Genomic DNA, 242,990 nt, shown 5'->3' with positions numbered 1-242,990 from the left:
AGGAATCTCCATGTTGTCTCAAAGGCTGAGTTCCTTTATTATTTATTTATTTATTTATTTATTTATTTATTTATTTATTTATTTATTTATTTTACAGCTGTATAACATTCTATTGTGTAAATGTATCACAGCTTTTTTATCCACTTATCTACTGATGGGCTCTTGGGAAGTTGTAAATAACGCTGCTATGAACATAGGGGTGCATATTGCATATATTCTTTCTGATTGGTATTTCTGGTTTCTTCCTAGAAACAAAGGAAAAAATAAACAAATGGGATGACATCAAGGGGCTTCTGCAAAGAAAACCGGCTGAAGAGGGACCCCACTGTATGGGAGAAGATATTTGCTAATGATACATCTGATAAGAGGACAATTTCCAAAATATATAAAGTTCTTATATAACTCAACAAAACGAAGACAAATAATCCAAATAAAACAGGAGCAGAGGGTCTGAGTAGACACTTATCCAAAGAGGACATACACATGGCCAAGAGGCATATGAAAAAATGCTCAACGTCATAAATCATTAGACATGCAAATTAAAATGACAATGAGGTATAACCTTACACCTGGCAGAATGGCTACCATCAATACATCAATGAACAACAAGTGCTGGCGAGGATGTGGAGAAAAGTGAATCTTAGTGCACTGCTGGTGGGAATGCAGACTGGTGCAGCCACTATGGAAATCAGTATGGATTTTTCTCAAAAAAATTAAAATGGAGCTGCCTTATGACCCAGTGATCCTCCAGAACCTCTTGGTAGCGTCAGATCTATTTCCAAGGTTCTGCCTCGCTGGACGGTGGGTTTGTTGTCTTTTGCGTTTATGTCCCAGCTGCACCATGGGGTCTTCTCTGACGATGCCAATCCTGATACAGCAACACCCCAATGACCACCAGGACCAAGCCAGCCACGCCCATCCGGATGAGATTCCCCACTGTGTAGTCTTGCGGGGTTGAGGCTGGAGGTTGTGGACAGAGAGGCCACAGAGATCAGGGCAATATCAAACCAGCCCAGCATCCCTAGATCTGTATCCAGATCATCTGACTTACATTGACTGGATTTGACCCTCTGCACTCAGCCCCATCACTGACAATTCCCCACACTCACCTGCCTTGGAGTCTGACTTGTTCTGTGACGGACCCAGGGGATCAGCTGTTCCTGAGAACCAAACACACACAGTGTGGGGTGAGGAGGGGTGGGAATGCTTAAGGCATCTCTTCTCTGATCTCCAAGGAGTCCCCAAACTAATAATGTCCATCTCAACCCCTTGAGATGTGCACCTTTGGTGTCTTGTCTTGTAAGTAAGTAGGATGCAAAGAGGAACATCTGGGGCTTCATTGTGTCTTGAGATCAGGAACATGAAGGAGTGAAGGGCTGGGTCTACCTTTTAGTTCCTCCACCTCAGCCGGCTCTTTGTGTCTCTGACTTTGGATTATAATCATAGTGACACCGTCACTGCTACAGAGGGGACAGGCCCAATAATGCCACTTCCTGGGGGTTCACTGTGAGGCCCCCTCTCCTAGGAGCTCAGACCCAGAACTGACAGGAAATGTAAGCGCTGAGACACGATTCTCTCCTTTTACACCTGGAGCCACTGAGGTCCAAGTCAGCACCTCCACAGGTGCCTGAACCCCCACATGACTCAGCCACTGTTCCCCACGGAGACAACACCACCTCCCCACGGAGACCCCCACTTACTCGTCTGTTGGCCCAACACCGTGGTAGGGAGGGGAGGATCCTCAGAGCCTCCTGGGGATCAGAATGAAGGGTGAGGGTTTGGTGCTGCCTTTTCCCCACTTGAGCCCGGCTTCTCCTCCTCAGCCTGAGCCCCAACATCTCCCTCTGCCATGACCATCTCTCCTGTCCTAGCCCTCACTTACCCCTCTGCAGGCCTGACCCTATGCTGGGAAGGAGGGAGTCCTCGAGCCCTGGCCCGGGTGGTTCCGTAAAATCCCTCCCTGAGTCCCAGCTCTCCTAGGACTCAGCCTGTTTGTCCTTGAGATCTGAGGTCTCTTCTGACTCCTGTGACTCTCTGCCTGGTCTGAACTCAGAGTTGGGCCTCTAAGCCCCCTCAGAGCAAAACCCCCCAGTAACTCACGAGCTGTGGACAGGAGCACTGTGGGTAGGGGGCGGGGTTCATAGAGGGTCCAGCATGAGGACAGAAGGAGAGGAAGATCTGTGTGGTCCCTGGGCCCCCCAAAACTCAGGCTTTTCTCCTATGTCTGTGCTGTGGCCCAGTCAAGGCCCAACTGCTGCTCACCTGGCACCTTCTAGACCCAGGTAAAGGGCAGGGATGTACAAAGGTAGCAGGGTGTCTTTGGGGCAGATGTCCTCTGAGTGACCATCCCTAGAGTCCCTCCCTCCCTTTCAGTTCATAGTTCTTCTGGGGACAGGACCCTGAGCTGACAGCTCAGCAGACAGGCTCAGGGGCTCCTCACCTGAGACCAGGAGCTCCAGGGGCTCACTGGGAAGTGACAGCAGGAAGGGGGAGGAGGTGTTTGAGGTGTAGCACCTGTAGGTGCCCCCGTGGGCTGAGGTCACAGGACTCATGGAGAACTCTGCCTGGGATTGCTGAGCTCGGTGCTTTGATCTCAGACGCAGGGGGGCATCCACTGCCCCCTCCTTGGACAGAAGGAACGTGTCCCTCGGGCTCTGTGACTGACACAGCAGGGTCACCTTTCCTTCAGGTGGCACCCTAGGGCCTATGTGCACCACCACTGATAGAGATGGTCTGTCAGGCAGGTGTCCTAGAGAGAGGGAGGGATTAGGGCTTCCTGCCCACCGTGTTCTCCCCTGAGAGTCACCAGGCCTCTCTCTGAGGACCCGTCTCTCTGTCTGTCTCTGTTTCTGAGTCTCCCCTCTCTCCACCCAACTCCTGCCTCCCTGTCTCCCTCCCTCCCTGGGACCTGCACTTTCATTCTGGCCTCACCACCTGAGACCCCAGCAGGGCCTGTGCAGAGTCTGGTCTCTGACTGAACCCACTGGCTCCTCACCTGCCACCAGGATGTCCAGGGGGTCACTGGGGGCCGACCACTCAGAGGAGAGGTTGTATCCACCGTAGCATCTGTACCGGCCCCCGTGGGAGGTGCTCACAGTGTCCAGGGGGAAGTGGGCCTGAGAGAGCCCAGCCTGGGGCTGCAGGACAAGGCTCTGGGGGAGGCCCCATCCCCCCTCCTTGTGCAGAGCGAATCTGTCATAGCCGACATCAGAGCGACACTGGAGGGTCAGGCTCTGTCCAGAGGCCACGATGGGGCCCTGCTGGCTCAGGAGGGAGGGCTTCCCAGACTCACCTGGGGAGACCAGACGTGAATTACAGGGGCTGCTCCTCCCATAAACCCCTTCTACTGGCCTGGCCTCCAGGTCTCACTGTCTCTCTCTGTGTCTCTGATCCATGGACCCCTGTACTCCCTCACACCATCCTCTCCCATAGGGCTTCCTTCACAGCAAAGATGCCAATAATGTGTCTGGTGCCTCAATCCATGATGAGATAATAATGGGACTCACCTGAGACCAGGAGCTCCAGGAGGTCACTGGGGTGTGACCACACATGGGGCCTGTCCCTGTAATAGCCATAGCATCTGAACGTCCACCTGTGGCTGCGGGTCACAGGGCCCACAGGGAACAGGGTCTGGAACTGCCCACTGGACTGTGGCTGTGAGTCCAGGGTCCAGGAGAGCCTGTGATCTCCTTCCTTAGTCAGCATGAACCTGTGAAACCCCTGCCCTGAGCCACACTGGAGGGTCACGTACCCTCCTGAGGTCAGGACAGGGCTGGGCAGGGCTGAGAGGCTGGGTTTGCTGTAGGATCCTAGGAGAGGAGGAGGCAGTATCTTAGATGGGCTCACACCTCCCTCATGTCCCTCAGGGCTGGGCTGTGAGAGGGAGACACCCTGAGAGCAGACCCCTCTCCTGAGGGCAGAGCCTGAGGCTGGGACCCCTGAGTGCGCTCTCACCTGTCACCACCAGCTCCAGGGGGTCACTGTGCTCTGACCAGCCTGTGAATCTGATATAGTAACAGTAGTATCTCCCTGCATCATGCTCTGTCATGCGTGTGATGGAGAGCTTGACCTTGTCTCTGGGATTCCACTTAGTCTGTGTTTTCCAAAGCACACGTTTTTGTTGTTTATACATACAGAACTCCTGGGCTTCCAGGGTCCCCTGACACCAGAGGGTCACAGGGCTCCCATAAGGGATCACAGGGCCTGGCTCAGCCCACATGGTGGCTTTGGAGAGGGTCCCTGGAGGGAAACCAGAGGGCACATTACACAGACATTCCAAAATCCCCATCTCTCAGCTCATCCAGGATCTCTGTGCTCCCACCTGAGCCCCAGGGGTGAAGTGACAGGTGGAACATGAAGCCTGGGGAGGACTCACCTGCCTGCACGTGGATGATCTGGCCCAGACTCAGCCCTGGAAGAGAGTGTCTGTGAGAGGTTTGCACCCAGATGTCTGAGCTGATTCCTTTCCCATCAGGCCCTGTCCACTCGAGCTGCCTGAGCCTGAGGTGCCCCATGAACAAGAGGATGCAGCTGTCCCTCCTGCTCCCTTTCCCGTGTCCACAACTGACCGAGGCAGAGAACAGCAAAGAGGATGGACGTCATGGCGTCTGCTCTGAGGCTTTTGCTCTGCAGTAGGAGGAGGCCTGGGCCTGAAGGACCGAGATGCACAGGATGTGGTGGGTCAAAAGCTGCTGCTGTCCTTCTGGGCCCCCAGAGTTGTGAACCCACAGCAAGCAGACCGCCCTCCCTCCCCCCAGGCCTGGGTCAGAGTTTTTCCATGATGAGGCGTTTGGAGACTCTCAGCCCAGATCTGTGGTCTCTTCTGACTCCCAGGACCCCCTGCCTGGTCTGACCTCCTGCTCAGAGAGGACAGGACCCAGGTTCTCACCCTGAATCCACCCTCAACAGGCTGGCTCTACCTGCAGCTCACTACCTGTGTCCTCAGCCACCCCCAAAGGGAATTCTCTTTCTGCCTTTGACGCATCCATAAACAAGTATTTACTGCTCACCTACCACCTGCCGAGTACTTGTACCAAGAACAGAAATATATCCATGATCCAGGTGACCCATTTCCTGTATTTCGAGAACTCTGATTAGTAGACTAGGGCATTCTAAGGCTAATGTTGTAATTCATTGTTTACAAAGGAGAAATTTAAAAAGTATGCGAACTGGACTAGACCATGTCTAGACTATGTTTGAAGGAATGGCTGTTTGAGTAAGTGGAGTGTGTTCATTTTAGAGAGGAAAGAACATTTTAGAGCCCCTGGACACATACAGACTATCTGAAAGGGAGGAAGAGAGAGGGAGGTGGTGGCTGGTCATGGGTGTGGTGATCACCACACAAGGGCATTGTGTGATATCTTTAACACAAAAGGAATATATACTGGTAAGAAGCAAACTGTTTGGTCAGATCATCTTATAAAATCCTATGTGTCACTTATTACAAATAAACTATCAACAGTTATCTATACTAATAAAAGGGTAATATGCTAATTAGACTGGATATCTTCCAGACATTCTTCCGGACATCCTTCTGGACAAAGCCATGGTGGCGGGGGCTGAGGCAGAGGCCAGCAGGGGAGAGCAGTTAGGGGCGATCAGGCTGGCAGGGAGAGCAGACAGGCAGGTGAGCAGTTAGGAGCTAGTGGTCCTGGATTGTGAGAGGGATGTCTGACTGCCCACTGATTGCCTAAACCGGCATTAGGACATCCCCTGAGGGGGTCCCTGATTGAAGAGGATGCAGGCTGGGCTGAGGGACTCCCTCACCCTCCTGTGCATAAATTTCATGCACTGGGCCGCTAGTTAAATTATAATATTGTGTGTAAAGCAATGTTCCATAAATGGCTTATATGGATTTGTGTGTGTGTGTGTGTGTGTGTGTGTGTGTGTGTGTGTGTGTTTATTGGGTAATTGTACTTGTCTGATTGAGCTGAGGTTGGAGGGTCTGATCTGGATGATCATGAACACCCTTTAGTTCAGAAAGAAGAGTCTGGATTTACCCTCAATTTAGGGAGGATCATGGAAGGATTTTGAGCAGAAAATGAACAGATTCTGAAATGAGGTTAGATTCCTATGTGGAGGGTGAACTGGAGAAGGAATCTAAGAGCTCAGGAAGATGGTGGACATGACAGCTGCCTTGGGGTGTGTGAAGGTGCCCTCCCTCCCTGCCTTGTTGACTGGGGACACCAAGGGGCCCTCAGGACAGTGAGCCCAGGGGTGGGGGAAGGAGGAGCCTGGGGCCTGTGCAAGATGCATCTGCTCCCTCAGGAAGCTCAGCACCTCCTCTTGGCCCTGGGATGCAGGTCCTACATCTCACACAGGTTCCACCTGACTTTCTGTTTCTGTGAGCAGTGGGATGTCTCCATCTCTTGGGGGTCAATCATTTGAGTCATTTATGCCTCTTCAGAACACTTTTGAGGCCAGGTTTCACTCTGCTTTTCAAGCTGTAGAGACTCTTCAGGATTCAGAAAAAAATGACTTTCATCACACACACACACACACACACACACACACACGAGTTTAAATATCAGGTGAGGTACTATCACATCCTGAATAGTTGAAGGATACTTGAGCAGGCCACTTCCTCCCTTGACCTCATCGCAATACCAACGCTTCCCCCATAAATGTGGTGAGAATTCTTCTCGACTGAAACATGGAGGAAACAAAACCAGCCATACACGCAGATGAAGATGGTGGAGGTTTGAGAAATTGAAAAGCGGAGATGCCTCATCCAAAGGAGCAGAAGGAAGACTCCAGGTCAGTCAGACCTGCAGACAGATGAGACTCTGAGGATCAGGTGAGACCTCAGATACTGCTGAGCTGCCTCCTGAGAGCCTGGAGTCCCCCTGAGCTCTCATCCGGGGAGATGCAGAGTCAGGTCCAGGGCAGGGCCATCTCCTGGCTGTGGGTCTGCAGCTGTGAAAACCCAGAAAGGCAACAGGAGCCCCTGACTCACCACATCCTGTGTGTCTTGGTCCTTCAGGCCCAGGCCTCCTCCATCTGCAGAGCAGGAGCCCTCAGAGCCATGACGTCCATCCTCTCTGCTCTTCTCTGCCTCAGTCACTTGTGGAGACCAGCAGCAGGAGGGGATGGGCAGGAAATTCCCCCTTGTTCTTGTGGAACCTCAAGCTCAGGCAGCTCGAGTGGACAGGGCCCTGATTGGAAGAAAATCAGCTCAGATGCCTGGGTAGAAAACTCTGACAGGAACTCTCTTCCAGGGCTGAGTCTGGACCAGAGGACCCATGTGCAGGAAGGTGAGTCCTCCCCAGCTCCATGTCCCTCCTCTTACTTCACCCCTGGGGCTCAGGAGGAAGCACAGAGGTGCTGGGATTAGGTGATACAATGAGAGTATTTAGGGCTGTTCTGGGAGATGAGGGAGGGAAGGTCTTTGTAATGCAGCCTCTGGTTTCCTTCCAGAGACCCTCTCCAAACCCACCCTCTGGGCTGAGCCAGCCTCTGTGATCCCATATGGGAGCCCTGTGACCCTCGTGTGTCAGGGAAGCCTGGATGCCAAAAAGTTCTATCTGTATAAGGAAAGAAAACGTTTGCTTTGGAACACGCAGACCCGATGGGAGCCCACGAACAGGGCCAAGTTGTCCATCAAACAGATGAACCAGGACTTTGCGGGGATATATCACTGTTACTATCACAGCCCCACAGGCTGGTCAGAGCCCAGCGACTTCCTGGAGCTGGTGGTGACAGGTGAGAGGCCCTCAATGGTCCCAGCCTCAAGCTCTGCCCTCAGGAAGGGGGTCTGCTCTCAGAGTGTCTCCCTCTCACAGCCCAGCCCTGGGGGACATGAGGGAGCTGTGAGCCTATTTAACACACTGCCTTCTCCTCTCCTAGGATCCTACAGCAAACCCAGCCTCTCAGCCCTGCCCAGCCCTGTCGTGACCTCAGGAGGGAACGTGACCCTCCAGTGTGGTTCAGGCCAAGGATTTGATGGATTCATTTTGACTAAGGAAGGAGAACACAGGCTCGCCTGGTCCCTGGACTCTCAGCCACAGCCCAGTGGGCAGTTCCAGGCCCTGTTTCCTCTGGGCCCCCTGACCTCCATTCAGAGGTGGACGTTCAGATGCTATGGCTGTCACAAGAAGGTGTCCCAGGTGTGGTCACACCCCAGTGAGTCCCTGGAGCTCCAGGTCTCAGGTGAGAAATTCCCATCCCTACCACATCCATGTTTTGAGCGACCAGATTGGTTATTGGTGTCTTTGCTGAGAGGGGAGCCCCCTGTGAGAGGGTGGGGTATGGCAAGATTTGGGGCTTCTTGATCAGAGACACTGAGTGTGAGAGACACAGGGACACCTATGGGCCAGGACAGGAGAAGGGAGTTTATGGGAGGAGCAGCCCCTGTAATTCACATCTGGTCTTCCCATATGTCTCTGGGAAGCCCTCCCTCCTGACCCAGCAGGGCCCCATTGTGGCCTCTGGCCAAAGCCTGACCCTCTAGTTTCATTCTGATGTCGGCTATGACAGATCCGCTCTGTCCAAGGAGCGGGGGGCGGGACCTCCCCCAGAGCCTTGTCCTGCAGCCCCAGGCTGGGCTCTCTCAGGCCCACTTCCCCCTGGACACTGTGAGCAGCTCCCACGGGGGCCGGTACAGATGCTCCAGTGGATACAAACTCTCTTCCAAGTGGTTGGCCCTCAGTGACCCCCTGGACATCTGAGCAAAGATACAAATAACTTGTATGGTTGTTGAGGATCTAGTGGCTTCAGTAAGACACCCAGACTCTGCACAGGCTGGGCTGTGGGGTGGGTCTCGGGTGGTGATAGCCAGGAGAAGGGGTGTGGGCTCTCCAGGGAAGGAGACAGCATGAGCCATGGAATGGGAGCAAGAGGGATAGACTCAGGGAAAACAGAGACAGACAGAGCGGAGGGGCCTCAGAGAGAGGCCTGGTGACTCTCAGGTCAGAACAACATGGGCAGGCAGCCCTCACCCTCCCTCCCTCTCTCTAGGACACCTGCCTGACACACCCTCCTTGTCAATGCACCCAGGCACCTTAGGGGAGAATGTGGTCCTTCTGTCAGTCGTAGAGACTAAGGGACACTTTCCTTCTGTCCAAGGGGGGGTAGCCAATCCCCTGCTTTTAGATCCAAGTTTTGAGCTCACCAGCACCAGGCGGAGTTCTCCATGAGTCCTGTGACCTTAGCCCACGGGGGGACTTACAGATGCCACAGCTCACACAGCTCCTCCCCCTACCTGCTGTCACTCCCCAGTGAGCCCCTGGAGCTCCTGGTCTCAGGTGAGGGGTCCTTGACCTACTTCTTTCTTTTCTTTTCTTTTTTTTTAATTATATTTTTTATGGATTTCAGAAAGGAAGGAAGCAGGAGAGAGAGAGATAGAAACATCTATGATGAGAGAGAATCATGGATCGGTCGCCCCCTGCAAGTCCGCTATTGGGGATTGAGCCCACAATCCAGGCATGTGCCCTTGACAGGAATCGAACCTGGGACCTTTCAGTTTGCAGGCCAACGCTCTATCCACTGAACCAAACCGGCTAGGGCTTGACCCACTCCTTTCTATGCTCAGTCAGCTCAGGGCCCTGTAATGAGACCTTGGGGGCTCCACCAAACAATAGGTTCCAGACCCCCTAACTCTAACGCTCATCCACGGATTCCTGCTCCCCAGGTTTTGAATAAGGGGGATCTCTCAGCTAAGGGAAATAAGATGTCAAGGTCTTGCATTTAAGACGAAACACTGGAAAGAGCGCTCAATGTCTGTATTGAGTCAACTTTTTCTTTTTTTGGTGTACATTTTAATTTTTCTCTCTCCTTTTTATTGTTGACAGTATTACAACTATCCCCTGTTTTCTCCCTTTTTGGCTCCCTCTACCCAACACCCACCCTACCTCAGGCCTTTGCCATACTATTGTCTGTGTCCATGGATATGCATATATGCATATATGTTCTTTGGTTAATCTCTTCCTGTCCCTCCTCCCCTCACCTCCGCCGACCCCCACTGATATCTGTCAGTCTGTTCCATGTATCCATACCTCTGGACCTATTTTGTTGGTCAGTTTATTTTGTTCATTAGATTCCACGTATAAGTGAGATCATGTGGTATTTGTCTTCTCTAACTTGCCTATTTTGCTTACCATAATACTCTCCAGGTCTCCCCATGCTGTCTTAAAGGGTAAGTGATCCTTCTTTTTTTACTGCTGTATAGTATTCCACGTTGTAAGTGTACCACAGCTTTTTTTTTTTTTTTATTCACTCATTTACTGATGGGCACTTGGGCTCTTTTCAGATCTTGACTATTGTAAATTGTGCTCCTGTGAACATAGGGGTGCATACATCCTTTCTGATTGGTGTTTCAAGATTCTTAGGATATACTCCTAGAAGTGAGATCACTGGGTCAAATGGCAGTTCCACTTTTAATTTTTTGAGGAAACTATATACTGTGTTCCATAGTGGATGCCCCCCTCTGCATTTCCACCAGCCATGAAAGGTTCCTCTTTCTCCACAACCTTTCCAACACTTGTCACTTGTGGACTTATTGATGGTAGCAATTCTGGCAGGTGTGAGTGGATACCTCATTGTCATTGAGCATTTTTTCATGTCTATCGGCCCTCTATATGTCTACTCAGGTCCTTTGGCCATTTTTTTAAATTGGATTTTTTGTCTACCTGGTGTTGAGTTGTATGAATTCTTTGTATAGTTTGGAAATTAACTCCTTATTAGATATATCATTGGCAGTAGGTTCCCTTTTCATTTTGTTGATGGTTTAGTTTGCTGTGCAGAAGCTTTTTAATTTGATGTAGTCCCATTTGTTTGTTTTTCCATTGTCTCCTTGCCCTTGGTGATGCATCAGTGAACATCCTGCTTCGTGAGATATCTGAGATTCTACTGCCCATGTCTTCTTCTACAGTTTTTATGATTTCAGGACTTACCTTTAAGTCTTTTTTTCCATTTTGAGTTTATTCTTTGTGTATGGTATAAGTTGGGGGTCTAGTTTTTTTTTTGCATGTGCTTAGCCAATTTTCCCAACATCATTTATGAAGAGACTATCTTTGATGCTCTTAACTCCTTTGTCAAATATTAATTGACCAAAATGATGTGGGCCAATTTCTCAAGATTGCTGTTGCTATTCAGGGTCTTAGTTGGTTCCATATAATTTTTTGAACACTCATTCTAGATCTGTGAAATATGCTGTTGGTATTTTAATAGGGATTACATTGAATCTGTAGACTGCTTTGGGTAGTATGGACATTTTAATGATGTTAATTCTACCAATCCATGAACTTGGTATATGCATCCAGTTTTTGGTATGTTCCTCTATTTTTTTTCAATGTCTTACAGTTTTCTGAGTGCAGATCTTTTACTGCCTTGGTTAAATTTACTCCCAGGTATCTTATTTTTTTGTTGCAATGGTAAATGGGATTGCTTTCTTTTAAATTTCTCTTTTTGAGAGTTCATTATTGGTGTATAAAAATGCTATCAATTTCTGGATGTTAATTTTGTATCCTGCTATGTTGCCAAATTTATTTATGAAATCTAGCAGTTTTTTTTGATGGAGTCTTTAGGGCTTTCTATGTACAATACCATGTCATCTGTGAATAATGAGAGTTTTACATCCTCTGTTCCAATTTGGATGCCTTTTATTTCTTCTTGTCTGACCGTTGTGGCTAGGACTTCCAGTTCTATGTTGAATAAGAATGGTGAAAGTGGACATCCCTGTCTTGTTCCTGATCTTAAGAGAAATGCTTTTAGATTTTGTCCATGAGTATGCTGTTGGATGTAGATTTGTCATATATGGCCTGTATTATGTAGAGGCATGAGCCCTCTATTTTCACTTTGCTGAGAGGTTTTTTTTTTTTTTTTAATCATCAATGGGTGCTGGATTTTGTTGAATGCTTTTTCTGAATCTATTGATATGATCATGTGATTTTTATCCTTCATGTTGTTTATGTGGTGTATCACATTTATTGATTTGTGAATATTGAACCATCCTTGCATCTCTGGAAACAGAGCTACTTGGTCATGGTGTATGATCTTTTAAATTTATTGCTGGATCTGATTTGCTAATATTTTGTTGAAGATTTTAGCACCTATGCTCATCAGGGATATTGGCCTATAATTTTCTTTCTTTGCAGGGTTTTTATCTGGTTTTGGAATTAGGATAATGCTGAACTCATAAAAAGAGCTTGAAGTGTCACTTCCTCTGGAATATTTTGGAATAGTTTCAGGAGGATAGGTGTTAATTCTTCTTTGAGTCTTTGATAAAACTCACTTGTGAATCCTGTCATTATTTCTTTAAATAGGTTCTCTGTTCCTTGTTCACTTTCTTCTTCTTGTATCCCTGTGATGCAAATGTTGTTTCATTTGACATTTTCCCAAAGTTCTCTTAAACTACCCTTTCCATTTTGCTGCTCTAATTAGGTGTTTTTTTCTACCTTGTTATCCAAATAACTGTTTGAACTTCTTCCTCATTCATTCTACTTTTGATTCCTCCCAGTGTACTCTTAATATCAGATATGTTTTTCCTCATTTCATACTGATTCTTATTCATGGTTTCTATTCATTATTTCATGTGATTGTAGTTCCTACTAAGTTCCTTGTAATTTTCATTAAGTTCCCTGATAATCATTACTTATACCATATCCTTATAACCATTACTTTGCACTCTAAATCTGATAAATTGCTTGCCTCCATTTTATTTAGGTCTCCGCCCGCCCCCCCAACCCGTAGATTGCCCCTTTTCTTTAATTTGTTGGGTGTTTCTTAGTCTCTCCTATTTTATCTGTCTCTTTGTGTTTGCTTCTATGTATTAGAGAGATCTGCTATGACTATCTGACTTTATGGGGTAGCCTTATGCCATAGGTATCCTGTGGTACCCAGTGGCAGTCTCCTTGATCTCTGAGCTGTATGTTCTAGGAATGTACCATGTATGTATTATGTGGTCCCTCCTGTTGGGGAGACCACATAATTGGGCCTTGTTTGTTGTTGGTCCATTGGTGTGTGGGATCAACCCTCAGGAAGGCTCACCATGAGGTTCAACTCCAACCACATGGTGCAATAGCTGTGCAGGTGCCGACAGACAAAACAAGAAAAACAAAGGAAAAATTAAAAAACCCTTCAATAATAACATAAATAAAAAGAGTAAGAAAATAAAAAATAAAAGTTACAGAGTCTGTGATTCTAACCCCTCATCCATGGATTCTTGTTCCTCAGGTTTTGAATAAGTGGGATCTCTTAGCCATAAAGAAATAATATTATGGGGTTTTATATTTCAGACAAAACACTGAACAATACAACTTAATTTCTGTATTGAAACCACTTTTCTTATTAATACTGAGCTATGGTGGGCAGCCAAACTCTGCTGCAAAGAGACTATGTGCAGGTTTCAAATTCACAGATCAAGGCAGGCTAATAATAATCCAATGAGGAGACCAGAGAACCTGGCAGTGTAGAGAAAGGGCTCATTAAGGGACTGTGTAAAACTTATGATCTGAAAATTGGGGCCTCTGAGAGCACAGAACCTTGAAGGAAGGTTCGTGTCTCCCCAAGTCTTCACACTCTCATTTCATAATTCTTGGAGAGGCTGACACCACCGGCCCATCATAAAATAGGTCAAACCCAAAATCACTGAGTGGGAGAAGCTCTCACTTATGGAGCTGGGGAGGGGGCACGATAGAGGGTCATATCCTGTCAAGGAGAGGTGGGTTTCCTGTTTGGACAGCCAGGGTCCTGGGATTTCTCTGGTCTGCTCTGACGTCTGTGAACACTTTATTCACAATTCCTACTTCCCTCCCCGAAGACTGCACAGTGGAGAATCTCATCCGGATGGGCGTGGCTGGCTTGGTCCTGGTGGTGCTCGGGGTGCTGCTATTTCAGGCTCGAAACGACACCAGAAGGACCCAGGATGCAGCCAGGATGTGACCACAGAGGGAACAATGCACTGTTCAGAGTGGGGGAGCCCTGGAGCCCATCTGAGGACTCCAGGAGGTGCTGAAAGAGAATGTGGACCATAATTGGGGAAACTGTCTGCTGAGAATGTCCAGGGGAGAAGATGTGGTATGCGAGGTTTAGGTGCAGGAGAACGTGGGCCATGTCCCCGTAGAGGACGCCCCCTCCATCCACCTGGGTGCTCTCCCTCCCTCCCTGTCCTCGCTCACTCTCGTCTAGTGCCCTTCTGTTCTCACCCTGTGACATGAGGGTCCATCCCACATGGCTGGTTTGGATTCACATCTATGCACCCCTTCATGCGGGGTCACATCCATCCCAACAAAATGAGGTATCTTTACAATCTTGGAATTTTTTAAACCATAAAGGACAAAAGATGGGTACCTGATACATTGTGGGCGAACATCAAAATAATGCAGCTCAGTGACAGAAAGGGGACAAATAAGGTCAGGTGTTGTGTGATTCCATTTATGCGAAATGTCCAGGAGAAGGAAACCCATAGAAACCGAAATCAGGTTGGTTTGTCTGGGATTTACCAGGAGGACAGATGGGAGATGGACTGTTTGGTGTTTTTTTGGGGGGGTTGGCTATAAATACCTCTTGAAACTAGATAGACGTTGTCATTGAGACATTGTGTATTTATTACATTCTAGTGAATTTTATATTTTAAAAGACTTAATTGTATGTTATTTGAATGTTGCATCAACAACAATAAATGCAAGTGAAACACGCGTGGTTCCTTATAGCTCCCTTATACCTTGGAGGTTGCCCCACTGGTGTCTGTGGAACTTTATGGGAACCAGGACTCCCACCAGGTCAGAGGTGCTCTAAGTGCTTTAGTGCTTAGGGACCAAACCACTGATGAAATTTCCACCTTCACTCCTGACTTGGGCTGAGTCTGGGATCCATGATGAGACCCACCATCCCTGCATGCTTTTGTCTGCGCTCATCTGCCATTCAACCAAGGATGCACTACAGCTTATGATTTACCTTGTAGGCTTAGGGGCTACACATGCAGCCTCCAAAAAGCCCTGCCCACCACACGTCTCTCATACACATGCTTTCATTGGGTCAGAAAATGACACCAGATTTCTGGCCAACATGGCTCAGTGGTTGAGCGTCGACCTATGAACCAGAAGGTCATGGTTTGATTCCTGGTCAGGGCACATGCCTGGAATGTGGGCTCCATCCCCAGTGTGGAGCTTGCAGGAGGTACACGATCAATGGTTCCCTCTCATCATTGATGTTTCTATCTCTCCCTCTCCCTTCCTCTCTGAAATCAATATAATATATATTTATAAACAAACAAAGAAAATGACACCAGATTGAGGCCCTTCATGTCTCCGGCACTGCTGATCCTCATAACAAACTCAGAGATGAGGTTTCACAATTTTGCCCTACATGCAAAGAATGAGAGGAGAAGAGACTGGCTCAAAGTAGAAGTTCAATAAACGTGTCCCCAGGTCTTGAGATTAAAACCTGGGAATTGTCTCCAACATGCTCTTCTACCCAAACCATAGAGATGGAATAAACAGAATTAGACAAAGAGGTACAGTCTGGGGGACAAGAGGCAGTGAGGAGACAGAAAAGACTCTGAAAGTTTGATGGAGAGGGCTGGAGAGCAGGAGCTCTGCTCACAGAGACAAGGAAGTCAGGAGAGGAAGTGATAGAGAGAAGCAGCAGCACACACCCAGGCCCACAGGTGGTGTTGATTGCCTCTGTGGGTGATTGACAGTGTTGTAAAATCCCCCAGGCCTCCTGCTCCTCTTGGGGTCAGCAACCTAGCACAGCCCCATTGGCTCCTGCAGGCAGCCAAGGTGGAGAGAGGTGGAGCCCTCCATTCTCCCCTCTCTCCCTCTCATAACTGAACCAATCACAGCATTCTGGCTCCCAGTTCTCCTTTCTGTGACCCAGTTCTCCCCACAAACAAGCTCAGATGAAGACCCAGGACAGCTCATTGGTGTGACCACATCAGCCGCCTTCTGGCCTCCTCCAGACCCTCACTCTCAGCTCATGTGTTTTATTCTCATGGCCCCAAATACACCTGTCACCGAACATCCACTGCACAGAGCCTGTTCACAGGTCCCCCCTGACTCCAGCCACATCCGGGGATCTCCACCCCACAGTCCATGCTACTGATGATCAGGCTGAGCTACACTGTCCAGCCCCAGTGAAGCCAATGCCTCCACCAACCAAACTCATCCTGTGAACCTCCCCGCCTCCCACACAACCCAGGTTAGGACCACATCGTGCCCCTTCACGGGTCCCCTGAGCCCATCTGAACAGAGCCCTCTCCTCTCCAAAAAAACAACATAACATTTATATCCAAAATGTATTCCCTACATTTTGGAAATAAAACAACAGACTTTGCAATAATCAATGTGTGAATCAAAACAGAAGTGAATGTTTTAGATTAAATGATAATGTAACTATTACACATCAAACCTATGAAATAAAAAACCATGTGTGCTTGTGTGTGTGTGAGCATATGTGTGAGTATGTGTATGAATGTGCATGTGTATATGAGTGTGTAGATATGTGTGTGTTCATGGGCCACTGTACCCATCTGTCTGAGGAAAGCAGAGGTGAGAGCTGAGGTGGGAGGGTCACATCTGGATGGTCATGATCAGCCTTGAGTTCAGAAGGAAGAGCCTGGACTCACCCTGAAGACAGTGAGGACCACGGAAGGGCTTAGGCATAAACAGCTTCTGAAAGGGAGTGGCAAGGGCAGATGTGGAGGGTGAACTGGAGAAGGGAGTGAGGGTGTGGAACTCAGTGCTCAGGAAATTGGTGGATGTGATGGCTGCCTTGGGGGGTGGGAAGGTGACCTCCCTTTCTGCATTGTTGACTGGGGGCACCAAGGGGCCCTCAGGACAGAGAGCCCAGGGGTGGGAGGGAGGAGCCTGGGGGCTGTGCGAGATGCATCTGCTCCCACAGGCAGCTCAGCGCCTCCTCCTGGCCTGGGACGCAGGTCCCATGTCTCACACAGGCTCCCCCTGACGTTCTGTCTCTGGGAGCAGCGGGCGCTCTCCATGTCCTGGGGGCCAATCATCGGAGCCATTGCTGCCCCTTCAGAGCACCTTTGAGGCCGGGTGTCACTCTCCTCTTCAAACTGTGGAGACTCATCAGGATTCAGACAAGAACAACATTCATGGGAGTCCTGTTCCAAGGCAGCAACACACACAGACACATTAAATATCAATGTGGCGCTACCACATCCTGAATGGTTGAAGGACACTTGTGCAGGTTACTTCCTCCCTTGAAGTCTCAGCAATACCAATGCCTTCCCCACAAAGATGTGAGAATTCCTCTCGACTGAGATATGGAGGAAATGAAACCAGCCATTCAATGCAGATGGAGACAGTGGAGGTTTGAGAAATTGAAAAGAAGAGACGCCTCTTCCAAAGGAGGAGAAGGAAGACTCCAGGTCAGACCCTTCCTGTGGAGTCACCTGGACCGTTCAGTGGGGAGGTCATGGTCTTTCCATCGTATGGCGCTGGACCAGTGGGTGAGATTCTAGGATACGGTGGACATCTTACCTGCCTCACAGCATTTGCAATAAGCAATGCCAAGACATGAAAAGTCAATCAATTCCTATTTCTTTTACAAAACTATCTTATTAACCTGTGAGAGAGAATTTTTTCTTCAAGAGGACACAAGAACACGAACTTACGGGGATGGTTGCAGGTTTGCTCCTCAACCCTCATGTGCGATGAAACCAATTGATGTCTCTCGGACATCGATGTTTCCCTCTCTCTCCTCTCTGTCTCTCTCCGTTTCACTCTCTTTACAAATCAATGGAAGAAAAATATCCTGAGGTGGGGATTAAAAAAAATTTTCTTTTAAAAGTGCTGACCTTTTAAATCATCGAAAAAATAAATGTACATCCAACCACAGGGTGGTACCAATACTTACACTGAATAATGAAAATTAAAAAGGCAGGAAACATGAAGTGTTGGCAGGAATGTGAACCTACCAGGACCCTGGAATCAGGGAAAGTCATGGAAATGCTGAGGCCACTGGGAATCTGCTCAGAAGATCTATACTGATAAAAGGGTAATATGCTAATTAGACTGGACACCCCTCCAGACAAAGCCACGTTGACAGGAGCTGAAGCAAAGGTGGTTAGGGGTGACCAGGCAGGCAGGGGAGGGCAGTTAGGGGTTATTAGACTGGCTATGGAGAGGTGCTTAGGGTTGATCAGGCAAGCAGTCAGGTGAGCAGTTAGGAGACATCAGTCCTGAATTGTGAGAGGGATGTCCGAATGCTGGTTTAGGTGGGATCCGGCCTAAATCGGCAAGGTCCCAGATTGGAGATGGTGCAGGCTGGGCTAGGGGCCCCTTTGCCCCCCATGAATAAATGTCATGCACTGGGCCTCTAGTTCTTTCATAAATGAGCTCCCTCAAGAGCCGTGGTTGGGTGTGCCACTGGGCTCTTCAGAGACAGACTCTCAGGGGCTGAGTCAGGAACAGATCCTGGGTCCCGCCCTCTCTGAGCAGGAGTCAGACCAACAGACACATGAGACCCTGAGGCTCAGGTGAGACCTCAGACACTGCTGACCAGCCTCCTGAAACCTGGACTCCATGTGAGCCTCATCCCTGGGGAGATGCAGAGTCAGGCTCAGGGCGGGGCCCTCCCCTGGCTATGGATCCACAGCTGTGTAAACCCAGAAGGAGGCTCCTGACTCACCACATCCTGTGCGTCTCTTTCCTTCAGGCCAAGGTCTCCTCCATCTGCAGAGCAGAAGCCCTCAGAGCAGACGCCATGACGTCCATTCTCTCTGCTCTTCTCTGCTTCGGTCAGTTGTGGTCACAGGGAGGGGGAGTAGGAACAGCAGCTGCCCCTCCTACTCTCCCAGGCTCAGGCAGCTCCAGTGGACGGGGCCCTGATGGGAAGGGAATCAGCTGAGACGCCCGGGTGAAAATCTCTCACAGAGACTCTCTTCCAGGGCTGAGTCTGGACCAGAGGACCCGTGTGCAGGCAGGTGAGTCCTCACCAGGCTCCATGTCCCTCCTCTTCCTTCACCCCTGGGGCTCAGGAGGGGGCACAGAGATCCTGGGATGAGAGGGTCTTGGGCTGAGCTGGGATGGGGTTGGGAAGGTCTTTGTAAAGCAGCCTCTGGTTTCCTTTTAGGGACCCTCCCGAAACCAACCATCTGGGCTGAGCCAGGCCCTGTGATCCCCTGGGGGAGCCCTGTGACCATCTGGTGTCGGGGAACCCTGGAGGCCCAGGAGTACCGGCTGTATGCAGATGGCAGTCCTCGGTACTTGGACAGACAGAAATTGCTGGAGCCTGGAAAAAGGGCCAAGTTCCTCATTACAGGAGCCTATGCAGAGAGATATACCTGTAACTACCTCAGCCCCACTGGCTGGTCAGGGCACAGTGACCCCCTGGAGCTGGTGGTGACAGGTGAGAGGACACTCCGGGGTCCCAGCTTCAGGCTCTGCCCTCAGGAAGGGAGTCTGCTCTCAGGGCGTCTCCCTCATACAGCCCAGCCCTGGAGGACATCAGGAAGGTTAGAGCCTCATTTACCATGCTGCCTCCTCTGCTCCTAGGAGCCCACAGCAAACCCAGCCTCTCAGCCCTGCCCAGCCCTGTCGTGACCTCAGGAGGGAACGTGACCCTCCAGTGTGGCTCAGGGCAGGGATTTGACAGGTTCCTTCTGACTAAGGAGGGAGATCACAGGCTCTCCTGGACCCTGGACTCACAGCGACAGCCCAGTGGGCGGTCCCAGGCCCAGTTCTGTGTGGGCCCTGTGACCCTCAGCCACAGGTGGACGTTCCGATGCTATGGCTATTTTGAGAAGCATCCCCAGGAGTGGTCTGACCCTAGTGACCCCCTGCATCTAATGGTCTCAGGTGAGGGACTCCTGACCTCATCCTCTCTGAGCACAGGCAGCTCAGGGTCCCGCCCCCAGGAGACATCTGAGGTTGGATGAGAGTGAGGGGTCTGAATGTTCGTCACCCAGCAGAGATCTGCCCTCAGAGATGCTCTCATTTTGTTGAATCCTCCCCATGAACTGGGTTGGGAAGTGGTTAAGTGGGCAGGTGGAGTGACTTCAGGAGTCACAGAGTAGATGGAGGAGAAGCGACGGAGTGATTTGGAGACTCCAGAGTGAGCCCCAGCCTCACCCCTCTCTATCCTCAATTCCAGGACCCTCTGGAGGCCCCAGCCCCCAACCCACAGGGCCTACCTTGACAGCTAGTGAGTCCCGGGGAGCTCTGCTCAGAGGGAGCACAACACCCCCCCACCCCCAGCAAGTCCTGAGAGTCTGTCAGGGGATCCAGTGACCCAGAACTTCAAGGACGGGCTTGTGTCCCAAGGGGCTGGGAGTCCCACGGTCTGAGCTGGTGATGGGTGGGGTGGTCGGAGCAGAGGGAGATGTGGAGTCGCAGGCTGGGGAGGGGGTGCTGAGCTCTAGTGGGAGAAGGAAGCCCCCACCACTCACCTGTCATCCTCATCCCCAGGAGGCTCTAAGTCAGGTCCCCAGAGGGGTAGGTGGGAGTCCTGGGGAGATGGTGGGTTTCTCCATGGGGACAGGGGCTGAACCATGAGGGTTAAGGGGTCCAGGCCCCTCTGGATTTGTTGACTTGGACACCCCTTCCCCTGTCTGGGCCTCAGTGTCTCCAACTGTAAAAGGAGAGAATCCTTGTCCAGAGCTTAGATTTCCTGTCAGTTCTGGCCCTGACCTCCTGGGAGAGGGGCATCACAGGGAAGCCCCTAGGACGTGATGTATTGGTGCCTGTCCCCTCTGTCTCAGTGATGGTGACACTGTACAGGGAGGGACAGGCAGGACAAGAGTCCGGGAACCCAGTCCTCCCCCTCAGATCAGGCTCAGCTCAGAAGAGGGAACAGGGTGGATCAGCCCTGGTTCAGCTCCTGGCTCTGCTGCTCCTGCTGTGGGGCTGGGCGGTCCCTTCTCTCCTCTGAGTGTCGGGTTCTGTCTACTCATCCCTGGTCCCATCCTGCTCACAGGCTGCTGGGAGATGAGGTGACAGAAGGGCCTCATAGAGCTCAGGACGGCAGAGCCCCCAGCCCAGCCTGACCTTCCCGAGGGGGTGTCAGGGCCTGCAGGGTGGGGACGGATGAGGGAGAGACTCAGAGTCCACCCCTCACCCTGCCCCTCCTGTCCCTGCTGTGCTGGGGGCAGGTAATGAGGAAGGACCCTCAGCTCCAGATGAGACATGGACAGGACCCTGCAGAGAAGGAGCCCTGAGCAGGAAGCTGGTGTCCCCCTGGGGGGCAGCATGAGGACAGCACAAGGAACCCACAGTCTTGTGTTCCAGTCCCAGCCCTGCCCCTACAGGCTCAATGACCTGGGGCACGTGATTAACCTCTCCGAGCCTCAGTGAAGTGGGTGGTGGGGTCAGCATCCCTGGTGCATGAGGTGAGAGGAGATGAGTGACAGACCACAGAAGGAGTCTCACACACAGTAGATGCTCATAAAATGGGATCACTGGCTCATTCATGACGTCATGAGGGGGAGACAGGCTGCCAGGTCTTTCAGGTCTGATTCCTTTCCTGGAGTCGTCCCCAAACTCTCCATCTGGGCTGACCCAGGCCCCATTGTCACCAAGGGGAGTCCTGTGACCATCTGGTGATGGGGTCTCTGCAGGCTAATGTTTACCTTCTGTATAAACAGAGGGGCTCTGACCCCTGCATATGAGGATCCCACAGGACTCCAACAATAAGGCCGGTTTTCTCAAATAAGCTCAAACCTCACCCCATGCAGGACTACCAGTGTGCATATTACACCACTGGTGACATAGGCTACTGGTGTGACAACCCCGTGACAGGCAGGGCCAGCATGCAAGTGACCACCACCTGTGTGTCTGTTTGTCCATCCTGCTGTCCCCACAGTCTTCTCCATCTCCTCCAGCTGAGACCACAGGGAGAAGACGCCATGACCCCCACCCTCAAGGCTCTGCTCTGCCTCAGTGAGAAGGGAGGAGGGGGAGTGGACCCCTGGTCTGTCAGGACCCCAGGACACAGGAGGCTCATGGGGAGGAGGGATCTGCTCAGGGTTCAGGGCAAATCTCTCACAGGGACTCTCTTCCAGGGCTGAGTGTGGGCCTCAGGACCCCAGTGTAGGCAGGTGAGTCTGTCCCCAAGTGTCCCAGGTCCCACTCTTCCCTGGGGACATGGGCCACCCCCCAGGCAATAGGGGAAGGGGTGCAGATCTGTCTGACAGATGGGGGGCATCTGGGATTGTCACCTGGGGGCCAGGGGTGGGAATGTCCTGTGACCTAGCCTCTGATTCTTTCCAGGGCCTCTCCCCAAACCCACCATCTGGGCTGAGCCAAGCCCTGTAATCCCCAGTGGGAGCCCCATGACCATCTGCTGTCAAGGAACACGAAAGGCTAAGGAGTACCTAATTTATAAAGAGGGAAGCCCAGCACCATGGAAACAGCAGAAGCCACTGGAGCCTGGGGACAAGGCCAAGTTCTCCATCACACACATGACAGAGCATGATGCAGGGATATATCACTGTTACTATCTCAGCCCCACTGGCTGGTCACGGCACAGTGACTTCCTGGAGGTGGTGGTGACAGGTGAGAGGACACTCAGGGATCCCAGCCTCAGGCCCTGCCCTCAGAAAGCAGGTCTGCTCTCAGGGTGTCTCCCTCTCACAGCCCAGCCCTGAGGGACATGAGGGAGGTGTGAGCCCATTTAACATGCTTCCTCCTCTTCTCTTAGGATCCTATAGACAACCCAGTCTCTCAGCCCTGCCCAGCCCTGTCGTGACCTCAGGAGGGAACGTGACCCTCCAGTGTGGCTCAGGGCAGGGATTTGACACATTCATTCTGACTAAGGAAGGAGATCACCGGCTCTCCTGGACCCAGGACTCAGAGCCACAGCCCAGTGGGAAGTTCCAGGCCCTGTTCCCTGTTGGCCCCGTGACCCCCAGCCACAGGTGGAGGTTCAGATGCTATGGCTGTTATAGGAACAGCCCCCAGGTGTGGTCACACTCCAGCGATGCCCTGGAGCTCCTTGTCTCAGGTGAGCAGCCCCTCACCCTGTCTCTCTGCATGTCAGCTCAGGGTCCAGTCCTCAGAACAATCATGGGCTGAAAGGGGAGTGAGGTGGCTGTAGAGATGGTCACTTGGAAAGTATTTGTCCCTTAGACACAGCCTTACCCCTGGTCACCCCTCTCTCCTCTGTTGCCAGAAGGTGTCTCAGGTGGACAGTGGGAGGATCTTAGTGTGAGGACCTCTGGCAGATGCAGGAGAAGTCCGAGTGAGGTGGGAACTCCAGGGTCAGCCCAGGCCTCCCACCTCTCCTGTTCTCCTTCCCAGGACCCTGTGGGACCCCAGCCCTGCACACATGGTGTCCTCTTCGCTCAGATGGAGACAGAACACCCCAGGATGTCTGAGTCTCTCAGAAGATCTAATGACCCCCCATAGACCTAAGGACAGGCTTGTGTCCCAGGGGGACTGGGAGTCAGGGAGAGATCTCAGGGGAACCACAGGCCTCCAGGGTCTCCGAGGATTCGCCTCTCCCCCCCTCACATGGAGTCAGGCCTTAGAGAGGGAAGTGAGGCAGGTGGCAGGTGGGGAGGTCATGGCTGAGGGAGTTGTTGGGGCTCAGGCTGGGGGAGGGGGAGTCAGGTTTAAGTGGGGAGAAGGCAGACCCTGCCCCTCGCCTTTCATCTTGATCCCAGAAAGCTCTGAGCAATGGTCCCTCCTTCCCCTCCCCTGACCCAGGGAGTTGGGCCCACAGAGGGGAATTGGGAGTCTCTGTGAGGAGGTGGTGGGGACCTCCCTGTAGGAAACAATGGCTGAGTCATGAGACTGTTCTGGAACCTCTGAAGTCTCTCACTTGGACACTCCCTTCCCCTGTCTGGGCCTCAGTGTCTCCAGGTGTAAAAGGAGAGAATCCTTGTCCAGAACTTAGATTTCCTGTCAGTTCTGGCCCTGACCTCCTGGGAGAGGGCCCTCACAGGGAAGCCCCTAGGACGTGATGTATTGGTGCCTGTCCCCTCTGTCTCAGTGACGGTGACACTGTACAGGGAGGGACAGGCAGGACAAGAGTCCGGGAACCCAGTCCTCCCCCTCAGATCAGGCTCAGCTCAGAAGAGGGAACAGGGTGGATCAGCCCTGGTTCAGCTCCTGGCTCTGCTGCTCCTGCTGTGGGGCTGGGCGGTCCCTTCTCTCCTCTGAGTGTCGGGTTCCTGTCTGCTCATCCCTGGTCTCATCCTGCTCACAGGCTGCTGGGAGATGAGGTGACAGAAGGGCCTCACAGAGCTTAGGAAGGCAGAGCCCCATCCCAGCCCTCCCTTCCCAAAGGGGTGTCAGGGCCTGCAGGGTGGGGACGGATGAGGGAGAGACTCAGAGTCCACCCCTCACCCTGCTCCTAATGTCCCTGCTGTGCTGGGGACAGGTACTGAAGAAGGACCCTCAGCTCCAGATGATACGTGGACAGGCCCCTGCAGAGGAGGAACCCAGAGCACGAAGCTGGTGTCTCCCTCGGGGGCAGTGTGAGGACAGGACAGGGAACCCACAGTCCTGGGTTCTAGTCCCAGCCCTGCCCCGTCCAGGCCGGGCGACCTGGGGCACGTGATTAACCTCTCTGAGCCTCAGTGAAGTGGGTGGTGGGGTCAGCCATCCTTGGTGCATAAGGTGAGAGGACATGAGTGACAGACCCCAGCAGGAGCCTCACACACAGTAGGTGCTCATGAAATGGCATCACTGGCTCATTCATGACGTCATGAGGGGGAGGCAGGCTGCCAGGTCTTTCATGTCTGATTCCTTTCATGGAGTCATCCCCAAACTCTCCATCTGGGCTGACTCAGGCCCCATCATCACCAAGGGGAGCCCCTTGACCAGCTGGTGTCAGGGGTCTCTGCAGGCTAGTGTCTAGGTTCTATATGAAGAGAGGGGCTCTGAGCCCTGGGATATGAGGATCCCACAGGAGTCCAGCAACAAGGCTAGTTTCCTCACCAAGAGGGCAGAGAGGAGCAGGGAGGAGTCACAGACAGAGTCTCTGGAGAAGGACAAAGTCCCTCAGCTCAGGGTCAAGGGCGTGAGGGCAGGGGTGGCTCTCTACACATCACAACCTTCCTCTCCCCAGGAATGTACAGGAAACCCTCCCTCTCAGCCCAGCCGGGACCCTCAGTGGCCTGGGGAGCGACCGTGACCCTGCAGTGTGGCTCTGAGATCTGGTTTGACACCTTCCACCTGCACAGGGAGGGGTCACTGGACCCTCCCCAGCACCTCCGTCTGCAGGACACGTCTGCACCCTCTCAGGCCAACTTCACCCTCAGTTCTGTGACCTCAGGCCACCAGGGGACCTACAGGTGCTATGGCTCACACAGCACCTCCCCCTACCTGCTGTCACAGCCCAGCGACCCCCTGGAGCTGCTGGTCTCAGGTGAGGAGCCCTGACCCCGTCCTTTCTGTGCTCAGTCAGCTCAGGGCCCTGTCCCTAGGAGTGTGGGTGACAGTAATAAACAAGGGGGTGGAGGAGGTTCCACAGAGCAGAGTCCAGCCCATGAGAGAGCCTATGAGACAGACAGGACCTCTCACTCCTGAACCCATTTCTGATCCTCAGCAGAGATGAAGGGTAGGGAGGGCGGGTGAGATGTGAGTGAGATGAGCAGGAATGTGATTAGACTGAGCAGAGAACACAGACCCCCCCACCACTCAGCTCCTGATGTCTTCTCAGAATCTGGGTCCCTGTAGTCCCAGCCCCACTGGACACTCTCCAATAGAGAAGCATCCTGCCTGTGGGCACCACACGGCACGGCCCCCTGTGCTCACCTGGAGGCCTCCAGGCCTTCAGTGCTCACCTGAGAATAAGGAGGGACCCTGCAGGCCTCAAGGGGACCTGGGGCCTCCTGCCCAGACACTGTGCATTCTTCACCTCTGCTCAGCGTCTCTGTGCACACGGGTCTATTATGGCTCTTTTTTAGAGAACCTTCAGGCAATACTTCAGTCTATAAGCTCACAATTTAACTTATATTATGTGGAGTCCAGATAGAAATATAAACATTCTATTTTTCTTTTCAATGGGTGTCGATTAAATTCATACATTTTTTTTTTATGGAGAATAACTTCTTGTTTATATAAAGTCTTCTTTTCACATACATTTTCAAATGAGCTTTATGAGTGAACTTTAGAAGCATGTGACAGCTATTTGTAAAATTGAGTAAATGCCCAGCCCACTTAGTTAATTGCCAAGTAATATTGTAATTTGTGAGTAAGCGGTGTGATTCCTGTACATTTTCTAAATGGTAGTAAGTGCACATCGGAAAGCTCTTGGTTTGGGCATAGTTATCTCATGATCTGTTAGCCTCCCAAAGACTCTCTCCCTGTGGACTGTTTTTCAGTTGATCCCTCCAACATGCTGATAAAATTATAATCCCCACCAGGCCAAGGAAATGTCACTTCTTTATTCCCAATGGCATACCTATTTTTCTCACTCCACACCTAATACAATGAAATGAGGGATTAAAATGTTCCAGAGTTTCCCCTCTGGAAATCAGCTTAATTCATACCCAGCGTTATGTCAAGGCAAGCCCATTAAGAATTCTACATTTTATATCAAAGGCACTATTGGCCCCTTTGTTCCAATCTGTTCTTCTGTTTCATTAGGGTTTACTAGGAATGCTTTTCTTTCTAACAGATACACATCCCCCCATTATTATCTTTTCTCTGACTTATAACCACACGACACACATTACAAAGGCTTCTTGGTGTTAACTATTTGGATATTAACCCAACTGAGTAACACTGATCATCCATGTGCATTTCTGAATTGTGGGAGCTGGGATTTAGAATTATTGCATGATCACTATAATGAGGAGAGGTCCATAATTCCTGTTTATATCTTGGGCTTTATATGAAAACTAGAGGCCCTGATCCTGGATTGGGGCACAGAGGGGGAAGGAGGGTTCCTCAGCCTGGCCTATGCTCTCTTGCAATCCAGGACTCCGCAACGGATATAGCAGTGTACCAAGTGGCATGTGGCCAGGGAGGAGGCTGAGCGTGTGTCGGGTGCCAGACCATGTTCATCCTAGCTGCTGCACCTGCCACAGCTGCTCAGTAGCACTGCTGCAGGGTCGGAGAGCCTCCAGCTACCGCAGCTGCCATCACCAGCCTTGAGCCCAGGTTCTGGCTGAGCAGCGCTCCCCCTGTGGAAGCGCATAGACCACCAGGGAGCAGCTCCTGAGTTGAGCATCTGCTCCCTGGTGGTCAGTGCACATCATAATGACTGGTCGACCAGTTGTTCTGGTCATTGGGTTGTATCAGTTGCTTAAACTTTTATATATATAGATGGTGTAGCAGATTGACATAATTTCCTACTTTTGGTGCTCAATAAATATTGAAATCAGGAGGATTTTCTCTGTGACTTAAATTTGAACCAGAACTGAGGACTTCTTTGATTTTGAGCTTTGCTGTCTTTTGAAATGAAATGATCACATGATCAGCATCCATATATCCATATTTTTCATCTGGAAAATATATCCCCACCACTGTAGGTATTTGTTATTGTAAAATAAGGTGAGCTAATAAAAGAATCAATAGATGAACATCTTCAGGTGACAATGGACATATCAGACCCATAAGAGGAGGGGCCTGGGTGGGGTGGGGTGAAGGAGACCCAACCCAGACTTTCACCCCTTCATGCTCCTAAGATTCAGGAGCCCCGACACCAACCCTTCCTCCATGAAACCTGGGTCCCCAGCTGTGGAACACGTGGGATCTCTCAGCTGTAGGGGAATAAGCTCATGGAGTTGTGATCCTCAGACTGAACACAGAACACACAGCTCTTAGTTACTTCTGAATTGAGACCATTTCTTCACTCATCCTCAGTTCTTGGGCACAGCTAACTCTGATCAAGGTGCCTCAGAGCAGGTGCTGAGTTCAGACATCAGAGGGACACTGATGTCAAGGGGAGGTGGGAGCCCAGGATGAACATCAAAATCCTGGAGATTTGGGTCTGCCCTGACCTCTGACACATCTTTAACCACAATTCTTATTTTCCATCCCCAAGACTACAGAGTGGAGAATCTTATCCGGATTGTTGTGGCTGGCTTGGTCCTGGTGGTGCTCGGGGTGCTGCTATTTGAGGCTCGAAACAACCTGATAAGGACCCTCGATGCAGCCAGTGTGTGAACACAGAGCGAACAATGCACCGTTCAGAGTGGGGAGCCTTGGAACCCATCTGAATATCCCAGGAGGTGCTTAAGGAAAGTTGGGACCATTGTTGGGGAAACTGCCTGTTGAGAATGTCCAGGGGAGTTGATGTGGTAGGTGAGGTCTGGGTGCAAGAGAACATGGATCATGTCCTCCTCTACCCACCTGGGTTGCTGTCCCTCCCTCCCTGTCCTCGCTGACTCTCCTCCACTGCCCTTCTGTTCTCACCCTGTGACATGAGGGTCCGTCCCACATGGCTGGTTTGGATTCATATCTGTACACCCCTTCATGCTGGGTCACATCCATCCCAACAAAATGAGGTCTCTTCACAACCCTGGGATTAGTTTAAACCATAAAGGACAAAGGACAGGTACCTGGTCCATAGTGGGAAAACCTCATAATAATGCAGCTCAGTGACAGAAACCGGACACAAAATGGAATCAGCTTTTGTGTGATTCCCTTTATGCGAAATGTCAAGGAGAAGGAAACCCATAGAAACAGAAATCAGATTGGTTTGTCAGGGGTTCACAAGGAGGACAGATGGGAGACGAACTGTTTGGTGTGTTGTTTTTATTTTTTACTTCTTTTTTGGGGGTGGGGCGGAGGGAGTTTAAAATCTTCTTGAAACGAGATAGACGTTGTCATTGAGACATTGTGTATTTACTGCATTCTAGTGAATTTCATATTTTAATTGCATGTTATGTGAATGTTGCTTCAATAAAAATAAATGCAAGTGAAACACGCGTGGTTCCCTACAGCTCCCTTATACCTTGGAGGTTGCCCCACTGGTGTCCTTGGGGTTTTATGGGAGCAGGACCCCCACCAGGTCAGAGGTGCCCTAAGTGCTTTAGTGCTTAGGGACCAACCCACTCATTAAATTTCCAACTTCACTCCTGACTTGGGCTGAGTCTAGGATCCAGGCTGAGACTCACCATCCCTTCATCGTTTTGCCTGAGCTCATCTGCCATTCAACCAAGGATATGCTACAGCTTCCAATTTAGTACCTTGTAGGCTTAGGGGATACACATGGGGCCTCCAAACAGCCCTTCCCACCACACGTCTCTCATACATATGCCTTCATTGGTTCAGAAAATGACACTAGATTTTCAGCCGGCGTGGCTCAGTGGTTGAGCATTGACCTATGAGCCCAGAGGTGATTGTTCAATTTCTGGTCAAGCTACATGCCTGGGTTGTGGGCTTCATCCCCAATGTGTGGATTGCAGGAGGTGCCTGATCAATGGTTCTCTCTCATCATTAATGTTTCTATCTCTCCCTTCCTCTCTGAAATTAATAAAAAAAATTTAAAAAAGAAAGAAAATGACAACAGATTGAGGCATTTCATGTCTTCGGCACTGCCGATCCTCATAACAATCCTCAGAGGTGAGGTTTCACAATTTTTTCCTACAGGCAAAGAGGTAGAGGAGAAGAGACTGGCTCAAAATAGATGCTTAATAAATGTGTCCTCCGGTCTTAGATTACAACCTGGGAATTGTCTCCAACATGCTCCTCTACCCAAAGCATAGAGATGGAATAAACAGAATTATACAAAGAGGTACAGTCTGGGGGACAAGAGGTGGTGAGGAGGCAGAAAGGACTCTGAAGGTTTGATGGAGAGGGATGGAGAGCAGGAGCTCTGCTCACAGAGACGAGGAAGTCAGAGAGAGGAAGTGATAGGGAGAAGCAGCAGCACACACCCAGGCCTGGAGGGCAGTGCTGGTTGCCTCTGTGGGTGATTGACAGTGTTGTAACATCCCCCAGGCCTCCTGCTTCCCTTGGGGTCAGCAACCTTGTCACAGCCCCATTGGCTCCTGCAGGCCGCCCAGGTGGAGAGAGGAGGAGCCCTCCATTCTCCCCTCTTACCCCCTCACACACTGAACCAATCCCACTGTTCTGGCTCCATATTCTCCTTTCTGTGACCCAGTTCTCCACACAGACAAGCTCAGGTGAAGACCCAGGACAGCTCGTTGGTGTGACCACATCAGCCTCCTTCTGGCCTCCTCCAGACCCTCACTGTTGGCTCAGGTGTGTCGTTCTCATGGCCCCGAATACAGCTGTCACCGACCATCCCCTGCACAAAGCCAGTCCACAGGTACCCCTGACTCCAGCCACATCCAGGATCTCCACCAGGTAGTCCGTGATGCTGGCATTCAGGCTGAGCTACACTTTCCAGTCCCAGTGAGGCCAACACCTCCTCCAACCCATCCCAGTGAACCTCCTCCCCTCACCGACACACACAACCTGGGTTAGGACCACCTCGTGCTTCCTCATGGGGCCCCTGAGGCCATCAGAAGAGAGTTGCATGCTCTCCAAACCTCTTAGTCCAAAACAACATACACTTATTCCAAAATGTATTCCCTACATTTTTGAAAGAAAGCAACAGACTTTGCAATAATCAATGTGTGAATCAAAAAAGAAGTGAATGTTTTAGATTAAATGATGATGTAACTATTACACATTAAACCTATGAAATGAAAATATGAAAAACCAGGTGTGCTGGTGAGTGTGTATGTGTGTGTGTAAGCTTATGTGTGAATGTGTGTATGAATGTGCATGTGTGTGAGTGTGTGTGTGTGTGTTCATGGGCAGCTATATCCATCTGTCTGAGTGAAGCAGAGGTGAGAGCTGAGGTGGGAGGGTCACATCTGGATGGTCATGAACAACCTTGAGTTCAGAAGGAAGAGCCTGGATTCACCCTGAAGACAGTGAGAACCATGGAAGGGTTTAAGCATAAACAGCTTCTGAAAGGGAGTGGCAAGGGCAGTTGTGGAGGGTGAATTGGAGAAGGGAGTGAGGGTGTGGAGCTCAGAGCTCAGGAAGGTGGTGGACGTGACTGCTCCCTTGGGGTGTGTGAAGGTGACCTCCCTCCCTGCCTTGTTGACTGGGGGCACCAAGGGGCCCTCAGGACAGAGAGCCCAGGGGTGGGGAGGGAGGAGCCTGGGGGCTGTGCAAGATGCATCTGCTCCCACAGGGCAGCTCAGCACCTCCTCCTGGCCCTGGGACGTAGGTCCCAAGTCTGACTTTCTGTCTCTGTGAGCAGCGGATCTCTTCATGTCCTGGGGGCCAATCATCGGACTCATTTCTGTCCCTTTAGAGCACCTTTGAGGCCAGTGTCACTCTCCTCTTCAAACTGTGGAGACTCATCAGGACTCAGACAAGAACAACATTCATGGGAGTCCTGTTCCAAGGCAGCAACACACACAGACACACATTAAATATCAATGTGGCGCCACCACATCCTGAATGGTTGAAGGACACTTGAGCAGGGCACTTCCTCCCTTGACATCTCAGCAATAGCAACACCTGCCCCACAAAGATGGTGAGAATTTTTCTTGCATGAGATATGCAGGAAATGAAACCAGCCATACTATGCAGATGGAGATGGTGGAGGTTTGAGAAATTGCAAAGTAGAGACGCCTCATCCAAAGGAGCAGAAGGAAAACTGGTCAGACCCCTCGTGTGGAGGCACCTGGATCGTTCAGTGGGGAGGTCATGGTCTTTCCATCGCATGGTGCTGGACCAATGGGTGAGTCTGTAGGTCACGGTGAACATCTTACCTGCCTCACAGCATTTGCAGTAAGCAATGCCAAAACATGAAAAGTCAATCAATTACTATTTCTTTTACCAAACTATCTTATTAACTTGTGAGAGAGATTCTTTTCTTCAAGTGCACACAAGAACATGAACTTAGGGGAAAATGGACACCGTGGAATCACTAACAGGAAGAACTTCTGTTCTTCATAGACACCATTGAGACAGGAAGAGGATAATTGCGATGGCAAAGTGAGACCACAGACTGACACTCAGATCACCTAAGAAATATTGCAGATCTGTAATGTGGCGGCAGAGAGCAATAGAAAAGCAAGCAAACACTTTTGTCAAGCAACTGATATTGACATGCAAAGGTGCAGTGACATTATATAAAGGTGATGAGCTGGCCTTGGCTGGTGTTTCTCAGTGGTTAGAGCATGAGTCTAACCACCGAAGGGTCACAGGTTTGCTTCCCAGTCAAGGGCATGTGTCTTGGTTGCAGATTTGCTCTTCAACCCTCATGTGGGATGCAACCAAGTGATGTCTCTCTGACATCGATGTTTCTCTCTCTCTCTCTCTCTCTCTCTCTCTCTCTCTCTCTCTCTCTCTCTCTCTCCCCCCCTTCCTTTTCTCCCTTCCATCCTCTCTAAAAATCATTGCAAATAATACCATCAGGTGAGGAGTAACAAAAAAGGTCCTATCTAATAATGACAAACATGGTAATTAACCGTACCTCTGATATGCTTCTCATTGGCTAATCAGGGTGATATGCAAATTAACGGCCAACCAAGATGGCAGTTAACCGCCAACAAAGATGGAGGCTAATTTGCATAAGTAGGCTCACTGATGGGAGGTGAAAGGGGAAGGACTGAAGAACGGTGATTATCCGAAACCCAGGCGGCAGACAAGAGTGGGGTGGCAAGGTTAAGGCGGCCCTTAGGGCCGCCTTTGCCCTGCCTCTGGCCCTGGATCAAAGAACCCCGGCAAAGGCCCGCTCCCCAGCTGGTGATCAGAGAAGCCAGGCGGGGCAGAGAATAGGCTGCCAGTGTCTGCCTCTTCCCTGCCCCCCACCCTGGTGGTGATCGGTGATCCCCCAAGGCTGGGAGGGACCTAGAACACGGAAACCATCCTGTGTGCTGCGGGGGACCTGATCGCATCCCCAGCAGCGAGGCAGGGAGGGACCCAGAACACGTGGAAGGCATCCTGCCTGGCCCCAGGGGACCTGATGGCATCCCCGGCGACGAGGCAGAGAGGGACCCAGAACACGCGGAAGCCGTCCTGACTGGCAGTGGGGGACCAATCATGTCCCTGGCGATGAGGCAGGGAGGGACCCAGAACAGGCAGAAGCCAGGTCTTTTTTTTTTAAGATTGTGTAATTATTTATTACAAATAAACTGTGGTTTCACATCTGTCAAAAATGGGTCCCCTTTTTACATGTGTGTGCAGGTTCTGATGTACAAGAAAGGGTCATGTGCTTAGTTCGTCCATGCAAAGCTCATAGGTACATCACTAAATACTTTAAAAATAGAATGATCTCTTTTTGAACCAATCTGTTTAGATTCAGGATTAGTAAAACAGTATGAAACTAATGAAATACAGTGATAGGAATTAGGAAGTGTGACACTGATGGTTCTGGGCATGTGAAGGGTGAGGGACAGAAGGGTACACGTGGTCTTCCCTTCAGTTCTGCTGGAGAGATGAGCTCCAAGGGCCCGAGCTGCTCCATCCCCAGAAGAGGTGGGTGTGGTCAGTGGCTCTGTTTCAGAACTTCTTTCCAAGCAGAGAGCTTACCTGGCCCACAGGAACCTTTTTACTCCAGAAAACAGAAACAGCCAGTTCCCAATGGGCATGGGAAAACCAGTGTCCCCTCCTGTGCACGGTGTCCTGATGGGGTGACGGGAGAGGTGGGCGAGGGGAGCAGTGCAGAGTTGTTAGGCAGCTGGAGTGGGAGTGGAAAGGCCATGAAATGTCCACAGTCCTGGCTGTGCCCATGGCCTGGGCGGCTCCTCCAGGCCCTGGCTGAGGGATTAGGGATGATTCTCTTGGGAAGGGAATATTCCATGGGTGGAAGATTTACAGGCTCAGGGTGGGCCGTGTGTTAGTTTGGGGCAAATCCGTCAACATTCCTGCTGCCAAGCCCTCAAAGGAATGAGGCAGAGGCACCCCTCACCCCCAAGACCCCTTCATGGACATTTTAGCATCTACATGATTTTTAATCCCTTCAGGGAGACTTTCTATCCTGCAGTCCCATCCCACCCCACTGTTGCTGTTTGTCTGCCAGCTGGGTTCAGCATCAAGGGGAAGGGGGGTTTATACGTACTGAAAGACTACTGATCCTACCGGGAAACCAACCTGTTTACTGTACTGTCGTAAATAACATACCCTTTATATCCTGTATATTGGCTTCTTTTAAATAAAGTGAAATGTCTTAGAACAAAAAAGGCAAGGCAGGGCGGGACCCAGAAGACCCATATGGGGAGTGCCACTCAGCCAGAAGCTGGCTCATGGCTGGCCAGCGCAGTGGTGGTGGCAGGAGCCTCTCCTACCTCCATGGCAGCACTAAGAATGTCCAACTAATGGTTTAGACCTGATCCGTTGGGGGCCTAAGCCTTTAGTTGGACATCCCCCGAGGGCTGCCTGCCTGCCAGAAGGATGTCTGACTGCAAGGTTAGGCCTGATCCCTCAGGGAGTGGGCCTAAGTCTACAGGTGGACATCCCCCAAGGGGTCCTGGACTGTGACTGGGCACAGGCCAGGCTGAGGGACCACCGCCTTCCCCGAGTGCACATAATTTTGTGCTCCGGGCCTCTAGTTTTAAATAAAAGGTGCTGAGACTTATAAGTCATTGAGGAAATGAATGTACATCAAACCACAGGGTAGTACCAATACTGACACTAAATAATTGCATTCTATCCACTAAATAATGGAAATTAAAAAGGCAGGGAACACAAGTCTTGGCAGGAATATGAACCTACCAGGACCCTTGAACCAGGAAAAGTCGAGGGAATGCTGAGGCCACTGGGAAACTGCCCAGGCAAAGTCTTTTCTAAATAAGGTCCCTCAAGAGCCCTGGGTGGGTGTCCCATTGGGCTGTTCAGAGCCAGGCTCTCAGGGGCCGATCAGAACCAGAACCTGGGTCCAGCCCTCTCTGAGCAGAACTCAGACCATCAGACACATGAGACCCCGAGGTTCAGGTGAGACCTGAGAACCTGTCTCCCCCTGAGCTCTCATCCGGGGAGATGAAGATCCAGGCCCAGGGCAGGCCCGGCCCTGGCTCTGAGTCCAGAGCTGTGAAAACCCAGAAGGCGGCACCAGCTCCTGGCTCACCACATCCTGTGCGTCTCTGTCCTTCAGATGCAGACTTCCTCCATCTGTAGAGCAGGAGTCCTCAGAGCAGACACCATGATGTCCATCCTCTCTGCTCTTCTCTGCCTCGGTCAGTTGTGGACACGGGGAGGGGGAGCAGGAGGGAGAGCAGGAGGAGGGACAGGATGGTTACAACTCCTTGTTAATGGGGAACCTCAGGCTCAAGCAGCTCAGGTGGACAGGGCCGTGATGGGAAGGGAATCAGCTGAGACATCCGGGTGAAAATCTCTCACAGACACTCTCTTCCAGGGCTGAGTCTGGACCAGAGGACCCGTGTGCAGGCAGGTGAGTCCTCCCCAGGCTCCATGTACCACATCCTCCTTCACCCCTGGGGCTCAGGATGGAGCACAGAGGTGCTGGGAGAGGTGATAAAATGGGAGGGTCTTGGGCTGAGCTGGGGATGGGGTTGGGACGGTCTTTGTAAAGCAGCCTCTGGTTTCCTTTTAGGGCCCCTCCCCAAACCCACCATCTGGGCTGAGCCAGGCCCTGTGATCCCTTATGGGAGCCCTGTGACCATCTGGTGTCTGGGGATCCTGGAGGCCCAGGAGTACCGGCTGTATGCAGATGGCAGTCCTCAGTACTGGGACAGACAGAAGTCCCTGGAGCCTGGAGACAGGGCCAAGTTCCTCATTACAGGAAACTATGCAGAGAGATATACCTGTAACTACCTCAGCCCCACTGGCTGGTCAGGGCACAGTGACCCCCTGGAGCTGGTGGTGACAGGTGAGAGGACACTCAGGGGTCCCAGCCTCAGGCTCTGCCCTCAGGAAGGGGGCCTCCTCTCAGGGTGTCCCCCTCTCACAGCCCAGCCCTGGGGGACATAAGGGGGTGCGTGAGCCTATTTAACATGCTGCCTCCTCCTCTCCTAGGAGCCTACAGCAAACCCAGCCTCTCAGCCCTGCCCAGCCCTGTGGTGACCTCAGGAGGGAATGTGACCCTCCAGTGTGGCTCATGGCAGGGATTTGACAGGTTCATTCTGACTAAGGAGGGAGATCACAGGCTCTCCTGGACCCTGGACTCACAGCCACAGCCCAGTGGGTGGTCCCAGGCCCTGTTCCGTGTGGGCCCTGTGACCCTCAGCCACAGGGGGACGTTCAGATGCTATGGTTATTTTGAGAAGAATCCCCAGGAGTGGTCTGACCCTAGTGACCCCCTGCATCTAACGGTCTCAGGTGAGCAGCCCCTGATCCCATCCTCTCTGAGCACAGGCAGCTGAGGGTCCCGCCCCCAGGATTCATCTGAGGTTGGGTGAGAGTGAGGGGTCTGAGTGTTGGTCACCCAGCAGAGATTTTCTCTCAGAGACACGCCCACTTTTGCTGAATCCTTCCCATGAACTGGGTTGGGAAGTGGTTAAGTGGGCGGAGGGAGTGTCACAGAGCAGATGTCGGAGAAGTGACTGAGTGATTTGGAGACTCCAGAGTGAGCCCCAGCCTCACATATTTCTATCCTCATTTCCAGGACCCTCTGGAGGCCTCAGTCCCCCACCCACAGGGCCCACCTCCACAGCTGGTGAGTCCTGGGGAGCTCTGCTCAGAGGGCGCACAGCCCACCCAGCAAGTCCTGAGAGTCTGTCAGGGGATCGAGTGACCCAGATCCTCAAGAACGGCCTGTGTCCCAGGGGGGCTGGGAGACCCAGGGCTCTGAGGCAGTGATGGTTGGGGTGGTCATGGCAGAGGGCGACATGGGGGTGTAGCCTGGGGAGGGGGAGCTGAGTTCTAGTGAGATAAGGCAGCCCCCACCCCACACCTTTCATCCTCATCCCCAGGAGGCTCTAAGTCATGCCTACAGAGGGGTAGGTGAGAGTCCTGTGGAGGTGGTAGGTTCCTTCATGGGGACAGGGGCTGAACCATGGGGGGGTTACCAGATTCAGGTGTCTCTGGATTCGCTGACATGGACACCCCTTCCTCTGTCTGGGCTTTAGTGTCTCTAAGTGAAAAGGAGGAAATCCTTGTCCAGAGCTTAGATTTCCTGTCAGTTCTGGTTCTGATGTACTGGTAGAGGGGCCTCACAGGGAAGCCCCTAGGACATGATGTTATGGTGCCTGTCCCCTCTGTCTCAGTGACGGTGACACTGTACAGGGAGGGACAGGCAGGACAGGAGTCTGGTTACCAGGTCCTCCCCCTCAGCTCAGGCTCAGCTCTGAGAAGGGAACAGGGTGGATCAGCCCTGGTTCAGCTCCTGGCTCTGCTGCTCCTGCTGTGGGGCTGGGCGGTCCCTTCTCTCCTCTGAGTGTTGGGTTCCTGTCTGCCATCCCTGGTCCCATCCTGCTCACAGGCTGCTGGGAGATGAGGTGATAAAAGGGCCTCACAGAGTTCAGGAAGGCAGAGCCCCCAGCCCAGCCCGACCTTCCCAATGGGGCATTAGGGCCTCCCAGGTTGAGATGGACCTGGGAGGACTCAGAGTCCACGCCACACCCTGCCCCTTCCTATCCCTACTGTGCTGCGGGCAGGTAATGAGGAAGGACCCTCAGCTCCAGATGATACATTGACAGGCCCCTGCAGAGGAGGAGCCCAGACCACGAAGCTAGTTACCGCCTGGTGTCAGTGTGAGGACAGCACAGGGAACCCACAGTCCTGTGTTCCAGTCCCAGCCCCGCCCCTTGCAGGCTGGGTGACTGGGGCATGTGGTTAATCTCTCTGAGCCTCAGTGAAGTGGATGGTGGGGTCAGCCATCCTTGGTGCATGAGGTGAGAGGACATGAGTGACAGACCCCAGCAGGAGACTCACACACAGTAGGTGCTCATTAAATGACATTCTTGGTCCATTCATGATGTCATAAGGGGGAGATAGGCTGCCAGGTCTTTCAGGTCTGATTCCTTCCCAGGTGTCGTCCCCAAACTCTCCATCTGGTCTGACCCAGGACCCATTGTCACCAAGGGAAGCCCTGTGACCATTTGGTGACAGGGGTCTCTTTGTTTCAATTTGTTTTATTTCATTATGGTTTCTTAGAAATGCTCTTTTTCTGACAGATACACATCTGCAAAAATTACCTTTTCTCTATGACTTCTTACCACATGACACACATTACAAAGGCTTCTTGGTAGCAACCATTTGGCTACTAACCCAACAGAATAATGTTCATCATCCACGTGCATTTTCTGAATTGTGGGAGCTGGGATTTAGAATCATTGCCTGGATCTTTGTGATGAGGAGAGGTCCGTGTTTTATGTTTATATCGTGGTATTTATATCAAAATGGGGTAACAGACGGACATAATTTCCTACAAATGGTGCTCACTCACTATTGCAAATTAATGGGATTTTCTCTGTTATGTAAAGTTTGAAGCAGAACTGTACTTCCTTGGTTGTGAACTCTGTTGCCTTTTGAGATGAAAAAAGTCCCATGATTAGCACCCCCATACCCATATTTTTCATCTGGAAAATATATCTACCATTGTAGGTATTTGTTATTGTATAATAAACGAGTTAGTAAAAGAATCAATAGATGAACAACGTCAGGTGACAATGAAAATCGCAGACCCTGAGAGGAGGGGCCTGGGCGGGGTGGGGTGAAGGACACCCAGCCCAGACTTGCACCCCTTCCAGCTCCTGAGATTCAGGAGCCCCTGACACCAACCTCTCCTCCATGAACCCTGGGTCCCCAGCTGTTGAGAAGGTGGGATCTCTAAGCTGTAGGGGAATAAGCTCATGGGGTCTTGGGTTTCAGGCTGAACACAGAACACACAGCTCTTAGTTATTTCTGAGTTGTGATCAAACTTCTCTCACCCTCAGTTCTGGGGCAGAGCTCTTACAAGTGGCTCAGAACAGGTGCTGAGTTCAGACATCAGAGGAACACTGATGTCAAGGGGAGGTGGGAGCCCAGGTTGAACATCAAAATCTTGGAGGTTTGGGTCTGCCCTGACCTCTGAGACTTCTTTACCCACAATTCTTATTTTTCTATTCCCAGACTACACAGTGGAGAATCTCATCCGGTTGGGCATGGCTGGATTGGTACTGGTGGTCCTCGGGGTGCTGCTATTTCAGGCACAAAACGACGCCAAAAGGGCCTTCGATGCAGCCAGGATGTGACCACAGAGGGAACAACGCACCATTCAGAGTGGGGGAGACTTGGAGCCCATCTGAGGATCCCAGTAAGTGCTGAATAAAAGTCAGGACCATTGTTGCGGAAACTGTCTGTTGAGAATGTCTTCGGGGAGTAGACGTGGTCGGTGAGGTCTGCGTGCAGGAGAATGTGGGTCATGTCCTTCTGCATCCACCTGGGGTGCTCTCCCTCCCTCCCTGACCTCGCTGATCTCCTCCACTGCCCATCTGTTCTCATCCTGTGACATGAAGGTTTGTCTAACATGGCTGTATCAGATTCACATCTAGATATCTTCATGCTGAGTCAACATCCATCCCAACAAAATGAGGTATCTTCACAACTCTGGGATTTTTTAAACCATAAAGAACAAAGGACGTGTGCCTGGTACAATGTGGGCGAATGTCAAAATAATGCAGCTCAGTGACAGAAAGCAGACACAAAAGATCAGGTTTTGTGTGATTCCATTTAAGTGAAATGTCCAGGAGAAGGAAACTCATAGAAATTGAAGTTAGATTGGTTTGTTAGGGGCTGACCAGCAGGGCAGAATATAGATGGACTGCTTGCTGTTGCTGTTGTGTTTTGTGTGTGTGTGTGTGTGTGTGGGGGGGGAGTTTAAAAACTTCTTGAAACTAGGTAGTCGTTGTCATTGAGACATTGTGTATTTACTGTACTCTTGTGATTTTCATATTTTAAAAGGCTCAATTGTATGTTATGTGACTGTTGCTTTAATAAAAATAAATGCAAGTGAAACACGCGTGGTTCCCTATAGCTCCCTTATACCTTGGAGGTTGCCCCACTTGTGTCTGTGGAACTTTATGGGAGCAGGACTCCCTCCACTTCAAAGGGGCCCTAAGTGCCTTAGTGCTTAGGGACCAACCCACTGATGAAATTTCCACCTTCACTCCTGACTTGGGCTGAGTCTAGGATCCATGATGAGACCCACCATCCCTGCATCCTTTTGTCTGCACTCATCTGCCATTCAACCAAGGATGCACTACAGGTTCTGATTCACCTTGTAGGCTTGGGGGACAAACATGTGACTTCCAAATAGCCCTTCCTTCCACACGTCTCTCATACACATGCCTTCACCAGGTCAGAAAATGACACCAGATTTTCAGCCAGCGTTGCTCAGTGGTTGAGTGTTAACCTATGAGCCAAGAGGTCATGCCTCGATTCCCAGTCAGGGGCACATGCCTGGGTTGTGGGCTCCATCCCCAATGTGTGGATTGCAGGAGGCGCCTGATCAATGATTCTCTCTCATCATTGATGTTTCTATCTCTCCCTCTCCCTTCCTCTCTGAAATCAATAAAAAATATTTTAAAAAAGGAAAAAACAACACCAGATTGTGGCCCTTCATGTCTCCGGCACTGCCGATCCTCATAACAACCTCAGAGGTGAGGGGTCATAATTTTGCCCAACAGGCGAAGAGGTAGAAGAGAAGAGACTGGCTCAAAATTGAAGTTCAATAAACGTGTCCCCACGTCTTAGATTACAACCTGGGATTGGCCTCCAAAGTGTTCTTCTATTCAAAGCATAAAGGTGGAATTAAGAGCATAAGACAAAGAGGTACTGTCTGGGGGACAAGAAGTGGTGAGGAGGTAGGAAGGACTGCGAAGGTTTGATGGAGAGGGATGGAGAGCAGGAGCTCTGCTCACAGAGACAGGCAAGTCAGAGAGAGGAAGTGACAGGGAGAAGCAGCAGCACACACCCAGGCGTGGAGGACAGTGCTGGTTGCTTCTGTGGGTGATTGACAGTGTTGTAACATCCCTCAGGCCTCCTGCTCCTCTTGGGGTCAGCAACCTTGGCATAGCCCCATTGGCTCCTGCAGGCACCCAAGGTGGAGAGAGGAGGAGCCCTCCATTCTCCCCTCTCTCCCCCTCACACACTGAACCAATCCCACTGGTCTGTCTCCCGGTTTTCCTCTCTGTGACCCAGTTCTTCCCAAAGACACGCTCAGATGAAGACCCAGGATAACTCCTTGGGGTGACCACATCAGCCGCCTTCTGGCCTCCTCCAGACCCTCACTGTGGGCTCAAAGGTTTCATTCTCATGGCTCCAAAGTACCTGTCACTAAACATCCCCTGCACAAAAGCCTGTCCATAGGTCTTCTCTGACTCCAGCAACAGCCAGGGATCTCTACCCTACAGTCTATGCTTCTGGCGATCAGGCTGAGCTACACTCTAGTCTCAGTGAGGCCAATGCCTCCTCCAACTAAATTCATTCCAGTGAACCTCCTCCCCTCCTGACACACTCGACTGGGGTTAGGACCACATTGTGCCTCCTCACGGTGCCACCTGAGCCCATCTGAACAGAGCCACCTCCACTCCATACCTCCTAGACCAAAACAACCTATACTTATTTCCAAAATCTATTCCCTACATTTCAGAAATAAAGGAACAGACTTTGCTATAATCAATGTGTGAATCAAAGCAGAAGTGAATGTTTTAGATTAAATGATAATGTAACTATTACACATCAAACCTATGAAATGAAAAACCGTGTGTGCTTGTGAGTGTGTGTGTGAGCGTATGTGTGAGTGTGTGTATGAATATGCATGTGTGTATGTGAGTGTGTGTGTGTTCATGGGCAGCTATACCCATTTGGCTGAGGGAAGCAGAGGTGAGAGCTGAGGTGGGAGCCTCACATCTGGATGATCATGAACAACCTTGAGTTCAGAAGGAAGAGTGTGGATTCACCCTGAAGACAGTGAGGACCATGGAAGGGTTTAAGCATAAACAGCTTCTGAAAGGGAGTGGCCCGCGAAGATGAGGAGGGTGAACTGGAGAAGGGAGTGAGGGTGTGAATCTTAGAGCTTAGGAAGGACGTGGACGTGACGGCTGCCTTGGGGTATGTGAAGGTGACCTCCCTTTCTGCCTTGTTGACTGTGGACACCAAGGGGCCCTCAGGACAGTGAGCCCAAGGGTGGGGGAGGGAGGAGCCTGGGGGCTGTGCAAGATGCATCTCCTCCCACAGGAAGCTCAATGCCTCCTCTTGGCCCTGAGACGCAGGTCCTATGTCTGTTACAGTTTCTACCTGACTTTCTGTCTCTGTGAGCAGTGGGAGCTCTCCATGTCCTGGGGGCCAATCATCGAGTCATTTCTGCCCCTTCAGAGCACCTTTGAGGCCGGTGTCACTCTCCTCTTCAAACTGTGGAGACTCATCAGACTCAGACAAGAACAACATTCAAGGGAGTCCTGTTCCAAGGCAGCAGCACACACAGACACACATTAAATATCAGTGTGGCGCTACCACATTCTGAAGGGTTGAAGGACACTTGAGCAGGGCACTTCCTTCCTTGTTTCTCAGCAATACCAACACCCGCCCCACAAAGATGGTGACAATTCTTCTCAGCTGATAAGTGGAGGAAACAAAACCAGCCATACAATGCAGATGGAAATGGAGGAGGCTTGAAAAATGGAAAAGCGAAGACACGTCATCCAAAGGAGCAGAAGGAAGATTCCTAGTCAGACCCCTCGTGTGGAGGCACCTGGATTGTTCAGTGGGGAGGTCATGGTCTTTCCATCGCATGGTGCTGGACCAATGGGTGAGTCTGTAGGTCACGGTGACCATCTTACCTGCCTCACAGCATTTGCAGTAAGCAATGCCAAAAAATGAAAATTCAATCAATTACGATTTCTTTTACCAAACTATCTTAACTTGTGAGAGAGATTTTTTCTTCAAGTGCACACAAGAACATGAACTTAGGGGGAAATGGACACAGTAGAATCACTAACATGAAGAACGTCTGTTCCTCATATACCCCAGCGAGATAGGGAAGAGGATAACTGCGATGCCAAACTGAGACCATGGACTGGCACTCAGATCACCTAAGAAATATTACAGATCTTTAATGTGGCAGCAGATAGCAATAGAAAGCAAGCAAACACCTTTATCAAGCAACTGATGTTAACATGCAAATGTGCAGTGACATTATGTAAAGGTGAGGAGTTGGCTTTGGCAGGTGCTTCTCAGTGGCTAGAGCATCAGCCTGACCACTAAAGGGTCACAGGTTGCTTCCTGGTCAAGCGCATGTACCTTAGTTGCAGGTTTGCTCCTCAACCCTCATGTGGGATGCAACCAATTGGTGTCTCTCTGAAGACACCAATCAATGTTTCTCTCTCTCTCTCTCTCTCTCTCTCTCTCTCTCTCTCTCTCTCTCTCTCCCATACTCTCTAAAAATCATTGGAAATAATACCATCAGGTGAGGAGTAAAAAAAATTTTTTAAATAAAAGGTGCTGACTTTATAAGTCATTGAAGAAATAAATGTGCATAAAACCACAGGGTGGTACCAATACTTACACTGAATAATGAAAATTAAAAAGACCGGAAACATGAACTGTTGGCAGGGATGGGAACATACCAGAACCCTTAAACCAGGGAAAGTCTTGGAAATGCTGAGGCCACTGGGAAACTGCTCTGGAGTCTTTTATAAATGAGCTCCCTCAAGAGCTGTGGTCAGGTGTCCCATTGGGCTGTTCAGAGCCACACTCTCAGGGGCGGATCAGGACCAGAACCTGGGTTCCACCCTATCAGAGCAGGAATCAGACAATCAGACACATGAGACCCTAAGGATCAGGTGAGACCTGAGAACCTGTCTACCCCTCAGCCCTCATCCTGGGGAGATGCAGAGCCAGGCCCAGGGCGGGGTCCTCCCTTGGCTGTGGGTCCACAGCTGTGAAAACCCAGAAGGCAGAAGCAGCTCCTGACCCACCACATCCTGTGCGTCTCTGTCCTTCAGGGCTAGGACTCCTCCATCTGCAGAGCAGAAGCCCTCAGAGCAGACGCCATGACGTCCATCCTCTCTGCCCTTCTCTGCCTCGGTTAGTTGTGGACATGGGGAGGGAAGGCAGGAGGGAGAGCTGGAGGAGGGACAGAGTGTTTACACCCCTTGTTCATGGGGAACATCAGGCTCAAGCAGTTCAAGTGGACGGGCCCCTGATGGGAAGGGAACCAGCTGAGACATCCGGGTGCAAATCTCTCACAGAGACTCTCTTCCAGGGCTGAGTCTGGACCAGAGGACCTGTGTGCAGGCAGGTGAGTCCTCCCCAGGCTCCATGTACCACATCCTACTTCACTCCTGGGGCTCAGGAGGGAGCACAGAGATGCTGGGATGAGGTGATAAAATGAGAGGGTCTTGGGCTGAGCTGGGGATGGGGTTGGGAAGGTCTTTGTAAAGCAGCCTCTGTTTCCTTTTAGGGACCCTCCCCAAACCCACCATCTGGGCTGAGCCAGGCCCCGTGATCCCCTGGGGGAGCCCCGTGACCATCTGGTGTCAGGGGACCCCAAGGGCTGAGGAGTACCATCTGTATCAAGTGGGAAGCACAGCATCCTTGTACCAACAGAAACCACTGGATTCCAGGGACAGAGCCGAGTTCTCCATCACACACATGACACAGCTTGATGCAGGGAGATATGGCTGTTACTATCTCTTTCCCAGTGGCCAGTCAGAGCGCAGTGACCCCCTGGAGCTGGTGGTGACAGTAGGTGAGAGGACACTCAGGGGTCCCAGCCTCAGGCTCTGCCCTCAGGAAGGGGGTCTGCTCTCAGGGTGTCTCCCTCTCACCGCCCAGCCCTGGGGGACATGAGGGAGGTGTGAGCCCCATTTAACATGCTGCCCCCTCCACTCCTAGAATCCTACAGCAAACCCAGCCTCTCAGCCCTGCCCAGCCCTGTCGTGACCTCAGGAGGCAAATTGAACCTCCAGTGTGGCTCAGAACAGGGGTTTCACAGGTTCATTCTGACTAAGGAAGGAGATCACAGGCTCTCCTGGGCCCTGGACTCACAGCCACAGATAAGTGGGCAGTTCCAGGCCCTGTTCCCTGTGGGCCCCGTGACCCCCTCACAGAGGTGGAGGTTCAGATGCTATGGCTGCTACAGGAACAGACCCTACGTGTGGTCGTTCCCCAGTGATCCCCTGGAGCTCCTGGTTCCAGGTAAGTCCCATTATTGTCTCATCAAAGGATTGAGGGACTGGATACATAATGGGCATCTTTGCTGTGAGTGGAGCCCCATGGGAGATGGTGAGGTGGGTATAGGGGCACCTGGGCCAGAGACAAGGAGAGAGACAGTGAGACCTGGGGGCCAGGTCAGGAGAAGGGGTTTATGGAAGGAGCAGCCCCTGTAACTCATGTCTGGTCTCCCAAGGTGCCTCTGGGAAGCCCTCCCTCCTGAGCCAGCAGGGCCCCATTGTGGCCTCTGGACAGAGCCTGACCCTCTAGTTTCGCTTTGATGTCGGCTATGACAGATTCGCTCTGCACAAGGAAGGGGGATGGGACCTCCCCCAGAGCCTTGTCCTGCAGCCCCGGGCTGGTCTCTCTCAGGTACACTTCCCCCTGGACACTGTGAGCAGCTCCCACGGGGGCCGGTACAGATGCTACGGTGGATACAACCTCTCCTCTGAGTGGTCGGCCCCCAGTGACCCCCTGGACATCCTGGTGGCAGGTGAGGAGCCAGTGGGTTCAGTCAGGGACCAGACTCTGCACAGGCCCTGCTGGGGTCTCAGGGGGTGAGGCCAGAATGACAGTGCAGGCCCCAGGGAGGGGGTGAGACACACAGAGAGACAGGGGGTGGGAGGGGAGAGGGGGAGACTCAGAGGAACAGAGACAGACGGAGAGGAAGGTCCTTAGAGTAAAGTCTGGTGACTCTCAGGTCAGAACAAGGTGGGCAGGCAGCCCTCACCCTCCCTCCCTCTCTCTAGGACACCTGCCTGACACACCCTCCCTCTCAGTGGATCCAGGCCCTAGGGTGGCCTCAGGAGAGAACGTGACCCTGCTGTGTCAGTCACAGAGCCCGAGGGACATTTTCCTTTTATCCAAAGAGGGGGCAGCCGATCCCCCCCTGTGTCTGAGATCAGAGCACCGAGCTCAACTGTTCCAGGCTGAGTTCTTCTTGAGTCCTGTGACCTCTGCCCATGGGGGCACCTACAGGTGCTACAGCTCACTCAGCACCTCCCCCTTCCTGCTGTCACTCCCCAGTGAGCCCCTGGAGCTCCTGGTCTCAGGTGGGGGCCCCTGATCCTGTCTGCTGAGCTGTCAGCTAAGGGTCTTGTCCCCATAAAATCATGGGCTATAAGGGAATGAGGGGCTGCAGGGATGGTCGCTCCAAGGAGGTCTTTTCCTTAGAGGCCTCCCACCCCATCCACTGCCTTCCCCTCACCTGGATACTGAAGCAGTGGGAGGGTCTCAGCAGCTACAGCACAGATGAAAGAGGGTGTCTGTGTGAAATGGGGTGCAGGCTCAGCCAAAGCCTCTCACCCTCTTCTCTCCTCATTTCCAGGACACTCTGGAGGCCCCAGCCCTCCACGCACAGGGCCCACCTCCCCAGCTGGTGAGTCCCGGGGATCTCTGCTCAGAGGGAGCACAGCCCACCCAGCAAGTCCTGAGAGTCTGCCAGGGGATCGAGTGACCCAGATCCTCAAGGACCAGCTTGTGTCCCAGGGGGGCTGCGAGTCCCAGGGTAAGTTAGAGGCAGTGATGGGAGGGGTGGTCATGGCAGAGAGGGATGTGGGGGCACATGATGGGGGAGGGGGAGCTGAGCTCATGTGGGGAGATGACAGCCCCCACCCCTCCTGCCCCATCCTCATTTCAGGAGGCTCTGAGGATCAGTCTCTCCCACCCACACGGTCAGGCATGGAAATGGGTAAGTGAGGGGCTCTATGAGGAGGTGGTGGGTGCCTCCTTGCGGACAGGGGCTGAGCTATAAGGGGTTCAGGCCCCTCTGGATTTGGTGACTTGGACATCCCTTCCCCTGTCTGCGCATCAGTGTCTTTAAGTGTGAAAGGACAGAATCCTTGTTGAGAGCTTAGATTTCCTGTCAGTTCTGACCCTGACCTCCTGGGAGAGGGGCCTCCCAGGGAAGCTTTCAGGACGTGATGTTATGGGGCCTGTTCCCTCTGTCTCAGTGACGGTGACACTGTACAGGGAGGGACATGCAGGACAAGGGTCCAGGCACCCAGTCCTACCCCTGAGCTCAGGCTCAGCTCAGAGGAGGGAACCGGGTGGATCAGCCCTGGGTCAGCTCCTGGCTCTGCTGCTCCTGCTGTGGGGCTGGGCGGTCCCTTCTCTCCTCTGAGTGTCGGGTTCCTGTCTGCTCATCCCTGGTCTCATTCTGCTCACAGGCTGCTGGGAGATGAGGTGACAGAAGGGCCTCACAGAGCTCAGGAGGGCATGGCCACCAGCCCAGCCTGACCTTCCCAAGGTGGCATCGGGGCCTGCCAGGTCAGATGGAACCCAGAGAGACTCAGAGTCCACCCCGCACCCTGCCCCTCCTGTCCCTGCTGTGCTGGGGGCAGGTAATGAGGAAGGACCCTCAGCTCCAGATCAGACGTGGACAGGCCCCTGCAGAGGAGCCCGGAGCAGGAAGCTGGTGTCCCCCTGGGGGGCAGCGTGAGGACAGGACTGGGAACCCACAGTCCCAGGTTCCATTCCCAGCCCTGCCCCGTCCAGGCTGGGTGACCTGGGGCAGGTGATTAACCTCTCTGAGCCTCAGTGAAGTGGGTGGTGGGGTCCGCAATCCCTGGTGCATGAGGAGAGGACATGAGTGACAGACTCCAGCGGGAGCCTCACACACAGTAGGTGCTCATTACATGGCATCACTGGCTCATTCATGAAGTTATGAGGGGGAGATAGGCTGCCAGGTCTTTCAGGTCTGACTCCTTCCCAGGTGTCATCCCCAAACTCTCCATTTGGGCTGACCCAGGACCCATCGTCACCAAGGGGAACCCCGTGATCACCTGGTGTCAGAGGTCTCTTTGTTTCAATTTGTCTTCTTTCATTATTGTTTCTTAGGAATGCTCTTTTTCTGACAGATACAGATCTGCCCAAATTACCTTTTCTCTATGACTTACAACCACATGGCACACATTACAAAGGCTTCTTGGTAGCAACCATTTGGCTGTTAACCCAACAGAATAATGTTCATCGTCCACGGGCATTTTGTGAATTGTGGGAGCTGGGATTTAGAATCATTGCCTGGGTCTTTGTGATGAGGAGAGGTCCATAATTTATGTTTATATCTTGGTATTTATATCAAAATGGGGTAACAGGTGGACATAATTTCCTACAATTGGTGCTCACTGAATATTGCAAATTAATGGTATTTTCTCTGTTATGTAAAGTTTGAAGCAGAACTGTACTTCCTTGGTTGTGAACTCTGTTGTCTTTTGAGATTGAAAAAATCACATGATTTGCATCCCCATACCCATATTTTTCATCTGGAAAATATATCCACCATTGTAGGTATTCATTATTGTATAATAAACGAGTTAATAAAAGAATCAATAGATGAACAATTTCAGGGGACAATGAAAATCGCAGACCCTGAGAGGAGGGGCCTGGGCGGGGTGGGGGGAAGGAGACCCAGCCCAGATTTTCACCCCTTCCTGCTCCTGAGATTCAGGAGCCCCTGACACCAACCCCTCCTCCATGGACCCTGGGTCCCCAGCTGTTGAGAAGGTGGGATCTCTCAGCTGTAGGGGAATAAGCTCACGGGGTCTTGGGTCTCAGGCTGAACACAGAACACACAGTTGTTAGTTATTTCTGAATTGAGACTATTTCTTGACTCATCCTCAGTTCTTGGGCACGGCTACCTCTGATCAAGGTGACTCAGAGCAGTGCAGAGTTCAGACATCACAGGAACACTGATGTCAAGGGGAGGTGGGAGTCCAGGTTGAACATCAAAATCCTTGAGATTTGGGTCTGCCTTGACCTTTGTGACCTTTGATTCCACATTTTTTTCAGGCTTTACACCCCAAGACTACACAGTGGGGAATCTCATCCGGATGGGCGTGGCTGGCTTAGTCCTGGTGGTGATCGGGGTGCTGCTATTTCAGGCTCAAAATGACAACAAAAGGCATTGGATGCAGCCAGATGTGAACACAGCGGGAACAATGCACCGTTCAGAGTGGGGGAGCCCTGGAGCCCATCTGATGACCCCAGGAGATGCTGAAAGAGAATGTGGACCACAGTTGAGGAAACTGACTGCGGAGAACGTTTAGGGGAGCAGTCATGGTAGGCGAGGTTTCGGTGCAGTAGAACGTGGGCCATGTCCCTGTAGGGGACGTCTCCTCCATCCACCTGGGGTGCTCTCCCTCCCTCCCCGTCCTCACTCACTCTCCTCCACTGCCCTTCTCTTCTGACCTTGTGACTTGAGGGTCTGTCTCACATGGCTGGTTTTGATTCACACCTATACACCCTTTCATGCTGGGCCACATCCATCCCAACAAAATGAGGTGTCTTCACAACCCTGCGATTTTTTAAACCATAAAGATCAAAGGATGGGTACCTGGTACATTGTGGGCGAACATCAAAATAATGCAGCTCAGTGACAGAAATCGGACACAAAAGATTAGGTTTTGTGTGATTCCATTTATGTGAAATGTCCAGGAGAAGGAAACCCATAGAAACAGAAGTTAGATTGGTTTGTCAGGGGCTGACCAGCAGGGCAGATGGGAGACGACTGCTTGGTGGTTTTTTTTTTGTGTGTGTGTTTGGGAGGGTGGGGAGTTTAAACACTTCTCGGAACTAGATAGATGTTGTCATTGAGACATTGTGTATTTACTGTGTTCTTACGATTTTCATATTTTAATTGTATGTTATGTGACTGTTGCTTTAATAAAAATAAATGCAAGTGCAACTCGCATGGTTCCCTACAGCTCCCTTATACCTTGGGGATTCCCCACTGGTGTCCATGGAGTTTTATGGAAGCGGGACTCCCACTGGGTCAGAGGTGCCCTAAGTGCCTTAGTGCTTACCGACCAACCCACTGATGACATTTCCACCTTCACTCCTGACTTGGGCTGAGTCTAGGATCCAGGCTGAGGCCCACCATCCCTGCATGCTTTTGTCTGCACTCATCTGCCATTCAACCAAGGATGCACTACAGCTTCTGATTCAACTTGTAGGCTTGGGGGACACACATGTGACTTCCAAACAGCCCTTCCCATGACACGTCTCTCATACACATGCCTTCATCAGGTCAGAAAATGACACCAGATTTCCGGCCAACATGGCTCAGTGGTTGAACGTTGACATATGAGCCAAATGGCCATGGTTTGATTCCCAGTCAAGGGCACATGCTTGGGTTGTGGGCTCCATCCCCAATGTGTGGATTGCAGGAGGCACCCGATCAATGATTCTCTCTCATTATTGATGTTTCTATCTCTCCCTCTCCCTTTCTCTGTGAAATAAAAAAAAAAAAATTTAAAAAAGAAAATGACACCAGATTAGGGCCCTTCATGTCTCAGACACTGTTGATCCACCTAACAACCTCAGAGGTGAGGTTTCACAATTTTGCCCAACAGGCGAAGAGGTAGAGGAGAAAAGCCTGACTCAAAATAGAAGTTCAATAAACCTGTCCCCAGGTCTTAGATGACAACCTGGGATTGGCCTCCAAAGTGCTATTCTACCCAAAGCATAGAGATGGAATATACAGCATAAGACAAAGAGGTACAGTCTGGGGGACAAGAGGCGGTGAGGAGGCTGAAAGGACTCTGAAGGTTTGATGGAGAGGGATGGAGAGCAGGGACTCTGCTCACAGAGACAAGAATGTCAGAGGGAGGAAGTGACGGGGAGAAGCAGCAGAACACGCCCAGGTCTGGAGGGCAGTGCTGGTTGCTTCTATGGATGAGTTGACAGTTTTGTAACATCCCCTAGGCCTCCTGCTCCTCTTGGGGTCAGCAACCTGGATACAGCCCCATTGGCACCTGCAGGCAGCCAAGGTTGAGAGAGGATGAGCCCTCCATTCTCCCCTCTCTTCCCCTCACACACTGAACCAATCCCACTGTTCTGTATCCCGGTTCTCCTTTCTGTGACCCAGTTCTCCCCACAGACAAGCTCAGGTTAAGACTCAGGACAGCTTGTTTGTGTGACCACATCAACCTCCTGGCCTCCACTAGACCCTTTCTTGGCTCAGGTGCTTCATTCTCATGGCCCCAAATATACCTGTCACCGACCATCCCCTGCACAAAGCATGTCCACGGGTCCCCCCTGACTCCAGAAACATCCAGGGATCTCCACCCAGCAGTCCATGCTTCTGATGATCAGACTGAGCTACACTCTCCATTCTCAGTGAGGCCAAGGCTTCCTCCAACTAAACTCATCCCAGTGAAACTGCTCCCCTCCCCCAACACACAACCCGGGTTAGGAGCACATCATGTGCCCTCCTGTGGCCCCTGAGCCCATCTGAACAGAGCCACTTCCTCTCCAAACCTTCTAGACAGAAACAACATACATTTATTTCCAAAATGTATTCCCTGCATTTTGGAAATAAAGCAACAGACTTTGCAATAATCAATGTGTGAATCAAAACAGAAGTGAATGTTTTAGATTAAATGATAATGTAACTATTACACATCAAACCTATGAAATGAAAAGAATGAAAAACCATGTGTGCTTGTGTGTGTGTGTCTGTGTGAGCGTATGTGTGAGTGTGTGTATGAATGTGCCTGTATGTGTGTGTGTGTGTTCGTGGGCAGCTATACCCATCTGTCTGAGGGAAGCAGAGGTGAGAGCTGAGGTGGGAAGGTCACATCTGGATGGTCATGATCAGCCTTGAGTTCAGAAGGAAGAGCCTGGATTCACCCTGAAGACAGTGAGGTCCACGGAAGGGTTTAGGCATAAACAGCTTCTGAAAGGGAGTTGCAAGGGCAGATGAGGAGGGTGAACTGAAGAAGGGAGTGAGGGTGTGAAGCTCAGAGCCCAGGAAAGAGGTGGACGCAATGGCTGCCTTGGAGGGTAGTGTTAAATGGGCTCACACCTCCCTCATGTCCTTCAGGGCTGGGCTGTGAGAGGGAAACACCCAAAAGAATGCAATGCAGATTGACAGCTATGTGGGATGGACCCTCACATCACAGGGTGAGAACAGAAAGTCCTCTCACTGACGTTCTTGAATCTGTGAGCAGAGCCCCTGCTCTCCATCCCTCTCCATCAAACCTTCAGAATCCTTTCTGCCTCCTCACCGCCTCTTGTAGTCCAGATTGTACCTCTCTGCCTAACTCTGTTTATTCCATCTCTATGGTTTGGGTAAAAGAGCATGTTGGAGACAATTCCCAGGTTATAATCTAAGACCTGGGGACGCATTTATTGAACTTCTATTTTGAGACAGTCTCTTCTCCCTCTGTGCCTGGGGACTGGAAACACCAACGGTCCCTCAGGACAGTGAGCCCAGGGGTGGGGAGGGAGGACCTGGGGGCTGTGCAGGATGCATCTGCTCCCACAGGCAGCTCAGCACCTTCTCCTGGCCCTGGACGCAGGTCCTACGTCTGACTCTCTGTCTCTGTGAGCAGCGGGATCTCTCCATGTCCTGGGGGCCAATCATCGGAGTCATTGCTGCCCCTTCAGAGCATCTTTGAGGCCGGTGTCACTCTCCTTTTCAAACTGTGGAGACTCATCAGGACTCAGACAAGAACAACATTCATGGGAGTCCTGTTCCAAGGCAGAAACACACACAGACACATTAAATATCAATGTGGCGCTACCACATCCTGAATGGTTGAAGGACACTTGAGCAGGGCACTTCCTCCCTTGAGTTCTCAGCAATACCAACAGCTGCCCCACAAAGATGGTGACAATTCTTCTCGACTGAGATATGGAAGAAATGAAACCAGCCATTCAATGCAGATGGAGACGGTGGAGGTTTGAAAAATTGCAAAGTAGAGATGGCTCATCCAAAGGAGCAGAAGGAAGACTCCAGGTCAGACCCCGCGTGTGGAGGCACCTGGATGATTCAGTGGGGAGGTCATGGTCTTTCCATCGAATGGTCCTGGGTCAGTGGGTGAGTCTCTAGGACACGGTGAACATCTTACCTGCCTCACAGCATTTGCAATAAGCAATGCAGGATGGGTGACAGATCTAAACAAGAAAAATAAATCAATTACTATTTCTTTTACCAAACTATCTTATTAACTTTTGAGAGAGATTTTTTTCTTCAAGTGCACACAAGAACACGAACTTAGGGGGAAATGGACACAGTGGAATCACTAACATGAAGAACTTCTGTTCCTCATAAACCCCAGCGAGACAGAAGTGGATAATTGCGATGGCAAAATGAGACCACGGACTGGCCCTCAGATCATCTAAGAAATATTACAGATCTGTAATGTGGCAGCAGAGAGCAATACAAAAGCAAGCAAACACCTTTATCAAGCAACTGATGTTGACATGCAAAGGTGCAATGACATTACGTAAACATGATGAGCTGGCCTTGGCTGGTGTTTTTCAGTGGCTAGAGCATCAGCCTGACCATCGAAGAGTCACAGGTTTCCTTCCCGGTGAAAAGCATGTACCTTGGTTGGGGGTTTGCTCCTCAACCCTCATGTGGGATGCAACCAATTGGTATCTCTCTGACATCGATGTTTCTCTCTCTCTCTCTCTCTCTCTCTCTCTCTCTCTCTCTCTCTCTCTCCTTTCTTTATAAGTCATTGAAGAAATAAATGTGCATCAAACCACAGGGTGGTACCAACACCTACACTGAATAATGAAAATTAAAAAGGCCGGAAACATGAAGGGTTGGCAGGGATGGCAACCTACCAGGACCGTTGAATCAGGGAATGTCTTGGAAATGCTGAGGCCACAGAGAAACTGCTCAGCAGAATCTTTTATAAGTGAGGTCCCTCAAAGGCCATGGTCGGGGGACCCATTAGGCTGTTCAGAGCCAGACTCTCAGGGGCGGATCAGGACCAGAACCTGGGTCCTGCCCTATCAGAGCAGGAGTCAGACCATCAGACACATGAGACCCTGAGGATCAGGTGAGACCTGAGAACCTGTCTCCCCCTCAGTCCCCATCCTGGGGAGATGCAGAGCCAGGCCCAGGGCGGGTCCTCCCTTGGCTGTGGGTCCACAGCTGTGAAAACCCAGAAGGCGGAAGCAGCTCCGGACCCACCACATCCTGTGCGTCTCTGTCCTTCAGGCCCAGGACTCCTCCATCTGCAGAGCAGGAGCCCTCAGAGCAGACGCCATGACGTCCATCCTCTCTGCTCTTCTCTGCCTCGGTCAGTTTTGGACATGGGGAGGGAAGGCAGGAGGGAGAGCAGGAGGAGGGACAGGATGGTTACAACTCCTTGTTCATGAGGAACGTCAGGCTCAAGCAGTTCAAGTGGACGGGGCCCTGATAGGAAGGGAATCAGCTGAGACGTCCGGGTGCAAATCTCTCACAGGGAATCTCTTCCAGGGCTGAGTCTGGACCAGAGGACCCGTGTGCAGGCAGGTGAGTCCTCCCCAGGCTCCAAGTCCCTCTTCTTACTTCACCCCTGGTGCTCAGGAGGAAGCACAGAGGTGCTGGGATAAGGTGATAAAATGAGAGGGTCTTGGGCTGAGCTGGGGATGAGGGTGGGAAGGTCTTTGTAAAGCAGCCTCTTGTTTCCTTTTAGAGACCCGCCCCAAACCCACCATCTGGGCTGAGCCAGGCCCTGTGATCCCCTGGGGGAGCTCCGTGACCATCTGGTGTCAGGGGACCCCAAGGGCTGAGGTGTACCGTCTGGATAAAGAGGCAAGCACAGCATCCTGGTACCAAGAGAAGACACTGGATCCCGGGGACAGAGCCAAGTTCTCCATCACACACATGACAAAGCCTGATGCAGGGAGATATCGCTGTTACTATCACAGTCCCAGTGGCCGGTCAGAGCGCAGTGACCCCCTGGAGCTGGTGGTGACAGGTGGGAGGACACTCAGGGGCCCCAGCCTCAGGCCCTGCCCTCAGGAGGGAGGTCTGCTCTCAGGGTGTCTCCCTCTCACAGCCCAGCCCTGGGGGACATGAGGGAGGTGTGAGCCCATTTAAATGCTGCCTCCTCCTCTCCTAGGATCCTCCAGAAAACCCCGCCTCTCAGCCCTGCCCAGCCCTGTCGTGACCTCAGGAGGGAAGGTGACCCTCCAGTGTGGCTATTGGCAGGGATTTGACAGGTTCATTCTGACTAAGGAAGGAGATCACAGGCTCTCCTGGGCCCTGGACTCACAGCCACAGACAAGTGGTCAGTATCAGGCCCTGTTCCCTGTGGGCCCCGTGACCCCCTCACAGAGGTGGAGGTTCAGATGCTATGGCTGCTACAGGAACAGATCCAAAGTGTGTTCACTCCCCAGTGATGCCCTGGAGCTCCTGGTTCCAGGTAAGTCCCATTATTGTCTCATCAAAGGATTGAGGCACTGGATACATAATTGGCATCTTTGCTGTGAGTGGAGCCCCATGGGAGATGGTGAGGTGGGTACAGGGGCACCTGGCCCAGAGACATGGAGAGAGACAGTGAGACCTGTGGACAGGCCAAGAGAATGGGGTTTATGGGAGGAGCAGCCTCTGTAATTGATGTCTGGTCTCCCCAGGTGAGTCTGAGAAGCCCTCTCTCCTGAGCCATCAGGGCCCCATCGTGGCCTCTGGACAGAACCTGACCCTCCAGTGTCACTCTGATGTCGGCTATGACAGATTCGCTCTGCACAAGGAGGGGGGACGGGACCTCCCCCAGAGCCTTGTCCTGCAGCCCCAGGCTGGGCTCTCTCAGGCCCACTTTCCCCTCGACACTGTGAGCAGCTCCCACGGAGGCCGGTACAGATGCTACGGTGGATACAACCTCTCCTCTGAGTGGTCGGCCCCCAGTGACCCCCTGGACATCCTGGTGGCAGGTGAGGAGCCATTGGGTTCAGTCAGGGACCAAACTCTGCACAGGCCCTGCTGGGGTCTAAGGGGGTGAGGCCAGAATGAAAGTGGCGGTCCCAGGGTTAGAGGGAGACAGACAGAGACAGGGGGTGGGAGGGGAGAGGGAGAGACTCAGAGAAACAAAGACAGATATAGAGGAGGGTCCTCAGAGAGAGGCCCGTTGACTCAGGTCAGAACAAGGTGGCAGGCAGCCCTCACCCTCCCTCCCTCTCTCTAGGACACCTGCCTGACAGACCCTCCCTCTCGGTGCAGCCAGGCCCCAGGGTGGCTTCAGGAGAGAACGTGATGCTGCTGTGTCAGTCACAGAGCCCGAGGACCACGTTCCTTCTGTCCAAGGAGGGGGCAGCGGATCCCCCACTGCGTCTGAGATCAAAGGATGGAGCTCAGGAGTTCCAGGCAGTGTTCTCCATGAGCCCTGTGACCTCAGCCCATGCGGGCACCTACAGGTGCTACAGCTCACACAGCTCCTCCCCCTTCCTGCTGTCACTCCCCAGTGAGCCCCTGGTGCTCCTGGTCTCAGGTGAGGGCCCCTGACCCTGTCTGCTGAGATGTCAGCTCAGGCTCTTGTCCCCAGAAAGATTATGGGCTGAAACTGGGATGAGGGGCTCTCAGGATGGTCACCTGCTGTAAATCTTTTCCTTAGAGCCCTCCCACCCCATCCACTCCCTTCCTCTCACCTGGATACTGAAGCAGTGGAGGGCCTCAGGGCCATAGCACATATGAAAGAGGGTGTCTGTGTGACATTGGGTCCAGGGTCATCCCAAGCCTCTCATCCTCTTCCTGTCCTCATTTCCTGGACCCTCTGGAGGCCCCAGCCCCACACCCACAGGGCCCATCTCCACATCTGGTGAGTCCCGGGGATCTCTGCTCAGAGGGAGCACAGCCCATCCAGCACATCCTGAGAATCTGTCAGGGGACTGGGTGACCCAGATCCTCAAGGACCGGCTTGTGTCCCAGGGAGGCTGGGAGTCCCAGTGTCTGAGCTGGTTGTGGGTGGGGTGGTCATGGAAGAGGGAGATGTCGGGTCACAGGAGGGGATGGGAGCTGAGCTAATGTGGGGAGATGACAGCCCCCACCCCTCCTGCCCCATCCTCATCCCAGAAGGCTCTGAGGATTGGTCTCTCCCACCCACAGGGTCAGGCACGCAGATGGGTAAGTGAGGGGCTCTGTGGGGAGGTAGGAACCTCCGTATGGATAGAGGCTGAGCTACAAGGGGTTCAGGCCCCTCTGAAGTTTCTCACTTCGACACGCCCTTCCCCTCTCTGCACCTCAGTGTCTCCAAGTGTGAATGGAAACAATCCTTGTCCAGAGCTTAGATTTCCTGTCAGTTCTGACCCTGACCTCCTGGGAGAGGGGCCTCACAGGGAAGCCCCCAGGATGTGATGTCATGGTGCCTGTCCCCTCTGTCTCAGTGACGGTGACACTGTACAGGGAGGGACAGGCAGGACAAGGTTCCAGGCACCCAGTCCTCCCCCTCAGATCAGGCTCAGCACAGAGGGGGGAACAGGGTGGATGAGCCCTGGTTCAGCTCCTGGCTCCACTGGTCCTGCTGTGGGGCTGGGCGGTCCCTTCTCTCCTCTGAGTGTAGGGTTCCTGTCTGCTCATCCCTGGTCCCATCCTGCTCACAGGCTGCTGGGAGATGAGTAGTCATACGGCCTCACAGAGCTCAGGAAGGCAGAGCCCCAGCCCAGCCTGACCTTCCCAAGGGGCATCAGGGCCTGCAGGGTGGGGATGGATAAGGGATAGACCCATATTCCAACCCACACTTCCCCTCCTGTCCCTGCTGTGCTGGGGGTGGGCAGTGAGGAAGGACCCTCAACTCCACATGAGACTTGGACAGGCCCCTGCAGAGGAGGAGCCCAGAGCAAGAGCTGCTGTTCACCTGGGAGGTTGGTGGCGGTCAGCGTGAAGACAGCACAGGGAACCCACAGTCCTGGGTTCCAGTATCAGTCCCTCCCCGTCCAGGCTGGGTGACCTGGGACACGTGATTGACCTCTCTGAGCCTCAGTGAAGTGGGTGGTAGGGTCAGCAATCCCTGGTGCATAACTGTTGTGAGGTGAGAGGAGATAAGAGACAGACCCCAGCATGTGCCTCACACACAGTAGGTGCTCATTAAATGGCATCACTGGATCATTCATGACTTCATGAGGGGGACACAGGTATGCCAGATCTTTCAGGTCTGATTTCTTTTCTGGAGTTATCCCTGAACTCTCCATCTGGGCTGACCCAGAGCCCATCATCACCAAGAGGAGCCCCGTGACCATCTGGTGTCAGGGGTCTCTTTGTTTCCATTTGTTTTCTTTCATTATGGTTTCTTAGGAATGCTCTTTTTCTGATAGATACAGATCTTCCCAAATTACCTTTTCTCTATGACTTACAACCACATGACACACATTACAAAGCTTCTTGGTAGCAACCATTTGGCTATTAACCCAATGGAATAATGTTTATCGTCCACGTGCATTTTCTGAATTGTGGGAGCTGGGATTTAGAATCATTGCCTGGGTCTTTGTGATGAGGAGAGGTCTGTAATTTATGTTTATATCGTGGTATTTATATCAAAATGGGGTAACAGATGGACATAATTTCCTACAATTGGCGTTCACTCAATAATGTAAATTAGTGGGATTTTCTCTGTTATGCATGTAAAAGTTTGAAGGAGAACTGTACTTCTTTGGTTGGGAACTCTGTTGTCTTTTGAGATTAAAAAAAAATCACATGATTAGCATCCCCATACCCATATTTTTCATCTGGAAAATATATCCACCATAGTACGTATTCATTATTGTATAATAAATGAGTTAATACAAGAATCAATAGATGAACAACGTCAGGTGACAATGAAAATCGCAGGCCCTGAGAGGAGGGGCCTGGGCGGGGTGGGGGAAGGAGACCCAGCCCAGACTTTCACCCCTTCCTGCTCCTGAGATTCAGGCACCACTGACACCAACCCCTCCTCCATGGACCCTGGGTCCCCAGCTGTTGTGAACGGGGATCTCTCAGCTGTAGGGGAATAAGCTCATGGGGTCTTGGGTCTCAGGCTGAACACAGAACACACAGCTCTTAGTTATTCCTGAATTGAGACCATTTCTTACTCATCCTCAGTTCTTGGGCACAGCTAACTCTTATCATGGTGACTCAGAGCAGGTGCTGAGTTCAGACATCAGAGGGACACTGATGTCAAGGGGAGGTGGGAGCCCAGGTTGAACATCAAAATCCTAGAGATTTGGGTCTGCCCTGACCTCTGAGACTTCTTTACCCACAATTCTTATGTTTCCATCCCCAAGGCTACACAGTGGAGAATCTCATCTGCTTGGGCATGGCTGGCTTGGTCCTGGTGGTCCTTGGGGTGCTGCTATTTCACGCGCAAAACGACACCAGAGGGCCTTCGATGCAGCCAGGATGTGAACACAGAGGGAACAATGCATCGTTCAGAGTGGGGAGTCTTGGAGGCCATCTGAAGATCCCAGGAGGTGCTGAAGGAAGGTGGGGACCATTGTTGGGGAATCTGTGTGTTGAGAATGTCCATGGAGAGTAGATATGGTAGGCGAGGTCTGGGTGCAGGAGAACGTGGGTCATGTCCTCCTCCATCCACCTGGGGTGCTCTCTCTCCCTCCCTGACCTCGCTGACTCTTCTCCACTACCCTTCTGTTCTCACCCTGTGACATGAGGGTCCATCCCACATGGCTGGTTTGGATTCACATCCATACACTCCTTCATGTTGGCTCATATCCATCCCAACAAAATGAGGTATCTTCACAACCCTGGGATTAGTTTAAACCATAAAGAACAAAAGGACAGGTACCTGGTCCATAGTGGAAAAACCTCATAGTAATGCAGCTCAGTGACAGAAACAGGACACAAAATGGAATCAGGTTTTGTGTGATTCCCTTTATGCGAAATGTCCAGGAGAAGGAAACCCATAGAAACAGAAATCAGATTGGTTTGTCTGGGGTTGACCAGGAGGACAGATGGGAGATGGACTGTTTGGTGTGTTGTTTTTATTTTTTACTTTTATTTTTTTTTTTGGGGGGGGGAGGGAATTTAAAACCTTCTTGAAACAAGATAGACATTGTCATTGAGACATTGTGTATTTACTGCATTCTAGTGAATTTCCTATTTTAATTGCATGTTATGTGAATATTGCTTCAATAAAAAGAAATACAAGTGAAACATGAATGGTTCCCTACAGCTCCCTTATACCTTGGAGGTTGCACCACTGGTGTCCGTGGAGTTTTATGGGAGCAGGACTCCCACCAGGTCAGAGGTGCCCTTAGTGCATTAGTGCTTAGGACCAACCCACTCATTAAATTTCCACCTTCACTCCTGACTTGGGCTGAGTCTAGGATCCAGGCTGAGGCCCAACATCCCTGCATCCTTGTGTCTGCACTCATCTGCCATTCAACCAAGGATGCACTACAGTTTCCGATTTACCTTTTAAGCTTGGGGGATACGCATGCTGCTCCCTAACAGCCCTTCCCAGCACATGTCTCTCATACACATGCCTTCATAAAGTCAGAAAATGACACCAGATTTTCAGCAGGCTTGGCTCAGTGGTTGAGTGTTGACCTATGAGCCAGAGGTGATGGTTCAATTTCTCGTCAAGGTACATGCCTGGGTTGGTGGTTCCATCCGCAGTGTGGGGACTGCAGCATGTGCTTTATCAATGATTCCCTCTCATCATTGATGTTTCTAACTCTCACTTCCTCTCTGAAATTAATAAAAGAAATTATAAAAAAAGAAAGAAAATGACACCAGGTTGAGGCCCTCATGTCTCCGGCACTGCCGATCCTCATAAACTCGTAGATGAGGTTTCGCAATTTTGCCTGACATGCAAAGAAGGAGAGGAGACTGGCTCAAAATAGAAGTTCAATAAATGTGTCCCCAGGTCTTAGATTATAACCTGGGAACTGTCTCCAACATGCTCATCTACCCAAAGCATGGAGGTGGAATAAACAGCATAAGACAAAGAGGTACAGTCTGGGGGACAAGAGGTGGTGAGGAGGCAGAAAGGACTCTGAAGGTTTGATGGAGAGGGATGGAGAGCAGGAGCTCTGCTCACAGAATAAACGAAGTCAGAGAGAGGAAGTGATAGGGAGAAGCAGCAGCACACACTCAGGCCTGGAGGGCTGTGCTTGTTGCCTCTGTGGGTGATTGACAGTTTTGTAACATCCCCCAGGCCTCCTGTTCCTATTGGGTTTAGCAGACTTGGCACAGCCCCATTGGCTCCTGCAGGCACCCAAGGTGGAGAGAGGACGAGCCCTCCATTCTCCCCACTTTTTCCTTTACACACTGAACCAATCCCACTGTTCTGGCTCCCGGTTTTCCTTTCTGTGATCCAGGTCTTCCCAAAGACAAGCTCAGGTGAAGACCCAGGACAGCTCATTGGTGTGACCCCATCAGCCTCCTTCTGGCCTCCTCCAGACCCTCACTGTCGGCTCAGGTGTTTCATTCTCATGGCCCCAAACGTACCTGTCACAGACCATACCCTGCACAAAGCCTGTCCACGGGTCCCCCCTGACTCCAGCCACATCCAGGGATCTCCACCCGGCAGTTCGTGCTGCTGGCCATCAGGCTGAGCTACACTCTCTAGTCTCCTCCTAAGGCCAGTGCCTCCTCCTACCAAACTCAGCCAAGTGAACCTCCTCCCCTCCCCCACACAACACACACAACCTGGATTAGGACCACATTGTGCCTCCTAACGGGGCCCCCTGAGCCCATCTGAACAGAGCCACCTCCTCTCCATAACTCCTAGACCAAAACAAACTATACTTATTTCCAAAATGTATTCCCTACATTTCAGAAATAAAGCAACAGACTTTGCAATAATCAATGTGTGAATCAAAGCAGAAGTGAATGTTTTAGATTAAATAATAATGTAACTATTATACATCAAACCTATGAAATGAAAAACCCTGTGTGGTTGTGAGTGTGTGTGTGTGGGTGTGTGTATGAATGTGCATGTGTGTATGAGTGTGTGGATATGTGAGTGTTCATGGGCCACTGTACCCATCTGTCTGAGGGAAGCAGAGGTGAGAGCTGAGGTGGGAGGGACACATCTGGATGGTCATGAACAGCCTTGAGTTCAGAAGGAAGAGCCTGGATTCACCCTAAAGACAGTGAGGACCATGAAAGGGTTTAGGCATAAACAGCTTCTGAAAGGGAGTTGCAAGAGTAGATGAGGAGGGTGAACTGGAGAAGGGAGTGAAGGTGTGGAGCTCAGAGCCCAGAAAGGAGGTGGACACAATGGCTGCCTTGGGGGGTGGTGTTAAATGGGCTCACAACTCCCTCATGTCCTTCAGGGCTGGGCTGTGAGAGGGAGACACCCAACAGAAAGCAATGCAGATTGACAGCTATGTGGGATGGACCCTCACATCACAGGGTGAGAACAGAAAGTCCTCTCTCTGTCTTTCTTGAATCTTTGAGAAGAGCAACTGCTCTCCATCCCTCTCCATCAAACCTCCAGAATCCTTTCTGCCTCCTCACTGCTTCTTGTCCCCCAGACTGTGCCTTTTTGTCTACTCCTGTTTATTCCATCTCTATGCTTTGGGTAGATGAGCATGTTGGAGAAAATTCCCAGTTACAATCTAAGACTTGGAGACACATTTATTGAACTTCTATTTTGAGACAGCCTCTTCTCCCTCTGTGCCTGTAGACTGGAAACACCAAGGGGCCCTCAGGACAGAGAGCCCAGGTGTGGAGGAGTGGGGCTGGGGGCTGTGCAAGATGAATCTGCTCCCACAGGGCAGCTCAGCGCCTCCTCCTGGCCCGGGACGCAGGCCCTACGTCTCACACAGGTTCCACCTGACTTTCTGTCTCTGTGAGCAGTGGCATGTCTCCATGTACTAGTGGCCAATATCTTAGTCATTGCTGCCCCTTCAGAGCACCTTTGAGGCCGGTGTCACTCTCTTCTTTAAACTGTGGAGACTCATCAGGACTCAGACAAGAACAACATTCATGGGAGTCCTGTTCCAAGGCAGCAACACACACAGACACACATTAAATATCAATGTGGAGCCACCACATCCTGAAGGGTTGAAGGACACTTGAGCAGAGCGCTTCCTTCCTTGTTTCTCAGCAATAGCAACACCCGCCCCACAAAGATGGTGACAATTCCTCTCGACTGAGATATGGAGGAAATGAAACCAGCCATACAATGCAGATGGAGACGGTGGAGGTTTGAGAAATTGCTAAGTAGAGAAGCCTCCTCCAAAGGAGTAGATGGAAGACTCCAGGTCAGACCCCGCTTGTGGAGTCACCTGGATGATTCAGTGGGGAGGTCATGTTCTTTCCATTGCATGGTCCTGGGTCAGTGGGTGAGTCTATAGGACACGGTGAACATCTTACCTGCCTCATAGCAGGATGGGTGACAGATCTAAAGAAGGAAAATAAGTCCATTACTATTTCTTTTACCAAACTATCTTAGTAACTTGTGAGAGAGATTTTTTTCTTCAAGTGCACACAAGAACACGAACTTAGGGGGAAATGGACACAGTGGAATCACTAACATGAAGAACTTCTGTTCCTCATAGACCCAGTGAGACAAGGAAGAGGTCATTGTGATGGCAAAATGAGACCACGGACTGGCACTGAGGTCACCTAAGAAATATTACAGATCTGTAATGTGTCAGCAGAGAGCAATAGAAAGCAAGCCAACACCTTTATTAAGCAACTGATGTTGACATGCAAAGGTGAAGTGACATTACGTAAAGGTGATGAGCAGGCCTTGGCTGGTGTTTTTCAGTGGTTAGACTAGAGCATCAGCCTGACCACCGAAGGGTCACAGGTTTGCTTCCCGGTGAAGGGCATGTGCCATGGTTGGAGGTTTGCTCCTCAACCCTCATGTGGGATACAACCAATTGGTATCTCTCTGATCTCTCTCTCTCTCTCTCTCTCTCTCTCTCTCTCTCTCTCTCTCTCTCTTTCTCCCTCTTTCTCTTTCCTTCTCTCCCTTCTATCCTCTAAAATCATTGGAAATAATACCATCAGGTGAGGAGTAAAAAAATTTTTTTTAAATAATAGTTGCAGAGCTTTATAAGTCATTGAAGAAATAAATGTGCATCAAACCACAGGGTGGTACCAACACCTACACTGAATAATGAAAATTAAAAAGGCCGGAAACATGAAGGGTTGGCAGGAATGGAAACCTACCAGGACCCTTGAACCTGGGATAGTCTTGGAAATGCTGAGGCTACTGGGAAACTTCTCAGCCGAATCTATTATAAATGAGTTCCCTCAAGAGCCGTGGTGGCGGGACCCATTAGGCTGTTCAGAGCCAGACTCTCAGGGGCGGATCAGGACCAGAACCTGGGTTCCACCCTATCAGAGCAGGAATCAGATGATCAGACACATGAGATCCTAAGGATCAGGTGAGACCTGAGAACCTGTCTACCCCTCAGCCCTCATCCTGGGGAGATGCAGAGCCAGGCCCAGGGTGGGGTCCTCCCTTGGCTGTGAGTCCACAGCTGTGAAAACCCAGAAGGCGGAAGCAGCTCCGGACCGACCACATCCTGTGCGTCTCCGTCCTTCAGGCCCAGGACTCCTCCATCTGCAGAGCAGGAGCCCTCAGAGCAGACGCCATGACGCCCATCCTCTCTGCCCTTCTCTGCCTCGGTTAGTTGTGGACATGGGGAGGGAAGGCAGGAGGGAGAGCTGGAGGAGGGACAGGATGGTTACAACTCCTTGTTCATGGGGAACGTCAGGCTTAAGCAGTTCAAGTGGACGGGGCCCTGATGGGAAGGGAACCAGCTGAGACATCCGGGTGCAAATCTCTCACAGTGACTCTCTTCCAGGGCTGAGTCTGGACCAGAGGACCCGTGTGCAGGCAGGTGAGTCCTCCCCAGGCTCCAGGTCCTTCCTCTTACTTCACTCCTGGGGCTCAGGAGGGAGCACAGAGATGCTGGGATGAGGTGATAAAATGAGAGGGTCTTGGGCTGAGCTGGGGATGAGGGTGGGACGGTCTTTGTAAAGCAGCCTCTGTTTCTTTTTAGGGACCCTCCCCAAACCCACCATCTGGGCTGAGCCAGGCCCTGTGATCCCCTGGGGGAGCCCTGTGACCATCTGGTGTCAGGGGACCCCAAGGGCTGAGGAGTACCGTCTGTATAAAGAGGGAAGCACAGCATCCTTGTACCAACAGAAACCACTGAATTCCAGGGACAGAGCCAAGTTCTCCATCACACACATGACACAGCTTGATGCAGGGAGATATGGCTGTTACTATCTCTTTCCCAGTGGCCAGTCAGAGCGCAGTGACCCCCTGGAGCTGGTGGTGACAGTAGGTGAGAGGACACTCAGGGGTCCCAGCCTCAGGCTCTGCCCTCAGGAAGGGGGTCTGCTCTCAGGGTGTCTCCCTCTCACAGCCCAGCCCTGGGGGACATGAGGGAGGTGTGAGCCCTTTTAAAACACTGCCTCCTCCTCTCCTAGGATCCTTCAACAAACCCAGCCTCTCAGCCCTGCCCAGCCCTGTCGTGACCTCAGGAGGGAAAGTGATCCTCCAGTGTGGCTCATGGCAGGGATTTGACAGGTTCATTCTGACTAAGGAAGGAGATCACAGGCTCTCCTGGACCCTGGACTCACAGCCAGAGACAAGTGGTCAGTATCAGGCCCTGTTCCCTGTTGGCCCTGTGACCCCCACACAGAGGTGGGCATTCAGATGCTATGGCTGCTACAGGAACATATCCAACGTGTGTTCACTCCCCAGTGATGCCCTGGAGCTCCTGGTTCCAGGTAAGTCCCATTATTGTCTCCTCAAAGGATTGAGGCACTGGATACATAATTGGCATCTTTGCTGTGAGTGGAGCCCCATGGGAGATGGTGAGGTGGGTACAGGGGCACCTGGGCCAGAGACATGGAGAGAGACAGTGAGACCTGTGGACAGGCCAAGAGAATAGGGTTTATGGGAGCAGCAGCCCCTGTAATTCATGTCTGGTCTCCCCAGGTGAGTCTGAGGAGCCCTCCCTCCTGAGCCAGCAGGGCCCCATCGTGGCCTTTGGACAGAGCCTGACCCTCCAGTGTCGCTCTGATGTCGGCTATGACAGATTCGCTCTGCACAAGGAGGGGGGACAGGACCTCCCCCAGAGCCTTGTGCTGCAGCCCCAGGATGGGCTCTCTCAGGCCCACTTCCCCCTGGACACTGTGAGCAGCTCCCACGGGGGCCGGTACAGATGCTACGGTGGATACAACCTCTCCTCTGAGTGGTCGGCCCCCAGTGACCCCCTGGACATCCTGGTGGCAGGTGAGGAGCCAGTGGGTTCAGTCAGGGACCAGACTCTGCACAGGCCCTGCTGGGGTCTCAGGTGGGGAGACCAGAATGAAAGTGCAGGGCCCAGGGAGGGAGAGAGACAGACAGAGACGGGGTGGGAGGGGAGAGGTGGAGACTCAGAGAAACAGAGACAGACAGAGAGGAGGGGCCTCAGAGAGAGGCCTGGTGACTCTCAGGGCAGAACAAGGTGGGCAGGCAGCCCTCACCCCCCCCCCCCCTCTCTCTAGGACACCTGCCTGACACACCCTCCCTCTCGGTGCAGCCAGGCCCCAGGGTGGCCTCAGGAGAGAACGTGACCCTGCTGTGTCAGTCCCAGAGCCCGAGGGACACGTTCCTTCTATCCAAGGAGGGGGCAGCGGGTCCCCCCCTGTGTCTGAGATCAAAGCACGGAGCTCAGCTGTTCCAGGCGGAGTTCTCCATGAGCCCTGTGACCTCTGCCCACGGGGGCACCTACAGGTGCTACAGCTCACACAGCTCCTCCCCCTTCCTGCTGTCACCCCCCAGTGAGCCCCTGGTGCTCCTGGTCTCAGGTGAGGGCCCCTGACCTGTCTGCTGAGCTGTCAGCTCAGGGTCCTGTCCCAGCAGAATTATGGACTAAAAGGGAGTGAGGGCCCCTCGGGATGGTCACCCCAAGGAGGTCTTTTCCTTAGAGGCCTCTCACCCCGTCCACTTCCTTCCCCTCACCTGGATACTGAAGCAGTGGATCGGTCTCCAGGGCCACAGCACAGATATAAGAGGGTGTCTGTGTGAAGTCGGTCCAGGCTCAGCCCAATCCTCTCACCCTCTTCCTGTCCTCATTTCCAGGACCCTCTGGAGGCCCCAGCCCCTCACCCACAGGGCCCACCTCCACAGCTGGTGAGTCCCGGAGAGCTCCACTCAGAGGGAGCACAGCCTCACCCAGAAAGTCCTGAGAGTCTGTCAGGGGATCCAGTGACCCAGATCCTCAAGGACGGGCTTGTATCCCAGGGGGGCTGGGAGTTCCACGGTCAGAGGCAGTGATGGGTGGGTTGGTCATGGCAGAGAGTGATGTGGGGGCGCAGGCTGGGGAGGGGGAGCTGACCTCATGTGAGGAGATGACAGCCCCCACCCCTCCTGCCCCATCCTCATTTTAGGAGACTCTGAGGATCGGTCTCTCCCACCCACAGGGTCAGACACTCAGATGGGTATGTGAGGGGCTCTGTAGGGAGGTGGTGGGTGCCTCCTTGTGGACAGTGGCTGAGCCATAAGGGGTTCAGGCCCCTGTGGATTTACTGACTTGGACATCCCTTCCCCTGTCTGCGCCTCAATTTCTCCAAGTGTGGAATGAAGAATCCTTGTCCAGAGCTTAGATTTCCTGTCAGTTCTGGCCCCGCCTCCTGGGAGAGGGGCCTCACAGGGAAGCCCCTAGGATGTGATGTTATGGGGCCTGTCCCCTCTGTCTCAGTGACGGTGACACTGTACAGGGAGGGACAGGCAGGACAAGGGTCCGGGCCCTCAGTCCTCTCCCTGAGCTCAGGCTCAGCTCAGAGGAGGGGTCCGGGTGGATCAGCCCTGGCTCAGCTCCTGGCTCTGCTGCTCCTGCTGTGGGGCTGGGCGGTCCCTTCTCTCCTCTGAGTGTCGGGTTCCTGTCTGCTCATCCCTGGTCCCATCCTGCTCACAGGCTGCTGGGAGATGAGGGGACATAAGGGCCTCACAGAGCTCAGGAGGGCAGAGCCACCAGCCCAGCTCTAACGTCCCAAGGAAGCGTCAGGGCCTGTGGGTGGAGATGGGCCCGGGAGAGAATCAGAGTCCATACCAACCCTGCCCCTCTTGTCCCTGCTGTGATGGGTGCAGGTAATGAAGAAGGACCCTCAGCTCCAGATGATACATGCACAGGCCACTGCAGAGGAAAAGCCAACAGCACAAAGCTGGTGTCCCCTTGGGGGCAGCGTGAGGAAAGCACAGAGAACCCACAGTCCCAGGTTCCAGTCCCAGCCCTGCCCGGTCTAGGCTGGGTGACCTGGGGCAGGTGATTAACCTCTCTGAGCCTCAGTGAAGTGGGTGGTGGGGTCCGCCATCCCTGGTGCATGAGGTGAGAGGACATGAGTGACAGACCCCAGCAGGAGCCTCACACACAGTAGGTGCTCATTAAATGGCATCACTGGCTCATTCACGACATCATGAGGGGGAGACAGGCTGCCAGGTCTTTCAAGTCTGATTTCTTTCCTGGAATCGTCCCCAAACTCTCCATCTGGTCTGACCCAGGCCCATCGTCACCAAGGGGAATCCCGTGATCACCTGGTGTCAGGGGTCTCTTTGTTTCAATTTGTCTTGTTTCATTATGGTTTCTTAGGAATGCTCTTCTTCTGACAGATACACATCTGCCCATATTACCTTTTCTCTATGACTTCTTACCACATGGCACACATTACAAAGGCTTCTTGGTAGCAACCATTTGGCTATTAACCCAACGGAATAGTGTTCATCGTCCACGTGCATTTTCTGAATTGTGGGAGCTGGGATTTAGAATCATTGCATGGATCTTTGTGATGAGGAGAGGTCTGTAATTTATGTTTACATCTTGGTATTTATATCAAAATGGGGTAACAGATGGACATAATTTCCTACAATTGGTGCTCACTCAATAATTTAAATTAGTGGGATTTTCTCTGTTACGTAAAGTTTGAAGCAGAAATGTACTTCCTTGGTTGTGAACTCTGTTGTCTTTTGAGATTTAAAAAAATCACATGATTAGCATCCACATACCCATATTTTTCATCTGGAAAATACATCTACGATTGTAGGTATTTGTTATTGTATAATAAACGAGTTAGTAAAAGAATCAGTAGATGAACAACTTCAGGTGACAATGAAAATAGCAGGCCCTGAGAGGAGGGGCCTGGGCGGGGTGGGGTGAAGGACACCCAGCCCAGACTTTCACCCCTTCATGCTCCTGAGATTCAGGAGCCCCTGACACCAACCCCTCCTCCATGGACCCGGGGTCCCCAGCTGTTGAGAAGGTGGGATCTCTCAGCTGTAGGGGAATAAGCTCATGGGGTCTTGAGTCTCAGGCTGAACACAGACACACAGCTCTTAGTTATTTCTAAATTGAGACCATTTCTTCCTCATCCTCAGTTCTTGGGCACGGCTAACTCTGATCAAGGTGACTCAGAGCAGCTGCTGACTTCAGACATCAGAGGGGCACTGATGTCAAGGGGAGGTGGGAGTCCAGGTTGAACTTCCAAATCCTGGAGATTTCGGTCTGCCTTGACCTTTGTGACCTTTGAATCCACATTTTTGCAGCCTCTATACCCCATGACTACACAGTGGAGAATCTCATCCGGATGGGCGTGGCTGGCTTGGTCCTGGTGGTGCTCGGGGTGCTGCTATTTCAGGCACAAAACGACAACAAAAGGGCCCTCAATGCAGCCAGGATGTGAACACAGAGGGAACAATGCACTGTTCAGAGTGGGGGATCCCTGGAGCCCATCTGATGATCCCCGGAGGTACTGAAAGAGAATGTGGACCATAGTTGAGGGAACTGTCTGCTGAGAATGTCTAGGGGAGAAGATGTGGTAGGCGAGCTTTGTGTGCAGGAGAATGTGCACCATGTCCCTGTAGAGGACGCCTCCTCCTTCCACATGGGGTGCTCTCCCGCCCTCCCTCCCTGTCCTTGCTCCCTCTCCTTCACTGCCCTTCTGTTCTCACCCTGTGATGTGAGTGTCTATAACACATGGCTGGTTTGGATTCTCATCTATACACCCTCCATGCTGGGTCATATCCATCCCAACAAAATGAGGTATCTTCACAACCCTGGGATTTTTTAAACCATAAAGAACAAAGGACGGGTACCTGGTACATTGTGGGTGAATGTCAAAATAATGCTGCTCACTGACAGAAAGCGGACACAAACGATCAGGTTTTGTGTGCTTCCCTTTATGTGAAATTTCCAGGGAAGGAAACTCATAGAAACAGAAATCAGATTAGTTTGTCTGGGGTTGACCAGGAGGACAGGTGGGAGACGGACATTTTGGTGTGTTCTTTTATTTTTTACTTTTTTTTGGGGGGTGGGGGGAAGGGAGTGTAAAACCTTCTTGAAACAAGATATATGTTGTCATTGAGACATTGTGTATTTACTGCATTCTAGTGAATTTCACATTTGAATTGCATGTTAAGTGAATGTTGCTTCAATAAAAATAAATGCAAGTGAAACACGTATGGTTCCCTACAGCTGCCTTATACCTTGGGGGTTGCACCACTGGTTTCTGTGGAGTTTTATGGGAGCAGGACTCCCACCAGGTCAGAGGTGCCCTAAGTGCTTTAGTGCTTAGGGACCAACCTACTCATGAAATTTCCACCTTCACTCCAGACTTGGGCTGAGTCTAGGATCCCTGCTGAGGGCCACCAATCCCGCATCCTTTTTTCTGTGCCCATCTGCCATTCAACCAAGCGTGCACTACAGCTTCCGATTTAGTACCTTGTAGGCTTAGGGGATACACATGGGGCCTCCAAACAGCCCTTCCCACCACATGTCTCTCATACACATGCCTTGACCAGGTCAGAAAATGACACCAGATTTTCAGCCGGCGTGGCTTGTGGTTGAGCATTGATCTATGAGCCAAGAGGTGATGGTTCAATTCCTTGTCAAGGTACATGCCTGGGTTGTGGGTTCCATTGGCAGTGTGGGGATTACAGCATGTGCCTTGTCAATGATTCTCTCTCATCACTGATGTTTCTATCTCTCCCTTCCTCTCTGAATTTAATAAAAAATTTTTAAGAAAGAAAAAGAATGACACCCGATTAAGGCCCTTCATGTCTCAGGCACTGCCAATCCTCATAACAACCCTCAGAGATGAAGTTTCACAATTTTGCCCAACATGCAAAGGAGAGGGGAAGAGACTGGCTCAAAATAGAAGTTCAATATATGTGTCCCCATGCTCTTCTACCCAAAGCATAGAGATGGAATAAGCAGAATCAGACAAAGAGGTATAGTCTGGGGGACAAGAGGCGGTGAGGAGGCAGAAAGGACTCTGAAGGTTTGATGGAGAGGCTGGAGAGCAGGGACTCTGCTCACAGCGACAAGAAAGTCAGAGAGAGGAAGTGATAGGGAGAAGCAGCAGCACACACCAGGCCCACAGGTGATTGATAATGTTGGTGATTGATAATGTAACATCCCCCAGGCCTCCTGTTTCTCTTGGGTTCAGCAACCTTGGCACAGCCCCATTGGCTCCTGCAGGCAGCCAAGGTTGAAAGAGGACAAGACCTCCACTCTCCCCACTTTTTCCTTTACACACTGAACCAATTCCACTGTTCTGGCTCCCGGTTCTCAGTTCTGTGATCCAGTTCTTCCCAAAGACTAGCTCATATGAAGACCCAGGACAGCTCCTTGGGGTGACCACATCAGCCTCCTTCTGGCCTCCTCCAGACCCTCACTGTCGGCTCAGGTGTTTCATTCTCATGGCCCCAAACGTACCTGTCACAGACCATACTCTGCACAAAGCCTGTCCATAGGTCTTCCCTGACTCCAGCAACAGCCAGGGATCTCCACATGGCAGTCCATGCTGCTGACCATCAGGCTGAGCTACACTCTCCAGTCTCAGTGAGGCCAAGACTTCCTCCAACCAAACTCATCCTGTGAACCTCCTCCCCTCCCCAACACACACAACCTGGGTTAGGACCACATTGTGCCTACTCACGGGGTCCCCTGAGCCCATCTGAACAGAGCCACCTCCTCTCCATACCTCCTAGACCAAAACAACCTATACTTATTTCCAAAATGTATTCCCATCATTTCAGAAATAACGCAACAGACTTTGCAATAATCAATGTGTGAATCAAAGCATAAGTGAATGTTTTAGATTAAATGATAATGTAACTATTACACATCAAACCTATGAAATGAAAAACCGTGTGTGCTTGTGAGTGTGTGTGTGTGTGTGTGTGTGTGTGTGTGTGTGTGAGTGTGTGTATGAATGTGCATGTGTGTATGAGTGTGTGGATATGTGTGTGTTCATGGGCCACTGTACCCATCTGTCTGAAGGAAGCAGAGGTGAGAGCTGAGGTGGGAGGGTCATATCTGGATGGTCATGAACAGCCTTGAATTCAGAAGGAAGAGCCTGGATTCACCCTGAAGACAGTGAGGACCATGAAAGGGTTTAGGCATAAACAGCTTCTGAAAGGGAGTTGCAAGGGCAGATGTGGAGGGTGAACTGGAGAAGGGAGTGAGGGTGTGGAGCTCAGAGCCCAGGAAGGAGGTGGACGCAATGGCTGCCTTGGGGGGTAGTGTTAAATGGGCTCACACCTCCCTCATGTCCTTCAGGGCTGGGTTGTGAGAGGGAAATACCCAAAAGAATGCAATGCAGGATGGACAGCCATGTGGGAGGGACCCTCACATCACAGGTGAGAACAGAAAATCCTCTCTCTGACTTTCTTGAATCTGTGAGCAGAGCCCCTGCTCTCCATCCCTCTCCATCAAACCTTCAGAGTCCTTTCTGCCTCCTCACCACCTCTTGTACCTCGGACTGTACCTCTCTGTCTAATTCTGTTTATTCCATCTCTATGGTTTGGTTAGAAGAGCATGTTGGAGACAATTCTCAGGTTATAATCTAAGACCTGGGGACACATTTATTGAACTTCTATTTTGAGCCAGCCTCTTCTCCCTCCGTGCCTGTTGACTGAAAACACCAAGGGGCCTTCAGGACAGTGAGCCCAGGGGTGGAGAAGTGGGACCTGGGGGCTGTGCCAGATGCATCTGCTCCCACAGGGCAGCTCAGCGCCTCCTCCTGGCCCAGGGATGCAGGTCCTACGTCTCACACAGGTTCCACTGGACTTTCTGTCTCTGGGAGCAGCGGGATCTCTCCATGTCCTGGGGGTGAATCATCGGAGTCATTGCTGCCCCTTCAGAGCACCTTTGAGGCCGGGTGTCACTCTCCTTTTCAAACTGCGGAGACTCATCAGGACTCAGACAAGAACAACATTCATGGGAGTCCAGTTCCCAGGTAGCAACACACACAGACACATTAAACATCAATGTGGCGCCACCACATCCTGAAGGGTTGAAGGACACTTGAGCAGAGCACTTCCTCCCTTGACTTCTCAGCAATAGCAACACCTGCCCCACAAAGATGGTGAGAATTCTTCTCAACTGAGATATGGAAGAAATGAAACCAGCCATTCAATGTAGATGGAGATGGTGGAGGTTTGAGAAATTGAAAATCGGAGACGCCTCGTCCAAAGGAGCAGAAGGAAGACTCCAGGTCAGACCCCTCGTGTGGAGGCACCTGGATTGTTCAGTGGGGAGGTCATGGTCTTTCCATCGCATGGTGCTGGGCCAGTGGGTGAGTCTCTAGGACATGGGGAACATCTTATCTGCCTCACAGCATTTGCAATATGCAATGCAGAATGGGTGACAGATCAAAACAAAAAAAATAAATCAAGTATTATTTCTTTGCCAAGCTATCATTAACTTGTGAGAATTTTTTTTCATGTGGACACAAGAACACAAACTTAGGGGGAAATGGACACAGAGAATCACTAACATGAACAACTTCTCTTCCTCATAGACACCAGCGAGACAAAGAAGAGGATAATTGCGATGGAAAAATGAGACCACGGACTGGCACTCAGATCACCTAAGAAATATTACAGATCTGTAATGTGGCAGCAGAGAGCAATACAAAAGCAAGCAAACACCTTTATCAAGCAACTGATGTTGACATGCAAAGTTAAGTGACATTACGTAAAGGTGGTGAGCTGGCCTTGGCTGGTGTTTTTCAGTGGTTAGACTAGAGCATCAGCCTGACCACTGAAGGGTCACAGGTTTGCTTCCCGGTGAAGGGCATGTGCCATGGTTGGAGGTTTGCTCCTCAACCTCATGTGGGATACAACCAATTGGTATCTCTCTCTCTCTCTCTCTCTCTCTCTCTCTCTCTCTTTCTCGCTCTCGCTCTCTTTCTCTTTCCTTCTCTCCCTTCTATCCTCTAAAATCATTGGAAATAATACCATCAGGTGAGGAGTAAAAAAATTTTTTAAAATAATAGTTGCAGAGCTTTATAAGTCATTGAAGAAATAAATGTGCAACAAACCACAGGGTGGTACCAACACCTACACTGAATAATGAAAATTAAAAAGGCCGGAAACATGAAGGGTTGGCAGGAATGGGAACCTACCAGGACCCTTGAACCTGGGAAAGTCTTGGAAATGCTGAGGCTACTGGGAAACTTCTCAGCCGAATCTATTATAAATGAGTTCCCTCAAGAGCCGTGGTGGCAGGACCCATTAGGCTGTTCAGAGCCAGACTCAGGGGCGGATCAGGACCAGAACCTGGGTCCTGCCCTATCAGAGCAGGAAGCAGATGATCAGGCACATGAGACCCTAAGGATCAGGTGAGACCTGAGGACCTGTCTACCCCTCAGCCCTCATCCTGGGGAGATGCAGAACCAGGCCCAGGGCGGGGTCCTCCCTTGGCTGTGAGTCCACAGCTGTGAAAACCCAGAAGGCGGAAGCAGCTCCGGACCGACCACATCCTGTGCGTCTCTGTCCTTCAGGCCCAGGACTCCTCCATCTGCAGAGCAGGAGCCCTCAGAGCAGACGCCATGACGCCCATCCTCTCTGCCCTTCTCTGCCTCGGTTAGTTGTGGACATGGGGAGGGAAGGCAGGAGGGAGAGCTGGAGGAGGGACAGGATGGTTACAACTCCTTGTTCATGGGGAACGTCAGGCTTAAGCAATTCAAGTGGACGGGCCAATGATGGAAAGGGAATCAGCTGAGATGTCCGGGTGCAAATCTCTCACAGTGACTCTCTTCCAGGGCTGAGTCTGGACCAGAGGACCCGTGTGCAGGCAGGTGAGTCCTCCCCAGGCTCCATGTACCACATCCTACTTCACCCCTGGGGCTCAGGATGGAGCACAGAGGTGCTGGGATGAGGTGATAAAATGGGAGGGTCTTGGGCTGAGCTTTGGGATGAGGGTGGGACGGTCTTTGTAAAGCAGCCTCTGTTTCCTTTTAGGGCCCCTCCCCAAACCCACCATCTGGGCTGAGCCAGGCCCTGTGATCCCCTGGGGGAGCTCCGTGACCATCTGGTGTCAGGGGACCCCACGGGCTGAGATGTACCGTCTGTATAAAGAGGGAAGCACAGCGTCGTGGTACCAACAGAAGACACTGGATCCCGGGGACAGAGCCAAGTTCTCCATCACACACATGACACAGCCTGATGCAGGGAGATATCGCTGTTCCTATCGCAGTCCCAGTGGCCAGTCAGAGCGCAGCGACCCCCTGGAGCTGGTGGTGACAGGTGAGAGGACACTCAGGGGTCCCAGCCTCAGGTTCTGCCCTCAGGAAGGGGTTCTGATTTCACGGTGTCTCCCTCTCAGAGCCCAGCCCTGGGGAACATGAGGGAGGTGTGAGCCCATTTAAAACACTGCCTCCTCCTCTCCTAGGATCCTCCAGGAAACCCAGCCTCTCAGCCCTGCCCAGCCCTGTCGTGACTTCAGGAGAGAAATTGAACCTCCAGTGCGGCTCATGGGAGGGATTTGACAGGTTCATTCTGACTAAGGAAGGAGATCACAGGCTCTCCTGGACCCTGGACTCACAGCCACAGACAAGTGGTCAGTATCAGGCCCTGTTCCCTGTTGGCCCTGTGACCCCCACACAGAGGTGGAGGTTCAGATGCTATGGCTGCTATAGGAACAGACCCAACGCGTGTTCACTCCCCAGTGATGCCCTGGAGCTCCTGGTTCCAGGTAAGTCCCGTTATTGTCTCCTCAAAGGATTGAGGCACTGGATACATAATTGGCATCTTTGCTGTGAGTGGAGCCCCATGGGAGATGGTGAGGTGGGTATAGGGGCACCTGGGCCAGAGACATGAAGAGAGACAGTGAGACTTGTGGACAGGCCAATAGAATGGGGTTTATGGGAGGAGCAGCCCCTGTAATTCATGTCTGGTCTCCCCAGGTGAGTCTGAGAAGCCCTCTCTCCTGAGCCAGCAGGGCCCCATCATGGCCTCTGGAAAGAGCCTGACCCTCCAGTGTCGCTCTGATGTCGGCTATGACAGATTCGCTCTGCACAAGGAGGGGGTAGGGTACCTTCCCCAGAGCCTTGTGCTGCAGCCCCAGGATGGGCTCTCTCAGGCCCACTTCCCCCTGGACACTGTGAGCAGCTCCCACGGGGGCCGGTACAGATGCTACGGTGGATACAGGCTCTCCTGTGAGTGGTCGGCCCCCAGTGACCCCCTGGACATCCTGGTGGCAGGTGAGGAGCCATTGGGTTCAGTCAGGGACCAAACTCTGCCCAGACCCTGCTGGGTTCTCAGGTGGTGAGGCCAGAATGAAAGTGCAGGGCCCAGGGAGGGAGAGAGACAGAGACAGGGGGTGGGAGGGGCGAGGGTGAGACTCAGAGAAACAAAGACAAATATAGAGGAGGGTCCTCAGAGAGAGGCCTGGTGACTCTCAGGGCAGGCAGCCCTCACCCTTCCTCCCTCTCTCTAGGACACCTGCCTGACAGACCCTCCCTCTCGGTGCAGCCAGGCCCCAGGGTGGCCTCAGGAGAGAACGTGACCCTGCTGTGTCAGTCACAGAGCCCGAGGGACACATTCCTTCTGTCCAAGGAGGGGGCAGCGGATCCCCCTCTGTGCCTGAGATCTAAGGATGTAGCTCTGCAGTTCCAGGCAGAGTTCTCCATGAGTCCTGTAACCTCAGCCCATGGGGGCACCTACAGGTGCTACAGCTCACACAGCTCCTCCCCCTTCCTGCTGTCACCCCCCAGTGAGTCCTTGGAGCTCCTGGTCTCAGGTGAGGGGCCCCTGACCCTGTCTGCTGAGCTGTCAGATCAGGCTCTTGTCCCCAGAAAGATTATGGGCTGAAACTGGGATGAGGGGCTCTCAGGATGGTCACCCCCTGGAAATCTTTTCCTTAGAGCCCTCCCACCCCATCCACTCCCTTCCTCTCACCTGGATACTGAAGCAGTGGAGGCCCTCAGCGCCATAGCACAGATGTAAGAGGGTGTCTGTGTGAAATTGGGTCAAAGGGTCAGCCCAAGCCTCTCACCCTCTTCCTGTCCTCATTTCCAGGACCCTCTGGAGGCCCCAACCCCCCACCCACAGGGCCCATCTCCACAGCTGGTGAGTCCCAGGGAGCTCTGCTCAGAGGGAGCACAGCCCACCCAGCAAGTCCTGAGAATCTGTCAGGGGACTGGGTGACCCAGATCCTTAAGGACCGGCTTGTGTCTCAGCGAGGCTTGGAGTCCCAGTGTCTGAGCTGGTTGTGGGTGGGGTGGTCATGGCAGAGGGCGATGTCGGGTCACAGGCTGGGGATGGGAGCTGAGCTAATGTGGGGAGATGACAGCCCCCACCTCTCCTGCCCCATCCTCATCCCAGAAGGCTCTGAGGATTGGTCTCTCCCACCCACAAGGTCAGGCACACAGATGGGTAAGTGAGGGGCTCTGTGCAGAGGTAGGAACCTCCGTGTGGACAGGGGCTGAGCTACAAGGGGTTCAGGCCCCTCTAAAGTTTCTCACTTGGACACGTCCTTCCCCTCTCTGCACCTCAGTGTCTCCAAGTGTGAATGGAAAAAATCCTTGTCCAGAGCTTAGATTTCCTGTCGGTTCTGACCCTGACCTCCTGCGAGAGGGGCCTCACAGGGAAGCCCCCAGGACGTGATGTTATGGGGCCTGTCCCCTCTGTCTCAGTGACGGTGACACTGTACAGGGAGGGACGGGCAGGACAAGGGGCCGGGCACCCAGTCCTCCCCCTCAGCTCATGCTCAGCACAGAGGAGGGAACAGGGTGGATCAGCCCTAGTTCAGCTCCTGGGTCTACTGCTCCTGCTGTGGGGCTGGGCGGTCCCTTCTCTCCTCTGAGTGTCGGGTTCCTGTCTGCTCATCCCTGGTCCCATCCTGCTCACAGGCTGCTGGGAGATGAGGTGACAGAAGGGCCTCACAGAGCTCAGGAAGGCAGAGCCCCAGCCCAGCCTCACCTTCCCAAAGGGGCATCAGGGCCTGCAGGGTGGGGATGGATGAGGGAGAGACCCAGAGTCCAGCTCACACTTCCCCTCCTGTCCCTGCTGGGGGTGGGTACTGAGGAAGGACCCTCAACTCCAGATGAGACTTGGATAGGTCCCTGCAGAAGAGGAGCCTATAGCAAGAGCTGCTGCCCACCTGGGAGGTTGGTGGCGGTCAGCGTGAAGACAGCACAGGGAACCCACAGTCCTGGGTTCCAGTACCAGTCCCTCCCCGTCCAGGCTGGGTGACCTGGGACACGTGATTAACCTCTCTGAGCCTCAGTGAAGTGGGTGGTGGGGTCAGCAATCCCTGGTGCATGACTGCTGCGAGGTGAGAGGAGTTAAGGGACAGACCCCCGCATGTGCCTCACACACAGTAGGTGCTCATTAAATGTTATCATTGGCTCATTCATGATGTCACTCATGTCCTAGTTCCCAAATGGATCCTGAACGTCCTGATCGGGGTCTCGGTGGCCTTGGTCCTGCTGCTCTCTGTCCTCCTGTTTCTCCTCCTCCGATACCGATGTCAGAGCAAAGACAGGACATCACGTGAGTAGAGAATGGGGTGACCTGCGTCACAGAACGGGGGCTCAGAGCACCTGCCACAGGAAAACCAAATAGATGGAGAAGGTCAGCTGGGAAGATTTCTCCAGATTTTGAAATCAGGAAATCTTGAAAGAAAACAATCTCGGCACAAATACAAGGTCCTCTTTCACCGTTTTGAATCTCATAAAACATATGCACACGTGTGTGTTACGTTTTCCTTCTTTCCTGTGGAATCACATAGGGGAGGGGTCCTATCTCCCAGGGCTGATTCTGTCCCTCTGGACCAGCCCTGAGAGGAGCTCATGTCCAACCGCCTGCAGGGACCAAACACCCTAGGGCAAGGACAGCGGCCCACAGGGCAGGTAATTCCTGCCACAAAGACCCCAGACCTCCACCACCCATGGCCCAGCTCTGCCCCTAACACTCCCCTCTCCTCCCACAGCTCCAGCCCAGCTGTGGACGCCCACAAAGAGGCTCTTTGTGAGAGAAAGAGACAGCTGCCCTGGGGGAGGGGAGACAGGGATTTCAGGGGATGATCGGGGAGGAGATGGGCTGGGAGGCTGGGGGTGGGGGGGGTGAGAAGGACTGAGACCCACACTGTGTGACCTGGAGCCTCACCTCACCCTGGGTTAGTGGCCCATCTGGGAGCAGGCGGGGTCTGCAGCCCTGAGATCTCGGGGACCTGCCAGGAGACACCCCCATTCTGCCCCAGCAGATGCTTCTGTGAATGACCTTCAGCCTGGGGAGAGCGTGGAGCTGGACCCTCGGGTGAGACCCCTGCTCCTGTCCAGGCCACCAAGAACCTTCTGTTGCCCAGTTTAATCCAATGGGCCCTTCCCTGTCCCACCTCACCTGCTTCTCAGCAGCGTCCACACAGACCTCCCCTCTGGGCCCCCAGGTCATCCTGCTGTGACTCACTCTCCTGGTTTCCCTGTGACCTCATGGCCCCTCCTACGTGGCCCCCTTTGCTGGCCCTTGTCCTCTGTCTGACCTTGTGCAGCCCCCAAGTCTCAGGAGGAGGCAGGAATGAGTGACTCATCCACAGGTCCCCAGGATCCCCTTCATTCATTCACCCAGCAGATGTGACAGGGCTCACTGTTTATTGGCTTTATTTATGGACCATTGTGCAGCTCTGAGGCACACTGTCTCCACACATCTCGAGCTCACGTGTGGGTGAGGGAGACAATATGCAGACAGTGTCCAAGAGAGCAAAGTGCTATGAAGAAACATAAAGCAAGAGGAGGAGACAGAGTACATGATGGGGGACAGGAAAAGAGCGGGTGTAAAGGTCCTGAGGCAGGACATCCTTCTTCAGGAGGATGGGACATGAGGCTGGAGCCAAGTGAGCAAGAGAGAGCGCGTTAGGATAAGAGTCAGAACCATAGAAGCATCCAGAGGCCCCAAGGTTCGGGAAGTCCCGTCAGATTCCATCAGGAGAGGGACCTGATCTATTTAAAGTGTAAATCATCTCTCTGGCAACATGAGGATAATTGACAGGAGGATTTCTACTGTGGAATCGAGGACACCCTGTTCTGTCTCACTGTCTCCAGCAGAACAGGGAGGATGAAGGCCCCCAGGGAGTGACGTACGCCCAGGTGAACCGCTCAAGACCAAGACCCAGGCAGGGAATGGCCACCTCTCTTTCACCTCTGTTGAGGGGATTGCTGGACACAAAGGGCAGACAAGCAGAAGAGGACAGACAGATTGACAGTCAGGTGGGTCCCGTCCTCTCCAGACCTCCAGGTTTTCCCCAACCCCAACCACGTTTCATCCCTCTTTCTCCCCCTGCTTAGGCTGCTGCACGTGATACCCCCCAGTATGTGACCTATGCCCAGTTGAACCTCTTGGCCCTCAATCAGAAGACAACTGCACCCCGTTTCTCCCCATCTGATGAGCCCCCAGATGAGCACATTGTGTATGCTTCTCTGTCTGTCCACTAGCCCAGGAAAGACACAGACCTCACATTTCAGGAAGGGGACCTGCATATACCCGGAAAGGCCAGAATGCTGCCCCATGGACACTCGGCTAGTGCCCCAGGCTGGAGGCCTGATGTGGACCACCCAAAGCTCCTGGGGCCTCTGGGAGTCTCCAGGTTCATAGTCAAAGATAATCTGTATCTCTACCTTTTGCAAATAAAGCAACAGACTTCTCAATAATCAATGTGTGAACCAAAACCAGAAGTGAATGTTTTAAATTATATTATAATGTAAACTAGTGGCCCCGGTGCATGAATTCTTTCATGGGTAGGGTCCCTTAGCCTAGGCAGCATTTGAGGCCATGAGGGGCAGGCAGCCTGCTGGGGGGAGGGACTATGATAGGTTGGCCCCAGCAGCAAGCTAACCAACGGCCAATTCCACCAGGAATAGGGCTCCCTCCTCCCTCCTCTTTGGGTCCGGGGTGCGGATGAATCAGATTCAGGGCCATCAGGGCCCCAGCAGCAAGGTCTGGGTCAGTGCGCATCATAGCTACTGGCCGGTCATCCAGTAGTTTCGGTTGTTTGGTCATAACAGTCACTTAGGCTTTTATGTAGATAGACAGCGGACCTATGAAATAAGAAAACTGAAAACTGTGAATAAATACATTGGAAAAAGGAAAAGCCTTAAATATTCAATTTCCTAAGCTATTATATCAAGAATTGAAAGCCTGCAGTGGGGGCTGGGTGGAGGGAAATAAAGGACATCTATAATACTGTCAACAATAAAAATAAACTAAAAAAAATCTTAGGAAAAAAGATTGCATTAAGTCCTAGATGACTGGATATGCAAGGTCCTCTCTGGAACTGGGCCCAGAGGGTCATGTCATGTCAAGGGGAGGTGGGTGCCCTGGGTGGGCAACCAGGGTCCTCAGGTGATTTTGGTCTGCCCTGCCCTCTGTGACCTGATTACCTACAATTCTTAATTTCCCACCCCTATGACTACACCGTGGGAAATCTCATCTGGATGGGTGTGGTTGGGTTGGTCCTGGTGGTGCTCAGGGTGCTGCTATTTCTGGCTCAAAACAGCCAGAGAAGGACCCACAATGCCACCAGGGTGTGAACAGAGAGGGAACAATGCATGGTTCAGAGACGGGTCGCCTTGGAACCCATCTAAATGTCTCAGGATGTGGTGGAAGAAACTCTGAGGAAGACAGGAAGTATTGTGGGGTCCAGAGTGGGTGTGAGGGACCCCGAGTTTGTAGAACTACCTGCTGATTTTTCTAGTGGAATCAACATGGTTTGGGTGCACAAAAATATCTGTGGGCTCCCTGTACAAGCTTCTTCCTCCATTAAATATGTATTTTCTCTCTGTGTCTTGGTTGACTTTCTGTGACGAGCCCCCCTCTTCTTTCCTCACCCCTGTGACTTGAGGGTCCATCCCACATGGCAGGTGTGGGTCCCCACATCTAACACCACATGCTCTCCTTCACTGTTATTTCTGCTTAGAAAATTACATTTATTGTGGTGAACCTTGTTTAATAAATTGCACAAGTTGTGAATGTACAATTCTATAGTACAACATCTATATATTTTTTATGGGACACCATGTTATTTACTTTTAATCACCACATGACCAGATGGGCATTGCTGAGTCTTCTCTTCAGTTCACAGGATTTCACCTGAATTCAGTAACTAAATAACTCAGGCAGTGTGGCTCAGTGGTTGAGTGTCATCCTATGAACCAGGAGGTGAAGGTACAATTCTGGTCAGGGCACATGCCTGACTTGTGGGCTTGATCCCCAGTAGGAGGTGTGCACGAGGCAGCTGATCAATGATTCTCTCTCATCATTGATATTTCTATCTCTCTCTCCCTCTTCCTTCCTCTCTGAAATCAACAAAAATATATTTAAAGATATTAACTAAGTGGGAAGAATTAGATACGAACCTAGGAAAGAGAAATTTAAAATGATGCCTCACACCTACTCTGGACCCCACAATACTTCCTGTCTTCCTCAGATGACACAGGATATTGGGGTTTAATCATTGTTTACATTTTTTTGGTCAGATATTGCATTTTTAAAAATATATTTTATTGATTTTTTACAGAGAGGAAGGGAGAGGGATAGAGAGCTAGAAACATCAATGGGAGAGAAACATCGATCAGCTGCCTCCTGCACACCTCCTACTGGGGATGTGCCTGCAACCAAGGTACATGCCCTTGACCGGAATCGAAACTGAGAACCTTCAGTCTGCAGGCTGACGCTCTATCCACTGAACCAAACCGGTTAGGGCAGAAACATTGCATATTTGTCATTCACTTGTAATACATGGTGCACATGATCTTCATAAACAACCTCACCAGCGCAGTCCATTTCTATATTTCCCTCTTGAAGACATACCCAATCCCCTTGCATGGTGGACGGTGCCAGTGTGACCTGTTTCCACCTCGGTTTCTCTCATCTTCCCCCTTCAGAGAGTCCCTATGTCTGTTATGGTATCTGGATGTTTTTTTTCTCTGTAGGATGTTCCACCTGCCCCTTAGGACTTCACCTCCTCAAACAGCCACCATTCCCTCAGCCACAGTCTAGTCCTGGGCCCAGTTCTAATATTTTCTCTCTCCTCTCCTTCGTACATATATTAATTGCAACATGTACCTTTGAATGCTCAAAGGCTGCTAATCTGAAGTTTCCAAATGCAGGAAATGAGTATTTGTCAATTAGGTATTTCTGGTAACTGGTAGAAGGTGATGTGTAAATCTTTGCATATGGCCTTGCTAAAGGCAAAAATTAAAAATTTAAAAAATATTTATTTATTAATTATCTTCATTGTTGAGAGCATCACAGATGTCCTCCCCTTTACTCCCAATTGCCCCCCTCCACTCAGTTCCTGCCCCACCCACCCCAGGCCTTTTGTGGAGGTCTGACCATTCACCCATGCAGGATGTGGTTCTGCAACAACTTACATTTAATGGTGGGTGTTACTGTCCTTGAAGAAGAACAATCCCTAGGCCTAAGTCTAACCATAACCCTGTCATAAATCATATGTACAGCATTGACTCATGTTTATATTTCCCTTTTATATAAAATTCAAGGAACATAGGATAAGCTACACACCTGGATGCCCACCAGAAGGGGGTGGAGCTGTCCACATCCAGGTGCTGAATTCGCTTCCATCCTCTCAGGATTAACATACAAAGTGAGAGGTAGTTAGGGGAGAGGGTTGTGGTCCATGGTCTTAAGGAAAACCTGATAGATATGCATGCATGTTGTTGGTCAAGATTAGAGCTGTTGTGAATCAGCACAACCTCCTGAAACCAGGAGAACTGTCCTGACTTGCGGACTCTCTGACGACAACTTTGAATTTACTTTGCAGTGTCAGGTTGGTGCTGCTCATCCATCAGGAAAAGTGCTAAAAAGCCCAGTGGAAGGTGCTATAACAGAGCTCTTTTTAAAAATATATATTTTTATTGATTTCAGAGAGGAAGAGAGAGGGAGAGAGAGATACAAACATGAATGATGAGAGGGAATCATTGATTGGGTGCCTCCTGCATGCCCCCTACTGGGGATGAAGCCTGCAACCTGGCCATGTGCCCTTAACCAGAATCGAACCCGGGACCCTTCAGTCTGCAGGCTGATGCTCTAGCCATTGAGCCAAACTGGCTAGGGCTAGAGCAGGGTTCTTGACAATTTATTCTTCAGCTGCTAAAGTGAAGCTCAAGATGCAGTGTTATCTTTAAGGGGGAGGGTATGTTAAACACAATAAGAATGCCAATGGCAACCCCTCCTCTGGTTATCGATGCAAAAAAGATGAAAGCATTTATTCATAAAGATATGTGTGCCCATGGTTTGTGGATGTCAACAACCTTCACCCTCCCCCCTCCACCTTCACCGCCTCACACAGCCAGGTGTGTGCACTTCCTGCATCTTGGAGAGTGAAACTTCTTGTCGTTGCCTGAGAAGCAGGTGAGGAGCGAACATTCCGAAACACTGAGCGCAGGTTCAGCTCACGTGAGATATCCCTGTTGACCTGCACTTCCTGTGGCTGAGGACTTGGGGAACATGGCGCTTCTCTCGAACAGGAGGCAGGGGTTGAGCAAAGCGGAGAAGGTCCAGGATGTGGTGGGCAGTGTCTCCACACCACATGGGTACTGTTCACAAGGTGCCCATCTCACAGGAAGAGGACCAGCCCTTCCACCCTAAAAATAGCAGGTGCTGAGGTTTTGACATGAACCACGTCACTGACCACACCTCATGTCTTAAAGTACCACATTTACTTTTTCCTAAGCTCTACAGTCACATAAGGACTTTCACATAATTTTTCTTCCCTTGGAAAGTCATGTCAGTTATTCCATTTATAGCTTTCAACAGCCCCTGGCCAAGCTAATGTAGAAAAATAGTGAATAATCTGAAGCAATCTTCAGGGGAAATATGACATCTCTTTTAGAGCAGCTAGTATCTATTAGGCCTTGTGCCAGTTGCATATTCTTCACTCTCCTGCCAAAAAAAAGCAGAGAGGACAGTTGGATTCTGCATTTCTAGAGGGGAAGACAACATACAAGGTTTGCTTTTTGTTATTTTAGTTGAAATCATTTCTTGTGTATGAGTCAAAATCACTGTCTTATATTTATACTAGAAGCCCGGTGCACAAAATTCGTGTATCGGTGGTGGTGGGGGCGGTCCCACAGCCTGGCCTGCACCCTCTCCAATCCAGGACCCCTCGAGGGATGTCCAACTACCAGTTTTGGCCCGGTCCCACAGTAGGACATCCCTCTCACAATCTGGGACTGCTGGCTCCTAACTGCTTGCCTGCCTGCCACCTGATCATCCCCTAACTGCCCTCTCCTGCTGACCTGATTGGCCTTAACTGCCCTCCCCTGCCAGCCTGATCTGCCCCTAACTGCCCTCCCCTGCCAGCCTGATCTGCCCCTACATGTCCCTTTTACCATTTTATTAGTATAGATGGAGAAAGAGAGAGAGGTGAGAGAGACACATCAATTGGTTGCCTCCCAAACACATCCAGACCAGGACCAGGAATTGAACCAGTGACCCTTTGATGCATGGGCCAACACTCTAACCACTGAGAAACACTGGCCAAGGCTTGGAGTTGGCACTCTGTCCAACATCTTTCCATTCCTCTATGCTGCCTGTGCTGAGGATCATTCCGCTCTACGTTTCTATGAGTTTGGCATTTGTAGACTCCACATATAAGTGAGAACATACAGTATCTGTCTCCCTCAGTCCCATTCATCTCACTTAACACAATGCCCCAAGGCCTCACCATGTCAGAGCTGGCAAGGTGGTGAATGGTATTCTTGTATTGTATGTACTCAGAAAATGGCAAATGCCACAGATCAGAGCATCCTAAAAAGTGATGATTTTCAGAGGCAGCACAGCACGAGGCTGTCCCATCAAACAGTAATGTGTCGAATCCAAGTGATATCATTATTGGGGAAATGGCACAGTTGACATCCGATGAAGATGGGAAGGGATGTGAGGTCCAGAGAGGGGCATAGGCATCGTTTTGGATTTCTCTTTTCTAGGTTTGTATCTAATTTTGCCCATTTGTTTAGTTACTGAATCCAGGAAAAGTCCTCTGAACAGAAGAAAGGACTCAATAATGTTCATCTGGTCACATGGAGATAAAAAGTAAATAATATAGTATCACTTAAAAATAGACAGATATTGTACAATAGAATTGTACACTTGAAACTTGTACAACTGATTAAACAACGTCACCCCAATAAATGTAATTTTTAAAAAAAGGTGGAGGAGAGCATGAGGTGTTAGATGTGGGGACCCACACCTGCCACATAGGATGGTCCTTCAAATCACAGGGGTGAGGAAAGAAGGGGAGGGCGGGTCATTATAGAAAGTCAACCAAGACATGGAGAGGAAACTGGAAACTCACATTTAATAGAGGAAAAAGCTGGTCCAGGGAGCACTTGGACATTTCCTGCACCAAACTATGTTCATTCCATTAGAAAAATCAGCAGGCAGTTCTCCCAACGCATAATAGTCCCGACTTTCCTTCAGTGCTTCCTGGGGTCCTCAGATGGGCTCCAAGGCTCCCCCACTCTGAACAGTGCATTATTCCCTCTGGGTTCACCTCCTGGCTGCATCCTGGGTCCGTCTCCGGAAGAGACTCACCCGGAGCAGCACCCCGAGCGCCACCAGGACCAAGCCAGCCAGGCCCATCCGGATGAGATTCCCCATGGTGTAGTCTTGCTCGTGGGAGGCTGGGAATTTGGAAAAACAGGTCACAGAGGCCAGGACCCTGGATATCCACCCAGAGCACCCACCTCCCCTTGACAGGACATGACCTTCTAAGACCCCATAACTAAGCGTTTCTCCTACTCACCGATCTTGGGGTCTGAGTTGTTTGGTGATGGGCGGAGGGTGTCATCTGCTCCTGAGAACCATGACATGAGGATGTGAGTGAGGACCTAGGGAGACAGGAGCCTTCCTCCTGGGCCCTGTGCTGTCAGATGCCCCACTTCTTAGATCATAACTTTTGCCGAGTCCCCACAGCAGGAGCAGCAGAGTTGGGAGCCTAACCAGGGCTGATCCACCCTGTTCCCTCCTCTGAGCTGAGGGACAGGACCTGGGTGCCCGGACCCTTGTCCTGCCTGTCCCTCCCTGTACAGTGTCACCATCACTGAGACAGCGGGGACAGGCCCCTATAACATCACGTCCTGGGGGCTTCCCTGTGGTGCCCCCTCTCCCAGGATGTCAGGGCCAGAACTGACAGGAAATCTAAGCTCTGGACAGTGATCTCTCCTTTACACTTGGAGACACACAAGGGAAAGGATGTGTCCAAATCAGAGGTAACTGAGCCCTCTGCATGACTCAGCCCCCGCCCCCCATGGACACACCCACCACCTCCCCATAGAGACCCTCACTTACCTCTCTGCAGGCCTGACACTGTGGTTGTGGGTGTCCAATTCTCAGTGGGTCCTGGTTGATCAGAATGGAAAGTGAAGTGTGGGTGCTGCCATCTCCTCACATGACCTTGGCTGGGCCCCAACATCTCCCTCTGCCACAACCATCCCTCCTGTCACCTCCCAGCAGACCTTTGAATGAATCCCTGTGGTCCCACAGAATCCTCATCTGACACCCAGAAGCCCTAAGACACAAGCCTTAAGTATTTGAGGGGAGACTGGACCCCCTGAGAGACTCAGAACTTCCTGGGTCGTCTGTGTTCCCTCTGAGCAGAGTTCAAGGTGACTCATCAGGCCTGGTAGGCAGGGTCTGGGGCCCCCTGGGGGTTTTAGGAATGAGCACAGGAAGAGTTTGAGGGACTGGGGCTAAACCTCATTCCCAAATTACCCAGATTATCCTCTTGCATCTGCCCTGTAGCCTCCCTAAGACCCCCTGCTCCCACTGGGCACCTTTCACACCCCACGTGATGCAGAGAGGGGGGTGAAAGTGGAAGGGTCTCCAAGTAGCAGATCTCCGTGGGGTGACCCTTTCCAGAGAACTCTGTCACTTTGCTTTCAGCCCATATTTCTCTCCACGGGACAGCACCCCAAGGTCACAAAAGTTAAAGTCAGGCCCCCTCACCTGAGCCCAGGAGCTCCATTGGCTCACTGGGGTGTGACCACTCCTGAGGGTCCTTCCTGAAATAGTGGTCGCACATGAATGTCCAACTGGGGTGGAAAGTCCCCTGAGGGCCAAAGGTCCTGTGGTGAAGGCCCGGGGCGAAAATGGCTTGGGGCTGTGCATAGGGGCTCGGCATTGAGTCCAGGATCCAGGAGACGTTGTGCTCTCCTTCCTTCCTCAGAACCAACCAATGAAGTCCCTGTTGTGAGGTACACGGGAGAATCCTGGACCCTCCTGAAGTCACAACAGCTCTTGACTTGGCTGGGAGTCTGTGTATCGTGTAGAATCCTAGGAGAGAAGGAGTGCACGTGTTAGATGGGGTCACAACTCCCTCGCATCCCCCAGGGCTTGGCTGTTGGGGGGAGACACCCTGAGAGCAGACCTCCTTCCTGAGGGCAGAGCCTGAGGCTGGGACTCCTGAGTGTCCTCTCACCTGTCACCACCAGCTCCAGGGGGTCACTGTGCTCTGACCAGCCAGCAGGGCTGAGACAGTTACAGCGATATCTCCCTGCATCATGCTCTGCCATGCGTGTGGACTTGCCCTTGTCTGTGGTCTCCTGTGGGGTCTCTTCACCCCAGGGCACATGTTTTCCTTCTCTATACAGATGGAAAATAAGGTTCTTCTTGAACCCCTGACACCAGAGCTTCAAGGGTGTCTTCACAGAGCCTGGGCGAGCACAGATGGTGGGTTTGAAAACTTTCCCTGTAAGGAAAGCAGAGGGTGCATTAGAAGCACCCTCCCCACCCATCATTCCCCAGGTGAGCTCAAGGTCCTCCTGTTTTACCACCTCATGCCAGGACCTCTGTGCTCCCACCTGAGCCCCAGGGGTGAAGTAGGAGGAGGGACATGGAGCCTGGGGAGGACTCACCTGCTTGCACTCGGGTCCTCAGGCCCAGACTCAGCCCTGGAAGAGAGTCCCTGTCAGAGATTTGCACCCGGACGTCAGAGCTGATTGTCTCTGATCACGACCCCAACCACGTGAACTGCTTGAGCCTGAGGTTCCCCATGAGCTGGAGCTAATGAGTCTCCTCTCCCTTCCTGCTCCCCCTCCCCGTGCCCACAACTGACCAAGGCAGAGAAGAGCAGAGAGGATGGACGTCATGGCGTCTGCTCTGAGGGCTCCTGCTCTGCAGATGGAGGAAGTCTGCATCTGAAGGACAGAGACGCACAGGATGTGGTGGATCAGGAGCTGCTGCCACCCTTCTGGCTTCCCTCAGATGTGGACCCACAGCAAGTGGGTGGCCCCGCCCTGAGTGGCTCTGGGTTTCCCCAGGATGAGCACTCAGGGGAGTCCAGGCCTCTGGAGACACAGCTTAGCTCTGAGGTCTCATTTGACTCCCTGGACTCTGGCCTGAACATCTGCTCCAAGAGGGCAGGTCCCTGTTCTTGGTTGGAGGCAACTCCTGACTGGCTGGCTCTAAAGAGGGCAATCACGTACCTTCTCCACCACCACAAGTGGAATTTACTTTCTTTCTTGGACTCATCCATAAACAAATATGTATCTCCTTCTACTTGCCAGGTATTTAATCCAGGTACCAGAAATACAACCATGATCCAGGAGACACATTGCCTGTATTTTGAGAACTCGGACAAGTAGACTAGGACATTCTAAGGCTAATGTACGAATTAATTATTTACAAAAAGGAAATTTAAAAAGAACTGTATGAGAACAGCTGGGACCATGTCTAGACTGTGTTTGAAGGATGGGCTGTGTGCATAGGTGGAGACCTAAGAGGTGGATGAGAACATTGTAGAGAGGAAAGAATGTTCTAGAAGCCCCGGGACACATACAGACTGTCTGAAAGGGTGGAAGAGAGAGGGAGGGGTGTGGTGATCACCTCACAAGGGCATTGATGAGGTGTTGATCACAAAAGGAATATGTAAGAAACAAACTATTTGTACAGATCATCTTATAAAATCATGTGTCATGTGTTACAAGTAAACTGGAGGAGTGCAATATCCTATATAATAAAACCCTAATATGCAAATCGACCAAACGGCAGAATGACCAGTCGCTATGATACGCACTGGGGATTGGGCCTAAGCCGACAGGTGGACATTTCCCAAGGGGTCCCAGACTGTGAGAGGGTGCAGACCGGACTGAGAGACCCCTCCCCCCCTCAGTGCACAAATGTTGTGCACCAGGTCTCTAGTTTGTAAATAAAATACCAACAAGGTGGGAGGGGGTGTGCCTGGGGGCCTTTGCAAGATGCATCTGCACATGAGACCCTGAGGATCAGGTGAGACCTGACACTGCTGACCAGCCTCCTGAGAGCCTGTCTCCCCCTGAGCTCTCATCCTGGGGAGATGCTGAGCCAGGCCCAGGTGGTGCCCTCCCCTGGCTGTGGGTCCCCAGCTGTGAAAACCCTAAGGGGCAGCAGCTCCTGACTCACCACATCCTGTGTGACCTTGTCCGTCAGGCCCAGGCCTCCTCCATCTGCAGAGCGGGAGCCCTCAGAGCAGACGCCATGACGTCCATCCTTTCTGCTCTTCTCTGCCTCGGTCAGTTGTGGACACGGGGACGGAGATCAGGAGGGGACTGTTGGCTACACCCTCTTGTTCATGGGGAGCCTCAGGCTCAAGCAGCTTGAGTGGACAGGGCCTGATGAGAAGGGAATCAGCTCAGACGTCCGGGTGCAAATCTCTGATGGGTATGGGTACTCTCTTCCAGGACTGAGTCTGGAGAGGACCCATGTGCAGGCAGGTGAGTCCTCCCCAGGCTCCATGTCCCTCTTCTTACTTCACCCCTGGGGCTCAGGAGGGGGCACCGAGGTCCTGGGATAAGGTGATACAATTTTCAGCTGGTGGGAGACCTGGGGGATGAGGGTGGGGAAGGTCTTTGTAATGCAGCCTCTGGTTTCCTTCCAGGGTCCCTCCCCAAACACATCATCTGGGCTGAGCCAGGCCCTGTGATCCCTTAGGGGTGCCCTGTGACCATCTGGTGTCAGAGGACCCAGGGGTTTAAAGAGTACCGTCTGGATAAAGAGGGAAGCCCACCACCAGCACCCTGGTACAAATATAAGCCATTGGATCCGGGGACAAGGCCAGGTTCTCCATCACACACATGACAGAGCGTGATGCCGGGAGATATCACTGTTACTATCTCAGCCCCACTGGCTGGTCAGAGCGCAGTGACCCCCTGGAGCTGGTGGTCACAGGTGAGAGGACACTCAGGGGTCCCAGCCTCAGGCTCTGCCCTCAGGAAGGGGGTCTGCTCACAGGGTGTCTCCCTCTCACAGCCCAGCCCTGGGGGACATGAGGGAGGTGTGAGCCCAATTTAACACGCTGCCTCCTCCTCTCCTAGAAGCCTACAGCAAACCCAGCCTCTCACCCCTGCCCAGCCCTTTCGTGACCTCAGGAGGGTACGTGACCCTCCAGTGTGGCTCATGGGAGGAATTTGGCAGGTTCATTCTGACTAAGGAAGGAGATCACAGGCTCTTCTGGACCCTGGACTCACAGATACATCCCAGTGGGCAGTCCCAGGCCCTGTTCCCTGTGGGCCCTGTGATCCCCCTTCACAGGTGGACATTCCGATGCTATGGCTGTGCCAGGGACAAGCCCCAGCTGTGCTCACACTCCAGTGACTCCCTGGAGCTCCTGGTCCCAGGTGAGTCCCATTATTGTCCCAACCAGGTTATTGGGGTCTTTGTTCTGTGGGGAGTCCCATGTGAGAGGGTGGGGTGAGGGGAGCACAGGGGCTACTGGGTCAGAGACACAGACAGAGAGAGACAGTGAGACCTGGGGGCCAGGACAGGAGAAGGGGGTTATGGGAGGAGCATCCCCTGTAATTCATGTCTGGTCTCCCCACATGAGTCTGGGAAGCCCTCCCTCCTTGTGGCTTCTGGACAGAGCCTGACCCTCCAGTGTCGCTCTGATGTCGGCTATGACAGATTCGCTCTGCACAAGGAGGGGGGACGGGACCTCCCCCAGAGCCTTGTCCTGCAGCCCCAGGCTGGGCTCTCTCAGGCCCACTTCCCCCCTGGGCACTGTGAGCAGCTCCCACAGGGGCTGGTACAGATGCTACGGTGGATACAACCTCTCCTCTGAGTGGTTGACCCCCAGTGACCCACTGGACATCAAAATTGTTGAGGGCCCGATAGGTTCAGTCAGAGTCTTAAAACATATAAGGCCCCAATAGAGAGCCCCAGTTGGTGATGGCTTGGACAAGGGCTCTGGGGTCCCCAGGGAGGAAGAGAGACAGAGACAGGAGGTGGGAGGGCAGAGGGGGAGACTCAGAGACAACAGAGGCAGACAAAGAGGAGGGTCCTCAGAGAGAGGCCTGGTGACTCTCAGGTCACAACAAGGTGGGCAGGCAGCCTTCACCCTCCCTCCCTCTCTCTAGGACACCTGCCCGACAGACCCTCCCTCTTGGTGCAGCCAGGTCCCAGCGTGGCCTCAGGAGAGAACGTGACCCTGCTGTGTCAGTCACAGAGCCCAAGGGACACGTTCCTTCTGTCCAAGGAGGGGGCACCTGATCCCTCCCCCCTCCCCTGCGTCTAAGATCAGAGCACCGAGCTCAGCAGTTCCAGGCGGAGTTCTCCATGAGCCCTGTGACCTCAGCCCACGGGGGCACCTACAGGTGCTACAGCTCACACAGCTCCTCCCCCTTCCTGCTGTCACTCCCCAGTGAACCCCTGGAGCTCCTGGTCCCAGGTGAGGGGTCCTTGACCCACTCCTTTCTATGCTCGGGCAGTTTAGGGCCCTGTACCCATTTATAAATGAGGGAACTCTGGGGCTCTAACAACCAATAGTTTCCAGAGCCTCTGACTCTCACCCCTCATTCAAGGATTCCTGCTCCGCAGGTTTTGAATAAGTGGGATCTCTCATCGGTAGCGAAATAGGATGGTGATGTCTTGTATTTAAAAAGACAACAACAAGAACAGTCAACAATTTCTTTATTGAGACCACCTTTCTCATTAATGTTGGGGCCCAAACCAAGTCTGGTCCTATGACACTCACAGCAGGTTCCGAAGTCACAGCTCAAAGGCAGGCTAGTAACTATCCAATGAGGACCCCAGGGAACCTTGCAGAGCAAAGACAGGCTCATGGAGGGACATGTAAAAGTCATCATCTGAGAAGTGGGGCATCTGCCAGCACAGGGCCCAGGAGGAAGGCACCTGTCCCCCCAGGTCCTCACTCACACCCTCCTGTCATGATTCTCAGGAGCAGCTGACACCCCCCGCTCATCACCAAATAGATCAGACCCCCAAGATCAGTGAGTGGGAGACATCCTCAGATATGGGGCTTCAGTAGAGAAAGCATGTCAAACTCAAAGGCTAACACGGGCCAAATAAACAAGGTTTAAGTGTATGTGTGAGGCAAAAAAACCCACAAACTCTTCAATTTTCATAGACACATAGGTTTATTTCAGTAGAGACATGCTGAATACAAAGGGCTGAAAGAAATGAGTCACCATTAACATAAAATAATGGAACATTTTAATAAAAGTTAATATTTTTTTCTTGAACATTAACTTACCAGACACCAAATAACTGCACAAATGAATCAGCGTAAGGCAAATAAACCCATTTTTCTTGTTCTCCAAAAGTGAAATATTTCCTGTTGTGCACACCAAACAAGTCAGTACAAGCCTAATGATGTGGCCACCGGCTGCTAAAATATTTGCTGCTAGTATTAGTGGAGAGAAATGGTGCGCCTGTGCGTAAGGCATCTAAGGGACATGAATGCAACATGATTATAGTCATCAGTCATTAGCGAATGTTGTAGTTCGTTATTAATAATCTATACTAATAAAAGGGTAATAGGCAAATGGTTTGGATGCCCTCATGCATAATGACCGATCAGCTGGAGGTTGCCTGTGCAGGGACTTGCAGCATCGGGGACAGGGGCAGTGGGACCCAGAGTCAAGTCCCCGCCCACCCACACACCCCTCAAAATTGCACGAGACCCAGACCCAGCCGGCCCCAACCCCATTGGACAAGACCCAGACCTGGCTGGCCCCACCCCTGTCAAGCCTCACCAGCGCATCATGTCCCTGGCCGGCTCCAGGCGGTGATGCAGAGTCAGTCAGCATCAGTCACATCCCGCTGATCAGTCGTTATGCATGAAGGCGTGATGACCATTTGCATATTAGCCTTTTATTATTATTATAGATTTTTATTGATTTCAGAGAGGAGAGGAGAGGAGAGGAGAGGGACAGAGAGATAGAAACATCAATGATGAGAATCATTGATTGGCTGCCTCTTGCACGCCTCCTCTTGGGGAACGAGACAGCAACCTGGGCATGTTCCTTGACCAAGAAAGGAACTGTCGCCTCATGGTTCATAGGTTGACTCTCATCCAATGAACAACACTGGTCAGGCGATATTGCTTATCTTGACTATAAAATCAGGTGACTCCCAGAGGTTTCCAGGAGCTGTGGGGGTCCATGTCAGGTTTCCACCCCTCCTGGGAAATGTGAATCCCTTCCCTGGAGTGTGGAGTCTGGGTCCTTCCTGGGCTAGTAGACCGACAGAACAGCATACACACTGGGCTCATCTGGGGGCTCCTCAGACAGGGAGGAAGGGGGTGCACATGTCTTCTGTCTGAAGGTCAAGTGGTTCAGCTGGGCGTAGGTGACAGTCTGGAGCAGGGGGAGAGTGAGTAGGATGAAATGTGGTTAGAGTTGGGGAAGTCTTGGGGTATGGAGAGGATAGGACCCACCTGACTGTCCATCTGTCTGTCCTCTTCTGCTTGTCTTCCCTTCTTATCCAGTAATCCCCCTGACAGGGAGGAAGGAGAGGTGGCCAATCCCTGCCTGGGTCTTAATGTTGAGCAGTTCACCTGGGCATACATCACTCCCTGGGGGTCTTCATCCTGCCTGTTGTGCTGGAGACAGTGAGACAGAACAATGTCTCCTTGATTCCACTGTTGAAATCCTCCAGACTTCAAGCACATGTTGAGAAAGAGATGACTTAAACTTTAAACAGATTAGCTCCCTCTCCTGATGGAATCTGCAGGGTCTTCCTAAGACCTGGAGCCTCTGGATGCTTCTATGGTTCTGACTCTTATCCTAACGTGCTCTCTCTTGCTCATTTGGCTCCAGCTTCATGGCCCATCCTCCTGAAGCATGTCCTGCCTCAGCACCTTTGCACCCGTTCTTTTCCCTGTCCCCTCACCATGCACTCTATCTCCTCCTCTTGCTTTATGTTCCTTCACAGCACTTTGCTCTCTGGGACACTGTCTGCTTGTTTTAATATTGTCTCCCTCACCCACAGGTGAGCTCAAGGAGTGTGGAGACAGTGTGGCTCAGGGATGCACAATGGCCCCTAAAAGCAGCCGTAAACAGGGAGCCCTTTCACATTTGCTGGATGAATGAATGAAAGGGATCTTGGTGACCTATGGGTAAGTCACTTATTTCTGCATCCTCCTGAGACTTGGGGCTTCACAAGGTCAGACAGAGGATGAGGGGCCAACAAAGGAGGCCCAGTAGAAGGGGCCATGAGGACACAAGGAAACCAGGAGGAGTGAGGCTCAGCAGGACGACCTGGGGGCCCAGAAGGAGAGGTCAGTGTGGACGCCACTGAGAACAAGGTGAGGTGGAGACAGGGAATGAACCGTTGAATTAAAGTGGGTGACAGAATGTCCTTGTGGCCTGAACAGGAGCAGGGTTCTCACCTGAGGGTCCAGCTCCACGCTCTCCCCAGGTTTTGGGTCCTTCACGACAGCATCTGCTGGGGCAGAACGGGGAGGTGTCTCCTGGCAGGTCCCCAAGTTCTCAGAGCTGCAGTCCCTGTCTGCTCCCAGATGGACCACTAACTCAGGGGTGATTTGAGGCATCAGGTCAGGCAGTGTGCATCTCAGTTCTTCTCACTCTGACCCCACACCCTCCCAGCCTAACCCTCCCCATTGCCCCCTGAAATCCCTCTTCCCACTCCTCCAGGGCAGCTGTCTCTTCCTCTCACAAAGAGTCTCTTCTTGGCTGTCCAAAGCTGGGCTTCAACTGGAGGAGAAGACATGAGTTTTAGGGTCAGAGATGGGCCGTAGATGGTGGATATTTCAGGTTTTTGGGGCAGGAGTTACATGATCTGCAGGCCTCTGTCCTTGGGCTCTGGGTCTGTGGCCCTTACCGGAGGTTGGACATGAGCCCCTCTCTGGGCTTGTCAAGAGGGACAGTCTCAGCACTGGGAGGTTAGGAGCCACTCCCCATGTGATTCCACAGGAAAGAATAAAACCTTAACACTCAAGTCAACCGAGATGGCAGCATAGGTAAACACCTGTATTTGCTGCCTCCCACAACCATAGCAAAATTAGAACTAAAATACAGAACAACTATCATCCAGAACTGCAGGAAAGCTAGCTGAGTGGAAGTACTACAACTAGAGAGGTAAAGAAGAAAGCGCATTGAGACTGGTAGGAGGGGCGGAGGCACAGATTGGGCTAGCACCCGGGTATGCCGTTTTTTTTTTTTTAATTGGGAGGGAGATACAAGCTCCCACTTGTTCTGAGCTCCAGTACTGGGCGAGACTTTGTGGGACCCAGACACATATGGGGAGAAACTGGTCTGTCTGGCATCAGGGCAGGAACATGGGGGCGGCTTTCTTCCAGACGGAGATGTTCGAAATGGTCATTGTTCCTGAGCTGGGACCTCTCCGGTGCAGAGCTGACTGGCAGCCATTGCTGTTTGCTCTACCCTGGAGATTCCCTGAGACCCCACCCTATCCAATCGACAACCCCAACTAAGCTGTGTGCAGTGACTTTGGCATATGAATGGCCGGCCAGTCCTTTCTCTGCCTAAAACCTGTCAAACTGCAGTTGGGTCAGGGAGCCCCGAAGCTATCAAAAGAAGGCAAAGGCCAACACCACAGCAGCCTGCCTTGCTTCACAGCTGGACCTCATCTGGGCACTTCCAAACTCCACACAAAGAGGAGGAATCTGCAGATCCCTCTGTAGCTCCTGCTGGGTGGCCACAGGCAGTGGTTGACTTTGCACCTCCTTGGAGATCCAAGAGCCAGTGTACCCAGTGCTCAGTGTGAGATCATACCAGGTTACAATTCGTCACATCCATAAGTGACACATCCAAGGGTCAGACTCAGGGAGGACCAAAGCTCCACTGAAGCAAGTCCTGCCCCATAAGGGTACCTGCTGCACAGAAGCACTTCCATTGACCTGGAGTTTAATTCATCCCAGTGATGCCAACAGCAATCAAGGCTCAACTACAACAAGACTGCACATAGCCCACAAAAGGGTGCACCAAGAGTGTCTACCTCAGGTGACTGGGGAGGCTGAGTCACTGGGCCCTACAGGACACCTACTACCCAAGGCCACTATCAACTCAAGGAGACTTAGCAGCTACCCAATACACAGAAACAAACACAGGGAAGCAGCCAAAATGCAGAGAGAAAGAAACGTGTGACAAATGAAAGAAATGGGAGAAAGCAAACTACTGGGTATAGAGTTCAAAACCACAGTTATAAGGTTACTCAAGAATCTTCTAGACACCTCTGAGGAACTTAGTGAGCCCTTCAAGGATCTTAGTGAGAATGCCAAAAAAATGGAAAAGGACCAGTCAGAAATTAAGCATACACTGACTGAAATAAAGAATAATATACAGAGATTCAACAGTAGAGTAGAGGATCCCAAGAATCAAGTCAAAGATTTGAAATACAAGGAAGCAAAAAACACCCAGCCGAAAGAGCAAAAAGAAAAAAGAATCCAAAAATATGAAGATAGTGTAAGGAGCCTCTGGGACAACTTCAAGCGTACAAACATCTGAATTATGGGGTGACAGAAGAAGAGAGAGAGCAAGATATTGAAAACCTATTTGAAGAAATAATGACAGAAAACTTACCCTACCTGGTGAAAGAAAGAGACTTCCAAGTCCAGGAAGCGCAGAGAACCCCAAACAAAAGGAATTCAAAGAGGACCACACCAAGACACATCATAATTAAAATGCCAATGGCAAAAAGACAAAGAGAGAATCTTAAAAGCAGTAAGAGGAAAACAGTTAGTTACCTACAAGGGAGTACCCATACAACTATCAGCTGATTTCTCAACAGAAAATATGCAGGACAGAAGGGAGTGGCAAGAAATATTCGAAGTGATGAGTAGCAAGAACCTACAACCAAGATTACTCTACCCAGCAACGCTATCATTTAGAATTGAAGGTCAGATAAAGAGCTTCACAGATAAGAAAAAGCTAAAGGAGTTCATCACCACCCAACCAGTATTATATTAAATGCTGAAAGGTATTCTTTAAGAAGAGGAAAAAGAAGAAAAAGGTAAAGATGAAAAATTATGAACAACAAAGTGACAACAAATACATATCTATCAAAAAGTAAATCTAAAAATCAAATGAATAAAAAATCTGATGAACAGAATAAACTGGTGAATGTAATAGAATCAGGGGCATGGAAATAGAACGGACTGAAAATTCTAGGGAGAAAGGGGTTGTGGGAGGGGAGTGCGGGAAGAGATGGGACAAAGATCTTATATGCATGTATGCAGTACCTACGGATGGAGACAGTGGGGTGGCGAGGAGCTGGGGTGGGGTGGGAACCGGATGGAAGAGAGCTATGGGGGGGAAAAAAGAAGGACATCTGTAATAATCTGAACAATAAAGATTAAAATAACCAAAATCTTTACACTCAATTATGTGCATATTTCATGAGACTGTCTGACATTGTTTTCTTTCTAGGTTTTCTGATTTCAGATTCTGGAGAAGTCTTTTCTCAGTTGACCTTCTCCATCCATTTGGTTTCCTATGGCAGGTGCTCTGAGCACCCCATTGTGTGACCCAGGTCACCCCTTTCCCTACTCACCTGACACCCTGCCTTTGCTCTGACATTGGTGTCGGAGGAGGAGGAAGAAGAGGAAGGAGAGTAGCAGGACGAGGGTAACCGAGATCCCGATCAGGGTGTTCAGGTTCCATTTGGGACCTAGGACATGAGTGATGTCATGAATGAGCCAGTGATGCCATTTGATGAGCACCTACTGTGTGTGAGGCATGTGCTGGGGTCTGTCCCTCATATCCTCTCACCTCACAACAGCCATGCACCAGGGATTGCTGACCCCACCACCCATTTCACTGAGGCTCAGAGAGGTCAATCACATACCCCAGGTCACCCAGCTTGGATGGAACAGGGTTGAGACTGGGACTCAGGACTGTGGGTTCCCTTTGCTGTCCTCACACTGCCCCCCAGGGGGACACCAGCTCTGTGCTCTGGGATCCTCATCTGGGGCCTGTGGTGGAGGGCTGGGGCCCCACAGGTTCTTGGGAAGGACAAGAAGAGGGTGAGGAGCTGGTGCTGACCTGGGAGTAGGAACTTCTCTCAAACTTCTACTACATCTGTGCTGGGGCTCCTAAGACACTCCCACTGCCCACCTACCCCTTCTGGAACCGTGTGAAGGGGAGGAAGTGGACAGGGTAGGAGGACCTCTAAGGAAGAGAAAGCTCCTGGATGACCATCCCAGAGCCCCTCAATTTCAGCCTATAATTCTCCTGGGGATGGGACCCTGAGCTGACAGCGCAGCAGACAGGGTCAGGGGCCCTCACCTGAGATGAGGAGCTCCAGGGGCTCACTGGGGAGTGACAGCAGGTAGGGGGAGATGCTGTTTGAGCTGTAGCACCTGTAGGTGCCCCCGTGGGCTGAGGTCACAAGACTCATGGAGAACTCCACCTGGAACTGCTGAGCTGAATGCTTTGATCTCAGACGCAGGGGGGGATCGACTGCCCCCTCCTTGGACAGAAGGAAAGTGTCCCTCCAGCTTTGGGATTGACACAGCAGGGTCACGTTCTCTCCGGAGGCCACCCTGGGGCCTGGCTGCACCGAAAGGGAGGGTCTGTCAGGCAGGTGTCCTAGAGAGAGGGGGGGGGGGTGAGGGCTGCCTGCCCACCTTGTTCTGACCTGAGAGTCACCAGGCCTCTCTCTGAGGCCCCTCCTCTCTGTCTGTCTCTGTTTCTCTGAGTCTCCACCTCTCCCCTCCCACCCCCTGTCCTTCTCCCTCCCTGGGGCCTGCACTGTCATTCTGGCCTCACCACCTGAGACCCCCCCCCAGCAGGGCCTGTGCAGAATCTGGGTCCATGTCTGAACCCATTGGCTCCTCACCTGCCACCAGGATGTCCAGGGGGTCACTTGGGACCGACCACTCAGAGGAGAGGTTATATCCACCGTAGCATCTGTACCGGCCCCCGTGGGAGCTGCTCACAGTGCCCAGGGGGAAGTGGACCTGAGAGAGCCCAGCCTGAGGCTGCAGGACAAGGCTCTGGGAGAGGTCCGGTTCACCCTCCTTGTGCAGAGCGAATCTGTCATAGCCGACATCAGAGTGACACTGGAGGGTCAGGCTCTGTCCAGAGAACACGATGGGGCCCTGCTGGCTCAAGAGGGAGGGCTTTGCAGACTCACCTGGGGAGACCAGACATGAATTACTTGGGCTGCTCCTCCCATAACCCCGTCTCCTGGCCTAGCCCCCAGGTTCACTGTCTCTCTCTGTCTCTGGCCCAGGGGCTCCTGTGCTCCAGTCTCCGCCCCCTTCACATGGGGCCCCCCTCCCAGAGAAGATGCCAATGTGTCTGATACCTCAATCCATGGATGGGAGCAGGATGGGACTTACCTGGGATCAGGAGCTCCAGGGCATCACTGGGGTATGACCACACCTGGGGGCTGTTCCTGTAACAGCCATAGCATCTGAACCTCCACCTGTGAATGGGACTCACGGGGCCCACAGGGAACAGGGCCTGAGACTGCCCACTGGGCTGTGGCTGTGAGTCCTGGGTCCAGGAGTCCCTGTCTTTTCCTTCCTTAGTCATAATGAACCTGTCAAACACCTCCCTTGAGCCACACTGGAGGGTCACGTTTCCTCCTGAAGTCACAACAGGGCTGGGCAGGGCTAAGAGTCTGGGTTTGCTGAAGGATCCTAGGAGAGGAGGAGGGGGCAACCTATTAAATGGGGCTCACACCTCCCTCATGTCCCCCAAGGCTGGGATACAAGAGGGGAGATACCCTGAAAGCAGACCCCCTTTCCTGAGGGCAAAGCCTTAGGGTGGGACCCCTGAGAGTCCTCTCACCTGTTGCCCGCAGCTCCAGGGGGTCACTGGGTTCTGACCTGCCAGTGAGGCTGTTATAATAACAGGAGTATCTCCCTGCATCATGCTCTGTGATGTTTGTTATGGAGAACTTGCCTTTGGTTGTGGACTTCCTTTCAGTCTGTGAGTTCCAAAGCACACATTTTCCTTCCTTGTACAGATCAAACTTCTGGGCCTCCAGGGTCCCCTCACACCAGAGGGTCACAGGGCTCCCATAAGGGATCACAGGGCCTGGTTCAGCCCTGAGGGTGGGTTTGGGCAGGGTCCCTGGAAGGAAACCAGAAGCTGCATTACAAAGCCCTTCCCACCCTCATCCCCCAGCTCATCCAGGACCTCTGTGCTCACTCCTGAGCCCTAGGGGTGAAGTAACAGGTGGTTCCTGGAGCCTGGGGAGGACTCACCTGCCTGCACGTGGATCTTCTGGCCCAGTCTCAGCCCTGGAAGAGAGTCCCTGTGAGAGATTTGCATCCGGACGTCTGAGCTGATTCCCCTCCCATCAGGGCCCCATCCACTCGAGCTGCCAAAGCCTGAGGTTCCCCATGAACAAGAGGGTACCGCCACCCCTCCTGCTGCCCCTCCCCATGTCCACAACTGACCGAGGCAGAGAAGAGCAGAGAGGATGGACATCATGGCGTCTGCTCTCGACATCATGGCTCCTACTGTGAAAATGGAGGAAACTTAGGGCCTGAAAAACAGAGACGCACAGGATGTGGTGGGTCAGAAGCTGTTGCAGCCCTTCCGATCCGCAAGCTGTGCACCCACTGCATGGGGACTCTCTCGCCCTGGGCCTGGCTCTGAGTTTCCCCAAACTGAGGGCTCAGGAGGATAAAAGGCCCTCAGGGGGCAGGTGCCCGATCCCTCCCAGGCACTGCAGGGATCATTTCCTTTGTTCCTGGCGACTCTACACATTTGGTTTGGCCTTTGAATTCTGTGACGACAATTTTGAATGGACTTTGCAGTGTCACGTTGGTGCTGCTCATCCATCAGGAAACAGTCTCAACTCCGAGTTCACGTAGCAGAGGTTTTAGTGCTTTATTCTTCAGTTGTTAACATGAAGCTCAAAGTGGAACTGCCCATGGACCCAGCAAATCCTACTTGTGGGAATATATCCTCAGAACCTGGAACACCAATCAGAAAGATTGTTCATAGCTAAGACCTGGAAACAATCCAAGTGCCCATCTGTGGAATAATGGGTATAAAAGCTGTGGTACATTTACACCAGGGAATACTATGCAGCTTTGAAAAAAGAAGTACCCCTTACCCTTTGAGAAAGCATGGAGGCACCTGGAGCATATTATGCTAAGTGAAAGAAGACAGTCAGAGAAAGACAAATATTGCATGATTTCACTTATATGTGGCATCTAATGAACAATGAAACATGATAAAAAAAATAAGTCCAGAGGAATGCTGCGTGGAACAACTGGACAGGTCTCAGAGAAGGGAGGGCGGCAGAGAAAGATTAACTAAAGAACTTACCTGCATATATGCATTGCTCAAAGCCATAGATATTAGTGTGCAGAAGGCCTGCAGTGGGGTGTGTGCTGGGTGGAGGGGGGTGCCATATAGGAAGAGATGAAGGTCATCTGTAATAATGTCAATAATAATACAAAAAAATACAGTGTTATCTTGAAGGGGAAGGCTATATATATATATAATAATAAAAGGGTAACATGCTAATTAGACTGGTCGTCCTTCTGGATGTCCTTTCAGACGAAGCCAGGGCTGTGAGGGAAGCCCAGGTCCCAGGTGCCAGAGGGAAGGTGGTGCTGGCAGACAGAGGAAGGAAGGCCTACACTTGCATGAATTTCATGCATAGGACCTCTAGTCTATATATATATCCTATCTAATAAAAGACAAAAGGGTAATTGACCGTACCTTTGCTACACTTCCAATTGGCTAAATCAGGGTGACATGCAAATTAACTGCCAAGAAAGATGGCAGTTAACCGCCAAGAAAGATGGCGGTTAATTTGCATACATAGGCGCAATGATGGGAGGCGAAAGTGGAAGGATGGAAGAATGGTGATTGGAAACCCAGTTGGCAGGCAAGAGCCGGGTGGCAAGGCAAAGGCAGCCCAGGCCCTGAATTAGAGAACCGGGGCTGCCTTTGCCCACCCCCACCCAGTGATCACGATCAGAAACCCGAGCCACAGGCAAGGCGGCACCCCTAGGACCCAGGAACCACCTTGCCTTCAGCCCGTGATCCTGATCACCATCGGAATGCCCGGCCACAGGCCAGGCGGCTCCCCAGGACCCAGGAGCCCAAAGGCAAGGTCTGCAGGAGAAGCTGCGATCAAGCTATGAGCAGGAGGGTGGGGGATGGAAGGAGCTACAGGAGCAGCTCTGGCCAGAGACTGAAGACTCCCACTGGAGCAAGGAGCAAAGACTGAAGGCTCCAGCCACAGCAAAGACTGTGTCCAGAGCAAAGATGGAAGGTGGTGGCCAGAGTGAAGGTCTGGGTCCCCAGTGCCAGAGAAAAACTGGTGCCAGCAGCTAGGGGAAGGGAAAGCCTATTGCACGAATCCTTTTGTGCAACAGGCCTCTAATATATTTATAAAAGCCTAAGTGACCAAATGACCAAATGACTGGTGAACCAGTCAACTGATCACTATGATGCACACTGACCACCAGGGGGCAGATGCTAAATGCAGGGGCTGTCCCCTGATTGTCAATGCAGACCCACAGCGGGAGTTCTGTTCAGCTGACCTACATGAGCCAGGTGCAGGACTCACTGTTGGCGAGCACAGCTGCAGTGGTGCAAGCCTCTCCCACCTCCGTGGTAGCACTACCAAGTGGGGGCAGGTGCATAGGGCTGGCCAGGATGAGCAGAGTGCAGCAGCACCCGGCTGGGGCTTGGACTCCTCCTCAGTTGCTGCCACTTCACGCACTACTACATCCCTTGGGGGATGTCAGATTACTGGTTTTGGTCTGATCCCACAGCCTGGCCTGTGAAAGGGTGCAGGCCAGGCTGAAGGACCCCACCAGTGCAAGAATTTATGCACTGGGCCTCTAGTATAAAAAGAAAATAAGAATGTTAATGGCAACATTATGGGAGACATACCAAGACAGGAAGAGAAACGGATTTACAGAGTGACAGATGTCAGAGGGGAGGAGAGTGGGGGGGGTGACTTGATGAAGAATGGGAAATGATTCACTAAAGAACATATATGCATAGCGCACGGACACAGACAACAGTGTGGTGAGAGCCAAGGGAGGGGGAAATGGGGTGGGTCGCGGTGGGCAAATGGGAGAAATGGGGGACATCTGTAAGAGTGTCAACAATAAAAATTAAATATATTTAATGATTTTGTTGTTTAGAGTCCACATTTAAGTGATCTTATATGGAACGTGTCCTACTCTGAGTGGCTTATCTCACTTAGCATACAAACCTGCAGGTTCCATCCATGCTGCCGCAGAAGGTAGGACTTCCTTCTTCCTCACTGCCGAGTAGTACGCCATCGTGTAAACGTACCACAGCTTTTTAATCCACTCATCCACTGATGGGCATGTGGCTGCTTCCCCATCTTGGCTGTTGTAAATAATGCTACAGTGAACATAGTGGATGTGTATAGTCTTTCGAATGAGCGTTTCAGGTTTATTCGATGATACCCCCAGCAGTGGGATCACGGGGTCGAATGGCAGTTCCATTTTTTTTGTTTGTTTGTTTTAAGGAACCTCCATGCTGCTTACTATAGCGGCTGCACCCATCTGCATCCCCAGCAGCGGTGCAAGAGGGCTCTCTCTACTCCACATTCAGCACTTGCATTTTTCTGATGATTCGTGACTTTGTGAATAATAGTGGAGTGAAGGCAGACTCTGCAGTAAATGGTGCTGGGAATATTGGACAGATACATGCAAAAAAAAAAAAAAGACAAAAGGAAAAAAAGAAAGAAAGGAAGGAAGAAAGAAAGAAACTATACCACCCACTTACACCATATACAAGAGTACACTCAAAATGGATAAAAGACTTCAATGTAAGTCACAGAGCCATAAAATTCCCAGGAGAGTGACGTGTCTTGTGTTGTCACCTTAGAAGCAGGCAAGGAGCAGAAATTCAGAAACACTAAGTCCATATTCAGCTCCTGTCGACCTGCACTTCCGGAGACTGAGGACTTGGGGACCAGGGTGCTTCTGAGGAAGAGGAGGCAGGGGCTGAGCAAAGCAGAGAAGGTCACAGGATGTGGGGGGCAGGGTCCTCAGTAGGTGTTTGCCTCACAGGAAGGCGACACCTTCTTCTCACCCTAAAAATAGCAGGTGCTGAGGGTCTGACTAGAACCACATTTCCAAACAGCCTACATGAATTTGTTTTTTACTGATTTTGTTTTTCCTGGGGTGACATCGGTTAATAAAATTATACAGGTTTCAGGAATACAATTTTACACTACGTCATCTGTATATAGTATTGTGTGCTTATCATCCTAAGTCTAGTCTATTTCCACACAACTTACCCCATTTTTACCTCCGCCCACCCCACCCTTCCCTCTGGCAGTCACCATAGTATTGTCTGAGTCCATGAGTCTTTCTTTTATTGCTTTGCTTAATCCATTCGCCCTTCCCCCCAGCCCACAACCCCTCTCCTCTGACAGCTGTCAGTCTGTTCTCTGTATACATAAGTCTCTCTCCACTATGCTTTATTTTGTTTATTAGATTCCAAATATGAGTGAAATCATAGGGAACTTGTCTTTCTCTGATTGGCTTATTGCACTTCAGATAATGCTCTCCAGATCCATTCATGCTGTTGCAAAAGGTAAGAGTTCCTTCTTTATTTTACGGCTGCACAATATTCCATTGTGTAAATATACCATAGCTTTCATCTGCTAGTGGGCACTTGGGCTGTTTCCAGATTTTGGCTTTTGTAAATAAGGCTGCTGTGATCATAGAGGGGCATAGATATTTGTGGATTTATTGATGATAAGCCATTCTGAAAGGTGTGTGGTTTCCATTTGCATCTCTCTGATGATTAGTGATGTTGAGCATCTCTGTTCATATGTCTACTGGCCACCGATGTGTCCTCTTTGGAGAAGTGTCTATCTAGGTCCTCTGCCCAATTTTTTTTATTGAATTGTTTTGGGGGTTTTGGTGCTGAGCTTTATAAGTTCCTTATAAATGTTGGACAATAAGCCCTTATCAGATGTATTGGCTAATAGTTCTCCATTCGGTGGGTTGTCTTTTCATTTTGTTGACGGTTTCCTTTGCTATGCAAAGCCTTATCATTTCATCCTTACGCCTTCATTTAGAAAAAAATTCCATTGTTTAACTAATCATTTTTAATGGACCATTTTTATTAAACCATAGTTGGCAAACAATGTCATATTAGTTTTAGATGTGCAACACAGATATGATATTTATTATTGACTATCTTCCCTTCCCCTTCTCACCTATCCTTCCTCCCATCTGGCAATAATCAGTTTGTTATTTATTTCTATGGGTCTGTTTTTGTTTCCTTTGCTTTGAGGATGTGAAAAATCCCAGAGGTAAGTGCGATCTTTCCTTGTCTGAATCATTTCACGCAGCATAATGCCCTCTAAGTCCATCCATGTTGTCCCAAATGGCAGTATTTCATTCTATTTTTGGTTGGTTTATATTTCAATAGAGGCCCAATGCATGAAATTCATGCATCGGGGGGGGGGGGAGTGGTTCCTCAGCATGGCCTGCACCCTCTCACAATCCAGGACCACTGGCTCCTAACCACTAGCCTGCCTGCCTGTTTGATCACCCCTAACAGCCTCTGCCTCAGCCCCTGCCACTGCGACTTCATCCAGATTGATGTTGGGAAGGTCATTCTGCTGTCCAGTCTCATTTGCATACTATGCTTTTATTATTATAGATAACGCATACTAGCCACATGTTTATCATCTAGTTGTCTATGGATCTAAAGTATCAACACAATCTTTTGTTTTTCTAAATCGTTGACATAATAGATTAGGCCATTGATTTTTTTAAGGTTCTTAATTTTATTACTTCATAGGTTTGATGTGTCATATTTACATTACAATTCCATTTAAAACATTCACTTTGTTCACACGTTGATTATTGGGAAGTCTGTTACTTTGATTTCCAAATGTAGAGATATTGGCTTATCTTTGACTATAGAATGAGGTGACTCCCTGAGAGTCCCAGGGGCAAATCAGTCTCCATGGCTGGTGGGGCACTAGCCAAGTGTCCATAGGGGTAGCTTTCCTGCCTTCTGAGGTCCCTGCATACCCCTTCCTGGAGTGTGGTGGTCTGAGTCCATCCTGAGCTAGTGGATGGCTAGAGCAGCATACACACTGGGGTCATCTGGGGGCTCCTTTGATGGGGAGGATGGGGGTGTACTTGTCTGTTGTCTATGGGCCAATAGGTTCAGCTGTGCGTAGGGCACATCATGGGGGGCATCAGATGCAGCACCCTGGATCAGGGGGAGAGAGAGGGATGAAACATGGTTGGGGTTTGAGAGCCTTAGGGCCTGGGGAGGATGGGACTCACCTGACTGTCCATCTGTCTGTCCTCTTCTGCTTGTCTGTCCTTCATGTCCAAACATTCCCCTGATAGGAAAGGAAGAGAGGTAGTCATTACCTGCCTGAGTCTTGAAGTTGAGCAGTTCTCCCGGGAGTACAGACTCACTGGGGGCCTTCATCTTGCCTGATCTGCTGGAGAGAGACAGTGAGACAGAACAGTGTCTCCTTGATTTCACTGTTGAAATCCTCCTGTCACTTATCTTCATGTTGCCAGATCCAGCAATAAATTAAAAAGATCACATACCATGACCAAGGAGGACTTTCTCTGGAGATGCAAGGATGGTTCAATATTTGCAAATCAATAAACGTGATACACCACATAAACAAAATGAAGGATAAAAACCACATGATCTTATCAATAGATTCTGAAAAAGCGCTTGTGAGAATGTTTCATATTCATGAGGTTGAAAAGGAAGAAAGATGACCATACATCTGAACATCTGTGCTGCCAGTGAGTGTATTCTTCCTAGGTTTTCTGATTTGAGATTCTGGAGAAATCCTTTTCCCAGCTCAACTTCTCCATCTCTTTGGTTTCCAGTAGCAGGTGCTCTGAGCCCCCCTCCTGTGACCCAGAATCACCCCCTTCCCTACTCACCTGAGGTCCTGCCTTTGCTCTGACGCCAATGTCGGAGGAGGAGGAAGAGAAGAAGGGAGAGCAGCAGGACCAAGGCCACCAAGACCCCTATCCAGTACCATTTGGGACCTAGGACAATAGAGACCTCATGAATGAGCCAATGATGCCATTTAATGAGCACCTACTGTGCCCAAGGCACATGCTGTGTCCAGTGTCACCTGTCATTTATCTCATCTCGCCTCACAGCAGTCATGCACCAGTCATGGCTGACCCCACCACCCACTTCACTGCGGCTCAGAGAAGTTAACCACATGCCCCATGTCACCCAGCCTGGATGGGACTGGGCAGGGACTGGAACCCAGGACTGTGGGTCCCCTGTGCTGGCCTCACACCCCCACCCCCACATCTCAGGTGGACACCAGCTTTGTGCTCTGGACTCCTCCTCTGCAGGGGCCTGTCCAGGTCTCATTTGGAGCTGAGGGTCCTTCCTCATTACCCGCCCCCAGAACAGCAGGGACAGGGCTGGGCAGGTTGTGGGGTGGATTCTAAGTCAATCCTGGATCCCTCTCCACCCACAGGTCTCTGACAGCCCCCTAAGAAGGTCGGGCTGAGCAGGGGGCTCTGCCTTCCTGAGTCTGTGAGGCCCTTCTGTCACCTCATCTCCCAGCAGCCTGTGAGCAGGATGGGACCAGGGATGAGCAGACAGGAACCCGACACTCAGAGGAGAGAAGGGACCGCCCAGCCCCACAGCAGGAGCAGCAGAGCCAGGAGCTGAACCAGGGCTGATCCCTCCTCTGAGCTGAGCCTGAGCTGAGGGGGAGGACTGGATGCCTGGGCCTTGTCCTGCCTGTCCCTCCCTGTACAGTGTCACCGTCACTGAGACAGAGGGGACTGGCCCCATAACATCACATCCCGAGGGCTTCCCTGTGAGGCTCCCCTTTCCCAGGAGGCCAGGGCCAGAACCAACAGGAAATCTAAGCTCTGGACAAGAATTCTCTCCTTTTACACTTGCAGACACTGAGGCCCAGATAGGGGAAGGGCCTGTCCATGTCAGCTAATCCAGAAAGGCCTGTACCGCCGCATGGCTCAGCCCCTGTCCCCCATAGAGAAACCCACCTCCTCCACACAGAGCCTGTCATTTACCCGTCTGTGTGCCTGACACTGTGGGTGGGAGAGACTGATGCCCAGAGCCTCCTGTGGATGAGGATGGGGCAGGAGGGGTGGGGGCTGCCTTCTCCCCAAATGAGACCACGTTCACCTCCCCAGCCTGAGTCCCCACATCTTCTTCTGCCATGACCACTCCACCCATCATGTGCCTCAGACCCTGGGACTCCCAGCCCCCCTGGGACACAAGCCCCTCCTTGAGGATCTGGGTCATTCGATCCCCTGACAGACTCTCAGGATTTGCTTGGGGGGGGGGGCTGTGCTCCCTCTGAGCAGAGCTCCCTGGGACTCACCAGCTGTGGACATGGGCCCTGTGGATGGGGGGCTGGGGCCTCCAGAGGGTCCTGGAAATGAGGACAGGAAGAGGGTGAGAGGCTTGGGCTGACCCTGCACCCCATTTCACACAGACACCCTCTTCCATCTGTGCTGTGGCCCCTGAGGCCATCCCACTGCTCCAGTATCCAGGTGAGGGGAAGAAGGAGGGATGGGATGAGAGGCCTCTAAAGAAAAGATCTCCTAGTGGTGACCATCCCGAGAGCCTCTCACCCCAGATTCAGCCCAGAATACTTCTGGGGACAGGACCCTGAGTTGACAGCTCAGCAGACAGGTCAGGGGCCCCTCACCTGAGACTAGGAGCTCCAGGGGCTCACTGGGGAGTGATAGCAGGAAGGGGGAGGAGCTGTGCGAGCTGTAGCACCTGTAGGTGCCCCCGTGAGTTGAGGTCACAGGGCTCATGGAGAACTCTGCCTGGAACTGCTGAGCTCGGTGCTTTGATCTGAGACGCAAGGGGGGATCAGCTGCCCCCTCCTTGGACAGAAAGATAGTGTCCCTCCACCTTTGGGACTGACACAGCAGGGTCACGTTCTCTCCTGAGGCCACCCTGGGGCCTGGCTGCACCGAGAGGGAGGGTGTGTCAGGCAGGTGTCCTAGAGAGAGGGAGGGAGGGTGAGGGCTGCCTGCCCACCTTGTTCTGACCTGAGAGTCACCAGGCCTCTCTCTGAGGACCCGCCTCTCTGTCTGTCTCTGTTTCTCTGACTCTCCCCTCTCCCCTCCCACCCCCTGTCTCTGTCTGTCTCTCTCCCTCCCTGGGACCTGCACTGTCATTCTGGTATCAGCACCTGAGACCCCAGCAGGGCCTGTGCAGAGTCTGGTCCCTGAGAGAACCCACTGGCTCCTCACCTGCCACCAGGATGTCCAGGGGGTCACTGGGGGCCAACCACTCAGAGGAGAGGTTGTATCCACCGTAGCATCTGTACCGGCCCCCGTGGGAGCTGCTCACAGTGTCCAGGGGGAAGTGGACCTGAGAGAGCCCAGCCTGGGGCTGCAGGACAAGGCTCTGGGGGAGGCCCGGTTTCCTCTCCTTGTGCAGAGCGAATCTGTCATAGCCGACATCAGAGCGACACTGGAGGGTCAGTTTCTGTCCAGAGGCTACGATGGGGCCCTGCTGGCTCAGGAGGGAGGGCTTCCCAGAGGCACCTGGGGAGACCAGATGTGAGTTACAGGGGCTGCTCCTCCCATAACCCCTTCTCCTGTCCTGGACCCCAGGTATCACTGTCTCTCACTGTCTCTGGCCCAGGACCTTCTGTGCTCCCCTCTCCCAACCCCTTCACAAGGGGCTCCCTTCCCAGTGAAGATGCCAATGTGTCTGGTGTCGCAATCAATGGATGGGAGCAGGATTCGACTTACCTGGGACCAGGAGCTCCAGGGAATCACTGGGGTATGACCACACCTGGGGGCTGTTCCTGTAACAGCCATAGCATCTGAACCTCCACCTGTGGCTGGGGGTCACAGGGCCGACAGGGAACAGGGCCTGGGACCGGCTTTTGGGGTGTTGATCTGAGTTCTGGGACCAGGAGAGCCTGTGATCTCCTTCCTTAGTCAGAATGAACCTGTCAAATCCCTGCCCTGAGCCACAGTGGAGGGTCACGTTCCCTCCTGAGGGCACGACAGGGCTGGGCAGGGCTGAGAGGCTGGGTTTGCTGTAGGCTCCTAGGAGAGGAGGAGGCAACTTGTTAAATGGGCTCACTCTTCCCTCATGTCCCTCAGGGATGGGCTGTGAGAGGGAGACACCCTGAGAGTAGACTCCCTTTCTGAGGGCAGAGCCTGAGGCTGGGACCCCTGAGAGTCCTCTCACCTGTTGCCCGCAGCTCCAGGGGGTCACTGGGCTCTGACCAGCCAGTGAGGCTGTTATAATAACAGGAATATCTCCCAGCATCATGCTCTGTCATGTGTGTGATGGAGAACTTGCCTTTGGTTGTGGACTTCCTTTCAGTCTGTGTGTTCCAAAGCACATGTTTTCCTTCCTTATACAGGTCAAACTTCTGGGCCTCCAGGGTCCCCTCACACCAGAGGGTCACAGGGCTCCCATAAGGGATCACAGGGCCTGGTTCTGCCCAGATGGTGGGTTTGGGGAGGGTCCCTGGAAGGAAACCAGAAGCTGCATTACAAAGCCCTTCCCCACCCTCATCCCCCAGCTCATCCCAGCATCTCTGTGCTCCCTCCTGAACCCCAGGGGTGACGTAACAGGTGGCACCTGGAGCCTGGGCAGGACTCACCTGCCAGCACGTGGATCTTCTGGCCCAGTCTCAGCCCTGGAAGAGAGTCTCTGTGAGAGATTTGCATCCGGACGTCTGAGCTGATTCTCCTCCCATCAGGGCCCCATCCACTCGAGCTGCCTGAGCCTGAGGTTCCCCATGAACAAGGGGGTGCCGCCACCCCTCCTGCTGCCCCTCCCCGTGTCGACAACTGACCGAGGCAGAGAAGAGCAGAGAAGATGGACATCATGGCGTCTGCTCTCACGGCTCCAGCTGTGCAAATGGAGGAGACTCAGGGTCGGAAAAACAGAGACGCACAGGATGTGGTGGGTCAGAAGCTGTTGCAGCCCTTCCGGGTCCGCGAGCTGTGCACCCACTGCATGCGGACTCTCTCGCCCTGGGCCTGGCTCTGAGTTTCCCCAAACTGAGGGCTCAGGAGGAGAGAAGGCTCTCGGGGGGCAGGTGCCCGATCCCTCCCGGGCACTGCAGGGATAATTCCTTTGTTGGTCTGGCCTTTGGATTCTGTGACGACTACTTCGAATGGACTTTGCAGTGTCAGGTTGGTGCTGTTCATCCATCAGGAAACAGTCTCAACTCACAGTGGATGTTTTTAGAGCAGAGGTGTTAGTCGTTTATTCCGCAGTTGGTAACACGAAGCTCAAAAATGGACCTGCCGATGGACCCAGCTGATCCCACTGGTGGAAATATATCCTCAGAGCCCGAAACATCAATCAGACAGAAGGTATGCTCCCCTGTGTTCATAGCAGCACAGTTTAGAATAGCTAAGACCTAGCCCATGTGCCCAGCTGTGCGTGAGTGGATAAAACAGCTGTGGTACATTTACACTATGGAGTACTACGCTGCTATAATAAAAGAAGGATCTCTTACCCTTTGAGAATGCATGGAGGAACCGGGAGAGTATTATGCTGAGTGAAATAAGTCAGTCAGAGAAAGACAAATATTGCAGGATTTCACTTATATGTGGACTCTAATGTACAATATAACTTGATCAAAAAAATAAGTCCAAAGGCATGCTGCATGGAACAACTGGACAGATCTCAGGGAAGGGATGGGGGCAGAAAGAGATTAACTAAAGAACTTACCTGCATATATGCATAGCTCAAAGCCATAGATATTACTGTGCAGAAGGCCTGCAGTGGGGTCTGTGCTGGGTTGAGGCAGCATACAGGCAGAGATGAAGGTCGTCTGTAATAATGTCAATAATATTACAAAAGATACAGTATTATCTTGAAGGGGAAGGCTATCTATATATATAAGAGCCTAAGCGACCAAACGACTGGTTGATCGTTTGCACACAGACCACCAGGGGGCAGACACTAAATGCAGGAGCTGCCCTCTAGTGGTCAGTGTTCTCACAAAGCTGGAGCACCATTCAGCTGACCTATGTTAGCCAGACCTGGGCTCACTGCTGGCTAACACAGCTCTAGTGCTGCAAGCCTCTCCCACCTCTGCGGCAGCACTACTGAATGGTGGTGGCAGGTGCTGCAGGGCCGGCCGGGATGAGCATGAGTGGCGTGGCACCCAGCCCAGGCTTGGGCTCCTCCTCGCCCACCTGCTGCTTTGCACACTACTACATCCCTCGGGGGGTGTCAGACTGCCAGTTTCGGTTCAATCCCTCAGCCTGGCCTGCAGGGATCAGGCCGAACCTGCAGTCTGACATCCCCCGAGGGGTTCTGGATTGTGAGATGGTGCAGGCCAGGCTGAGGGACCCCACATGTGCATGAATCCGTGCACCGGGCCTCTAGTATAGAAAGGAAATACAAATGCTAATGACAACATTATGGGAGACATACCAAGACAGGAAGAGAAACGAATTTACAGAGTGACAGATGTCCGAGGAGAGGAGAGTGTGTGTGTGTGTGTGTGTGTGTGTGTGGGGGGGGGATCTTGATGCAGAATGTGAAGTGATTCACCTAAGAAGATATATGCACAGCCCAAGAACACAGACAAAAGAGTAGTGAGGGCCAAGGGAAGGGGGGGGTGGCAGTGATCAAATGGGAGAAATGGGGGACATCTATAACAGAGTCAACAATAAAAGTCCTATATAATAAAGAGCTAATATGAAAATGGTCATCACACCCTCACACCCTTGCGCCCTCATGCCAGGGCCAGGTGACTTGAGGCTCGGCCGGGGGACCTGAGGCTGTGCCCCTCTCCCAGCGGGGACTGACGGGAGTGGAGCTGGCCAGGTCTGGGTCTGCCGTGATTTCTAGGCACGTGTAGGTGGGTGGGTACTTGACTCTGGGTCCTGCAGCACACCTCAGACTCTGACAGGAGGGATACTTTCACATACATTTTACTAATTTTCTTTCATCTCTGACACTTCTATTATAGAGAGTGGGCAAATAGCAATATTAAAACATTTCGTCTAATTAATTCCCTTTTAATGTGCATGAATTTCATGCACCGGGCCACTAGTTAAATATATTTAATGATTTTGTTGTTTAGATTAGACGTTTAAGTGATTTTATGTGCAACCTGTCCTACTCTGGCTTATGTCACTTAGCATGCAAACCGGCAGGCCCATCCATGCTGCCTCAGAAGGTAGGACTTCCTTCTTCCTCACAGCTGAATAGTACTCCATCCTGTAAACGTACCACCGCTATTTAATCCACTCATCTACTGATGGGCACGTGGCTGCTTCCACATCTTGGCTGTTGTAAATAATGCAACAATGAACATAGTGGATGTGTATAGTCTTTCGAATGAGCGTTTCAGGTTTCTTTGATGATATCCCCAGAAGTGGGATCACTGGGTCAAATGGAAGTTCCATTTTTTTACTTTTTGAGGAACCTCCATACTGCTTTCCACAGAGGTGGCACCCGGCTGCATCCCCAGCAGCGGTGCACAAGGGCTCCCTCTTCTCCACATCCAGCACTTGCCTTTCCCGGATGATTAGTGATTTTGTGAATATACAGCGGAGTGAGGGCAGGCTCTGCAATAAATAGTGCTGGGAAAATTGTACAGGTAAATGCAAAACAGAAAGAAAGAAAGAAAGAAAGAAAGAAAGAAAGAAAGAAAGAAAGAAAGGAAGGAAGGAAAGAAGGAAGGAAGGAAATTTACCACCCACTTACACCATACCCAAGAGTATACTCAAAATGGGTAAAACAGTTCAATGTAAGTCACAGAGCCATAAAATTCCCAGAAGAGTGACACGTCTTGTGTTGTCACCTTAGAAATAGGCAAAGAGCAGAAATTCAGAAACACTAAGTCCATATTCAGCTCCTGTCGACCTGCACTTCCGGAGACTGAGGACTTGGGGACCAGGGTGCTTCTGAGGAAGAGGAGGCAAGGGCTGAGCCAAGCAGAGAAGGTCACAGGATGTGGGGGGCAGGGTCCTCACACCACCACCCACGCACTGTCCACAAGGTGCTTGCCTCACAGGAAGGTGACACCTTCTTCTCACCCTAAAAATAGCAGGTGCTGAGGGTCTGAGTGGAACCACATCTCCAAACAGCCTACATGTATTTGTTTTTTTTATTGAATTTTTTATTTACTGGGGTGACATTGGTTAATAACATTATACAGGCTTCAGGTATACGATTCTACACTACATCATCTGTATATGGTATTGTGTGCTTATTACCGTAAGTCTAGTCTATTTCAACAACACTTACCCCATTTTTACCCCCAGCACCCTTCCCTCTGGCAGTCACCATAGTATTGTCTGTGTCCATGAGTCTTTCTTTGATTACTTTGCTTAATCCACTCGCCCTTCCCCCCAGCCCACAACCCCCTCTCCTCTGACAGCTGTCAGTCTGTTCTCTGTATACATGCGTCTCTCTCCACTATGTTTTTTTCCATTTATTTTGTTTATTAGATTCCAAATATGAGTGAAATCATAGGGAACTTGTCTTTCTCTGTCTGGCTTATTTCACTTGACATAATGCTCTCCAAATCCATCCATGCTGTCGCCAAAGGTAAGAGTTTCTTCTTTATTTTACAGCTGCACAATATTCCATTGTGTAAATATACCATAGTTTTCATCTGCTGGTGAGCACTTGAGCTGTTTTCAGATCTTGGCTTTGGTAAATAATGCTGCTGTGATCATAGAGGGGCATAGATATTTGTGGATTTATTGATGATAGCCATTCTGAAAGGTGTGTGGTTTCAATTTGCATCTTTCTGATGATTAGTGATGCTGAGCATCTGTTCATATGTCTATTGGCCATTGGTATGTCCTCTTTGGAGAAGTGACTATCTAGGTCCTCTGCCCATTTTTTTAAAAATATATTTTATTAATTTTTTACAGAAAGGAAAGGAGAGGGATAGAGAGCTAGAATCATCGATGAGAGAGAAACATCGATCAGTCGCTTCCTGCACACTCCTCAGTGGGGATGTGCCCGCAACCAAGGTACATGCCCTTGACAGGAATTGAACCTGCGACCCTTGAGTCTGCAGGCCGACGCTCTATCCACTGAGCCAAGCCAGTTAGGGCTGCCCTTTTTTTTATTGAATTGTTTGGGAGTTTTCGGTGTTGAACTTTATAAGTTCCATATAAATGTTGGACAAATAAGCCCTTATTAGATGTATTGGCAAATAGCTCTCCATTCGGTGGGTTGTCTTTTCATTTTGTTGATGGTTTCTTTTGCTGTGCAAAAACGTATCATTTCCTCCTTACACCTTCATTTAAAATTGTTTTCTATTGTCTAACTAATCATTTTTTAATTGACCGTTTTTATTAAACCATAGTTGTCATACAATATCATATTAGTTCAGTGATGGCGAACCTTTTAACCTCGGTGTGTCAGCATTTTGAAAAACTCTAACTTAACTCCGGTGCCATGTCACATATAGAAATTTTTTTGATATTTGCAACCATAGTAAAACAAAGATTTATATTTTTGATATTTATTTTATATATTTAAATGCCATTTAACATAGAAAAATCAACCAAAAAAATGAGTTCGCGTGTCACCTCTGACACGCGTGTCATAGGTTTGCCATCACTGTATTAGTTTCAGGTGTACAACATGAATATATTTATTATTGACTATCTTCCCTTCCCCTTCTCACCCATCCTTCCTTCCCTCCCATCTGGCAACCATCAGTTTGTTATTTATTTCTATGGGTCAGCTTTTGTTTCCTTTGCTTTGAGGATGCCAAAAATCCCAGAGTTAAGTGACATCTTTCCTCGTCTGAATCATTTCACTCAGGTCCGTTCATGTTGTCCAAAATGGCAGGATTTCATTCTGTTTATGGCTGGTTTCTATTCCATTGTGCATACACGCCACATCTTTATCATCTAGTTGTCTATGGATCTAAAGATTCAACGCAAAGTTTTGTTTTGTTTTTCTAAATCCTTGACATGATAGATCAGGCCATAGATTTTTAAGGTTCTTAATTTTATTATTTCATAGGTTTGATGTGTCGTATTTACATTACAATTCCAGTTAAAACATTCACTTGTTTTTGTTCACACATTGATTCTTGGGAAGTCTGTTGCCTTGATTTCCAAATGTAGAGACATTGGCTTATCTTTGACTATAGAATAAGGTAAATCCTCAAGATTCCCAGGGGCACCTCAGGTATCCACGGTGCATGGGAAACTAGCCGAATGTCACTGGGGGCAGCTTTCCTGCCTACTGGGGTCCCTGCAGGCCCCCTCCCTGGAGTGTGGGGTCTGGGTCCTTCCTGGGCTAGTGAATGGCTAGAGCAGCGTACACACTGGGCTCTTCTGAGGGCTCCTGTGATGGGGAGGATGGGGGTGCACTCGTTTGTTGTCTAATGGCCAAGAGGTTCAGCTGCGCGTAGGTCACATCCTGGGGGGCATTGGATGCAGCCTGGAGCAGGGGGAGAGAGAGGGATGAAACATGGTTGGGGTTTGAGAAGCCTTGGGGCCTGGGGAGGATGGGACCCACCTGACTGTCCATCTGTCTGTCCTCTTCTGCTTGTCTGTCCTTCATGTCCAAACATTCCCCTGATAGGAAAGAAAGAGAGGTGGTCATTCCCTGCCTGAGTCTTGATGTTGAGCAGTTCACCTGGCTGTACAGACTCCCTGGGGGCCTTCATGCTGCCTGATCTGCTGGAGAGAGACAGTGAGACAGAACAGCGACTCCTTGATTTCACTGTTGAAATCCTCCTGTCAATTATCCTCATGTTGCCAGATCCAGCTATAAATTAAAAAGATCACACACCATGACCAAGGAGGACTTTCTCTGGAGATGCAAGGATGGTTCAATATTCGCAAATCAATAAACGTGGTACACCACATAAACAAAATGAAGGATAAAAATCACATGACCTTATCAATAGATTCTGAAAAAGCACTTGTGAGAATGATTCTTATTCATGAGGTTGAAAAGGATGAAAGATGACCTTACCTCTGTCCATGTGTGCGGACAGGGAGTGTATTCTTCCTAGGTTTTCTGATTTGAGATTCTGGAGAAATCTTTTTTGCAGCTCAGCTTCCCCATCTATTTGATTTTCTTGTGGCAGGTGCTCTAAGCTCCACATTGTGTGACCCAGAATCACCCCCTTCCGTACTCACCTGAGGTCCTGCCTTTGCTCTGACGCCGATGTCGGAGGAGAAGGAAGAGAAGAAGGGAGAGCAGGAGGACCAAGCCCACTAAGACAGCTATCCAGTACCATTTGAGACCTAGGACAATAGTGACCTCATGAATGAGCAATGATGCTGTTTAATGATCACCTACTGTGTGCGAGGCACATGCTAGGGTCTGTCATTTATCTCCTCTCAGCTCAGAGCAGTCATGCACCAGGAATTGCTGACCCACCACCCACTACACTGAGGCTCAGTCATGCCCCAGGTCATCCAACCTGGAGGGGGCGGGACGGGACTGGAACCCAGGACTGTGGGTTCCTTGTGCTGTCCTCATGAAAACCCCTCCCCGCCTCCCAGGTGGACAGCAGATTTGTGCTCTGGGCTCCTCCTCTGCAGGGGCCTGTCCAGCTCTCATCTGGAGCTGAGGGTCCTTCCTCATTATCCGCCCCCAGCACAGCAGGGACAGGAGGGGCAGGGTGTGGGGTGGACTCTGAGTCTCTCCTGGATCCCTCTCCACTCACAGGTCTCTGACAGCCCCCTAGGAAAGTCAGGCTGGACTGGGGGCTCTGACTTCCTGAGCTCTGTGAGGCCCTTATGTCACCTCATCTCCCAGCAGCCTGTGAGCAGGATGGGACCAGGGATGAGCAGACAGGAACCCGACACTCAGAGTAGAGAAGGAACCACCCAGCCCCACAGCAGGAGCAGCAGAGCCAGGAGCTGCACCAGGGCTGATCCACCCTGTTCCCTCCTCTGAGCTGAGCCTGAGCTGAGGGGTAGGACTGGGTTCCCGGACCCTTGTCCTGCCTGTCCCTCCCTGTGCAGTGTCACCATCACTGAGACAGAGGGGACAGCCCCATAACATCACATCTTGGGGCCTTCCCTGTGAGGCCCCCATCTCCCAGGGCTCAGGGCCAGAGCTGACAGGAAATCTGAGCTCTGGACAAGGATTTTCTCCTTTTGCCCTGAGGCCCATATAAGGGTAGAGCGTGTCCAAGTGAGAGACTCCAGAGGCACCCGAACCCCTTAGAGCTCAGTCCCCGTCCCCACATGGAGGAACCCACCACCTCTGCACAGAGACCTTCACACACCGTGGGTGGGAGGGACTTATCCTCAGAGCCTCCTGGGTTCAAGATGGGGCAGGAGGGGTGGGGGCTGTCAACTCCCCACATGAGCTCAGCTCCCCCTCCCCAGCCTGTGCCCCCACATCTCCCTCTGCCATGACCACACCACCCATCAAGTGCCTCAGACTCTGGGACTCCCAGCCCCCTTGGGACACAAGCCCATCCTTGAGAATCTGGATCACTGGATCCCCTGACAGACTCTTAGGACTTGCTGGGTGGGCTGTGCTGCCTCTGAGCAGAGATCCCCGGGACTCACCAGCTGTGGAGGTGGGCCCTGTGGGTGAGGACTTGGGGCCTCCAGAGGATCCTGAAAATGAGGACAGGAAGAGGGTGAGCGGCTTGGCTGAGCCTGGACCCCATTTCACACAGACACCCTCTTACATCTGTGCTGTGGCCCCTGAGGCCCTCCCACTGCTTCAGTATCCAGGTGAGGGGGAGGGGGTGGATGGGGTGGGAGGGCCTCTAAGGAAAAGATCTCCTAGGGGTGACTATCCCAAGAGCCCCTCACTTCCTTTCAGCTCATAATCCTTACGGGGAGAGTTCTCTGAGTTGACAGCTCAGCAGACAGGGTCAGGGGCCCTCACCTGAGACCAGGAGCTCCAGGGGCTTACTGGGGAGAGACAGCAGGAAGGGGGAGGAGCTGTGTGAGCTGTAGCACCTGTAGGTGCCCCCATGGGCTGAGGTCACAGGGCTCATGGAGAACTCTGCCTGGTACCGCTGAGCTCGGTACTTTGATCTCAGACACAGGGGCGGATCGGCTGCCCCCTCCTTGGACAGAAGGAACGTGTCCCTTGGGCTCTGTGACTGACACAGCAGGGTCACGTTCTCTCCTGAGGCCACCCCAGGGCCTGGCTGCACCAAGAGGGTGGGTGTGTCAGGCAGGTGTCCTAGAGAGATAGAGGGACGGTGAGGGCTTCCTGCCCACCTTGTTCAGACCTTAGAGTCACCAGGCCTCTCTCTGAGGACTCTCCTCTCTTTCTGTTTCTCTGAGTCTCCCCCTGTACCCTCCCACCCCCTCCCTCTCATCTATCTCCCTCCCTGGGGCCTGCACTTTCATTCTGGCCTGACCACTCTAGACTCCCAGCAGGGCCTGTGCAGATTCTGGGTCCCTGAGTGAACCCACTGGCTCCTCACCTGCCACCAGGATTTCCAGGGGGTCACTGGGGGCTGACCACTCAGAGGAGAGGTTGTATCCACCGTAGCATCTGTACCGGCCCCCGTGGGAGCTGCTCACAGTGTCCAGGGGGAAGTGGGTCTGAGAGATCCCAGCCTGGGGCTGCAGGACAAGGCTCTGGGGGAGGTCCCTTCCCTCCTCCTTGTGCAGAGCGAATCTGTCATAGCCGACATCAGAGCGACACTGGAGGGTCAGGCTCTGTCCAGAGGCCACGATGGGGCCCTGCTGGCTCAGGAGGGAGGGCTTCCAAGAGGCACCTTGGGAGACCAGACATGAGTTACAGGGGCTGCTCCTCCCATAAACCCCTTCTCATCTCCTGGACTCCAGGTCCTACTTTCTCTCTCTGTCTCTGGCCCAGGAGACCCTGTACTCCCCTCACCCCACCTTCTCACATGGGCCTCCCCTCACAGCAAAGATGTCAAAAACCTGGCTGGTAACTCCATCCATGGATGGATCAATAATGCGACTCACCTGAAACCAGGAGCTGCAAGGGGTCACTTGCTGGTGACCACACCAGTGGTGTGCTCCTGTAGCAGCCATAGCATCTGAACGTCCACGTGTGGCTGGGGTTCACGGGGCCCACAGGGAACAAGGCCTCAAACTGCCCACTGGGCTGTCGCTGTGAGTCCAGGGTCCAGGAGAGCCTGTGATCTCCTTCCTTAGTCAGAATGAACCTGCCAAATCCCTGCCCTGAGCCACACTGTAGGGTCACATTCCCTCCTGAGGGCACGACAGGGCTGGGCAGGGCTGAGAGGCTGGGTTTGCTGTAGGATCCTAGGAGAGGAGGAGGCAGCATGTTAAATGGGCTCACACCTCCCTCATGTCCCCCAGGGCTGGGCTGTGGGAGGGAGACACCCTGAGAGCAGACCCCCTTTCTGAGGGCTGAGCCTGAGGCTGGGACCCCTGAGTGTCCTCTCACCTGTCACCACCAGCTCCAGGGGGTCACTGGGTTCTGACCAGCCATCAGGGCTGAGAGAGTAACAGCGAAATATCCCAACATTAAGCTCCGTCATGTGTGTGATGGAGAACTTGGCCTTGTCCCCGGGCTCCTGTGGCTTCTCTCTTTTCCATGGTGCTGGGCTTCCCTCTTTATCCAGACGGTACTCCTCAGCCCCTGGGGTCCCCTGACAGGAGATAGTCAGGCGACTCCCCTGGGGGATCACAGGGCCTGGCTCAGCCCAGAGGGTGGGTTTGGGGAAGGTCCCTAGAGAAAACAAGAGGCTACATTACAAAGGCCTTCCCCACCTGCATCCCACAGCTCAGCCTAAGACACTCTTATTATATTTCATCCACCCTAGCCTCACCTCTACTGGGGACAGGACCTTGAGCTGACAGCTCAGCAAACAGGGTTAGGGGACACTCATCTGAGACCAGGAGCGCCAGGGGCTCACTGGGGAGAGACAGCAGGAAGGGGGAGGAGCTGTGTGAGCTGTAGCACCTGTAGGTGCCCCCGTGGGCTGAGGTCACAGGGCTCATGGAGAACTCCACCTGGAACTGCTGAGCTCGGTGCTCTGATCTCAGACACAGGGGGGGATCGGCTGCCCCCTCCTTGGACAGAAGGAACGTGTCCCTCGGGCTCTGTGACTGACACAGAAGGGTCACGTTCTCTCCTGAGGCCACCCTGGGGTCTGGCTGCATGGAGAGGGAGGGTCTGTCAGACAGCCATCCTAGAGAGAGGGATGGAGGGTGAGGGCTGCCTGCCCACCTTGTTCTGCCCTGAGAGTCACCAGGCCTCTCTCTGAGGACCCTCCTTTCTGTCTGTCTCTGTCTCTCTGAGTCTCCACCTCTCCCCTCCCACCCCTGTCTCTCTCTGTCTCTCTCCATCCTTGGGGCCTGCACTGTCATTCTGGCCTCACCACCTGAGACCCCCAGCAGGGTCCGTGCAGATCTACGTGCCTGGTTGAATCCACTGGATCCAAACCTGCCACCAGGATATCAAGGGCGTAACTGGACCAACCACTCAAAGAAAAGGTTCTTCCTAGTCTAGCATATATACCCCCCACTCCGGTCAGCCTCTCTGAGTGTCCAGGGGGAAGTGGGCCTGGGGCTGCAGGACAAGGCTCTGGGGGAGGTCCCGTTCTCCCTCTTTGCGCAGAGAGAATCTGTCATAGCCGACATCAGAGCGACACTGGAGGGTCAGGCTCTGTCCAGAGGCCACGATGGGGCCCTGCTGGGTCAGGAGGGAAGGCTTCCCAGACTCACCTGGGGAGACCAGACATGAATTACAGGGGCTACTCCTCCCATTGCCCCATTCTCCTGGCCTCATTGTCTTTCTCTGTGACTCTGGCTCAAGAGCCCTTGTGCTCCCCTCACCCTCTCATATGGGGCTGCATTCAAATTAATGACCCTAATAACACCCCAGTATTTGTTTCCTGAATCAATGGAAGGGACAATAATGGGCCTTACCTGAGACCAGGAGCTCCAGGGGGTCACTCGGGTGTGACCACACCTGGGGCCTGTACCTGTCATAGCCATAGCATCTAAATGGCCCTCTGTCGCTGGGGGTCACGGGGCCCATGGAGAACAGAGCCTGGAACTGACTCTTGGGCTGTCTCCATGAGTCCAGGGTCCAGGAGAGCCTGTGATCTCCTTCCTTAGTCAGAATGAACCTGTCAAATCCCTTCCATGAGCCACACTGGAGGGTCACGTTCCCTCCTGAGGTCACGACAGGGCTGGGCAGGGCTGAGAGGCTGGGTTTGCTGTAGGATCCTAGGAGAGGAGGAGGCAGCATGTTAAATGGGCTCACACCTCCCTCACGTCCCCCAGGGCTGGGCTGTGAGAGGGAGACACCCTGAGAGCAGACCCCCTTCCTTAGGGTAGAGCCTGAGGCTGGGACCCCTGAGTGTCCTCTCACCTGTCACCACCAGCTCCAGGGGGTCACTGGGCTCTGACCAGCCAGCAGGGCTGCGATAGTAACAGCGATATATCCCTGCATCATGCGCTGTCATGTGTGGGATGGAGAACATCACCTTGTCCCCGGGCTCCAGTGGCTTCTCTCTTTTCCATGGTGCGGGGCTTCCCTCTTTATACAGACGGTACTCCTCAGCCCCTGGGGTCCCCTCACAGGAGATGGTCAGGGGCTTCTCCCGTGGGATCACTGGTCCTGGCTCAGCCCAGAGGGTGGGTTTGGGAGAGGTCCCTGGAGAAAACAAGAGGCTGCATTAAAAGGCCTTCCCCACCTGCATCCCACAGCTCAGCCCAAGACACTCTTATTGTATATCATCCACCCTAGCCTCACCTCTCCTGGTGACAGGGCCCTCAATGACTGAGCTCAGAAAGGACAGGGTCAGGGGCCCCTCACCTGAGACCAGGAGCTCCAGGGGCTCACTGGGGAGTGACAACAGGAAGGGGGAGGGGCTGAGTGAACTGTAGCACCTGTAGGTGCCCCCGTGGGCTGAGGTCACAGGGCTCATGAAGAACTCCGCCTGGAACTGCCCAGCTCTGTGCATTGATCTCTAGACAGAGGGGATATCGGCTGCCCACTCCTTGGTCAGAAGGAAAGTGTCTCTTGGGCTCTGTGACTGACACAGCAGGGTCACGTTCTCTCCTGAGGCCACCCTGCGGCCTGGCTGCACTGAGAGGGAGGGTGTGTCAGACAGGTGTCCTAGAGAGAGGGAGGGAGGGTGAGGGCTGCCTTCCCACCTTGTATGTTAAATATATACTAGAGGCCCAGTGTGTGAAATCACAAGAGATCCAGAACCTGCCAGCAGAACCCCAGACCCGCCTCGCCGCAAGACCCATCAATGCACCTCCTGTGCATTACGGCCACTGGCCTTTTATAATGTAGATCGGTTTCAGAGAGGAAAGGAGAGGGACAGAGTGATGGAAACATCAATGATGAGAAAGAAGATATGATCAGCTTCCTCATGCATGCCCGTACCTGGGGATTGAGCTGGCAACCCGGGCATGCAACCTCACCTGCAATTGAACTGCGACCTCCTGGTTCATAGGTTCAGCTGGGTGGGCTGCCCACCTTGTTCTGCCCTGAGAGTCACCAGGCCTCTCTCTGAGGACCCTCCTCTGTCTGTCTCCGTTTCTCTGAGTCTCCCCCTCTCCCCTCCCACTCCCTGTCTCTCTCTGTCTCTCCCTCCCTGGGGCCCTGCACTTTCTTTCTGGCCTCACCACCTGAGACCCTCTGCAGGGGCCTGTGCAGAGTCTGGGTCCCTGAGTGAACCCACTGGCTCCTCACCTGCCACCAGGATGTCTAGAGGGGGTTACTGGGCCAAACACTCAAAGAAAAGGTTGTTCCTACTCTAGCACATGTACCCGCCCCCCTGTCAGCCTCTCTGAGTGTCAAGAGGAAATGGGCCTGAGAGAGCCCAGCCTAAGCTCTGGGGGACGTTCCATCCCCACTCTTTGGACAGAGCGAATCTGTCATAGCCGACATCACAGCGGCACTGGAGGGTCAGGCTCTGTCCAGAGGCCATGATGGAGCCCTGCTGGCTCAGGAGGGAGGGCTTCCCAGAGTCACCTGGGGAGACCAGACGAGAATTACTGGGGCTGCTCCTCCCACAAAACCCTGCTCCTGGCCTAGCCTCCCGGTCTCACTGTCTCTCTCTGTGTCTCTTGCCCAGGAGCCCTTGTGATGTCCTGACCTCACCCTCTCACATGGGGATCAACCCAAAGTAATGACCCTAATAACACCCCAGTTTGGTGCCAGAATCAATGGAAGGGATAATAATGTGACTTACCTGAGACCAGGAGCTCCAGGGGGTCACTGGGTTGTGAGCACATGTGGGGCTTGTCCCTGGAACAGCCATAGCATCTGAATGTCCCACTGTGGCTGGAGTTCACTGGGCCCACAGGGAACAGGGCCTGGGACTGCCCACTGAGGTGTGTCTGTGAGTCCAGGGCCCAGGAGAGCCTGTGGTCTCCTTCCTTAGTCAGAATGAACCTGTCAAATCCCTCCCATGAGCCACACTTGAGGGTCACGTTCCCTCCTGAGGTCACCACAGGGCTGGGCCTGGCTGAGAGGCTGGGTCTGCTGTAGGTTCCTAGGAAAGGAGGGGGCAGTGTGTTACATGGGCTAAGACTTCCCTAATTTCCCCCTGCGCTGGGCTGTGAGAGGGAGACACCCTGAGAGCAGAACCCCTTCCTGAGGGCAGAGCCTGAGGCTGGGACCCCTGAGTGTCTTCTCACCTATCGTCACCACCAGCTCCAGGGGGTCACTGCGCTCTGACCAGCCATCAGGGCTGTGATAGTAACAGCGATATCTCCCAACACCACTCTCTGTCAGGCTTGTGATGCTGAACGCGTCCTTGTCCACCAGAGGCAGCGGTTTCACTCTGCACCAGGGTGATGTGCTTCCCTCTTTCTCAAAACAGAACTGCTGGGACTCCAAAGTCCCCTGACACCAGATGGTCACGGGGCTTCCCCAGGGCATCACAGAGGCTGGCTCAGCCCAGAGGGTGGGTTTGAGGAGGGTCCCTGGAAGGAAAGCAGAGGCTGCATGACCAAGACCTTCCCCACCGTCATTTCCTAGCTTAGTGCTAGAACCTCCTCTATCACCTCAACCCAGCACCTGTGTGCTCCCTCCTGAGCCCCAGCGGTGAAGTAAGAGGAGGGACATGGAGCCTGGGGAGGACTCACCTGCCCGCACGTGGATCCGCTGGCCCAGACTCAGCCCTGGAAGAGAGTGTCGGTGAGAGATTTGCACCCGGATGTCTGAGCTGATTCCCTTCCCATCAGGGACCCATCCACTTGAGCTGCCTGAGCCTGAGGTTCCCCATGAACAAGAGGATGAAGCTGCCCCTCCTTCTCCCCCTCCCCGTGTCCACAACTGACCGAGGCAGAGAAGAGCAGAGAGGATGGAAGCCATGGCGTCTGCTCTGAGGGCTCCTGCTCTGCAGATGGAGGAAGCCTGAGCCTGCAGAACAGAGTCTCACAGGATGTGACGAGTTAAAGGCTGTTGCAACCCTTCAGGGTTACCACACCCCACAGCAAGGAGTCAGCCCCGCCCTGGGCCTGGCACTGGATCTCCCCAGAATGAGGGCTCATGGGGCGTCCAGGTTTCAGGAGGCTGGTCAGCAGTGTCTGAGGTCTCACCTGAGCCTCAGGGTCTCATGTGTCTGATGGTCTGACTCCTGCTCAGGGAGGGCGGGACCCAGGTTCTGGTCCTGACTCAGCCCCTGAGAGTCTGGCTCTGAACAGCCCAATGGGACACCCGACCACGGCTCTTGAGGGAGCTCATTTATGAAAGATTCTGCTGAGCAGATTCCCAGGGGCCTCAGCATTTCCTCGACTTTCCCTGGTTCAAGGGTCCTGGTAGGTTACATCCCTGCCCACCCTTTGTGTTTCCTGCCTTTTTCATGTTCCTTATTCAGTGTAAGTATTGGTACCAACCCTGTGGTTTGATGCATATTTATTTCTTCAATGACTTATAAAGCTCAGCACCTTTTATTTAAAAATTTGTTTTGTTACTCCTCACCTGAGGATATTATTTCCAATGATTTTTAGAGAGGATGGAAGGGAGAGAGGGATGAGAGAGAGAAACATCAATGTGAGAGACGTCAATAGGTTGCATCCCACATGAGGGCCATGGTCAAAACTGCAACCAAGGCACATGCCCTTGACCTGGAAGTAAACCTGTGACTCTTCGGTGGTCAGGCTGATGTGCTAACCACTGAGAAACACCAGCCAAGACAGCTCATCACTTTAAACAAAGTCACTGCACATTTGCATGTCAATATCAGTTGCGTGTTAAGTTTTTGCTTGCTTCTCTATTGCTCTCTGCTGCCACATAACAACTTGTACATGTTTCCTAATGATCTGAATGCCAGTCCGTGGTCTCATTTTGACATCGCAAATATCTATCGTCTTCACTGTCTCACTGGCGTCTATAAGGAACAGAAGTTCTTCATCTTAGTGGATCCACTGTGTCCATGTCCCCCCTGAGTTCATGTTCTTGTGTACACATCGATGAAAAATGTGTCTCCCACATACTAGTAAGATAGTTTCCCCTTTTTCTTTTGCAAAAGAAAAAGTAGTTGGTTTCTTTTTCACATTTTGATCTGTCGCCCATCTAACATTGATTATTGTAAATGGAGGAGGCAGGTAAGAAGTTCACTGTGTCCCACAGACTCACCCACTGGCCCAGCACCACCTGATGGAAAGGCCGTGACCTCTCCGCAGCCCGGCAAAGGTCTGTCATGATCAAGGTGACTCCACGCGAGGGGTCTGACCTGGAGTCTTCCTTCTGCTCCTTTGGACAAGGCGTCTCTGCTTTTCAATTTCTCAAAACACCAACATCTCCATCTGCATTGAATGGCTGGTTTCATTTCCTCCATATCTCAGGCCAGAAAAATTCTCATCATCTTTGTTGGGGAGGCTTTTGTTTTGCTGAGAAGTCAAGGGAGGAAGTAGCCTGCTCAAGTGCCCTTCAGCCACTCAGATGGTAGCGCCACAACTGATATTTAATGTGTCTGTGTGTGCTATGCCTTGGTACAGGATTCTCATGAATGTTGTTCTTGTCTGAGTCCTGATGAGTCTCCACAGTTTGAAGAGGAGAGTGACACCCGGCCTCAAAGGTGCTCTGAAGGGGCAGAAATGACTCGATGATTGTCCCCCAGGACATGAAGAGCGCCCGCTGCTCACAGACAGAAAGTCAGGGGGAGCCTGTGTGAGACGTAGGACCTGCATCCCAGGGCCAGGAGGAGGCGCTGAGCTGCCTGTGGGAGCAGATGCATCTTGCACAGCCCCCAGGCTCCTCCCTCCCCAACTCCTGGGCTCTCTGTCCTGAGGGCCCCTTGGTGTCTCCAGTCAACAAGGCAGGGAGGGAGGTCACCTTCACACCCTCATGGCAACAGTCATGTCCACCACCTTCCTGAGCTCTGAGCTCCACACCCTCACTCCCTTCTCCAGTTCACGCTCCACATCTGCCCTTGCAACTCCTTTTCAGAAGCTGTTTATGCCTAAAACCCTTCCATGGTCCTCACTGTCTTCAGGGTGAGTCCAGGTTCTTCCTTCTGAACTCAAGGCTGATCACGATCATCCAGATGTGACCCTCCCACCTCACCTCTCACTTCTACTTCCCTCAGACAGATGGGTATAGCTGCCCATGAACACACACATATCCACACACTCACACACTATCACACATACACTCTCACACACATATATACTCACACTCATACACCTGGATACTCACACACACATAAGCATACATATTTAAGCACTCTTAGATACATACACTCACACATACACACTCACATCCATATATGCTCACACAGGCTCACACACACTCATGTCTACATACTGTTACACACATATTCACTCATGCACACATATCCACTCTCATTACTAGTCACACAACTCTTACAGGGATAAGTGATCACAAACATACATACTCAGACACTCACACACATATACATTCACACACATGTACACAGTCACACTAAAATACCAGAACACATATACACTCAAACACTACACACTCACACATACACACCTACTGACACATATATAGGCCCATTCAAACACACACAATAATACACTCACACCCAAAACATACAAATAAACCTTCACACACACACACACACACACACAACTCTCAAACATTCACATATGTATTCATACAGCCCACATATATATAGACTCACCCACACTCACACACACATACACATTTATGCAAACACTTATACTCTCACACATATACTCACACACATAACACACACAAACACAAATGGTTTTTTCTTTTTTCATTTCATAGGTTTGATGTGTAGTATTTACATTATCATTTAATCTAAAATATTCACTTCTGTTTTGGATCACACATTGATTATTGCAAAGCCTGTTGATTTATTTCCAAAATGTAAGGAATACATTTGGGAAATAAATGTATTCTTTTTTGGTCTAGGAGGTTAGGAGAGGAGGGAGCTCTGTTCAGATGGGCTCAGGGGGCCCCGTGAGGGGCCACGATGTGGTCCTAACCCAAGTTGTGTGTTGGGGGAGGGGAGGAGGTTCGCGGGATGAGTTAGGTTGGAGGAGGCATTGGCCTCACTTGGGCTGGAGAGTGTAGCTCAGCCTGATCAGCAGCAGCATGAAGTACTGGGTGGAGATCCTGGATGTGGCTGGAGTCAGGGGGTACCTGTGGACAGGCTTTGTGCAGGGGATGGTCAGTGACAGGTATGTTTGGGGCCATGAGAATGAAACACCTCAGCCAAGAGTGAGTGTCTGGAGGAGGCCAGAAGGAGCTGATGTGGTCACACCAACGAGCTGTCCTGGGTCTTCGCCTGAGCTTGTCTGTGGGGAGAACTGGGTCACAGGAAGGAGAACCGGAAGCCAGAATGCTGGGATTGGTTCAGTGTGAGACAGAAAGGGGAGAATGGAGGGCTCCTCATCTCTCCATCATGACTGCCTGCAGGCGACAACGGGGCTGTATCCAGGTTGCTGACCCCAAGAGGAACAGGAGGCCTGGGGGATGTTACAAAACTGTCAGCTCACCCACAGAGGCAACCAGCACTAGCCTCCAGGCCTGGGTGTGAGCTGCTGCTTCTCCCTATCACTTCCTCCCTCTGACTTCCTCGTCTCTGTGAGCAGAGCTCCTGCTCTCCATCCCTCTCCATCAAACCTGTGCTGTCCTTTCTGCCTCCTCACCACCTCTTGTTCCCCAGACTGTACCTCTTTGTCTAATGCTGTTTATTCCATCTCTATGCTTTGGGTAGAAGATTGTGTTGGAGACAAAACCCAGGTTGTAATCTAAGAACTGGAGACACGTTTATTGAGCCTCTATTTTGAGCCAGTCCTTGTCCTCTTCCTCTTTGCCTGTTGGGCAAAATTGTGAAACCTCACTTCTGAGGGTTGTTCTGAGGATCAGCAGTGCCTGAGTCATGAAGAACACGAATCGGTTGTTAATTTCTTTCTTTTTTAAAAAAGTATATTTTTATTGATTTCAGAGAGGAAGGGAGATGGAGAGAGATAGAAACATCAATGATAAGAGAGAATCATTGATCGGACGCCTCCTGCAAGCCCCACACTGAGGATGGAATCCACAACCCAGGCATGTGCTCCGACCAGGAATAGAACCATGACTTCCTGGTTTAGAGGTCTACACTCAACCACTGAGCCACAACTGCCAGAAATCCGCTGTCATTTTCAGACCTGATGAAGGTGTGTGTATGGGAGGCGTGTGGTGGGAAGGGATATTTGGAGGCCACATGTATATCCCCCAAGCCTACAAGGTGAATCAGAAGCTGTAGTGCATCCTTGGTTGAATGGCAGATGAGCGCAGACAAAAGGATACAGGGATGGTGGGTCTCATTTTGGATCCTAGACTCAGCCCCAGTCAGGAGTGAAGGTGGAAATTTAATGAGTGTGTTGGTCCTAAGCACTAAAGCACTTAGGGCACCTCTGACCTGGTGGGAGTCCTGCTCCTATAAAACTCTACGGACACAAGTGGGGCAACCTCCAAGGTATAAGGGAGCTGTAGGGAACCATGCGTGTTTCACTTGCATTTATTTTTATTGAAGCAACAGTCACATAACATACAATTGGGCCTTTTGAAATATGAAATTCAATAGAATGCAGTAAATGCACAATGTCTCAATGACAACATCTATCTTGTTCACGAAAGTTTTAAACTCCCCCTACCAAAAAAACACAAATGAACAAATAAAAAAATAACACAAGCAGACAGCCCATCTCCCAGCTGTTCTCCTGGTCAACCCCAGACAAACCAGTCTGATTTCTGTTTCTATGGGTTTCCTTCTCCTTGACATTTTGCAGAAATGAAATCACACAAAACCTGATTCCCTTTTGTGTCCTGATTCTTTCCCTGAGCTGCATTATTATGATGTTTTCCCACTATGGACCAGGTACCTGTCCTTTGTTCTTTATGGTTTAAACTAATCCCAGGGTTGTGAAGACACCTCATTTTGTTGGGATGGATGTGACGCAGCATGAAGGCGTGTATAGATGTGAATCTGAACCAGCCATGTGGGACCGACCCTCACGTCACAGGGTGAGAACAGAAGGGCAATGAAGGAGAGTGACCAAGGACAGGGAGGGAGGGAGAGCACCCAGATGGGTGGAGGAGGCGTCCTCGACAGGGACATGGCCCACGTTCTCCTGCACCCAGACCTCACCTACCACATCTACCCCCCTGGACATTCTCAGCAGACAGATTCCCCAACTATGGTCCCCACTTTCCTTCAGCACCTCCTGGGATGCTCAGATGGGCTCCAAGGCTCCCCCTCTGAACGGTGCGTTGTTCCCTCTGTGTTCACATCCTGGCTGCATCGAGGGTCCTTATGGGGTTGTTTCGAGCCTCAAATAGCAGCACCCCGAGCACCACCAGGACCAAGCCAGCCACGCCCATCCGGATGAGATTCTCCACTGTGTAGTCTTGGGGATGGAAAAATAAGAATTGTGGGTAAAGAAGTCTCAGAGGTCAGGGCAGACCCTAATCTCCAGGATTTTGATGTTCAACCTGGGCTCCCACCTCCCCTTGACATCAGTGTCCCTCTGATGTCTGAACTCTGCACGTGCTCTGAGTCACCTTGATCAGAGTCAGCCGTGCCCAAGAACTGAGGATGAGTATGAAATGGTCTCAATTCAGGAATAGCTAAGAGCTGTGTGTTCTGTGTTCAGTCAGTGGATCAAGACCCCGTGAGCTTATTCCCCTACAGCTGAGAGATCCCACCTTCTCAACAGCTGGGGACCCAAGGTCCATGGAGGAGCGGTTGGTGTCAGGGGCTCCTGCATCTCAGGAGCAGGAAGGGGTGAAAGTCTGGGCTGGGTGTCCTTCCCCCCACCCCGCCCAGGCCCCTCCTCTCAGGGTCTGCTATGTTCATCTTCACTTGAAGTTGTTCATCTACTGATTCTTTTATTAACTCACCTTATTTTACAATAACAAATACCTACAGTGGTAGATATATTTTCCAGATGAAAAGTATGGGAATGTGGAAGGTAATCATGTGATATTTTTTTAAACTCAAAAGACAACTAAGGTCAAAACCAAGGAAGTCCACATTTCTGGTTCAAATTTAAATCACTGAGAAAATCCCCCTAATTTAAATATTTACTGAGAACCAAAAGCAGGAAATTAGGTCAATCTCTTACCCCATTTTTATATGAATCCCATGATGGAAACAGAAATTATGGCTTTTCCCTCATTACAGTGATCCATGCATTAACTCTAAATGTCAGCTCCACAATTCAGAAAATGCACATGGATGATCCGAGTCACTCAGTTGCGTTAATATGCAAGTGGGTGACGCTAAGAAGTCTCTGTAATGTGTGTCATGTGGTTACAATCAGAGAAAAGATAATTAGGAGGAGATGTGTGTCTGCCAGGAAAAGAGAGCATTCCTAGTAAACCCCAATGAAACAGAAGAACGGATTGGAACAAAGCGACCAATAGTGCTTTCAATATAAAATGTAGAATTCTTTTTTTTTTAATTTATTGCTTAAAGTATTACAAAGGGTATTACATATGTGTCCATTTTATCCCCCCGCCCTAGACAGTCCCTTAGCCTCCCCTATCCCCCAGTGTCTTATGTCCATTGGTTATGCTTATATGCATGCATACAAGTCCTTTAGTTGATCTCTTTAAAATGTAGAATTCTTAATGGGTTTGCCATGACATAAGGTTGGGTGTGAATTAAGCTGTTTTCCAAAGGGAAACTCTGGAACATTTTAATCCCTCATTTCATTGTATTAAGTGTGGAGTGAGAAAAGTAGGTATGCAATTGGGAATAAAGAAGTGACATTTCCTTGGCCTGGTGGGGATTATAATTTTATCAGCATGTTGGAGGGATCAACTGAAAAACAGTCCACAGGGAGAGAGTCTTTAGGAGGCTAACAGGTCATGAGATAACTATGCCCAAACCAAGAGCTTTCCGATGTGCACTTACTACCATTTAGAAAATGTACAGGAATCAAACAGCTTTCTCACAAATTACAATGTGAGAGGTGCAATTCTCTAAGTGGGCTGGGCATTTACACAGTTTTGCAAAGAGCTGTCACGTGCTTCTAAGGTTCATGCATAAAGCTGATTTGAAAATGTGTGAATGTAGACTTTATATAAACGAGAAGTTATTCTTCATTAAAAAATGTCTGAATTTAACCTGCTCCCAATGAAAAGAGGAATAGAATGTTTATATTTCTATCTGGACTCCATATAATATCATTTAAATTGTGAGCTTATAGACTGAAGTATTGCCTGAAGGTTCTCTAAAAAAGAGCCATAATGGACCCGTGTGCACAGAGACGCTGAGCAGAGGGGAATGCACAGAGTCTGGGCGGAGGCCCCAGGTCCCCATGAGCCCTGCAGGGTCCCTCCTTGTTCTCAGGTGAGCACCGAGGGCCTGGAGGCCTCCAGGTGAGCACAGGGGGCCGTGCCGTGTGGTGCCCACAGGCAGGATGCTTCTCTATAGGGGAGTGTCCAGTGGGGCTGGGACCACAGGGACCCAGATTCTGAGATGATTGTCAGGAGGTGAGTAGTGGTGGTGGTGGAGGGGCCGGGGTTGTGATCTCTGCACAGACTAATCACATTCCTGCTCATTTCGCTCACATCTCACTTGCCCTCCTGCCGGGAGCCGGTCCATACTTGCTGTTTCAAGGGACCTGGCATATATGGCATACTGTTCTTAATATGTTTGCTCACCTTCTTGGCACTATGTGTTTTAACCAAGGTCTCTGAGAAAGGTGGTTTCCCCAGGTAGGGATTTTCCCCTGAAGTTAGGGAGGGAATAAAACCTCTTAACTAAGTGCCAGGCGGGTAATTAATCACTTTAACTACGAACAATCATCCTTAAGCTACATAATCTTTACTCCCTGGAATGGAGATAAGAAACTCCCTAACCTTTGTAATAGAGATTGATAGGATTGAATCAACTGGTATAAATACAGATGTAAGAAGACAGAACGAAGAGAGACAGAACCAGGAGGCACAGAACCTACACAGAACGTTCTCTAGAGACAGAAGAACTTCGCTGGAGAGAACATGGCAAAAGATCCTGGACAGAAACTGGCCTCAGAACCTAGAGACAGAACGTAGCGAGAGAACATGGCAAAAGATCCTGGACTGAACCTGACTACAGAAATTGGCAAGAGAACCTGACTAGAACCTGGTGACTGAACCTGGCTGGAGAACCTAGCGAGGGAACATGGCTACAGAACCTGGCTGGAGAACCTGGAGAACCTAGCAAGAGAACATGGACACAGAACCTGGCTGGAGATCAGAAGCAGAACCTCTCTGGAGATCCAGACCAGAACTTGGCTGGAGATCCTGGCTAGAGATCCTGGCTAGGCTGCTGATCAACTGAAGGCTGACTCCGTGTCATTCCTTCTTCAACGACTCCGTCCACACCTTTGGGGACCCCTGGACCTGCTGGGGTTGGACCCCGGCACCCTCCCTCCTCTTCTCTCTGTTGAGGTTCAGAAGTGGGGTCCAGGAGTGGGAGGTCCTGTCTGTCTCATAGGCTCTCTCATGGGCTGGAACCTGCTCTATGGAACTTCCTCCACCTCCTTGTTTATTACTGTCACCCACTCTCCTAGGAACAGGGCCCTGAGCTGACTGAGCACAGAAAGGACGGGGTCAGGGCTCCTCACCTGAGACCACCAGCTCCAGGGGGTCGCTGGGCTGTGACAGCAGGTAGGGGGAGGTGCTGTTTGAGCCATAGCACCTGTAGGTCCCCTGGTGGCCTGAGCTCACAGGACTGAGGGTGAAGGTGGCCTGAGAGGGTGCAGACGTGTCCTGCAGATGGAGGTGCTGGGGAGGGTCCAGTGACCCCTCCCTGTGCAGGTGGAAGGTGTCAAACCAGATCTCAGACCCACACTGCAGGGTCACGGTCACTCCCCTGGGCACTGAGGGTCCCGGCTGGGCTGAGAGGGAGGGTTTCCTGTACATTCCTGGGGAGAGGAAGGTTGCGATGTGTAGAGAGCCACCCTCCCCTCGCGCCATTGACCCTGAGCTGAGGGACCTTGTCCTTCTCCAGAGACTCTGTCTGTGACCCCTCTCAGCTCCTCTCAGTCCCCCTGGGGGGGGTGGGGTGTCTTTTTATCTCCTTTTAACACCTTTCTCACCCTCTCCCTCCTTCAGCAGATGGAAAGGGCCCCATGTGAACCATGAGCTACAGGAGAGGGACACGTTCCCTCCTGAGGCCACCACAGGGCTTGGCTGGGCTGACAGGGAGGGTGCACCATCCACTCCTGAGGGAGGAGAAAGGGTCTGTGTTAAAGGGACCATCACCCTCATGCCCCAGGTGTGTTCTGTGTGGGGTGAGGTCCCTCTGAGGGCACACTTTATTCCCTCTGCCTGTGACCTGGAGCCCACAGTGAGGAGGGTCCTGGTGTCTCCCTTACCTGTCACCACCAGGAGCAGGGGGTCACCCAACTCTGAGAGTATGTCTCCAGTGCTGTAATATGCGCACTGGTACAGCCCTGCGTGGGATGGGGTCGTGGCTTCAATGAGGAAACTGGCCTTGTTGCTGGAGTCCTTTGGGGTCTTCGTATCCAAGGGCTCAGAGACCCTGTCATTATACAGAACGTAGACACTAGCCTGCAGAGACCCCTGACACCAGATGGTCACAGGGCTCCCCTTGCTGACGACGGGGCCTGGGTCAGCCCAGATGGAGGGTTTGGGGACGTCTCCTGGAAAGGAATCAGGCATGAAAGGTCCTGGGGAGTCCTCATCCCCTCATGACGTCATGAATGAGGAAAGGTTGCCGTGTAATGAGCACCTACTGTGTGTGAGGCACATGCTGGTGTCTGTCACTCATCTCCTCTCACCTCACAGCAGTCATGCACCAGGGATTGCTGACCCACAACCCATTTCTGACGCTCAGAGAGATTAATCACGTGCCCCATATCACCCAGCCTTGATGGGGCCGGTCTGGGACTGGGACCCAGGACTGTGGATTTCCTGTGCTGTTCTCACATTGCCCGTGCCCGCACCCCCCAGGAGGACACCAGCTTCGTACTCTGGGCTCCTCCTCTGCAGGGGCCTGTCCACATCTCATCTGGAGCTGAGGGTTCTTCCTCATTATCCGCCCCCAACACAGCAGTGACAGCGAGGGGCTGGGTGAAAGGCAGAGTGAGGGGTGGACTGGATCCATCCCCACCCACAGGGCCCTGATGCCCCCTTGGGAAGAAGCTTGGGCTGCTCCTCCCATAAACCCCCTTCTCCTGTCCTGGCACACAGGACTCACTGTCTCTCTGTGTGTCTTTGACACAGTGGCCCCTGTACTTCCCTCCTCACCCACTCACAGGGGTGTTTCCTCCCAGCAAAGATGCCAATAATGTATCTGGAGCCTAAATCCATGGATGGGGCAATAATGGGACTCACCTGAGACCAGGAGCTCCAGGGGTTCACTGGGTTGTGACCACACCTGTGGTCTGTTCCTGTAACAGCCATAGCATCTGAACCTCCACCTGTGGCTGGGGGTCACGGGGCCCACAGGGAACAGGGCCTGGAACCGCCCACTGTGCTGTGTCTGGGAGTCCAGGGTCCAGGAGAGCCTGTGATCTCCTTCCTTAGTCAGAATGAACCTGTCAAATCCCTGCCCTGAGCCACAGTGGAGGGTCACCTTCCCTCCTGAAGTCACAACAGGACTGGGCAGGGCTGAGAGGCTGGGTTTGCTGTAGGATCCTAGGGGAGGAGGAGGCAGCAGGTTAAATGGGGTTGAACCTCCCTCATGTCCCCCAGGGTTGGGCTGTGAGAGGGAGACACCCTGAGAGCGCACCCCCTTCCTGAGGGCAGAGCCTGAGACTGGAACCCCTGAGTGTCCTCTCACCTGTCACCACCAGCTCCAGGGGGTCGCTGCGCTCTGACCAGCCTGAAGGACTGTAAAAGTAACAGCGATATATCCCTGCATCATGCTCTGTCATGTGTGTGATGGATAACTTGGCCTTGTCCACGGGCTCCTGTGGCTCCTCTCTTCTCCATGGTGTTGGGCTTCCCTCTTTATCCAGACAGTACTCCTCAGCCCCTGGGGTCCCCTGACACCAGATGGTCACCGGGCTCCCAGAAGGGATCACAGGGCCTGGCTCAGCCCAGACAGTAGGTTTGGGAAGGGGCCCTGGAAGGAAACCAGAAGCTGGGTTAGAAGGCATTACCCACCCCCACATTTCTAAGATGCCCCACATCCATTAACCCAGAACCACTGTTCTCCATCCCCAGATGCACAGGTTGTAACCCCTTGTCCCCAGTGAGAGGAACCTGGGAACCCTGGGGAGACTCACCTGACTGCACTGGGGTCCTGAGGCCCACACTCAGCCCTGGAAGAGAGTCCCTGTGAGAGATTTGCCCTGAACCCTGAGCAGCACCCTCCTCCCCATGAGTCCTGGGGTCCTGACAGACCAGAGTCCCCTCCCCGTCCCATCTCACCGAGGCAGAGCAGGGCCCTGAGGGAGGGGGTCATGGCGTCTTCTCCCGGAGGCCTCAGCTGAGCAGATGGAGGAGGCCACGGTGCTAGTAGGGTGGACAGACAAATGCATGGGTGATGGTCACTTGGAGGCTGACTCTGCCTGTCATGGGGTTGTCACTCCAGTAGCCTAGAGGCGAGGGCCCAGCCTCTCTCTAGCAGCCTGACTCTCCTTTTCATGGCGAAGCAGAAAATAGACCCAGAGCCTCCCTCCTGAGATGCCTCTTGCAGGTGAGGTGACCCAGGGCACGACCTTCCCTGTCAGAGCCTCCCCCACGGGGTCTCCTCCCACCTCAGCCCATCCATCAGCACCTCACTGTCATCCTCACCATGGACAGTGCCACCTGGGCCCTGGAGACGCTTCAGGAAGACGTGGGTCCCTGTGGCCTGCAGAGCCCAGATCAGCAGGGACACGCTCACCCTCTCAATGCACAGCTCAGGGCGATGTCACTGTGATAGTGAGCACTGAGGGGAAACACAGAACAAATAAGGGAAGGAAACAGGTCCCTTCTATGGCCCCAGATTGTAGCTTTCTCTCTATCACACCCCCTCTATGGACTTCTCCTTTTTCTTGCAATGACATCCACCCAAGTTTCCTGGAAATACGATATGGCTCATTCCTGCCTCCACAGTGATCCTTGTTCCTTAAGCAGAGCTGTCCCCTCATCCTGTCCTCCTCTCTTCAGCTTTTGGGGTCAGTAAGGGGTCCAGTGCTCTGATGTTGGGGACAAAGCTCATATTTAAATTTTTCACTATCCTTTATGGTCTGTGTAACTTGAGCCGTACTGGCCAATCTCTGCACTTTGGATTCCTGGTATGAATCACGTAGGCATGACACCAAATTCTCAGAGTGTTGTGGGATCAGTGGTGTCTGGGATGTGGGCAAGATCAGCCCTTGATAATTTGCAGACCTGATTAAGATGTGTGGGATGAGACATAAGAGGATCAAGGTGTCTCACTTCACAGTCAAAATGAGGGATGGGTGTGTCCACTCAAGAGCCCTCATCTGTTCCTACTTCTGAGAAATAATATTTCTAAAAGATGCAGCCACACTCAATGCAGTGGAAGTGAAATGAGAATTCCCCAAACAGAGAGGGAACCACAACAAATAAAAGGGATCAAGCGAGTGGCCACTGGTGACCACAAGTGATCATCTGTGAGGAGTTCTCCACCTCCGTGTGGACAGGAGAGGGACAACAGGGCTGTCAAGGAAGGGAGGGGATAGGGCACAGGTGATAGATGTGTTGCCCCATTTCTCATGCTTGAGGATGAGCATTGAGGCATCTCTATGCACTGACTCAGCCCAGGAACAGCATTGAACCGTGTGTGTGTGTGTGTGTGTGTGTGTGTGTGTGTGTGTGTGTGTGTAACAAATTCAATCCAGCCTAGTCCAACAGGAGTGTCTGTCCAGGTGTGAGTGTGAGGCTCACATTGGAGCCATCCCTGCTGGGCACATTACAGTCAAAAGCTGAGTTTGGGAGAGTGGATGCTACAACTCACCATCCCCTTCACATTCCAACATCAGGTGATCCCTGGGATTAACTCTCTGTGGAGAATCAGGTATGAGTGTCTACAAGAAATAGATGTCAACAAGTAATCTAATTTGAAAAATAATGCTAAGAAGGGCTGCCTACAGAGTCTTTAATGCAGGTAGTCATATAAGAGACAACAGAACACTAGGAATATAAGAAACGCATTTTAATCAAAGATTGTTGAAATGACAGAAACAATGAAGGCGAAAGTTGAATTATTGGAACAACCCCAGGGCTTATATGATAAAAGTGTAGAGAATTTTGGAAAGGCATTACTTAAATAACATAGAGGTAAAATGGAATAAAAATACAAACGTGATTTGATATAACACTCTCAAATATTTTGTTTTCACCCAGGAGAAGATACAGCTGAAGATACAATAACAAAATTGGAAAACAACATTGAGGAAATTTTGTAGAATACAAGACAGAGAGACTGGAATTGAGAACTTTACATGCATGAGAATAGAGACTTCTGGTCAAGATGGTTGTGTAAGTAAGCATGGTAATTGGAACCTCCCACAACCACATCAAATTACAGCTAAACTACAGAACATCCATCATGCAGAACTGCCTGAAATGTAGCCCAACAGAAGTTGTGTAACTGAGTATATACAGAAGCCAAATAGAGACTGATAGAGAGGAGGGGAGGAAAAGGAGCTGGTCCCATACACATGTGGGCTGGTTAATAACTGGAGCAGGGGGGCGTCTAGGTTGTGAAGGTCCTCCCTCAGTTGTGATGGGTCCAAGACCACCATCAGAACCTCCAGCCCAGGGTTACAGTGCTGGGAAGAGAAATCCCCCAAAGTTTTGGTTGTAAAACCCTGTGATTATTGTGGTTGAGTGAGACAGAGGGTTTCTGGAGTCCCAGGTGTTCCTCTTAAAGGGCCTGTGAACACATTTACTTGGACTCTCTTGCCCTGAAGCACTCCAGGACCTACGTTGCAGCTTGAAAGGTACCAGGGACATACAGGGAGGACTTAAATATTGTTAGGACTAAAGCTGAGGGGGCAGATTTCTCCTAGACAGAAGTGCTGGCAGATGTACGGGAATAGAAAAAGAAGGGCCATGTGTGTTGTTTCAGGAAGAATGAGGTGAGGAGGACATTGGCTACACCTACGGGCCAGTGGGTGGCTATTTTTCAGAGAAGTAGAGAGAACATGCAGTGTCAGGTGCATGAATTTACACATGAAACGTGTGTCTTCATAGTTGATGTCAAGTGGAGGAAACAGATGAGAACTCACTTTATTGTATACCAGCTCTCCTTTACAAATAAAAAAAAAAGTGCCAATGGATATGGTAAAAGTACACGGAAGGGTTAATTGTTAATGAAGAATTTTATAAGCACCCAAATTATTATATTAAAAGGGCAAAGGTGAAAGGACCAGAGGGGAGAAATCTATAAGGACGAGGAGACAGTGGTCGGGACGGAAAGGGCCCCAGTTCAAGGGCAGATGGTCCAGACTTTGTCCCTGCACATGAGCGATGACTCCTCCATCTGCAAGGAGCCTCAGACAGGTCCCTCAGCATATGTCCCATGTTATCTTCCAGAACATTCTGGGCACATGAGATTCACTCCCAAGGCTTCCTCTCTGAACAGTGCATTGTTCCCTTTGTGATCACGACCTGGCTGCATCCTGGGTCTGTTGCTGGCTGTTTCGAGACCAAAATAGCAGCACCCCGAGCACCCCCAGGACCAATCCAGCCACACCCAACCGGATGGAATTCTCCACGGTGTAGTCTTGGGTCTGGGAGGCTGGACATTATGGGCAAAGAGGTCACAGAGGTCAGGTCAGGACAAACTCACCCAGGACCCTGGATATCCACCAGGGATCTCACCTCCCCTTGACAGGACAGGACCGTCTATGCTCAACCCCATAACTGAAGAGTGTCTCCTACTCACCACTCTTGGGGTCTGAGTTGTTCTGTGATGGGATGATGGTGTCGGCTGCTCCTGAGAACCAGAAAGGAGTGGGGATGTGTGAGGTGTTGATGCCACTCAAGCCCAGCGTCCCCATTACTATCCCCTTTCTCATGACCTAACTGCTACCAGTCCCTCCACAATGCCTTTCTCTGCTGGAGAAGGATCCTGGCTGCTTTCATGCATTCTTCTCTGAGTCACTTTGGGGCACAGATTGGCTTTGCCTAGAGAATTCAGGACTGGGGAGACATATGGTCTCTCATTGCAGAAAACAATGAGATATTTCAATCTCTCTTCTCACTGTGGGATTCTGAGCCATGGAAGCTACCTCATCTGGGTATAAGAGCTTATATTTAAGCAAATGCTGAGGACCAAGTATCTATGGGTTGGTCTCAGATATACAGACATGAATTTATGTAGACCTTGAGCAATTCTCGAGCTAAGGGTGAGTTCAGTTTTAAGATACAACTGATAAATGCATCTGGAAACAAAATACACAACACCTTTGAAGCATCTTTTGTAAGACAGTTCGAGTAGAGTTACCTCATTTAAGTCCTAAATGTTTGAACCTTAAATTTATATGTGTAAGTAACTATTGCTTAAAAGTTTTCATAGCAAAAGCAATAATAGAGAGGTGCGTGCAAAATATGTCAGAGGTTATAATGCTAAGCGAAGTAAGCTAGTGACAGAAACAAAGATTTCACGTGATCTTATATGTGGAATCTTATATGTGGAATCTAATGAACAAAATAAAGTGAAGAAAAAGAATTGAACCAGAGACCTGGAAACATGGAACAGACTGATGGGTCTCATAGGGACAAGGGAAGGGGTGGGAAGAGATTAACCAATGAATTTACATGCATATACGCATAACCCATGGACACAGAGAATAGCGCGGTGAGGGCCTAGGAAAAACAGGAAGGGAACCAGGTGGAAAAGCGTTAAGGAAGAAAAAAAGGGGTAAGGGCATCTGTAATACTCTCAACAATACAGTTGTGGGTTGTTTGTTTTTTAAATGTACAGAGCAGCCATGAATTTCACATAGAGTCTGGGCAGGAATCCCCTAGTTCCTCATGAGCTGTCCATGGTCCCCCTTGCGTCTCAGGTGAGCACTGAGGGCCTGGAGGCCTCCAGGTGAGCACAGGGCCATGCAGAGTGGTGCCCACAGGTGGGAACACTTCTCACTACAGCAGTGTCCAGTGGAATCATCCTCTGGGAAAGGTCCATTGCCCCTGCTTGGACAGAGCGAATGTGTCATAGGAGACATCAGAGTGACACTGGAGGGTCAGGCTCTGTCTATAGGCCACGATGGGGCCGTGCTGGGTCAGGAGGGAGGGCTTCCCAGACTCACCTGGGGAGACCAGATGTGAATTACAGGGGTTGCTCCTCCCATAACCCCATTCTCCTGGCCTGGACATCAGGTCTCACTGTCTTTCTCTGTGACTCAGGCCCAGGAGCCCTTGTGCTCCCCTCACCGTCTCACATGGGGCTGCACTCAAATTAATGACCCTAGGAACACCCCAGTATTTGTTGCCTGAATCAATGGAAGGGACAATAATGGGCCTCACCTGAGACCAGGAGCTCCAGAATATCACTGGGGTGTGAGCACACCCGAGGTCTGTTCCTGTTACAGCCATAGCATCTGAATGGCCCTTTATCACTTGGGGTCACGGGGCCTACAAGGAACAGGGCTTGGAACTGCCCACTGGGCTGTGGCTGTGAGTCCTGGGTCCAAGAGAGCCTGTGATCTCCTTCCTTAGTCAGAATGAACCTGTTAAATGCCTCCTCTGAGCCACACTGGATGGTCACGTTCCTTCCTGAGGTCAAGACAAGGCTGGGAAGGGCTGAGAGGATAGGTTTGTAGGCTCACCTGTCACCACCAGCTCCAGGGGGTCACTGCGCTCTGACCAGCCATCAGGGCTGCGATAGTAACAGCGATATCTCCCAGCACCACTCTCTGTCAGGCTTGTGATGCTGAACGTGCCCTTGTCCATCAGATATAGTGGTTTCACTCTGCACCAGGGCGATGTGCTTCCCTCTTTCTCAAAACAGAACTCCTTCGCGTACCCACGCCACTGACACCAGAGGGTCACGGGGCTCCCCCAGGGCATCACAGAGGCTGGCTCAGCCCAGAGGGTGGGTTTGAGGAGGGTCCCTGGAAGGAAACCAGAGGCTGCATTTCCAAGACCTTCCCCACCGTCATTTCCTAGCTTAGTGCTAGAACCTCCTCTTTTATCACCTCAACCCAGCACCTCTGTGCTTCCTCCTGAGCCCCAGCGGTGAAGTAAGAGGAGGAACATGGAGCCTGGGGAGGACTCACCTGCCCGCACGTGGATCCTCTGGCCCAGACTCAGCCCTGGAAGAGAGTGTCGGTGAGAGATTTGCACCCGGATGTCTGAGCTGATTCCCTTCCCATCAGGGACCCATCCACTTGAGCTGCCTGAGCCTGAGGTTCCCCATAAACAAGAGGATGAAGCTGCCCCTCCTTCTCCCCCTCCCCGTGTCCACAACTCACCAAGGCAGAGAAGAGCAGAGAGGATGGAAGCCATGGCGTCTGCTCTGAGGGCTCCTGCTCTGCAGATGGAGGAAGCCTGAGCCTGCAGAACAGAGTCTCACAGGATGTGACGAGTTAAAGGCTGTTGCAACCCTTCAGGGTTACCACACCCCACAGCAAGGAGTCAGCCCCGCCCTGGGCCTGGCACTGGATCTCCCCAGAATGAGGGCTCACGGGGCGTCCAGGTTTCAGGAGGCTGGTCAGCAGTGTCTGAGGTCTCACCTGAGCCTCAGGGTCTCATGTGTCTGATGGTGTGACTCCTGCTCAGGGAGGGCGGGACCCAGGTTCTGGTCCTGACTCAGCCCCTGAGAGTCTGGCTCTGAACAGCCCAATGGGACACCCAACCACGGCTCTTGAGGGAGCTCATTTATGAAAGATTCTGCTGAGCAGATTCCCAGTGGCCTCAGCTTTTCCTCGACTTTCCCTGGTTCAAGGGTCCTGGTAGGTTACATCCCTGCCCACCCTTTGTGTTTCCTGCCTTTTTCATGTTCCTTATTCAGTGTAAGTATTGGTACCAACCCTGTGGTTTGATGCATATTTATTTCTTCAATGACTTATAAAGCTCAGCACCTTTTATTTAAAAATTTGTTTTGTTACTCCTCACCTGAGGATATCATTTCCAATGATTTTTAGAGAAGATGGAAGGGAGAGAGGGAAGGAGAGAGCGAGAGAGAAACATCGATGTGAGAGACGTCAATAGGTTGCATCCCACATGAGGGCCATGGTCAAAACTGCAACCAAGGCACATGCCCTTGACCCGGAAGCAAACCTGTGACTCTTCGGTGGTCAGGCTGATGCTCTAACCACTGAGAAACACCAGTCAAGGCAGCCCATCAGGTTTACATAATGTCACTGCGCATTTGCATGTCAATATCAGTTGCGTGTTAAGTGTTTGCTTGCTTCCCTATTGCTCTCTGCTGCTACATAACAACTTGTACATGTTTCCTAATGATCTGAATGCCAGTCCGTGGTCTCATTTTGGCATCGCAAATATCTATCGTCTTCACTGTCTCGCTGGTGTCTACAAGGAACAGAGTTCTTCATCTTAGTGGATTCCACTGTGTCCATGTCCCCACTAAGTTCATGTTCTTGTGTCTACATTGCAGGAAAATGAGTCTCCCACAAGCTAGTGAGATACTTCCCCCCTTTTCTTTTGGCAAAAGAAAAAGAAATTGGTTTATTTTTCATGTTTTGTTCCATCGCCCATCTGACATTGATTATTGTAAATGGTGTGAGGCAGGTAAGACGTTCACTGTGTCCCACAGACTCACCCACTAGCTCAGCACCACCTGATGGAAAGGCCATGACTTTCCCTCTTTCTGGCAAGGGTCTGTCATGATCCAGGTGACTCCACGCGAGGGGTCTGACCAGGAGTCTTCCTTCTGCTCCTTTGGACAAGGCGTCTCTGCTTTTCAATTTCTCAAAACACCAACATCTCCCTCTGCAATGAATGGCTGGTTTCGTTTCCTCCGTATCTCAGACAAGAAAAATTCTCACCATCTTTGTGGGGGAGGCTTTTGTTTTGCTGAGACGTCAAGGGAGGAAGTAGCCTGCTCAAGTGTCCTTCAACCACTATGAACGTAGCTCCGCAATTGATTATTAATGTGTCCGTGTGTGTTGCTGCCTTGAATGGACTGGACTCCCATGAATGTTGTTCTAGTCTGAGTCCTGAAGAGTCTCTACATTTTGATGAGGGAAGTGATACCCGGCCTCAAAGGTGCTCTCAAGGAGCAGCAATGACTCAGATGATTGGCCCCCAGGACATGGAGAGCTCCCGCTGCTCCCAGAGACAGAGCGTCAGATGTAGGACCTGCGTCCCAGGCCAGGAGGAGGCGCTGAGCTGCCTGTGGGAGCAGATGCATCTTGCACAGCCCCTAGGCTCCTCCCTCCCCCACCCCTGGGCTCTCTGTCCTGTGGGCTCCTTGGTGTCCCCTGTCAACAAGGCAGGGAGGAAGGTCACACCCCAAGGCAGCCACCATGTCTACCACCTTCCTGAGCTCTGAGCTCCACACCCTCACTTCCTTCTCCAGTTCACCCTCCACATCTGCCTTTGCCACTCCCTTTCAGAAGCTGTTTATGTGTAAACCCTTCCATGGTCCTCACTGTCTTCAGGGTGAGTCCAGGCTCTTCCTTCTGAACTCAAGGCTGATCATGATCATCCAGATGTGTCCCTCCCACCTCAGCTCTCACCCCTGCTTCCCTCAGACATACGGGTACAGTGGCCCATGAACACACACATATCCACACACTCTCACACATGCACATTCATACACACACTCACACATACGTTCACACACACACACACAAGCACACACACTATCACACGTACACACTCTCACACACACATACACACCTATACACTCACACTCATACACCTGGATACTTACACACACATAAGCATACACACTTAAGCCCTCTTACATACGTACACTCACACATACACACTCACATTAATATATGCTCACACAGGCTCACGCACACTCCTGTCTACACACTCTTACACACATATATTCACTCATATACACATATCCACTCTCATTACTAGTCACACAACTCTCACAGACATAAATGACCACAAACATACATACGCAGACACTCACACCATGCACAAAGTCACAATAAAACATCAACATACATATACACTCAAACACTACACACATACCTACTGACACATATATAGGCCCATAAAAACTCACACACAATACACACACTCACACCCCACGACACACACATATACCTTTACACACACACACACACACACACACACACACACACACACACATAACTCTCAAACATTCACATACACATTCATATAGCCCACACACATATACACTCACCACACTCACACACACATACACATTCATGCAAGCAGTCACACTCTCACACATATGCTCACACACATAAACACACACTCACAAGCACACATGGCTTTTAATTTTTCTTTTCACAGGTTTGAAATACTTCATAGGTAATATTTACATTACCATTTAATCTAAAAAATTCACTTCTGTTATGGTTCACACATCGATTATTGCGAAGTTTGTTGCTTTATTTCTGAAATGTCCGGAATACATTTTGGAAATAAATGTATGTTGTTTTGGTCTAGGAGGTTTGGAGAAGAGGGGGCTCTGTTCAGTCGGGCTCAGGGGGCCCCGTGAAGGGGCACTATGTGGTCCTAACCCAGGTTGTGTGTGTGTGAGGGGGGGAGGTTCACTGGGATGAGTTTGATTGAAGGAGGCGTTGGCCTCACTGAGACTGGAGAGTGTAGCTCAGCCTGATGGCCAGCAGCACGGACTGCCGAGTGGAGATCCCTGGATGTGGCTGGTGTCAGGGGGGACCTGTGGACAGGCTTTGTGCAGGGGATGGTCGGTGACAGGTACGTCTGTGAGAACGAAACACCTGAGCCAAGAGTGAGGGTTTGGAGGAGGCCAGAAGGAGGCTGATGGGGTCACACCAACAAGCTGTCCTGGGTCTTCACCTGAGCTTGTCTGTGGGGAGAACTGGGTCACAGAAAGGAGAATCGGGAGCCACAACATTGGGATTGGTTCAGTGTGTGAGGGGGTGAAAGGGGAAAATGCAAGACTCATCCTTTCTTCCCATTGGCTGCCTGCAGGAGCCAATGGGGCTGTATCCAGGTTGCTGACCCCAAGAGGAGCAAGAGGCCTGGGGGATGTTACAACACTGTCAATCACCCACAGAGGCAACCAGCACTGCCCTCCAGGCCTGGGTGTGTGCTGCTGCTTCTCCCTATCACTTCCTCTCTCTGACTTCCTTGTTTTGTGAGCAGAGCTCCTGCTCTCCATCCCTCTCCATCAAACCTTCAGAGTCCTTTCTGCCTCCTCACCGCCTCTTGTCCCCCAGACTGTACCTCTTTGTCTTATGCTGTTTATTCCATCTCCATGCTTTGGGTAGAAGAGCATGTTGGAGACAATTCCCAGCTTGTAATCTAAGACCTGGGGACACGTTTATTGAGCATTTATTTTGAGCCAGTCTCTTCTCCTCTTCCTGTTTGCGTGTTGGGCAAAATTGTGAAACCTCTCTTCTGAGGGTTGTTATGAGGACAGGAGTGCCAGAGGTATGAAGAGCCCCAATCGGTTGTTAATTCCTTTCTTTTTCTAAAAACTATATATTTATTGATTTCAGAAAGGAAGGGAGAGGAAGATAGGCATACAAACATCAGTAATGAGAGAGAATCATTGATCTGGCGCCTCCTGCAAGCCCCACACTGAGGATGGAACCCGCAACCCAGGCATGTGCCATGACCTGGAATCCAACCATGACCTCCTGGATCATAGGTCAACACGCAACCACTGAGCCACAACTGCCAGAAATCTGGTGTCATTTTCTGACCAGGTGAAGGCATGTGTACGCGGATGTGTGTTGTGAAGGGCTGTTTGGAAGTCGCATGTGTATCCCCCAAACCTACAAGGTAAATTGGAAGCTGTAGTGCATCCTTGGTTGAATGGCAGATGAGCGCAGATAAAAGTATTCGGGGATGGTGAGTCTCATTTTGAAACCGAGACTCAGCCCAAGTAAAGAGTGAAGGTGGAAATTTCATGAGTAGGTTGGTCCCTAAGCACTAAAGCACTTAGGGCACCTCTGACCTGGTGTGAGTCCTGGTCCCATAAAACTCCACGGACACAAGTGGGGCAATCTCCAAGGTATAAGGGAGCTAAAGGGAACCACGAGTGTTTCACTTGCATTTATTTTTATTGAAGCAACAGTCACATAACATACAATTGGGCCTTTTGAAATGTGAAATTCAATAGAATGCAGTAAATGCACAATGTCTCAATGACAACGTCTATCTTGCTTCAAGAAAGGTTTAAACTTCCCCCTCCAAAAACAAACAAACAGCAACAACAGTCCATCTCCCATCTGTCCTCCTGGTCAACCCCAGACAAACCAGTCTGATTTCTGTTTCTATGGGTTTCCTTCTCCTGGACATTTCGCATAAATGGAATCACACAATACCTGATTCCCTTTTGTGTCCTGATTCTTTCCCTGAGCTGCATTATTATGATGTTTTCCCACTATGGACCAGGTACCTGTCCTTTGTTCTTTATGGTTTAAACTAATCCCAGGGTTGTGAAGACACCTCATTTTGTTGGAATAGATGACCCAGCATGAAGAAGTGTAAAGATGTGAACCAGCCATGTGGGACGGACCCTCACATCACAGGGTGAGAATAGAAGGGCAGTGCAAGAGAGTCAGCAAGGACAGGGAGGGAGGGAGAGCACCCATGTGGGTGGAGGAGGCATCCTCTACAGGGACAGGGCCCACATTCTCTTACGCCTAAACCTCACCTACCACCTCTACTTCCCTGGACGTTCTCAACACACAGATTCCCCAACTATGGTCCCCACTTTCCTTCAGCACCTCCTGGGATGCTCAGATGGGCTCCAAGGCTCCCCCTCTGAATGGCGCGTTGTTCCCTCTGTGTTCACATCCTGGCTGCATCGAGGGTCCTTATGGGGTTGTTTCGAGCCTCAAATAGCAGCACCCCGAGGACCACCAGGACCAAGCCAGCCACGCCCATCCGGATGAGATTCTCCACTGTGTAGTCTTGGGGATGGAAAAATAAGAATTGTGGGTAAAGAAGTCTCAGAGGTCAGGGCAGACCCTAATCTCCAGGATTTTGATGTTCAACCTGGGCTCCCACCTCCCCTTGACATCAGTGTCCCTCTGATGTCTGAACTCTGCACGTGCTCTGAGGCACCTTGATCAGAGTTAGCTGTGCCCAAGAACTGAGGATGAGTAAGAAGTGGTCTCAATTCAGGAATAACTAAGAGTTGTGTGTTCTGTCTTCAGTCTGAGGATCAAGACCCCGTGAGCTTATTCCCCTACATCTGAGAGATCCCACCTTCTCAACAGCTGGGGACCCAGGGTCCATGGAGGAGCGGTTGGTGTCAGGGGCTCCTGCATCTCAGAAGCATGATGGGGTGAAAGTCTGGGCTGGGTTTCCTTCACCCCACCCCGCCCAGGCCCCTCCTTTCACGGGTCTGCTATGTTCATCTTCACCCAATGTAGTTCATCTATTGATTATTTTATTAACCGACTTTATTTTACAATAACAAATACCTACAGTGGTAGATACATTTTCCGAATGAAAAATATGGGAATGTAAATGCTAATCATGTAACTTTGTTTTTTAACTCAAAAGACACCCTTCAAACCAAGGAAGTCCACATTTCTGGTTCAAATTTAAGTCACAGAGAAAATCCCCCTAATTTCAATAGTTACTGACACCAAAAGCAGGAAGTTAGGTCAAACTCTTACCCCATTTTTATATAAATCCCGTGATGGAAACAGAAATTATGGATTGTTCCTCATTACAGTGGTCCATGCATTAACTCTAAATGTCAGCTCCACAATTCAGAAAATGCACATGGATGATCCGCGTTACTCAGTTGCGTTAATATGCAAGTGGGTGACGCTAAGAAGTCTCTGTAATGTGTGTCATGTGGTTACAAGTCAGAGAAAAGATAATTAGGAGGAGATGTGTGTCTGCCAGGAAAAGAGAGCATTCCTAGTAAACCCTAATGAAACAGAAGAACGGATTGGAACAAAGCGACCAATAGTGCTTTCAATATAAAATGTAGAATTCTTTTTTTTTTAATTTATTGCTAAAAGTATTACAAAGGGTATTACATATGTGTCCATTTTATCCCCCCGCCCTAGACAGTCCCTTAGCCTCCCCTATCCCCCAGTGTCTTATGTCCATTGGTTATGCTTATATGCATGCATACAAGTCCTTTAGTTGATCTCTTTAAAATGTAGAATTCTTAATGGGTTTGCCATGACATAAGGTTGGGTGTGAATTAAGCTGTTTTCTGGAAGAGAAACTCTGGAACATTTTAATCCCTCATTTCATTGTATTAGGTGTGGAATGAGAAAAATAGGTATGCAATTGGGAATAAAGAAGTGACATTTCCTTGGCCTGGTGGGGATTATAATTTTATCAGCATGTTGGAGGGATCAACTGAAAAACAGTCCACAGGGAGAGAGTCTTTAGGAGGCTAACAGGTCATGAGATAACTATGCCCAAACCAAGAGCTTTCCGATGTGCACTTACTACCATTTAGAAAATCTACAGGAATCAAACAGCTTTCTCACAAATTACAATGTTAGAGGGGCAATTCTCTAAGTGGGCTGGGCATTTACACAGTTTTGCAAAGAGCTGTCACGTGCTTCTAAGGTTCATGCATAAAGCTGATTTGAAAATGTGTGAATGTAGACTTTATATAAACAAGAAGTTATTCTTCATTAAAAAATGTCTGAATTTCACCTGCTCCCAATGAAAAGAGGAATAGAATGTTTATATTTCTATCTGGACTCCATATAATATCATTTAAATTGTGAGCTTATAGACTGAAGTACTGCCTGAAGGTTCTCTAAAAAAGAGCCATAATAGACCCATGTGCACAGAGACGCTGAGCAGAGGGGAATGCACAGAGTCTGGGCAGGAGGCCCCAGGTCCCCATGAGGCCTGCAGGGTCCCTCCTTGTTCTCAGGTGAGCACTGAGTGGCTGGAGGCCTCCAGGTGAGCACAGGGGGCCGTGCCGTGTGGTGCCCACAGGCAGGATGCTTCTCTATTGGAGAGTGTCCAGTGGGGGCTGGGACTACAGAGACCAAGTTTCTGAGATGATTGTCAGGAGGTGAGTAGTGGTGGTGGTGGAGGGGCCGAGGTTGTGTTCTCTGCACAGACTAATCACATTCCTGCTCATTTCGCTCACATCTCACTTGCCCTCCTGCCGGGAGCCGGTCCATGCTTGCTGTTTCAAGGGAACTGGCATATATGGCATACTGTTCTTAATATGTTTGCTCACCTTCTTGGCACTATGTGTTTTAACCAAGGTCTCTGAGAAAGGTGGTTTCCCCAGGTAGGGATTTTCCCCTGAAGTTAGGGAGGGAATAAAACCTCTTAACTAAGTGCCAGGCGGGTAATTAATCACTTTAACTACGAACAATCATGCTTAAGCTACATAATCTTTACTCCCTGGAATGGAGATAAGAAACGCCCTAACCTTTGAAATAGAGATTGATAGGATTGGAATCAACTGGTATAAATACAGATGTAAGAAGACAGAACTAAGAAGACAGAACCAGGAGGCACAGAACCTACACAGAACGTTCTCTAGAGACAGAAGAACTTCACTGGAGAGAACATGGCAAAAGATCCTGGACAGAAACTGGCCACAGAACCTAGAGACAGAACGTAGCGAGAGAACATGGCAAAAGATCCTGGACAGAAACTGGCCTCAAAACCTAGAGACAGAACGTAGCGAGAGAACATGGCAAAAGATCCTGGACTGAACTTGACTACAGAAATTGGCAAGAGAACCTGACTAGAACCTGGTGACTGAACCTGGCTGGAGAACCTGGACAGAACCTGGCTGGAGAACCTAGCGAGGGAACATGGCTACAGAACCTGGCTGGAGAACCTGGAGAACCTAGCAAGAGAACATGGACACAGAACCTGGCTGGAGATCAGAAGCAGAACCTCTCTGGAGATCCAGACCAGAACTTGGCTGGAGATCCTGGCTAGAGATCCTGGCTAGGCTGCTGATCAACTGAAGGCTGACTCCATGTCATTCCTTCTTCGCCGACTCCGTCCACACCTTTGGGGACCCCTGGACCTGCTGGGGTTGGACCCCGGCACCCTCCCTCCTCTTCTCTCTGTTGAGGTTCAGAAGTGGGGTCCAGGAGTGGGAGGCCCTGTCTGTCTCTGCTCTCTCATGGGCTGGAACCTGCTCTGTGGAACTTCCTCCACCTCCTTGTTTATTACTGTCACCCACACTCCTAGGGACAGGGCCCTGAGCTGACTGAGCACAGAAAGGATAGGGTCAGGGCTCCTCACCTGAGACCAGCAGCTCCAGGGGGTCGCTGGGCTGTGACAGCAGGTAGGGGGAGGTGCTGTTTGAGCCATAGCACCTGTAGGTCCCCTGGTGGCCTGAGCTCAAAGGACTGAGGGTGAAGGTGGCCTGAGAGGGTCCAGACGTGTCCTGCAGATGGAGGTGCTGGGGAGGGTCCAGTGACCCCTCCCTGTGCAGGTGGAAAGTGTCAAACCAGATCTCAGACCCACACTGCAGGGTCACGTTCACTCCCCTGGGCACTGAGGGTCCCGGCTGCGCTGAGAGAGAGGGTTTCCTGTACATTCCTGGGGAGAGGAAGGTTGCGATGTGTAGAGAGCCACCCTCCCCTCGCGCCATTGACCCTGAGCTGAGGGACCTTGTCCTTCTCCAGAGACTCTGTCTGTGACCCCTCCAAGCTACTCTCAGTCCCCCTGGGGGGTGGGGTGTCTTTTTATCTCCTTTTAACACCTTTCTCACCCTCTCCCTCCTTCAGCAGATGGAAAGGGCCCCATGTGAACCATGAGCTACAGGAGAGGGACACCTTCCCTCCTGAGGCCACCACAGGCCTTGGCTGGGCTGAGAGGGAGGGTGCACCATCCACTCCTGAGGGAGGAGAAAGGGTCTGTGTTAAAGGGACTGTCATGCTCATGCCCCAGGTGTGTTCTGTGTGGGGTGAGGTCCCTCTGAGGGCACACTTTATTCCCTCTGCCTGTGACCTGGAGCCCACAGTGAGGAGGGTCCTGGTGTCTCCCTTACCTGTCACCACCAGGAGCAGGGGGTCACCCAACTCTGAGAGTATGTCTCCAGTGCTGTAATATGCACACTGGTACAGGCCTGCGTGGGATGGGGTCGTGGCTTCAATGAGGAAACTGGCCTTGTTGCTGGAGTCCTTTGGGGTCTTCGTATCCAAGGGCTCAGAGACCCTGTCATTATACAGAACGTAGACACTAGCCTGCAGAGACCCCTGACACCAGATGGTCACAGGGCTCCCCTTGCTGACGACGGGGCCTGGGTCAGCCCAGATGGAGGGTTTGGGGACGTCTCCTGGAAAGGAATCAGGCATGAAAGGTCCTGGGGAGCCCTCATCCCCTCATGACGTCATGAATGAGGAAAGGATGCCATGTAATGAGCACCTACTGTGTGTGAGGCACATGCTGGTGTCTGTCACTCATCTCCTCTCACCTCACAGCAGTCATGCACCAGGGATTGCTGACCCACAACCCATTTCTGAGGCTCAGAGAGATGAATCACGTGCCCCATATCACCCAGCCTTGATGGGGCCGGTCTGGGACTGGGACCCAGGACTGTGGATTTCCTGTGCTGTTCTCACATTGCCCGTGCCCCCACCACCCAGGAGGACACCAGCTTCGTGCTCTAGGCTCCTCCTCTGCAGGGGCCTGTCCACATCTCATCTGGAGCTGAGGGTTCTTCCTCATTATCTGCCCCCAACACAGCAGGGACAGCGAGGGGCTGGGTGAAGGGCAGAGTGAGGGGTGGACTCTGAGTCTCTCCTGGATCCATCCCCACCCACAGGGCCCTGATGCCCCCTTGGGAAGGAGCTTGGGCTGCTCCTCCCATAAACCCCCTTCTCCTGTCCTGGCACCCAGGACTCACTGTCTCTCTGTGTGTCTTTGACACAGTGGCCCCTGTACTTCCCCCCTTACCCACTCACAGGGGGGTTTCCTCCCAGCAAAGATCCCAATAATGTATCCGGAGCCTAAATCCATGGATGGGGCAATAATGGGACTCACCTGAGACCAGGAGCTCCAGGGGTTCACTGGGTTGTGACCACACCTGTGGTCTGTTCCTGTAACAGCCATAGCATCTGAACCTCCACCTGTGGTTGGGGGTAATGGGGCCCACAGGGAACAGGGCCTGGAACTGCCCATTGGGCTGTCGCTGTGAGTCCAGTGTCCAGGAGAGCCTGTGATCTCCTTCCTTAGTCAGAATGAACCTGTCAAATTCCTGCCCTGAGCCACACTGGAGGGTCACGTTCCCTCCTGAGGTCAGGACAGGGCTGGGCAGGGCTGAGAGGCTGGGTTTGCTGTAGACTCCTAGGAGAGGAGGAGGCAGCATGTTAAATGGGGTTCACTCCTCCCTCATGCCCCCCAGGGCTGGGCTGTGAGAGGGAGACACCTTGAGAGAAGACCCCCTTCCTGAGGGCAGAGCCTGAGGCTGGGACCCCTGAGTGTCCTCTCACCTGTCACCACCAGCTCCAGGTGGTCACTGCTCTCTGACCAGCCTGAAGGGCTGTAATAGTAACAGCGATATATCCCAGCATCATGCTCTGTCATGTGTGTGATGGAGAAATTGGCCTTGTCTCCGGGCTCCTGTGGCTTCTGTCTTTTCCATGGTGCTGGGCTTCCCTCTTTATACAGATAGAACTCTTGGCCCTTCAGCGGCCCCTGACACCAGATGGTCATGGGGTTCCCCGAGGGGATCACAGGGGCTGGCTCAGCCCAGACAGTAGGTTTGGGAAGGGGCCCTGGAAGGAAACCAAAGGCTTGCTTAGAAGGCATTACCCACCCCCACATTTCTAAGATGCCCCACATCCATTAACCCAGAACCACTGTTCTCCATCCCCAGATGCACAGGCTGTAACCCCTTGTCCCATGTGAGAGGAACCTGGGACTCCTGAGAGACTCACCTGCCTGCACTGGGGTCCTGAGGTCCACACTCAGCCCTGGAAGAGAATCCCTGTGAGAGATTTGCCTTGAACCCTGAGCAGCACCCTCCTCCCCATGAGCCTCCTGAATCCTGGGGTCCTGACAGACCAGAGTCCCCTCCCCGTCCCATCTCACCGAGGCAGAGCAGGGCCGTGACGGTGGGGGTCATGGCGTCTTCTCCCGGAGGCCTCAGCTGAGCAGATGGAGAAGGCCACGGTGCTAGTAGGGTGGACAGACAAATGCACAGGTGATGGTCACTTGGAGACTGACTCTGCCTGTCATGGGGTGTCAGCCAGTAGCCTGCAGGCGAGGGCACAGCCTCTCTCTAGCAGCCTGGCTCTCACTTTCATAGTGAAGCAGAAAATAGACCCAGAGCCTCCCTCCTGAGAGGCCCCTTGCAGGTGAGGTGACCCAGGGCACGTCCTTCCCTGTCAGAGCCTCCCCCACGGGGTCTCCTCCCACCTCAGCCCATCCATCAGCACCTCACTGTCATCCTCACCATGGATAGTGCCACCTGGGCCCTGGAGATGCTTCAGGAAGACGTGGGTCCCTGTGGCCTGCAGAGCTCAGATCAGCAGAGACACGCTCACCCTCTCACTGCACAGCTCAGGGAGAAGTCACTGTGATAGTGAGCACTGAGGGGAAACACAGAATAAATACAGGAAGGAAACAGGTCCCTTCTATGGCCCCAGATTGTAGCTTTCTCTCTATCACACCCCCTCTATGGACTTCTCCTTTTTCTTGCAATGGCATCCACCCCAGTTTCCTGGAAATAAGATATGGCTCATTCCTCCCTCCACAGTGATCCTTGTTTCTTAAACAGAGCTGTCCCCTCATTCTGTCCTCCTCTCTTCAGCTCTTGGGGTCAGTAAGGGGTCCAGTGCTCTGATGTTGGGGACAAAGCTCATATTTAAATATTTCACTATCCTTTATGGTCTGTGTGACTTGAGCAGTACTGGCCAATCTCTGCACTTTGGATTCCTGGTGTGAATCACGTAGGCATGAAGCCAAATTCTCAGAGTGTTGTGGGATCAGTGGTGTCTGGGATGTGGGCAAGATCAGCCCTTGATAATTTGCAGACCTGATTAAGATGTGTGGGATGAGACATAAGAGGATCAAGGTGTCTCACTTCACAGTCAAAATGAGGGATGGGTGTGTCCACTCAAGAGCCCTCATCTGTTCCTACTTCTGAGAAATAGTATTTCTAAAAGATGCAGCCACACTCAATGCAGTGGAAGTGAAATGAGAATTCCCCAAACAGAGAGGGAACCACAACAAATAAAAGGGATCAAGCGAGTGGCCACTTGTGACCACAAGTGGTCTTCTATGAGGAGTTCTCCACCTCCGTGTGGACAGGAGAGGGACAACAGGGTTGGCAAAGGCAGGGAGGGTATAGGGCACAAGGTGATAGGTGGGTTGCCCCATTTCTCATGCTTGAGGATGAGCATTGAGGCATCTCTATGCACTGTCTCAGCCAACGGTCAGCACTGAACCGTGTGTGTGTGTGAGTGCATGTGTGTGTATGTGTGTGTGTGTGTGTGTGTGTGTGTGTGTAACAAATTCAATCCAGCCTAGTCCAACAAGAGCGTCTGTCCAGGTGTGAGTGTGAGGCTCACATTGGAGCCATCCCTGCTGGGCACATCACAGTCAAAAGCTGAGTTTGGGAGAGTGGATGCTACAACTCTCAATCCCCTTCAGATTCCAACATCAGGTGAGCCCTGGGATTAACTCTCTGTGGAGAATCAGGTGTGAGCATCTACAAGGAATAGATGTCAAGAAGTAATCTAATTTGAAAAATAATGCTAAGAAGGGCTGCCTACAGAGTCTTTGATGCAGGTAGTCATATAAGAGACAACAGAACACTAGGAATATAAGAAACGCATTTTAATCAAAGATTGTTGAAATGACAGAAACAATGAAGGCGAAAATTGAATTATTGGAACAACCCCAGGGCTTATATGATAAAAGTGTAGAGAATTTTGGAAAGGCATTACTTAAACAACATAGTGGTAAAATACAATAAAAATAAAAAACGTGATTTGATTTAACACTCTCAAATATTTTGTTTTCACCCAGGAGAAGATACAGCTGAAGATGCAATAACAAAATTGGAAGACAACATTGAGGAAATTTTGTAGAATACAAGACAGAGAGACTGGAATTGAGAACTTTACATGCATGAGAATAGAGACTTCTGATCAAGATGGTTGTGTAAGTAAGCATGGTAATTGGAACCTCCCACAACCACATCAAATTACAGCTAAACTACAGAACATCCATCATGCAGAACTGCCTGAAATGTAGCCCAACAGAAGTTGTATAACTGAGTATATGCAGAAGCCAAATAGAGACTGATAGAGAGGAGGTGAGGAAAAGGAGCTGGTCCCATACCCATGTGGGCTGGTTAAAAACTGGAGCAGGGGGGCATCTAGGTTGTGAAGGTCCTCCCTCAGTTGTGAGGGTCCAAGACCACCATCAGAACCTCCAGCCCAGGGTTACAGTGCGGGGAAGAGAAGTCCCCATAACTTTTGGTTGTAAAACCCTGTGATGATTGTGGTTGAGTGAGACAGAGGGTTTCTGGAGTCCCAGGTGTTCCTCTTAAAGGGCCTGTGAACACATTTACTTGGACTCTCTTGCCCTGAAGCACTCCAGGACCTACGTTGCAGCTTGAAAGCTACCAGGGACATACAGGGAGGGCTTAATTATCATCATACTAAAGCTGAGGAGGCAGTTTCCTCCCAGACAGAAGTGCTGGCAGATGTACGGGAATAGAAAAAGAAGGGCCATGTGTGTTGTTTCAGGAAGAATGAGGTGAGGAGGACATTGGCTACACCTACAGGCCAGTGGGTGGATATTTTTCAGAGAAGCAGACAGAACATGCAGTGTCAGGTGCATGAATAGACACATGAAACGTGTGTCTTCATAGTTCATGTCAAGTGGAGGAAACAGATGAGAACTCACTTTATTGTACACCAGCTCTCCTTTACAAATAAAAAAAAGAGGGGCCAATGGATATGGTAAAAGTACAAGGAAGGGGTAAATAGTTAATGAAGAATTTTATAAGCACCCAAATTATTATATTAAAAGGGCAAAGGTGAAAGGACCAGAGGGGAGAAATCTATAAGGACGAGGAGACAGTGGTCGGGACGGAAAGGGCCCCAGTTCAAGGGCAGATGGTCCAGACTTTGTCCCTGCACATGAGCAATGACTCCTCCATCTGCAAGGAGCCTCAGACAGGTCCCTCAGCATATGTCCCATGTTATCTTCCAGAACATTCTGGGCACATGAGATTCACTCCCAAGGCTTCCTCTCTGAACAGGGCATTGTTCCCTCTGTGATCACGTCCTGGCTGCATCCTGGGTCTGTTGCTGGCTGTTTCGAGACCAAAATAGCAGCACCCCGAGCACCCCCAGGACCAATCCAGCCACACCCAACCGGATGGAATTCTCCACGGTGTAGTCTTGGGTCTGGGAGGCTGGGAATTATGGGCAAAGAGGACACAGAGGTCAGGGCAGGACAAACTCACCCAGGACCCTGGATGTCCACCAGGGCTCTCACCTCCCCTTGATAGGACAGGACCGTCTATGCTCAACCCCATAACTGAAGAGTGTCTCCTACTCACCACTCTTGGGGTCTGAGTTGTTCTGTGATGGGATGATGGTGTCGGCTGCTCCTGAGAACCAGATAGGAGTGGGGCTGTGTGAGGTGTTGATGCCACTCGAGCCCAGCGTCCCCATTACTATCCCCTTTTTCATGACCTAACTGCTACCAGTCCCTCCACAATCCTTTTCTCTGCTGGAGAAGGGTCCTGGCTGCTTTCATGCATTCTTCTCTGAGTCACTTTGGGGCACAGATTGGCTTTGCCTAGAGAATTCAGGACTGGGGAGACATATGGTCTCTCATTGCAGAAAACAATGAGTTATTTCCATCTCTGTGCTCATTGTGGGATTCTGAGCCATGGAAGCTACCTCATCTGGGTATAAGAGCTTATATTTAAGCAAAGGATGAGGACCAAATATCTATGGGCTGGTCTGAGATATACAGACATGAATTTATGTAGACCTTGAGCAATTCTCGAGCTAAGGGTGGGTTCAGTTTTATGAATACAACTGGTAAATGCATCTGGAAAAAAAAATACACAACACCTTTGAAGCATCTTCTGTAAGACAGTTCGAGTAGAGTTACCTCGTTTAAGTCCTAAATGTTTGAACCTTAAATTTATATGTGTAAGTAACTATTGCTTAAAAGTTTTCATAGCACAAGCAATAATAGAGAGGTGTGTGCAAAATATGCCAGAGGTTATAATGCTAAGCGAAGTAAGCTAGTAACAGAAACACAGATATCACGTGATCTTATATGTGGAATCTTATATGTGGAATCTAATGAACAAAATAAAGTGAAGAAAAAGAATTGAACCAGAGGCCTGGGAACATGGAACAGACTGATGGGTCTCAGAGGGACAGGGGGAGGAGTGGGAAGAGATTAACCAATGAATTTACATGCAGATACGCATAACCCATGGACACAGAGAATAGCATGGTGAGGGCCTAGGAAGAACAGGAAGGGAACCAGGTGGAGAAGGGTTGAGGAACGAAAAAAAGGGGTAAGGGCATCTGTAATACTCTCAACAATACAGTTGTGGGTTTTTTTTAAATGTACAGCACAGCCACGAATTTCACATAGAGTCTGGGCAGGGATCCCCTAGTTCCTCATGAGCTGTCCATGGTCCCCCTTGCGTCTCAGGTGAGCTCTGAGGGCCTGGAGGCCTCCAGGTGAGCACAGGGCCATGTAGAGTGGTGGCCACAGGTGGGAACACTTCTCACTACAGCAGTGTCTAGTGGAATCATGCTCTGGGGAAGGTCCGTTCCCCCTCCTTGGACAGAGCGAATGTGTCATAGGAGACATCCGAGTGACACTGGAGGATCAGGCTCTGTCCAGAGACCATGATGGGGCCCTGATGGATCACGGGGGAGGACTTCCCAGACTCACCAGGGGAGAACAGATGTGAATTACAGAGACTGCTTCTCCCATAACCCTCTTCTCCTAGCCTGGCCCACAGGTCTCACTCTCTCTCTCTGTGTCTCTGGCCCAAAAGTCCTTGTGCTCCCCTCAACCTCTCACATGGGCTCCACTCAAATTAATGACTCTAATAACACCCCAGTATTTGGTGCCTGAATCAATGGAAGGGAAAATAGTGGGACTCACCTGAGACCAGGAGCTCCAGAGCATCACTGGGGTGCGACCACACCTGGGGGCTGTTCCTGTAACAGCCATAGCAACTGAAGGGCCCTTTATCACTGGGGGTCACGGGGCCCACAGGAAACAGGGCCTGGAACTGCCCCATGGGCTGTGGCTGTGAGTCCAGGGTCCAGGAGAGCCTGTGATCTCCTTTCTTAGTCAGAATGAACCTGTCAAATCCCTGCCCTGAGCCACACTGGAGGGTCACCTTCCCTCCTGAGGGCACGACAGGGCTGGGCAGGGCTGAGAGGCTGGGTTTGCTGTAGGATCCTAGGAGAGGAGGAGGCAGCTTGTTAAATGGACTTACTCCTCCCTCATGTCCCCCAGGGCTGGGCTGTGAGAGGGAGACACCCTGAGAGGAGACCGCCTTCCTGAGGGCTGAGCCTGAGGCTGGGACCCCTGAGTGTCCTCTCACCTGTCACCACCAGCTCCAGGGGGTCACTGGGCTCTGACCAGCCATCAGGGCTGAGAGAGTAACAGCGAAATATCCCAACATCACTCTCCGTCATGTGTGTGATGGAGAACATCACCTTGTCCCCGGACTTCAGTGGCTTCTCTCTTTTCCATGGTGTGGGGCTTCCCTCTTTATCCAGACGGTACTCCTCAGCCCCTGGGGTCCCCTGACAGGAGATAGTCAGGGGCCTCCCCAGGGGGATCACATAGGCTGGCTCAGCCCAGAGTGAGGGTTTGGGGAAGGTTTCTGGAGAAAACAAGAGGCTGCGTTACAAAGGCCTTCCCCACCTCATCCCACAGCTCAGCTCAAGACACTCTTATTGTATTTCTTCCACCCTAGCCTCACCTCTTCCTTACACAGAACCATCGATTACTGAGCTCAGAAATGACAGGGTCAGGGGCCCTCACCTGAGACCAGGAGCTCCAGAGGCTCACTGGGGAGTGACAGCAGGTAGGGGGAGGAGCTTTGTGAGGTGTAGCACCTGTAGGTGCCCCCAAGGGCTGAGGTCACAGGACTCATGGAGAACTCTGCCTGGAACTGCCCAGCTCCGTGCCTTGATCTATGACACAGGGGATATCGGCTTCCCCTCTTTGGTCAGAAGGAAAGTGGCCCTCGGGCTCTGTGACTGACACAGCCGGGTCATGTTCACCTCTGAGGCCACCCTGGGGCCTAGCTGCACTGAGAGGGAGTGTCTGTCAGGCAGATGTCCTGGCGGGGGGGGGGTTGAGGCCTGCCTTCCCACCTTATATGTTAAATAAATATATATACTAGAGGCCCAGCATGTGAAATCACACAAGATCAAGAACCCGCCAGCAGAACCCCAGACCCGCCTCGCCGCAAGACCCATCAATGCACCTCCTATGCATTACGGCCACTGGCCTTTTATAATACAGATCGGTTGCAGAGAGGAAAGGAGAGGGACAGAGTGATAGAAACATCAATGATGAGAAAGAAGATATGATCAGCTTCCTCATGCATGCCCCTACCTGGAGATTGAGCTGGAAACCTGGGTATGCAACCTCACCTGCAATTGAACTGCGACCTCCTGGTTCATAGGTTCAGCTGGGTGGGCTGCCCACCTTGTTCTGACCTGAGAGTCACCAGGCCTCTCTCTGAGGACCCTCCTCTGTCTGTCTCCGTTTCTCTGAGTCTCCCCCTCTCCCCTCCCACCCCCTGTCTCTCTCTGTCTCGCCCCCTCCCTGGGGCCCTGCACTTTCTTTCTGGCCTCACCACCCGAGACCCCCAGCAGGGGCCTGTGCAGAGTCTGGGTCCCTGAGTGAACCCACTGGCTCCTCACCTGCCACCAGGATGTCTGGAGGGGGTTACTGGGCCAAACACTCAAAGAAAAGTTTGTTCCTACTCTAGCACATGTACCCGCCCCCCTGTCAGCCTCTCTGAGTGTCAAGAGGAAGTGGGCCTGAGAGAGACCAGCCTAAGCTCTGGGGGACGTTCCATCCCCACTCTTTGGACAGAGCAAATCTGTCATATCCGACATCAGAGCGACACTGGTGGGTCAGGCTCTGTCCAGAGGCCACGATGGGGCCCTGCTGGCTCAGGAGGGAGGGCTTCCCAGACTCACCTGGGGAGACCAGACAAGAATTACTGGGGCTGCTCCTCCCACAAAACCCTGCTCCTGGCCTAGCCTCCCAGTCTCACTGTCTCTGTGTCTCTGGCCCAGGAACCCTTGTGATGCCCTGACCTCACCCTCTCACATGGGGACAACTCAAAGTAATGACCCTAATAATACCCCAGTTTGGTGCCAGAATCAATGGAAGGGATAATAATGTGACTTACCTGAGACCAGGAGCTCCAGGGGGTCACTGGGTTGTGAGCACACGTGGGGCTTGTCCCTGTAACAGCCATAGCATCTGAATGTCCCACTGTGGCTGGAGTTCACTGGGCCCACAGGGAACAGGGCCTGGGACTGCCCACTGAGGTGTGTCTGTGAGTCCAGGGCCCAGGAGAGCCTGTGGTCTCCTTCCTTAGTCAGAATGAACCTGTCAAATCCCTCCCATGAGCCACACTTGAGGGTCACGTTCCTTCCTGAGGGCACGACAGGGCTGGGCAGGGCTGAGAGGCTGGGTCTGCTGTAGGTTCCTAGGAAAGAAGGGGGCAGTGTGTTACATGGGCTGACTTCCCTAATTTCCCCCAGGGCTGGGCTGTGAGAGGGGGACACCCTGAGAGCAGACCCCCTTCCTGAGGGCAGAGCCTGATGCTGGGACCCCTGAATGTCTTCTCACCTATCATCACCACCAGCTCCAGGGGGTCACTGCGCTCTGACCAGCCAGCAGGGCTGTAATAGTAACAGCGATATCTCCCAGCACCACTCTCTGTCAGGCTTGTGATGCTGAACGTGCCCTTGTCCACCAGAGGCAGCGGTTTCACTCTGCACCAGGGTGATGTGTTTCCCTCTTTCTCAAAACAGAACTGCTGGGACTCCAAAGTCCCCTGACACCAGAGGGTCACGCGGCTCCCCCAGGACATCACAGACGCTGGCTCAGCCCAGAGGGTGGGTTTGAGGAGGGTCCCTGGAAGGAAACCAGAGGCTGCATTTCCAAGACGTTCCCCACCTTCATTTCCTAGCTTAGGGCTAGAACCTCCTCTTTTATCACCTCATCCCAGCACCTCTGTGCTTCCTCCTGAGCCCCAGCGGTGGAGTAAGAGGAGGGACATGGAGCCTGGGGAGGACTCACCTGCCTGCACGTGGATCCGCTGGCCCAGACTCAGACCTGGAAGAGAGTGTCAGTGAGAGATTTGCACCCGGATGTCTGAGCTGATTCCCTTCCCATCAGTGCCCCGTCCACTCGAGCTGCCTGAGCCTGAGGTTCCCCATAAACAAGAGGATGAAGCTGCCCCTCCTTCGCCCCCTCCCCGTGTCCATAACTGACCGAGGCAGAGAAGAACAGAGAGGATGGAAGCCATGGCGTCTGCTCTGAGGGCTCCTGCTCTGCAGATGGAGGAAGCCTGAGCCTGCAGAACAGAGCCTCACAGGATGTGATCAGTTAAAGGCTGTTGCAACCCTTCAGGGTTACCACACCCCACAGCAAGGAGTCAGCCCCGCCCTGGGCCTGGCACTGGATCTCCCCAGAATGAGGGCTCACGGGGCGTCCAGGTTTCAGGAGGCTGGTCAGCAGTGTCTGAGGTCTCACCTGAGCCTCAGGGTCTCATGTGTCTGCTGGTCTGACTCCTGCTCAGGGAGGGCGGGACCCAGGTTCTGGTCCTGACTCAGCCCCTGAGAGTCTGGCTCTGAACAGCCCAATGGGACACCCGACCACGGCTCTTGAGGGAGCTCATTTATGAAAGATTCTGCTGAGCAGATTCCCAGGGGCCTCAGTATTTCCTCGACTTTCCCTGGTTCAAGGGTCCTGGTGGGTTCCCATCCCTGCCCACCCTTTGTGTTTCCTGCCTTTTTCATGTTCCTTATTCAGTGTAAGTATTGGTACCAACCCTGTGGTTTGATGCATATTTATTTCTTCAATGACTTATAAAGCTCAGCACCTTTTATTTAAAAATTTGTTTTGTTACTCCTCACCTGAGGATATTATTTCCAATGATTTTTAGAGAGGATGGAAGGGAGAGAGGGATGAGAGAGAGAAACATCAATGTGAGAGACGTCAATAGGTTGCATCCCACATGAGGGCCATGGTCAAAACTGCAACCAAGGCACATGCCCTTGACCTGGAAGTAAACCTGTGACTCTTCGGTGGTCAGGCTGATGTGCTAACCACTGAGAAACACCAGCCAAGACAGCTCATCACTTTAAACAAAGTCACTGCACATTTGCATGTCAATATCAGTTGCGTGTTAAGTTTTTGCTTGCTTCTCTATTGCTCTCTGCTGCCACATAACAACTTGTACATGTTTCCTAATGATCTGAATGCCAGTCCGTGGTCTCATTTTGACATCGCAAATATCTATCGTCTTCACTGTCTCGCTGGTGTCTATAAGGAACAGAAGTTCTTCATCTTAGTGGATCCACTGTGTCCATGTCCCCCCTGAGTTCACGTTCTTGTGTCCACATTGAGGAAAAATGTGTCTCCCACATACTAGTAAGATAGTTTCCCCTTTTTCTTTTTGCAAAAGAAAAAGTAGTTGGTTTCTTTTTCACATTTTGATCTGTCGCCCATCTAACATTGATTATTGTAAATGGAGGAGGCAGGTAAGATGTTCACTGTGTCCCACAGACTCACCCACTGGCCCAGCACCACCTGATCGAAAGGCCATGACCTCCATGCAGCCCGGCAAAGGTCTGTCATGATCGAGGTGACTCCACGCGAGGGGTCTGACCTGGAGTCTTCCTTCTGCTCCTTTGGACAAGGTGTCTCTGCTTTTCAATTTCTCAAAACAGCAACATCTCCATCTGCATTGAATGGCTGGTTTCATTTCCTCCCTATCTCAGGCCAGAAAAATTCTCATCATCTTTGTGTGGGAGGCTTTTGTTTTGCTGAGAAGTCATGGGAGGAAGTAGCCTGCTCAATAGTCCTTCAGGCACTCAGATGGTAGCGCCACAACTGATATTTAATGTGTCTGTGTGTGGTATGCCTTGGTACAGGATTCCCATGAATGTTGTTCTTGTCTGAGTCCTGATGAGTCTCCACAGTTTGAAGAAGAGAGTGACACCCGGCCTCAAAGGTGCTCTGAAGGGGCAGCAATGACTCGATGATTGTCCCCCAGGACATGGAGAGTTCCCGCTGCTCCCAGAGACAGAGAGTCAGGGGGAACCTGTGTGAGACATAGGACCTGCATCCCAGGGACAGGAGGAGGCGCTGAGCTGCCTGTGGGAGCAGATGCATCTTGCGCAGCCCCCAGGCTCCTCCCTCCCCCACCCCTGGACTCACTGTCCTGAGGGCCCCTTGGTGCCCCCAGTCAACAAGGCAGGGAGGGAAGTCACCTTCACACCCTCATGGCAACAGTCATGTCCACCACCTTCCTGAGCTCTGAGCTCCACACCCTCACTACCTTCTCCAGTTCACCCTCCACATCTGCCCTTGCAACTCCTTTTCAGAAGCTGTTTATGCCTAAAACCCTTCCATGGTCCTCACTGTCTTCAGGTGAATCCAGGTTCTTCCTTCTGAACTCAGGGCTGTTCATCATCCAGATGTGACCCTCCCACCTCAGCTCTCACCTCTGCTTCCCTCAGACAGATGGGTATAGCTGCCCATGAACACACACATATCCACACACTCACACACTATCACACATACACTCTCACACACATATATACTCACACTCATACACCTGATACTTACACACACATAAGCATACATATTTAAGCACTCTTAGATACATACACTCACACATACACACTCACATCCATATATGCTCACACAGGCTCACACACACTCATGTCTACATACTGTTACACACATATTCACTCATGCACACATATCCACTCTCATTACTAGTCACACAACTCTTACAGGGATAAGTGATCACAAACATACATACTCAGACACTCACACACATATACATTCACACACATGTACACAGTCAAACTAAAATACCAGAACACATATACACTCAAACACTACAACTCACACATACACACCTACTGACACATATATAGGCCCATTCAAACGCACACAATAATACACTCACACCCAAAACACACAAATAAACCTTCACACACACACACACACACACACACACACACACACACAACTCTCAAACATTCACATATGTATTCATACAGCCCACATATATATAGACTCACCCACACTCACACACACATACACATTTATGCAAACACTTATACTCTCACACATATGCTCACACACATAACACACATGGTTTTTTCTTTTTTCATTTCATAGGTTTGATGTGTAGTATTTACATTATCATTTAATCTAAAATATTCACTTCTGTTTTGGATCACACATTGATTATTGCAAAGCCTGTTGATTTATTTCCAAAATGTAAGGAATACATTTTGGAAATAAATGTATTCTTTTTTGGTCTAGGAGGTTAGGAGAGGAGGGAGCTCTGTTCAGACGGGCTCAGGGGGCCCTGTGAGGGGACACGATGTGGTCCTAACCCAGGTTGTGTGTTGGGGGAGGGGAGGAGGTTCGCGGGATGAGTTAGGTTGGAGGAGGCATTGACCTCACTGGGGCTGGAGAGTGTAGCTCAGCCTGATCAGCAGCAGTGCGAAGTACTGGGTGGAGATCCTGGATGTGGCTGGAGTCAGGGATACCTGTGGACAGGCTTTGTGCAGGGGATAGTCAGTGACAGGTATGTTTGGGGCCATGAGAATGAAACACTTCAGCCAAGAGTGAGCGTCTGGAGGAGGCCAGAAGGAGCTGATGTGGTCACACCAACGAGCTGTCCTGGGTCTTCGCCTGAGCTTGTCTGTGGGGAGAACTGGGTCACAGGAAGAACTGGGAGCCAGAATGCTGGGATTGGTTCAGTGTGAGACAGAAAGGGGAGAATGGAGGGCTCCTCATCTCTCCACCATGACTGCCTACAGGCGCCAACGGGGCTGTATCCAGGTTGCTGACCCCAAGAGGAACAGGAGGCCTGGGGGATGTTACAAAACTGTCAACTCACCCACAGAGGCAACCAGCACTAGCCTCCAGGCCTGCGTGTGAGCTGCTGCTTCTCCCTATCACTTCCTCTCTCTGACTTCCTTGTCTCTGTGAGCAGAGCTCCTGCGCTCCATCCCTCTCCATCAAACCTGCGCTGTCCTTTCTGCCTCCTCACCACCTCTTGTCCCCCAGACTGTACCTCTTTGTCTAATGCTGTTTATTCCATCTCTATGCTTTGGGTAGAAGATTGTGTTGGAGACAAAACCCAGGTTGTAATCTAAGAACTGGAGACACGTTTATTGAGCCTCTATTTTGAGCCAGTCCTTGTCCTCTTCCTCTTTGCCTGTTGGGCAAAATTGTGAAACCTCACTTCTGAGGGTTGTTATGAGGATCAGCAGTGCCTGAGTCATGAAGAACACCAATCGGTTGTTAATTTCTTTCTTTTTTAAAAAAGTATATTTTTATTGATTTCAGAGAGGAAGGGAGATGGAGAGAGATAGAAACATCAATGATAAGAGAGAATCATTGATCGGACGCCTCCTGCAAGCCCCACACTGAGGATGGAATCCACAACCCAGGCATGTGCTCCGACCAGGAATAGAACCATGACTTCCTGGTTTAGAGGTCTACACTCAACCACTGAGCCACAACTGCCAGAAATCCGCTGTCATTTTCAGACCTGATGAAGGTGTGTGTATGGGAGGCGTGTGGTGGGAAGGGATATTTGGAGGCCACATGTATATCCCCCAAGCCTACAAGGTGAATCAGAAGCTGTAGTGCATCCTTGGTTGAATGGCAGATGAGCGCAGACAAAAGGATACAGGGATGGTGGGTCTCATTTTGGATCCTAGACTCAGCCCCAGTCAGGAGTGAAGGTGGAAATTTAATGAGTGTGTTGGTCCTAAGCACTAAAGCACTTAGGGCACCTCTGACCTGGTGGGAGTCCTGCTCCTATAAAACTCTACGGACACAAGTGGGGCAACCTCCAAGGTATAAGGGAGCTGTAGGGAACCATGCGTGTTTCACTTGCATTTATTTTTATTGAAGCAACAGTCACATAACATACAATTGGGCCTTTTGAAATATGAAATTCAATAGAATGCAGTAAATGCACAATGTCTCAATGACAACATCTATCTTGTTCACGAAAGTTTTAAACTCCCCCTACCAAAAAAAACACAAATGAACAAATAAAAAAATAACACAAGCAGACAGCCCATCTCCCAGCTGTTCTCCTGGTCAACCCCAGACAAACCAGTCTGATTTCTGTTTCTATGGGTTTCCTTCTCCTTGACATTTTGCATAAATGAAATCACACAAAACCTGATTCCCTTTTGTGTCCTGATTCTTTCCCTGAGCTGCATTATTATGATGTTTTCCCACTATGGACCAGGTACCTGTCCTTTGTTCTTTATGGTTTAAACTAATCCCAGGGTTGTGAAGACACCTCATTTTGTTGGGATGGATGTGACGCAGCATGAAGGCGTGTATAGATGTGAATCTGAACCAGCCATGTGGGACCGACCCTCACGTCACAGGGTGAGAACAGAAGGGCAATGAAGGAGAGTGACCAAGGACAGGGAGGGAGGGAGAGCACCCAGATGGGTGGAGGAGGCGTCCTCTACAGGGACATGGCCCACGTTCTCCTGCACCCAAACCTCGCCTACCACATCTACCCCCCTGGACATTCTCAGCAGACAGATTCCCCAACTATGGTCCCCACTTTCCTTCAGCACCTCCTGGGATGCTCAGATGGGCTCCAAGGCTCCCCCACTCTGAACGGTGCATTGTTCCCTCTGTGTTCACATCCTGGCTGCATCGAGGGTCCTTATGGGGTTGTTTCGAGCCTCAAATAGCAGCACCCCGAGCACCACCAGGACCAAGCCAGCCATGCCCATCCGGATGAGATTCTCCACTGTGTAGTCTTGGGGATGGAAAAATAAGAATTGTGGGTAAAGAAGTCTCAGAGGTCAGGGCAGACCCTAATCTCCAGGATTTTGATGTTCAACCTGGGCTCCCACCTCCCCTTGACATCAGTGTCCCTCTGATGTCTGAACTCTGCACATGCTCTGAGTCACCTTGATCAGAGTTAGCTGTGCCCAAGAACTGAGGGTGAGTAAGAAATGGCCTCAATTCAGGAATAACTAAGAGCTGTGTGTTCTGTGTTCAGTCAGTGGATCAAGACCCCGTGAGCTTATTCCCCTACAGCTGAGAGATCCCACCTTCTCAACAGCTGGGGACCCAAGGTCCATGGAGGAGGGGTTGGTGTCAGGGGCTCCTGAATCTCAGGAGCAGGAAGGGGTGAAAGTCTGGGCTGGGTGTCCTTCCCCCCACCCCGACCAGGCCCCTCCTCTCAGGGTCTGCTATGTTCATCTTCACTTGAAGTTGTTCATCTATTGATTCTTTTATTAACTCACCTTATTTTACAATAACAAATACCTACAGTGGTAGATATATTTTCCAGATGAAAAGTATGGGAATGTGGAAGGTAATCATGTGATATTTTTTTAAACTCAAAACACAACTAAGATCGAAACCAAGGAAGTCCACATTTCTGGTTCAAATTTAAATCACTGAGAAAATGCCCCTAATTTAAATATTTACTGAGCACCAAAAGCAGGAAATTAGGTCAATCTCTTACCCCATTTTTATATGAATCCCATGATGGAAACAGAAATTATGGCTTTTCCCTCATTACAGTGATCCATGCATTAACTCTAAATGTCAGCTCCACAATTCAGAAAATGCACATGGATGATCCGAGTCACTCAGTTGCGTTAATATGCAAGTGGGTGACGCTAAGAAGTCTCTGTAATGTGTGTCATGTGGTTACAATCAGAGAAAAGATAATTAGGAGGAGATGTGTGTCTGCCAGGAAAAGAGAGCATTCCTAGTAAACCCTAATGAAACAGAAGAACGGATTGGAACAAAGCGACCAATAGTGCTTTCAATATAAAATGTAGAATTCTTTTTTTTTTAATTTATTGCTTAAAGTATTACAAAGGGTATTACATATGTGTCCATTTTATCCCCCCGCCCTAGACAGTCCCTTAGCCTCCCCTATCCCCCAGTGTCTTATGTCCATTGGTTATGCTTATATGCATGCATACAAGTCCTTTACTTGATCTCTTTAAAATGTAGAATTCTTAATGGGTTTGCCATGACATAAGGTTGGGTGTGAATTAAGCTGTTTTCTGGAAGAGAAACTCTGGAACATTTTAATCCCTCATTTCATTGTATTAGGTGTGGAGTGAGAAAAGTAGGTATGCCATTGGGAATAAAGAAGTGACATTTCCTTGGCCTGGTGGGGATTATAATTTTATCAGCATGTTGGAGGGATCAACTGAAAAACAGTCCACAGGGAGAGAGTCTTTAGGAGGCTAACAGGTCATGAGATAACTATGCCCAAACCAAGAGCTTTCCGATGTGCACTTACTACCATTTAGAAAATGTACAGGAATCAAACAGCTTTCTCACAAATTACAATGTGAGAGGTGCAATTCTCTAAGTGGGCTGGGCATTTACACAGTTTTGCAAAGAGCTGTCACGTGCTTCTAAGGTTCATGCATAAAGCTGATTTGAAAATGTGTGAATGTAGACTTTATATAAACAAGAAGTTATTCTTCATTAAAAAATGTCTGAATTTCACCTGCTCCCCATGAAAAGAGGAATAGAATGTTTATATTTCTATCTGGACTCCATATAATATCATTTAAATTGTGAGCTTATAGACTGAAGTATTGCCTGAAGTTTCTCTAAAAGGAGCCATAATGGACCCGTGTGCACAGAGACGCTGAGCAGAGGGGAATGCACAGAGTCTGGGCGGAGGCCCCAGGTCCCCATGAGGCCTGCAGGGTCCCTCCTTGTTCTCAGGTGAGCACCGAGGGCCTGGAGGCCTCCAGGTGAGCACAGGGGGCCGTGCCGTGTGGTGCCCACAGGCAGGATGCTTCTCTATTGGAGAGAGTCCAGTGGGGCTGGGACTACAGGGACCCAGATTCTGAGATGAAGATGTCAGGTGGTGAGTGTTGGGGGTCTGTGTTCTCTGCTCAGTCTAATCACATTCCTGCTCATCTCACTCATATCTCACTCGCCCTCCCTACGCTTCATCTCTGCTGAGGATCAGAAGTGGGGTTCAGGAGAGGAGGCCCTGTCTCATAGGCTCTCTCATAGGCTGGACATGCTCTGTGGGACCTGCTCCACCTCCTTGTTTATTACTGTCACCCACTCTCCTAGGAACAGGGCCCTGATCTGACTGCACAGAAAGGATGGGGTCAGGGCAACTCACCTAAGACCACCAGCTCCAGGGGGTCACTGGGCTGTGACAGCAGGTAGGGGGAGGTGCTGTTTGAGCCATAGCACCTGTAGGTCCCCTGGTGGCCTGAGCTCAGAGGGCTGAGGGTGAAGGTGGCCTGAGAGGGTGCAGACGTGTCCTGCAGACGAAGGTGCTGGGGAGGGTCCAGTGACCCCTCCCTGTGCAGGTGGAAGGTGTCAAACCAGATCTCAGACCCACACTGCAGGGTCACGTTCACCCCCCTGGGCACTGAGGGTCCCGGCTGCGCTGAGAGGGAGGGTTTCCTGTACATTCCTGGGGAGAGGAAGGTTGTGATGAATAGAGAGCTACCCCTCCCCTCACGCCCTCGACCCTGAGCTGAGTGACCTATTCCTTCTCCAGAGACACTGTCTGTGACCCCTCCCAGCTCCTCTCTGCCCTCTTGGTGAGGAAACTAGCCTCGTAGCTGGAGTCCTGTGGGATTCTCATATCCCAGGGCTCAGAGCCCCTCTCTTCATATAGAACGTAGGCACTAGCCTGCAGAGTTCCCTGACTCCAGCTGGTCAAGGGGCTCCCCTTGGTGATGATGGGGCCTGAGTCAGCCTAGATGGAGAGTTTGGGGATGATTCCAGGAAAGAAATCAGACCTGAAAGACCTGGCAGCCTGTCTCCCCCTCATGACGTTATGAATGAGCCAGTGATGCCATTTCATGAGCACCTACTGTGTGTGAGGCTCCTGCTGGGGTCTGTCACTCATCTCCTCTCACCTTATGCACCAAGGATGCTGACCCCACCACCCACTTCACTGAGGCTCAGAGAGGTTAATCTCCTGCCCCAGGTCGCCCGGCCTGGACGGGGCAGGGCTGGGACTAGAACCCAAGACTGTGGGTTCCCTGTGCTGTCCTCATGCTGCCCCCAGGGAGACACCAGCTTCGTGCTCTGGGCTCCTCCTCTGCAGGGGCCTGTCCACGTATCATCTGGAGCTGAGGGTCCTTCCTCATTACCCGCCCCATCACAGCAGGGACAGGAGGGGAAGGGTGTGGTGTGGACTCCGAGTCTCTCCCGGGTCCATCTCCAACCTGCAGTCCCTGAAGACCCTTGGGAAGGTCGGGCTGGGCTGGGGGCTCTGCCTTCCTGAGCTCTGTGAAAACCTAAGTCACCTCATCTCCCAGCAGCCTGTGAGCAGGATGAGGCCAGGGATGAGCAGACAGGAACCCGACACTCAGAGGAGAGAAGGGGCCGCCCAGCCCCACAGCAGGAGCAGCAGAGCCAGGAGCTGAACCAGGGCTGATCCACCCTGTTCCCTCCTCTGAGCTGAGCCTGAGCTGAGGGGGAGGACTGGATGCCCGGACCCTTGTCCTGCCTGTCCCTCCCTGTACAGTGTCACCATCACTGACACAGAGGGGACAGGCCCCATAACATCACGTCCTGGGGGTTTCCCTGTGAGGCCCCTCTCCCAGGAGGTCAGGGCCAGAACTGAGAGGGAATCTAAGCTCTGGACCAGAATTCCCTCCTTTTACAGTTGGAGACACTGAGGCCCAGACAGGGGAAGGGCGTGTCCAAGTGAGAGACTTCAGAGGTTCCAGAACAGTCTCATGACTCAGCCATTGTTTCCTACAGGGAGGTACCTACCACCTCCCCACAGAGACTCCCAATTCCCCTCTGTGGGTCCAACTCCCTGGGTTGGGGGAGGGGAAGGAGGGTCCATTGCTCAGAGCTTTCTGGGATCAAGATGAAAGGCGAGGGGCAGGGTCTGCTTTCTCCCCACTTGAGCCTGACTCCCCCTTCCCCAGCCTGAGCCCCAACATCTCCCTCAGCCATGACCTCCCCACCTGCCACCTGCCTCACTTCCCTCTCTAAGGCCTGACTCCATGTGAGGCGGGGAGAGGTGAATCCAGGGAGACCCTGGAGGCCTGTGGTTCCCCTGAGATCTCTCCCTGACGCCCTGCCCCCCTGGGTCACAAGCCTGTCCTTAGGTCTATGGGGGTCATTAGATCTTCTGAGAGGCTCAGACATCCTGGGGTGGCCTGTCTCCATCTGAGCGAAGAGGACACCATGTGTGCAGAGCTGGGGTCCCAGAGGGTCCTGGGAAGGAGAACAGGAGAGGTGGGAGGCCTGGGCTGACTCTGGAGTTCCCACTTCACTCGGACTTCTCCTGCATCTGCCAGGGGTCCCCACACTAAGATCCTCCCACTGCCCACCTGAGACACATTCTGGCAGCAGAGGGGAGAGAGGGGTGAACAGGAGTAAGGCTGTGCTAAGGGACAAATACTTTCTAAGTGACCATCTCTACAGCCACCTCACTTCCCTTTCAGCCCATGATTGTTCTGAGGACTGGACCCTGAGCTGACAAGCAGAAAGACATGGTGAGGGGGGGCGTCACCTGAGACCAGGAGCTCCACGGCATCGCTGGGGTGTGACCACACCTGGGAGCTGTTCCTGTAGCAGCCATAGCACCTGAATATCCCCCTGTGGCTGGGGGTCACAGGGTCCACAGGGAACAGGGCCTGGGACTGCCCACTGGGCTGTGGCTCTGAGTCCTGGGTCCAGGAGAGCCTGTGATCTCCTTCCTTAGTCAGAATGAACCTGTCAAATCCCTGCCCTGAGCCACACTGGAGGGTCACGTTCCCTCCTGAGGTCACGACAGGGCTGGGCAGGGCTGAGAGGCTGGGTTTGCTGTAGAATCCTAGGAGAGGAGGAGGCAGCATGTTAAATGGGCTCACACCTCCCTCATGGCCCCAGGGTGGGCTGTCAGAGAGACACACCCTGAGAGCAGACCCCCTTCCTGAGGGCAGAGCCTGAGGCTAGGACCCCTGAGTGTCCTCTCACCTGTCACCACCAGCTCCAGGAAGTCACTGTTCCGTGACCAGCCAGTGGGGCTGAGGTAGTAACAGTGATATCTCCCTGCATCACACTCTGTCATGTGTGTGATGGAGAACTTGGCCTTGTCCCCAGGCTCCAGTGGCTTCTGTTCTTTCCATGGTGCTGTGCCTCCCTCTTTATAAATTAGGTACTCCTTAGCCTTTCTTATTCCCTGACAGCAGATGGTCATGGGGCTCCCGCTGGGGATTACAGGGCTTGGCTCAGCCCAGAGGGTGGGCTTGGGGACGGTCCCTGGAAAGAATCAGAGGCTGAGTCACAGGACATTCCCATCTCTGGTCCCCAGGACTCAGTCCCAGATGCCCCCCATCTGTCAGACAGATCTGCACCCCTACCCCTATTGCCTGTGGGGTGGCCCATGTCCCCTGAGAACAGGGGGACCTGGGACACCTGGGGACAGACTCACCTGCCTGCACAGGGGTCCTGAGGCCCACACTCAGCCCTGGAAGACAGCCCCTGTAAGAGATTTGCCCTGAACGCTGAGCAGCACCCTCCTCCCCAAGAGCCTCCTGAGTCCTGGGGTCCTCACAGACCAGAATCCCTTCCCCCTCCCATCTCACCGAGGCAGAACAGGGCCGTGACGGTAGGGGTCATGGCGACTTCTCCCGGAGGCCTCAGCTGAGCATATGGAGGAGGCCACGGTCCTAGTAGGGTGGACAGACAGATGCATGGGTGTTGGTCACTCAGAGGCTGGCCCTGCCTGTCATGGGGTTGTCACGCCAGTAGCCTACAGGCGAGGGCACAGCCTCTCTCTAGCAGCCTGGATCTCATTTTCATGGTGAAGCAGAAAATAGACCTGGAGCCTCCCTCCTGAGACGCCCCTTGCAGGTGAGGTGACCCAGGGCACGTCCTTCCCTGTCACAGCCTCCCCCACGGGGTCTCCTCCCTCCTCAGCCCATCCATCAGCACCTCCCTGTCATCCTCACCATGGACAGTGCCACCCGGGCCCTGGAGACACTTCAGGAAGACGTGGGTCCCTGTGGCCTGCAGAGCTCAGATCAGCAGAGACACGCTCACCCTCTCACTGCACAGCTCAGGGTTATGTCACTGTGATAGTGAGCACTGAGGGGAAACACAGAATAAATACAGGAAGGAAACAGGTCCCTTCTATGACCCCAGATTATAGCTTTCTCTCTATCACACCCCCTCCATGGACTTCTCCTTTTTCTTGCAACGGCATCCACCCAAGTTTCCTGGAAATAAGATATGGCTCATTCCTGCCTCCACAGTGATCCTTGTTCCTTAAGCAGAGCTGTCCCCTCATTCTGTCCTCCTCTCTTCAGCTTTTGGGGTCAATAAGGGGTCCAGTGCTCTGATGTTGGGGACAAAGCTCATATTTAAATATTTCACTATCATTCCTGGTCTGTGTGACGTTGAGCAGTACCAGCCGATCTCTGCACTTCGGATTCCTGGTGTGAAGCACATAGGCATAAAGCCAAATTCTCAGAGTGTTGTAGGATCAGCAGTGTCTGGGATGTGGGTGAGATCAGCACTTGATAATTTTGCAGACCTGATTAAGAAGTGTGGGATGAGACATAGGAGGATCAATGTGTCTTACTTCATAGTCAAAATGAGGGATGGGTGTGTCCACTCAAGAGCCCTCATCTGTCCTTACTACTAAGAAATAGTATTTCTAAAAGATGCAACCACAGTCAATGCAGCAGAAGTGAAATGAGAGTTCCCCAAACAGAGAGGGAACAACAACAAATAAAAGGGATCAAAGCAAGTGGCCACTGCTGACCACAAGTGGTCCTCTATGAGATGTTCTCCACCTCCATGTGGACAGGAGAGGGACAACAGGGTTGTCAAAGGCAGGGAGGGGATAGGGCACAAGGTGATAGGTGGGTTGCCCCATTTCTCATGCTTGAGGATGAGCATTGAGGCATCTCTATGCACTGACCCAGCCCAGGATCAGCACTGAAACCTGTGTATATGTGAGTGCGTGTGTGTGTGTGTGTGTGTGTGTGTGTGTGAGTGTGTGTGAGTGAGTGTGTGAGTGTGTGTGTGTGCGTGTGTGTGTGTGTGTGTGTGTAACAAATTCAATCCAGCCTAGTCCAACAGGAGCGTCTGTCCAGGTGTGAGTGTGAGGCTCACATTGGAGCCACCCCTGCTGGGCACATCACAGTCAAAAGCTGAGTTTGGGAGAGTGGATGCTACAACTCACCACCCCTTCAGATTCCAAAATCAGGAGAGCCCTGGGAGTAACTCTATGGAGAATCAGGTGTGAGCATCTACAAGGAATAGATGCCAACAAGTACTCTAATTATGAAAAATAATCCTAAAAAAGGCTGCCTGCAGAGTCTCTGATGCAGGTAATCATATATGAGACAACAGAACACTAGGAATATAAGAAACAAATTTTAATCAAAGATTGTTGAAATGTAAGAAACAATGAAGGCAAAAATTGGATTACTGGAACAACCCCAGGGCTTATATGATAAAAGTGTAGAGAATTTTGGAAAGGCATTACTTAAACAACATAGAGGTAAAAAGGAATAAAAATAAAAACATGATTTGATTTAACACTCTCAAATATTTTGTTTTCACCCAGGAGAAGATACAGCTGAAGATACAATAACAAAATTGGAAGACAACATTGAGGAAATTTTGTAGAATACAAGACAGAGAGACTGGAATTGAGAACTTTACATGCATGAGAATAGAGACTTCTGGTCAAGATGGTTGTGTAAGTAAGCATGGTAATTGGAACTTCCCACAACCACATCAAATTAGAGCTAAACTACAGAACATCCATCATGCAGAACTGCCTGAAATGTAGCCCAACAGAAGTTGTATAACTGAGTATATGCAGAAGCCAAATAGAGACTGATAGAGAGGAGGGGAGGAAAAGGAGCTGGTCCCATACCCATGTGTGCTGGTTAATAACTGGAGCAGGGGGGCGTCTAGGTTGTGAAGGTCCTCCCTCAGTTGTGAGGGTCCAAGACCACCATCAGAACCTCCAGCCCAGGGTTACAGTGCGGGGAAGAGAAGTCCCCATAACTTTTGCTTTAAAAACCTGTGATGATTGTGGTTGAGTGAGATAGAGTGTTTCTGGAGTCCCAGGTGTTCCTCTTAAAGGGCCTATGAACACATTTACTTGGATTCCCTTGCCCTGAAGCACTCAAGGACCTACGTTAGAGCTTGAAAGCTACCAGGGACATACAGGGAGGGCTTAATTATCATCATACTAAAGCTGAGGAGGCAGTTTCCTCCCAGACAGAAGTACTGGCAGATGTACGGGAATAGAAAAAGAAGGGCCATGTGTGTTGTTTCAGGAAGAATGAGGTGAGGAGGACATTGGCTACACCTACAGGCCAGTGGGTGGCTATTTTTCAGAGAAGCAGAGAGAACACGCAGTGTCAGGTGCATGAATAGACACATGAAACGTGTGTCTTCATAGTTCATGTCAAGTGGAGGAAACAGATGAGAACTCACTTTATTGTACAACAGCTCTCCTTTACAAATAAAAAAAAAGCCAATGGATATGGTAAAAGTATACTGAAGGGGTAAATTGTTAGTGAAGAATTTTATAAACACCCAAATTATTATATTAAAGGGCAAAGGGGAAAGTACCAGAGGGGAGAAATCTATAAGGACGAGGAGACAGTGGTTGGGATGGAAAGGGCCACAGTTCAAGGGCAGATGGTCCAGACTTTGTCCCTGCACATGAGCGATGACTCCTCCATCTGTAAAGAGCCTCAGACAGGTCCCTCAGAATATGTCCCATGTTATCTTCCAGAACATTCTGGGCACATGAGATTCACTTCCAAGGCTTCCCCTCTCTGAACAGGGTATTGTTCCCTCTGTGATCACGTCCTGGCTGCATCCTGGGTCTTTTGCTGGCTGTTTCGAGACCAAAATAGCAGCATCCCAAGCACCCCCAGTACCAATCCAGCCACACCCAACCGGATGGAATTCTCCACGGTGTAGTCTTGGGCCTGGGAGGCTGGACATTATGGGCAAAGAGGTCACAGAGGTCAGTGCAGGACAAACTCACCCAGGACCTGGATGTCCACCCGGGATCTCACCTCCCCTTGATAGGACACGACCGTCTATGCTCAACCCCATAACTGAAGAGTGTCTCCTACTCACCACTCTTGGGGTCTGAGTTGTTCTGTGATGGGATGATGGTGTCGGCTGCTCCTGAGAACCAGAAAGGAGTGGGGCTGTGTGAGGTGTTGATGCCACTCAAGCCCAGCGTCCCCATTACTATCCCCTTTCTCATGACCTAACTGCTACCAGTCCCTCCACAATCCCTTTCTCTGCTGGAGAAGGATCCTGGCTGCTTTCATGCATTCTTCTCTGAGTCACTTTGGGGCACAGATTGGCTTTGCCTAGAGAATTCAGGACTGGGGAGACATATGGTCTCTCATTGCAGAAAACAATGAGATATTTCAATCTCTCTTCTCACTGTGGGATTCTGAGCCATGGAAGCTACCTCATCTGGGTATAAGAGCTTATATTTAAGCAAAGGCTGAGGACCAAGTATCTATGGGCTGGTCTGAGATATACAGACATGAATTTATGTAGACCTTGAGCAATTCTCGAGCTAAGGGTGGGTTCAGTTTTATGAATACAACTGGTAGGTGCATCTGGAAAAAAAATACACAACACCTTTGAAGCATCTTTTGTAAGACAGTTCGAGTAGAGTTACCTCGTTTAAGTCCTAAATGTTTGAACCTTAAATTTATATGTGTAAGTAACTATTGCTTAAAAGTTTTCATAGCAAAAGCAATAATAGAGCGGTGTGTGCAAAATATGTCAGAGGTTATAATGCTAAGAGAAGTAAGCTAGTGACAGAAACACAGATATCACATGATCTTATATGTGGAATCCAATGAACAAAATAAAGTGAAGAAAAAGAATTGAACCAGAGACCTGGAAACATGGAACAGACTGATGGGTCTCAGAGGGACAAGGGAAGGGGTGGGAAGAGATTAACCAATGAATTTACATGCATATACGCATGACCCATGGACACAGAGAATAGCGTGGTGAGGGCCTAGGAAAAACAGGAAGGGAACCAGGTGGAGAAGGGTTGAGGAAGAAAAAAAAGGGGGGGGCATCTGTAATACTCTCAACAATACAGTTGTGGGTTGTTTTTTTTTTAAATGTACAGAGCAGCCATGAATTTCACATAGAGTCTGGGCAGGAATCCCCTAGTTCCTCATGAGCTGTCCATGGTCTCCCTTGAGTCTCAGGTGAGCACTGACAGCCTGGAGGCCTCCAGGTGAGCACAGGGCCATGCAGAGTGGTGCCCACAGGTGGGAACACTTCTCACTACAGCAGTGTCTAGTGGAATCATGCTCTGGGGAAGGTCCATTCCCCCTCCTTGGACAGAGCGAATGTGTCATAGGCGACATCAGAGTGACACTGGAGGATCAGGCTCTGTCCAGAGACCATGATGGGGCCCTGATGGATCAGGGGGGAGGACTCCCCAGACTCACCAGGGGAGAACAGATGTGAATTACAGAGACTGCTTCTCCCATAACCCTCTTCTCCTAGCCTGGCCCACAGGTCTCACTCTCTCTCTCTGTGTCTCTGGCCCAAAAGTCCTTGTGCTCCCCTCACCCTCTCACATGGGGCTCCACTCAAATTAATGACTCTAATAACACCCCAGTACTTGGTGCCTGAATCAATGGAAGGGAAAATAGTGGGACTCACCTGAGACCTGGAGCTCCAGAGAATCACTGGGGTGCGATCACACCTGGGGGCTGTTCCTGTAACAGCCATAGCATCTGAATGGCCCTTTATCGCTGGGGGTCACGGGGCCCACAGTGAACACGGCCTGGAACTGCCCCCTGGGCTGTGGATGTGAGTCCAGGGCCCAGGAGAGCCTGTGATCTCCTTCCTTAGTCAGAATGAACCTGTCAAATCCCTGTCCTGAGCCACACTGGAGGGTCACCTTCCCTCCTGACGTCACCACAGGGCTGGGCAGGGCTGAGAGGCTGGGTTTGCTGTAGGATCCTAGGAGAGGAGGAGGCAGCATGTTAAATGGACTTACTCCTCCCTCATGCCCCCCAGGGCTGGGCTGTGAGAGGGAGACACCCTGAGAGCAGACCGCCTTCCTGAGGGCAGAGCCTGAGGCTGGGACCCCTGAGTGTCCTCTCACCTGTCACCACCAGCTCCAGGGGGTCACTGGGCTCTGACCAGCCATCAGGGCTGAGAGAGTAACAGCGAAATATCCCAACATCACGCTCCGTCATGTGTGTGATGGAGAACATCACCTTGTCCCCGGACTTCAGTGGCTTCTCTCTTTTCCATGGTGCTGGGCTTCCCTCTTTATCCAGACGGTACTCCTCAGCCCCTGGGGTCCCCTGACAGGAGATAGTCAGGGGCCTCCCCAGGGGGATCACATAGGCTGGCTCAGCCCAGAGTGAGGGTTTGGGGGAGGTCCCTGGATAAAACAAGGGGCTCCATTACAAAGGCCTTCCCCACCTCATCCCACAGCTCAGCCCAAGACACTCTTATTGTATTTCTTCCATCCTAGCCTCACCTCTTCCTTGCACAGAACCCTCAATGACTGAGCTCAGAAAGAACAGGGTCAGGGGCCCCTCACCTGAGACCAGGAGCTCCAGGGGCTCACTGGGGAGTGACAGCAGGTAAGGGGAGGGGCTGTGTGAACTGGAGCACCTGTAGGAACCTCTGTGGACTGAGGTCACAGGGCTTGTGGAGAACTCTGTCTGGAACTGCTGAGCTCGGTGCTTTGATCTCAGAATCAGGGGGGCATCCGGGGCCCCCTCCTTGGACAGAAGGAAATGTGTCCCTCCAGCTCCGTGACTGACACAGCAGGGTCACGTTCTCTCCTGAGGCCACCCTGAAACCCGGCTGAGGGACAGGGAGGGCCAGTCAGGCAGCCGTCCTCGAGAGAGGGAGGGAGGGTGAGGGCTGCCTGCACACCTTGTTCTTCCCTGAGAGTCACTAGGCCTCTCTCTGAGGACCCTCCTCTCTCTCTGTCTCTCTCCTGGGGCCCTGCACCTTCATTCTGGCCTCACTAACTGAGACCCCAAGCAGGGCCTGTGCAGATCTGGGTGCCTGGCTGAATCCATTGGATTCTCATCTGCCACCAGGATATCCAGGGTGTCACTGGGGGGTCAATTACTCAAAGAAAAGATTGTTCCTACTCTAGCATATGTACCCACCCACCACTGTCAGCCTCTCTGAGTGTCCAGGGGGAAGTGGGCCTGAGAGAGCCCAGCCTGGGGATGCAGCACAAGGCTCTGGGAGAGGTCCCATCCCCCCTCCTTGTGCAGAGCGAATCTGTCATAGCCGACATCAGAGCGACACTGGAGGGTCAGGTTCTGTCCAGAAGCCACAATGGGGCCGTGCTGGGTCAGGAGGGAGGGCTTCCCAGACTCACCTGGGGAGACCGGATGTGAATTACAGGGGCTGCTCCTCCCATAACCCCCTTCTCCTGGCCTGGAAATCAGGTCTCACTGTCTTTCTCTGTGACTCAGGCCCAGGAGCCCTTGTGCTCCCCTCACCCTCTCACACGGGGCTGCACTCAAATTGATGACCCTGGGAACACCCCAGTATTTGTTGCCTTAATCAATGGAAGGGACCATAATGGGCCTTACCTGAGACCAGGAGCTCCAGAGGATCACTGGGGTGCGACCACACCTGGGGGCTGTTCCTGTAACAGCCATAGCATCTGAATGGCCCTTTATCGCTGGGGGTCACGGGGCCCACAGTGAACACGGCCTGGAACTGCCCCATGGGCTGTGGCTGTGAGTCCAGGGCCCAGGAGAGCCTGTGATCTCCTTCCTTAGTCAGAATGAACCTGTCAAATCCCTGCCCTGAGCCACACTGGAGGGTCACGTTCCCTCCTGAGGTCACGACAGGGCTGGGCAGGGCTGAGAGGCTGGGTTGGCTGTAGGATCCTAGGAGAGGAGGAGGCAGCATGTTAAATAGACTCACTCCTCCCTCATGTCCCCCAGGGCTGGGATCTGAGAAGGAGACACCCTGAGAGCAGACCGCCTTCCTGAGGGCAGAGCCTGAGGCTGGGACCCCTGAGTGTCCTCTCACCTGTCACCACCAGCTCCAGGGGGTCACTGCGCTCTGACCAGCCAGCAGGGCTGTGATAGTAACAGTGAAATATCCCAACATTAAGCTCCGTCATGTGTGGGATGGAGAACATCACCTTGTCCCCACGCTTCAGTGGCTTCTCTCTTTTCCATGGTGCTGGGCTTCCCTCTTTATCCAGACCGTACTCCTCGGCCTCTGGGGTCCCCTGACAGGAGATCGTCAGGGGCCTCCCCAGGGGGATCACAGGGGCTGGCTCAGCCCAGAGTGTGGGTTTGGGGAAGGTCCCTGGAAGGAAACCAGAGGCTGGGTTAGAAGGCATTACCCACCCCCACATTTCTAAGATGCCCCACATCCATTAACCCAGAACCACTGTTCTCCATCCCCAGATGCACAGGCTGTAACCCCTTGTCCCCAGTGAGAGGGACCCGGGACTCCTGTGGAGACTCACCTGCCTGCACTGGGGTCCTGGGGACCACACTCAGCCCTGGAAGAGAGTCCCTGTGAGAGATTTGTCCCTCAATCCTGAGCAGCACTCTCCTCCCCATGAGGCTCCTGAGTCCTGGGGTCCTGACAGAGCAGGGCTCCCCTCTCCCTTGAAATCTCACCAATGAAAAGCACAGCAATGAGGGTGGAGGTCATGGTGTCTCCTCGCTCCGGTGCAGAGTGAATGCGATGGTGCCGTCTGGGCAGTCACAGAGGGTGTGGGCACTGGGAGCCTGGCCCTCCCTCTCTCGTGGTTGTCACGTCATCAGTTCCTCATGAAAGGGAACAACCTCTATCTAGCAGCCTGGCCCTCATTTTCATGGTGAAGCAGGAAATAGACCCGGAGCCTTCTGAGATGCCCCCTGTGGGTGAGGTGACCCAGGGCACCTTCTTCCCTGTCAGAGCCTCCCCCACAGCGTCTCCTTCCTCCTCAGCCCGTCCATCAGCACGTCCCTGTGGTCCACACCATGGACAGTGTCACCCGGGTCCTGGAGATGCTTCAGAAAGATGTGGGTCCCTGTGGACTTCAGAGCTCAGATCAGCAGGGACAGGCTCACCCTCTCACTGTGCAGCTCAGGGCGATGTCCCTGTAACAATGAGCACAGAGGCAAATGCAGGGAAATAAGGGAAGGAAAACCAAATCTTCTCATGACCCCAGAGCGTGGGCTCTCTGTGTCTCACAGGCCCCTCATGACCTCCTTTTTGTTGCCACAGCAGCCACCCTCTCCTTCCTGGGAGCAAGATTATGACTCACTCCTTCCTCCTCAGCGCCTTGTTCCTCAGGCAGAGCTGTGCCCCATCCTGTGAGCCTGGCCTCCCGTCCTCAGCTCAGGGAACAGTAAGTGGTCAGTGGCCTGATGTTGGTGAGAAAACTCATTCTTATGAGAATGTTTCTCCATCGTCCATGGCCCTTGTGCCCATGAGCAGTAACATTCAATCTCTCAGCCTCAGTTTCCCATCTGCAACATGTTGTTATGAACCCAACTCCTCGGAGTGGTTGTGGGTTCAGTATTGCTCAGGCCCTGGAAGGGGTCAATCCTGTTGATTCCCAAATCGGATGAGGATGGGTGGGGTGACACAGGAGAGAATCAAGGTATCTGACTCCACAGTCAACGTGGACAATGGATGTGCCCACCCAAGAGCCCCCATCTGCTCTCAATGCTGAGAAATGCTACTTATAATATTTCTGAAAGATATAGCACAGTCAATGAAGAAAAGGGGAAGTAAAAGTTCCCAAAAGGAGAAGCAGCTACAGCCAAAAAAATTGGCCCAAGCTGTGTGGCCTCCGATGCCTGGGACTCGCAAGGGGTCATCGGAGGGGAGGGTCCCACCTCTGTGTGATCAGAAAAGCTTCTGAAGGTGCTCACATGCAGGGAGAGAGTTGGATGCATCGTTGGCTGCTCTACGTGCTTTGGGAATGGGCACAGGGATATCTCTACCCATTGACCAAGCCCATGGTCAGCATTGAGCCACATTCCCTGTGTGTGAGAAACAGAGTCAATAATCCAGTCTAGTCCAACATGGGCTTCTGTCCAAATGTGAGTGTGAGGCTCATATTGCAGCTGAACTTGCCAGACACTACAGTCAGATACTAATTGTGAGAGAGTGGACACCATGGGGCAGGACACTTGCCCCCTTTCAGGTATGAATGTCAGGACAGCCTTGGGAATACTCTTCATGGACACTCAGGTGTGTTGGAGGTGAGTGTCCTACAGTAATGGATATCAAAGAGAAACTCACAAAATAATACATAGTGGTATGAAGGACTGTCCACAGGGTCATTAAGGGGATTATCATAATTTTTTGAGAAAACAATAAGAATATATAAAACACATTTTGATTTAAGCATATTTAAATACCTGGGATAAGATGAAGAAGGAAATTGGATTCTTGGAACAACAACCAAAAAAGGTTATTATAGAAAAGAATATAGAATTATAGAAATAAATTAGGTAAATACCTTAGAAGTGAAAAGGCAGTAAAAATGTGATTTAGCCACACTTAAAACATTTTTTCCAACAAAGAGAAGGTAAAGCTGAAGATAGAATTAGGAAACTGGAGGGCAACATTGAAGAAATTTCATGGGAAGCAATAGAGAGAGAATGGAATTAGACAATTAAGATACATGGAGAGCAGAAAGAGATAAAGACCAATGGATATTGTGAGATTCAAGAGAAATGAGATGCGGATGACATTGGCTATAGACCTAGAGACCAGTGACTGGGTATTTTGTAGAGAAGCAGAGAGAGAGCACACAGTGCCTGGTGCATGAATATGCCAATGAAATGTGTGTCTTCATATTTCATATCAAGTAGAGGCAATAGATGAGAGCTGATTTTATTGCATGCCAACTATATATATATATAATGCTAAATATTTGACCATCCTGGTAATGAAGTAACATAGCAACTCCGGCTTCCTCTCCCTAGCGACTAAGCTCCTTGAAGTTTCTTCAGCCCAGGGACATGACTTGCTTCATAGCCAGGTGGAAACATTTCACACTGTAACCAAAAGTGTGAAGCATTTTCCTGTGCCTCATCTCATTTGATCCTCACAGAAGTCCTGGAGCGGGTAGTTAGGAGACTCGGTGGAACACTATTTATCTTTCATTAGCCGGAAAACAGAGATTTAGAAAGCTCAGAAACTTGACCCGACTGAAAAGAAGTAAGAAATGGTGGACCTTGAAAATGACTTCAGGTTTTCTCACTGTGCAGAATATAGGCAAACACCGATGCAGTTAAATATTTTACCCTTTGTTCTCCCTGTGTGATCTACAATAATAATCTGCTTCATATTGATATTTAGTGCTGTGTTGCTGACAATTACCTGAAAGAGAAGTTGCGATGCTTCACTGGGCTGGAAAAAGTTTAGCTAAATCAGAAAGCAGGTCTAATTAACCAAGTTTATTCTATATCTATAAAAAGCTAAGTTGACGCGTGCATGCATGATACATATAAAGCTCTCTCAGGCGCCAATCACATGTGTGTGTTTCCATCTGTCACTGTCGATCGTGAATTTGGTTGACACTTCTATTATAGAGAACGGGCAACTAGTGATATTAAAATATTTCTTCTAATTAATTTCCTTTCAATGTGCACAAATTCATACACTGAAGCACTAGTCCTTTAATAAATAAAAAGAAGGCCAATAGATATGGTAAAAGTACATTGAAGAAATTTTGATTGAAGAATTTTATATTCACACAAATTATTATGTTAAGGGGTAAAGGTGGAAGCATCAGAGGCGAGGATTCTATATGGTGTCCCCAAATTCACCCAAGATTTGCAATTCAATTCAATTGCAAATCTTGCGTGAATTTTGGGACACCCTATATAAGGATGAGGAGACTAAGGCACGTCTGACCAGCTTGAACTCACAGCTCACCTGTTAAAGCCACAGGTCAGGCTCTGTCTTCAGGAGGTTTGAGGAGGTTTGGGAGGTAGACACTCAACCATCACCTTTCTGGAAGTCTGGCAGTCTACCAGAGAAGGTACAGCACGAGATCAGAGCAAAACTTTGGAGAAGAGACACATTAAAAAGAATGTGAAGAACACTTTCCTTTGGAACCAATCCCAATGCGGAACCAATCCTGAGATGGTGAACCCCAACTCCTGGGTTCCCTTGGAGTTTAGGAGAAAAACAGCAGAGAAACAAAGTGTGGGCGCACTGTAGTGAGAGTGCCATGGCTCCTTAGTCTTGAGGCTTTTTATCTCAATGTGGCTCACTCTAGACTAGAGCACACCCTTACCCCATTCCGGGCATGAAGACGTTATTTCTTCCTGCATTGTAATGGTCTCTATGAGACTTGCAAACAGGGGAGCAGTGGGTATTGGCACCTCGTCCTGGGCTCACCCCCTGGTCTTGTTTCCAAGGCCCTCTTTTTCTCTGACTTCCCAGGGAGCTAACAGCAGACCCGCGCAGGGTCACTTCTTTCCTGAAACATTTCTAGAGAACAAAAGCAGATCCTAGGCTCTCCTGTTGCTTCTTACACTAATTACCGCCCTTGTCTCACTGTCCCAAGTTGTAATAAACATGCTCTCTATATCCTCTGAACTTCTGCTGTGAAATCTTTCCAACAGGAAGTGAAGAACCCACACACTACTGACAAGCCTGAGGGGATCTGCTCTGAGCCGGAGTCTGACCAGTGACAACATGGGTACTTGACGTTGGCCATGAAGAGGACATATAGAACAGAGAAAATGGCAAATTCCAAAAATCAGTGTTTTTAAAATTAAATTTATTGGCATGCCTTCAGTGAATAACAGGACATAGGTTTCAAGGGTGCACATCTGTAACACGTGGTCTGTGTGTTTCGCTGTGTTTTGGACAATGGGGTTTTCAGAGGCAACGCAGTCCAGGTGACCCCTTCAAACCACCAGGTCTTGATTCCAGTGAGTGAGGTTGTTGCAGAAAGCACACAGGTGGCATCCGATGGCCAGGGAACGGCGTGTGGAGTCCAGAGAGGCATTAGGACTTGCCTGTGGGTTTATCTCTTACAGGATGGATTGTGCACCTTGTAGATTACAATAGAGAGCATTCTCTGGACTCAGGAGATGGGGACTTCATACAGACATGAAGGTCCGTGTAAATAGAAATAAAGGAAAACATTCCATGAAAGTGTATGGAGGTATGGACCTGTACCTGCCAAGTGGAATTAATGCAAATTTCACCAAAATGAGGAAAGTCAGGATCCAGTCACAGGACTCACAGTGGTCATGAGGGAAATGACCACAGTTCAATGGCAGAAGGTCCAGACCTTGGCCCTGCACATGAGCAATGACTCCTCCACCTGCTATGAGGTACAGACAGGTTCCTCAGCATATGTCCCACGTTATCTTCCAGAACCTTCTGGGCACATGAGATTCACTCCCAAGGCTCCCCCTCTCTGAAGAGGGAATTGTTCCCTTTGTGTTCACGTCCTGTCTGTATCCTGGGTCCTTCTCTGGCTGTTTCAGGCCTGATAGAGCAGCACCCCCAGCAGCACCAGGACCAATCCAGCCACGGCCAACCGAATGGAATTCTCCACAGTATAGTCTTGGGGTTGGGAGTCTGGGGATTGTGGGAAAACAGGTCAGAGAGGTCAGGGCAGGACAGAGTCACCCAGGACCCTGGATGTCCACCCAGGGTACCCACTCCCCTTGACAGGTCATGACTGTCTGTGCTGAGCCCATAACAGACAGTGTCTCCTACTCACCACTCTTGGGGTCTGAGTTGTTCTGTGAGGGGCTGATGGTGTTGGCTGCTCCTGAGAACCAGAAAGGAGTGGGGCTGTGTGAGGAGTTGATGCCACTCAAGCCAAGCCTCCCCATAGCTCATGACCTAACTGCTACCAGTTCCTCCACAATCCCTTTCTCTGCTGGAGAAGGGTCCCGGCTTCTTTCATGGATTCTTTCTGTCTCCCTGGGCCTTTTGAATTTAGACTTTTCTTCTGAGTCACTTTGAAACACAGTTTGGCTTTGCTTTGATAATTCAGGATTGGGAAGAATTATGGTCTCTTGTTGCAGAAAACAATGTGTTATTTCAATCTCTCTGCTCACTGTGGGATTCATAGCCATGGAAGCTACCTCATCTGGGTATAAAAGCTTATATTTATGCAACAGTGAGGACCCAGGACCATGAGTTGATCTCAGATATACAGACATGCATTTATGTAGAACTTGAGCAATTCTTCAGCTCTGTGTTGGGGAAATTATATGAATAAAACTGAGGGGAAAAAATGGTTCTGAAGTAAAAAACAAAACACAGCACCTTTGAAGCATCTTTGGTAATTCGAGTTGAATTACCTCTTTTAATTCTTAAATGATTGTAACTAAGATTTTAATGTGTAAGTAACCATCATGTAAAAGTTCTCAGGACAAAAGCAATAATAGAGAGAGAGGTGTGTGCAAAACATGCCGAGATCATTATGCTCAACGAAATGAGCCAATCAAGAAGGACAAATATCACCTGACCTCACTTATACATGGAATCTAAGGAACAAAATAAAGTGATGGATAAAATCAAACCCAAGGCATGGGAACACAGAACAGACTGAGGAATCTCAGAGGTAAAGAGGAGAGGGTGGGAAGAGGTTAACCAAAGAACTTGTATGCATATATCCATGCCCATGGACACAGAAAATAGTGCAGTGAGGGCATGGGAAGGGCTGGGAGGGAGCCAGCTGGGGGAGGGTTATAGAGGAGAAAAGCGGGGTGGGGGGCACATCTGGGATATTCTCAACAATACAGATTGAAATGCAGAGAACAGCCATGAATTTCAGAGTCTGGGCTGGATCCCCCTGATTCCTCACGAGGTGTCTATGGTCCCCCTGAGTCTCAGGTGGGCACTGAGGGCCTGGAGGCCTCCAGGAGCACAGGATCTTGCAGAGTGGTGCCAACAGGTGGGGATACTTCTCACTACAGCAGGGTGTCCAGTGACCCACACCAGTTCCCACTTTGGCCAGAGCAGGCACTGTCCTGCTCTGAGAAGCTCAGGTCCCACCTATGTGGTCAGGGCTTCCATCTAAGGGGCTCAGGAAATGAGCCGCTGAGGGAGTGTTTCCTGTTCTCTCTCTACCTCTCCCTGCCTCTCTTCCCCCATCAGCAAAGCCATCTTCCCTGTGCTACAAGCCAGGCCTGGGCACCAAAGGCTGACCCTCTCCATCTCCCACTCCACACACTGTCCACCTGCTTAGGGACCCGGGGACCAAGCTAACTATGCAGGGCTGCTGGCTTTTAGTGGAAAACCCCACAGATCCTGTGTGGAACCAGGAGGAGCTGAGATGCTAAGTGGGTGTTTTCAAATCTTTGGTGTCTCCATAACATGGTGGCTCCTCTTGCTAAGCTGAGCCCCCAGGCCTGGTGGATAATCAGTGTACCTGCCCCCTGACCCCCTCAGCTTTTCAATCCCTACAAGGTCACAGTGACTGGGAGCAGCAGGACAGGCCCAGAGAGGCTGCCCCTGGAGCAGGTCTAGGACAAGCCAGGTGTCAGGTGCCTCAGGAAGTCAGAAATGAAAGTGCCCCTGCAGGTCATGGCAGGCAGCCCCTTTGCTCAGAGGGAAAGGTTCTCAGAGTTCACCTCCCAGGAGAGCTGAGTCCACGCACACTCAGCCCCATTTTCAGGGATCCTGCCTGTGGGATGTCCCCCTGGGAGCAGCAATGCTCTGCTCTGAGGTGGAGCCACCAGGAGTCAGCGGGTAGGGCTTCTGTCTGGTCACTTCAGTTAAATCTCACTTCCTGTTAGCATTACTGGAGTAGTGCCGCTTCCCGCCCTCCCTCAGGCCTGTCTGAGACTGCAGGGCTGGGCTGTCCCAGGGGAGGGAGGTCCCCGCCTGTGTCCACCCTTTCAGGAGATGACCCTCCGCTGTGGAACCACCCAGTGCTCCCACTACTTTCATCACATCTCAGACTTAGATGAGGACAGAGACAGAGATGACCTTGGAGCCCAGAGAGGACAGGACAGGCTGCTCACCTGAAACCAGGAGCTTTAGGGGCTCACTGGGCAATGACAGCAGGAAGGGGGAGGAGCTGCATGAGCTGTAGCACCTGTAGGTGCCCCCGAGGGCTGAGGTCACAGGACTCATGGAGAACTCTGCCTGGAACTGCTTAGCTTGGTGCTTTGATCTCAGACGCAGGGGGGGATCGGCTGCCTCCTCCTTGGAAAGAAGAAACGTGTCTCTCGGGCTCTGTGACTGACACAGCAGGGTCACGTTCACTCCTGAGGCCACCCAGGCTCCTGAATGCATGACCATCGAGAGGGAGGGCCTGTCAGGCAGTTGTCCTAGAGAGAGGGAGGAGGATGAGGACTGACGGCCCAGCTTGTTCTGTCCTGAGAGTCACCAGTCCTCTCTCTGAGGACCCTCCTTTCTGTCTGTCTCTGTTTCTCCGAGTTTCCCCTTCTCCCCTGTCTCTCTGTCTATCTCCCTCCCTGGGGCCCTGCACTTTCATTCTGGCCTCACCACCTGAAACCCTCAGCAGGGCCTGTGCAAATTCTGGGTCCCTGACTGAACCCACTGGCTCCTCACCTGCCACCAGGATGTCCAGGGGGTCACTGGGGGCCGACCACTCAGAGGAGAGGTTGTATCCACCGTAGCATCTGTACCGGCCCCCGTGGGAGCTTCTCACAATGTCCAGGGGGAAGTGGGCCAGAGAGAGCCCAGCCTGGGGATGCAGCACAAGGCTCTGGGGGAGGTCCCGTCCCCCCTCCTTGTGCAGAGCGAATCTGTCATAGCCGACATCAGAGCGACACTGGAGGGTCAGGTTCTGTCCAGAGGCCACAATGGGGCCCTGCTGGCTCAGGAGGGAGGGCTTCCCAGCCTCACCTGGGGAGACCAGACATGAGTTACAGGGGCTGCTCCTCTCATAAACCCCTTCTCCTCTCCTGGCCTCCAGGTCTCACTATCTTTCTCTGTGACTCCGGCCCAGGAGCCCTTGTGCTCCCCTCACCCCACCTTCTCACATGGGCCTCCCCTCACAGCAAAGATGCCAATGACTTGGCTGGTATCTCAGTCCGTGGATGGGGCAATAATAGTACTGACCTGAAACCAGGAGCTGCAGAGGGTCACTGGCTGGTGACCACACCTGGGGCCTATTCCTGTAGCAGCCATAGCATCTGAACCTCCACCTATGTGTGGGGGTCACGGGGCCAACAGGGAACAGGGCCTGGAACTGCCCACTGGGCTGTGGCTGTGAGTCCAGGGTCCTGTAGAGCCTGTGGTCTCCTTCCTTAGTCAGAAGGAACCTGTCAAATCCCTGCCTTGAGCTACACTGGAGGGTCATGTTTCCTCCTGAGGTCACCATAGGACTGGGCAGGGCTGAGAGGCTGGGTTTGCTGTAGGCTCCTAGGAGAGGAGGAGGCAGCATGTTAAATGGGGCTCACACCTCCCTCATGTCCCCCGGGGCTGGGCTGTGAGAGGGAGACAGCCTGAGAGCAGACCCCCTTCCTGAGGGAAGAGCCTGAGGCTGGGACTCCTAAGAGTCCTCTCACCTGTCACCACCAGCTCCAGGGGGTCACTGTGCTCTGACCTGCCATCAGGGCTGTAACAGTGACAGCGATATCGCCCTGCCTGTAGCTCTGTCATGTGTGTGATGGAGAACTTGGCCTTGTCCCCGGGCTCCAGTGGCTTCACTCTGTCCAATGGCACTGGGGTTCCCTCTTTATATAGAAGGTACTCCTCAGCCTCTAGGGTCCCCTGACAACAGATGGTCACAGGGCTCCCCCAGGAGATCACAGAACCTGGCTCAGCCCAGAGGGTAGGTTTGGGGAGGGGCACTGGAAGGAAACCAGAGGCTGGGTTAGAAGGCATTACCCACCCCCACATTTCTAAGATGCCCCACATCCATTAACCTGGAACCACTGTTGTCCATCCCCAGATGCACAGGCTGTAACCCCTTGTCCCATGTGAAAGGGACTTGGGACTCCCGTGGAGACTCACCTGCCTGCACTGGGGTTCTGAGGTCCACACTCAGCCCTGGAAGAGAGCCCCTGTGAGATATTTGTCCCTCAATCCTGAGCAGCACTCTCCTCTCCATGAGGCTCCTGTGTCCTGGGGTCCTGACAGAGCAGGGCTCCCCTCTCCCTTGAATTCTCACCAATGAAAAGCACAGCGATGAGGGTGGAGGTCATGGTGTCTCCTCGCTCTGATGCAGAGTGAATGCGATGGTGCCGTCTGGGCAGGCACAGAGGGTGTGGGCACTGGGAGCCTGGCCCTCCCTCTCTCTCGTGGTTGTCACGTCAGCAGTTCCTCATGAAAGGGGACAACCTCTATCTACCACCTTGGCCCTCATTTTCATGGTTGCCGGGAGCCGGTCCATCCTTGCTGTTTCAAGGGACCTGGCATATATGGCATACTGTTCTTAATATGTTTGCTCACCTTCTTGGCACTATGTGTTTTAACCAAGGTCTCTGAGAAAGGTGGTTTCCCCAGGTAGGGATTTTCCCCTGAAGTTAGGGAGGGAATAAAACCTCTTAACTAAGTGCCAGGTGGGTAATTAATCACTTTAACTACGAACAATCATGCTTAAGCTACATAATCCTTACTCCCTGGAATGGAGATAAGAAACGCCCTAACCTTTGAAATAGAGATTGATAGGATTGGAATCAACTGGTATAAATACAGATGTAAGAAGATGGAACTAGGAAGACAGAACCAGGAGGCACAGAACCCACACAGAACGTTCTCTAGAGACAGAAGAACTTCGCTGGAGAGAACATGGCAAAAGATCCAGGACAGAAACTGGCCTCGGAACCTAGAGACAGAACCTAGTGAGAGAACATGGCAAAAGATCCAGGACTGAACCTGACTACAGAAATTGGCAAGAGAACCTGACTAGAACCTGGTGACTGAACCTGGCTGGAGAACCTGGACAGAATCTGGCTGGAGAACCTAGCAAGAGAACATGGACACAGAACCTGGCTGGAGATCCTAAGCAGACCTTCGCTGGAGATCCAGACCAGAACTTGGCTGGAGATCCTGGCTAGAGATCCTGGCTAGGCTGCTGATCAACCGAACCCTGTCTCCATGTCATTCCTTCTTCAACGACTCCGTCCACACCTTTGGGGACCCCTGGACCTGCCTGGGTTGGACCCCGGCACATGGTGAAGCAAAACATAGTCTCAGAGCCTTCTGAAACACCACTTGCAGGGAACATGACCCAGGGTACCTTCTTCCCTGACAGTACCTCCCCCACAGGGACTTCTTCCTCCTCAGTCCAACCATCAACACCTCCCGGGGGTCCTCACCATTGACAGTGTCACCTGGGCCCTGGAGACGTTCAGGAAGATGTGGGTGACTGTGGCCTGCAGAGCTCAGATCAGCAGGGACACGCTCACCCTCTCACTGTGCAGCTCAGGGCGATGTCCCTGTAACAATGAGCACAGAGGCAAATGCAGGGAAATAAGGGAAGGAAAACCAACTCTTCTCCTGGCCCCAGAGTGTGGGCTTTCTGTGTCTCACAGGCCCCTCATGACCTTCTCCTTTTTGTTGCCACAGCAGCCACCCTCTCCTTCCCGGGAGCAAGGTTATGACTCACTCCTGCCTCCTCAGTGCCTTGTTCCTTGGACAGAGCTGTGCCCCATTCTGAGATCCTGCCCTCAGATATACAGCTTTGGGGAAAGTGAATGATCAGTAGGGTTGGTGATAAAGTTCATTCTTATGTAAATTCTCCTTCATCATCTATGGGCCTTGTGCTCTTGAGCAGTACCATTCAATGTCTGAGTCTCAGTTTCCCCATCTGCAACATGTTGTTATGAACTGAACTCCTCAGAGTGCCTGTGAGTTCTGTGGTGCCATGGGAGGGGTTCGTCCCTGTTGTTCCCAAATCAGATGAAGTTGGGTGGGTGGAAACATGAGAGAATCAAGGTATCTAACTCCACAGACAACATGGACAATGGATGTGCCCACCCAAGGGCCTCCATCTGCTCTTAATACTCAGAAATGCTACTTATTTCAGAACTAGAGGCCTGGCACACGAAATTCGTGCATGGGTACAATCCCAAGGCCTGGCCTGTGATCAGGGCCATCTTCCCAGCTGATGGCAGCTGGTCCTGCCCTCCGCCGCCACCCACTCCCAGTTCACCATAAGGTGATCAAAGCCTGCCGGCTGGGGAAAGGGACCGAGAGGTGGTCAGTGCGCCTCATTGTGACTGGTCAAGTGGTCGTTCTGGTCGTTCTGATGTTAGGGTCAATTTGCATACCACCCTTTTATTATATAGGATTACGTACCACAGTCAATGCAAAAAAGAGAAGTAAAAGTTCCCAAGATCAGAACCACCAGCAACATATAAAATAAGTCCAAGCTGAGTGGCCCCTGATGCCTGGGACTCCCAAGGGGTCATCGGAGGGGAAGGTCTCAGCTCTGTGGGGTCAGATAAGCTTCTGCAGGTGCTCAAATGCAAGGAGGGATGTGGAACAGAGAGAGAGTTGGAAGCAGCGTTGGCCCCTCCACATACATGCTTGGGGGATGGGCACAGGGATGTCTCCAGCCAATGAGCCAGCCCATGGTCAACACTGAGCCACACACCCTGTGTGTGTGAAACAGATTCAATAATCCAGGCGAGTCCAGCATAGGAATCTGTCCAGTGGTGAGTGTGAGGCTCACAGTGGAGCTGACCCTGCCTTGGCTCACTTCTTTCCTATAACTTTCCCAAATAGCCAAAACCCTGCCTCAGCTCTCTCCTATGGCTTCTTCTACCCAAAGCCCTCCCTGTGTTTCACTGTCCCCAGCTGTAATAAACATGCTCTCATCGTCACCTGGACATCGTTGTGAAGGCCTTCCTACATGAAGTCAAGAGCTCACACACACTTTTAGCTGGTGTGGCTCATGGTTGAGCATCGACATAAGAACCAGGAGGTCCCCGAAACCGGTTTGGCTCAGTGGATAGAGCGTCAGCCTGCAGACTGAAAGGTCCCAGGTTCGATTCCGGTCAAGGGCATGTGCCTTGGTTGCGGGCACATCCCCAGTGGGAGATGTGCAGGAGGCAGCTGATCGATGTTTCTCTCTCTCATTGATGTTTCTAACTCTTTGTCTCTCTCCCTTCCTCTCTGTAAAAAGTCAATAAAATATATTTAAAAAAAAAAAAAGAAGAAGAAGAAGAACCAGGAGGTCACAGTTTAATTCCCCATCTGAACACCTGCCCTTCTTGCAGGCTGGATCCCAGTGTGGGGCGTGCAGGAGGCAGGAGATCAATGATTCTCTCTCATCATTGATGTTTCCATCCCTCCCTCTCCTTTCCTCTCTCAAATCAGTAGAAATATATATTTTTTAACAATTTTAAATAACCCACAAACTATGGGCCAGCCTGAGGCTGACCCATTCTGGGTGAGTCCCTCTACAATAACAACATGGGCATTTCACATTGGCCATGAAGGAAGCATATATACCAGAGAAAGTGTCAAATGCCAGGATTCAGAAGTTTTTTTAAAATTAAATTTATTGAGGTGCCATCGGTGAACAACAGGACATAGGTTTCAAGGGTGCACATCTGTAACATGCTGTCTGTGTGTTTCACTGTGTTTTGGACAATGGGGGGTTTCAGAGGCAGCGCAGACCAGGCAACCCCTTCAAACAACCAGGTCTTGATACCAAGGGGTGAGGTTGCTGAAGAAAGCACACAGGTGGCCTCAGAGGACAGGTGAAGGGCATGTAGAGTCCAGAGAGGGCGTTAGGACCTCCTGTGGGTTTTTCTCTCAGGGTGGATTGTTCACCTTGTAGATCGATTACAATAGACGGCATGCTCTAGACTCAGGAGAGGGGACTCCATACAGACATGAAGGCTCGTATAAATAGGAATAAAGGAAAACGTACTCCATAAAAGTGTAGGGAGGTGTGGACCTGTACCTGCCACGTGGGATAAATGCTAATTTCACCAAAATGAGGAGAATCAGGAACCAGGCACAGGACTCACTGTGGTTGGGAGGGAAAGGGGTCCAGTTCAATGACAGAAAGTCCAGACCTTGTTCCTGCACATGAGTGATAACTCCTCCACCTGCAAGGACTCCCAGACGGGTCCCTCAGCATATGTCCCATGTTATGCTCCAGAACCTTCTGGGCACATGAGATTCACTCCCAAGGCTCCTCCTGTCTGAATCATGCATTGTTCCCTCTGTGTTCACATCCTGGCTGTATCATGAGTTCGTCTTTCACTGTTTCAGGCCTGATAGAGCAGCACCCCCAGCACCACCAGGACCAATCCAGCCACGCCCAATCGGATGGAATTCTCCACGGTGTAATCTTGGGGCTGGGAGGCTAGGGATTGTGGGAAAAGAAGTCACAGAGGTCAGGGCAGGACAAAGTCACCCCTGGACCCCAGATGTCCACCTAGGCACCTCTCTACCCTCGACAGGACATGACTGTCTGTGCTGAGCCCATAACAGACAGTGTCTCCTACTCACCACTCTTGGGGTCTGAGTTGTTCTGTGAGGGGCTGATGGTGTCCGCTGCTCCTGAGAACCAGAGAGGAGTAGGGCTGTGTGAGGTGTTGATGCTACTCAAACCCAGTGTCCCTATAGCTCTCCCCTTTCTCATGACCTAACTGCTACCAGTTCCTCCACAATCTCTTTCTCTCCTGGAGAAGGGTCCTGGCTTCTTTCATGGATTCTTTGCGTCTCCCTGGGACTTGTGAGTTTAGACTTTTCTTCTGAGTCACTTTGAAACACAGTTTGGCTTTGCTTTTATAATTCAGGATTGGGAAGAATTATGGTTTCTCGTTGCAGAATACAATGTATTATTTCAATCTCTCTGCTCACTATGGGATTCAGAGCCATGGAAGCTACCTCATCTGTGTATAAAAGCTTATATTTACGCAACAGTGAGGACCCAGGACCATGGGTTAATCTCAGATCTACAGACGTGCATTAATGTAGAACTTGAGCAATTCTTCAGCTATGTGTTGGGGAAATTATATGAATAAAACCGAAAAAATGGTTCTAAAGTAAAAAACAAAACACAAACACAACACCTTTAAAGCATCTTTGGTAATTGGAGTTGAATTACCTCTTTTAATTCCTAAATGTTTGCATTTAAAATGTAAATGAGCCGAAACCGGTTTGGCTCAGTGGATAGAGCGTCGGCCTGCAGACTGAAAGGTCCCGGGTTCGATTCCGGTCAAGGGCATGTACCTGGGTTGCGGGCACATCCCCAGTGGGAGGTGTGCAGGAGGCAGCTGATTGATGTTTCTCTCCCATCGATGTTTCTGACTCTATCTCTCTCCCTTCCTCTCTGTAAAAAATCAGTAAAATATATTTTTAAAAAAATGTAAATGAGTAAGTAACTATTGCTTAAAAGTTCTCAGAACATAAGCAATAATAGAGAGGTGTGTGCAAAACATGCCCGAGATCATTATGCTAAATGAAATGAGCCAGGCAAGAAGGACAAATATCACATGATCTCACGTATATGTGGACTATAATGAACAAAATAAAGTGATGGATAAAATAGAACCAGAGGCATGGGAACACGGAACAGACTAAGGAATCTCAGATGTAAAGAGGAGAGGGTGGGAAGAGATTAACCAAAGAATTGTATGCATATATCCATGCCCATGGACACAGAGAATACTGTGGTGAGGGCCTGGGAAGGACAGGGAGGGACCCAGCTGGCGGAGGGTTATGGAGGGGAAAAATGGGGAGGGACATCTGTAATACTCTCAACAATATTTAAAATGCAGAGAGCAGCCATGAATTTCACAGAGTCTGGGCAGAGACCCACTAGTTCCTCAACACATGCATGGTCCCCTCTAATTCTCAGGTGGGCACTGGGGGCCTGGAGGCCTCTAGGTGAGCACAGGGCCTTGCAGTGTGGCTCCCACAGGTGGGGACACTTCTCACTACAGCAGGGTGTCCAGTGGGTACAGCACTGTCACCCACAGCAGGTTCCACCTTGGCCAGAGCAGCCACCTGTCCTGCTCTGAGAGGCTCAGGGACCCCACCTGTGTGGTGAGGGCTTCCATCCAAGGGGCTCTGGAAATGAGCAGCCGAGGGAGTGTCTCCTGTCCTCTCTCCACCTCTCCGGGCCTCTCCTCCCCCATCAGCCCAGCCATCTTCCCTGTGTTACAAGCCAGGCCTGGCCCCAAAGGCTGCCAAATAGGCACCCCCTCCATCATCTACTCCACACAATCTCCATCCTGGTTAGGGACCTGGGCGCCAGGCGAACTATGCAGGGCTGCTGGGTTTTAGTGGAAAACTCCACAGATTCTGTGTGGAACGGGGAGGAGCTGAGATGCTAAGTGGGAGTTTCCAAATCTTTGGCGTCTCCATAACATGGTGGCTCCTCTTGCTGAGCTGAGCCCCCAGGCCTGGTGGGTAATCAGTGTACCTGCCCCCTGACCCCCTCAGCTGTTTAATCCCTACAAGGTCACAGTGACTGGGAGCATCAGGACAGGCCCAGAGAAGGCTGCACCTGGAGCAGGTCTAGGACAAGCCAGGTGTCAGGGCCCCAGGAAGTCAGAAATGAAAGCGCCCCTGCAGGTCATGGCCAGGCAGCCTGGCTCCTCCTTCCACAGCCTGGACCCCAAAATCTCTCTCTGCCATGACCACCCCTCCTGTCACCTGCCTCACTTCCCCCTCTTGGGCCAGACTACATGGTGAGGGGTGAGGGGATATGTGAATGCTCAGGCCCCTGGAGCATGCTGGTTCCCCTACCATCTCTCCCAGACTCCCAGGCCCGTGGGACACAAGCCACTCTTAGGAGTCAGGGGGCATTAGATCCTCAGAGACTCAGAACTGCCCTGGGGTGGTCTGTTCTCTCTGAGCAAAGGAAAACCAGTGGTTCATCAGCTGTGGACATGGGCCCTGTGGGTGGGAGCTGGGGTCCCAGAGGGTCCTGGGAAGTAGGACAAAGGTGTGAGAGTCTGGTGCCGAATTTGGCCTCCCCACCTCACTCAGACTCTACCTGCATCTGCCCTGTGGCCCCTCAGACACTCTCTTGAACCACCAGGGACCTACTGCTTCCAGTGAGGGTAAAGACTGAGCAGGGGGAGGGGACCTTCTAACAGGAAGATCTCTGGGTGGCCATCTCTAGAGCCCCTCACTCCCATTTCAAGGCATAATTCTTCTGCGGACAGGACCCTGAACTGACAGCTCAGCAGACAGGGTCAGGGGCCCCTCACCTGAGACCAGGAGTGCCAGGGGCTCACTGGGGAGTGACAGCAGGTAGGGGGAGGTGCTGTGTGAGCTGTAGCACCTGTAGGTGCCCCCTTGGGCTGAGGTCACAGGGCTCATGGAGAACTCTGCCTGGAACTGCCGAGCTCGGTACTCTGATCTCAGACGCAGGGGGGGATCGGCTGCCCCCTCCTTGGACAGGAGGAAAGCACCCATCCGCCTCGGTGATTGACACAGCAGGGTCACATTCACTCCTGAGGCCACCCTGGCTCCTGAATGCACCACCACCGAGAGAGAGGGTCTGTCACGTAGCAATCCTAGAGAGAGGGCGGGAGGGTGAGGGTTGCCTGCTCAGCTTTTTCTGAACTGAGAGTTTCCAGACCTCTCTCTGAGGACCCTTCTCTCTGTCTGTCTCTGTTTCTCTGAGTTTCCCCCTCGCCCCTCCCACTCCCTGTCTCTCTCTGTCTCTCTCCCTCCCTGGGGCCTGCACTTTCATTCTGGCCTCATCCACTGAGCCCGAACAGGGCCTGTGGGAGCCTGGTCCCTGACTGAACCCACTGGCTCCTCACCTGCCACCAGGATGTCCAGGGGGTCACTGGGGGCCGACCACTCAGAGGAGAGGTTGTATCCACCGTAGCATCTGTACCGGCCCCCGTGGGAGCTCCTCACAGTGCCCAGGGGGAAGTGGGTCTGAGAGAGCCCAGCCTGGGGCTGCAGGACAAGGCTCTGGGGGAGGCCCCATCCCCCCTCCTTGTGCAGAGCGAATCTGTCATAGCCGACATCAGAGTGACACTGGAGGGTCAGGTTCTGTCCAGAGGCCACGATGGGGCCCTGTTGGCTCAGGAGGGAGGGCTTCCCAGACTCACCTGGGAAGACCAGACATGTGTTACAGGGGCTGCTCCTCCCATAAACCCCCTTCTCCTAGCCTGGTCCCCAAGTCTCAAGGTCACTCTCTATGTCCCTAGCCTAGGAGTCCGGTGCTCCCCCGATTCCCTCTCCCATGAGGCTCCCCTCCTAGCCAAGATGCCAATAATGTATTTGATGCTTAATTGCATGGATGGGACAATAATGTAACTCACCTGGGATCAGGAGCTCCAAGGGGTCACTGGGGTGTGAGCACAACTGGGGGCTGTGCCTGTAACAGCCATAGCAACTGAATGTCCACCTGAGGATAGGGGTCACAGGGCCCATAGGGAACAGGGCCTGGGACTGCCCACTGGGCTGTGGCTGGGAGTCCAGGGTCCAGGAGAGCCTGTGATCTCCTTCCTTAGTCAGAATGAACCTGTCAAATCCCTGCCCTGAGCCACACTGGAGGGTCACCTTCCCTCCTGAGGTCACGACAGGGCTGGGCAGGGCTGAGAGGCTGGGTTTGCTGTAGGCTCCTAGGAGAGGAGGAGGCAGCATGTTAAATGGGGCTCACACCTCCCTCATGTCCCCCAGGGCTGGGCTGTGAGAGGGAGACACCCTGAGAGCAGACCCCCTTCCTGAGGGCAGAGCCTGAGGCTGGGACCCCTGAGTGTCCTCTCACCTGTCACCACCAGCTCCAGGGGGTCACTGTGCTCTGATCTGCCATCAGGGCTCAGATAGTGACAGCGATATCTCCCTGCCTGTAGCTCTGTCATGTGTTTGATGGAGAACTTGGCCTTGTCCCCAGGCTCCAGTGGCTTCACTCTGTCCCAGGCCCCTGCGGTTCCCTCTTTATCCAGATGGTACTCCTCAGCCCCTGCGGTCCCCTGACACCAGATGGTCACAGGACTCCACTTGGGGATCATAGAACCTGGCTCAGCCCAGACTGTAGGTTTGGGGAGGGGCCCTGGAAGGAAACCAGAAGCTGGGTTAGAGGCATTACCCACCCCCACATTTCTAAGATGCCCCACATTCATTATCTCAGAACCACTGTTGTCCATCCCCAGATGCACAGGCTGTAACCCCTTGTCCCCAGACAGAGGAACCTGGGAATCCTGTGGAGACTCACCTGCCTGCACTGGGGTGCTGGGGTCCACACTCAGCCCTGGAAGAGAGTCCCTGTGAGAGATTTGTCCCTCAATCCTGAGCAGCACTCTCCTCCCCATGAGGCTCCTGAGTCCTGGGGTCCTGACAGAGCAGGGCTCCCCTCTCCCTTGAAATCTCACCAATGAAAAGCACAGCGATGAGGGTGGAGGTCATGGTGTCTCCTCTCTCTGATGCAGAGTGAATGCGATGGTGCCGTCTGGGCAGTCACAGAGGGTGTGGGCACTGGGAGGCTGGCACTCCCTCTCTCGTGGTTGTCACGTCAGCAGTTCCTCATGAAAGGGAACAACCTCTATCTATCAGCCTGACTCTCCTTTTCATGGTGAAGCAGAAAATAGACCCGGAGCCTCCTGAGATGCCCCTTGCAGGTGAGGTGACCCAGGGCACCTTCTTCCCTGTCAGAGCCTCCCCCACAGGGACTCCTTCCTCCTCAGCCCATCCATCAGCACCTCCCTGTGGACCTCACCATGGACAGTGTCACCCAGGCCCTGGAGACGTTCAGGAAGATGTGGGTCACTGTGGCCTGCAGAGCTCGGATCAGGAGGGACAAGCTCACCCTCCAACTGTGCAGCTCAGGGCAATGTCCCTGTGACAATGAGCACAGAGGCAAATGCAGGGAAATAAAGGAAGGAAAACCAACTCTTCTCCTGGCCCCAGAGTGTGGGCTTTCTGTGTCTCACAGGCCCCTCATGACCTTCTCCTTTGTGTTGCCACAGCAGCCACCCTCTCCTTCCTGGGAGCAAGATTAGGACTCACTCCTGCCTCCTCAGTGCCCTGTTCCTTGGACAGAGCTGTGCCCCATCCTGAGATCCTGGCCTCAGTTGTCCAGCTTCGGGGACAGTGAGTGGTCAGTAGGGTTGGTGATAAAGTTCATTCTTATGTAAATTCTCCTTCATCAGCTAAGGCCCTTGTGCTCTTGAGCAGTACTATTCAATCTCTGAGCCTCAGTTTCCCCATGTGCAACATGTTGTTATGAACTCAACTCCGCAGAGTGCTTGTAGGTTCTGTGGTGTCTAGGCCATGGGAGTTGTCCATCCTTGTTGATTCCCAGATCAGATGAAGTTGGGTGAGTGGAAACATGAGAGAATCAAGGTATCTAACTCCACAGACAACATGGACAATGGATGTGCCCATCTAAGGGCCTCCATCTGCTCTTAATACTCAGAAATGCTACTTATTTCAGAACTAGAGTCCTGACACATGAAATTCATGTGTGGGTACAATCCCTAGGCCTGGCCTGCGATCCAGGCCATCTTCCCAACTGATGGCAGCTGGTCCTGCCCCCCGCCGCCACACACTCCTGGTTCACCGTAGGGTGATCAAAGCCTGCCAGCTGGGGAAAGGGACCGAGAGGTGGTCAGTGCGCCTCATTGTGACTGGTCGAGTGGTTGTTCTGGTCGTTCTGATGTTAGGGTCAATTTGCATATCACCCTTTTATTATATAGGATTATGTACCACAGTCAATGCATAAAAGAGAAGTAAAAGTTCCCAAGATCAGAACCACCAGCAACAAATAAAATCCGTCCAAGCTGAGTGGCCCCTGATGCCTGGGACTTGCAAGGGGTCATCGGAGGGGAGGGTCCCAGCTCTGTGGGATCAGAAAAGCTTCTGCAGGTGCTCACATGCAGGGAGGGATGTGGAACAGGGAGAGAGTTGGAAGCAGCTTTGGCCCCTCCACATACATGCTTGGGGGATGGGCACAGAGATGTCTCCAGCCAATAAGCCAGCCCATGGTCAACACTGAGCCACACACCTTGTGTGTGTGAAACAGATTCAATGGTCCAGGCAAGTCCAGCAGGGGCATCTGTCTACGGGTAAGTGTGAGGCTCACAGTGGAGCTGACCCTGCCTTGGATCACTTCTTTCCTATAACGTTCCCAGAGAGCCAAAGCCTCCCCTAAGCTCTCTCCTGTGGCTTCTTCTGCCCTAAGCCCTCCCTGTGTTTCAATGTCCCCAGCTGTAATAAACATGCTCTCAACGTCACCTGGACCCTGTTGTGAAGGCCTTCCTACATGAAGTCAAGATTTCACACACACTGTCAGCTGGGGTGGCCCATGGTTGAGCATCAACATAAGAACCAGGAGGTCACAGTTTAATTCCCCGTCAGGACACCAGCCCTTGTTGCACGCTGAATCCCAGTGTGGGGCCTGCAGGATGCAGGATATCAATGATTCTCTCTCATCATTGATGATTCCATCTCTCCCTCTCCTTTCCTCTCTCTAATCAGTAGAAATATGTATAAATTTTTTTTATTGCTTAAAATGTTACAAAGAGTAGTACATATGTCTCCCTCCCCCCCCCCGACCCCCCCCCCCCCCGTTGGGATAGGGGAGGCCAAGGGAAGGTCAAGGGGAAATATATGTTTTTTAACAGTTTTGAAGACCCATGAACTATGGGCCTGCCTGAGGCTGACCCATTCTGGGCAAGTCCTTCTACAATAACAACATGGGCATTTCACATTGGCCTTGAAGAAAGCATATATACCAGAGAAATTGTTAAATGCCAGGATTGAGAATTTTTTAAAAAATTAAATATATTGAGGTGCCATCGGTGAACAACAGGACATAGGTTTCAAGGGTGCACAACTGTTACACGCCGTCTGTGTGTTTCACTGTGTTTTGGACAATGGGGAGGTTCAGAGGCAGGGCAGACCAGGCAAGCCCCTTCAAACAACCAGGTCTCGATACCAAGGGGTGAGGTTGCTGAAGAAAGCACACAGGTGGCCTCAGAGGACAGGTGAAGGGCATGTAGAGTCCAGAGAGGGTGTTAGGACCTCCTGTGGGTTTTTCTCTCAGGGTGGATTGTTCACCTTGTAGATTGATTACAATAGACGGCATGCTCTAGACTCAGGAGAGGGGACTCCATACAGACATGAAGGCTCGTATAAATAGGAATAAAGGAAAACGTACTCCATATAAGTGTAGGGAGGTGTGGACCTGTACCTGCCACGTGGGATAAATGCTAATTTCACCAAAATGAGGAGAATCAGGAACCAGGCACAGGACTCACTGTGGTTGGGAGGGAAAGGGGTCCAGTTCAATGGCAGAAGGTCAAGACCTTGTTCCTGAACATGAGTGATGACTCCTCCATCTGCATGGAGCCGAAGACAGGTCCCTCAGCATATGTCCCACGTTATGTTCCAGAACCTTCTGGGCACATGAGATTCACTCCCAAGGCTCCTCCTCTCTGAATCATGCATTGTTCCCTCTGTGTTCACATCCTGGCTGTATCATGAGTTCGTCTTTCACTGTTTCAGGCCTGATAGAGCAGCACCCCCAGCACCACCAGGACCAATCCAGCCACACCCAATCGGATGGAATTCTCCAGGGTGTAGTCTTGGGGCTGGGAGGCTAGGGATTGTGGGAAAAGAAGTCACAGAGGTCAGGGCAGGACAAAGTCACCCCTGGGCCCCAGATGTCCACCCAGGCACCTCTCTACCCTTGACAAGACATGACCGTCTGTGCTGAGCCCCGTAGCTGAGTGTGTCTCCTACTCACCACTCTTGGGGCCTGAGTTGTTCTGTGAGGGGCTGATGGTGTCGGCTGCACCTGAGAACCAGAAAGGAGTGGGGCTGTGTGAGGTGTTGATGCCACTCAAGCCCAGCGTCCCCATAGCTCTCCCCTTTCTCATGACCTAACTGCTACCAGTCCCTCCATGAATCCTTTTCCGCTGGAGGATGGTCCTGTGTGCTTTCATGGATTCTTTGCGTCTCCCTGGGCCTTTTGAGTTTAGACTTTGCATCTGAGTCACTTTAAAACACAGTTTAGCTTTCCCTTGATAATTACAGATTGGGAAGAAATATGGTCTCTCGTTGCAGGAAACTATGTGCTATTTCAATCTCTCTGCTCACTATGGGATTCAGAGCCATGGAAGCTACCTCATCTGGGTATAAAAGCTTTCTTTTATGCAACAGCTGAGGACCCAGAATCCATGTCTTGATCTCAGATATACAGACATGCATTTATGTAGAACTTGAGTAATTCTTCAGCTACGTGTGGGGGAAATTTTATGAATAAAACTGAAAAAATGGTTCTGAAATAAAAAACAAAACACAGCACCTTTGAAGCATCTTTGGTAATTCAGGTTGAATTACCTCTTTTAATTCCTAAATGTTTGTAATGAAAATTTTAATGCATAAGTAACCATTGCTTAAAAGTTCTCAGAACAAAAGCAATAATAGAGAGGGGTGTACAAAACATGCCGGAGATCATTATGCTCAGCGAAATGAGCCAATCAAGAAGGGCAAATATCACCTGAACTCACGTATATGTGGAATCTAAGGAACAAAATAAAGTGATGGATAAAACTGAACCAGAGGCAAAGAAACACAGAACAGACTGAGGAATCTCAGAGGCAAAGAGGAGAGGGTGGGAAGAGATTAACCAAAGAACCTGTATGCATATATCCATGCCCATGGACACAGAGAGTAGTGTGGTGAGGGCTTGGGAAGAGCAGGGAGAAAGCCAGCGGAAGGAAGGTTACAGAGGAAAAAAGGGGTGGGGCATCTGTAATACTCACAACAATAAAGATTTAAAATGCAGAGAGCAGACATGAATTGCACAGAGTCTGGGCAGGAGCCCCCTGGTTCCTCATCAGTCCTCCTTTGCCCCCCCCTGAGTCTCAGGTGGGCACTGAAGGCCTGGAGGCCTCCAGAGGGCACAGGGCCTTGCAGAGGGTGCCCAAGGTGGGAACACTTCTTACTACAGCAGGGTGTCCAGTGGAGACAACACTGTCCCCCACAGCAGGTCCCACCTTGACCAGAGCAGCCACCTGTCCTGCTCCAGGAAGGCTCAGGGACCCCACCTGTGTGGTGAGGGCTTCCATCCAAGGGGCTCTGGAAAGAGCAGGGAAGAGCAGGGAGAGGAGGGAGTGTCCCCCTGTCCTGTCTCCAACTCTCCCGGCCTCTCCCCCCCCCCCATCAGCTCAGCCATCTTCCCTGTGCTGCAAGCCAGGCCTGGGCACCAACGGTTGCCCCCTCTCCATCGTCCACTCCACATACTCTCCACTGGGGTTAGGGACTGGGCGCCAGGTGAACTATGCAGGGCTCCTGGCTTTTAGTGGAAAACCCCACAGATCCTGTGTGGAACCAGGAGGAGCTGAGATGCTAAGTGGGTGTTTCCCAATCTTTGGTGTCTCCATAACATGGTGGCTCCTCTTGCTGAGCTGAGCCCCTGGACCTGGCGGATAATCAGTGTACCTGCCCCCTGACTCCCTCAGCTTTTCAACCCCTACAAGGTCACAGTGACTGGGAGCAGCAGGATAGGCCCAGAGAGGCTGCAGCCGGAGCCGGTCTAGGACAAGCCTGGTGTCAGGTGCCCCAGGAAGTTAGAAATGAAAGCGCCCCTGCAGGTCAAGGCCAGCCAGTGTTGTTCCTCCTTCCACAGCCTGGACCCCAAAATCTCCCTCTGCTATGACCACCCCACCTGTCACCTGCCCCACTTCCCTCTCATAGGCCAGACTACATTGGTGGGGGGGGGGGCGGTGGGACATGAATGCTCAGGCCCTCAGAGCATGATGGTTCTGCTACAATTTCTCCTAGGTTCCCAGGCCTGTGGGACACAAGCCTTTCTTACGAGTCGGGGGTGGGGTGGGGGGGCATTAGATCCTCTGAGAGACTCAGATCTGTCCTGGGGTTGTCTGTGCTCTATGAGCAAAGAGGACCCTGTGGTTCATCAGCTGTGGACATGGGCCCTGCGGAGGAGTGGGGGAGCTGGGGTCCAAGAGGTTCCTGGGAAAGACTACACAAGGTGTGAGAATCTGGAACCAACCCTGGGCTCCCCACCTCACTCAGACTCCTCCATCATCGGCCCTGTGGCCCCTCAGACCCTCCCAATACCCACTTGGCACCTTCTGGATCCACGTGAGGGGGAGGGCTGAGCAGGGGGAGCAGAGCCTCCATCAGGAAGATTTCTGGGTGACCATCTCTAGAGACCCTCACGCCCCTTTCAATGAAGAATTGTTCTGGGAACATAACTGAGCTGACAGCTCAGCAGACAGGGTCAGGGGCCCTCACCTGAGACCAGGAGCTCCAGGGGCTCACTGGGGAGTGACAGCAGGAAGGGGGAGGAGCTGTGTGAGCTGTAGCACCTGTAGGTGCCCCCGTGGGCAGAGGTCACAGGGCTCATGGAGAACTCCGCCTGGAACTGCTCTGCTCGGTGCTTTGATCTCAGACGCAGGGGGGGACCCGCTGCCCCCTCCTTGGACAGAAGGAACGTGTCCCTCGGGCTCTGTGACTGACACAGCAGGGTCACATTCATTCCTGAGGCCATCCTGGCTCCTGAATGCACCACCACCGAGAGGGAGGGTCTGTCAGGCAGGTGTCCTAGAGAGAGGGAGGGAGGGAGGGAGGGAGGGGGAGGGCTGCCTACTTAGCTTCTTCTGAGCTGAGAGTCACCAGGACTGTCTTTCTGAGGACCCGCCTCTCTGTCTGTCGCTGTTTCTCTGAGTCTCCCCTCTCCCCTCCCACCCCCTGAATCTCTCTGTCTCTCTCCCTCCCTGGGCCCTTCACTCTCATTCTGGCCTCACCCCCTGAGACCCCAGCAGGGCCTGTGCAGAGTCTGGTCCCTGACTGAACCCACTGGCTCCTCACCTGCCACCAGGATGTCCAGGGGGTCACTGGGGGCCGACCACTCAGAAGAAAGGTTGTATCCACCGTAGCATCTGTACCGGCCCCCGTGGGAGCTGCTCACAGTGCCCAGGGGGAAGTGGGCCTGAGAGAGCCCAGCCTGGGGCTGCAGGACAAGGCTCTGGGGGAGGTCCCGTCCCCCCTCCTTGTGCAGAGCGAATCTGTCATAGCCGACATCAGAGCGACACTGGAGGGTCAGGTTCTGTCCAGAGGCCACGATGGGGCCCTGCTGGCTCAGGAGGGAGGGCTTCCCAGACTCACCTGGGGAGACCAGACGTGAATTACAGGGGCTGCTCCTCCCATAACCCCCTTCTCCTGGCCTGGCCCCCAAGTCTCAAGGTCTCTCTCTGTGTACCTAGCCCAGGAGCCCTGTGCTGCCCTGATTCCCTCTCTCATGGGGCTCCCCTCCCAGCAAAGATGCCCATAATGTATTCGCTGCTTCATTCCATTGATGGGACAATAATGCGACTCACCTGGGACCAGGAGCTCCAGGGGGTCACTGGGGTGTGACCAAACCTGGGGGCTGTTCCTGTAACAGCCATAGCATCTGAACCTCCAGCTGTGGCTGGGGGTCACAGGGCCCACAGGGAACAGGGCCTGGGACTGCCTACTGGGCTGTCGCTGTGAGTCCAGAGTCCAGGAGAGCCTGTGATCTCCTTCCTTAGTCAGAATGAACCTGTCAAATCCCTGCCTTGAGCCACACTGGAGGGTCACGTTCCCTCCTGAGGTCACGACAGGGCTGGGCAGGGCTGAGAGGCTGGGTTTGCTGTAGGCTCCTAGGAGAGGAGGAGGCAGCATGTTAAATGAGGCTCACACCTCCCTCATGGCCCCCAGGGCTGGGCTGTGAGAGGGAGACACCCTGAGAGCAGACCCCCTTCCTGAGGGCAGAGCCTGAGGCTGGGACCCCGGAGTGTCCTCTCACCTGTCACCACCACCAGCTCCAGGGGGTCACTGCGCTCTGACCAGTCAGCATGGCTGTGGTAGAGACAGCAATATCTCCCTGCATCATGCTCTGTCATGTGTGAGATGGAGAACTTGGCCTTGTCCCCGGGCTCCTGTGGCTTCTGTCTTTTCCGTGGTGCTGTGCTTCCCTCTTTCTCCAGTAGGTACTCCTCAGCCCCTGGGGTCCCCTCACACCAGATGGTCACGGGGTTTCCCCAGGGGATCACAGGTCCTGGCTCAGCCCAGAGTATGGGCTTGGGGAGTGTCTCTGGAAGAAAGCCTGTGTCAGGGTCACAAGACATTCTCACCCTCAGTCCCCAATTTTCAGTCCCAGATGTCCCCCATCTGTCAGGTCAGAATTGCTCTTCTTCATCCCCAGCTTCCCATGGGGTGGCCCTTTGTCCCCAGGGAGGAGTGGGACCTGGGACACCTGGGGACAGACTCACCTGTCTGCACTGGGGCCCTGAGGCTCACACTCAGCCCTGGAAGAGAGTCCCTGTGAGAGATTTGCCCTGAACCCTGAGCAGCACCCTCCTCCCCATGAGCCCCCTGAGTCCTGGGATCCTGACAGACCAGGGGTCCCCTTCCCCTCCCATCTCACCGAGGTAGAGCAGGGCCGTGATAGTGGTGATCATGGTGTCTCCTTGCTCTCGTCAGGGGTGTGCAGATGGAGATGATGATGCCCTCTGAACAGACATAGAGGGTGTGGGCACTGGGAGGCTGACCCGCCCTCTCTTGTGGTTGTAACATCAGCAGCCTGCAGGCAAGGCCACAGCCTCTCTCTAGCAGCCTGGCTCTCATTTCCATGGTGAAGCAGGAAATAGACACGGAGCCTCCCTCCTGAGACGCCCCTTGCAGGTGAGGTGACCCAAGGCACATCCTTCCCTGTCAGAGCCTCCCCCATGGGGTCTCCTTCCTCCTCAGCCCGTCCATCAGCACCTCCCTGGGGTCCTCACCATGGACAGTGCCACCTGGGCCCTGGAGATGCTTCAGGAAGACGTGGGTCCCTGTGGCCTGCAGAGCTCAGATCAGCAGGAACAGGCTCAGCCTCCAACTGTGCAGCTCAGTGCGATGTCCTGTGACAATGAGCACAGAGGGAAATGCAGGGAAATAAGGGAAGGAAACAGGTCTCTTCTCCTTGCCCCAGAGTGTGTGGCTTTCTTTCTACCATAGCTGCCCTCGAACTTCTTCTTCTCCTTTTTTTTTTTTTTTTTTTTTTTTGGTGACAGAATCCACCCCACCTCCCTGGCAACAAGCCTATGAGTCATTCCTGCCTCCTCAGTGCCCCTTGTTTCTGGGTTGAAGTCTCTTCCTCATTCTCTGGTCCTGCCTTCTAGCTTTAGGGGACATTCATTGAGGTCAGAGTGCTGATTTTGACGTAAAACTGACTTTTATTTAAATGCCCATCACCCGTGTAACCTTGAGTGGTGATGTTCTATCTCTAAGCCTCAGTTTGCCCATTTGGATCCTCAGAGTGGTTGTGGGTCGGTGGGGCTGTGCCCATGGGAGGGAGACATCGACTTCAGACCAGGTGGAGACCTGAGTGGGTGGGCGATGAGGGGATCGAGGCGTCCACAGTCAAGTGCAGGATTGTTACACCCACTGGAGCCCTTGTCTGCTCTGAAGACCAAATAAAGCTTCTTACAGTAGTTCTATAATTTTAGGAACAGACAAATTCAGAAAAGGGGGAAATGAAAGTTGCCCAAAAGGAGAGGGAACTATGGGGAAAATCCGTGACAAAAGCTGAGTTGGTCACCAGTGTCTGAAAACATCAGCAGGTCTTCAGAGAGGAGATTCTATCCTGTGTGGACACAGAAAGGGACCCCAGGTCCTCACAAGGAGGGAGAGGTCAGGGTCCAGGAAACTCTGGTCACCCTGCCTGTGTTTCTGTGCATGAATTGGGACATCTCTGTCCACTGCAGTGAGCCCATGCTCAGCAGTGAGCATCCTCCCCTGTGTGGCCTGAAAAAGACCAAGTCCAGCATTGTCAGCCACGAGTGTCTGTCCCATGTGTGCCTGTGAAGCTCCCATTGGACTGGCCCTGAGGAGCAGAACCCTGGGCAGATGCTGAGTCTGAGAGAGTGGTCACCATGTGGCAGGGGCAGCTGCCAAAGCCCCTCCCTCAACAACCTGACTCCCAGGACAGTCCTGGTAACAACCTATGGAAGGTCAGGTGTGTGAGGGGCAAATCTTCCAACAAGAATGCACAGTAGAGTCATCCTGATAATGATAAACAGTGCTACAGACAGCAATCTACTGATGATGGGGACTGTCATGTGCAATAGAGTAGAGTCAGTAAGAAAATATGAGAGTAATTTGAGATTAATCATGCTTCAATATCTGGAACATAAAAGGCGGAGCCAATTTTTGACACAGAAGAATATGGATTCTTTTCTAAAAGAACCTAATGAGTTAGAACTTTGAGAGATGAAAAACCCAATAGAAGGATCACATTAAAACAATTCAACCCCTCAGGGAAGAGACACAGCTGAAGAGATGATCATGAAAGTGGAGTATAATACTGAGGAAATTCCCAGAACACAGCACAAGGGGACCTGAAGTGGGGATGTAAGGTAGTTGAGGAGTACAATGAGAAGGGTCAGTGTCATATCCCTGATGTCAGAAGGAAAGAAGTGAGAATGATGTCTAGTAACCGCTCGAGAGATAAGTAATTGAAAATTTTACAGACATGAGAAAAGACCAAACAAGTGATAAGGTGTGCATGCTTAAAAATGAAATCCCCGAGATCTGCAATCTTTATCTTGATCTTTTATGGGGAATGAAGAATAGATAAATTTTTAAAAGTATATCTTACACCGAATTGTACACATTTAAAATGGTTAATTTTATGTGAATTTCAACTCAAAAGCAAATCAAGAAGGACTAGCCTGTGTTTCTAAAAGGGTCATCACCTTACTTTCCAGAGAAAAATGCAAATCGCCATAATGGCAAGCTCCCTGGGACCAGACTTCCTCACAGGAAACGCCGATACCAGAAGATAGTGGAAAAATACCTCCATGGAGCTGACTGTTAGTGAACATTGTGTCCTGAGCCACATTAATTTTAAGGGACAAAGGTGAATGTGTCAGCAGGGGCAAATCCCTGAGCGAGAAGTAGTGTCTCCCTCCTTAAACCCACCAGGTCAGGTTGGGTCTCCATGAGGGAGACCAGGTTTTGGGGGAGAGATTCTTCAGACCTCCAGGTGTGGTTTTCTGCTCTTCGGAAATGCCTGTGTAAGTTTGGCATGTGTGTGTGTGGCGGCGGGGGGAGGGGGGGGGGACGGGGGGGGAGGGGAGGGGTAAGTGCATAAGCATTTGTAAGAAACCACCAATGAAGCCTCCTGAACTGATATATTTATACTAGAGGCCCGGTGCACGAAATTTGTGCAATGGTAGGCCTTTGCAACCCACAGGTCGTTCTGGAAGGTCATTCCAGAACTTCACTCCGAAGGTTGTTCTGCCATCCTGTCTAATTACCATATTAGCTTTTTATTATATAGGATATTGCAAGAGGAGGACCACCCTGGCCTTAGCTAACAGCTCTCTCCTGTCCCTGAGTTGCCATCTCTCTCTCAGCAACACACAAGAATAAGATAACTGGGGTCTTAGCTATAACACCATGCTGTGCATTAGAGCCTCGGGATTTGCCAGTCTTGTAACTGGAAGGTTGTACCTTTTAACCAATCTCTCCCCATGTCTCCCTCCCACTCCCGACTGCTCTACTCTTTGTTTCTATCTTTTTTACTTTTTTTCATATTCCACAGTGCTCATGTGCAGGGCAATGTTTATCATGTGTATTTACTATATACATAAGGTGACACGGATTTTCTACTAACTCTGATGTCTACTTAGTAAACTGTACTTTTGAACATGTCCACTTTTTAAAAAATATTTTTTATTGATTTCAGAGAAGAAGGGGGAGGAGAGAGAGAGATAGAAACATGATGAGAGAGACTCTATGATCAGTTGCCTCCTGCATGCTCCAAACTGGGGATGGAGCCCACAACCCGGGCATGGGCCCTGACTGGGAATCGAACCATGACCTCCTAGTTCATAGGTCCATGCTCAACCACTGAGCCATGCCAGTGGCTAATACATGGACATCAAATTATATTTTCTTAATTAGAGAGAAAGAGGGAGGGAGAGAGAGAAACATCGATTTGTTGTTCCACTTATTTATGCATTCATTGGCTAATTCTTGCATGTGCCCTGACCAGGGATCGAACCTGCGGGCTTGACGTATTGGGGTGATGCTCTAACCAACTGAGCTAACTGGGCAGGGCCTGGCATCAAATCGTTTATCATGTTGTGGTACCTGTTTAAAGTCTATAGGATCTGTGATGCTGTCTTCATCATGGGAATGTGTGCCTCTTCCCCTTTTTTCTTGTCTAAGGTGGCTAAGATTTATCAGTGTGATTACAGTTTTCAAGAATAAAATTTTTTGACTTTGCTGCTTTTTCTCTATTTTTGTCTGTCCTCACTAGTAGCTACTCATTATTGCATCCCTCGTTCTACCCTCATTTAGAATAATTGGCTATTCGTCTTCTAAATTCTTGATGTAATAAATTAGGTCTTGACCTTTTAGGTTTTTCTTTTCTAATATATTCACTCATGCCTCTTAATTTTTTTATTTCATAGGCTTGATGCATAATATTTACATGATTATTCATTGAAAGCATTCGCTCACTTCCTGTCAATAATCAATTCACACGTTGGTTATTGAGAAGTCTATTGCTCTGATTCCATAATGTAGGGATATTAGTCATCTGTGATTGCAGAATCAGGCGACTCCCAGGGGCAGTTGGGGGCCCACGTCAGATCTCCAGACTGGCACTGAGTTCCATGGGGGCCGCTCCAGTGTCCTCAGGGGTCCTGGCAGGCCCTCTCCCTGCACTGTGGGGTCTGGGCTAGTGGATGGGCAGAGCAGCGTACACACTGGACTCATCTGGGGGCTCCTCTGATGGGAGGAAGGGGGTGTTGTCCTCTATCTGAGGGCCGAGCCTTTCAGCAGGGCATAGGCTGTATGTGGGAGGGCATCCGACGCAGCAGCCTGGAGCAGGGGGAGAGAGAGAGAGGGATGAAACGTGGTTGGGGTTGGGGAGGTCCTAGGGGCCTGGGGAGGATGGGACCCACCTGACTGTCCTCTTCTGCTTGTCTGCCCTTCTGGTCCAGCAACCCCCCCGAAGGGGAGGAAGGAGAGGTGGCCATTCCCGGCCCGGGTCTTGGTCTTGAGGGTTTCACCTGGGCGTACGTCACTCCCTGGGGGCCTTCATCCTGCCTGTTCTGCTGGAGACAGTGAGACAGAACAGTGTCTCCTTGATTCCACATTAGAAATCCTCCTGTCAATTATCCTCATGTTGCCAAAGACATGATTTACACTTTAGATAGATCACGTCCCTCTCCTGGTGGAATCTGCAGGGCCTTCCCGAGCTTTGGGGCCTCTGGGTGCTTCTATGGTTCTGACTCTTATCCTAACGCGCTCTCTCTTGCTCACTGGGCTCCATCCTCATGGCCCATCGTCCTGAAGAGGCATGTCCTGCCTCAGGACCTTTGCACCCGCTCTTTCCCTGTCCCCGCACCATGCACTCTATCCCCTCCTCTTGCTTTATGTTCCTTCACAGCACTTTGCTCTCTGGGACACTGTCTGCTTGTTTGCATATTGTTTCCCTCACCCACAGGGGAGCTGGAGGCGTGTGGAGACAGTGTGGCTCAGGGCTGCACCGTGGGCCCTAAATGGAGCCAATAAACAGTGAGCCCTGTCACATCTGCTGGGGGAATGAATGAAGGGCATCGAGGGGACCTGTGGGTGAGTCACTCATTCCTGCCTCCTCCTGAGACCTGGGGCTGCACAAGGTCAGACAGAGGACGAGGGGCCGGCAAAGGGAGCCACGCAGGAGGGGCCATGGGGTCACAGGGAAACCAGGAGAGTGAGTCACAGCAGGACGACCTGGGGGCCCAGAAGGAGAGGTCAGTGTGGACGCTGCTGAGAAGCAGGTGAGGTGGGACAGGGAAGAGTCCATTGGATTAAACTGGGCAACAGAAGATCCTTGGTGGCCTGGACAGGAGCAGGGGTCTCACCCGAGGGTCCAGCTCCACACTCTCCCCAGGCTGCAGGTCTGTCACATCAGCATCTACCGGGGCAGAACAGGGGGGTGTCTCCTGGCAGGTCCCTGAGATCTCAAGGCTGCAGACCCCGCCTGCTCCCAGATGGGCCACTAACCCAGGGTGAGGTGCAGAGCCAGGTCACACAGTGTGGGTCTCAGTCCTTCTCACTCCTGACCCTAATCCTCCCTGCCTAACCCTCCCCATCATCTTCCAAAAACCCTGCGCCCCCACCCCCAGGGCAGCTATCTCTTCCTCTCACAGAGGTGCTCCTCCTGGGTGTGCACAGCTGGGCTGGAGCTGGGGGAGGAGACAGGAGTGTTAGGGGCAGAGCTGGGCTATAGATGGTCAGAGTCTGGGGTCTTCAGGGCAGGAATTACCTGATCTGCAGGCCTCCGTCCTTGGGCTCTGGGTCTGTGGTCCCTGCAGGAGGTTGGACATGAGCCCCTCTCTGGGCTGGTTAAGAGGGACAGTCTCAGCCCTGGGAGGTTAGAACCCTTCCCCCCTGTGATTCCACAGGAAAGATGAAAACGTAACACACACTTATGCATAACTTTCATATTTCATGGCATTGACAATAATGAAAGATTACCTTGAATACATACACATGTGCTGACATTGAGTGCTACATTTTCTGATACAAGATTCTGGAGAAATCCTTTTCTCAGCTGACCTTCTCCATCCATTTGGTTTTCCTGTGGCAGGTACTCTGAGCCCCCCTCCCTCCTATTACCCAGGTCACCCCATTCCCTACTCACCTGACGTCCTGCCTTTGCTCTGATGTCGGTGTCGGAGGAGGAATAAGAGGAGGAGGGAGAGAAGCAGGACCAGGGCCACCGAGACCCCGATCAGGATGATCATGTACCATTTGAGACCTTGGACAAGGGTGATGCCATTTCATGAGCACCTACTGTGTGCCAGGGTCTGTCACTCATCTCCTCTCACCTCACAGTAGTCAGGCGCCAGGCATTGCTGACCCCACCACCCACTTCCCTGAGGCTCAGAGAGGTTAATCATGTGCCCCAGGTCACCCAGCCTTGAAGGGGCGGGGCTGGGACTGGAAACCAGAACTGTGGGTTCCTTGTGGTCTCCTCACACTGCCCCCCAGGGGGACACCAGCTTCATACTCTGGGCTCCTCCTCTGCAAGGGCCGGTCCATGTATCATCTGGAGCTGAGGGTCCTTCCCCATTTCCCGCCCCCAGCACAGCAGGGACAGGAGGTGCAGGGTGTGGGGTGGACTCTGAGTCTTTCCTGGATCCAACTCCACCCTGCATGCCCTGATGCCCCCTTGGGAAGGTCAGGCTGGGCTGGGGGCTCTGCCTTCCTGAGCTCTGTGAGGCCCTTATGTCACCTCATCTCCCAGCAGCCTGTGAGCAGGATGGGACCAGGGATGAGCAGACAGAACCCGACACTCAGAGGAGAGAAGGGACCGCCCAGCCCCACAGCAGGAGCAGCAGAGCCAGGAGCTGACCCAGGGCTGATCCACCCTGTTCCCTCCTCTGAGATGAGCCTGAGCTGAGGGGAGGACTGGGTGCCCGGACCCTTGTCCTGCCCGTCCCTCCCTGTACAGTGTCACCGTCACTGAGACAGAGGGGACAGGCCCCATAACATCACATCCTGGGGGCTTCCCTGTGAGGCCCCTCTCCCAGGAGGTCAGGGCCAGAACTGACAGCAAATCTAAGCTCTGGACAAGGATTCTCTCCGTTTACACCTGGAGACACTGAGGCCCAGAAAGGGGAAGGGTGGGTTCGAGTCAGCGTCTCCAGTGGCACCTGAACCCCCGCATGGCTCTGCTGCTGTCCCCATGGAGGCACCCACCACCTCCCACAGAGACCCTCACTTACCCTTCTGGGGTCCTGACTCCATGGGGGGGAGCTGCGGATCCTCAGAGTCTCCTGGATATCAAAATGTGGGGTGATGGGTGGGGCCTGCCTTCTCCCCACTAGAACCTGGCTGCTCCTACCCAGCCTGGACTTTAATATCTCCTGCTACCATGACCTTCCCGCCTATCACCTGCCAGTCTCAGAGCCTAGGAGCCTGGGGTTTCCCAGCATCCCTTCCTGACTCTCAGCCCCGCTGGGACACAAGCCTGTCCTTAAGTGTGAGGAGGGTGTGTGTGTGGGGGGGGGGGGGATTTAATCCTCTGCGGGACTCAGAACCGCCCTGGGGTGGTCTTTCTCCCTCTGAGCAAATGGGATCCTGGGGGTGTGGTACTGGGATCCCAGAGCATTCTGGGGAGGAGGACAGAAGTGGGTGAGAGCCTGAGACTGACCCTGGAGTCCCCACCTCACTCAGACTCCTCCTACATCTGTCCTGTGGCCCATGAGACCCTCCCAATGCCCACCTGGCACTTTCCGAACCAAGGTGAGGGGAATAGGTGAACAAGGATAGCAGGGTCTCCAAGAGGAAGATCTCTGGGTGACCAGCCCTAGAGCCCCTCACTCCCTTTCAGCCCATAATTCTTCTGGGGATAAAACTCTGAGCTGAGCACCCAGGAAACAGGGTGAGGGGGTCCTCACCTGAGACCAGGAGCTCCAGGGGGTCACTGGGGTGTGACCAAACCTGGGGGCTGTACCTGTAACAGCCATAGCATCTTAATGTCCACCTGTGAATAGGGGTCACAGGACCCACAGGGAACAGGGCCTGGAACTGCCCACTGGGCTGTCGCTGTGAGTCCAGGGTCCAGGAGAGCCTGTGATCTCCTTCCTTAGTCAGAATGAACCTGCCAAATCCCTGCCTTGAGCCACACTGGAGGGTCATGTTCCCTCCTGAGGGCACGACAGGGCTGGGCAGGGCTGAGAGGCTGGGTTTGCTGTAGGCTCCTAGGAGAGGAGGAGGCAGCATGTTAAATGGGCTCACACCTCCCTCACGTCCCCCAGGGCTGGGCTGTGAGAGGGAGACACCCTGAGAGCAGACCGCCTTCCTGAGGGCAGAGCCTGAGGCTGGGACCCCGGAGTGTCCTCTCACCTGTCACCACCAGCTCCAGGGGGTCACTGCGCTCTGACCAGCCAGCAGGGCTGAGATAGAGACAGCGATATATCCCTGCATGATACTCTGTCATGTGTGTGATGGAGAATTTGGCCTTGTCCTGGAGCTCCAGTGGCTTCTGTCTGTCCCAGGGCAGTAGGGTTCCCTCTTTATACAGACGGTACTCCTCGGCCTCCAGGGTCCCCCGACACCAAATGGTCACACAGTTCCTCCAGGCGATCACAGGGCCTGGCTCAGCCCAGAGAGTGGGTTTGGGGAGGGGCCCTGGAAGGAAACCAGTATCAGGGTAGCAAGATATTCCCACCCCCAGTTCCCAGCTCTCATCCCACATCCCTCCCAGACATCTCCCATTTGTCAGCCCAGAAGTGGTGTTTTTCTCCAGCTTCCCATGGGGTGGCCTCTAGTCCCCATTGAGGATTGAGGCCTGGGACACCTGGGGACAGACTCACCTGCCTGCACTGGGGTCCTGAGGCCCACGCTCAGCCCTGGAAGAGAGTCCCTGTGAGAGATTTGCCCTGAACCCTGAGCAGCACCCTCCTCCCCATGAGTCCTAAGTCCTGACAGACCAGGGCTGCCCTCCCCCTCCCATCTCACCGAGGCAGAGCAGGGTCTTGAGGGTGAGGGTCATGGTGTCTCTCTGGTCGCAGCGGTGCAGATGGAGGAGGCCACAGTGTCCTCAGAACAGGCCGACACACAGGGTGTGGCCTCCAAGAGGCTGGTCCTCCCAGTCATGGGGCTGTCACGTCAGCAGCCCCAGGAAAGGGAACAGCCCCTCCCCGGGAGCCTGGCTCTCATTTCCTCAGGGCTGAGGCCTGGGCGGGCAACAGGCCTCTGCAGACATTTCTGACCCCGTCTCAGGCCCCATTTCATCCATAAGCTTCTGCCTCACTGGCCTGAACTCCTCTTCGTCCCAAGCATCCACCCTTATTCCTTGAGGATTTGCCATGTGCCTGGCCCGGGAATATACTACTGAACCACACAGATTCCAACTCTGAGCTTGCAAATCTCAGATTAGCCAAAACAGAGCAAAGCTGCATCACCATTTCCAAAAATGAAAGAGAGAGAGAGAGAGAGAGAGAGAGAGAGAGAGAGAGAGAGAGCATTAGTGTCCTGTTGCTGCTATAACAAATAACCCTATGCTTAAACTAGAGAGAGAAAGAGAGAGAGAGAGAGAGAGAGAGAGAGAGAGAGAGAGCATTAGTGTCCTGTTGCTGCTATAAAAAATAACCCTATGCTTAAATGAGAGAGAGAGAGAGAGAGAGAGAGAGAGAGAGAGAGAGAGAGAGCATTAGTGTCCTGTTGCTGCTATAAAAAATAACCCTATGCTTAAACGAGAGAGAGAAAGAGAGAGAGAGAGAGAGAGAGAGAGAGAGAGAGAGAGAGAGAGAGAGAGACTCGAGGACCAGGAAATGAAAAACCCACACACAGAGAATGGTTACCGCCCCCTCCATTCTCAACTTCCAAAACACTTTCCAGAATGTGAACTTGCATGAGGTCCAGCTCATAAATCTTTCCCTTCCCTGGAGAAACAGGCTCTTGGAAAGAAGTCCACGTCTCCAGTTATCCCACTAAGAAATTCCTGCTCGGTGACTTTCCATTCCACGGCAGGTGTCAGATTTGAATCTGCCTCTCTCGGCGAATGTCCACTCCCATCTCACCTTGACCTCTCCCAAACCCTCCCCCAGCCCCATAAAAGCATCCTGTCCCCTGTGGATCCCAGCATCATCTTCTCACCTGGTGTTCAGGACCTTCAAGTAAGCGACCACCTTTGCATTTCAAACCAAGTTTATACTACCTACACGTCCGATGTCTCCCCCCTGCCTAAGTAAAGGACTGTCCCTGGTTGGGGAAGGAGTGTGTCTCACAATTTGTTGTCGTGATCTTGTAGGCAAAAGAAGGTAAGCAAATATGATGCCCCATGGAATTTAAGCCGCATCTTCTCCTTGTGGAATCATCGGCACTTCTCACACTGTGCTCCAGCTCGTAAAATTCAATAGATGAACATTCACATAGCCAATAAATCCATTAAATGATTAACAATTGCTTAATTGATCACCAATGCTTAACTTAAGAATATTTACTAATGGATAATAGATTGGTAAAACACCAATGAGAAGACTAATGAAGGTGACATAGTGCCAATAGACAACCGCTGATTATGGATCACTTTGTTACCAAGCCTTAATTTCAAAATACTTGTGAACAAATAATAAATCAATAACACACCAATGCAAAGACCAATTAGAAATGACTTTTTCTAAAACTACAAAGTCATAATAATAAAATAGGACTCAACTTTTCTTCCCCACAGAATAAGGCAGAGCAGGGGGGTGAGTTTCAGAATTACAGGGATTTTCCTGGCCCGCCCACGCTGTGCAGAGGGATGACAGGACAGAGCCTGTAAGGCAATGCTTACTAAGAGGATGTCGTGGGTAGGCATCCATCGCCCCCAGCCCATGTTTCAACACTGACCTTTCAAAAGGAAGCAAAGCAGCTATTTCGCCACAGGCCAATCTCTGTGATGGTCCCAAATAAGATGCATGACTTCTCCTTTTTCAGAAAACAAGTTCTGCCTTTTGTAAACCCCCAGTTCTGTATTCTAGACACTGTTCCTAACACACCATGGAGTGACCGCTGGGTGTAGAGCAGGACATGGCCTTGGTCTCTGCCCAAGGCATTATGTCTCCCCACACTACAGGGGCTGTGTGCGTCTCCAAATCCTCCCAGGTTGTACGTGGATTAATGAAGCTTAGATAAAGCAAGAGGCCTCTTCTTACAGCCACTGTTTATAGAAGAGTTGTTGAGTAGAGATGACTGGGGGCTGATGGACAGGGGCGGGGGTTCTGGTGAGAAAGAAGCTACAATAGACACGAAAGAGGAGATTTGTCCAATGGCAACTCATGCTCAGATTCAGACTATGCATTTTGGGGTGGAATACCACTCAAAAAACATTGTCTTTAGTCTTCATTTTTCTTTATTTTTTTGAATACTATTCTTTCATTTATTAGCTACATATTTTTGTTTTATTTATTTATTTTTAATTTTTAAGGGCATATCATGGCTCTTTTTTTTTTTCATTTAAAGTTGACATTCAACATTATTTTCTGTTAGTTTCAGGTGTTCCTCATAGTGGGGAGGCATTGGTATAATTTACAAAATGATCCCTCCAACAAGTCTAGTAGCCACCTTAACCATCCATAGTTAGTACAATGTCATTGACTATATTCCTATGCTGTACTTTGCAACCCTGTGACTGTTCCGTAACGACCACATTGTACTTCTTAAATCCCTTCACCTTTTTCACGCAGTTCCCCAATCCCTCCTCCCCTTCGGCAACCTGCAGTTTGTCCTCTGTATCTATGAGTTTGTTTCTGTTTTGTTTGTTCATTTATTCCTTACAATGTTCCTTTCTGTAGCTGTTGACATTTAAGGTGAGGTAGGAACTCATTTGTGTGTATGAAACTGTTGGGTACTAGAAATTAATTGTACATCAATTACTAACTTGATCTTTTTTTACTGTTGGGTGACTTTGATCATTGAGTCTCTAAGGGCTTTCGAGTCAACTTCCCTTTTTGTGCCTCCGCTCTCACTTCCGGACACATTCCTCCTCGCCCACAGCCTGTGTTTGCTCAATTCCCCAAGATGTGCACATTCAAATTCTCCCTAGTATTCAAGGCCTTCAAAGAAATGCCTCATCCTGACTTCCCTCCCTGTTTTCCATGCAATACCCCCAATCAGAGGAGTACAGCTATCATACATGTGAGGGGAGGTTCTTGCATAGCCAAAAATTCACTAAAAAATGGCCACAGTCTATTCTAAGTCTTATAATACTCTCCACCTTTTTTCTTGACAACAGGGCTGGTTTTCTAATTCATAGAAAGCAATGAAAGCTTTGTGAATGTGCAGAAATTGAAAAGATGTGTCTAACTTGGATAACTTGTAATACTACACAACAGTAATCCAAAGGTACAAATCAATAAGAATAAACTCTTCCTCCAGGGCAGAATTTCCAGAAGTTTCTATGAGAGTTGATGAAACTGGATGACTTGTTAGGGCAGGTTATGACCCTTTCTTTCCCTTGGGCCTCCAGAAAATTCTCACGTGCTTCCTCCCACATCATAGCTCACTCTCTCCACCCCAGGCCACAGGTACCTGAACTCTCTGCGTCTATGCAGGAAGGTCCAGGCAGGTAACCAATGCTCAATTCTTGTTCTGTCTCACTCACTTGGCCACCTCAGCTGGCCCAGATGTGGTTTCCATCATTAGTGTTAACTACGATGATCGTTAACTCTGTTTTAAAAATTTTTTTTTTTTTTTTTTTTTTTTTCTTTTAATTAAATCTTTATTGTTCAGATTATTACATTTGTTCCTCTTTTTCCCCCCCATAACTCCCCTCCTCCCAGTTCCCACCCCACCCTCCGCCCTCACTCCCCACCCACTGTCCTCATCCATAGGTGCACGATTTTTGTCCAGTCTCTTCCTGCATCTCCCACACCCCTTTCCCCCCCAAGAATAGTCAGTCCATTCCCTTTCTATGTCCCTGATTCTATTATAATCACCAGTTCATTCTGTTCATCAGATTATTTATTCACTTGATTCTTAGATTCACTTGTTGATAGATGCATATTTGTTGTTCATAATTTGTATCTTTACCTTTTTCTTCCTCTTACTCTTCTTAAAGGATACCTTTCAGCATTTCATATAATCCTGGTTTGGTGGCGATGAACTCCTTTAGCTTTTCCTTATCTGTGAAGCACTTTATCTGACCTTCAATTCTGAATGATAGCTTTGCTGGATAAAGTAATCTTGGTTGTAGGTTCTTGGTATTCATCACTTTGAATATTTCTTGCCACTCCCTTCTGGCCTGCAAAGTTTCTGTTGAGAAATCAGCTGACAGTCGTATGGGTATTCCCTTGTAGGTAACTGAGTTTCTTTCTCTTGCTGTTTTTAAGATTTTCTCTTTGTCTTTTGCTCTTGGCATTTTAATTATGATGTGTCTTGGTGTGGTCCTCTTTGGATTCCTTTTGTTTGGGGTTCTCCGCGCTTCTTGGACCTGTAAGTCCATTTCTTTCACCAGGTGGGGGAAGTTTTCTGTCATTATTTCTTCAAATAGGTTTTCAATATCTTGCTCTCTCTCATCTTCTGGCACCCCTATAATTCTGATGTTGGTTCGCTTGAAGCTGTCCCAGAGGCTCCTTACACTATCCTCGCATTTTTGGATTCTTTTTTCATTTTGCTTTTCCGGTTGGGTGTTTTTTGCTTCCTCGCATTTCAAATCATTGACTTGATTCTTGCGCTCCTCTGGTCTGCTGTCGGGAGTCTGTATAATATTCGTTATTTCAGTCCGTGTATGCTTAATTTCTAGGTGGTTCCCCAATATACGATCGAGGGTCTCATTAGTTTTCTTGTAGATCTCATTAAGTTTATCGGCGGCTTCTAAACAGTTCTTGAGAGACCTTAAAAGTGTGGTTCTGAACTCTATATCTTCCATTGACAATTTTGTCCTGTTTCTTTGTCTCCGCATTTTGTTATGCTTCCTTGGTGCACCCCCTAGTGGTCTTTGTGCGCAGTCTTATAAACCTTGATTGTTGTAGCTAATACCAGGGAGGGTTTGACCTCCAGGCCAAGTGGCTATGAGAATCAGCTGTGTCTGCAGTGAGAGAACTTCTGTCCTCTAGGGAGGTGCTAATCTGGCGTTTGCCTGAGGCTATCCGGCAAATGCCTCTGTGCAGGGCTTGGGCGGGGCGGGTCGCACAGGATCAACAGGGTGGGCCGGAGAGAGCAGTGATGGCGGCTCTCAGTCCTGTCCCCAGGGGCTCTGCCTCTCTGAGTCCCAGCACCCGCTGCAAAGCTCGGAGAGAAAGCTGCACTCGCTCTGACGGAAGCCAGGCAGTCCCGCTTCTCCCGTTTGAGTCTGGGTCCCTAAAGACTCGCCGGGATCTGGAGCTCAGAGCCTGCGACTCCCTCCCGATTGAAAACGCCAACCGCGCCCTCCGCCGCCAGCCCGCTCCGCGCGCGCACTCCGCACCTCAGAATTTGACTTCAGCACTGCGCCTCCTCTGAGTGTCCGTATGCGTTTCTCTTTCCTCCTAGTTGTAGGACTTCCACTCAGCCAGCGTTCCTGTGGTTCTGGGTGATGTCCCTTCCGTTTTTTGGTTTCACTTTTGAAGTAGTTGTTCAAAGCAGCAAACTCCGGCGTTAACCTATGCCGCCATCTTGGTTCTCTCCTAAAAAATTTTTTATTGGGATTACTTTCAATGGGCATTGTCTGGAATGATCTGGAACTGTGGTCTGCTGTAGGTGGTGAAAATCATGGTTCGGTTGTGTTCTTCTAATTTCAGACTGAAGCAAAAGATGGGAGAGAAAGAGGAAGCAGGGATTAAACCAAATGTGGAGATTGAACCATTTCACGCTGTGCCTATTTTACCTTGTGGCTATTTAATTAGGTTTATTACCACCATATCCACTCTGCCTCAGTCACTCAGGAAATATGGATGCCAAACCACCAGAGGATAGCTGTAGTATTTACTGAACCAGATAAGAGAAAACATGTATCCTAAAGTCTAAATGCCTCCGCCCCTACATGAGTGACAGGAAAGGCACATTGTTCTTTGTCTTTCTAAGGTAGGAGCCAGAATTCTTCAAGCTGTGGCTCCTACTCCAAGAGAGGAGAGGGAGGATCAAGATCCGTTAGATTATATGAGACATCAACAGGATGTTGGAAGCCAAGAGCATTTTCTCTCTTTTTTCTCACTTCTCTTTTCTTCTTCTCCTCCTCCCTCTTCTTCCTCAACTTCTCCTTCTCCTCCTCCTCCTCCTTTCCCTCCTCCTCCTCCTCATTCTTTTTCTTCTACTTCTTTAATTTCATCTCTCCCCTCTCCTCTCTCACTCCCACCCCTTCCAGACATACACACAGATAATTTGTCTCCATAGTGGATATGCTTCTTTCTCCTGCCCTCAGCAGGAGGAGACTCATCGATACCTCCCTCTACATCCCCACCTGCTTTCTCATATCATAATCTCATATGATATGAGAAACAGAACCCACTGGAAAGCCTCAAGAATTTCCTGAGATCTTTACATCAGGGGAGAGTTCACTTGGATTCAGAGAATAGTTCCCATTTTAAGGATTTACTGTGCAGATATCCCAATTCCCAGCATGGCCTCAAAGGAGGTGGGAGCAGGTGTAATTGGCTTTGCTCCAGGCACACCCTCCAGTCTTTCCATCTCTTTGCATGACCACCTTTCCCATGGCTTTGGACTCTGGACAGGATTCTGGAACTTAGCAGCATGTAAAGTCACAAGTTGTTAGCTGAGAAGAACCCACCATCTTAGAAACATCAAGGTATCCCTTTTGCTAGCGTCTCAATTTGAGGCAGTGAGCAGAGCTCTTCGCCATTGAATAGGGAGTTTTTTTGCCTGACCCTGGCCCATCACCTGCATATGTGATTGTCTGAGCCTCTCAGTGCATCTCCAAGACCCTTATTTTCATCCTCCCCAGCTAACTCCACTCTCTGCACTCTCCAATCTCATTACTCAACTTTATCCCGCACACTGAAGCCCAACTAAAATGTATGAAGTTTTCCACAATTGACATTTTTGCATCAATCTGAATCTTTGCATACACTGCTTCCCACAAGGTCTGTATTCTTCATCTACTGGGAAAATTCTGTATTTTTGTCTATGTGTTATAGTAGTATTTTCAATATTTGCAAAACCTAAATATTCCTCTTTTATTTCTAATTTTTAAAAAGAGTTACTGAGACAAATGCCAGATGATTTCATTTATATGAGGAATCTAAAAAAAACACACACAACATAAACAAGTAGAACAGAAACAGACTCACAGATACAGAGAACGTTTTGATGGTTCCCTGATGGCAGAGAGCTTATGGGAGAATATGTAGAAAAAGTGAAGAGCCCTGGCTGGTGTGTTTCAGTGGATGGAACATCAGCCTGGGCACCAGAGGGTCTGGAGTTCATTTCCAGGTCAGGTGTACATACCTGGGTTGCAGGTTCTATCCTCTGCATGATTGGGACATTTTCAGGAGGCAACAGATCAATATGTCTAAATGTCTCTCTCTCTCTCTCTCTCTCTCTCTCTCTCTCTCTCTCTCTCTCTCTCTTTCTTCTTCTTCTTCTTCTTCTTCTTCTTCTTCTTCTTCTTCTTCTTCTTCTCTCTCTCTCTCTCTCTCTCTCTCTCTCTCTCTCTCCCATCGCTTCAACTCTCTGGAAAAATCAATGGAAAAAATATCCTCAGGTGAGGATTAATTAAACAAAAGAAAATGGAAAGGATTAAGAATCATAAATTTGTTGTTACAAAATACTCATGGGAATGTCCAGTACAGCATAGAGATTATAGTCAGTAATAGTTTAATAACTATGTACGATGTCAGATGGGTACTAGATTTATCAGGGTGACCACTTTGTAAGTTATATAAATGTCAAATCACTTGGTTGTACTCCTGAAACTAACGTAATATTGTACATCAACTGTGTTGGAAGATAAAAGGCATATTTAACGTTTTAAAAATAAAGAGTTTCTGAACTTGGAAGGAAGAAAAGAGAATTTTGTTTATCTCCAACATATGTGGTTTTTGTTTACTTCCAGCACAAGGAGATGGAAGTATTGATTAAAACATAGTGATAATATGGGTGATGAGGATGATGAGGATGTCATGATAATGATCATAGTGTTGGTTATAATGATGATGATGATGATGATGATGATGATGAAGGCAATCATGATGATGGTCATGTGATGATGATGATAGTGGTGGTGGTGATGGTGATGGTGAGGGCGAGTATAGTGATGATGATGCCAATGATGATATCATGATAACAATGATAGCAATAGTAATGGTGATAATGATGATGAGGGCAATGATGTGGTAGTAATGAAGATAATGGTGACATTGATGATAGTGGTGATGGAGATGATGATGATTATGTTAAGATAATGATGACAGTGTTGGTGGTGATGATGATGATGAAGAAGAAGGTGATGAAGATGGTGGTGACATCGATGATGGTGGTGAGGGCAATATGAAGGTGATGAAGATGATGGTGATATTGCTGATGGTGTTGAGGGTAATATGTTGGTGATGATATGATAATGATGAGTGTGTTGGTGACGACGCTGATGATGATGGTGATGGTGATGGTAATGATGATAATGATGGTAGTTGTGATGGGGATGGTAATGATAATGAGGGTGATAGTGACTATGATGATGTTGGTGATGGCGATGATGATGATGGTGATGGTAAGGATAATGATAATTATAAAAATAGTGAGGGAGATGGTGATGTCGTGATAATTATGATAGTGTCGGTGATGATGATGAGGAGGGCTGTGATAATGATGATGGTGATAATGATATAGTGATGGAGATGATGGTGGTGGTGATGATTATGATAACAGTGATGTTGATGATGGAGAGGATGGTGGTGATGGTGATCATGGCATGATGATTATGTTGATGATAGTGATGATGATAATTATAGTGATGGTGATGAAAAGGGTTATGGTGATGATGGTTATAGCTATGGTGACAATGAATGTGGTAATAGTGATGGTGATGATGGAGATGATCATGGTGATGAGTATGGTGATGATGGTGATGGTGATAGCTATGGTGACAATGATGGTGGTAATAGTGATGGTGATGATGGAGATGATCATGGTGATGAGTATGGTGATGATGGTGATGGTGATAGCTATGGTGACAATGATGGTGGTAATAGTGATGGTGATGATGGAGATGATCATGGTGATGAGTATGGTGATGGTGATGATGGTGATAGTTACGGTGATGACTATGATGATGATGATGATTACAGTAATGATGGTGGTAATGGTGATGCTCAATGGTTATGATAGTGATGGTGATGATGATGATAATGATGTGATGATGATCATGAAGGTCATGATGATGATGATGATCATAACTGAAAATCACTCTCTCTAAAACAGAAAATTCCCCAAATTGGCAGAAAAAAAATTTGTACACTTGCCAATAGTGTGTGAGACACTACTTGCTTGATCCTCTCTCCAGCAGTTAATATCAAAAAGAAAATAAACAGCAACAACAAACGAACAGAGTTTATTGTCCTACAGTTCATAATCTCATTTCATTGGCACCACAGCCACGAAGGACCCATCATCGCTACCAGCTTCAAAGGAAGGCAAGAGAGGGCTGTCACTTGCATGAAGCCATGCAGGAGAGTGTGGATTCCAAGCGCTGATGTGGTGGGAGTTGCCACACGAGAAGCACCAGGTGAAGAGAAAGGAACCTGCAGAATCCAGACAGGGTCCTGGGGTGGCATTCTCAGGGTGCACCCTCCGGGCTGGATGTAAATATTAGTTCATTGATCTAGTTACTCAACCATGTTACTGGAGTCTCTGCACTTAGAGCTCAAGGTACAGAGCAACTCACACCAGGGAATGCAGGTGTGACCAAGAAGACATGTGCAATACAGTGTAGGAACAAGCATGAGACAGAGTAGAGTTATGAACAGAATCTCTTCATGTGGACGTAGCGTTGGGTCATTGAGATGGGGGATAAGAGCAGCCAAACAGGAGAGGGCAATGCAAGGGCAAGGTTCATGGTGGAGGAGTCTCCCACAAGGAATATTCCCAGCCACTGTCACCGCCTCAGGCACTAACAATACTGTTTCATTTCCTTTAGGTCCTCATCACAGAGCTCACACAGCCTGTGGCTCCAGCTTTCAGTACCTTCTTTGCCATCACAACCTTCCTCTGTGGTTTGGGTCTCAGGTTTTGTCACAGTTCCTGAGGAATGGGTGTGCTCCATCTTCAGTTTACCCCTGGGGACCTTCTCTCGCTGTACCACGCCTGAAACACCAACACACCTAGCACCACCAGGATCAATCCAGACAGGCCCATGGCAATGAGATTCTCCACTGTGTAGTCTGGGACCTGGGGTCCTGGGGACAATTTGAGAAAGTGGTCATGGAGGGTAGGGCGGGTTGCACTCAACACAGCACCCTGAACAGATGTGTAGCCCCGTCCATGGAACTTCCTAGTCCCCGAGGTAAACATGTGTGGTTATACTTACCACTTGTGGAATTTGGGGTCTGCACTGATAGGGTGATATTAACAGGTTCCCCTAAGAATCAGAAAACCGAGGAGAGTGAGGGGCTGAAACCATAGACTATGCCCAGCATAGACTCAGGATCTACCTTATTATATCTCCCTACTCACAAACATCTCATACAAACGTCTCGTGTAGGTGAGGAGGCAATCCTAGCATCTCTGATTTCCTCACACTTGGACTTATCTTTTGGGTCTTAAAAAAGGGGCGGGCTTAGGAAACACCCTGTGCCACAAGATTACAGTGAACATGTTTAAAAACAGTTGAAGTTTAGATTTCGGTTTGTCTCTTTGGGGCTGGAGCAATAGCCCCAGCTAAACGTGATCTCCTGAAAATTAGTCTTTGGTTCATCCTCAGATGAAGGTCCCTGGATCCATGGATGAGAGGTCAGTGTCCAGGGGATCCTGAGGATCAGAAACAAATAGGAGTGGAAACTTTGGGCTGTACTAGTCTTTGCCCAACCTCAGCCAGTTCACCGTTCTATTGAGTCTGCAGGGAGAACCTTCAACTGATCTTCTTTTGTTATTTCATATATTCTTTCATTCGCTCTCCAAATAGTTATGAACTATCTAGAAATAGATAGATTCGTATATGGATGAATGTATACACATATACGTGTATTATGTATATTATACATGTATATTCACATAAGTTATATTTTATGTAAATAATACATGAATACTATACATATATATATACAAGATACATGCATGATATAATACAGAAAGACAGGCTCAGGGGTTCCTCACCTGAGACCAGGAGCTCCAGGGGCTCACTGGGGAGTGACAGCAGGTAGGGGGAGGAGCTGTGTGAGCTGTAGCACCTGTAGGTGCCCCCGTGGGTTGAGGTCATAGGACTCATGGAGAACTCCGCCTGGAACTGCCGAGCTCGGTGTTTTGATCTCAGATGCAACGGGGGATCAGCTGCCCCCTCCTTGGAGAGAAGGAACGTGTCCCTCGGGCTCTGTGACTGACACAGCAGGGTCACGTTCTCTCCTGAGGCCACCCTGGGGCCTGGCTGCACCGAGAGGGACGGTCTGTCAGGCAGTCGTCCTAGAGAGAGGGAGGGAGGGTGAGGGCTGCCTGCCCACCTTGTTGTGACCTGAGAGTCACCAGGCCCCTGTCTGAGGACCGCCCTCTCTGTCTTCTCTATTGTCTCCAAGTCTCCCCCTCTCCCCTCCCACTCCTGTCTCTCTCTGTGTCTCCCCCTCCCTGGGGCCCTACACTTTCATTCTGGCCTCACCACCTGAGACCTCCAGCAGGGCCTCTGCAGATTGGAGGTGCTTGGCTGAACCCCATGGCTCCTCACTTGCCACCAGGATGTCCAGAGGGTCACTGAGGGCCGACCACTCAGAGGAGAGGTTGTATCCACCGTAGCATTTGTACCGGCCCCCGTGGGAGCTGCTCACAGTGTCCAGGGGGAAGTGGGCCTGAGAGAGCCCAGCCTGGGGCTGCAGGACAAGGCTCTGGGGGAGGTCCCATCGCCCATCCTTGGACAGAACGAATCTGTCATAGCCGACATCAGAGCGACACTGGAGGGTCAGGCTCTATCAAGAGGCCACAATAGGGCTCTGATGGCTCAGGAGGGAGGGCTTCTCAGACTCACCTGGGGAGAACAGACGTGAATTGCAGGGGCTGCTCCTCTCATAAACCCCCATCTCCTGGCCTGGCCCCCATGTCTCACTGTCTCTGTGTGGGTGTCTCCCGCTCAGAAACCCTTGTGTCTCCTCTCCCCAATTTTCCCCCTTGGGCTCCCCTCAGAGCAAAGATGCCAATAATTTATCTGGTGCCTCAATCCATGGAAGAGACAACCATGGGACTCACCTGAGACCAGGAGCTCCAGGGGGTCACTCTGCTCCGACCAGCCAGCAGGGCTGTGGTAGTGACAGGAATAGACTCCTGCATAATGCTGTGTCATGTGTGCAATTCGGAACTTGGCTTTGTCCCCGGGCCTCCGTGGGGATTTTCTCTCCCAGGGCTCTGGGCTCCTCTCTTTATTCAGACAAAACTCCTTGACCTCCATGGCCGCCTGACACCAGATGGTCACAGGGCTCCCCGCTGGGATCACAGAGCCTGGCTCAGCCCAGATGATGGGTTTGGGGAGGGTCCCAGGAAGGAAACCAGTGCCAGGGTCAGAAGGCGTTGCCCGATAGCTCGGTGAAGGCCTGGGATGGGCCCCGGATGAGGGGGTCCATGTGGGGAGGGAAAGGGAGACATCTGTAATAATTTCAACAACAAAGATAAATGTATTAAAAATAAATACATAAAGTTTTATCATTTCAGCTTTTAAAAAAATAAAAGTACTAATGCTTTCAGCTCTAAAAAACAAAATGAAGACATCCTCACACTCCCAGTTCCTAGCTCTCAGCTTCAAAACTCAGAGATGCCACCCATCCATTAACCCCAACCTGCTTTTCTCCATCCCCAGCTTCCTAACTTGTGGCCTCGAATCCCCTATAAGAAATGAAACCTGGAACACCTGGGATGGACTCACCTGCCTGCACTGGGGTCCTGAGGCCCACACTCAGCCCTGGAAGAGAGTCCCTGTGAGAGATTTGCCCTGAATCCTGAGTAGAATCCTTATCCTCATGCACCTCCTGAGTCCTGAGGTCCTGATTGGCCAGGGCCTGGCTGTGGTGCAATCAGGGCTTCCCCTCCCCATATCAGGGCTTCCCCTCCCTCTCCTCCCATCTCACCAAGGCAGAGTAGGGCTCTGAGGGTAGAGGTCATGGCGTCTCCTCTCTCTGCTCCTGGTTGTCCAGATAGAGGAGACCACAGGGCCATCAGGAGAGAGAGACACACAGGGTGTGGCCCCCCGGGAGGCTGGTCCGCCCCGTCATGGGGCTGTCACTTCAGCAGCCCCAGGAAAGGGAACAGCCCCTCCCTGGGGGCCTGGCTCTCATTTCCTCAGCCCCTCCCTGAGGCCTGGGCAGGCAACAGGCCTCTGCAGACATTTCTGACCCCGTCTCAGGCCCTATTTCATCCATAAGCTTCTGCCTCACTAACCTGAACTCCTCTTTGACCCAAGCATCCACCCTTATTCTTTGAGGATTTGCCATGTGCCTGGACCAAGAATATACTACTGAACCACACAGATTCCAACTCTGAGCTTGCAAATCTCAGATTAGCCAAAATAGAGAAAAACTATATCACCACCTCCAAAAATGAGAGAGAGAGAGAGAACAAGAGAGACAGAGAAAGAAAATTAGCTTCTTGTTGATGCTATAACAAATACCCATATGTTTCATGGGTTAAAGCAACACGGATTTGTCATCTTTCCGTTCAGGAGTCAGAATGGGATTATTTGCCTTTCAAGCTTCACATGCTGCCCATATCCCATACCCCGCATCCTCTTCCATCTTCAGAGCCAGCAGTCACATCCCGCTGTCCACTGCTCTCCTCGGCACACACATCTCCTCGGCACTGCTTGAGCTAGTCCTCCTCTACCCCCACAGCTGTGCTGTGTTGGTGTTTTCCTAGCTTTTCTTCGATTTTTCCTTTTCCATATAGACTTTCGTGTCACCTCGTTTAGTTCTTGCTGTATTTGGGAACAGACGTGCATTTATCTAACCTGTGGAGAAATGATGTCTTTATGATGCTCAGTCATTGTGTCTAATGACCCCCCATCTCTTCACCAATATGAGTCCTTGTGCCGTTCAGACATGTTTGAAAGTGTATATGTGTGTAAATTTGACCCCATTCTTACCACATTTATTGCTTACAATTTTCCTTTTCGTGGTTGTTGACATTCAAGCTGAGGTTGGGACTTATTGGTGCATATATAAGCTGTTGGTTACTATAAATTAATTGTACATAAATTCCTTATTTGATCTTTTTGACTGTTGGGTGACTTTGATCATTGAGTCTCTAAGGGCTTTCGAGTCAACTTCCCTTTTTGTGCCTCCGCTCTCACTTCCGGACACATTCCTCCTCGCCCACAGCCTGTGTTTGCTCAATTCCCCAAGATATGCACATTCAAATTTTCCCTAGTATTCAAGGTCTTCAAAGAAATGCCTCATCCTGACTTTCCCTCCCTGTTTTCCATGCAATACCCCCAATCAGAGGAGTACAGCTATCATACATGTGAGGGCAGGTTCTTGCATAGCCAAAAATTCACTAAAAAATGACCACAGTCTATTCTTAGTCTTATAATACTCTCCACCTTTTTGCTTGACAACAGGCCTGGTTTCCTAATTCATAGAGAGCAATGAAAGCTTTGTGAACGTGCAGGAATTGAAAAGATGTGTCTAACTTGGATAACTGGTAATACTACACAACAGTAATCCAAAGGTACAAATCAATAAGAATAAACTCTTCCTCCAGGGCAGAATTTCCAGAAGTTTCTATGAGAGTTGATGAAACCGGATGACTTGCTAGGGCAGGTTATGACCCTTTCTTTCCCTTGGGCCTCCAGAAAATTCTCACGTGCTTCCTCCCACATCATAGCTCACTCTGTCCACTCCAGGCCATAGGTACCTGAACTCTCTGCATCTATCCAGGAAGGTCCAGGCAGGTAACCAACGCTCAATTCTTGTTCTGTCTCACTCACTCAGCCACCTCAGATGGCCCAGATGTAGTTTCCACCATTAGAGAACTACTGTGTTAAATACTGTGATTGTTTAACTCTTTTTGGAAAAAAAATGTGCTGGATTTATTGGGATTCATTTTCATGGGCATTGCCTGGAAAGATCTGGAACTGTGGTCTGCTGTAGGTGGTGATTAATCATGGTTCAGTTGTGTTCTCCTAATTTCAGACTGAAGCAAAAGATGGGAGAGGAAAGAGGAAGCAGGGATTAAACCAAATGTGGAGATTGAACCATTTCACTCTGTGCCTATTTTACCTTGTGGCTATTTAATTAGGTTTATTGCCACCATACCCACTCTGCCTTCAATCACCCAGGAAATATGGGTGCCAAGCCACCAGAGGACAGCTGTAGTATTTACCGACCAGGATAAGAGAAAACATGTATCCTAAAGTCTAAATGCCTCCACCCCTACACAAGTGACAGGAAAGGCACATTGTTGTTTGTCTTTCTAACGTAGGAGCCAGAATTTCTCAAGCTGTGGCTTCTACTCCAAGAGAGGAGAGGGAGGATCAATGTCAGTTAGATGATATGGGACATTGACAGGATGTTGATGGTCATGTGATGATGATGATAGTGGAGGTGATGATGATGATGATGATGATGATGATGATGATGATGATGGTGATGATGATGGTGACACTGATGATGATGGTGAGGGTGAGGATAGTGATGATGATATCGTGATAACAATGATAGTGATGAGGATGGTGAAGGTGAAGGTGATGGTGATAAAGATGATGAGGGCAATGATGATAGTGGTGTCGATGACGGTGAGGATGATGATGATGGTGATGGTGATGTTGATGATGATAATCATTGTAATGGTGATTAAAAGGATGGTGGTGATGATGTATATAGCCATGTTGACAATGATGGTTGTAACGCTGATAATGATGGAGATGACAGTGATGATCATGGTGACAATGGTGATGGTGATGATGGTGATAGTTATGTGATGATGTTTGTGGTGATGGTGATGATGATGATTATGATATTGATGATGATACTAATGATACTGATCATCATAATAAAAAGCTAATATGCAAATGGTCATCAACCGTAACATTGATCAGCCAGGACCTGAGGCTATGTGGTGCTGGGCCGGAGCAGGGGACCTGAGGCTGTGCCCCCTTCCCCAGTGCTGGGCTGGGATACCTGAGGCCGTGCCCCCCACCCCTGCACCAGGATGTGAGGCTCCGTGCCTCACCCAGTGGCACTTGATGGGAATAGGGCCAGCCAGGTCTTGGTGTCACCCAATGGGGGTGGGGCCGGCCAGACACTTCCATTATAGAGAAAGGGCAAGTAGCAATATTAAAATATTTCCTCTAATTAATTCCCTTTTAATGTGCACAAATTTTGTGCACCAGGCTACTAGTGATGATGATGATGATGATGATGATCATCATCATCATCATCATCATCATAATGGTTATAGTGATGATTAAAGTGATGGTGATGATGATAATAATGATCATGAAGGGCATGATGATGATGATGATGATCACAGCTGGAAATCACTTTCCCTAGAGTAGAAAATTCCCCAAATTGGCTGAAACAATTTGTACACATGCCAGTAGTGTGTGAGATGGTACTTTCTCGATCCTCTCTCCAGCAGTCAATATCAAAATGAAAACAAATAGCAACAACAAACACACATGTGTTTATTGTCCTACAATTCACAATCTCATTTCATTGGCACCACAGTCACGAAGGACCCATCATCGCTACCAGCTTCACAGGAAGGCAAGAGAGGCTCACAGACAGGCTGTCACTTGCATGAGGCCACACAGGAGAGTGTGGATTCCAAGTGCAGATGTTGTGGGAGGGACCACACAAGAAGCACCAGCTGAAGAGAAAGGAACCAGCAGAATCCAGACAGGGTCCTGGGGTGGCATTCTCGGCATGCACCCTCTGGGCTGGATATAAATATTACTTCATTGATTTAGTTACTCAACCACTGTTACCGGAGTCTCTGCACTTAGAGATCAAGGCACAGAGAAACCCACACCAGGGAATGCGGGTGTGACCAAGAAGACATGTGCAATACAGTGTAGGAACAAGCGTGAGACAAAGTAGAGTTATGAACAGAATCTCTTCCTGTGGACATAGCGTTGGGTCATTGAGATGGGGGATAAGAGCAGCCAAACAGGAGAGGGCAATGCAAGGGCAAGGTTCATGGTGGAGGAGTCTCCCACGAGGAATATTCCCAGCCACTGTCACTGCCTCAGGCACTAACAATACTGTTTCATTTCCTTTAGATCCTCATCACAGAGCTCACACAGCCTGTGGCTCCAGCTTTCAGTACCTTCTTTGCCATCACAACCTTGCCTCTGTGGTTTGGGTCTCAGGTTGTGTCACAGTTCCTGAGGAATGGGTGTGCTCCATCTTCAGTTTACCCCTGGGGACCTTCTCTCGCTGTACCACGCCTGAAACACCAACACACCTAGCACCACCAGGATCAATCCAGACAGGCCCATGGCAATGAGATTCTCCACTGTGTAGTCTGGGACCTGGGGTCCTGGGGACAATGGGAGAAAGTGGTCATGGAGGGTAGGGCGGGTCACACTCAAATCAGCACTCAGAACAGATGTGTAGCCCTCCCCCCGCCCCCATCTCCATCCATGGAACTTCCTAGTCCCCGAGGTAAACATGTGTGGTTACTTACCACTTGTGGAATTTGGGGTCTGCCCTGATGGGATGATATTAACAGGATCCCCTGAGAATCAGAAAATCAGAGAGGGTGAATAGCTGAAAGCCTTTCAGCCCATCATGGACTCAGAATCTACCTTATTACACCTCCCTACTCACAAACATGTCTTATCTACATTCATGAAGATGCCTTGTACAACTATAGTTGAGGGGGCAACCCCAGTGTCTCTGATTTCCTCTCACTTAGACTTAGCTTTTGGGTCTTTAACAAAAAGGGGGGGTGGGATTTGGCCACACCCTATGCCACAAGCTTAGAGTGAACATGTTCAAAAACTGTTGAAATTTAGCTTTTTCTTGGTCTCTTATCTGTCTGGAGCAACAGCCCAAGCTAAACTTGATCTCCTGAACATTGGAGTTCATCCTTTGATGAAGGTCCTGGGTCCATGGATGAGAGGTGGGTGTCCAGGGGTTCCTGAGGGTCAGAAATAAACAGGAGTGGAAACCTGAGGCTGTACTAGCGTTTGCCCAACCTCAGCCAGTTCACCTTACTCCCGAGTCTGCAGTGATTTTCTTTTGTTATTTCATGCATTCATTCATTCTCCAAATAGTCATGGACTTTGTAGAAATAGATTTATGTATGGATGTATATACATATATGTGTGCCATGTATATTACATATGCATTTACATGTGATATATTATATAAATATGTAAATAATATGTGTATAATGTACATATATGCATACAATATATAGTACATGCATTATATAAAATATATAAATGTAAGGAGACATGTATAAAAACATATACATGGTTGTGTGTGCACATACCTACCTACATGTGTCTTGGTAAAAATGATAAAGTATAATTAATATTATTAATTAAAATATGTAGCAGATAAGTTATATTTGTAAGGAGAAAAGTATACAATACCGTTAGGGTTGCTCAAACACTTAAAAAATTATGAAAGTGTTATAAGGACAGGGTCTATTTGAATAGGGTCACCAGCCCAGGTTTTATCTGAAGAAAAAATTTTAAATCACAACCTGAAGGGTAAAAAGGAGTGAGCCATAGGAAGAAACTGTGAATATTTATCACACAGTAAGTGTCGGTGTCCTGTGCCTAAGCTATTTCATTCTAAAAATTTAACCACGACATAAGGGGTAGTTGTTTCCACCTACATCTGTGCTTTAGGTATGTATGGGGATATTCATTGAAGGGTGGTTTGAAATATAAAATGGTTGGAAAAAAACAAAATACCAAATTTTAGTGTGTTGGATCAGGTGACAGCTTCAAGCACGGGAGTACTGTACACCCATTAAAAAGTCTACAGTGGATTCATACCAGATCATTCTTTAGAATGCATTAATTCATTTTTTAAATGTAGACCAGTTTATGTCCTGGCTGGTGTTCTTCAGTGGTTGGAGAATTGGTCCACACACCGAACAGTTGGGGGTTCAATTCCCAGCTCTGGTTGGGGTGTATTCAGGAGGCAACCAATCTATGTGTCTCTCTCACAGCAATGTGTGTCTCTCTCCCCCTCCTTCCCTTCCATTCTCTCTAAAAATCAATGTGCTTCTCTCACACCAATGTTTCTGTCTGTCTTTCCCTCTCTTTTCCACTCTCTCTAAAAGATCAATGGGAAAATATCCTTGGGTGAGGATTAACAAATAAAGGAGGAGGAGGAGGAGGAGGAGGAGGAGGAGGAGGAGGAGGAGGAGGAGGAGGAGGAGGAGGAGAAGGAGAAGGAGAAGGAGAAGGAGAAGGAGAAGGAGAAGGAGAAGGAGAAGGAGAAGGAGAAGGAGAAAGAGAGGAGGAAAAATAAAGACCTATTTGTCTTTTCTGATGCTGGTGCATCAGAATGAAAGCCCAGTCAGAGACAGTGGTGCCTGGACTCTGAAGAGGGCAGAGGAGGGAAAGACGGACAGATGTAATTCCTTGGGGGAGGTGGTCCAGACACCAGGATGGATGGAATAGGGTGGGAAGGCAGGAAGACACCATGGACAGCTCCTCACCTTCCACCTTGAGCTCCAAGGGGTTGCTGGGACGTGACAGCTGAATGGGGGTGCCTCTGAGTGATCCGTAGCACCTGTAAGTACCCCCGTGGTCCAGGGTCACGGGACTCATGGGGAAGTTTGCCTGAAACACCCCGTCTTGGTACCGAGACTTGAGGTGCAGAGGAGGACCGACGCCCCCCTCCTTGAACAGGAGGAACGTGTCAAACAGACTCCCAGCCTGACACCGCAGGGTCACATTCTCTCCTAGAGCCACTGTGGAGCCCGGCTGGGCTGACAGAGCGGGCAGCGTGTCCTGAGGGCGTAAGGCTGGGAGAGACACGTCCATGGTGTTAGTGCAAACTCCTTCCTCGTTCCCCCTTCCCTGGACCTCAGCAGAGATGCCACTTGGGGCCTCCACTCAAGGGTGTTCCATTCTCCTTCTGTTCCTACTGTTCTAAGATCTTCCCGTCCCTCATCCCATCTCCTCTTCTTGTCTGTGCTCACCGCCCTCCATTGCCAACAAGATGCCAAGTCTGCGTGTGAGCTGGGGATGGGCACCTTACCTGTCACCTCGATGTCCACGGGGTCACTGGGGGTTGACCACTCAGAGGAGAGGTTGTATCCACCGTAGCATCTGTACTGGCCCCCGTGGGAGCCACTCACAGGGCCCAGGGAGAAGTCCGCCTGGGAGAGCCCAGCCTGGGGCTGCCTGCCACGTTGCTGGTGGAGGTCACGTTCTCCCATTTTGAAGAGAGCGAATCTGTCATAGTTGACATCAGATTGACATCGTAGGGTCAGGGTGTCTCCAGGGGCCACCACGGGGCCTGGCAGGACTGAGAGGAATGGTTTCCTAGAATCACCTGGCAAAAAAGGTGGTCGTGTTTGTAAGAGGGTTAGGCTCTCTGCACTCCCCTCTGTCCTGGGCCTCTCCATGGCAGAGTCTTCTGTGCCACCACCAGCTCCTGGAGCCTGAGACCAGACTCCTCCTACCTGTCTGGAGACGCAGGGGATTCTGGGGGCCATGCCAAGACTTTCTCACCCGAGATCAGAAGCTCCACGAGGCCGCTCGAGGAAGACCACGCATGAGGAAAACCTGAGAAGACACCGTAGCACCTGTATGTCCACCAGTGAGTTGGTCTCACGGGGCCCACGGTAAAGAGGGCCTGGAACCACCCGTCTTCTCGGCGCTGTGAGTCCAGACGTTGGTAGTAGCCATGCCACCCTTCGCCACACAGATAAAACCAGTCAAACCCCTGCCATGAGCCACACTGCAGGGTCACGCTCCCTCCCGAGGTCACGACGGGTCTTGGCAAGGCGGAGAGGGTGGGTGGGTCAAACATTCCTGGGAAAGAACAAGAGGGAACTGTTAAAAGAGGAGAGGGTGCTGCCCTTGCTCACAGGCCTGCAGACTGAAGGGTCCTGGATTTGATGTCTGTCAAGGGCACATGCCTGGGGTGCAGGCTCAATCCCCAGTAGGGGGTGTGCAGGAGGTAGCCGATCAATGATTCTCTCTCATCATTGATGTTTCGATCTCTCTCTCCCTTCCTCTCTGAAATTAAAAGAAAAAAAAAGTTGTTTTTTTTTTTTTTTAAGAGGAGAAGGTACGTGAGGACATTATACTAAGTGACATGGGCCAGTGACGGAAGGACAAATGCTACATGATCCCACTGCTATGACACACCGAAAGAGTGAAGCATGACCTAGCTGGTTTGGCTCAGTGGATAGAGCATCGGCCGGCGGACTGAAGGGTCCTGAGTTTGATTTTGGTCAAGGGCACATGCCTGGGTTATGGGCTTGATCACCAGTAGGGAGTGTGCAGGAGGCAGCCCATCAATGATTCCCTCCCATCATTGGTGTTTCTATCTCTCTCCCCCTCTCCCTTCCTCTCTGAAATCAATAAAAATATTTTAAAAACAAAAGACAAAACAGGAGTTCTCCCATGTCATTCCCTTCCTCCTGTCCTTCCCACACAGGCATGTATCTCCTAAATGGCAAGGGACGCCCCAAGACTGGCAACCAGGGGAGCAATGGGCGGTGGCAGCTCATCCCAGGCTCACCCCCTGAACCCTGAGGCCCCTCTTCTCTGACTTGCCAGTGAGCCAAGGCAGCCCTTCTATGCCCTTCCCTGTTTCACAGTCCTACGTGTGTGATCAATAAATTTTCATTTGCTTCTCTAAAACAACAAGGGAAGGAGAGGACCAGCACCCACCCCCCCATGGTCCACAAGGCTTGGCCGTGGGAAGAGTGGTCCCTCCCGGGCACCGCCCCGTCACTTGTGGCTGAGGAAGTGTCTGCTCACCTGTGATCACCAGGTCCAGAGGCTCGCTGGGAGCGGACGAGGCCCTTCGGCTCTCATATGTGCAGTAGTACCTCCCAGCGAGGCCTTGGGTCATGCGTGGGATGGGGAACTCGGCCTTGTCTCTGGGTCCCTGTGGGAACGCACTTCTCCGGGACCCTGGGGCCCACTTCTGGTACAGGTGGTACCGGTCCGCCTTCCGAGACCCATGACACCAGATGCTCACGGGCCTCCCTGCAGTGACGACAGTGCTTGGCACCGCCCAGATGGTAGGTTTGGGCAGACGCTCTAGAAGAGAATCAGAAGTTGCGGCCCCCTTCTGCTCCATGCCTCAGTTTCCCCCTTCCACCAGCGATCAGCCTCCGGGCTCCTCACGCATGTGCCCTGTTCATCAGATCAGAGTTCCACTCCTCCTTCCATCCCCCAGATGCCCTGGGAGGGGTCCCACATTGCCCCCGGGGAGGAGGCAGGACCTGGGATGCCAGGGGGTGGGCTCACCTCTAGTCCTGTAGACCTTCCGGCCCAGACACAGCCCTGGAGGAGAGATCCCGGTAAGACCGCCAATTCCTGAGCAGAAACCCCTTCCAGCTCATGGGATTTTTTTTTTTTTTAATCGTCACCCAAGGATATTTTTCCATTGATTTTTAGGGAGAGTGGGAGAGAGAAGGAAAGACAGAGAGAAACATCGATGTGAGAGAAACACATCGATTGGTTGCCTCCTGCATGAGCCCTGACCAGGGTCTGGGCCTGGGAGGAGCCTGCAACCAAGGTACCTGCCCTTGACAGGAATCAAACCCAGGACCCTTTGGTCCACAGGCCGATGCTTTATCCACTGAGCAACTCCGGCTAGGGTCAGTTCATGGGATCCTTCAAGAGATGGCCTCCCCCGGGGGTGTTCATCCCCTTTCTCCCCAGAACTCACCAAGGCAGAGAAAGGCCGTAGAGGTGGCGGTCATGGCACTGCCTCCCACCGGACAAGGCTGTGCAGCGGGACAGAACCAGGCAGCCTGGCAGAACAGACAGACCCACAGGATGTGGGCAGAGGGCGGCGTTCCCATGCCTGGGCTCGGAGGAGGGCAAGCGGCTCCCTCCCCGTGAGTGCGCCCGAGGGCTCCCGTGTCCTCCGCAGACAATGGAGGGCAGACCCGTGGTGCCCTCTGCCCAGAGCTTGAGCCTGCCAGCCGTGACCTCTCCCTGGAGGGGACCAGGTTCTGGTTCCACTCCAGAGTCAGCCTCGTGGGTGTGCCTGTTCATGAGTGGGATGGGAACCATCCCACTTCCCACTTTCTCAGGAGCTCCTTACATGGAAATGTCTTTCTTCCTGTCCGCCAGTCCTCTAGCCAATGTCTCTTTGAATCCTGGGATGTTTGCCTGGTGCGGGATGTCCATCTGTGAATCAGACAGATGGGGTCAGAGTGCTGGCTGAGGTTGGGTCATCAGAAGGCAGATGGCCAGTAGCTCATTGCACAATGCATTGCTTGTTCAAAAAAAAAAAGAGAGAGAGAGAGATAAATACACAAAAATATAAAAATGTATGACAGCCTTGGCCGGTTGCTCAGTAGCTAAAGCGTTGGCCTACACACTGAGGAGTTGTGAGTTTGATTCCCCGTCAAGGGCATGTACCTGGATTGCAGGTAGTAGATCTCCACCAATTGATGTGCCTGTCTCTCATGGATGTTTCTCTCTCTCTCTCCCTCCCTCCCTCCCTCCTTTCCACCTTCCCTTTCCCCCTGTTATGCCCAGATTTCAGGATCCCCAAGAAACCACACCAGGGAGCCAGCCGTGTCCGATGCAAAAGCATAAGAGTCTTTTATTCAAACCCGGGCTTGGCTCCCCTACCCTCCTTACTGAC

The 242,990-nt window shown here is 51.2% G+C and overlaps 17 protein-coding genes and 5 pseudogenes across 22 annotated transcripts; 7 read left to right on the top strand and 15 right to left on the bottom strand.

Annotated features, from left to right (window-relative positions):
• Positions 1-823: 823 nt before the first annotated feature.
• On the bottom strand, positions 824-88,983 carry LOC308530721 (leukocyte immunoglobulin-like receptor subfamily A member 6; the record flags this gene model as incomplete). Its single annotated transcript, XM_081107406.1, has 7 exons — positions 824-960; positions 2,441-2,749; positions 2,996-3,292; positions 3,507-3,809; positions 3,955-4,239; positions 88,750-88,785; positions 88,950-88,983. The coding sequence occupies 7 exons, from the start codon at positions 88,981-88,983 to the stop codon at positions 824-826; spliced, it is 1,401 nt and encodes a 466-aa protein (XP_080963532.1).
• Positions 6,722-13,878, top strand: LOC308531380 (leukocyte immunoglobulin-like receptor subfamily A member 5; the record flags this gene model as incomplete). The annotated part of the gene is made up of 5 exons (XM_081108325.1): positions 6,722-6,756; positions 7,129-7,253; positions 7,417-7,701; positions 7,846-8,148; positions 13,742-13,878. The coding sequence occupies 5 exons, from the start codon at positions 6,722-6,724 to the stop codon at positions 13,876-13,878; spliced, it is 885 nt and encodes a 294-aa protein (XP_080964451.1).
• On the top strand, positions 17,393-21,785 carry LOC308531379 (leukocyte immunoglobulin-like receptor subfamily A member 6; the record flags this gene model as incomplete). Its single annotated transcript, XM_081108324.1, has 7 exons — positions 17,393-17,410; positions 18,619-18,700; positions 18,851-18,886; positions 19,036-19,311; positions 19,458-19,760; positions 20,056-20,106; positions 21,763-21,785. 7 exons carry the CDS (start codon positions 17,393-17,395, stop codon positions 21,783-21,785), a joined length of 789 nt encoding a protein of 262 aa, XP_080964450.1.
• LOC308531377 (leukocyte immunoglobulin-like receptor subfamily A member 6) lies at positions 21,806-58,628 on the top strand (annotated as a pseudogene). Its single transcript has 6 exons — positions 21,806-21,997; positions 54,338-54,622; positions 54,767-55,069; positions 55,281-55,577; positions 55,829-56,131; positions 58,546-58,628. The product of its transcript is annotated as a leukocyte immunoglobulin-like receptor subfamily A member 6 (transcript).
• Positions 22,232-48,967, top strand: LOC308531378 (paired immunoglobulin-like receptor B; the record flags this gene model as incomplete). Its single annotated transcript, XM_081108323.1, is given in 13 exon segments — positions 22,232-22,454; positions 22,600-22,902; positions 24,973-25,272; positions 35,182-35,217; positions 35,380-35,655; positions 35,802-36,104; positions 36,391-36,441; positions 44,170-44,457; positions 44,604-44,906; positions 45,118-45,188; positions 45,192-45,414; positions 45,671-45,973; positions 48,726-48,967. Coding segments are annotated over 13 exon segments (2,922 nt in total).
• On the top strand, positions 64,191-69,270 carry LOC308531376 (leukocyte immunoglobulin-like receptor subfamily A member 6; the record flags this gene model as incomplete). The annotated part of the gene is made up of 9 exons (XM_081108322.1): positions 64,191-64,224; positions 64,404-64,439; positions 64,602-64,889; positions 65,035-65,337; positions 65,549-65,845; positions 66,100-66,402; positions 66,677-66,727; positions 68,795-68,866; positions 69,134-69,270. The coding sequence occupies 9 exons, from the start codon at positions 64,191-64,193 to the stop codon at positions 69,268-69,270; spliced, it is 1,521 nt and encodes a 506-aa protein (XP_080964448.1).
• Positions 74,425-80,307, top strand: LOC308531375 (leukocyte immunoglobulin-like receptor subfamily A member 6; the record flags this gene model as incomplete). Its single annotated transcript, XM_081108321.1, has 10 exons — positions 74,425-74,458; positions 74,638-74,673; positions 74,837-75,121; positions 75,267-75,569; positions 75,781-76,077; positions 76,314-76,616; positions 76,895-76,945; positions 78,254-78,370; positions 79,080-79,135; positions 80,161-80,307. The coding sequence occupies 10 exons, from the start codon at positions 74,425-74,427 to the stop codon at positions 80,305-80,307; spliced, it is 1,629 nt and encodes a 542-aa protein (XP_080964447.1).
• A 1,460-nt stretch (positions 88,984-90,443) lies between the features above and the next one.
• LOC308530720 (leukocyte immunoglobulin-like receptor subfamily A member 6) lies at positions 90,444-92,694 on the top strand (annotated as a pseudogene). Its single transcript has 6 exons — positions 90,444-90,585; positions 90,750-91,039; positions 91,186-91,488; positions 91,690-91,981; positions 92,224-92,534; positions 92,684-92,694. The product of its transcript is annotated as a leukocyte immunoglobulin-like receptor subfamily A member 6 (transcript).
• Positions 92,695-94,341: 1,647 nt separating this feature from the next.
• On the bottom strand, positions 94,342-104,363 carry LOC308530719 (leukocyte immunoglobulin-like receptor subfamily A member 6; the record flags this gene model as incomplete). The annotated part of the gene is made up of 10 exons (XM_081107405.1): positions 94,342-94,464; positions 95,499-95,639; positions 95,786-95,823; positions 98,642-98,758; positions 99,376-99,678; positions 99,914-100,225; positions 100,434-100,736; positions 100,888-101,172; positions 101,307-101,342; positions 104,294-104,363. 10 exons carry the CDS (start codon positions 104,361-104,363, stop codon positions 94,342-94,344), a joined length of 1,728 nt encoding a protein of 575 aa, XP_080963531.1.
• Positions 104,364-107,145: 2,782 nt separating this feature from the next.
• On the bottom strand, positions 107,146-111,761 carry LOC308530718 (leukocyte immunoglobulin-like receptor subfamily A member 6; the record flags this gene model as incomplete). Its single annotated transcript, XM_081107404.1, has 9 exons — positions 107,146-107,292; positions 107,370-107,428; positions 107,997-108,104; positions 109,433-109,483; positions 109,763-110,065; positions 110,319-110,615; positions 110,826-111,128; positions 111,274-111,558; positions 111,695-111,761. 9 exons carry the CDS (start codon positions 111,759-111,761, stop codon positions 107,146-107,148), a joined length of 1,620 nt encoding a protein of 539 aa, XP_080963530.1.
• A 5,266-nt stretch (positions 111,762-117,027) lies between these two features.
• Positions 117,028-137,851, bottom strand: LOC308530717 (leukocyte immunoglobulin-like receptor subfamily A member 6; annotated as a pseudogene). Its single transcript has 9 exons — positions 137,673-137,851; positions 137,225-137,509; positions 120,963-121,265; positions 120,452-120,748; positions 119,902-120,204; positions 119,574-119,624; positions 118,185-118,292; positions 117,556-117,614; positions 117,028-117,477 (listed from the first exon to the last, which is right to left on the bottom strand). The product of its transcript is annotated as a leukocyte immunoglobulin-like receptor subfamily A member 6 (transcript).
• Positions 123,947-126,488, bottom strand: LOC308531374 (leukocyte immunoglobulin-like receptor subfamily A member 6; annotated as a pseudogene). Its single transcript has 6 exons — positions 126,425-126,488; positions 126,081-126,116; positions 125,631-125,918; positions 125,183-125,485; positions 124,681-124,962; positions 123,947-124,095 (listed from the first exon to the last, which is right to left on the bottom strand). The product of its transcript is annotated as a leukocyte immunoglobulin-like receptor subfamily A member 6 (transcript).
• Positions 137,852-141,005: 3,154 nt separating the features above from the next.
• Positions 141,006-143,856, bottom strand: LOC308530716 (leukocyte immunoglobulin-like receptor subfamily A member 5; the record flags this gene model as incomplete). Its single annotated transcript, XM_081107403.1, is given in 6 exon segments — positions 141,006-141,142; positions 141,290-141,340; positions 142,876-143,175; positions 143,178-143,462; positions 143,628-143,663; positions 143,823-143,856. Coding segments are annotated over 6 exon segments (843 nt in total).
• A 5,448-nt stretch (positions 143,857-149,304) lies between these two features.
• LOC308530715 (leukocyte immunoglobulin-like receptor subfamily A member 6) lies at positions 149,305-155,551 on the bottom strand (the record flags this gene model as incomplete). Its single annotated transcript, XM_081107402.1, has 9 exons — positions 149,305-149,426; positions 149,709-149,780; positions 152,722-153,021; positions 153,194-153,319; positions 153,473-153,760; positions 154,468-154,770; positions 154,917-155,201; positions 155,364-155,399; positions 155,518-155,551. The coding sequence occupies 9 exons, from the start codon at positions 155,549-155,551 to the stop codon at positions 149,305-149,307; spliced, it is 1,566 nt and encodes a 521-aa protein (XP_080963528.1).
• A 3,169-nt stretch (positions 155,552-158,720) lies between these two features.
• On the bottom strand, positions 158,721-232,341 carry LOC308530473 (leukocyte immunoglobulin-like receptor subfamily A member 6; the record flags this gene model as incomplete). The annotated part of the gene is made up of 9 exons (XM_081107145.1): positions 158,721-158,789; positions 205,122-205,189; positions 205,337-205,387; positions 207,853-208,161; positions 208,429-208,725; positions 208,938-209,240; positions 209,387-209,674; positions 232,106-232,141; positions 232,308-232,341. The coding sequence occupies 9 exons, from the start codon at positions 232,339-232,341 to the stop codon at positions 158,721-158,723; spliced, it is 1,455 nt and encodes a 484-aa protein (XP_080963271.1).
• Positions 158,997-175,338, bottom strand: LOC308531373 (leukocyte immunoglobulin-like receptor subfamily A member 6; the record flags this gene model as incomplete). The annotated part of the gene is made up of 14 exons (XM_081108320.1): positions 158,997-159,055; positions 160,588-160,890; positions 161,036-161,230; positions 161,482-161,633; positions 162,536-162,653; positions 162,869-163,171; positions 163,315-163,602; positions 163,768-163,803; positions 171,881-172,180; positions 174,066-174,077; positions 174,248-174,550; positions 174,694-174,978; positions 175,151-175,186; positions 175,305-175,338. 14 exons carry the CDS (start codon positions 175,336-175,338, stop codon positions 158,997-158,999), a joined length of 2,424 nt encoding a protein of 807 aa, XP_080964446.1.
• Positions 178,554-181,728, bottom strand: LOC308531371 (leukocyte immunoglobulin-like receptor subfamily A member 5; annotated as a pseudogene). The gene is made up of 6 exons: positions 181,723-181,728; positions 181,304-181,487; positions 180,857-181,141; positions 180,409-180,711; positions 178,837-178,887; positions 178,554-178,690 (listed from the first exon to the last, which is right to left on the bottom strand). The product of its transcript is annotated as a leukocyte immunoglobulin-like receptor subfamily A member 5 (transcript).
• On the bottom strand, positions 181,896-183,408 carry LOC308531370 (leukocyte immunoglobulin-like receptor subfamily A member 6; the record flags this gene model as incomplete). Its single annotated transcript, XM_081108318.1, has 4 exons — positions 181,896-182,104; positions 182,322-182,624; positions 182,770-183,054; positions 183,375-183,408. The coding sequence occupies 4 exons, from the start codon at positions 183,406-183,408 to the stop codon at positions 181,896-181,898; spliced, it is 831 nt and encodes a 276-aa protein (XP_080964444.1).
• LOC308531369 (leukocyte immunoglobulin-like receptor subfamily A member 6) lies at positions 188,204-192,857 on the bottom strand (the record flags this gene model as incomplete). Its single annotated transcript, XM_081108317.1, has 8 exons — positions 188,204-188,301; positions 188,447-188,497; positions 190,704-191,012; positions 191,257-191,553; positions 191,770-192,072; positions 192,219-192,503; positions 192,667-192,702; positions 192,824-192,857. The coding sequence occupies 8 exons, from the start codon at positions 192,855-192,857 to the stop codon at positions 188,204-188,206; spliced, it is 1,413 nt and encodes a 470-aa protein (XP_080964443.1).
• On the bottom strand, positions 196,881-201,996 carry LOC308531368 (leukocyte immunoglobulin-like receptor subfamily A member 6; the record flags this gene model as incomplete). Its single annotated transcript, XM_081108316.1, has 8 exons — positions 196,881-196,978; positions 197,125-197,175; positions 199,839-200,147; positions 200,400-200,696; positions 200,910-201,212; positions 201,359-201,643; positions 201,806-201,841; positions 201,963-201,996. 8 exons carry the CDS (start codon positions 201,994-201,996, stop codon positions 196,881-196,883), a joined length of 1,413 nt encoding a protein of 470 aa, XP_080964442.1.
• LOC308531367 (leukocyte immunoglobulin-like receptor subfamily B member 1) lies at positions 213,295-232,033 on the bottom strand (the record flags this gene model as incomplete). Its single annotated transcript, XM_081108315.1, has 17 exons — positions 213,295-214,455; positions 214,539-214,688; positions 215,484-215,536; positions 215,770-215,807; positions 215,888-215,930; positions 216,266-216,382; positions 217,353-217,403; positions 218,028-218,330; positions 218,476-218,760; positions 218,946-218,995; positions 227,963-228,361; positions 229,349-229,445; positions 229,577-229,627; positions 230,362-230,664; positions 230,921-231,158; positions 231,629-231,776; positions 232,020-232,033. The coding sequence occupies 17 exons, from the start codon at positions 232,031-232,033 to the stop codon at positions 214,390-214,392; spliced, it is 2,406 nt and encodes an 801-aa protein (XP_080964441.1). The 3' UTR covers positions 213,295-214,389.
• A 4,243-nt stretch (positions 232,342-236,584) lies between the features above and the next one.
• Positions 236,585-241,466, bottom strand: LOC308530714 (leukocyte immunoglobulin-like receptor subfamily A member 6; the record flags this gene model as incomplete). The annotated part of the gene is made up of 6 exons (XM_081107401.1): positions 236,585-236,715; positions 236,863-236,913; positions 238,861-239,169; positions 239,406-239,702; positions 239,882-240,184; positions 241,142-241,466. 6 exons carry the CDS (start codon positions 241,464-241,466, stop codon positions 236,585-236,587), a joined length of 1,416 nt encoding a protein of 471 aa, XP_080963527.1.
• Between the last annotated feature and the right edge of the window lie 1,524 nt (positions 241,467-242,990).

This window comes from Myotis nattereri (genome assembly GCF_964212035.1).
Source record: "Myotis nattereri genome assembly, chromosome: 15".
NCBI lineage: Eukaryota > Metazoa > Chordata > Mammalia > Chiroptera > Vespertilionidae > Myotis > Myotis nattereri.
The sequence above is the reverse complement of the archived record's forward strand: the minus strand, read 5'-3'. Positions and strand labels throughout refer to the sequence as shown.